Source organism: Microtus pennsylvanicus, chromosome 9 (genome assembly GCF_037038515.1).
Source record: "Microtus pennsylvanicus isolate mMicPen1 chromosome 9, mMicPen1.hap1, whole genome shotgun sequence".
NCBI lineage: Eukaryota > Metazoa > Chordata > Mammalia > Rodentia > Cricetidae > Microtus > Microtus pennsylvanicus.
This window is the reverse complement of record NC_134587.1, coordinates 65,062,039-65,309,884: the sequence shown is the minus strand read 5'-3', so window position 1 is coordinate 65,309,884 and position 247,846 is coordinate 65,062,039. Positions and strand designations below refer to the sequence as shown.

General features: G+C 45.3%; 2 protein-coding genes, 1 long non-coding RNA gene and 1 other non-coding gene across 8 annotated transcripts; 1 reads left to right on the top strand and 3 right to left on the bottom strand.

The window, feature by feature from the left end:
• Positions 1 to 25,283: 25,283 nt before the first annotated feature.
• Positions 25,284 to 225,115, bottom strand: Mcph1 (microcephalin 1). 5 transcript variants are annotated; one of them, XM_075986286.1, is made up of 15 exons: positions 224,779 to 225,115; positions 223,222 to 223,313; positions 218,045 to 218,163; positions 204,696 to 204,783; positions 201,245 to 201,359; positions 200,390 to 200,527; positions 199,733 to 199,822; positions 196,274 to 197,329; positions 188,116 to 188,216; positions 185,562 to 185,579; positions 160,428 to 160,465; positions 158,411 to 158,573; positions 139,266 to 139,343; positions 37,983 to 38,220; positions 25,284 to 26,668 (listed from the first exon to the last, which is right to left on the bottom strand). In XM_075986286.1, the coding sequence occupies exons 1-15, from the start codon at positions 224,825 to 224,827 to the stop codon at positions 26,613 to 26,615; spliced, it is 2,439 nt and encodes an 812-aa protein (XP_075842401.1). In that variant the 5' UTR covers positions 224,828 to 225,115; the 3' UTR covers positions 25,284 to 26,612. The 5 variants fall into 5 exon arrangements, with proteins under 5 accessions (XP_075842401.1, XP_075842399.1, XP_075842402.1 ...); XM_075986284.1 differs by lacking the exon at positions 185,562 to 185,579 and having other exon boundaries at positions 224,779 to 224,942; XM_075986287.1 differs by lacking the exon at positions 196,274 to 197,329 and having other exon boundaries at positions 224,779 to 224,942.
• Positions 84,809 to 137,204, top strand: Angpt2 (angiopoietin 2). Its single transcript, XM_075986289.1, has 9 exons — positions 84,809 to 85,407; positions 113,654 to 113,809; positions 116,992 to 117,113; positions 121,250 to 121,482; positions 123,799 to 123,929; positions 128,870 to 128,971; positions 130,035 to 130,201; positions 133,719 to 133,849; positions 136,325 to 137,204. Exons 1-9 carry the CDS (start codon positions 85,120 to 85,122, stop codon positions 136,483 to 136,485), a joined length of 1,491 nt encoding a protein of 496 aa, XP_075842404.1. The 5' UTR covers positions 84,809 to 85,119; the 3' UTR covers positions 136,486 to 137,204.
• Positions 225,116 to 228,225: 3,110 nt separating the features above from the next.
• Positions 228,226 to 235,145, bottom strand: LOC142856862 (uncharacterized). Its single transcript, XR_012911734.1, has 3 exons — positions 235,046 to 235,145; positions 229,194 to 229,496; positions 228,226 to 228,448 (listed from the first exon to the last, which is right to left on the bottom strand). It is a non-coding gene; the product is annotated as an uncharacterized LOC142856862 (long non-coding RNA).
• Positions 235,146 to 237,408: 2,263 nt separating this feature from the next.
• LOC142858035 (small nucleolar RNA SNORA51) lies at positions 237,409 to 237,541 on the bottom strand. The gene has a single exon (XR_012911929.1). It is a non-coding gene; the product is annotated as a small nucleolar RNA SNORA51 (small nucleolar RNA).
• Between the last annotated feature and the right edge of the window lie 10,305 nt (positions 237,542 to 247,846).

Genomic DNA, 247,846 nt, shown 5'->3' with positions numbered 1-247,846 from the left:
CCTTGACCAGGACTGCATAAAATCATGATTCCTTCCCCATTTTTCTCTCATATCAATACCCTGGACAGACTTGGGGTTATTGGACCCCTCTCTCTGTTCCACCCCCAACATGGCCACATTGATTGAATATCTTTTCTTTAACCCTGTCATTATTCTGTCTTTTTAATTGGCATATTGGTCAGGTAGCTAAGTCTAGCTTGTTGGACTGCATGAGTATACTATGCAAAAATATGCTATGAACTAAGGAGAATATCTGTACTGATTTTATACTTCCAATTTATGTAAGTAGTCACTTAGCCTATTTAGTAGCTGTTACCAGTATACAAACAAGCACACACAGGGAATATGTATTGATGCACAGTTGCATATAAGACAGACCAAAAGACCCAATATTACTGCAGATGTCATTTAGCTTTATGATTTGCAAGTTTCAAAAATTCTTTTTTTAAATATTTACTTATTTACAGCCCCCCAAAATTCTTTATGTGACAAATTTACATATATGTAGCATATTGATCATATCTACCCTGGCTCCCTAATTTGCAGGTCTTAGAGTTACATTACTGATCAAAATTATACTCCCTCCCCAGCACTGAGCTAACCTAATCCAATATCTGTAGTTGCAAAAGCTCGGCTCTTCTCAGAGACAAAGTAGAAAATGTGTGTATCAAAGACATAAAACCCGGGGCTGGAGAGATAGCTCAGAGGTTAAGAGCATTGCCTGCTCTTCCAAAGGTCCTGAGTTCAATTCCCAGCAATCACATGGTGGCTCATGACCATCTGTAATGGGGTCTGGTGCCCTCTGCTGGCCTGCAGGCATACACACAGACAGAATATTGTATACATAATAAATTAATAAATATTAAGAAATGATGTTTAAAAAAAAGACATAAAACCCAACCCGAGAGCTGATAAGATTCAAGCTAATGCCCTGTGAAAGCCAAAATATGACGTTTGTTGTCAAACTTAGGCTGATATCAACCCCCGATTTACGAGGCAGTCTGTAGAGAGAAAGAAATCATTCAGAAGATCTCATTTTGTTGGGCAGAAGGTGTTCTGAAATTTTCTAACAAATCCCACAGTCCTGGTAACTTGGGAAACCTCAGGGTCAGAAGTTTTCAACCAGAGATCACAGATAGTATAGATCACTTCTTATCTAGATGTCATCCTAAAAGAGACCATAACAATCTTTGGTTTTTCATACAGAATGGTGACCCATTTGGGGATTACTAAAGAGAGGATAATAGAAAGAGATGACGTCAGGAAAGAACAGATGAAAATAGGGGGATGAGAGAAGCTGACACAATCTCTGAAATTGTCTTGTTTCCTGTTTTTTTTTACATCTATTTTTCTTGCCTTTGATAGAATTTTTCAGAACATTATTTCCAAGTTAGCAATTTCATTATTTCCTTTCTTAGATGCTTAAAATTTCAATGAAGGTAGGCTAACCATTATCTTTTGCTTTATTGTGTAATAGTTTTAGGATACTGTGAATAAAGCAAAAACATACATTAAAAAACTAAAGAATCCAATGTAGGAACATCAGTTGCGTCCTGTGGAAGAAAATATAAAGCCAAGTTACTTTCAGAGTCCCCCATTTTCCCTTGGAAGCTGAATTACAATTACTAATGCCAAGATTTTTACCTTGGAATGTCTGTTTTCTCTTCTGTTAGAGCTATCTTTTCTTCTGAAATCCAGAGTCTTCAATGACAGCTGGATCAGATTTTATCCTGCTTAAGGGATTAGACCCCTTGGATCTCATCCTGAGGTAGTTTCTTCTAATTGCATTACAGGTTTATCCTATACACATGGGATACATGTGTACAGGGAGCCCAAGAGAGCTTAAGGCCCTGGGTGGTTAACCTTCATGTGTGTCTCCCCAATGAGCCAAGGGGTTTCTCTCCAACTCCTTTTCTAAGAGAGTTTTGCCTTTGAGAAAAAGGTTGTCTTGGGTTTCCACGTGAGGCTGTTGCATGTTTTAGGGGAGGGAGCCCCCCCTCCGTCCTTTCTGTCCTATTGAGCAGGAAAGAACAAGTGTCTCTTCCTTTCAGTTATTAAAATAAGACACTCCTAGATTTTATAACCCGAAAGAAGGAAGCTGACACGGACAGAGGAGCCACACAAATGCAGCGTTGAGTGTTGGGCGGATGGCAGTAGAAAGAGGCCAAACACTAGCAAAACAAACACTGTGAGAACCAGAACGTGGAACAACCAGGACACCCCAAACCATCCCTGAATAAACCAGTTGGTGAGGGACCAAACCAAAAGGGAGTCCCTGCCTCAGAAAAAGCTCACCAAGGTGAGCTGGCAACAAGGGCGGTTGGGTACAAGGAATCCCTTACCAAGCCAAGTGACTTTTCTGGTGAAAGTGGATCATCCCTGGGGCTTCATGGATGGCTGTCAAAGCTGTTGATGCAAACCATAGCTCTTCGTTCAACTGGCATCAGAGAATTTATTCTGAACCAAATGTGAGTTGCAGCTTGGGAACATAGACTCAGCTTGTCACAAGCAACGGGTTCCAGCATGAAAGAGCTTGCATAAACTTTTAGAGTTGCAAAAGAAAGTCACAAGTCAAAGCATTTTGGGAACACACTGGTGGATTACAGCAAAGCGAGATGTCTGTGTTACTGGTCTCAGATGCTATCTGATGACTTTCTAAGTTTTGGAGACAGTGAAGTCCGTGATCTGCTAAGTCACTACATCCTAAACGTTTTATGCCATAGCTGAAAGTCGCTAGGTCAGCCCTAGCTAACTATTGACTACTAAGTGAACTAATCACAGCCAAGATAATTTTGCTCTGGATCTGGGACATTTCAACTTCCCACCATCCACTAAGTTCTAGTTGTCAGCCCTTAGAACCGCTAGCATGGGTAGTTCGCTTTTGAGGAACTTCAGTTCACACTGCTGTGCCACACAAATAAAGGGAGAACGCGGAGCTGCCACATCTTGCTAGAGCCACAGCTGGATTGCACTACATGGGAGGAGCCATGTCCTGTGTGATCCCATTTCCATCACACTTCAGGGCAGGTAAGCACTGAGGGGATTGTTGATGGTGGTGTGACTACCTTCATCTTGGTTGGGCAGTTTTCACATATCGGTGTGCATCTGACCACCTCACGCTACTGCACTCTCAAAGAGTGAGTTTTACTGCATATACATTGAAAGTACAGTCATAAGAGAAATCAGTGTGGAAGTTGTCAAGAAGATAAAAGTAGAAATTCCATAGGGCCCAGCTCATCACTCTTGGTCTCACACCTAAAGGACTCTATATCCTATCATAGGAATACTTGACCATCCATGTTCAGGGGCTCTATTAGCATTATCTAGGGGCTGCAATCATCCTATCTGATGAATGGGTAATAAAAACATGGTATATATACACAATGGAATTTCATTCAGCCACAAAATTAAATAAAAATTGGAGATAAATGGATAGAACTGAAAAATATCATATTGAGTGAGGTAACCCAGACCTGGAAGGACAAACACTATTTGTTCTCTCTAATATGGGGGTGCCAGCTTCAGATTTTTAGATTTCTTAATTTAAATTGGATTGAGTAGCAGTTGAGGCCTGAAAGCAAGAAAGGAGTCCGGGGGCAGTCCCTAAGCTGGGGAGTGGAGGTGATGAAGCCCTGGAGGGGTGGGACAGAAGCATTTCCTTCTGTAGAGTGTGGGAGGGAAATGCTTGGGGAGTGCTGTTTCCAGTGGGGATCCATAGCAAAGGCTTTGTGCATCAGAGAGGTGGCCAGGCTCCTCAGCAGCGCTAACTCTTTGCACTCTTGGCTCTTGCTGTGTGGTGGGTCTAGCAGTCTACCCCTGTGACGTTCCTCCCCCAGGGCCCTTCCCACAACCTAGTGGAGAGAAAGCATCCTGCAGATTCCCGAAAAGAACACACTCCAAAATACCTGATTAATCCTCTGTCAAGGACATCACAAAAAAAAAAAAAAAAAAAAAAAAGGACACTGTCACAGCTAAGTGGAGCGAAAGGAGACAAAACAAAGGAATGCACTGGGGAGCCCAGATGGGAATCTAACCCGATATCGGGGTGCACGTCTGTCCTAAAAGGAAATGCAGTATCAAGTCACAAAATAACACCGAGGAAACTTCAACCCAGGCATGCTGCCAAGGGAAAGAAGCAGAGTTAGAAAGGCCGCCTGTCACTGAGTCCAGCTGCATGTCATTCTGGGAAAGACAAAACCACCGAGGACCTGACTGATGAATGCTTGTCAAGTACTGGGATGGAGAAATGAGTAGTGGAGAGTTAGGAGTTTGGGGGAGAGTAATCTATTAGTTTGTATAAATTTATAATATGGCTGTGCCATTTTATACTTGGCCAAACCCATGGAGTATCCAATACAAGCAATGACTCTTAAACTATGGGCTGGATTTTAATTAATAAATTAAAATTATAGCCAGTACATCCCATGATATTGCAAGATTACAAACAGAGGAAATTAACAGTGCTGAGAAGGCATGTGGGAACCTTATCTGTTTATTAAATGTATTTACTTATTGCTCAAGATTTTCTATAAGCCTAAAACTGCTCAAATACTTTGTTTTAAGAATCACTAAGCCGGGCGGTGGTGGCGCATGCCTTTAAATCCCAGCACTCGGGAGGCAGAGGCAGGTGAATCTCTGTGAGTTAGAGGCCAGCCTGGTCTACAAGAGCTAGTTCCAGGACAGGCTCAAAAAAAAGCTACGGAGAAACCCTGTCTCAAAAATCAAAAAAAAAAAAAAAAAAAGAATCACTAATATTGGGGCTGGAGAGATGGCTGCTCTTCCAGGGGACCAGGGTTCAATTCCCAGCACCACATGACAGGTCACAACTGTCAGTAACTCCATTTCCAGGGGACCTGACACTTTCACACCAGTGCACATAAAATAAATTGGAAAACAAAACAAAACATGACTCCCTTGAGCATCCTTTGCAGCTCTTCTACTGCTCACCTTTAAACAAAGCACAAACCCAGAGCCAGGCTTAGGGCTGTCTCAACCTGCCCTTTCTCTGTTTAGCCCTTTTTTAAGTTTCATTTCCTTTCCCGTTGGAAATAACAACCAGCAGAGGTTGCTATCAGGCAGGCATTGGACACGTTCAGAGGCCTTACCGAAGGGCTCTGCTTCAAATTCCCCAAGCCAGCATCGGGAGCTCTCTCTCTCTCTCTCTCTCTCTCTCTCTCTCTCTCTCTCTCTCTCTGTGTGTGTGTGTGTGTGTGTGTGTGTGAGAGAGAGAGAGAGAGAGAGAGAGAGAGAGAGAGAGAGAGGGTGGGGGGAGGGAGGGAGGGAGAGAGAGAGAGAGAGAGAGAGAGAGAGAGAGAGAGAGTGAGTGAGTGAGTTGGGGCTCCAAGAACATTCTCAAGGAAGAAGACAGACTTTCTGAACGCCAGGTAGCTAGTTCTCCTCCTTTTCTGGGTGGTGTTTTGACAGTGTTGAAGGCAATGCCCTTTTGTCACACCCCACTGTGGCCCACCTAAGGAAGGAAAGCAGAGTAAACTTGTTTCTCTTCAGAACTGGTAAAGGATGAGCCTGAGGCTTAATTTTGTGTTTTAGAAGAAAATTCCCAGGGACATGAGAAAGTGGATGCAAATATCAACAGCTTGCTCATGTTGAAATGTCTTTTCTAGAACTATGTTTACACTTAAATCTCTGTGTAGCTGAGCACGCTTCTGAAATATTTCATCCGCAGGTTTGTTTTCATATTTGAGGGACACGCATGCTTGCTGGTAGGCTCATTAGCAGTCCTGTCAAAGCTCCCTTAATAAAATTCTGAATGTGGCCTTGCTCTATCCCCAGAGGTTATCCAAGAAGGGAAGTAGAGAATGTTCTTTTAGAGAGCATGAAGTGGGAAAATGTCTGAAGCTATTTATAGCAGGCTTCAGCCATGGAAACCCCAGACTTCGTGTCTATTTATAGTTAGTCTTTGGGTTAAAAGGGTGAAGCCAGAAATCTTGAAAATGCCGCCGCTTCCACCCCGCAGTGAAGACTGATCAGCTGTCTCTGTGTGGTTGTGATAACCAGAGCCTCACTGGAGTGACTCTGGACATGACAACAAACACAGCTTGACCTAGAAAACAATGGTTCCTTAAAATCGAAAAAGCAACTTTCTCTGGTTACGGGATTCATACCTAAGTTTCTTCGGTTTGCAAGTGACCCTTGCGTTGGAGTCTGTCTGTGGCACGTGAGGTTCTAATAACCCAGACACCAGCAGTGAATTTCCAACAACGGCCCGTCATTCGGATAAAAGGAAGATTGGGGGAAAAAGTACTCCAAACATCACTGTGTGTGTGTGTTATGTATGGATTTGTGTTGTGTATATGTGTGTTATGTGTGTGTACCCGTGCGTGCACATGTGTGTTGTGCATACATGCGTGTCATTTCTATATATTATGTGTGTGCCTGTGTTGCACATGTATGTTGTACATGCATGTATATTGTGCATACATGTGTTATGTGTGTATGCCTGTGGGTGCATGTGTGTGTTTGTATGTTGTGTATGCATGTGTTGTGGATGTGTGTGTGTGTATGTGGAGGCCAGATTGAGTTTGGGGGCTTCTTCGGTTGCTTCACATCCTGTCTTTGCAATGGGGTCTCCCAGAGCCTGGCTCTCATCGATTGAGCTAGCTGGTGGCTCATCTCTTCCTCCCTGGCTCTGGGGTTATACACATGTGCCACTGTCCCTGGCTTTTCACGTGGGACATGGAAAATCAAACTCGGGTCCTCAGGCTTGCACGGCAAATGCTTTACCAGTATAGCTGTCTCTCCCAACCCCTCAAACAACAGCCTTTAAACCTTCCCCAAGGCTTAGCAGTTTTCAGACATTCTCCCAGAACACAACGGCAAGCCCTGATGAGGCCTACACAGCATGGGATGTGTACGAAGTCTGTAACCTCTGGACCTGAGGAATTTGTGTACTAGTTCCTTAATATGCTCCTGCTGGGAGCATGAAGAGCGGGTCAGAGGTCACTGCTAGAGCGCCTGAGGTTCCTGGGAAAGGACAATGCCGAGGTGAGGTGGGGATGTCTCTCTAGCCAGGGTCAGTCGACCTCCTTGAGACATTAACATACTAAGAATGAATGACGTTCCAAGCAAAGGAAAACTACCCCAAGAACAACGAGGGCTTGGACAGAACAGAAAAATCTAGAGTTGAACAAGAATGGGTAAGCATGGTCATGAAAGAGAGAATAGTCAGATATCACAACAGCTGGGTCCTTATACGTGCCTACTCACAACTCCACTTGTGCTAACCGAGTAGGGATTTACATTCCACTCAGCTCCTGCGTGGGTTAGACAGGTCAGACCCTGGGCATGCAAACGTGCCTGTCAGCTACACTTCCCTTTTCCTCTGCCTGGGTCGTGTCCCAGAAGAACACGTAGCCTTCTCCTGAACCCGTTACCTTCACACCTTCTGAAGCCAGGGTAACTTCTTCGCTGCCTGAGAGCCCCAGTGGCTTTGGTCTTTCATTTGTCTCTTAGCTACCTCAGTTACAGGTTGTCTTACGTCACCTCTGACGCCATTGCCCTTCCTTTATGAAGCACTTGTTTCCTGTGGCCACCCTGTTATGTTCCAGCAGCCTTGCCTTGTCTTCTTGAAGCCACGTGGTTTCCGGGAAGTCACATGGCTACAAGGACCAGAAGACCTGGAAGGAAAAGTTTGGGCCTAAGTTTCCATCCCATTTTTGAGTCAACATCTTGAGTGGTTCTTGATGAAGTCTCTGCTTCCTTTGCTAAGAGGAAGTTGAGCTAGGCTTTCTTGGAGGACCCACCAACTCCCTTCTTCCTCCCTTTCCAGTGCCTTCTTCCTCCCTTTCCAGCCCCTCCCTGGGCTGAGCCACACTCTGAGAACCACATCATCTTACTCACGGCCAGTCTCCAAGCTGTCTACGCCTACAACTCTATCCCTTAACTCTAAAATGTAAGTGTGCATCCACGTGAGGAGGGATGTTCTCCTAGGCTGAGGACAGATCAGGGAGCCCACATCCCTGACAGACACGGCTTGCACACCCCTGTGGGCTACTCTGAACCTGAGCTTGAGTGGCGCTTTTCATCCTTGCATCCTTACAGGGCCTCACAGAACAGGCCTCCAAGAAGGATCACGTGGCTGTAACTTCAGCTCTTGTGCCCTGTCTGTGTGCTTTGGTTGGCCAGACAGGGCCTGGTTCTTTTAGTGGAGGTGGATCATGGGTGGGTTTTTGGTCACAGTGAGGCTGATTTCAGTGTTAGAGTTGGAGGTGCTGCTGAGCTCAGGTGGGACTGGATCCGTGATTGTTAGGAGCTGAGGACTTTGAACTTCTTGACTGTGCCCTGAATCCTGCTGTGGTCATGGTGATGGCCCTGGAGTCCCAGACCCTGATTCCTTGTTATTGCTATTAGCCCCTCCCCCAGCCTTCTACACAGATGCCTTTGCCATCAGCTCACCCAACGGTTGAGCAGGGTCATTGATTGGACTTGGCATATTCTTTAGGCAGAGAGAGGGAGGAGGTAGAAGAACTAAGGCACACTTAGCATGCAGCCTGGGAGGTGTGACTGATCCCAAGAAGCATCCAGGGAGACCCTGAGCGATCTAGGTGACCACTTGGGGCCAGTAGCTTCCCTAGGCATTCTTGGTGTTGACCGGACTCATTCGCCCCACCTTCTTGGTTTTCTGTGTAATACACACAGCAGCCAACTGCATGAGGATTTAGGTAGCATATTGAGGCCCCAGGAATAGGGAGGGGCCTAGGCAAAGTCATTTTGTGCAGAGCTAGGGGAAGGAGCAGATGCTCTGATGAGCCCAGCCTGGTGCCCTGGTTGACACCTTCAGAGCTTCAGCCGAGAAAGGAAGGGTTTCAGCTCACCATCTTTGATCCCTGGCTTTACTGGATCAACCTTGCAGCCAGGCTGGCTTCACACAGGGTGGGTTTCTAATGAGTTCGACCCTGGCATCTGCCTTGGCACAGTCCTCAAAGGAGTCATCGGGCTCACAGTAGAGCCCCAGATCAAAGTGATCTCCAAGAAAACCAAAGCAACGATGAGGCTAGCCTGCCAATCTTACATGGGAAACATTATTATACATGGTGCTTAAGTTTTTGCACTTAAAGTCTTTTGTGTGCTCAGATAAGAAAACGGTAATTTATTAAAAATTTAGGCCAAGAGCAACCATGTGCATGTACAAGATCATTGGCCCCGAGAGCCGTCCTGGTGTGGAGCTGAAGCTCAACTCCTTAACTCCCACAGAAAGATAAGTTGCAGCACAAGCAGATGTAGCGAGCCCAGGGCCAGCACACACAGAAGGAGCTGGAATGGAGTTGAGCATTTGGAGACCCACAGGAACTGACCACTGACTGTACACAGAGACAGAACAAGAGAACGGTAGCATCTGTGGTGCTCAGGGCACAACCTCCATGATGTACTCAGCACAGAAACATGAAGTTCTTCGCTAGGAGATCAACTGAGGTATCACTGCACCTGGGGGTGAGGAGGGGGCCAGGAGCCAGCAAGGGCAGCCGGTTCATGGTTTCCCTAGGGGCCCAATGAACCTTGAAATACTGGGGCAACTGAGCCTGCCTCGCAGGCAGCACAGAAACACCTTCAAGCTTCTAATCAGGGAGCCGCAAGTGGGGCTTGTGTCACACTTTTGTCACAAAGCTTGTCTGCGTCATTGACCTGGCAGGAAGATGCCCTTTCCCAGCGTTCTATCCCATTGCCTCCTCCATATCTTTATTAGGCTCCTGTAGGATCAGAAGATAGAACTAGCGCAAATTCTAACCCACATTTTCCTCCTTTCCCTTCCCTTCTCTTTCCCTCCCTTCCAGTGCTACAGAGCAAAGCCAGGGCCTTGCGTATGTAAGACGAGCATGTGAGAAAAGATGCAGCATCTCCACAGAATGTCTTAGGGTTTCTGTTGCTGTGAAGAGACACCATGACCACGGTAACTCTTAGAAAGGAAAACATTTAACTTGGTGGCTTTTAGTTTAAGAGGTTTAGTCCATTATCGTCATGATGGGACATGGGAAACAGGAAGTGGGTGGAACAAGGCATAGTTTGAGCATAGGAGTCCTCAGAGCCCACCCCCACAGTGACACACTTCCTCCACCAAGGCCATGCCTACTCCAGAAAGTCACACCTCCTGATAGTGCCACACCCGATGAGTATTATGGGGATCAATTACATTCAAAGTGCCCCATGGTTCCCCATGTAACCCAGGATGTCCTTGAACTCTCCATGGAGCCCGGGGTTTCCCTGAAGTCATAATCCTCCTGCCTCCACCCGAGTGCTGCTATTATGGACACGCACCACCATGTCCACTTTAATTCATGATCTTTCTCCTCGGACTCCTTATCTCCTCTTACTATGTATGAAAGCAAAGCTAATATCGCTACCCAGTTCCCCTGTGGTCCAGGTCAGAGAGTCAGGCAGTCCTAATGGTTCCTTTATTGGCTCATGTATTAGTCACCTGTCTGGTGCTGTGATAAAATACCATTACCAAAAAGCAATTTAAGGAGGAGTTTATTTTGGCTTATCATTCTAGAGGTCTAGATGTTCATGACGGCGGGGAAGCATGGTAGCAGGTGGCTGGGACAGGAAGCTGAGAACTGTTTCACTGTGGACACCCACCGATGTCTAGCCTCCTCTTGTAGAGCACAGACAACCAACCAAAGTGCTACTCCCCCAGAGTACAACTCGGGGAACTAATAAGTTTATTGGGTTTATGTACAGATCATGAGGGAGGGACTACTCACAGGATCATGAGTGACCCCAAAGCAGGCATGGCACCAGGAAGTTCCAGTGTGGCTAACACTGCACCTGCCAGTGGCTACGGAGGTGGAGGCTCCCCGTCAGTCCCCCTTCCACAGGCTGTATTGTCCAGCACCTGAGACCATGAGGCCATGCACAATTTGGGTAAAATTACATACAGTATGTCTGGAAAGTACAGAGAGAGTAGATGATTCTCAGATGAGGATCCCAAAACTCCCTTCTCCCTTCTAGAATAGCTGACAAGGCCCATCCCCGGGGGAATCATGAAAGTGGGGTCACAGCTGTTTGGATGAAGCTCGGAGGGTCCTCTGCCTGCTACATCGAATTTACCAGAGCACTTCTACTTACCCACATTAACCGCGAAATTCTGAGCACTCTGACGGCCCTGTTTTTGACTCTGACGGCAATCTGAAGCTTCATCGAGCGGGAATGTTTGAACGTGGAGGCACGCTCCTTGCAGGTTGAGGACCTCCTACTGTGGATCCGTCCAGTTCCCTGCCTCATCCCTGCAGCGCCAACTGTGTTAGCACAATCCAGTTTAGGTTGGGCTGTGGAGTCCTGGACACGACTTTAACTTTCCTCAAGTCTATTCTCTGGTCTCATCCTTTGTTTGCCCCTACTCGGGGCTTGGGAAATTTTGTCTATTTCATTTAAAGTATGCAGCCATCACGTTTGATTTATTTATTAAGTTTGTCCCCAAGGGGCAGCTTATCTTGTTAGGCAGAGTAAGCATTTGTTGCTTGTTAATTCTATATAACCTCTAAGTTAGCATTTCATTGTGAGAGGATTCACGTGGTAAACGTACTGAGTTGGGCTAAATCGGCTTGGCTCCCCTTCTCCCTCGGAGTCTGTATTAGTTACTGAGGTTTAAGTGATGCCTGCTGGCAGGCTGATTCATGACTTATTGTGAAAAGGAAATTGCATTCTAGAAGCCGTGACCACTTGGGGCTGGAATATTTTGGATTTGTAAGGGTGCTTTCTTTGTGCCAAGACAGGTTGCCTCCTGTACATGTCGGCCTTCATAGAGAGGTCGCTAAGGGGATGAGGAAGGGGTGTGGCTGGAATATTATTAGTTCTAGGCATTGGTTTTACTGAGATGGGGCATTGGGGCAGGAGGCAAAAGACTATAGACTGGCAGGAACTGACCCACAAAGAGCATTTTGGAAGCATGTCTGGGAAGAACATGGACTTTGGAATCACACAAATGAAGTCAGAATCTCTTCTCTGTCACTTAGAAGGGGATAAACTTGGGCAAGTTATTAAACCCCAACAGCAGACTTCTGTTCTAGACCTCAAGCTCCATGGGCTCAATGAGGTGATTAAGAAACTCCTCCGTCGTGGGACTCCAAAGTCCTTTTGTCTATGCTATTAATCTGAAAAGACTATCTACCCTTCGGTGAATTATTGCCTCAGAACTTTGATGAAGACAGCCAAGGAACACAGCTCTTAACTTTTGTGGAATATGATTTTAAGATATGTTACATTTGTTTATGCTGTGGAACATATTTTTTAATGATGCAAAGATATGCTGCATTCTTTTATGTTGCATTTGTTTAACTCTGTGTTACTTTGCCTATTGGAAACACCTGATTGGACTAATAAAGAACCAAACAGCCAATAGCAAAGCAGAAGAAAGGATAGGAGGGACAGGCAGAGAGAACAAATAGAAGGAGAAAAGAGAAGAGATCACAGAGCAAGAGATGGGGAGGAGGACACCAGGGTATGGCAGCATTTCATTCGTATTTTAATAAATAAAGCTTGCCAGAGGATCAGAAAAGTAAAACAGCCACACTGGACAGCCTTACAGACCAGGCAGCAATGACACACTCCTTTAATCCCAGTAGCCACACTAGTTAGCCATAAAAACCAGACGGTAGAACTAGAGAGGATTATAAAATGGAAGGAGACAGCTCTCAGTTTCAGTCTCATTCTGAGATCCCAGAGGCAGGATCGCCATTTTGGACTGAGGTAAAGGTAAGAGTCAGTGGCTAGCTGCTTTGCTTTTCTGACCTTCAGATTGGTTTTGTTTACTAAAATACAAATGAGATGCCAGTCCATCGGGGGCCAGCCATCCAGTCACACAGCCAGCCACAGAGTAAGAGTAGAAGACATACAGAATCAAGGAAAAGAAAAGCCCTGAGGCAAAAGGTAGCTGGGACAGGTCAATTTAAGAAAAGCTGGCTAGAAAGAAGACAAGCTAAGGCCATGCATTTCTAAGAAAAAATAAGACTCCGCATGTGATTTATTTGGGAACAGGCTGGAGCCCCCCCCTCCCAAAAGAAAAAGCCAAGAGAATAAAAAGTATAAAACAACCAACAACGCTTTGGTGTTCCAATGTGGGGCTAGAGCAGAAGACGGTCCAGCAACACCTAACTGGAAACAGGTCTATAGGCTCCAGACTGCTCTGGGCATGGAAGAGACCGAGGGCAGAAGATGTCAGGGCTGTAGCAGGGGAGGTGGGAAGAGGAAGCTGGCAGAGAACATGGAGGGTACCTGAGACACAAAGCTGGCTTTGCCATTCCTCACGGTGGCTCTTTGAAGGTTGGTATGGGACCTAACATAATTTAAAACTTGTAAGTTGTTCATTTCTAAAATGTCACCCAAATGCTTTTAGACCATGGCTGGTAGTGGATAACTGAATCCAGGGAAAGCCAACTCTTGATCCCTGTCTCTTCTTGGAACGATGGATACAGGGGGCATGCCCGTGCTACTGACAGATGATGTCGCCAAGCGAGGGTGGTGGTGAAACTGCACGGGAGACACAGATTCTTCTGCTCAGCTCTCTTTTGCTCATTTAAATCTTGAAATGAAAAAAAAAACAACAACAACACGCACAGAGGTCCTCCCTTCCTATAGAGACCTATTAGGGTAATGAGGTATTTTCAAGACAGATGTCATATGACAAAACCTAATAAAAAAGTGGTGTGAAAAACAAAAAAAAAAAAGAAAAAGAAAAAGAAAAAAGGAGCCGACCTCTGAGTGGCCGTTGCCACTGCCTTGGACTCCACAGAAATTGGCAAGTTGGGCGAAATAGCTTACATAGGCCTCAGTGCTTGGGCTGTACACGTCCAGCATTTAGAGAAGAGGCCTGATGAAGGCATGTAGACTTGTTTCTCTGCAGCTCTGCTGCAGTAGGACAGTTACTCCCTGCCTGTCCTCATCTGCAGCAGGAGGACCATCCTGTCTTTCTACCCGCCAGGGCAACGATAGCTCAGGGGCTGGGTGAGCTGAGAAGGCCTGGTTGGTTGATCCACCACATACAATGGCCACCCCAGGGTGGGATGCTTGGGTCCACTGTCACAAATGTCCCACAGATCGCCTGCTTTGCCTCTGTGGCTCACCTTCTGGCATCTTCTATTGAGGACGCTGTCCTCTCAGGGAAACACCCCGTCTGCTAACCCCCTCTAGACCCAGCTGCAGAGCTCCCTAAAGGCAATGACTCTGCACAGTTCAGAGGGCAGCCCACTCTGTACCTCTGTGGAGGGGACGGTGGAGCAGTTGCAGCGTGTCAAATACCACAGGAACTTCCTGGATGCTGTAGAGAAGGGCTGGGCCCTTTAGCTGACAGTTTTCTCATCCACATCCCGCCTCCTGTCCTTCAGGCATCTGATCCTGAGCCACTTTCCCACTTTGAGAGCCCGATTCCTTCCCAGATCCATTTCTTCTGCTTTTTCTCTCTCCGCAGCAACTCTGGTTTGATTCCATTCTTATCTCTCCCCCACCCCCAATTCTAGTGGCCTCCAATAGGAACAGCCCTGACACTGAGAGCATTAGCTAAAAATAAACCGAAACCCTGGGTAGATGGTGAGTGACAGAGCAGGTGAAATTTTTGGCGCCTCCTCAGTCTTTAGGTCTCAGTACCAGTGGCTCATCCTGTGTGTGTCCTCCTCCAGGACATGAGCATCTGACCCGCTGGGGCTCCCTCATTGCCCTCTGGATGGCTGCTCAGCAGGTCAGCCAGCTACCCCGTTCTCTGGCCTCTTCCTTTTCCTGAACCCTCCAAAGGTTAGAATAGTGCTGCCTAGATAAGGCCTGTTTCCTGGGTGGAGGCCGTGGAGCCTCCTCCCCTCCACACAGTATCCACACTGTGAAGCATGTCTTTCCATTCCCACACCCTCACTTAAGTCAGGGGTCAGTTCGGGACAAAGTCACAGAGATTTGGCAAGTAGAGGGCACAGACCTTAAAGTCTAGGTGAGTTGCCCAGCACTCTGTGTCTAGTTCTGCTCTGAAAATGTTTAAAAAGATGGATAACCTACAGCATTCTTTCCTGTACCTCAATTGTGCTATGGATAACAGTTATATAACGGCCAGATCAGGAAGCAAACACCGGCTCTGACAGGGTTCTTGTAGACTTCCAAATGCTCATCTCATAAACCCATATAGCACACTATAATTTGGGGACCATTGGTATTTTTGACTAGTGAGATGTGAGTAGTTTTTTCCCCCAGATTGCTTTACTCAGAGAGTCTAGAGCTGGTCTGTCAGCAACTATAATATCCATCCAGCCAGAAGATTCCAACAGTCATGGTGCTTGACGCCTTGTGGCTGCTCCCTGGAGCCAGAGAAATAGGAACCTCTTGTGAAGCCCACTGTCCAGGAGGTAAAAACAAATTGTTTGCCAAAATTAGAGCAAAGAAAGAGCTGGAGGGAACTGTAGATAATCAGGTTGAAACCACAAGCACCCACACACACGCACACACAAACACACACACACGCACACACACATACACCCCTATCTGAAAAAGGGCCTCAAATAACTGTATCTTTTTCAACTGACCCTATCAAAACACCAGTCACTTGCTCTTCCTTGTGGTCCAATATCATCCTGTGCCTGCAGGGAAAACCTCAAAGAATCTTACATCTTTCTTTGCTTCGGGACAATGGTGAGTCCCTTGGATCTGCCGTTTGGTTCCCACCATTTATCTTTACAGATTTTGGTGACATATGCCACATTTCCTTAGATTTCTTTATAGCTACTTGGCAGTCTAAAGCTATGCATGGGTCTGGGGAGATGACTCAAAACTGGGCGGGCAGAGAGAGGTGGATCCCAGGGGCTTTCTGGACAGTCACACTGGGCAACCTGGTGGCCTCTGGGTTCAGTGAGAGGCTTTGTTTAAAAACTAAGGTAAAGAGCAATTGAGGAAGACACCCGATGCCAACCCTTGGCTTCCACACCCAAGGGCAGCTCATGTGGATGCTCTTAGCCAATGTAAAATTAGCCATGTCTTAGAGAAGTATTGCTGTAGTTTTCTTCACAGATGGCACTTAAAGACTATTACTTGGGCACCAAAAGATATTCAGTGTGTGGATAAAGCTGGATGTACGTGTACTTCTTGTTATAGCTGTACTATTTTATACATATATGTTATAAATGTATCATGACCTTGGTTCAAATTAAGAGTTTATAAAATTTGTCTTCTTGATTCTATTGGAACCTCCTTTCCTCCATAGTTGAGATTCTCATTCTCAGCTATGGGAGATGACAAAGAACTTCTTCGGCTGGTGTTTGCATACAATGGCATATGCACATTCTGGTGCCATTATGTGCCTACAACAGTCAAGGAACTCACACCAATATTGTCACCATTATGAACACTGAGAATGTTTGTGTGTGGGGGCGTATGTGCGTGTGTGCACATTCCCCTAGTCTCTCTTTCCTTCCTGCTGTTTTGAAACAGTCTGTTTGTCAAAGCTTCTGGCTCCTGCCTACTCCACTTCCCCTTTCGACACTCACAGGTCTGTCTGTCTGTCTCTCTCCACCTGTCTGTCTATATGTCTAACCAGCAGTGTTCCAGTTGACGCCTAGTCATCTTGCTTGTCTAGACCTTGCTTCTTAGTGGACTCTTCCTCCAAGGCTCATGGCATTAATGGTCCTTGTGTCCTGCCATGGCCTATTTGCTGAAAAGTTAGTTTTTAAGTATAAAATTTTAGATCATGCGTTCTTTTGAAAATCTTAAATATAGTGTTTCACTTTCTTCTTGTGTTATACATTACTATAAAATTGTTTAGAGTTTCCTTGTATGCTACCTGCTTCTTTCTGTATATGTATATGATACATGTCTATTCAATGCATGTGTGTGTGTGTGTGTGTTTGTGTGTGTACCAAAATCAATACTGAAGTCCAGACTTTGAACTCAACTGGTTCCGGAGATAGGTTCTTTAAGGCAGTGATTAGGAATATAGGCAGTCAGGAGGGTGGAGCCCTAGTCCATTAAGACTGGTGTCCTGATAGGAAGAGGTGGACGCCAGGCCTGGCGTCAGGGAGAAGACAGCACCTAAAAGCCTGGGACAGAGGCTCCCTAGCAACCCAACCTGCTGACACCTTGTTTTGAACTTCCAGCCTCTACAGCTCCAAGAGAGAAAATTCCCATTGCTATTTAATCCATCAGGTGTATGCATTGCTATCGAAGCCCTAGCTAGCTCACACAATAGCCCAAGGATTTTTTTCTTCTCTTTAAATCTTAGTAATCTCATTGTTTGGGGTTGATATTCCTAGATGTGTGATATACTTTAAAATGTGGAGGCTCAAATCTTCAGTAATTAAATATTCTTTTCCTCTTTCTTTCATTTTCTTTCCCTTCCTTCCTTCCTTCCTTCCTTCCTTCCTTCCTTCCTTCCTTTCTTCCTTTCTTCCTTCTGAGATAGGGTTTCTCTGTGTAACAGCTCTGGCTGTCCTAGGACTAGCTCTGTAGACCAAACTGACCTCAAACTCACAGAGATCTGCCTGCCTCTGCCATCCCACCCAAGGGCGGGGATTAAAGGTGTGTGCCACCACTACCTGGCCAGTAAAATACCCATGTGTAGGAGGTCCTTCTGTATTTGTGTTGCTTTCATTTGTTATTAAAGAAACTGCCTTGGCCTAGTTGATAGGGCAGAACTCAGGTAGGTGGGGAAGACAGAACAGAATTCTGGGAAGAAGAGCAGAGTCAGGCAGATGCCATGGTTTTCCTGCCTGAGACGGACGCTGGTTAGACTCATGCTGGTAAGCCACAGTCAAGTGGCGATACACGTTAGTGGAGATGGGTTAAATATGTGAGAGTTAGCCAATAAGAGGCTAGAGATAAAAAGCCAAGCAGTGTTTAAATGAATACAGTTTCTATGCGGTTATTTCTGGTGTAAGCTAGCTGGGTGGCCGGGAGCAAAAGCAGGCCGGCTCCTCCTACTACAACCTTGAGTTATCGTTTTCAGCATTCTGTTTTTCCTCATTCCCTCAGCACTCAAGAAGTCCTATGCTCCATCTCCTCTGCCCATCTCGTAGTTACTGCTTTCTCTAACATCTTTGCCGTTTCTTTCTATTACGAATTAACTTGGGCCTTTGGAGGCAGTCTCTCGCTCTGTATCGCAGGCCATCCTGAGACTGTATCAGCCAGGCTGGCCTCAGATTGATGTTAATCCTCGGCTTCCGCCTCCCAAGCACTGAGATTACAGACAGGTGGCACCATGCCTGAATTAATCATTTACGATTGTGTTTTCTTTTAAAAAGCCCTCTTTCTTTTGCACAACTTTAAGGGAAACTTGACCTTGATAAGTATCTGTAGGCCCTTTTCTTGAGCATCTAGCTTCTGACAGTTCTCACCTCCCAGAGCTCCCCCTCCTGCTGTGTGGGTTGTGCTGAGTCAAGGAGACTTCTGTTCTGAGCCCTCCTCCCCACTCCTATCCTGACACACCTGATTCAGCACCCGGAGAGTACTGTCCAGACACTATTTTCCACGCCTGATTTATGAGTGAAGAAAAGTTTTCCAGTTTTAAGCAATTCAAACTATATTACAAAAGAATGTTATGTGTAGCCCATGAAAATAACATGAAGAATCAGATGTCAGTAGCCACCAGTGAAGCTTATGGGGCTGCAATCACTAGCCTTCCCTGACATGCTGCTTAAGGCTGCATCGGCACCATTGATGCAGAGCTGAGATAATAATGGTCTTCACAGTCCAAAATACTGAACCCTCTGCAGAAGGTATCAGCTGACCTTGGGCTTAATCCTTTGTCTTCCACGTCAGATGTGCTGTCTTAGCTACAGTTCAATCACAGTGAAGAGACACCATGGCCCAGGTGACTTCTAAAAGAAAGCATTTAATTGGAAGACTTGCTTACAGTTCCAGAGAGTAAGTCCAGGGTTATCATAGTGGGAGCATGGCAGCAGGCAGGCCAGCATGGAGCAGTAGCTGAGAGCCTGCACCCTGATCTGAAAGTTCAAGGCAGAGATGGGGGCAGGTAGGGTGGGATAGGCCTGGTATGGGGTTTTGAAACCTCAGAGCCCATCCCCAGTGATACACATCATCCAACAAGGCCCCACCTCCTGATGCTTACCACACAGTTCCGCCAGGTGGGAACCAGGCATTCAGATATCCGAGCCTATGGAGGGCACGCTCGTTCTAAACACCACCCATGGCCCAGGGTCAGTTTTTGATCTTCTTGGTAAGGATTTCTCCCTAGGGTGTGGCCTGGCTGAGATAGGTACTTCCATGGGCCAGTTTGAGAACTCAGGGTAGCAGGCCCCAGGACCTCTGTCTCATCTTCTACGGCCAATTCCTTGCATTCACACTCACATCTAACAGCCAGTCAAAACCAGTGCTAGACCTGGCTGCCTCTGTTGTGTTTTCTAGGGGGCAGCTGCTCGCTGTTTGGGGTTCCTCTGCTTTCAGGTTCATTGGTACTGCCCAGGGACCCTTTCCGCCTCCTCTATGTCGACACTGCAATGGCACGAGGCTTATGGCTGATGGTACGCTGTCCCCACCTGCCTGTATTTGGAGTTCTGCTCAATGTTTCAACACTGCAACGTGGGGCCATCATCTACAAGTGTTTCTGGTTGCATTTTTAGCTACCCTGGGATGTCTAAGGCCACGGTTAGACACTCAAGAAGCATTCATATTATAGAGTTATTTTTAGTTTCTATAAATTATATTTTCTTTTTTTTTACTTGAATATATCAGGTTATTTTGGTTTTATTGCCTTTTTCTCATAGATTTTGTCCTTACTTTCATTTAATTTGTGAGACTTAAAAAAAACTGGTTTCCAGGGTGCTCTTCAATTCGTCATGTATCTGAGGCTGGACTTGAATTCCTGATCCCCTTGCCTCCACTGCCCAAATGCTGGTCTTGTTTGCTTGCTGGACATACCTGTTTTATTATCTACACCTGATGATACCTCTAGCTGGAGTCTGGTCCTTTTGCTTTTCCCAAGGTGCATGGTCCATTTGAACAGTCTGCCATTCAATTTCGAGGCCATCCGTGTGAACAATCAGAAGCCCATCTGAGGGATACTCTTCTTAGTAGCCTTGTGTTTGCCTTTTCAGGGCCAATGCCCAACTGCGCACAGTGCTGTGCCCTGTAGCTTTAGTAAACTGGGAGGCGGCCACGAGAGAGATCATCCAGGTCTAGGAGTCTAAGAACAAGCCTGGGGAAAAAGCTGGTGTGGTGACGGCCACAATCCTAGCTGCCCTTCAGTCTATGTCTTTACATTGCAATAAAAACGTGTGCTCTATGGCTAGCGATGACTAATGCATTGGTGGATAACATAAACCACTGCATTTTGCAGACTGCAGCTGCCGGGTTTGGTGGTGCATACCTTTAATCCCAACGCTTGTAAGGCACACGTAGGTAGATTTCTGTTGAGCTCAGCAAGGTCAGCCTGGCCTAACCCTGAGCCTACATAATCAGAACTATGTAAAGAGACCCTGTTTCAAAATAAATAAAAAGAAGACTGTATCTACACTGCGTAGCATCTAACTTAGATTCACACAGCAGTTTGCGCAAGAATTCTCGTTTCTTCCCATCCATTGACGGCTGCTCCTGCAACTACCACCCATCAAGAGTTCCAGTTCCTCCTACTTCCACGGTGTGACTCATCCTCGTTCAGCTCTGCCCCTACTTCAGCAAATACCACCACGCATTCCTATTAGTACACTCTTCCGAGCCCCTTTAAAACTCATTCTGTTCCTTACAATCTACCAGTCCAAATTCTCCACATTTCTCCATTGGAAGTAGAGGTCCTTTTTTCACTGGCTGAGGCTCATGTATGATGGCGGCCCCTCCAGAATCGCCTCTCCTCCCTCCTGGATGCAGAGCGCTGCCTCTCGACTCCTCTGTGACAATCTGACCTCTTTCTGCTCCCTTTCTGAACCTGATACACACGAGTTCAGTTGTCTTCAGTCCCTTCAAGGCCACCTCCCTGTGGGCAGTGCTGTTGCAAGGAGCTCTCGTAGGGCGGTGTTATCCTAGCTGCTTCTGACCATTGGGGCCTGGCATAGTAAGTGACCCAGAATAAATGTCCTACTATGTCCTTTTTCTGTTTGGTGTGAACCAACCTTCGACTTTTGTAAGAAGGTGAATGTTAAGAACAGCCGGGGCACGAGAATGTTTAGGTCTAACACGGGCTCATGGTGATCCCCATGTGCAATAAACCCTTCACATGGGCCGTGGTGGAATTTCTCATTTAAAAAAAATGCTAGAATTCAAAATATTCAATTTCCTTTGTAAGATCTGATCATGTTAGAAGGCTGCTGCACAGCTCCTTCTCAGCTCTGTGGCCACAAGCCTTTCATCACCCCGAGAAAGGAGATCTGTCTTGGGCCTTCTACCTCCTTCCGTGCGCCTACTGGCCCTGTCCCATACAGCATCCTCATTGTTTTTCGAAGGAGGCTTGTGGTCTCCTGAACCCAAACCCTTGCCCTGTCTCTGCCACCCGCAACTTCACACTCTCGGGACACAGAGTCCTTCTCTTGCCTCCCCTAACCGGTTCCCAATAATTTAATGACTGGGTTTCACACCGCTGGCTGAGCGCCCCATTTGGTTGATAGGGTGCTCTTGGTTTTTTAGCCCCGAGGTCTGGCAGCCTCCTCTTTTCTAGCTTTCTCTGGCCCAGTCAGTTGACTGATAGAGCCCTTGCTTCTCCCCTGTGGATGCTGGCCCAGCCCAGGAGGGAGTTCCTCCCTGCCATTCCTCTCTCCTTAGCTTTGGCTGGATCACACTGGCTGGACCGCAGAAGGGGATATGAAGTTAACTTTCTCAGTAAATCTTCCCTCTGGGCTCTTCAAGATAGAACAATCATTTGTTCCCATAGATAAGCTGTGAATCCAAATGCTTAAAAAATTGAAACCAGATTAATAAAGCCATAGCAGCTGCCAGTATCTTAGAATTCTAGGTGGAGTTTCGCCCCTGGAAGGTCTTAAGGCTTTGGGAAAATAGGAACGCCTAGGCTGGGAACTCGTACCAAATAAAATATTAGTTTAGCCTGTAGAATATGTGTGCACTCTTGTTTAGTTTCAGGTCAATAATTTTAATTACTGCCTTTCAGTTAACAATTCAAAGAGTAGAGGGAGAAAACCAGATACTGTCTTCTTGACACATGCGAAACCTTCACGGCTTTAAATCAGCAGAAAAAGCAACATCGTTAGCAGAGAACCTAATACTTTGTAACCACACACAACTCTAAAGTAGACTTCATAGCCTAATATTAATTAAATCAAATAATTGCTGAGGCCGGGCGATGGTGGCGCACGCCTTTAATCCCAGCATTCAGGAGGCAGAGGCAGGTGGATCTCTGTGAGTTCGAGACCAGCCTGGTCTACAGAGCGAGTTCCAGGACAGGCTCCAAAGCTACAGAGAAACCCTGTCTCGAAAAACCAAAACCAAAAAAAAAAAAAAAAAATAATTGCTGAGCACACAATAATTGAACAGATCACCTACTGTCTTTGTGCTCTTGGTATGTTTGGACCCAGGGCTATTTAGCAGCCATTTTCTAATCTGTGCTGGGAACGACCATGTCTGGGGCGGACACAACACAGAATATAGACCTCAGTGCCCGGGCTCCCTTTTCCATGAGGGTGTGTCTCCCGGCCCTGCACCCTGGGCTGTCAGACAGCAGGGCAGGTGGGCTGGTGATCTCACCAGTTGAATGGCTTGCCAGAAGTCTCAGGCAAATAGCTGTTTAGCGAGCCTCCAGTTTCATGTGGGGAGACGATGGCCAGCAGAGGTGGCAGAATCAAGGCCTGGTCAGGACACCCATGTCCTGACCCTAGAACCTGTAACTGCAGTACCTCACGTGCAGAGGTTTAGGGGGAAGTGGTACTCAGCTGACTTGAAGAAAGGTAATACCCCAGATTACCTGGGTAGGCTGTGTAATGACAAGGCCCCTCAGCTAAGGATGATGGGGGGGGGGGGGCTGGGAATGAGAATCAGAGTGGAGTGAATGGACAAAGACCCAACTTTACTGTGACTAAGGTGGAACAAAGGCCAAGGGATAAGAGTGGGAACCCATCACCCAGAAAAAATGCAGGGCAATGGTTTCTCCGCAAGGCTCCAAAAAGGAGACAGTTCCGCTGACACCTTATCTTGGGAAATTCTTCCCCACTTCCTGGAAATCTAAGAACTTTGGCTTTGACTGCAGGTGGTTGAATTTTGCATTTCAAAATCATCAGAAGTATTCCTGGACAAATATTACAGCATTAACAGATCAACCATGATCTACACTACTGATATCATTTTTTTCATGCTACTGTCCCGGAACTTCACTGTATAGTGCAGACAAAATTTGTGTGGTGGACTATAGTAAAATTGAGTGATTTTCTAGTTTTATTTTGTAGTATAAATATTTCTTCCACTGTCTTGTTTTTCATAATTATCAGTGCTGCCCGACATTTTACCAGGTTGATTTCTAATAATGAAATTTTTTTTTTCTGGGCATCCATTTCTTTTCAGAATAATGAATGTTTGCTGGTGAGCATTGCTAGAGTGAACATCACTGGTGGGATGTTAAGTGTTGTCAACTTGACAGAATTTAGGATTTCCCAGGAGCTGGACCTCTGGGCATGCCTGCGTGGATGATCTTGATTAGGTTAAATCAAGGAGGGAGGGAGTACTCACCAAAGCAGATGGCGTTGTTTCCTAGGTATGGTCCCAGACTACACAAGCGGTGAGGGGGCTGAGCAGCAGCAGCAAGCACTCAGTGCTCTGTGTCCCTGACTATGGATGGCAAGTCATGTGGCCAGCTGCTTCAGGCTCCTGCTGTCTTGTCTTCCCTGTGATACTGGACTATACTTGTACTGTGGCAGAATAAACCATTTCTCCCTAAAATTAATATTATAGGGGTATTTTACCAAAGCAACAGGGAATTAAAGAAGTACATGCAACTTGTCTTCTCTTGGAAGATTTTTATTACAATCAAAGCACATGGATCTAGGACATAAATACCTTTGTTTCCATGGTGATCAAGAAATTGCTTCCTCAAGTCATCATGTCAGAGGCTGGAGATGTAGCTTAGTGTCACAGTGTTTGCTTGCTCAGCATGCAGGAGGTGCTAGGTTTGATTTCCACGTGTGAAAGTCAAGAACTTGTCAGCTTCTCAAGCCACCAGCAGTGCAGTACACACACCCAGCCTTGTTAAGTACAGGCAGTTAACTTTCAAAATTGTCGTCTCAATGTCTTCAAGTGAGCAACTAATGGCTTCTGATGAGCAAAGAGATAGGAGATGCTCACTTTGGGGCTTTTATATTTATTTTGACACATAGGAGATGATAGTCTTTGGGTTTTTATATTTATTCTGATGCATGAAAGTACCTTGAATTGCAGAATCTCAAAGGATTGTTAAGAAAAAGTAAAAAATCTCCCCAATTCAACCATAACATTAGGAATAATGTTACAAAGGGGCTGGTGGTGATTTAACCCATTTAATACATTCCTGAAGTCGTGCTAGAGAACCTCCTCATGACGGCACTAGATAGCTTCTGGTTGGGCCTGGTTGCCAGAAAGATCAACCACATGTTTGGAGGGCGAGATTTCAATAGCCATGAGCTGCAGGGAGGGGGAGTTGAGTGAAGGACTGGAGACCGAAGGCAACCAATCAAGGATTTAATCAGCCAAGTCTGCATTAGGTCACATAAGGGGTTACTATTTGCGTACAAACAGATTAATGGTTTTACACATGCAAACAGGGAGCGGACAGCAACTTGCTCTTGATGCTGACTTCAGCTGGTAGCCTACAAGGGAATACCACCATACAGAGGTACACCTGTGAAACCTGGCTACTGACAGATTTATTAGATTTATTCATGCTTTCCTTTTGTCTTGCTTTGACTTCCACCCTAACTCTTTGCAGTGACCATCCTTGTCTTCTTTTGCTTCTCAGGACGATGTTATGCCCCCCTCAGGGCCTGGGTGTAGTACATACTGGGTGCTGGCACTTTCCCAATGACCAACAGAACTGGGAGACTCTAAAGTTCATGGTGCACGAATAACTTAGGGAACGGTTTGAACAAGTCATTTTTGGGAATCCTAATGCCTTCTTGGTGTATCCTCATGTGGCAGGGGAAGCAAAGAGCTTGCCCTGAGTGTCTCTTTTTAGGGTTCCATGACCTGGTCACTTCTCTAAAACCTCCTAACACTAGTTGGGAGTGGTGACTTTAAGCTATGGATTTGTGATGGAAAACAGAATTATTCAGATTATAGAGAGGGAGACAATGACAAATGGGGTATTTCTTGTTCTCATTTGATCTACTCCTTCCAAGGCGCTTGAACTGCTGGATCACCCAGTACACACGACACCACAAATCGCGTTAGATTTCAGAGGGCCATTCCCACTGGGCTTCATTCCTTGACTTTATTCAGGGGATGGATAACAAAGCGGCTAACAGCCATGCCACAGAATACTGTTTGGCAACAAGAGGAATTGTCTGCTGACACACATGACATGAATGAATCATCAGAGCATTAATTACATGGTGAAAAGAAAGGCCAATGCCACAAAATCACATAGTGTATGATTCAATTGCTTATCATTGAAATGACAAAAGTTTGGAAGTGGAGTTGAGACTTACTGAGTTGGAAACAGCAGCTGACATGAGCAACCAATCCCAATACAGAAAACCGCAATGGGCCGAGTGACACCTTCAAGCTCACCAAGATGCAGTATTTCTGGTAGGTGCCTGAGCAGCATGAGAATGTGGTGTCACATGAGCATAAGCCAAAATATGGGACATGGGGAGGAGGTCTGCAAGTTCCAAGCCAGTCTGGGCTGTATAGCAAGACCCTGCGCAGCACAAAGAAGAGGGATCAACTGGATAGTGTATGCAAGCTTCAAATTGCAATGCAGTGTGGTCATCTACGAAGTTCACTCAGAAGAACTATGCAATTGAATTACCCCTCAACACACACATACAATCTTATAATACTTTTAAGTGAGTTTATAATTCTGTGTTAGTCACATTCATAGTTATCCTTGGACAAACATGACACCCGGGCCATGGGCTGGACACCCCTGACATAATTCAGTCCCAGCAGCTGACTTTCCTTAGGGAAACTTGAGGTAACCATTCCGAAGGTAGACACAGTCGTGGCACAAAACTTTCAGGCCCGTCGTTCTCAGCTGCTCTGAGAAGCATCTCAGAAGCTGAAGTATAATCTTAGTGATTCCTGGTCGTCCTTGCTATCTAGACACAGCACACAAATAAAGACCTCGGAGTCCAAGACAAGAAAGTTAGGGCGTTATTTGATCATTAAGGACTAAAGAATTTAAATCAATTTCCATTCTATTATTGGGAGTAAAGTATCTTGAAGACAAAGGTTCTGTGACCTCTTCATCATGATCATTATTAGTATTATGTAAAGAACCCAACTGGTGCCTGCAAAGGCTTCTCTGAAATACAATATGAGTCATGAATGAGTTACATAAAAGAGTATTGAAGATCAAAGCTGGAGTGGTAGCTTAATAGAGTGCTTGCTTCGCAAGCCCTGGATTTAATCTCCAGCAACACCCGCCCCCCATACAGAAGATAAAAACCGCAGCACACAAGGTAATGTGTGCCGTTAGGCCTTAAGCTGTATGCTGGTTCCTTCTCTCCACGGTTGTTTTCTTGAGTGTTGAGAACTGCTGCCATAGATGTCTCTCATTGTAGCAACTGGTAGTCGTTAAAGCCACAGACTTTGTGTTGGGTGATGGAATCTAAACAGAGGGGGGAAAAGACAGCTTGACAGTTAAGATAGCTGGTTGCAACACAGGTAATCCTCTTTATGTCTTATAAAACGACAGCTGAAATGTCTTAAATGTTTCAGGACTGGGCAGAGTCCGATTTGTCCTCAGAGTACTCTGGACTTTAAAAGTAAAACAAAATAAAAGAAAGTAATTACTTCATGATTATAAGATGTACCAGTCATAGGGAGAGCTAGGTCAGCACAGAGTGGTGGCCACAATCCCTCTGCGATGGCTGGGATATGTAATGCTCCACAGGTCTGTGTTGAAAGCTCAGTTTCCACCTAGTGGTTGCTGGAGCCTAGCAGAGGAAGTAAGTGTCTGAGGTGGGTCCCTGGCTGAATCTTGCCCTGGTACCGTCTCCTCTCTCCGTGCTTCCCAGTTGCCACAAGCTGCTTTGCTCTTCAATGTACACCCCTAATCATGATGCTTTGCCCACCCATGGCCCCCAAATAGTAGAATCAGTCAACAGTGCACTAAGATTGCTGAACTGGGGGCTACAATACAGTCTCTCATTTTTCTCAGGATTCTGGTCACAGGAATAAAAGTTATGACAAATATACTATCATGTATCAATACTAAGAAGCTTACCACCCACAACTGTCTTCTAACTATAAGGAGAAAAAAGAAACACAGCAGACTGCGGGTACTTGCTGGCTGACAAGCTTAATTAGAATGGTTACATTGTCTCCCATCGCAATCGCATAATCAGACAGTGGCCTCAAAGGGCCCTAAAGAGTTATGTTAATGAAAGATGGACGGTCATGATGGTTGCATGGAACAGGGAGAAAAGGGGCTTCATTCTAGAAATTAAAAAATGAAGGGAAAGTAGGAGAAATAAAAAAGCTCATGTTAGTTTTGGTTTAAGAAAGTGTCGGAGAATTTACCTGTTACCTTCCTGTACAGACAAGCCTCCATATGAGAGTATGAACTGGTGAGGGATTCCCTGGTGGGCTTGGCTTCAGAGGGGAGGAACACACTGAGTAGCATTTGTGCATATATGTGCACTTGTGAACACACGCGCGCGCACACACACACTATTATGTATGGTAAAGACAACTGTCAGTATGGCACACCCTTCAGTCTACTGTGCAACGGTGAAGGAGGCCTTAGGGTTTATACCTTTGTCTGAGCTTGTCATGCTGCATTATGTTTTTGGTGCTGTCTTTTATTTTTGCCTTTTCTTGTATCCACCTGTGCCAGGTAAAAGCTACTGTCTTCTTCATGTGTTTACGTTATATTGACATTTCGTTTAATTGTACCTGGGTTTTGAGCCACAGGTGAAGATATGCTCTCTGTATCCGGTCTATAAAGTAATTCAGCCATATTTCCATTCAGGCTGTAGGAGCTCTTTGGAGCTCTTTCAGTTTTACACAATGAATCTTACAGGATCACTTTATAAGGCCCGGGGGATGGGGGGAGGGAACGACCTATCAAAAGGATGCCTCTTTCTACTTAACTTGAAAGTTCAATATAATCAAAACTTGCAAGTTTTATAAAAAGGAAATTAATATATTGACTCTAACATAGGAATATGGATTTGAAAAGGGGACCCAGGTGATAAAAATGGCTGACTTGCCGGGCGGTGGTGGCGCACGCCTTTAATCCCAGCACTTGGGAGGCAGAGGCAGGCAGATCTCTGTGAGTTCGAGGCCAGCCTCGTCTACAAGAGCTAGTTCCAGGACAGGAACCAAAAGCTATGGAGAAACCCTGTCTCGAAAATCCACCCCCGCAAAAAAAAAATGACTGACTTGTAATTATAGCAGTAAAGTCCAATGCAACTGGTTTGCACAGAATAGAACACTGCAGGAAAACATGCAATGAACCATGTAAAGGGAGTGAGTGAAAGGGGGCACTGCGTATCAGGGCAAAGGGGCAGATAGACACCGACAAGCCCTGTTCCCCCAATCCCTCACAGTGAGTAAGCTACAGGCACAGCAGCTCCAGACAGTAAGAAAACTACCGTAGCCATCATTAGCATTATTCAGCTTTTATGAGATCCAGGTTATACATGAACCCAATACTCCTGCCTCCTCCTCTCAACTGCGTCACCAGTACACAGCTAAGAATTTAATTAGGAAAGATGTAGGAGATGCCCTTGAAACTGAGGCAACAGCTCTGTCTCACTCCTGTTCTCCTTAGCTTTTTCATTCTTAAAACTAAAATCTCTAACCTCCACACCCGCCATGCTCTTTAGTAGGTCCTGGCATGCATCTAGGGCAAGTACAATTTTCTAACCACACTCCTGTGTGGTCTTACGGTTGAAGCATGGGGCCACCATGCTGCCGACACTAGTGTTTTGTGGCGTGGAGGACAAATCTATTTAACTGAACATTGGTGGCTAGTGATGACAATGTGCCAGCTCAAGAGCACCTGGACTAGGCTTCTCTTTGCCTGACAAAGGTCCAAAAGGAAGCTCAGAGGCTGTGCACACAAGCTCACTCAGTTGGGCATCTCCTCTTCTTCACTGTGGGAAGAGTATTACCTAAGTCTCTGGGGGACAGTCATGGCAAGAACTTCACCTTTCAGTAGCAGTGACCCAGGTTGTGGATGTCCCTGTCTCAGTGTGTCTTAGTTATGGTGATGAAACAACATGACGAAAATCAACATGGTGAGGAAAGGGTCTCTTCTGCTTATGCGTCCACATCACTATTCATCGTTGAAGGAAGTCAGGACAAGAAACTCGAGCATGACAAGAACCTGGAGGCAGGACTGATGCAGAGGTCATGGAGGCGTCTGCTTACTGGCTTGCTCTCTATGGCTTGCTCAACCTTTCTTCTAGTACCCAGGAGCACCAGTCCAGGGATGGCACAAGCCACAATGGGCTGAGTCCTACCTGTCAATCACTAATGAAGAAAATGTCCTTGCTTGTCTTTAGCCAAATCTTACAGAGGCACTTTATGAACTGGGATTTCCTCCTCTTAGATGACTCTAGTTTGAGTCAGACTGACATAAACTAGCCAGACAACCCTCAAGGCACGTTCCCCTGCATAGCTTTTGCATGGTGACCTCAGTTCTGTCTGGAACCAGTGCCACAGATCTCTCCTGCTGTCTGGTCATTCCGTAGGCTTCTCTTCCATGGGCTGAGACAAACTTTTCTCTTTCAGCACTGCTCCCCAAAACTTGTTAGGACTCCAGTTGTGGCTGTTTTGGACACTCAGAATTCAAGTCAAGGGGTGACTACCATTCTTCACTTCTTATATATCCTGTCAGTGACAGCCACAGAAATGTCAATTCACATGGGAATAAAGTAATTTATCACAAGGCCATCCCAGTGCAACCAACCATTTTCTCTATCTTATAATTATCACTGGGTCTGCTATTGATCTCAGTGGTGGATTTTGGGATCTTCAACTTTGTTGACTTAGTTGTGGCAGGTTCTTGTTTCTACTGGATGCACCTATATAGACAATTGCACCATATACAGATGGTTTCTCATCCTTTAAGCTCCCACCCCCTTTTCCGCTTACTTGACTGGCCACTCTAGAATACTGTTGAAGGGTAATAGCCTTGCTGTGCTTCTTACACCTGACCTGAATCTTACACAAAGGTTCTCACTATTAAATAACTTGCCATAGTTATTTCTTAACAGATAACATGGGTAGGTTAAAAGGTTCCTAACTGCTCCTGATTCTTGAGACATTTTTGTCATGGTAGATGCTCAATTATCTTTCCTGCTTTTAAACACGACCGGGGAAAACAACAGATGAAGAAAAGCCATGCTTATTTACTCCTATTTGTAGGCTGACACTTGGTTATGTGCTTTTATGTTTAGCAGACCATGAAATTCGATTCACTAAGATTTTATTTTAGGTTTTTGATATCCATGTTGCCAAAATGATTATATTTAGATCAGTAGCCTTGAAAAATAGGGTGTATAACTTCCTTTTTTAGTTCTGCAATAATTTGTTATTTTTGGTAAAACCTACTACTAACATTATATAGGAGATATCATATAAGCTATACAAACTATAAATTTATCACTTAGCTGTTTTGACTGGACACTTCAACGCTATTAAAAGTACGCTCACAATACTGTGCAACCACTGGCACTTACGAACTTTGAGAACTTTCTCATGATCCCAAACCAAATCTCTGTATCCACTACACAGCAACTTGCCACTCCCATGCTCCCTGCCATCATTTCTGGCATCCTGGTCATATGTTCTGTCCCAGGGATATCACGAGCATGGGTTTGTCTTTCTGTGCCTGGCTTATTCTACTGGGCATAATGGCCACGTGGGGCAGGTATCAGGATCTCCTTTTACAGGCAGGAGACAGGACACCCTGCTTACACGCTGTGTTTGCCTTGCTGTCGGCTGTCAATTGATACTTAGGGTTGCTTCTGCCTTTTTGCCACCGTGAATAATGCTGCTATAATTACAGACATACACATCCTGTGAGACTCATCACTCATATTTGGGGTGGGATATGTATGCTAAGCTGTTGGGTGACATGGTAACAACACAGTGTTTTCCTCAGTGGTCACAATACTTACATTTCCCTTAGCGGCATACAACGGTTCCAATTACCCACATTTTCTTGAACAGTTTTTATTTTTTAACTTTTGGTCTGTCTGGGGGTAGTACCCATCATAATGGGTGTGGGGTTCTGGTTCCCATTTCCCCAGTGGTTAGTTTTGTTGACTACTTTTTGTCATGGGCTGCAGATTTGGATTTTGTCTACATTCATTGTCCCATCTCTTAACACTGATCTTACTATTATTTCTGTCATTCTGATATACTCTCAATTATCTGCTTCTACTTCTGCTGCCTCCCTTCAGGGTTGATGAAGAATGCCTACCCCTTTTCCCGCCCACTCTCCAGTCCGTGGGGTGGTGAGGCTCCATCTTGCAAAGCTCCAGCAGCAGCAGCAGCGGCACAGACCCACCCTCTTCCCGGACTGTGGAGGAAACAGAGATCTGGCCATCTACTACATGGACATTCTGCAGATGGCTTTCCTCGACTGGGCACAGTCTAGTGGCTGTCAGCCTTTAGAGGCTGTGCCGGTTTCCCACGAAGCTGGTTTGTATAGCTGCTGCTCATTTTCTCACTTTCTGATGAGCCAGCTGAGCAGCGGTCTGTGTTGTGATGGCGTCCCCTGTCCTCTGCAGCACTTTGGCGGATGGTGGGCACCCCGATTTTTTTTTCACTCTCTGTGATGCCCAGTTGGCTTATGTTTTCCACTTCCTGGTTCGGTTTAGGCATCTCATTTTCAATATTATCAACATGAATTTGGTCATCAAACATCCCTACTCATGTGTAGTTGTCTCTAATTTGCAGTACTGTTCACTGGCCTCTGTGCCTTCCTTTCTCAGTATTGATTGGTCTTCTCTGTGTTGGCCTGTTAACATCTGGGAGGGTCACACTTCTCCTCCTGGATTTCAAGGTGATCTTACTGCCACTCATCTTCTAGCACTGCTGTTTAAGAAAGAACTGACGGGAAACTGAAACTGCATAATTTCATGCAACTATTCCTTTCCCTGCTGGAAAGCTGGGAGGCTCATTGTCTTTCGCTCTGGGATGGGACACCTCAGCCCCAGGCCTGTTTGCCAGGCAATGTTCTGCAATATTCCAGTGGTAGATAATGGCAAGTCTACCAATCAGCAGCCTTACAATCAAAGGAAACTTCCACTACCAGTATAAACCCCACTCCTTATGAGGAAGGTGATGACCTGAAATCAGGTGGCTGGGCTGGTGTCTGGAGTTCTTTGTAATCCACCCAAAACTTCCACAGGGTACCTCAGGACTCAGTGAATTAAGGTAACCCAGGCTGTGATGAGAGGACCCCAGGCAGGGTGAGACAAACAGCATTCATCTATTTTCTCAGAGTTCTGCATTGATGCCTGAAGTCAAGGTCTTTCTCTTGAGGTCTCTTGTTAGCTGATGCTCTGGCTCCTGGCATCCCCCCGCCCCCCACATAGTTTTTTTGTTATGCGTGGCTCCCCTTTCTTAGAAGAGAAACTATCCAATTGTATCAACATCCTCCTTTATGAGCACTTAACCCTTTGCCCTCTTTCAAGGTCTTATCTCCAAATGCAGTCACACCCTAAGTTCCCTGTGGGCTTTCTATCAACCACTTGAATCCATCACTTGGGGTTCTAGGGTGTTTACCATTAACTGCCCGGCAGACAACTGCAACAAAAAGGAACCCAAGCCCAAGGTATCCCAGAGTCACAAGAAAGCCAGCTTTCAGCCAAAACCCAGGGCATCAGTTAACCACGCCAGCGAGCAAAGGCAGGCCGAGTGATCAGTAGCATCACATTAGAGGGCCTTTTAGATGCTGTTACTCGCTGGGGGTCTTGCTGAGGAGTGGGGCTGCTGCTGAGCTTTGTGAACCTCTGAGCTCTGCAGCAGGTCTTAGAGAGGTACCTGTCACCTCACAAGTGCTGAGCACAACCATCTAATGGCCACAGCGACTTCCCCCTGAGTGCACGTTCCTTCTGGAGGCTATAAAATGCTGCTGCGGTGATACTGTTTCTGCTCAGAGCTGAAGACACAGATGCCTTTGTGGTCCTGAGGAGGCTGAAGGAACAACTGGCTTGAGATGAACAAGGGCGGCCAGGAAAGTTCAAGGACAATCACCTGGAGTACTGGGAGAGCTTAGGGACCTTTTCTGAGTCTAGTCTTTCCATATATTTCCCAAACCAAAGCTAAGATCCCACGCCAGCAGCCGACGTACAGACTCTTATCTCCCTCAGTATGACTGGTGGGCTGCTGGGTCTGGATTCTTGGGCAAGGATAAATTAAACACATGGGAAGGGGGAGGGGCAGACCGGCCTCCCGTTCTTCTGGTTTCTTTTCTGGACCCTCAGCTTTCTGTGACTGGTTCTTATCTATGCAACTGGGATATGGGACAAGGTGAGCTTGACCAATCCTCCCGTGTCCATTTAATTATGAATCCCCAGGGAACTTGTCATCCAGATTAGCCTTGATTCACAGAAAGCCACAGTTAACGCATTTAGCTGATCAGCCAGTGGGGACATAATGAATAACCCAGGACAGCATGGGAAGGCCCCCAAGCTATCAGGGACCTTTTTCCTGAAAGCTCTGACACGGGCAACAGTCAAATGTTCTTTGTAAGCTGTGCGGAAGTCATGTCAAGGCTAAACTTTCTTTTTCTGGCAGCTCTGTGGAGAATAGTGCACTATCTCCCCACAATAGCATAAACGTATGCCTTATCTCTTGAATGTAGCCCAGACAATTAAAGGGAGGCAGAGACTGGAATCAGTCTCATGAGAAAGGCCAAACCCATATTATTTAATAACATCGAAGGGAGGGGATGGCGTGACCAGGAATGACCATAGCACCAAGTCACACATCTTGACAGCTCTTGGTGCAGAGTTCTGTGTGCCTCTTTCTCACCAGTTAGGGGTCTTAGACCCTGGGATCTTTGAGATATAAAATGGGAACTATACCTTGTGGGAGTGCTGAGGAGAACTCAACAATTAGGAAACAGTTTTAAATAACACCCATATTACTGACATTAGGACAGGTAGTGCCTGGTTCCTGCTACCAGGAATTTGATGTTTGTTCTCTTGTTGATTTTCATGTATATTCAAGTGCCCACAGGGGTGTTCTTGCTCAAAAATCCCCATTTCTCCTCCTGGTTGAATGATTCATGGAGAATGTTGGCCCAAGTACAGTGCTGTTTCAGGGAAAATGGGCTCTAGGGAGTGGATGGGGAACACAGACTCCTTGTAAGGCAGCGTGGCATCTGCCACCCTCTGTGGAGAGCGTGAGTAAGGCAAGGAATAAATGCCTCCTGTTGAATTCCACAGGCTGACATTCTGCACTCGTTCATGTCCTATGTCAGCAACACACAATGGCCGGGAAGGCAGGATGCTCAGCGCTAATGGTTCACCAGACAAGGATAGAAGAAATTCTTACAAGAATCTCTCACTTTCTCTGAGGCACTTCTCAGCAGGGTCACACAAAGCTCAACTATAAGAATAAATATAAAGCTATCAACCAAGCAAATGTAGCACACTCAGGCCTTGGGTTTTCATTTTGGATGAGAACTAACAAATTCGAAAGGGGATAGAAAAAGCTTTTAATACTTTTGGTCTGTTTGTTTCAAGACAGGGTTTCTTTGTGTAGTCCTGGCTGTTTTGGAACTCACTATGTAGACCAGGCTGGCCTCAAGCTCACAGATCCAACTGCCTTTGCCTTCCAAGTGCTGGGATTAAAGGCGTGCACCACCATTGCCTGGACTTTTAACACTTTTAATAAACATTTTATCCAACCTACCCTGAAGATTCATCTTGGCCCAAACTCATACTGTCTATTCCAGTTGGAATAAACTTAATTGATGAATACTGCATATTGTTTTCATAACATATCACGAAATAATTTTCCTTTCAAATCAATGCTTTAAAAGTTCCTGTTAATCTCTCTATATTTTTTTCTATTTACTCATTTATTTTAGAGCATTCATACTTGGTAGGTAAGTGCACTACCATCAAACTGTATCTCCAGCCCCTCTGGGTATGTTTTGAGAACCAGTATCTCTTTCTTTCTCTCCCTCTGCAGGATGACCCCACCCAGGGCCTTGTACAGAGTAGGAAAGCACTCAATCCCTGAATCTAATCCACCAGCCTGAGAATAAAATGTTCTCTAGAGAAATGTTTATAATAGTGTAAGTTTTGGGCAGTAAGAGCCTTCAAAGGACACACGTCACTTTGTTATGGCACTGGGGTGATAGCTCTATGCTCGCAGGGACGCTGTCACTCAGAAGTCCTGGGAAGGCCAACCACAGCACACACCATGTCACATGCTCTTGTGTTGTCTGCTTTGGTCACCACACAAGGTGAGCAGAAAAAGATCAAGACAGTGCAGTGTCTGGAGTGGACAGTAGGCATAGGACTCGGCTATGTTTGCCTATCTGCGCTTGGTGGACAGATGTGGAGGTAACACCTCTGTTATGTGTACACCACGGCATCCGTTGGGTTATCATTCAATTCACAAAGAAAAACCAAGCTAACTAGTATTTGAAAGATACATGGCTCAGGCTGTGAGACTTGGTGTGTTTGGGGGGTACTCATCTTACACAGGCAGGCCTGAAGCACGCACAATACCCGGATGCTGCCAAGGGCAGAGAAGCTGGTGCAATCAATGACAGGTCAGCTACAGGACGTCAATTAGGGGGAGGAAAGGAGCAGAAACTAGGGTCCCGGAGCCAGCCCTGGCATGCAGAGAATGTTGCGGAGCCTTGGGGGGATGCAGCAGGTAGGCAGTCATCCCCTAAAACCCTAGCCAGAGCCAACAGACAAAACAACCGGAAGAACTTAGCCTGCCTGAGACAGTGACTGCACAGGACGCGGGAGCAACAGGAAGGGCCGCCAGTCACCCAGCCTGGAAATAACAAGACTACAGGCTCGGTCTGGGGCCCTGAGCAGCACACAGTTCCCGAACTCTAGAACCATTAGCTGTCATTTCAGACTGGACACCAGGCATGCCCAGGCGTGTTTTCAGGGCCCAGTTCTGGTCTGTAGTGGCTGTTAATTTGATGCACTTTTCCAAGAAACCAAACGAGAAGCCGGCTTCAGAACATGTGATGACTGAAGGTTCTATTCTTGGTACTCAGAAGAGTAAACAGTGGCTTGGCTTTGGGACTGGAGCTAAATGGTAGTGCTTTTTTTTTTTAATAGTTTCTAAGGAAAAGACAAATTGCTCTATAGTAGATAGTAAAAAGTACTTTTGATTGCCTTATTCACAAATGTACAGGAACACTCATCAATCATTTAAAAGATATTCATAAAATGTATGTGTTTTTGTGTGAATGGAACTTTGGAAAACAAGGTTATCTATTTATCTATTCAAGGACAACATCAAGAATAGAGTGAGAGAAGCCAGAACCTTGGGATTTGGAGATGAGGGTGAGATGGGGAAGGAGGGAAGAAGGGAAGAATAAGAAAACCAGGAGGAGGGGCAGCAGGAAGGAGGAGAGGGAGAAGGAGAAAGATAAATAAATACAGTGGGAGATAGTTTTGGAGGACCCAGCAAAGACTTCAGCCCCAGGAGAGAAAGGGGAAGAAAGGGAAAGGGGAAGACAGAAAGAGGAGATGACTAGGGAGGGATGGAGGGGACGAGCAGGTGGAGGTGGGGAGCAGGAGGACAGGGTAGAGGAGAGAGGAGGGAATGAGAAGGGGAGGAGATGGTTGGACTTCAGCCACAAGAGACAAAGGAAAGGTGAAAGAAAGGGACACACACACACACACACACACACACACACACACACACACACACACACGAGATAGCTCTGAAGGAACCAGGTAAGGATCTGTAAGTGGCGTAATCCATTGTTAGGGCGGAGCTGAGTCTTCCTATGTTCCAGTCCTATCCCCAGCACCTTAGAATGTAGATGTACTTGGAGACAGAATCCAGGGAAGGCATTACATTAAAACTAGGTCCCAGGTGGGATTGAACCAGTCTCACCAGTATCTTTAAGGAGGATGTGTGGACTCAAAGAAGCAAGTCACAAAGGGAAGGGATGTCACTTGCAAGCTTAGGGGAAAGTCATAGGGAATCTCTCTGATCCTACCTTGGCCTAGTCCTTCCAGGTGCCATGATGGTGAGAAAAAGACTGTTTCAGGTCTGCAGGACTTAGTCTTGGCAAACCAATACATTTGTCAAAATTTCAGGGACGAAGATTTAAATTTATTCTCAAAGCTGAGTCCATTGTAGGATGGTGAGCCCAGCATAAAAGGAGGGAAGGAGAAGGACAGAAAGGGAGAAGAAGGAGGCAGGACGACACCCCTGGGAAAGCACACTCCTGGCTGCACGGCCTTTCTCCTCTAGAGAGTTCTGCAATCCTAAGTGGAATAACTGGTGAAGTCTGTCTGTCGCTATCATACATGTAGATAGCCTCCTATGGCTAGAGGTCTAGTTTAGTATCTTTTCCTCCCTGGGAATCTCAGGTAGCACCTAGTACAGGTACCTAACTCAAGACAGCCAGTGTACCGTGGTTATCCCGTGTTCACAGGTTGAGAATGAGTGGGCTCTGAGTGAGCAGGTTTCCTACATGTGCTGAGAGGGCGAGGCCCAGTGCAATCTCCTCTCCTTGTGAACTGTCATTCAGCTGGCAGTAAGGGGCAGGTGTGTCCATGACTATTAGGGAAGACGCCTGGAGGCTGAGCTGCTAATCTCAGGCCCAAACCACATAGGCACCGTCTATGTCTCCCAATGCCTGTTCTTACTACCTGGACCACAAGGCAGTAGTCTCTTTAAGCTCCTGATGGCCTTGTGACCAGCAGTACCCTCCCCTGTCCCACCACCTGGGTTCCTACCTAAGACCCATTTCTCCGACAGGTACTGGATCCTCGGTTCCTTCTTGCCACGGTAGGGACCAATGATGAGGCTGGCCAGCTGAGGGGTTGGGCTGACGTGGCCACCACACAGGAGCACCAGTTCACACAGCTTGGCTCTTGGGGGGCTGCTGGCTGGTGCAATAAACATCTTTGGCTGATTGGCGAAGAGGGCTCCTTGGTATCGCTGGGTAGACAACTGGCGCTCAAGTCTGCAGACCTGCGGAGGGAAGGAAGTCAGTGGGGGCAGAACTCACTCAGTGTGGAGAGCACGTTAACAGTGAAGCTGACTTCTCTTTTCGAAAATAAACTCAAGGTAAGGTTGCTGTATTAGTCAGTTTCTGTCAGTTTGGTAATGTATCCGAGACAAATACCATCGGGGAAGAAGGCTTCCTTTCAGCTCATGGTCTCAGGGTGTCAGTTCATGGTTTCTGTGCTAAGCAAGGTAGCTGGGAAACCGAGTGCAGAATAGAGTGCAGTTAGGGGAAAAAGTACACCCCAGTGACCAACTTCTTCCAACTAGTTCCTGCCCCCTAAAAGCCCTTCAGTCATGAACTCATGCATAGGTTAATTCTGCGATGAAGTTCACATCTTCCCAATCTAACTTCTCAAACACCACAGCCAGCCAGAGATCCAGACTTCAACACACTGGACTGTGGGGTCCCACTTTAGATCAACTCACAAAAGCTATTCTATTCCATTCTTGGGAAAATTTTACATTCATAAGACTCAAGAAGATGACAATGTGAAAGACGTTTTCCAGAGTGGACAGGGCTAAAACTCTAGGAATACAAATGTACAAAAGAAAATGGGTTGGCTTCTGAATTATCACAATTTTAAAAACCAAGTATTAAAGAGTAACCAAGTACATCTCTGAGCACTGTTGGAGTAACTTGGAGGCCTGTGTGGGTGGGGAATCTACTGTTGTCATTGCCTTTGCCATCACTCAACTCTAGGGGCTCCGGGGCTCTGTGGCAAGGGACTAACAGACTCTAAGACTCTTTCAGACTGACCACCAGGTGAGAGGGCAAAGGGACAGAAAGAGAATGTGCACACCGCTCTCTCTGAATGTCTTCAGAGAGAGCAGTGTGCACGTGGGGGAGGGGACCCTGGGAGATGTTTCAGTGAGTCATTATGAAAACAGTTTGGAGGGTGTTTTAGACAGCATCTGAGAAAGTGTCACAGACAGTGGGAGGCATTTGGGAAGCAGACAAGTGAATCTGTGCTCCCGTGTAGTGTGATATAGTCGTAATGACCATCTGGTCGACTCAAGGGACCCAGTGGGCCAATAGAAAGCCCGTTATTTTAAATACATTTTACTAATAACAGATTGATAAAAACTTTCTTCTTAAGTGCAAATAGCCTTGGAACTATTGAGAGCTATGTATTTTAAGTATTTTAGTCTTTTTCCCCAATAGCTCGGTTCACAGCTCAGGGAAATTGAGCTCTTGAAAAGGGTGAAGGCTTGGTGGAGCTCTGTTTGAAGGGCGAGAGACCCTGCAAGCAGCAAAAAGTTCCTCCGTTTACACCGCCCATGTTTCCCCACCCCGTTTGCACACTATACTGGTGTTTTGTTTTGTTTCAGAGGCAGGGTTTTGCTGTGTCAGTCAGAGAGGCCTGGAACTCTTCATAGCCTGGGCTGGCCTCAAATTCCGTCTCCTGTGTCTATCTCCTAAGTGCGGGGATTAAGTGAGAAGGACCACACCTAGACCTAGTGTAAAGAGGGCCCCACTGTGAAAACATAGTTGCACTATCAGGGTAGGAGGGCCCACTCGGTATACTTTAACTTAGTTATAAAATTTCTTTTCTCTTCTTTTCCTTGGGATTTTCTAATACTGGGTGTTGAAAATGTGCCCCTGACTGGCATGGTGAGGAGCACACTGATATTCCTGTGAGAAGGGCAGTGGGGTGATTGTTAGCTGAAGAGATGAGGCTGAAGCAGGCTCAGAGAGAGCTACTCTACCTACATGGTGAGTCAGATGCAAAGAAGAAACCACCGCCACTATCCACCAAGTTCTTGAGCTGCTGGACTAGGCTGTGTGGTGAAACAGCAGCCCAAGAAACAATGTCCAGGGCATAGCCACGTATTTGAAACAGTAATTAGAAATTTGACTGAAGCAAGAAGGATACAAAGTAGAAAGTCAATGTTTGTACATTAGACACCGTTTATTAGTTCGCTAAAGTCTTCTCTTCCATAAAGGCAGGCAGGAGACATGGATGTTCTGGGGGTACACTAACTTCTATGTTCTACACAGGGCCGCTTTCCAGTCCAAAGACAGACTAGACTGATCCACGCCAATCAAAGTGATCCCCTTTCCTCTGCAGATGGCATACTCGCAGTCAATGGGATCAAAGACTAAGTGGGACGTTTCCCTCACCATTACAACACCAACACCCTGTGGACTAAACGGTCGTGTATTTGAGACACATGCAGTTATTGAGTCCCTGGGACATGATGGGAATGGATGAATGGGAAGATGAGGAACCTACCTGAACCAACCAAACCGACACATCCTTCTTTTTTCCTTATATTAGAAAACCAATTCTAAGTGTGTGAGCTACCTGGTTTTTTTTTTTTTTAACTTTTTCTTTCCAGAAATTAAAGTATCTGAATGATCTCACTCAATTAACTACTCTTAAGGATTTTCTGTGCATTTATTAATCCACTCTGAAATTCTCACACAATGAACACATATACACTTACAGTGCAGTATTTTAAAACAACATGGAAACGTGAAGAAGACAACTGACATCAACTTCTGGCCTCCACAGGCACCCCAACCACATGAACCCCCATACATATGAACACACCCACACATGAACAAACAAAAGGGCAAAGCTAAAAATAACAGTTTGTATCACCAAATCGGAGTGAGTCCATCAAGCTGAAATCTGTTGAAGGAGAACCAGAGGAGCGTGTTGTATAGATCAGGGACACTGGCTTTCCTGTTGGGGAGGGAAAGTGTCTTCTTGCACACAATTGCACCACATGTCCCCAGACAGAATTTGCATAGCCATCTATGGAGTCCCAAAGTGGCTCAAAGGCCTTCAGAGCCAGAATCAGGTGAGTAAGAGGGGCATGCTCAGGTTAGAGAGTTCAGTTTTCCAGTGAAGCAGGTTCTTCTCTGCAGAGTCTACATCCTCTTTAGAAGTCAGGACAGACGACAGGCACGGCAATGCACATTCATCATGCCAGCCCTCAGGAGTCTGGGGCACGTGCAGTGACAGTGGAAGGCCAGCCTCAGTTACACAGCGATCGATACTGTAGGCAAAAAATCTTAGCGGGAATGGAGATCACTGACACCCTAGGCTCAAGCAGCCTTTAAAGTGATGTAATGATATTTCACACATAAGTATTTATGGACAGGAAAGCAGGCAGAAAATGGCTGCTTCTTGCTCTGAGCTCTTATTCCACACTGCTGGTGGAGGTTAGCAGCGGTACAGGGCCAACTGAGGTCAAAAATGGACTCTGATTTGTCCTGAGCAGAGAGGCTACTGATTCACCAGGGTTTAGCTCAGACCCTTCAATCTGTTTACCTAGAAGTCAGCCATGGCAGACAGTGTACTGTTGAAGCAGAACAGAATCTCACAGGCTTCTCGCTCCAAAGAATCCTAGCTATTTGTTCACGATCAAGAACTAAACCTTGGCAGGGGCTGACGGTTCACTCAGTGTGGCCAGGGCAGTGGATTTCTATTAGTGGGCAGCTCACCTGCTGAGTCTCTGGCTCACTGATGGGACATGCAGGACCCTGGTGGGCCACCTCTGGGAGAGGCTGCAGGAGGAGGCCTGCCTGAGGCCCTCTGCTAGCCACAGGACAGTCAGGCTTTGAATCAAAGGCTTTGGGCCCCACAGTGCTGGCCTTTCCCAACTTTGCTTCTCACCACTACCAAGGAGACAAATCCACACCCAGGTCAAGTGAGATAATGCCACACCTGGTTCCCCAAACAAGCTTTCCATAGCCTGACAATAACACACACACACATGCTGGGCCTCAGCCTGATGACTCTTCTGAGAAGCATGGGAAACACAAGCAGGTGGCACTGTCGGTGCATCTTAGATCTGGAATACGGGGCACTTGCCGCCTCCCTAACTGTGAGGAGCTGGCCATGTCCGCTCTAAGTACTGGGGCGGGCCTCTAGGACACTCACATGGGTGCTCACGTCCTGGGTCAGGACTTCTGAATCCACAATGGGGTCCACTTCATTAGTAACCTGCTTTACTCCTGTAGCATGGGACTGGGGGGCTGCTAATGTGGGTCTGCTTTCCCTCTGAAATGTGCTCTGCCCATTAAGCCAATTCCTCAAGTGTACCCGCCAATGAGCCTGGACTTTTCAGATGGCTGGTGCCACACTCACAGAACTGGGTATGAAAAATGTCAGTTTCTTGCATGTAAATTTAAAGGGTATGACCTTGCCTTTTCAGCCTTCTATTTTATTTCCAGTTGTTTTTTTCTTCTTCAAGGACAGTGTGCCTCTTCCTCTGTGAATCCTTATCTAATGGGCTCTACCCACAAATCCTTCCCACTTGACTTATGTTAAGGGCATTTGGTGCCGCTGGTCATGCGTGGCCATGCACACCAGCATTTAGTGTCCAGGGTACAGAGAGAAAATGATAACAACTCATACTGTGACAGAGACTGGAGAGAGAGGACTCGGAGTCAGGTGGACATGGAGGATGCACAGAGGACATGGTATCTCTCAGTCTGCTAGAGAAGGAGGCAGGTGCTGTCATTCTTAACTTTGCAAGAAAAGTAACTTTAGGGGCTGGTGAGATGGCTCAGTGGTTATGAATACTGTTCTTCCAGAGGACCTGGGTTCAATTCCTAGCACCCACATGGTAGCTCACTACTGTCTGTAACTCTAGTTCCAGGGGACCTGACACCCTCATATAGACATGCATGCAGGCAAAACACCAAAGCATATAAAATAAATAAATTATTAAAATAACCGAAGACAGGGTGCACAGATGGCTTAGTCAGTGAAGTACTTACTCTGTGAACACAAAGACCTGAGTTCAAGCCCTAGAACTCACATGAAAAAGCCAGATGTGGTGGTATGTGCTTGCAGTCCTAATGTTGGAGAGATGGGAATAGGCTGATCCCTGGGGCTTACTGCCCAGCAACCTACCTTACCTGATGAATTCCAGGTCAGGCAGAAACCCTGCCTCAAATAAATCAAGGCAGGGGTTGGAGAGATGGCTCAGCAGTTAAGTGCACTGACTGCTCTTCCAGAGCACCTGGGTTCGATTCCCAGCACCCACATCCTGGCTCACAATCATCTGTAACTTCAGTTCTATGGGTTCTGATCCCTTTTCTGTCCTCCTCAGGCATCAGGCACACACATGGTATACAGACACACATGTAGGCAAAACATCCATACACATAAAGTGAATACAAATCAAGGTGGCCAGGCACGTAAGCACAGATCTTTAATTCCAAGACTGAGGAGGCTGCTGAGGCAGGGGATCTCCGTGAGTTCTAGGTAATCCAGGGCAATATAGTGAGTTCCAGGACAACCAAGGCTATAGAGTAAGGCCCTTTCTCAAAAAACAAACAAGCAATAAACTATAAATAAATAAAACCGCAGACAAAATTATCCAGGTGGAAAATACCAAGGTGGATACTGTCAGAGGAATGACATCATGTGTGCACATGTATGTACATGGATACTCCCCCCCCCCCGAATATTTCTCCCACTGGCGAAAGTGACTCCCTTCTCACTGTTCTCGGAGGTCTCAGCTGTCTAGGTGTTTTGAAGGGAGCTGCAGAGGCAGGAGAACCTCACTCCACAGTGTGCACAGATCCTGGAGGCACCAGAAGGGGGGTTGGGGAATCCAGAGAGTTAGAGAGAATCCCTAGTGCTGTCCTAGAGCAGTCACCCCTGGCCAAAGCAGCTACATCATCGGAGTGCGAATACCAAGAATTTGTATTGAAGAATACGGAGTACCCAGAGCAGGGTGGAGTCCTTAGAGGCATCTTCATGAAAGCTTTCACCGTATGTGTGTGTTTGTGGGGGGAACAGGACACAGAGCTCCTCTGAGCATTACAGAGAACCTGACAGCACTGCCTGGCAAATCCTGCTTCCACTGACTCTTCACACTGTTCAGGATGAGGTCACTGAACTCATTCGGGCTCTCCTCGCCTGCTCTCTTCATTCTCATGTTGGGTCACTGGTAAGTCCAATGACCCAACTCATTCCACCATCTGTTCAGGAGAATAACAGGCTCCACTCTGAGAACACAGAAATGGGAAGACGCTGCACTTTGTTTCTCAATTGAGAGTACAATATGACATCTCATTCAAAGAGGGGACTGGGACCTGGTGGTGGTGGTGGAAAAGGAGAAGAAAGCACTTGGCAGGGCACCTCAGGTGACAGGTGCCTAGAGCTTGGCACACTCCAGCACATAGCCCAGGATCGCTGGAGTGTGAATGTGCAGGAGGTGGGGGAGGGAGGTAATAAGAAAAGACAGCTTTTTTTTTTCCCCGAGTGTTTAAGAAGTGACCATGGGATGAGGCTAGTTAGCAGGGCCACCAAAAAACTCATTACGTAGTGAGTTCCAGGCCAGCTTGAGGAACAGGATGAAAGCCTATCTGAAAACAAACAAACAAAATCAATCAACCAATCAACAAACTCCCCCCCCCCCCCATGAGCAGCAGGTTATATCATAGACTTTTAAGTGAGAAGGATTGCCCTGTGGAAAAAATACACAGCGCAGGATGGAAAGGCCAAAGGGAAAGACTGCCATGATTTTAGTAGGAAATGAAGACGTGAAGGCTGTGAGCTGGAGAAGGAAGAGAACTCAGGACAGGACGAGAAAGCAACTCTACCTAGAACCTAGCCACGCTATTAGCTTGTTATGTACAAAGGGGAAGGTCAGCAGGAACGACAGTGCAAGAGCCTGCAGGAAGGTTCAGCCATAAAGGTGCGGCGGTTTCCAGTACTGTACCTTTTCCCTAAGTTCAACATCAACATGAAGAACTACAGGAGACCAAACTGCTTCCTATTATCCATGCAGCTGCATGCGGACATGGCCTTACACCCACAGTCATGTGACTTTAAGTTGCCAGCCACTCAAGAACTCTTGATGAAAGAAAGAACTCATCTCTAGCCCCTCTTCCTTCTCGTTCCCTGCCCACCACACCTGTCTGGTATCCAACCTCCAACACGGCATGCCGTTTCTCACACGCAGTCCCAACACTGCTTCTGATTGATGACAGTGGAACAATGAACAGGACATTCTGCAGCCTCCCTGGGGACTCAGTGACTGGGGGTGGACTGTTCCCAGGGAAAGCCAACAGTCCCCACTGAGCAAGTGTGTCCTGCTTGCCCACCTGAGGACTGCCTGTCATTCTCTGCATCCTCCTGATTACCTCACATCCACAACTGAAAACGCATTTCCCCATTTACCTGCCACTTCCCCGCTCCACTCTCCTGGACAGATGCTTTCTCTGTGTCTCTTTGTTCTCACTCATCCTCCCTACAGTCTTTACTTCCACTGCATCCATGATGTCATCTGCCATTCAGGTCCCTTCAGTGTTGTAGACAGGCATCATAGTCTTCACAGCACACGGCATGGATCGACCCCACCTTCCTCTGGAGTAATTTCCCCATCCTACCCATAGTGCCCCTCTGTTGCTATAGTCACTTCACTGGCTCTTTCCTGTCCTGACTTCTGAATGCTGAAGACCCTGGTATCAGTCCTGGATGTTCTTTTGTTCTGCTCTTCCCATAGCCCCAAACGACCATCCTCAAAGGGCCTTTCTTAGCTGCTGCTGCCCAGATTCTGCCTCCAGTACAGACTCTTCCCATCCACTGCCCACATTCCCCTTGTGTATGGGCACAGAGAGGTATCTGATCCACCTCTCTGCTCAAATCACAAATTGCCGTCTTGCTTCTCAGCATTGTCTGGGTCCGCAGCCTTTCATCTCAATCTTGGGTGCTGAAGTCCAAACCCTAGGGTCAGACTCATGGCCTCACTTCCTTTCTTACGTCCTACATCACTGGACCAGGGACTGACTGGCTTCACCATCAAAACACTGCCGAGGCCTTTGCCACTGCTGTTCAAGGGAGGACAAGTGCAACTTCACCGCTCCAGCGGAAGCCACCGTGCCTATCTCTTTCCTGCTAGCCTCCTTAGCAACTCTTCTTGTCACAGTGGGAATTTCAGAATCAGAAGTTTGGGATCATAAATCTGAAATGCTGGTGTGTCATTTCACAAGGGTGAAAGCTGAAGCCCCCTCAGTGGACAGCAAGGCCCTCACCACTACGGACCTGCACTGCCCATGCCTCTCAGGCAGCCACACCCACTCCTGGCTCCTGACTGGTCTGTCTCATGCCCTTGCACTTACCCTGCTACTTGAGATGTTCTGCCTTCCCACCTAGGTGACCTTGCAGCTTACTCAGCAAGGCCTGTCCTCTAAGCACTAAGGGTGCCCCTCGGCCGTGCCCTCTAAGCACTAAGGGTGCCCCTCGGCCATGTCCTCTAAGCACTAAGGGTGCCCCTCGGCCGTGCCCTCTAAGCACTAAGGGTGCCCCTCGGCCGTGTCCTCTAAGCACTAAGGGTGCCCCTCGGCCGTGCCCTCTAAGCACTAAGGGTGCCCCTCGGCCGTGCCCTCTAAGCACTAAGGGTGCCCCTCGGCCGTGCCCTCTAAGCACCATGGGTGCTCCTCTGCTCTCAAAACTCCCCCTCCTGCGAGCTTGGTCTGCTTTTCCTTCTGTCAAAATTTCCAGCACCTTCCAATGTAACAGATCATTTATTTTGTGTTATTTCTTGTTTCTCCTGCTGGAACCAAAGGCAAGAAATGGCTGCTTTGTTCTGTGGTAGTAGACCCCAGCACGCTCGGCAACACCTGACATCAGTGGACGCTTAGTTACGTTTGCACAGTTAATGGATTTCTTGGGTAACTGTGGGGTATGGCATGCAGGAGAACCAGGGTTCCGTGGAATCTAATTTCAAGAAAGCTCCAACTTGAGCTCGGGAAGCAAAACATACTTTAGGGGGCCAAGTCAGGCAGGAATGAAGAGAGGGAAGACAGCTTAAGGCTCAAGACTGTGGCAGAGGAGACGCTGCATGGAAGGGTGAGTTGTAGTGATGGGTGAGCCCCCGGGTGCATGAGGATTCACTGAGGGAGCGGGGAAAGGAGGGAACTCTCTTGGGGAACATTACAGCAAAGCACCACAGGCAGTAAGCGAGGAGCCAAGAGAGTTGGGAGAGGTCGCTGGCCATGAGCAGGCTGCTGGGGGACAGCAGGCCCGGCAGGAGGAGGACTCGAGTTGTATTCATCCCTTTTTCGGGGTTCTGATGCAATACTCGACAAAGTGACCTGAGAATGACAGCGTACATTCGGGGCTGCCACTCTCAAAGGGAAAGGCATGGCTGCAGGGGCAGGGGAAGGCTGGCCACTCAGCACGTATAGTCATGAAGCAGAGACGAGAAAGCTGGTGCTCACACCATGTCCTTAGCATTCAGCTCTGGCCCCTAGTCCATGGGATGGAGCTTGCCCACCATCAGGGTGGGTTTTCTCACCTCACTTAGTCTAGAAATTCCCTTAGACATGCTCAGAGGTGTGTTTCCATGGTGATTCTAATAAGCTGCCCAGTGCAGAAGTGACCATCGGGATGTTGCAGCTCTATAGACTTCCTAGCCCGTGGGTTTATAGAGTTCCAAGCTGGGAATATGTACAGGGCCAGGGAGGACAGAGAAGGGCCACATGTGCCCTGTGCTCCTGACCCACGTCTTGCTGCAGGCATTTCCTCTTTAGGCTCTTCACTTTTACTCCTCGGTAACATCTTAACTCACAGATGTAATTGGGTGTTTTTCTGATTCCTCAGCTGTTCAAACAGGTTATCAAATTCCGGAGGGAACTTAGCATTCACAGTTGCTGAGTCAGATATCACGGGGGACCCAGCTTGCCTGATGCTCACTCCAGGTGATAGAACTCAGAGTCTCAGGACACCCAGCTGGCGTCAAGAGCAAAGGGCTGCTTGGAGTGAAGGCCGCACACGGCCAATGCTGATGTGCTGTGAGCAAGGGCACCAGAAGGCAGTCGCAGTCCGTGAGTTCAGAGGACTGACCGCTCCGGGGGCAGCTCACAGGGGCAGCGGGCCTGTGGCTCAGCTGTGCACATCCAGCAACAGTCACCAGAGGATTTCACCTCTAACTTGCCACTTAGAACTTGCAAGTTTTAAGCGTCTAATTTGAAACTGCTCATAGGCATTTTTGAAAGAACTATAAAAGTTAAAAAAAAAAAAACCCCAAATGTGTCTTATAGTCTTAGTTGGGGTAAACACGCCAACACCACACACTTTCTCAAGGTCACACACAAAATCATGCTCCTGATTGTCACCAAGGGTGCTCTGGCTTTGCATCATCGCCCTGTGTGTGTGCCCTGAGCTTTCTGCACAGATCTCTGTAAAGGCTTCTGTTCTCCCTCTAGACTCTGGGCGGTAAAATGCTTATTTAACTACTGCCATAAATTACTCAGCACGGAAACACACCATACGAGCTTAAAAGTAGAGTGACATGGAAAAGCATTTTTAAAAGCTTGCCGCACTTGGAACAAAACGCTCTGCTCCGAGGGATTACTGTAGTCTGCTGATAAGCACTCCAGTGCCTAGAGATGTGGAGGGCACGAGGCCACAGAGCGAGGAAGGCCCAGCCTCTTCCCGCACAGGGATCAGGAGCCTCTCTCTGCTGAGTAGATCTCCCCCACCCTAGAGGCTACACCCAGCATGTGGCACAGAGGAGGACCACCGGACTAAAACACTGTTACTTCCCAGTCCTACCACACCTCTTTCTGAGTGTGTACATGTGTTTAAGCAGTTTCCTTGGAGCCTGATCTGTGAAGCTAGCTCATACATTGTTGCTCATTTAGTCATATGCTACAAACTGTTGGCTTCTTTTGGACACATCCAAAGATGTCTAAAGTGTGTGTCTCCAATATATGCCATGTTCTATTTGAATTGATTTTGTTTCTTATTTGAGCTCCTTCCTGTGGCCACCATGAAGCTCCCTTTGACAAATCCTCCAAGAAGGTCCACTATTATCTCTTTAGAATCTCTCCTGTCCCCAGAAGCTGAGAAACAAGAGGGCAGGCCTGGGCTCAAGGAAGAGGACAGGCTTCAGTCTCAACCCTGTTGTGTGGACTTCAGTAAGCCCTTACCTCTCTGGACTACCAACTTCAGAACATGCTCTCACACCATCTGCTCAGTGGAAATGCTGGAAGGAAAACTGCAAACGTAGACCCTCCAGACATGCCAGTGTGTATTACCACAGCCTTTCCCTCATTCACATTTATGCAATATCTGCGCTCTGCATACCTGTTAAACCATTCCAGGTACATTCCACAAAGTACCCCCGGTTATCAACTTCCTGAGGCAGAGACTCTCACTGGATAACATTTTACAGTCAATGAGACTGACATCTGAGGCATCTTGACCAAGGTGACAAGCGGGTAATGTGGTAGGAAATATTCAAACTAGATCTGTCCTACCGGGTAGAGCCCATGCCTTTGGTTACAGTGCACAGTGCCTTAAAGACGCGGTTGCTCAACCCAGAGTGGTCTGAAAGAATGGTGGCTTTTCTAACTATCAGTTCTCTGTCAGTGTCTGAAGATATCTGAGTCCTTTATTCTATATCCACAACCCAAATAGGTCTAGGTTTATTATACTTTCCTGTCAAACTTTAAGCTTGACCTTGTTAGTTTGGGACTTAAAACGTGGATATTTCATATGGTGTCTTGGCTTTTCCACATTCCAGGCTGGGGACCTCAAGCTATACAGCTGGTTATATCAAGATGCAGGTGATGACCTCCGAGAGTTGTGGTGGAGGCCACCTTTAATCCTCTTAGCCTTGTCATCAAATGTCTGCTTAATGCACGTGAATCTCTTGACAATGTGAGATACATCATGGATCAACTGGATTCAGCGTGCTGAATGAGGAAAGATTGATATGTTGGTTGATTTCAACATTTCTCTCAAGAAAGATTATGGTACCTCTGAGGAGTCAGAAGTGTATGTGTGTGTATATAAGTAACATTCAGATATTCATCCATAAAGAATTCTTATAACAAAGCCCAAGGTGATAAGCCAATAACCACGAAGACTCCAAATACTAGACAATGCAGCCCTCCCTGCTGCTTAGGCTATGCTCTGAAATGTGAGCTCCAAGGATGGATGGGAGGGGAGTTTGCCTCTCATGCAGTAGCAACTCAGCCTCAAACATCTGTATCTGGTTAAGTGGACTGGACTCGGGAACATTTAACAGGCTGATGACTGGGAGATGAGAGGGGTGATGTGAAGGCCAGTGACAATACTGCAAGTGATTTAGAGAACGCTTATGTCTTTGGCAGTGGTGGTCTCAGGCAGAGCATGTGCTGTTGAGTCTGAGAGTATGCTTTATATAATCTCCCTTGGTTTTAACTTGAAATAAAATGAGATACATTCCAAAGAACATACTAAGAAAAAATATGGGGTGAGGACAGAGCACAGAGGATAGAAGTGTTGGGAGGTAAAAAGCGCTGGATGTCTGCATCAGTCTGGGGTGGTATGTGGGTGGCGTTACTTTGATAACGAAACTCCCAGTAAATACAGAGTCTCTGTATTGTGAGGGAGACAAAAGGGCTGTCACTCACCCATAGCACTGGCCGAAACCTTCACTTTATGAGAAAAGGCATAAGGAAGGGCCGAAGGAGGGTCACTGTTGGCCCAGTGTTTCTAAGAGTCATGTACAAATGACACTTGCGGTTGTCCGGGATGATGATTGGGTTGGCCAACGCAGAAGCGGTTTCCTGACTTTTGCTGAATGCTACTCAGACAACCAATGTCAGAGTCTGGTGTGTGCCAAACTTGGATTTTTAAAGCAGCATTTGAGTTTAAAGGCTGCATAAGTGATGGGAACATAGCTGCCTGGGGAATCCACAAATAACTTCCAAAAAGTCATAAATCTGTGTTTCATGCCTCATAGTGTTCAGCAACTTCAAGAAGTATGTCAGAATTTGAACTCATTAGGTACTTCTTTCTTTCTTTCTTTCTTTCTTTCTTTCTTTCTTTCTTTCTTTCTTTCTTTCTTTCTTTCTCCTTTTTTAAAAAGTCTCACACTACAGCCTGGCCTGGAACTTTCCCTTATCCTCCTGCCTCAGTCTCCAAAGTGTTGCGATTCCAAGTATGTGCCAGTTCCCATTCCACCCCACCCCCCACCAACGTATCTGGCCCTCCCTTTCGGAGGTCCGAGGCTAGTTTCTGCATACATTTCAGTACTAACCATGCGAGCTACTCTGTGGTGTGTGGCCCTAAACCACCTTGTTTTCAATTCTCATTTTTAGAAATCTCAATACCTATGGAAATCAGCCCTTGGATTACAGAATCTTTATTTGAGCCTTTGAAACCATCAGGTAGGGTCATCAAGATGGCTCAGTAGGTAAAGGCATTTACTGCTAAGTCTGATGACCTGAGTTTGATCCTTTGGACCCATATGTTGGAAGGAGAGAACTCACTCCTCCACGATGCCCTTTGACTGCAGCACACATGCATAGAAAGTAAATGAAAGCAACAATTTTTAAAAAGATTGTCGGGTAGGCAGTAAGAGCTTTGCAAGTCATATAAAAGTCCGGAGCACATCTGTAGGGTTTTAGGAAGTCAAGAATTCTGGGTGTTGGGGAGATGGCTCAGTTAATAAAGTGCTTGTCTCTCAAGCACAAGGATTTGGTTTTGATCCCCATGCACTTGTAATCCCAGGGCTGGAAAGAGGATGCAGGAAGACCCTTGAGGCTCAGTGATCAGTCAGTCTAGTCAATTCACGAGCTCAAGGTCTCAGTGAGAAACTTTTCTCAAAGATGACCCCTGAGGAATGACACTGACCTTTAGTCTTCACGTGCATGAATACACATGCTTGTACACACATGTGTGGACCTGGGCTTACACATAAAGTTAGTTCTGAGCAAAAATGTAGACAAGGCTGTCCTCTGACAGCTCTATAGGGTTTTATAGAGTGGCTCTCATTCTAAGTGGATGTTAGAGCTGCCTCAGAAGCTACTCCAGGGAGGTCAGACAACTGGGTGGGTGGGACCTGACACTGCTCCCAAACTGAGTTGAGTAGGATGCCCAGGCAGAGAAAGTTTGCTGACGAAGGTTTTCAAATACTCCACTCCTGTAGTTACAAAAATACTGCAGCCTGGCTCTCCTGATTTAACTAAAGGGGCCATGATCACAGCACCTGACCGTACCAAATCTCCCATGTGATTCTAAGGTCACAGAAGACCCAGGTTAGAACTAGAGTAAAGGGGCTTTGGAAGAGTCAGGCTGGTAGACTGTGGACAGTTCTACTTATAATTCGACAGACAGCGAGCTCAAAGACCAGCCCAGAGCACCTTATTACAAAGGAATGGTGGCATTGGATCACCCACCAAGGTAGAGTCACGGTCCTTTCTCAGTGGTGAGGAAATATCCTTCATGAAGACGGAGCTCACACCAGTCCCAGGCACTTGGCCACCCTGATGTGGCTCTGCTCCCCTCCCTGGTTGTGCTTTCTGGGTTGTCTTTAGGTTCTTTCTTTCTTTCTTTCTTTCTTTCTTTCTTTCTTTCTTTCTTTCTTTCTTTCTTTCTTTCTTTCTTTCTTCCTTCCTTCCTTCCTTCCTTCCTTCCTTCCTTCCTTTCTTTTTTTTCTTTTCTTTTTTTTGAGACAGGGATTCTCTGTAGCTTGGGAGCCTGTCCTGGAACTAGCTCTTGTAGACCAGACTGATCTTGAACTCACAGAGATCCACCTGCCTCTGCCTCCCGAGTGCTGGGATTAAAGGTGTGCGCCACCACTGCCCAGTTGTCTTTAGGTTCTTATTTGGCTCCAGGCATCTCTGATACCGAGACAGCCCTGCTGCCATGAGCAGTGAGGCCTGGCCGATGGGAAAGACTGCCTGGCACCCCCAGGCTTACACACATGCTGGGCGGCTCTCCTTCCTGTCCTGATTGTTTCTGTCTGCCTATCCTTCCAGAACTTGCCAGCCAGTTCTGCTGACACTGGAGTCCTGCCTCAGTAACTGGCTAACTCACCTTGTGAGGGTGAGTACTCTGTCCCCTGGAAGAGTCATGGCCACTGCTTGCTTCCTTGGGACCAAAGAAGACCTGGTTTGAAGTGGTTAGTCTGGTCTTCAGACATGTCTCAGGGTAAAGTGGGGGGGACAGTGGGATTCTTCCTGCTTCCTCAGCTCTCTGGGGTGCCTGTGTTTAAGAATTGTAAGATGAAAAAGTGACCTGCTACGATTTTTTTTTCCAAACTTGAGCTGGGATGCAGGCCAGCGGCCACAACTGTCACCTGGGCTGCAATCTAAATTGGAGGGCAGAGCACTGTGGCATCTGTCCAGCCATTCGCAGCAGGGCCTTTTGATGTCGCATGGCTTAGGGCTGCCCTGCAGCTCATTTCCATGATTTACTTGCTGCTGAGTCTTTGGTCAGAAATGCAAGGCCTGAGCCCCTAACCCTTCTAGATCTGCCTCCTGAGGCTTCTGAGGAATGATCAGACGCAGGATGATCAGACACAGGGCTCCCTGTGCTTTCCACAAGCTCCCTCAGGGGGAAAGCTCCTCTGCTGCAGCTGCTGAAACTAGGACCAGGGAGCCCCGCCTTCTCTGCATCTCCACTGCTAGTGCCTGTGGGAGCAGGGACACGGACAGAGTGACATCTGGGTGACAAGGAGCAGGTGTGCACACAGCACTGCCAGTGTGACTGCATTCCTCTGGTCCTTAGCTCTCCACTATGAAATGAAGACCACTGGATCACTGTCTATCTTTCTTTCTGATTAAATAGTTTTGATTTGGTGTTTCCCCCATGTCTACTTCTCTCATTCCTTTCTACCCAACGACCTGTTTGTTCCCAGCTAATTCCACAAGTATCTGCTGCTCTTCTCTTGACAATCCTAAAAACCTTCTAGAATTACAAGTGCACAGCAGAGGATTCAGACAGCCACCTCATATTCTGTTATATTTTAACCTAAACAAAGAGGGCTCTGGACTTCTATCTCCGGACTGGCCAGCAACAGTCTTGATGGCAGTGAAACACACCTGAGCCAAGGCCAGGGCTCTATGGTGGCAACAAGGTAGAGGATTAAGACCACCCTGGGCAGACACTTCACTGCAGCAAGAGGCACAGAAGGGAGTGGCAGCCATCTCGGGTGAGGGTCCAGTGACCCTCTCTACCTTCCCTGAGTGAGCAGTAAAATCAAGAAGCTGATCTCAGGGTATCTGGCAAAGGTCATTGCTGTGATGAAGATGATGGCTGCCATGCCTGGAGGGCGGCACAACAGGAACACAGTGACTATGTGCACACAGGTGACGAACAGTCACACACCCATCCTGAAAACATGTCTGTTTCTGTATGCCTAACTGTCACAATCAACTGGACTGAGGGGACAGATGAGCATTTAAACACACTAACTAAAGGTATCAGCATGATGATCATGACAAAAGGAAACAATGACTCTCAACTAAAACGTAGACTGTTCCATCCGAGACTGCACTCATTCCCTCTGCATCAGTCACCACTCCAGCCTCTGAAGCTGCTGGCAATGGGAGAACACAAGACAAAACAGAGCCGGCCTGTTTGAAAACTGTATATTCGTGAGCCACTTCTACAGGCGCCACAGCCTCACAGAAGGGGACAGAAAAATTCTATATGGAGCCATGGCATCAATGTGTTGCTTGTCATCCATTTTAGTACGGATCCATTTCTGGGAAGATTGGAGAACTGAGGCTGCAGGAGAATGCTTAGGAGGAAAGAAGGGGAGTAAGGCTCAGGAGAATGATACCCTGTATTCACAGAAGACTGGCTGTGCATCTCTCTCTGTCTCTCTGTCTCTCTCTCTCTCTCTGTCTCTCTCTCTCTCTCTGTCTCTCTCTCTCTCATACATAGATACAACACACATGACCACAGGTGTGTACACAGATATAAAAATGCACATATCATACAAACACACTTCCATTTTCTTTCTAAGTTCATTCTTATCTAGGCCAGCCCTTATTTAGTTTATTGCACCTCTTAAAATAGCCCCAATAGAACAACACAAAACAAACACGCTTCAGAGAGTGTAGAAAGGTCATGCCAGGAGCAGAGTTTAAAAGAATAAAACACACAGAGCTGGGCCAAGAGGTGACTAAGAGGGAAGGAGATAAGATCTGTCTACAAATACCTGGAGGTTGTAAACAACAAGGGAAGCACAAACCAAGCCAGCCAACAACAAAGGCCGACCAGGAATCCACTGCGCATTATGGGGAGGAAATGACCTGCAAGGCAGGAGCCTTCCCACTTCGGGGCTTGAGTGGGAGGGTACAGCTGGCGCCATCCCCCAGGTCCCTGGACTTCTAGTCTCAGACCTAGACTCCCTTCTGTTTCCATGGCCACTACTGTGGTTCAGCATCTCAGGACACCTCTGCTTGGGGACCATCTCTACCAGGTCTACCTTTATCTGCCATTGCTTGGTTGCTATGGGAGTCTTCACCAGACATGGCTGTTCTCAGTTTCGATAGATAAGGCATAAGGCTTATTGTGTCTGGCCTCCAAGTCCCCCTGCATCCTGAGTGACCTTTCTTGGTTACTCTGTGCAAGAGCTCAGCTTATCCTAAATTACATATGCAGAATTCTGTCACATTCAAATTTAACTCAAAGGTTTACAGAATGTCCCAATGTGTAATGTAGGGAAGTTAAAGGGCAAGGGGAAAATATATGAACTCTGCTTCTAGGAATTCACAACCTAGCAGGACACATATAGCCATACCTAACGGAATCAGGGCATCTCAGTTACCCTCATGTATAATGGTAACATGCAATAGTCCTGGGAAATCTTCAACTCTTTCTAGAGGATTTGGGAATGCTTCTCAGAGAAACCTGTCTTGTGGATAATTAGGAAAAGGGTGTGTGTGCGTGCATATGAGAGAGAGACAGACAGAGATATATAAGTGTACTGTAACATACACAAAAATAGACCCATATGTGATGTGTGTTCTGAGTGTATGCATGGATATGTGTACTTATGTATGTAAATGACCAGCATAACAGGAACTAATTAATTAATGGTGGTTCAGGGAGGGCAGACTGGCCCTAGTGCGAATACCTGCATTTGGGTAGAAAGGAAGAAGGGAAGAAGAGATGTAACTGGCAGGAGGTAAGAGCAGGTTTTAAAAGCTCTGGAATGCCACACACTGGGGTTTGAACTTTACCCTGCCAACAAGAGGAAATCCCGAGAAATTCTGCAGCAGAGTGGAACTCAATGGTATCTGTTTTCCAAAGACAGACACATTTACAAAGACCAGTAAGAGCAGAGGGTCAGGCATTGAAGAAAGCAGCAGCAGCAGCAGCAGGAAGAGGAGGAGGAAGAGGTGCCCTCATGCTAGGAAACAAAGCCCTACCCTGCTGGCCCTGGCATGTGGCTACAGGCAGGAGCCTGTATCTGTAGGGTCTACCCTTGCTCCTTCCTGAGGGCACCTGTCTTTATTCTCTACCTTGTCACCTGTCCCTAAACAGGCTTGTTTACCAGGAACCGCTCACCAGCCACATGCCCGGCAAGACACAAGAGCAGGTGAGAGAGGACCTGGGTCTTGCCCGGGCTGCCCCACACTCCCCAGTGGCTCCCATCCCAGCACTTCACTGGCGTGCTACCAGGAGACTGACGGGTGTTTAACACGCTATGTGGTGCCAGGGTAGCTGCAGAGTTTGACAGACTTTAAAGTAGCATCTAGACAAGGTTTCCAGAAGAAAACGAAAAACAAAACCAAACCAAAACCCAACTTAACTGTTTCTGCATCCCAAACACAAAAACGTCAGACCCAGATAGCTTTGCAGCTTTCTAATCCCGTGGTTCTGTCTAAAGCTAATAGAACACAGACAGACAAACCACAGCACTTCTCTTTCGGTTATTCGCGCAATTCCCCAGACTGACAGTATTTAGACAGGAACTCACTCGGGAAAATTCATGAGAATTTCATTTTATTTCATTTCCCCTTATTTTGTACATCGGTAACTACTAAAACGCACAGATACGGCTAAGGAGAGGCTGTCCCACTTGCTGTATTTGTTTAATTGGCACGGCTTATCTTTTTTTCATGTACACAATCTCTGACTGGAGTTTTGTGTAATTTCCTACCCCACCTGACCCCCATGACTCTGAAAAAAAAGAAAAAAAATGAAGATAAAAAGTAAATTCAGGGAAAGCTACCAGAGCCTGCTGCCAACAACAGTGACTCAACCAGCACCTGAGAATTTGTTGTGCTTGTGTGTTCTGCGGCTCTGAACTTCCTGCTTCAATAAAATACCAAACAAGTTGTGTTTCCTTCACAAATAAGCTATTACATCAAGCCCTGTTCCTATAATTTCACGGTTTTGTCTCCATTCCAACATTTTCTTTGGCAAATGTAGAAACACTCTAATTAAAGTGTGGGGGAAAACAAAGCGTCATCCATCGTGGTAAGAATAACGCACAAGAGCACATCCCGCCTTTCACTCTCTCGCTGTGCCCTGCTCTGCTTTAGAACAGTTGGGGACTGGCGACATGTGGTCCCTGACTAATTCCGAGACAGGGGTTTAAAGAACCCTGAGTCACTTGGGAAAAAATTCCAAAGGTATCAATAATTCCTGTCACAAGCTTAGCATTCCTTAAGAATATCCTTCCGTCCGCCCTAGGAGGAAGGCATTCCTTTTAGGCCATCACGTAACATCAAGGTTTCTTTTTAAGATACTGAAACGAGGAAGAGGCCTTCCTATTTATATGACTGCGGAAGCGAGCTGGAAGTCGAGTTGAAAGCAGGGCCTCACTTCCCAGAGCTCTTTACATTTTCGCTTTTACGGAGCTCTTTGAAAGCCTCTCTGGTATTTACTTTGAGAAATACCATCTAAACAGAGAGTGCTTTTTAAAACACACAGCTCCAGTGCCCAAAAGCCACCAGCACCGTACCTCTTTCTCTGTCCCCAGCCAAGCAGCTGCAAGTGCACATTCTGCTTTAACTTACAAAGGACCAGGTTGGGGAACACTGTCCAACTAGCAGCCATTTTTATCGGAGCAAATGTGACACTCGCAAGAAAACCTCAACCTGTAGTGCTGACATTACCATAAAGAAGGAAGCGGTGGCAAGGGCCAGGGGACCTGCATCTGCGAGTCCAGCTTGTCCTTTGGTGCCTGTCTGCCAGCCTGTCTAATTCTGCCCCAACTGCACTTGATCTCCTGGTCTTCAGAGGAGGTAGTGTATACAGAGGGCTAAGTAAGCCATGGGACCTCCATCTATGCAGCCATGGACAAGCTGTTATCTATGCTAGAGTGAGACCTTTTGGGGACATGGCTGTCTTAGGCTTACTTACACTCTTTTAAGCAAATTTTTATGCATTGGGCAAGCAAGCCCAATAATTCTATGGGTTTTCTAAGCTGGAGTTGGCCTGTCTGGGGGGTGAGTAGATTTCTGCCCACACCTCCCCAGGAGAAGTCTGTGTAACACACTGCATTTGGGAAGAGTCACAATCTAGATCACATCTGCTGGAGAAGCCACCGCTGGAGCTATCTCTAAGGTACCTGACCACATCTGTTTCCAACCTCCATGTAGTTCCTAGTACGACAGGGAGGAAGAGCACCTGTAAGACTGCCATTCTCACGTGCTTCTCAGATGATGCGCTACAGTGGCTGATCCAGGAGCATGTGGTTCCCACTGCAGCACAGAGGCTGCTGGAGGACCACATTCACCTACATACACATTGTCTTAGCTGACTAGAGCAAGAGGGGCGGGGGTTCATTGCGACGAAAGCAGCAGTGATCTTCCTGGGGCTCCCTCACACAGCCAGAGGAGCACGCCAGAGACATTTCACCTTTCAGCTATCAGCCATTCTCCTGGCAAGGATCAGGGGTGAAGGCAGGCAGAGCAGGAGTTGGTCAACACTTCTCCTGGGTCACCAAAACTCCTTCTGTGCCGAGCCTTCGAGGCTGTCACTTCCAAGAGTTACACTATAGACACCACTTGTCTTACGAAGGTTACCACTGACTGTCTTGACTGGAACTTTTGCTGGTCCCCCTTATGTCTGTTCCTCTTGGCTGCATTTATGGTGTACATGGGGGATCCACACTTCGTTGCAGGAACTTCAAAATACTGAGATAATGTTGACTGCAAAAGGATAAAATCATCCTGAAAAGAAGCTACCTATTCAGGGCATACTGGGGAGGGCTTCATAGAGTCCAAAAGTCAGGGTCTTCTTGTGCCTCCCAGGGGCTCACGTTTCTAGAGAGCAGGTGCAAGGAGGGTACACTTAGGAGAGGCTTCTTAGGAGAGGGATTCAGGCGGGCTCCTTAGCGGTGATGCGCACATTAAGGAAAGGACTGCATTCAGAAGTAGCAAGACACAGGCAGCGCTGAGATCTCAGGACTGCCCCGGAGCAAATGCCACCAGAGAGGCACACTTTGGGAAAGTGAAAGGAACTCTTTTCTCCCTCTTCTTTCCCAGCACCAGCTCTCGGCTTGCTGGCTCCGACTGCAGCAGTCTCAGCCCCCGGAGAAACTCAGGAATGCTCAGGGGGGAGTAGACGTTTGGGTCTTGTGGGGAAACTCCAGCACTCCAGGCTGCTGGCCACTTTCCATCCTTGCAACGCTTCCAGGGTTTCTAGGCAGACCAGCATCTGGCAGAAGGCCCTTCCCAGACACATTTGTTACCTGAGGCCACAGTGATTGGAACTGGCTTTAAGAATAGCCACGTGTCTGATGAAAAGATGGATGTGGGAACCCTGTGTCCTGTCTGTTTTCTTTCAGTATTTCCTTCGCCCTGACAGGAATGATATAGAGATGACACTGAGGGACACACTGAGAACCCAGGTGCTCTGGGCAGGAGCAGTGTTGGCACATTTTCTCTTGCAGCAGCTGGGATCAGGCTCACAATGAGTCTCAAGGGAGACTTGCAAGCCAGGAACTATGGGGGCATGCAGGGCTCCGGTGCTGCCTCCCAGTGCACACTAGAGCCTTGCCTTGGTTCTCTGTAAACCAACTGACTGCTAATTCTTGCATAGCAGAGATACATGAATTTTCTTTTTTACTGTTTGTCCCTCTGTATCTTCGTAGCTGAGTCTTAGTCATCTTATAATTGACAGATACTAGTTTTGTCTACACTGCAAATATATTTTCTTTGGAATAGGCCAGAATCCCCAGCACCAGAGGAATTGCCTTGTACTGATCTTGTTGGATCCATCTTGTGCCACAGTCTGCTGGCAGCTCTCTTCTTCTGAGCAGTGTCATGGTTGCTAGGAATACAGTCAAGTGCTGCAAAGCTTTTTCCTGGGGACCAGGAGTATCTGGTGTGTCCCCCATCCATAGCCACGCCACTCTCCACACTGGTTCTAGGCTTCTGGCTTCCTTGTCTGTCTTCGATGGTTAATTCCCATTGTTTTAGTTGCTAGACTCCCTTGGCTAGGCTGTGTGTGGAGGCAAAAGTATCATGCTTTGTGAGTGAGGTCGGGCTATCCTGTGGTGTGTATCTCAACAACCACCTTCCCAGTTACTTGCCTGTCTACAGCTTTAACTGGGAAGGAGGGCAGAGGCTATGGACATCTAGCAGCTGGCTGAGCTCCAGGGGAAGCTCAGAGTGAACTGAGACCTCCAGCCCAGAGGCACGGAATGCGTAGTTAAAGGCACAGCTAGTCTGAGGCCAAGCTGAGCTTGGAGCCTAAAGAAACAAATCCAAACTTCTTCCAGGATCCTTTCCAGGTGGATGTAAGCTTTGACTCTTAGAACTCACTACTGTCAGTGTGATCAGACGAACATCCACAGATGTGTATGACATGCATGGGAGGATGCAAAATAATATACAGAGGAACACAACTACGAGCTAAATGTTCTCACGCAAGCATTCTTACTGTGACTTAGATCTTTCACCTGATGTCGTGAGCTCTTATATGAGGCTCGGATCTTCTCTGTGGCGTAAATGAATGACCCTCTTGACCACGTCTCTTACTGTCCAAGTTTCCTCTTGTCCGTGGCAGCTTCCCCCCACTACTGACAGTATCTCTGTCACCACAGAAACTGAAATAATTCTCTGAAGACCTAGGTCCCACAGTGCTTCTATCTCAGAATTCTGGAGTCCCCATCTCTTAGCCATGGCAGAGCCCAGCTATCCCTTGGTACCCAGTCTTACCCCTCCCCATGTCCAGTGAGCAGACCTGGTAGGATCCTACACTCAAAACATCCTGAGCTCTAGAGCTGAGGGAGCACCTGTGCTTACTAATTGGGTCAACACTTGGGTAGGATCGACAGCTTGTATCTTAGCTATGCCCTGGGATCTTCCATGCAGGCAAGAAGTGGGTCTTGTGGAAAATTAGCATGGTCCCAGAGAGTGGAAGCTCTTTGTGTCCTCTCCCAGGACCTGAGGGCAATGAGCACTAGGGTAAAATTCCATAGTGTCTCCCACAGTGATGAGGGGATTTTTTTTTTTTAAATCTGAGACAGGGATTTACAGAGCCCAGGCTGGCTTTATACCCCCAGCTAAAGCTGGGGGCTGGCCTTGAACTGGTCCTGTCTCCATGAGGTGGTGGCGCACGCCTTTAATCCCAGCACTCGGGAGGCAGAGGCAGGCGGATCTCTGTGAGTTCGAGACCAGCCTGGTCTACAAGAGCTAGTTCCAGGACAGGCTCCAAAACCGCAGAGAAACCCTGTCTCGAAAAAACCAAAAAAAAAAAAAAAAAAAAAAAAAAAAAAAAAAAAAAGAGGATCTTCTACTATGATTGGTACAGGAACCTGTGCAGATGATGAGCATGCAGCCCCTGTGTGCAATGGAGTCACCTCAGCTAGACAGCTAGTTAGGGAGGCACTGCCCAAAGGGAGTGTGGTGTGTGTGTGAATGCGTGTGTATGTCTGTGAAATCTTGGAGTCACAAACACAGAGCCATCCGAGAAGCTTTGTTTGCTTGCAGGCTGAGTGCAGAGCTCTTTTTATTAATAAATATTCAAGCCATGAACAGAGAGTGAAATAAATGGGATTGTTTTTAGAACGATGGCTCAAATATTAAACTTGATTTCAAAAAAGAAAGAAAAACGACTCTGACTCAATCACCACTTGTATGCGTTACTAAATGAGCCTTATATAACAAGTGTGTCCCTCGGAGCCCATGGGGTTTTCTGTCAGGTGTCTCCGCGGGTGCTGGGCTGGCACTGGGGTACGTCTATGGAGCTCCCCTGAGCGGTTTAGAGCTAAGGACTGCCACAAAGGTGGTTCCCTTTGGGATTTACAAGGGGCCAAGAGTCACAGTGTCAAGTTGGAGAGATGGCTCAGCAGTTAAGAGCACTGACTGTTCTTTCAGAAGATCAGGATTCGATTCCCAGCTCCCACATGGTGGCTAAAAACTGCAATTCCAGTTCCAAGGATCCTACACCCTGTTCTGGCCTTTGTAGGCACTGCACACACTCGATACACAGATATACATGTAGGCTACCCCCCATACATATAAATAGTAAGATAAATCTTAAAGACAAGAGCCTCATACCTCATGCTTTATAAAGGGCTAAGTACCTACCTGTACCTTTACCCTGCTGCCGTCACTGTGTGTTTTACACTTGCTAAGAGCTGAGAAAATGGCTTTTAAATGTCATTTAACCTTCCAGCAATGTTCCTGGATATAAGCATTATTCCTACTTAACATATGAAGAAAACCGAGGCAGGGCAGACCTAGCTTGTTTCCTAGCAGGTGCTGAAGCCTGTGCCCTGCACAGCCAGAGACTAGAAGCAAGGCCTTTCACCAGCGAGAGCAGCCACCCTGTTCACGAGTCACAGACAAATCTTGGTGATCTTGAGATGTGTATGCATGACCACAGGCAAGAGACCAGTTGGGGCCATGGAAACTTCCATGGAGGGAGAAAGGAAAAAGAGGCTTAATTTTATAACCAGGCAAGACTGTCTAACATTAAAAACACTTGGCAAGAACAAACAAAAATGGAAATAAATACATTAAATTATTAGGATTTGACAAACTGTGTGGCAAATGTGGCCATCAGAATTTCTGTTGCTCTCCACACACTTGGATGATGTCATGAAGATCGGCATAAAGGACGGAGCTCTAGCACAGCCCCACTATTCCATCCCGTTTGCTCCACGGAGCTTTCCCTGATCCCTCCCCCAGGGTCACCCAGCATCCACTCTTGAGGAATTCCAAAAGCACTTCCAAGGTGAGATTTGCTGTGTCACGTACTACCCAGCTATACAGACAGGATCAATCTCTATTCCTCCTTGCTTCAGTAAACAGCATTGCTACATATCACGATGAGACTACAGGGCACAGCGGCTCCAAGGAGAGGCTGAACGCCCTCTCCCAATACCACAGTGTCTCCACCTCTTTTGACTTTTCTACAAAACTCAGCCTTCAAACTTCACCAATATCGCTGAAGCATGAGATGATAGAATACTTGCTTCTCTAAGGGTCGACTGTACCAGGGCAGAGTAAATATCCATAGCTCATCACACCACAAAGCATGCGAGAAAGGAGCCTGCTGAGACGTCTCTGCGGCTACATCACTGCACACTCCTCCAAGACAGAGGAGGCAAGAAAGAGTATATTTCTCTCACCATTCATTCCACACTAGGGAAATTTACAGGGAGAAACACCCATGATTTATGCAGACTGACTTCATGGGCATCACGTTACCACGGTCTGCCTATCACTCAACATGCAACTATCTGCAAACACCACGTGAGAGCAAGACCTTCACACAGAGAAGCCCCAGAGTTCCGCTATGATGTAGCCAAAACCCACTGAGCTCAGTTGCTATATAAAGTAGGCACGTGGCCAACGGACGTGATTTTAACTATTATGGCCCCAGAGAGGCATCTCACTGCAGTACCGAGAACAGAGCAACCTATGAGATGGCACAGTGCTAAGGGTGCTGTCTGCCAAGCTTGCCAGTCTGAGTTCCATCCCTGGAACCCACAGGGTAGACAGAGAGGACAGACTCAAATGTTGTCCTCTGATCTCAACATAAAATAAATAAATAAAAAATGAATAAATAAAATGTTTTTAAGGAGCATCTAAAGACTTCATGTTTGGCTTATTTGATGTAAGTAAGCCTGGGGTTACATCCCCACTGACCTGCGATGCTTGTCTTTTAACTTTACTATTTATAGCAATTTTTGTTTATATTTTGGCAAGCCATTGCGTGTAACTGTTTCCATACACACTGTAGCTAACATGTCAGGCAAGAAAACAATGGTAACGGGGTCAGATTCCAGATTAGGGTGAGGGTAGATCTGAGCCAGGGACAGACACATCCCTCAGAAGGGGCGAGTGGTCTTGAGCTTCAGAGACACTGAAACACTCAGCCTCCTAATCCAGGCTTAGCTCATTTTCTGATCATGGCTGGGTTTTTCATGACAGCGGCTTGCATCACGGTTCTGAAAGTCCAAACCAAGTGGCTTTTACTGTCTTCACATACAACACAGACAACATGCAACAGCCAGCCTTCCTTCCTTCTACCCTGCCTCCGCTGCCACCCAAGCTTTCCGTACACCTCTCCCTCGAGGTCTGACCAAGGCACAGTTGGCACCTCATTGCTCTTCTTCTGCATGATCTACTTCCTGGTACTGAACATCTGATTTTTTATGATTTATGGTTTTCTTAGACATCTTTCTTGTCTGAAATGTCCCTGCCCCTCTTTTTGCTGTCATAAAGAACATTCCGTCTTTACCTGCCTATATTCTTGGCACCTAGAAGACAGAGACAGGAGGACTAGCAATCCAAAGCCAGCCTCAGCTGCATGAGACAGTGTCAGCAGCAACATTCGGATGCAAGAGGGATGTACTCTGGAGATTTTGTTTAAGATGTGTTTTTTTGTGTGGTTAGGGAAAAGCAATCACTTGTGACTTAAGATACCTCATTTTAACATTCTCATCAAAATAAACACAGACGAGTCTAGAAGACACTGCCACATCCTCTCAGACTGCAAACTTTCTGATAGGTATGAAGGCATCCACATGGTATCCAGCGGTGTAAAAAAGACACATGCCTGAGAATTTGTTAGCTCCAGCACTTGGTCACACCGAGGACAGAAATGGGCAGGGATGGCCTGGCAGGGTGCAGTCTGCATGCCTCACTCCAAACTGTATGATGACGGATGCTAAGCGCATAGTAGGGTCTCAGGGAAGTTCAGCTTCCTTCCCCTAGCTCGTTTTCCTGCAAACAACTTTGTTGTTCGAGGTTCCATCATTTCCAGACACCCGCTCTTGAGGCAACATCTAGAGCCGCACACACGGATGTCACAAAGCTGGGAATTTCTGGTGGGAACCAGCGGGAGATGAACTCATTGGCCACAAAGATCCTGTTTTTATGTCAATATCCTCAGTAACAAATGAGGAAAGAGGAAGTAGAAGGTATAAATATTCTCTTCTCCCAATTTGTACTGAGAGAATGTCTAGGTAATCAGGACTGACAGTTCCAGAAGGAAAACAAAAGCACCTTCAATATGTGAAAAGGCTATCATTAAAACCTGAATTCCACAAAGCAATCTCTACAATCCTGTGTTTCTGCGTTCTGTACCACTGCCCAGTCAAGCTGTATTCCAGCAAAATAAAGAAGACCCTGTTGCCAATTTATCATCTAGGTGTGTTGACAGTCTTACATTCTAGCTCAGTTCAGAAAAACCCACTTGTAAAGAATATTTTTACTGGTCATCCACCCAACCCTCCCAACATTGTGACTTCTGTCCTTGTACCTGATGACCATGTCTCCCTGGTACCCTGTAAGTGACATTTAGATTATAAATGACACTTTCCCATAATAGTGTTTCTCACTGTGCTTGGGACCTGAGCCTGTCCTCAGTGAAGTTGGTGGTTCCACAGAATACCATGGATTCGGGCATCTTGGGGACACAAGCGCATACTGGGAAGAAGAGGATACAGCTTGATGAGGTTCAGCAGTGTCATAGGTACTGAGAATGTAGTAGCTACGTCTGACCAGAGCACCACTCAGCCTCTACCCGGAGACAGGCAAAAGCTAGAGGGGGAGGACAGAGGAGGCCTGGAGAACAAACTCCAGGGTCTATACTGTTCTGTGTGGTGGCTACTCTAACCTAAAGAACCCAAATGGGGTCCAGCTTCCCTGGACATCCTAGACCCTCCTCTTCCCCTCAAAGAGCTGTTCAAATGCTTCCCCACAGGTCACAAATCTGACCTCCAAAAGTCTTAAGTCAAAGTTTTCTTTTGGTTGCTGTGAATAATTTTTTTTTTCCGGGGAATGCATGGGTATTGCTTCAGGGACGGTGAGCACCTCTGAGGACTGAGCTACCTGCTGGGCTGGCTGGCTCTTCACAGAGTTGCAGCTGCAGCCCCTTTACCTGCACAGTGGACACAGCAGGGTCCAGGTGAGTGCTGGTGTCTCCTACAGCTAGTGTCTGCCAGCATCAAGGCCATAGGGACCATGCGCACCCGTCCCTCAGCACCGTGATTCATCTCTGGCCCTAGGCCTGAGCATACCCTAACCGGGCAGAGCGAAAGCCATCCACTACTAGCTTTCCACTACAAAGCAGTTCTAATGGTGATGATGGTTTAGACTGAAGCAAGTGAGCACTTTCTGGACTTTTCCAAGTGAGGGTTTGATCCACAACAAGTCTTCTAGAGGACACTCAGTCTTGGGGAACTCAGATGCAATCACCTCATCAGCAGAGCAGAGGCTGTGGACTCTGACAAGCTCCTGGGTGTTAACTGTCCTCTTTCTTGCCTTTGGCAGCAGTCCCCCAAGCACACACTTTCTTTCTCACCTACCCCAGTTTGCCTGCAAGTAGGAAGACATTCATATAAAGATGCCTTGGGCTGTGCCCTTGTCATCGGGAACATTCTGAAACCACACTCAACTATCCAGGCCCCAAGGCAGCTATTTTCCTGAAAAATTACCAAGTGATTTATGTATATACACAAATCTCTGCCAGAAACCATAATCAAATTCACAGCAGATGAAAGCTGGAAACCACTCGGCTGTCCAGCAGACAGCAGTCGGGGAATGGCTCCACCATGCATCTGGGGTGCCCTGTGATCACACATCTGCAAACAGTTGCCCAGAGCATTAAACCACACAGGGCAGGTGGGGGAACTCTTCTGTGTAGGAAAGACAGTGAACAAATAAAGCCACGGGAAACATTCCAGAACAAATTAAACAGAATCTAAGCCCAGCGGCATCCAGGTGAACCTCAGAATGGCTGGTCAGGGTCTCTACGATGGCCAGACTCTGGGGCTATGTAATCCACGAACCAGAGATGGTCCAGGGGCACTCACATCAGGCAGGTACACACCTGCTGGCTCTGGCTTGAAAGAACTGCTCTGGTACACAGCAAAGTCACTGCTGACTTTATGACCACCCACTAAAGTGGTCTTCCACCGACAGCCTGTGGCAAAAGGATCTTCCTGACAGGAATTATCACAGTGAGTTTAGTGAGTTTTTGACTCAGGATCACTGTGTAGAGAGGGCTGTGCACTGTTAGATTGAAGCCAGTCTAAGATAGGGACGGGAGATGCTCTCATGGCTTTTATCCCTCCTCTTCATCTTGAGCAGCAAGTCTCACCAAAAATTGCTCCCAGGCTCCAAAGTACCATTGTGTATAGTGCCAGCACTCTCTTGGCCAGTTCTGCCTCTACCTGACTCACCCTGATGAACCCATTTCCTTTCCATCCTATACACCTGTCCCACAAGCCTTCATTTGGGCTTTAAATTGCTAGAATTCACCTCAAATGTCCAAGCCGTGACTGGCAGACAACAATGACTGATAAAGAGTGGTCCCAGGGTACGCCCTGCCATGGCGCGAGCATGCAGGGAAGAGCATGGGGGCTGCAGAGCAGCCTGGGCCTCTGAGATTGATCTCTGAAGGTGGGGCAGTTGGCAAGGAGTTTGTTTTGTCTAGGAAACCTCAGAGCAGTTGGAGAACTTCAGCATCCCAGTTGCATCACTGCAGCCCTGCCTGTGCTGACAGCAGGACAGCTTCTTAGGTTTGAGAAACCCTGCCTTGCTGTCTGGAGCAGGACTGGTCCTGAGGAAAGAAGTTTAGGCCACATGTTTTTAGACATTAACTTCATTTTTAAAAGAGGAGAAAGAGGCTGGGTGTGGTAAGGCACACCATTACTCCCAGCACTTGGGAGGCAGAGAAAGGAGGATGCATTTTAATAAGAGAAAAAAATATACAGTATTCTTACTTTTTAATATCTCGAAAGGCAGACCTAGATAGGGGTGTTGATCTATCCCTAGAATCCTAGCTTCAGGTTTTAGGAGGCGAGGAAAAACAGAGGCAGCCAAGAGGAGTGGCATCCAGGCTCCAGCTGCACTGCATCCCGGGAGAGAAGCTCTGTTCAGGGAAGAGGTCTCAGACAGCTGTGACATATGTATGTACCCCGTACCATCACACTCCCAGCTGTGCTGACAACATAGCCTGCTTCCCTGGAGTGTTCACCTAAAGGAACACTCAACGGGAAGCTTGTAGGACAGTTGTGGTCGGTAGACTCAGCACCCCAGGGAATGTTATTCCTTCTCACCTTAGCTGTGTGTGCACTGTCAGCCAGAACCATACCTTCTTTCTCTCCAATAGGAAAAAACTGTGTTTTCGCTCGTACCAAGTCCTTTGATTGGCACTCCCAAACCCTCCACCCAAAATATCACGAAACAGATTCTGTAGCCATTTTGAAAGATTAAAAAAAATACAGTTTTTTCTCTCAATTCAAGCTAATTCAGAAGACCAGTTAATGCTTACAAACTCTTACACCTGTTATACTGCCAAAACTGTCGGTACTGGGATGGGTCGGGCTGCCTGTTGGTTCACTGGAACCTACTAATATAATGCATTTTAGATTTAAGATGCTGCTTCTTACATTGTATTTGGACTTTTAGGCTCTTGAGCATTTCTGCAATTTCTGGTTTATATATGAAGTCATTGTGGGACCAGATAACACAGTGAACCCACACATACTTAGCAGAAGAACTGTGTTGGTAAGCAAGAATCTCCTGCAATAGCTAAGTCTTGGCTGAATCTGACTGTGGCAAATGCAATCAGGAAAGAATCACTTTGTTGTAAAGCGGTGTGTGAGTGTAGAGGTCAGGTGCCGGTGTTAACTTGTTGGGGGCTGTGGACCCCCAGACCCTGAATTTCTTATAAGCAGCTTGTTATACTTGCTTGTTTTCCTGCATTTGCAGCTGCTCTGAGCACAAGACCCTCAGGAGTTCCTGATGGCAGGGGAGTGGTTTCCGGTGGGTGTGGCTGGGGCATGGCTATCAGTTAAGGATCCTTATATAAGCTGCCCGGGAACACACTAAAGGGGGTATTCTTGGTTCAAGGATGACCCGGGTCCCCGTATCCCATCTATGTGCTTACATCTCCAGCCCCTTTCCTGGCTCGTGAACAGTCTCGTAGCGTAGGCACTAGATTCATTATTTTGTGAGCAGGGTCTCTCACTGAACCTTACTGGCTGGCCACCTTCTGGGCTCTTCTTATCTCCTCTCCCTATTGTTGGGGTTACAGATTCTTGCTGTCAAGCCTGGCTTTTCACATGGGTGGTGAGAATTCCAACGCAAGTCCCAAAGCAAGCACGTGTCCCACTGAGCCATCTTTCCCGCCCCTGGGAAGTTACTTGAACAAGTCATAACTAATTGTTGTGTATACTGTCAGAATATCAAGTGAAGCTGTAGCTAAAACAGTGCTTTGGGAGATAGCTCTTCTTTACGCCCCTTCTCTTCCAGCTCTAACGATCTGAGGAGTCAGGGCTGCCCTGAATCGTGTTCTGGTAATGTCGCTGTGCCCTTGGAATGCACGGATGTATACAGCTAGGAGGCCGAGGAAGCAGAGATTACCCGAGAGCAGGCTCAGTGCAGTAAAAGTACTTTTCGCAGTAATTACATCTGCTTTGTCTCTTTTTAAATCAGTTGAAATATGCTTCGGGGTCAATTCTTGTTTCCATTAACCTCTAACTTCCATGGTTCACTAAACCCTAGATTTGATATGAATGTAAACATTTTGTGCAGAGAATGGATCAATGTCTCTGACGGGGCAGGGAAGAGGAGCTTGTGAGTCCCTTTGTCCCTAGCTCCTCCATGTGCAGTGCTGCTTTAAAAGTGTGTCTGGACTATGAAATCAATCTGGGATTTTTTAAAATTGCAAATTCAATATAAAATCTGAGGGTTTCGATTACAGATGACTCTGGGGATAAGCAGGAGTTTCCAAGAAATCACAGACCACTAGCAAGGTGTGGAGATTTTTTTTTTGGTGGGGGAGCAATCCATTGAGTAATAAATCTCTCACCTGTTAAAATACTAATATAGCTATGGATTCTTTCAACACTAAATATGCAAATGAATCACATGTAGTTACCTGTAGAAACAGGAGGCAGGGAGCCCATGCTCCAGTGATACACTGTCTAGCCATGAGGACTGGGGAAGGCATTTTGCCTTACTGGGTTAGGAACAACAAAAGGACCCAGAGGATTCCAGTTTAAGGCAGCCAGCAGCCACAAGGGCAGCATGGAGGTGCTAACACCTAACAAACAATCTGCAGGCCAGACTGCACTTGCAGGTGTGTGTGGGTTTACTCCCCTGGCTGGTATTTGCGTGCCTGCTTACATTGGGCAGTTCCCTATCGTGTGATGGCAGAGCTGCCTGGCTCCATTTCCCAGTGTTTGCGGCGGACTGGGAGTGCACACCCATCTACACAGAGACAGACTCAGGATTCTAAAGGACGTGGCACCCGCCTCCAATGTGTGCAGTGGACTGGGAGTGCACACCCATCCACACAGAGACAGACTCAGGATTCTAAAGGACGTGGCACCCGCCTCCAGTGTGTGCAGTGGACTGCGAGTGCACACCCATCTACACAGAGACAGACTCATGAGTGAGATTCTGAAGGAGGTGGCACCCGCCTCCTAGTCAAGGGCACAAGGAACCCTTAGCATCTCCCCAGAGTTGGAGGTGCTGGGAGCAGATCCGTCTGTTTTGTGTTCACACTTTACCTCAGCTACTACCCAAACAGCACACAGCCTCTTCATCACTAGTATTATTTAAAATGCCCAATTTCTTTACAATCAGTTCCACTTATATCTAAATTAGAAAGCATCTGGTAGTATCTTCCCTCACAACTAAGGAATTCGGCGAATCCGGTGACGAGCTGCAGGGTTGTAAAGAGCCGCTGTTGCCCGTTTGTTTTCTCTAAAGTCTTTTCTCAGTATAAGATGCAAGGCGCTCACCACATACCATCCACACTGATTCGAGGTTAATGTCATGTACGCAGCAATAATAGACGCATGGACAGAAGTCCAGGCCGTATATCAGGTATGCTCAGATTATCTGTGCTCCAAGTCCATTGCTCAAGAGCCTCTAATAAAAGTTCCAGTAAAATGCTTTCCTCGGGAATGCACGAGCTAATCAGAAGATCTCGGACAGTTCGACTCTGAACACAGACATGGCTTCCAGTATCTACAGAGGACAGAGTGTACTCGGTCATCATTCCCAAGGGAACAGACCAGGCCCTTTCAATTGTAGATGGAATTGTTCTTTGGTGATTTGGCAGATGCTGGAGAATGAAGTACTATGTGGTGTTGATCAGCTCTACCATCCCGAGGTGGGCATGGCTGCTGCCCAAATCCTTAATGAGTGTGTCATTGTCCCGAGGCAACGGAAGATCCTGGGCAGCCTTCATTCTTCTACCTGCACGTGACAGCACATCTATCTGGAAGTGTCAAACAAGCTGGGTATGGTGGCTCCGGCCTGCAATCCCAGCTCTCAAGAGGCTGAGGCAGAATGATTGCTAGGAGCCAGTCACTTCTCAAAGCTTGAAAGCTTGACTCTAACACAAACAAGCACAGTTTCATAGGTGTGCCTTACATTTGATTGTGTGTGTGTGTTTTGTTTTTTGGAGACAGGGTCTCTCTTTGTAGTCCTGGAACTCATCATGTAGACCAGTCGGGCCTAAAATTCACGAGACCAGCCTGCCTCTAGGCCCATGCCTTATATTTGAATCTAGTTGATTTTCTCAGTACTAACACTTTGGTAGCCAGAAAGCAGAATATTGTCAAAAAAGGGAAGAAAACACTTGTACAGTAAAATTTACGGTTATATTTAGAAAATAGTCCAAAAATTTCCCCGTTTAGTCATTAAGGCATTCAAAATACATTCTAGAACACAGGTGTAAAGTCGGGCCCTGGTTCTGGCATCCTGAAAACGCGTAATTTTAGGTCCTAAATAAACTCATCATGGGAAGGGGTTTCCCAATGTTTTAGGTGGCAAGCTTTATTGTTTTCCCCCTTTCCCATTGCCAGCTGAACTGTTGATTAGAATTGATAACGGACAGTGAACAGGTGCAGGCTTGAGTGTTTTCCTAGAAACACCAGCTTTGGAAAGAACTGTCATGGCTTCCTTCTCCCACAAGCCACCTTAACAGTCCAAATTTGATTCTGCACTAAGGCCACGGTCCACACACTTACCAGGACAGTTGAGGGTGTGGGAGACAAAGTTGGCATGCTACTTTTAGAAAGGAGAGCCTACTCTGGAACTGCTCTTGGGGGTGTGTGTGTGTGACACTTTCCCCAAAGAGGGCCAGAGAACCCAAGGTCTAGCACGAGACATGGGAAAGATGCAGTGTGGCACAGGTGGTCGGAGGAGACCTTGTTCCTATTGGTCACGTCAGAATGCTTTTATTTTTCTTGAGGGGCTTTGCAGGCAGGTGGAAGGTTCTAGAACACTTGTCTGTGGGGAAAAACAGGAGGACCTATTTTCAAGAGGTCTTTCTATGCTTGCCTTATCTCTCTCATATAGAAGCTAAAATATCTTTCACATCTATAGAAGCGAATACAGGAAGCTAGTACTGAAACCCCAAAGGACTAACATGGTAACACTGTAGACCGCTGAGCTACACACTACGCTAATGCTGTGGTTGTGGGTACACTCAGACGCCTCTGCCCTTAACTACTGAAGATTTGCTACCCATCTTGGTGTCTTCAAATGCAAGGTGTATGTATGGCTTTCAGCTGAGGTCCAGCAGGTCTAAAAGCAGCGGAAAAGGGAAGTGTCATATATAATGTGGCAAATAATGTTGAAAAATAACTCTCTCTCTCTAGTTTTAGAGACAGGGTTTCTCTGTGTAACAGTTTTGGCTATCCTGGAATTCGCTCTGTAGACCAGGCTGGCCTTGAACTCAGAGATCCACCTGCTCTGCCTCCAGAGATTAACTGTGTGCACCACCACCACCTGGCTCTGATAACACTCTTTTAAAGGCAAGATCTAGAATATTTACTAGAAGATCATTTGCACACATGGAATCCCTGAATGTGTTTACCTAGGAACAATTTATTCTATGTCAGGTGCTGTGCATCTGATAGTTGAATTTGGCTCAGAGCTGCTGACTTCTGTATGCTTATTGGTTTCATTAGAATAAAACGTACTCCAGATCACAGGGGAGGAAGAGAAGATGGAGGCTTCCATTCCAGACCCCCACAGCACCATAACTTAAAGGGCCTTGGTGGGGAGCCAAGATGCCAGGAACAGCAGATGTTGAGGAAAGGGCTTCTGGATGTTTAGGTCAGGACTTCCCAGTGTGACACCACCCAGCACCTTGTCGTCTGCAGCAGGAGCCTGAGGTGGCTGGGACTGAGGGCATCATCTTGGGTTTCCGTAGAACAGCACCGCAGTGGTGAGGGCTGCAGGCTGAATGGAAAAGGGGCTCTTGCCACACAGGCAGCCGAGACACACACGGACACGTGGGGAGCAGCCCTACATACGCACGTCTTCCTTTCATGGTAGAGAGATCCCCGTGCAGGAGCAGGTCAATGTGCATGAGTCACTTCACAGCAGCAGAAGGCTGCATCAGGCCTTGCGAGGCCTCAGGTCAGGACTCCATCACAGAGTGGAGATGCTGAGCTTGTCTCACCTCCAGTGCAGTGATCCTGAGTTGACACGGGGAAGGACAGGGAGAGCTTCCAAGGACACATGGCATTTGGCCTGGTCCTTTAGAGGCTGACTGCAATTGCAGATCAGCAGTCCTTCCAGGAAAGTCTTGAAAGAGCTGGGCATGACTACTGTTCTCACTAGATGCCAAGAACTGCCTGGGTCGCCTGTGTCCCTTGGCCCCAGGTGAAATAAGAAGCATGAGAATCAGGTGATAGTTTGTGGAGGCATGTGGTAACGTCCTTCCTCATGGGAACTCTTTTGGGGGTTGTACTAGCTCATCAGGGCATTCACAATTGCCACAAGCCAAGTGGGTTAGGGAATAGAAATTCATGCTCTCATGGTTTTGGAGGCCAGAATGTCCTAGGTCAATGTCCTTCCTCCTGAGATCGTATCTGCTCTAGCCTCTCCTGGGTTTCTGGAGGCCGATGGCTGTTTGGGGGTACTATCACCTGTTCTCTGCCTCTGATGTCACGTGGCATCTTCAGAGGATGCCTGTGTCTCCACGTGACCACCTTCTTGTAAAGATACTGGCCATGTTGCATGAGGTGCCCATACTATTTCAGTATGACTCTAGCTTAATTCAGTATACCTGAATGGCCATAACTGCAAATAAGGTAGCATTCTGAGGTCCTTTATATCCTTAATCAAGTGACAAATTAATGCAAAGGGATTAAGCTACACATTGCTTCCTGAAGATGAAACTCTACTTAGAATCGTCTACAATACCCCTTGGACAATTTTACATTTTTACTAATTGGACTGAGTCTTCTTTATTTCTCCCATTGAGTATTTCTTCTAAAGAAGAAACCAGAGAAAGGGATATTATGCTGAAAGCCACAGAGCCTGCTCTGTGAACCTTCGGTGAAGGACCACGGATGGAATTAGCTTCAGCACCCTGCCATGTAGCTCTGAGTAAAGGAGAGCTGCTTTTTATCCATATCGCTAGCATTGACTTGGGAGTCTGAGTCTGCGGTACCTTTAACGCAGCATCCTCAAGAAAATGGTCTAGAAAGAAGTGCAGTCCCTTGGTAAAATGTGACCATGAGCTTTCCCCTGTGAAGGCTTTGCTAGCCGGGCTCTTGGCTATGTTCTCTATCTGCTGGTTTTGCTAATGGCATAGGATGCTTGTGTTTTTATTATTTTTGTCTGTGAGCTGCTCAGTTGCCTTAACAAACTTCTGAGCTGTTTTGAGAGCTGTGGTGGGTGAGAATTGGTACCGCAAGTCCAGCGTGCCTTCAAAAAAATTTACAGTAGATCAAGACCTCAACATAAAACCAGATACACCGAACTTGATAGAAGGGAAAGTGAGGAGAAGCTTTGAACTCCTTGGCACAGAAGACTTTATGAGCACAACACCATTAGCATACATACTCAGATCAACAATTAATAAGGGGATCCCACGAAACTGAAAGCTTCTGCACAGCAAAAATCATCATCACTAGGACAAAGCAGCAGCCGACAGAGTGGGAAAGATTTTTAAAAGACCACATCCAGTAAAGAGCTACTATGCAAAAATATAAGAGAACTCAGGAAACTAGATATCAAGAGATCAAATAGCCCAGTTAACAAAATGTGGCACAGACCTAAACAGACTTCTCAATAGAGGAAACTCGAATGGCAGAGAAACACTTAAATGTTTAACATCCTTAGCCATTAGGGAAATGCAAATCAAAACTACTTTGTGATTTCATTTTACACCTGTTAGAACGGCTAAGAGCAACAAAACAAGTGGTAGCTCATACTGCTGAGGATGCGGAGTAAGAGGACCACTCATCCCTCACTGGTGGGAGTGCAAACTCACACAGCTGCACGGAATCAGTGCGGTGGTTCCTCTAGATCCACCTATTCCCCTCTTGGGCATATACCCAGAGGATGCTTCATCCTACCACAGGGACATCTGCTTAACCATGCTCATTATGCTCCCACCCTCCACAGTACTATATAATCCTAATATTTCATTATTGTCTTCTCATATGATTATGCTAGGAAAACAATTTTTTGGTCCAGCATTTAAAGATGTTAAAGGCTTACTTTCCCTGAAAACAGACCAAGCTGCTGGGGATGGAACTTGGGACTCTGCTCATGCTAGGCAAGCCATCCCAATCACGGCAGTCACACTGATTATCCCTTTCAAACGCTTGCGAGCCTTGCATTACCACTGAAGCTCAGGCCACGGCAATATCTCCATTAGGGACCACAGCAGCTTCTCTGCCTCCCCCTTCTCCACTCTTCAGAATCCTTCCCAGATCAGAGTGGGCTACTCCCCTGCTTTAACCTCTCCACTGGTGGGAGGGTCCAATTGGTGAGCAGACTCTTTAGGAGTGAGTTCCGGGCACCACCTCATTGTTTACACCTTCACCACCCCTCTGTTCAATTGTAGTTCGTTCCTCTTAATGCCCATAATGTTTTTTTTTCTTTTTAAATTGTACAAACAATTTTCTCAGCATGGAATGTAGTTTCTCTCAGTTTAGGCTGCTCTATGGGGCAAATCGGCGTTGGGGAGATGGTTTCTTTTTGCCTAAGTAAATAGCTGGGATCAAAACCCACACTGAAGGTATTCCAACAGCTCATTCAACCCGCACCTGCTTTCCCTGGGGGATGACCTCCACCACCGGTGCCACCAAGCCCACCAAGCGGTGCCTTGGGCACAGCATTCCTTTGCCTCTCCAGAGTGGGAGCTTGTGGCAGGCAGTTGATCTCAGACTCCACCCATTTTTCGAGACTGATAACCCAGGTTTCTGTCACAAGCAGGGCTCATCTGCTGTGGGCGGGAACTATACCATTGTATTCCATGCACACACTAGATGTGTGCCTGCATGCACTGATGTCAAGGCTCCGTCTGTGCTCTGCTATTTTCTATTATGACTGACGGCATCCCGGGTACTTCTGAGTTGCAGCTGACTTATGCCTTAAACTGCCCAGTGTTTCTATTAATGATTTCAAAGAGTTTTGTGGGTCACTTGTTAGGAGCCCAGCAGAGGGAGCAGCTGAGTATTAACAGTGGATTTGATGTTAGCATTCTGTAATGGGTACTTGCACTTTTCTTTTGGTTTAATTTTTTTATTGTAGTCAAACAAGACTTTGGAGTATAAACTAAAAGAAACGGTCATTTTGAGGCAGCGGGATTTAGGGAGAATATACATAATTTCTTTTCCTGTAATATTCTACTAGAATAGTTTTTAGGCTTTAAAAAACATTATTGCATTTTTTTTTCTTGAGGGAAACAGATGTCAGGAACTGGTACCTAATACTTAATAAATGTCCTTTCTTTGTGGTCTTTGTCCAGTTTGTTTCCTTTTATTTTCTCTTTTGTGTCAGTCTTTGACTTGTGCCCTTGCCTGGAATGGGAACATTTGGAGGGAGTGCTAGTGGGTGCCAGGATAGGGGCTTAGGCAGCCTTTGAAAGAAAAGCACAGAGCAGGACATAGGGCAGATAACCAGGAAAGCCCAGTCATTAGGAGACAACCGGATCCATGCCGGGGCAAGGACAGCATGGGGTCTGTTGTGTACCTACGCACAAGCAGCACGACTCTTTGTAACCGTGGCTATAACTTTTATGCCCAACTAATTTATCATAGTCATGATACAGTTTTTCAAAAACGACTTTTGTCCATGTAAGTCCATAACCAAATGTAAGTTCCCACAGAAAGAGTTTTCATATTAACTCAGCCAGATGGATGGGAATACCAAAGGAGGGTCATGTGCATTTTTTTAAAATAACCTTGACACAAGCTATTTATTTATGTTAACTTATAACCAAGAGAGATAATATATCTAAATGGGAATAGTCATTACGGCATTTTTATCTCTTTTAAAAAAATGTTTCTCAATAATTAAGATAAAAATTTATAAATTTAGATTAAAAGGAGATTAATCTAAATGGCATTAAGCCACTTGAAGTGAAAACTCAGCGAGTTCATTCACAGTGGTTATGAAGAGAGGCCGGACACGTTTCTTAGGAGCAGTGGGCTCCAAACTCTCAAAAGTTTGTCGAAATGGGTTAATGTAAAATTTTAGCTAATAAACTCACCTCAAAATATCAAGTACTATTCAAAGCAAAGATTTAATTCAGAGTTGAACAGCCGCCAATGACACAGAAATCATTTACAAACAATGTTTACCATTCTCCCTCCAGAGAGGAGATACGGAAATGCCAGGCTGGCACCCACTGTCTTCTCAAAGCTTGGACCCGTCTGACATTTGTTTTTTGATGGAGAGACAAAATATTCCACAAAAATATTAGAATGAAAATATTTAAAAATCAAACTGTGTTTGAGATAACTTTATACAACAGGATAATTATATAAACTGAAATCTTCCTAGAAATTCGAGGAATTTGGGGTGTAATCTTAAAAAAATATTGACTTGCATATTTCATAAGTTTTTAATAAATAAAAGCCCCCCCCCCTTTCGGAGCCCGTGGGTTCTAGAAGTGGCAGTGTGTCTGTCAGGCACGAAAGCTCTTGAACAGGATGCTCTGCTGGCTCCTGACAGTGCAAACTGTAAACAACCTGAGAATCTTACATTTCTTTAAAACAGAATGGATCCTATCTAAATGCCATTCACACACGATTTCACAGTAAACACTTGGATAAGAGAGTGAGCAAGCACACGGCACCTTTTGATATAACTGCATCGAGAGGTCACGTGATCTTCCTACAGCTCCCCCCGTCAATCACACAGCTGGGATGAAGATGGTGACTAAGGGCGACGGCCCGAGCTGCAGATCCCGTGATCCTTCGGTGCACGTGTCAGCATCCACCCGGAGATGAGAACATGCCGGCGGGGGGAGGAAATGGCTGTTTCCCAGGAAAGGAAGGGGCCTGAAAACACATCTGGCGGACGGGCCTTCCCGCCTTTGGCAGTCAGAGAATGATTTTAACAAAATATTCACTTCCTCACCTCTCACAGAGGTGAATTCCACAGTCGATGCCCGTTTCGAAGCCGGTGACTTAATTATACTCTAAATGTACTGGGCCATTGATTTTATGTCAAATGCTATGTGCATACAACAAACATACATAAGTATGCACACAAACATACACTTCCCACGAGAACAGGAAATCATGCTTCAACTGGCACCATATTTTATTTCCTAGGCCTATCACATTGTTAGCTGCGAATACAGGGCAAAGCTAAAGAGACGGATTGGAAAGGAATTACGAAGGTAAGAAAGATGAAAATGTGAGGGCAACGCGAATGCACAGCTAGCCAGAGCACTGACACACACGCTGGGTGTCCAGGGTTTCAAGTCCAAGTCTGTGCTCACACAGGGTGCCCCTCCCCTTATGGGTGAGCACAGGTTCCCATGTGGATGGTCACAGAACTGCCCCTCCTCATGATCACAAGTCTGTGCTATTCACATATACCTATACTTTCATGTGGCACCCAGGAGCTCAGTTTTGGGTTGTGACATGGATTCTGTCAGTAGGAGGAGTGTCAGTGCTATATAGGGGTGACAGCCAGCACTAAACAGCAAGTCTCAACCCTTTGCAAAGGAAGTTGGGATTTTGCTTTGTTAAAATTGGAGAAAAGATTGCTGGCTTGAGGGGCTGAGGACACAGTTCAGTGAGCAATAGTACTTGCTTTACAAGCGCGAGAACCCATGCATGCATGCACACACATGTGGACACACACACACACACACACGTACACATATACACTCCATGGCTTTAAATTCACTGTTATTACATTAATAACAGATTCTGGGCTCCAGATGGGCATGCTGGCAGCTCGGGAGTGGTGGCAGTTACTGTGCTGACATTTTTGCTGATGGCCACGTCTGCTGATGTGTTGTTTAGATCCAGGTCAACATATACTGAGTAGAAAGACGCTATGCCAAGGTATCGCTGTACAGGGACTGCTTTGAGACTGCTGAAATAGTCTCTCCCCCCACTCTGTGTGTGTGTGTTTTAGTTGTTTCCTTGATTCTCATTAGTGACTGCAGACAGTGTGGAGGGAACAGAAGAAAACTTCCCGGGGAAGTTTTATGTTCAGTGAGTGCCTAATGCTTCTCCTTGCAAATGACTTTGAGGTGTATATAGAAACATATCAACTATTTTGCCAATTTTAAAGATGCCAAGGGCAGTAGGAGAGATGGCTAAGAGGTCCCTCGGCTTTCTTCCCACTCTTGCATGCCAGGCGCCTGAGAGTCCCAAGTGTGCCATTCTGACCACAAAGACACAGTGTCCCAGCTTCACATTGTAGGGTAATTCAGCACCGAGTCTCTCATATACCAATAAGGTACTTTCTAAAAATGCAGTCCAAGTTGGCCAGATGTGCCTACACCAGTCAGCAAGCCAGGGCCGTAGGCAGCAATGACATGGAAGGAGAAGTCTGCTGTGCCTGGTAAGGGTACAGACAGGGGACTGTGAACCAGGGGACCCTATGTCTGGATAGTGCTCTGTGTATCTTTTTTTTTTTAATGCCTGGATAGGGTCTGAGTGCTCTGTGTATCTTTTTTTTTTTTTTTAAAATAACACAGGTTTTTATAAAATGCCCCTTTTTATGTGGTGAGGGCTAATGTTATTCCAGGTCAACTGAGAGGTCCCAGGTCTACCCACTTCTCTGACAAGGACAAAACTCTTAGTGACATTCTGTAAACTGGCTCACGGTGACAGTGGAAGCATGGGTGCTACTCACAAATACCCTCTGGCATGGGTCGCATGGAGCTGTCCACTTGGTGCTGATCTAAAAATGTGAAGTACCTGCCTTCTCAGAGCCAGGCATCTTCTGGATGACTCTAGGCAAGCCGGAGGCTCTGACCCCTCTGACGCTATGATGCAGACGGCGGGGATCTGTGAGATTAGAATCCTGAAGAGTTGGGGAAGTCAGAGCCTACAGGAGACCCTGCAGCAGACCCTGCAGCTTTTCCCTCAGCGGAGTAGGGTGAAATGATGTCACAGGGTGGTGCTTAAGGGTCCCTGTGACGCATCCTTCCCTACAAAGCTCAGGGTTCTTTGTGGAATAAAGTGCAGAAGGACCGTAAGATCCAAAGATGGTTGATAACATCAAGGAAGCGGTGCTTTCCAGACACAGCAGGGCTGATACGTGTATGAGAATGCAGTGAGATATTGGGATAGCATGAGGTAAGGCCTGTGCAAACAACCGTCAGCCAAAATCCCAGAGAGGGTGTAGGCATGAAATCCCACCAAGAGTTGAAAAGTTATTGGCACTTGACAGCTGCTGAGAGAGGGAGAATCAGTTACTTTTTTAGTGATGTGGCTCCTGTTATGCTGACCCATACCAAGGTAGGCCCCACTCAAGACTAGTGGTGCAACACAAACTGGACTGAATGTGGAGGAGGAGGAGGGGACAGAGGGAGAGAAAGAAGAAGAAACCATTATCGTTTCAAGTCGGGTGGGAGGGAATATGGGATGGTTATAGGTGGGTGAATATGTTCAAAGTACATTGTATGAAATTCCCAGAGAATTAATAAAATTATTGTGGTTTGGTTTGGTTTAAGTCTTTGTAGATGGCTTCCTTTCTGGAAACAGATAACTACGTCTTTCTGGTATCATTAAAAAAAAAAAGGCTTAATGAGAACCATAGAGAATCTCTCTGTCTCTGTCTCTGTCTCTCTCTCTCGGTCAAAGTTGTTTTGACTGTGTGAGGCTGTCAGAAGCCCTGGAACTGGAGTTACAGACAGATGTGAGCGCTGTGTGGTTACTGAGAATTGAACATGGATGCTCTGGAAGAGCAGCTAGTGTTCTGAACTGGAGTCGTCCCTCCAGCCCCAGAGACAGTTCTTGAGGGGATAAATGGGGCTCTGAAGTTTGAGCTGATTACGTGTAACCTGGCAGAACACACATGCAATGATGAAGACGCACAGCACCGTGCACAGCTGCTCCACAAGTGATGGGCTGAGGGTGGCTTTAGGAAACCGGTGACAACACCCCTAGTTTGCATCTTCATCTGCTTCGGCAATCCTGTCAGCGAGTGACCGAGGGAAGCCAAAGTTCTACAGAAAAGGAACACTTTGGAGAAAGGATGGAGGGGCCTGAGATGTTCAGTTGCGACCCCAAGCCATGGTGGAAATTGTCAGTCACTGGCTGGTGGCACCAGTAGCCTGGGCAGGAGAGGTCTTTTCAGTCTTTGCTCGCCTCCCTGGAGTTTGTGAGTCCTCTTAGAAGGCTGCTGCAGTCCTGACTGGGTACGCCCCTCTGAGTTCCTGTGGCCCTAGGGGCTGCCACACTGTGCCCCTCTGTGCTCTGTGATGGTGTCATTTTCCTAGCGCTTTACAACCAGCTTCAAAGTGCCAGTTCTCTTCAGGCTTTGAACCCTTTCCCTGGCATATGCCACACTGTAAGTGAAAGCCCTCTTTTCATGAGGGATGTGGACTCAATAGTGAGAGGTCCCATCCCCAAGGTATGGATTCACCGACTCCTCCTCCTAACTCATAACCTGTTTTAGCCAGCAATGGTATTTTTACAATAGCACCCATACACGTGTGTGTTTGTGTGTGCATTTAGCTTGTTTTGTTTGAGACTAGGCCTCCATGTAGCTCAGGCTGGACTGAACCCTGCAACAGTCCTCCTGCTATAGCCTCCTGGGTGCTGGGATTACAGGCATGTGCTGCCATGCCTTGCTCTGATCCCTACCATTCTTAAATGATTGAAAATATACAAAAAGACTATTTCGTGGGTGTGAAGACAATAAAAGATGTGGAGTGCTGTGCTCATGAAAAAAGTCCTGCTGCTGTCCAGCTGTTCTGACAGGCCAGGAGCTGCCCAGCGGCTGCCACGATTGCCGATACAGTCATCAAGATTGGGACAATCCATAGTGCTTGAAGTCTCTACCATCTCATTCCTCAAGAGAGCCTTGCCGATTCCACCTTTAATCATTTCCATTTCAGAGTCTATGAAAAACAGCCCCTGTCATGTTCTGGGGGGACTGGATGAGGACAGTGTCCATAGCAAAAGCACAGAGGCCGTGCGTCTCCAGGAAGTGGTGCTACCTTCTCCTACATATTTTCAGAGTGCTCTGTCTATGATCTCCTTCCCTCCATGTCCCATGATCCCCTTGGGATCAGAAGTCCTGATGTGAGTCACCCTTTGCCCAGAAGAGTGCTTCGCTTAGTACTTGGCCTGTCTCTTTGTCCATGTTTCTTTTTGTAAAACATCCTGGTTTGCCTGGAACACTATTGAATGGTTCCAACCTAAACCATATATTAAAGCCTTGAATTGTGCTTTTCCAAACAAATAAAAGATTTTCTCCAAGAGACTAAGTACGAAACTGTAAAGATACTGTTTCATGGTAAACAAATTAATTTCCACTTATTAAAAAAAAACCCGTAAGGAAAGTAGTTAGCAATCTTAAATTGTGCCTATTATATATCAACTTAATCCAGAAAATTCCACAAAGAAAGAATGGTGTCTATTTTCCAAGTAGGGAAACTGGGGCCGAGAGCATAAGTACACACAGCACTGAAGTTAAGGCCTGCCTACTCTCTTCTAGGTGTTCTGAGTAGGGATGTCGGCATTAGTGAACCAAGCATCATTTCTCAGGAATCAAACTCCCTCCCCTACTGTCTGTGCAGAGCATGAGTTCTGGCCTTTCTGGGCCACAGAGCTCTCTAGCAGTTTGTAGGGCCTGTGAGTCCTTTCTAACAACCGTGAGGTTTGAGACGTCTGCTAGAAGGACATGTCTCTGCTGATGGGAAAGTGTGGTTGGCGAATTCCTCATTTATACAAGAAAAGCTGAATTTTGGTTAGAGCTTGGTGGAAATTAAAGAGTTCATGGACCCCGTGATATCTGCCTGTGGACCTTGGGATAAGATTCCCTGTTCTGGTGGCAACTCGGGAGCCACTCTGTTAACAGCACATGCATTTAAAAAACATTTAACAAACTGATTCTGAGAATAACAAAATTCACTGTGCAGATTCCAGATTCACCTACAGCTAAAATCCCGACTCTTGCATCCTCCAGATGTCAAGCTTGCCTAATGCGGAGCTGCCTGAGCTTTCTAGAGGCCGATGCCGTCCTTGAGTCAGTTCACCAGACACTGTGGTTTGCACAGTACCGTTCTATGGAGCATTAAGTTCTGGTTATGAAGGGAAGTGAGTCTGGACCAACAGAGCCACAGAGCTGGAAGCCTTAGAAGTCAGCACAGCCCTGACTTTTATGGCCAAGGGCTTTAGTGCTTAATTAAAAGGGGAAAGTGATTTGCGGGAGCCCACTGACTGGGACTAATTTAATAATATGTTACAGAACAATGAACCCCCAGCAAACCCCCATACAGTAAAGGAAAGGGTATATGTTCCCTCTAGATATACTTCATCTAAATATCTACCATAACTTAATAGACCATTAATAGGGTCAAAGTATTATAAGTTTTGTTTGTATATTTAACTAGTTATTTTGTTTTAAGGTATAAACATGTAAGTGCTGAGAAACTGATCTTGGTAACACAATTTAAACTGGGTTAAAATTATACATGACTTGGCTAATAGTTGAAAAAAAAAATCAAATAATACCAACAGGACTAATACCCTGTTTATAAAGGCACAGTTTACAAGAGCTGGCTGGTCTTGCTCTTTATATTCTCGGTACCAAAAATAAAGTTCTGATATAGTTGTAGTTTTATTCCTACAGGGAAATTCAGAACCTTTCACTGTGCTTTAAAATTAAAGTGGTTACCTCAGTTACTCTGCGAGCTTAGCCAGCGAATGAGTGGACAGACAACAGAGCCCCGACTTCTCTCTAGGAAATAATTAGGGTGGTGCCTATGACATGCCCAGGGGCCTTGTGGCTGGTCCTTGTTCCCAGAAGGCTTCTGCAATGCACAATCCTTCGGAGCAGCAAGCACTATGCTCTGATTTTTCCTGTTGCCTGGCTAGTGACCCCCTACAGGAAGATAGTGGGTGAGCCAGGGGGCGGAGCGGCTGGCTGCACATGTCTGGCTGCTCTTATCAACTTATCATATAAGGGAAGGAAAGTGATTGATTCGGATACTGACACTGTAGACTCAGGGTAGAAACAAAGAGTCTGTGCAGACCTCTGGAGTGAGCAGAGCTGCTCCTTCCTCGGCAGGACAGTTCCCCGTGTGCCGGGGAGAAGAGGAGAGCCAGCACTGGGAGAGAAACTGCTTCAGGAACGGGAGGAGAAGGCTCTCACTGATGGACTCGTTCATGCAGCACAGCCCTGTGCTCTAGACAGCAGCCGAGGGCTCAGGACGCATACGTGCCTGCAAGTTTGCTGAGCTCACAGTTTAAAACCCAAGGAGAGAAAGAATGTGGCAGATTGTTTTCCTAACTTTTGGCTGTGATCTTGTCTTGGCCTCAGCCTACAATAACTTTCGGAAGAGCGTGGACAGCACAGGGAGAAGGCAATACCAGGTCCAGAACGGGCCCTGCAGCTACACATTCTTGCTGCCGGAGACCGACAGCTGCCGATCTTCCTCCAGCCCCTACATGTCCAACGCCGTGCAGAGGGACGCACCCCTCGACTACGACGACTCTGTACAGAGGCTGCAGGTGCTGGAGAACATTCTAGAGAACAACACACAGTGGCTGATGAAGGTAGGAAGGTGGGCTGGTTCTGCTGGGCAACAACTATCAGCCCTGTTTTTGTTTTTTAATCAGGGGCTATGAAAACAGGCTGCAAGCATCCTTGAGTGAAGGATGGTTTCTTTTGTGCTGTCCTGGAGTAAAGCAGTCACAGGGTGAAGAGCAATAAAGGGGCTCTCTGAAAAGAATGCCAGAATCTGTTCAGAAAAGTCCCCGAGCTTAGGAATCTTTATTAGCCGAGCAGAGGAAGTGTGCCTCTCTGCAGAGCCGCACGCTGCTATGTTTGAGTAGCTGGGGCTAAGTGACACCCATTACCAGGATCCTCTCAGCGGGTTGTACCCATGTGAGGGAGGCCGTGAACAAGACAGCATGGAGCCAGGAAAAACGTGACAATCATGTTAATTACGGATACTTAACGGATGGAGTCAAGTGCTTTACCAATTTCCTGAATTTCTTTACAAAAATAGATTATGACTCTTGGTAAAAGAGAGGAAATTAAAGAAAGCCAACCTCATGTCCTCCGAGTCTCAGGGCTGCGCCGTGCAGGGGTTGCCATCTGGAAACAGGGCTGTATTTCTCAAGTGTCCCGGAGATACTGCAGCCCCACTCAGTCCCAGAGACAGGCTGTGTGCTTGTCCCCACGTGGGGCTGTTATGCTCAAACCATGCTGGGCTGAGGGGGTCTGACAGTTTGTTCTCGGGGCTGCAACGATCTCTCTGTTTCATGGCCTTTTTATAGAGTGTAACCAAAATAAGACATTGAAAGGTCTGTTTTGCTTTCACAAATGATTGTTTTCTACAAAACCTCAAATGACCCTGGAGTTTTCTTTATGTGAACCATATGTATTCCACAGGAAGTTTAAACAAAGCATGTAGATAGTAGATGAATCGTTAAACGCTATGACAATGACATCATATGCTTACAAGGTAATTATTTAAAGTCATATAAATCTTTTAAAAGTTGGTGGACTTCAGTCAATACTTCTTCCCAGAAAAGCACAATTTATTTTTCTCAGACTTCTCCATAAACTCTCGCTTTGACACCTCTCCTTAATCTGAGGATAGAGCTGTGGTCCCAGTCTGTGTTTTTCATGTATACCTCAACTTTCTGAAGTGGACAAGCTTTTGCTGGAAGCAGAATCTAAATGAATGAGTGTTGCCAGCCCTAGCTTTGTGGAGGTAGGGGAGTCGTTCAAATCAAAGAACAGAAAACAAAAACTGCCCAGGCAACAGGCAACACAATGAAAAATCCCCTCGGTGTCACTATTGTTTTCCTGGGCGACTTCTTCAGCTTCTGTACTTCCCAAAAGTCAGACACCTGAACACTGACCTTTACTGTGTGCGATGATGCATGTTCCGATGTCTGGGGTAGCGAGGGGCCACAGATATCTGCTTATCTTTTTGGCTTTCTTTGGGAACTCTCACGCTCACTTTCAGGGACCGTCCACATCTGCTGTGGTACCAGGGATATTGGCAAGCGGAGCTCCACAGAGGGAGGAAGGCACATCCTTCTAGTAAACACTCTAATCTGACGACTACCAAGTCCTCTGCTAAGATAAACAGTCACCGAATGGGGGGAAAAGCGTTTTGCCAAGGGCGACACAGCTCAAGGCTCAGCAGAGCCCCAGCTATGTACGCTTGGGTTTGTGCTTCACACACAGGAAAACCACCCCCCGTTGTGGGGCTTTGCAAAGCTGAGAGAACAGGAGGAGGAACGCCAAGTGAAGTGGCCACAATCTCCTCCTTCCTGGGGTCTATTAGCAAATATTTGAACAGTAGCATGGTGGCATCTCAAAAGCTCTTCTTTTATGGTTTAGCTAACTGTCACAGAGGGACTGCCACAGGCTTATCTGCTCATCAGTAGGCACCTGTTCTGTCAGCACCTGTTCCTGCTCTGAGCAGTGCACCTGAGAAAGGCAATTTGCCAGCTCCTTCACTAGGTTTATGGGCTCCAGCCCTGGAAACAAAAACCAAAGTAAACATGAAACCCACTCGGAATGATTAAACCCACTCCCTGCTTGTTTTTTTTCTCCTCCGTGTTTTGGCACCTGCAATAATAAACACCGCTTTTCTCTGAGGGAAGAAAATAACGTCTAATGGAACCACAGATAAGCCTGACAACTGAAAAAGCAACAACATGACCAACACCTATTTATAGATTATCACAGAAAGAAAAGGCATAATTTGGTTTCATTGTTTTACGTGTTTTCTCTTGAGCTGTTTTTAAGAAGGTTTCCTTATTTCCTTGCCCTCCCTGATCTACACACAAAATTCACCAGCTTTTTCGGAGTTTCAAAACCTTGTTCGGAAGGAAAATAATGGCACAGTTTTGGTGAGTTTGGCAGGTGAATAGTATTTCAATTTCTGAGCACTAAGCACAGCCCAAGGAGTTCAAGCTAAGAAAGCTCCAGGAACACCATCAAAAGAGCCCTTGCTGCCTCTTTAATCTGTCATGCAAAGGAAGTGTCAGCCTTCTGAATGAATGTGGGGGGAGCACAGGAGCGGAACAATACAGGGGAAGGCTCACTCTCTATGGTGTGGTTAAGCAGGATAAGATAAACTCTTGATTGCCAGACCCCTTCCTACCAGGTGATCAACCAGTAGGACAGACCTCTGTCCGTGATTTCAAACACATTTTATACAGACTCTCGGCTTACCGCCGCACATTGTACTTCGGTAGGTCAACACATTTTTTTTTTCCCAACAAGAGGAAATATGGAAAGGAAATAAACAACTATTTCACGCTACTGAAAGCCGTATATTTTATAAACAGCTATGAACCCTGCAGCCACTTTAAGACAGAACGACTTGAAAAACACAGCTAACGCTTATTAGCTTGATGTAAACATTTCCTCTGCCACCGGCCTCCCAGTGCTGGTTTTTAAACAACGCGATACAATCCAGGAAAGGCAATCCTTTTCTTTCTTTTAAAGCGACAATAAGATATTCTCTAAGAAAGGTCTGGAAACTGCAATTCATCAGTCCAATGTAGGGGGACCAAGGAAGTTACGTTCCTAGAAACGTAATTGTTGCTGTTGGGAAAACAAATGACAAGGGGTTTGCAGAGGAGCTCAGAACCTCAGGAGCTTCGTGTGTGTGTGTGTGTGTGTGTGTGTGTGTGTGTGTGTGTGTGTGTGTGTGTGTGTGTGAGAGAGAGAGAGAGAGAGAGAGAGAGAGAGAGAGAGAGAGAGAGAGAGAGAGAGAAAGCATAGCACTCTTTATCTGTATATTAAAGAACACAGAACCTGGTTCATTATGGGAAAGATGCCTTCCCGTCTTCTGTGACACGGTCAACGTGCTGCCCAGCAGCCTGGAGGTGAGCCGCTGTATCCCCAGGAATTACATGCTCAATTTGGAAATATGCATATGATTAGGAACATTTTTTTGTTTCATTTAGAGAAGCTGATTGAGCCACCTACTTAAGATCTCAGGGAAACAACTGATAGGGTTACGGTCATTATAGTTGGCGTCATCACTTAGGGGCATGGGCTGAGAGGGTGGTGTGTTTGAAGAGTGCAGGTACAGTGTAACTTCTCACTATAGCAGTGTGCTGTCACAGCAAGCATGTACCTGGCACAGAACATGCCAACTCTTCATGGTGCATAAGGATGATACATGTTTGCTATACATGCATATGGAATTTATTTACTGTAGTCAGGTGGGCTCTACCTGTCAAACAAGGTCACTGGACATGCTGGATTAACTAAGTATCACCCTATGGAGCTGATTAGCCTGAAGGGCTTTGAGCTAAGGCATGACTTCCTTCATGCCTCACTTCCTGTTGAGACAGGAGACAATACATTCAGTTTCAATGCTGATATTGGAAAGCCCGTTTGACCTGAATTAAAATGGTCTATACAGCTAATAGATACGTTGTAATTAAGAAGTTCACCTGCAAGCTAGTCATTCTATCTGAAAGCTGACAAGGATACTGAGGCCCATGGTGCTTATTTTGTTCAATGCATAAAATAACTGATCAAGGCTGGAGAGAGGCTCAGTTGCTGACCTATTTGCCACACAAACACGACAGTCCCTGAACCCACGTGAAAACTAGGCATGGCGTAATACATCCAGGACTCCAGGATCTGGAGGGCAGTGCAGACACTGGCGTCATGCATCCGGGACTCCAGCATGTGCTGGGCAGTGCAAAGCCAGATGACGCCCTGGAGTTCTCTAGTTTAGCTGAATTGGTGAGATCCAGGTTCAGTGAGACTTTGAGTCATAAGAGACTAAGAAAGACATTTGACATTTGTCCCTGGCTTCCATTTGTCTACACAAACTTCTACCACATGCACACACTCCTAAATTTTCTAAATTTGTATTTAAAAAGACAAGTTAAAACCAATCCTATCACCATATAGACAATTTAAAAAAATAAAAAATATTAAGAAAGATATAGGCAAAGTTAAAGTCAAAAGTGCATGCCTTTAATCCCAGTACTTGGGAGGCAGTGGTAGGTAGATCTCTGAGTTCTAGGCCAGCCTGGTCTATGTACTGAGTTCTAGGATAGCCAGGACTACATAGTGAGACCCTGTTTAACAACAACAACAACAAAGACAAAAACCAAAAAAGGAAAGTCAGACTGTGAAAATGAGAGCAGGGGAAAGTAGGCTTCCTCAGAGGCAGGCAGATGCCTGTGAGTTCAAGGCCAGCATGGTCTACAAGACCTAGTTCCAGGACAGGCTCCAAAGCTACAGGGAAACCCTGTCTCGAAAAACCAAACAACAACAACAACAACAACAACAAAAAACACGTACCTTTCCTTACCAAATGACTGGTATTATACCCTGGCCAGAATATTTCTTGGCTTACCAGGTGACAAGAAAACAGGCTGAAAAAAAATTGGGGGAAAATAACAAAAATGAGGTGTGAGGTAAAGAAACATCTGAGTTAAAGCCCAGTGTGTATGGTAGCAAGGAGTAGGAGAAGGAGGACCACCTGTGATGGAGTCAAGGAGTAGGACAAGAAGGATCACCCGTGATGGAGTCAAGGAGTAGGGGAAGGAGGATCACCCATGATGGAGTGAAGGAGTAGGAGAAGGAGGACCACCCATGATGGAATCAAGGAGCAGGGGAAGGAGGACCACCCGTGATGGAGTCAAGGAGTAGGACAAGAAGGATCACCCGTGATGGAGTCAAGGAGTAGGGGAAGGAGGACCACCCGTGATGGAGTCAAGGAGTAGGACAAGAAGGATCACCCGTGATGGAGTCAAGGAGCAGGGGAAGGAGGACCACCCATGATGGAATCAAGGAGCAGGGGAAGGAGGACCACCCGTGATGGAGTCAAGGAGTAGGACAAGAAGGATTACCCATGATGGAGTCAAGGAGTAGGGGAAGGAGGACCACCCATGATGGAGTGAAGGAGTAGGACAAGAAGGATCACCCGTGATGGAGTCAAGGAGTAGGGGAAGGAGGACCACCCATGATGGAGTCAAGGAGTAGGGGAAGGAGGACCACCCATGATGGAGTCAAGGAGTAGGGGAAGGAGGACCACCTGAGATGGAGTCAAGGCAAGAGAGGACTGAGGTGGATTGAGCACCTGGATTAAAGCCCAGTGTGCATAGGGACATGAGACAGGAAAGGCGAGAGGGAGTGGAGGGGCTGACAGCTATGAGAGGGACAGATGGAGGTACTTTGTATCTTTCCATAACTGCCCATGAAATGAGCAGAGAATGGGCTAGCCTGGGGACTTCCTGAGCTGCCATCGAGGCCAAATATGCAATGGGTCATGAGCAGACTATTACTAAATCATAGATCAAACTTTGAAATTTTTCTAATACTTTATGATAATGACAAAGTGCCCTCTGCCTTCGTGACAGTGTGTGTGTGTGTATGTGTGTGTGTGTGTGTGTGTGTGTGTGTGTATACACTTGAGTGCACTTGTGTGACTATCTGTTCTGTAGGACTGACAATTCAAAATCAGGCTTTGTTAAGCAAGCACAAAGACTTGCTCTAGTTAAACAGGACTGAGCTAAACATTGCCAGTTTTCGCCTGTCTTCTCCTGACGTGAAGGAACCTCTTACATAGAGCGGTGGCCCCCAACCTTCCTAATACTGAGGCCCTTTCATATAGTTTCTCATGTTGCATTGACCCCCAATCACGAAATTATTTTCGTTGCTATTTCATAACTGTGATTTTGTTACTGCTATGAACGATAATACAAATATCTCCGATTTCCAATGGTCTTAGGCAGACCCTGAGAAAGGGTCATTTGATCTCCGAAGGGGTCATGACCCCCAGGTTGAGAACCACTGCTCTAGTGTCTTTTCTTTTTTTTTTTTTTTCAGGTTTAACTTCAGCAATTTTTAATATCATTGATTATATACAACTTATTCTCGCAGTGCAAATGTCACGTTTTAACTCCTGTTTTTACAACATACTTTAATTCTTTCTTCCCCCCTCATCTGCCTAGTTCCATTTGGGAGCAATCCTTTGCCTTTAGGATAAATTTCATTTAAAAAACAACATCCTTTCACATGTGAAGGTATTTTTTTCCCCATTATTCCTACCCCCCACCTTTTTTCTCCAGACCGGGTTTCTTAGCCTTGGCTACAGTGGAACTCGCTCTGTAGCCCAGGCTGGCTTTGAACTCTGATCTGCCTGCCTCTTCCTCAGGAGTTAAACCTGATTAAAGGAGTGAGATAATACAACCTGCTCTACTAAGCTTTACTTAATGAAAAAAAATCTGTTTAATATCTACAACTTTCAGATGTTTCTTATTTGATGGATTCTTTTCGCTTTGCTTTACAAAATTTAGAGAACAGCTCGTTCTTGATTATAAAGACTACTTCAAATGAAAACATGGACCCTATATTTTAAATATCTAACAGTTATAAATTCAGGCAAAGCATATTGGAGACCTTTCTGTTTTGTTTTGAAACAAAATTTAACATAATTGTTTGTCGATGATTTCAACCTTACTGTAACAGTCTTGTAGAAATCGCCAATGTTAAGAGTATTGACTTCTTCCACAAGGCAAACAGAAGGTAGGGTTGTCTTTTCTATGATATAAAAAAAATCCACCCAGCTCCAACCAGGCTTTTATCTCAGAAGCAGTAGCAGTAACAGGAAGTATAGGAAGACATGCTTGATACAAGCTCACTTTAAAGTTCCCTATAACCCTACCCAGGCATGGGGTGTGCAATCTCCCACAAACTTGGAAACTAGCTTATATGTGGGTTGGAGAGCACCATGCTCTGTGTGGGTCAGAGGTCAAGAGGGGCTCACGGAGAGGAAGAGTGTATAGCCCTCCCTCTTCTGACTGCAGGGGAACCTGCCTCAGCTGGCGAGATGCCAGGCAGGGCAGAGAGGGACATATAATATGGATTTGGACAGAGGTGCCATGGTTTTTCTACACTTGCTGACGTGAGCGAGTGAATACCATCATCAATCTGGAGGTATTTCTTGTTCAGGGTCGGAGCCACTCAGGGTCATTTGTTTGTTCAAAAAATATTGACTGAGGGGTCCAAGTATCCAGAAAGTGTTCGCTCTGTGTGCTAGGGTAAGTGGAGGGGGAGAAGACTGCTTGGGAATGTGGCCTGGAGGGACCTGTGAAGTCAGACCTGTGCCACTCAGAGGGATGAACAGACATCTGGAGAAAGGAGCCTCAGGGCAGGGACCAGGGGTGTTGACGATGTGTGAGGGCAATGTAAATTGGTCACTGAAAAGAAACTTATTATAAAATGAAAATCACAACTATTTCTGAATGGACATGTTTCATGTTTGGAAATGGCCAATGCACAGTACCTCTCAAGTTCAAAGCCAAGCTTGGGCTATCTGAAACATAGCTTCCAAAAACGCCATTCAACACATCAATGTCAAATAAATGTCTAGAGACAAATATTTTAAAGTAAGTAGAATGAAGGATAACATTTATATACAGCCAGACTCGCCAATAATTTAACTTCTAGTTAGAGATGAAAGGGAAGTGACCTGAAAGGGTCAGCAACCTGGCCCACATCCAGAGTCAGTAACATATGCACATCTCCTACTCAGCTGACCCAGCGGAGTGGACAATGCTCTCATCGGGCAGGCAGGTGGACAGATTGGACAATGCTCTCATCGGGCAGGCAGGTGGACAGAGTGGACAATGCTCTCATCGGGCAGGCAGGTGGACAGAGTGGACAATGCTCTCATCGGGCAGGCAGGTGGACAGAGTGGACAATGCTCTCATCGGGCAGGCAGGTGGGACTTCCCTTTCCAAGCAAGGACGGTGGCGGAACTACTAAAAGGGGGAGAAGGCATCGGGTCATACTTTCTACACTTAGCAGTGGCAGGAAATTCTACTTTGTCCAGGCTGTAAAAGCAAGGACTATGTCTGATAACCCAGAGAAAGTGCGTGTGCAAAGCCGTGGGAATTACACGCAGATCCAGGCCCTTTCTACAAGTGCACGGAAGACAAAATCCTGGATTCCACAGTACACGCTGTGAATGACCCACAATTATGTTTCAGGAAGCATCATTTATCCTTCTCCTACCTGGACTCTCTCCCAGCTAGCATCCTTAGCATGGCCAGGACTAAAGATGGCTGGACACCAGCAATGCCTGCATATTTAAGATGGGATACAACCAAGTGATGAAAATAAGATAAAAACAGTTAAAACATGGGTAATGTTGTAAGATAAAAGTTTTACCAGTTTAATGGGATAAAAGTGACTGTTTCATGCATAGTTTGAAAAAAAGGAATAGGCCTTGCCTCCTCCACTTAAACTCTAGGTCTGGTATATGCAGGCTGATGTCTTTAAATGGTTATTTTAATTAGATCTTTCCCTATGAAATTACCTAACTTTCACATCCTAATGCAAGCCTGTACCAGATGGCAAAAGATGTGAACCTACAAAACTCTGAGAAGTGGACCCAATGATTCCCTCAGGACCACTCCTCCAAAATTAAGAATTATTATCTTTGCAATCCAAGGAGACTCAAGTACAGGGTGCTCCCAATGTCCTGTCCCCACCAGGTTTCTCAGAAGGCAATTTTCCTGCCTCAGATTCTAGCTCAGTTCTTCTTTTGGACAACATTGCATATCTGTAAATAAACCTTGGAATCAATTTGACAATGCAAGGAAATATTAAACTAATATTCAATGTTTTTTAAGAAATGCAACCAAAAACTAAATTTAAAATATAATCATTAATCTAAAAATATAGTTTTTATGGAAATATATTTTGTCTTTTATAGAAAATAGAGAATTCTTAAAAAAAAAGAAAATGGAGACTTCTTAAGTGATGAGATACTAAGGATACTAAGATACAGGTCTTGGAAATGTATTGTTTTATCACGCTAACCAAGTCTCACAGAGAAAGAGGAATGTCTGTATGTTGACTATTTGTCCCTGGCTTTGAGAGGAGGACATTTGTAAGGCATTAGAGGAAGCAAACATCCTGGCTTCCCCATCCATTTTGTCACATTCCATCAAGAACAACTGGGCATGTGTGGATACCTCTTCCGTTCACCAACGTGCTTGTTTGATGTGAGTGGCTCAGTTTTACCGGATGGCTTGGTCTGGTCATCAGTCTGGCTATGAGGCCCACAATTCATATTGCACCGTCTGAGGAGAATTTCTGAGCCTTCCAGCACACATGTCTGCCCCTTTACTATGACTATTCTTGCAAGCTCCTAAGAGGAAGGCTAAGCCTTGCTTTAGACTCACGTCTGGTTAGTTTTATTGTTGGTTGGTTGGTTTGGTATTGGGAATTAGACCCAGAGCTTTGGGCATGCCAGGCAGAGCCTCTCTCTCTACATCCGAGCCACGTCCCCAACCCTGGGCTCACCTCTTTATGCTATTGATGCACAATATCCCACTGAACTCGCCACAAACTGAAGATTTCTATTTTGGCAGCCTACAGAGTATCTTGGGAGTAATGCTCAACAACAAAAAGGGGGAAACATGTCATGAAATTGTCTGCTCATGGATTTACAGCAAGGAGCCACCCTTTTCAGCATCACGTGCTGGGCTGTATGACATTTGAAAGGCCTTTAGTATAAAGTCCAACTTTCTGTTCCAAGATGTACTGGAGAGGGAGCTGGGAAGCTGCCACCCACTCTGGCTGAGGGGCCTCTGGGCTGTCAAGACCACCAACCAGAAGAAAAAGATTTGAAAACATTAAGATTGTTTCAGACAATTTGTTTCTGGCCAGAGCCAGCCTCAGGAATTTTGCCAAACTCAAGGAATGGGAGGTAAGGGGGTGGGTGGGAAAACAGCACTTTGATGTTCGTCCAGGGTATGGAATAGAGGCATTCTACGAGACAGAGAGGTGTCTAGGTGTGTGTATATAAAGTTTATGCATTGTGCCCATGTTATTCTATGATTTGCTTGGGGGTTACTTCCTTGGGTTGTCTGAGTTTGCACATTTACTTAACCACAAAACAAACCATTAGAAGACTGTGACACTAGCGGGCTAAGTTCACTGGTTTAACCTGAAGGTGTAAAGTCAGATATTTTCACTGGCCCTCTGTTGGTGTGTGTGTGTGTGCGCACGCGCGTGCTTGGCAGTTCCAGGATCACAGTTGAGAGAACAGAGATGGAAGCAGAGATTCCCCAGCTATGGTGTACACAGCCTCCCTCATTATCAATATCCCACACTGGACGGGAAGAGCGGCTAAAGTGGTCAACCAGTGCTGGCATGTTTATCCGTGGTGGAATCCTGAGTTCACCCTGTGGTTTTATCGTGACATTTCTGTGTTGTTCTGGCATTTCATACAAAATGCCTCCAATGCCCCTAAAATACTCAGTGCCTTAACTACCCTTCCCCTCAGGAGTCCCCCACAGTCCCAGTCTCTCCCGCCTCCTCAGGTGTCCCTTCAGAATATCATGGACCTAGAGTCACACACAAAGTCCTTCAGAGTAGCATAGCTTCTTTTGCTTACTCAGTGGTATTTCAAGAGCAGGATTATCTGCTCAGTATCTGCTTAGTCACCCCTTGCTTCTCTCAGCTAAGTGCGCTGGCTAAAACCAAGACTGGACCTTCAAGAATGCGATAGGCTTTCTTATGTTAACAGTGGTGAGAGCTCACAGAACAGTCACGTGTTCCCAACAAGAGAGTGGGAGCAGGGGAAAAGGTCAGAGGCTGTACACGCAACAAACTGCCACTGTTAGGAATTTACTAACGATATCAGATCAGAGCCACACTTAACAAGATCTGTATAAGAACTTACATGATTTAAAGGTTTTGGTTCTGTCCAACTTCTACGCTGTCTAAGGTAGGACCAGAGGGTGAATCTCTGTCCTTACATACCCATGTACCTTTCAACACTGAACAGGACCATGAGCATATGTGTGCAATGACTTCTTTCTGCCTATCACCTGATGAAGGGCCTCTTTGGAGATGGGTTTGCTGACAATTGCCTACTACCTGACATTTTCCTCCCACCTGCCGTTTCCTTCTTGGCTCCTGTTGCACTCACAGATCCCAAAGCCCATTACAATGGCTACTTCTTTTTAAATGCATTTTTTTTTTTATCACTTCAGGCTTTGGAAGTTTGTCTGCAAGCAGGAGGGGGTGTCTCAGTATGCTTTGTTGTTCAACAAAGTCAGAACCAAATCAGTGTTAACCACCTTCCAGACAGGGGTCTGTGGCTCACGGGTCAACCTGCTTGTCTGACTGGACAAGACACAAAATTACTCATAGGTAGTGCTCCCTCTGATTTCGCTCTGGGCTTCTGAAGGCATTTTCCTGCTATTAAACTTGTAGAGTCAACAGATGATATCAATCTTTGGGGTATCTACTAGATAATGATAAACATTAGTCTGAAGATAGCTGGAGTCTTGAGTTTTATTAGACTATCTAGTCTTTGGAATCTTGAGCACTTATTAGATACAGATGGAGTTTTAAAATTCCCTGAACAAACTGGGCTCTTTAACGGGAAAGTCTGATGCAAAAATGTTGCTACAGAAACTACATTTTGCTGAGTGACATAAAACCATCAAATTCCAACCACAAGCTAATTATCTGTTTAACATTTGTGGTATGTTTATGAAATTCCTTATTATTTTTAACTACGAAGGAACAGATTCAATTTTCCTTTTAAAAACCTTACTTGACCTTAATAAAGGGTTAACAAGAATTTCTGACAAGTATAATTTTAACTACATTGGACAGTGAAATGTTCTCCAAAGTGATGATAGTTGGGACAAAAACATATTAGTTAAAAATGAGGACTAATCAGAACTATTCCCTGAGGTAATAGCTGTTCATCCTATAATGTGTAGCCAACTTTAGGCCATACTAAATATGGTTCCCTCTGGATGGGTGATGATGACAAATCTCTACCTGCTTCTCCTTTGAACTGCACAGCTTTAAATATGTCATGTGAAACCACAGATCTCTATGTCTTGTTCATTTATTTATTTATTTGAGACAATGTTTCTCTGCAGTTTTGAAGCCTGTCCTGGAACTAGCTCTTTAGACCAGGCTGGCCTCGAACTCACAGGGATCCACCTGCCTCTGCCTCCCGAGTGCTGGAATTAAAGGCATGTGCCACCACCGCCCGGCTGTCAAGTTCATTTTACACCATATAAGGGAAGTGCTCTCTTCCCGGGAATTCAGGAGAGACTCCATTCAGGGGACAGTGGAAGGGATAGTACAGCTGGTTTTGTCACCTAAGAGCTTCCTATAGAAGGCTGATTTTCAATAGCCTCAGAGAGCTGTTCTGTACTTCCTCTCGGGCCCTCAGGACACACCGTAGACGTCACTTTGTTCCCTAACCCTGCCATTATGTCACTGCACACAGCTGTCACGTTGAATGAGGAAGACACCAGGGAGGAGAAGCAGGGGATCCAGTCTGGTAGAGTGCTTGGCTGTTAATACAGATATGAGGTGTCCTGCTGCGGGAGGGACAGGCGCGGTAAGGCAGGCGCTGACTGCCACGTGGGAGCATATGGAACCCTGCAGGCCGTGCTGTCCCACCTCCCTCAAGCTCTGCTTTCCACAGTACCCCGCTGAGAAGCAGAGCTCTGAGACCCATGGGATTTAACTTCTATGTAACTCAGTCAGAGTTCACAATGCAAGCTGCGCCCGGGCCATAGGACCCATGTGTGGAAAGATCTGAAGACAAGAGGGCAGGTGAGGTTTTCAGGGATGGGGAGGTTTCACGTACACGTAGGTTATGAAGACGGAAAGGCCACTCTGAAAGCATTGTTAAGCTAGACTGGGAGAGCAAGTCAGGCCCCACTGCCCCTGCTCCCCATCCCACCATTGACCCACCGGATGAGGTTTCGAGTTATTCTCATCCGGTCTGCTGGCTCAGCTGCCTTAGATTCTGGCCTATGTTGTATTATGAAACTCAGTTCAGTTTTCAGGGAGTAAATTATACAGCCTGCAGTCCACTCATGCCGAGCACATAATTTGATGAACATACTCTCACATGTCTGTGTAATGACACCCCAGCCCGGCACATGGAGGGGGTCCAGCATAGCTGATGGCTTGTGTCCCCCTTGCTGCTTGGGTCCTCTCTGCTCAAGGCTAATCTTTATTTTGCTACCAAATATAGGTTTGTATAACCATGTTTTGAATTTCATATAACTGGAGCAGCACAGTCTATATTCTGCTCAGTGGTTTTATTTTTTTCAATGACTCATTCATGCTGTTGCATGCGCTGACATGTGTTCCCACGGTTACTGGGGAGTGACTTGTTATATAGCACAACGTTGAGCTCTGGTGGGTGTGTTCTCCTTTATGGAAGTCAATACTTCTCTGCTGGGCAAACCCATGTGCTATACCTTACACTGTTATCTTTGGAGTCTATAATGCTAGAATGACTTAAAAGCAGTCTGGCGTGAATTCCAAGATCAACTTATTTTCTAATGAAATCCGCCATTCAGAGCCCATGCTGAGTAGTGGTCTTTGGCATTCATTCTTGAGGTGCTCAGGGAGAACTCTGAAGTGAGAGATTATTTTCATGGATTTAAGTACAGATATAATAAATTTCCCTAAGGTTATGGTCAGAGGTTAGGACAGAGCCAATGGAGGACTCAAGAGATGGGAAAATGAGGTGGGGATGGGAGGAAGAGACCTGGTGTCCACTGGGATCAGGTGCTGCCGCCTGGCCCCTGCCACCTTCCTTTCCCATCATGGGGGGAAGTACTGGCATACACAAGTTTTCCAAAGCAGAGCTTGCATCTGTGAGCTCTGGGAGGTCTTTCCAGATAGCACAGCTCTCCGACAGGTGTGCTCACTGAATGCAGCTCACACCAGCTCTTCTAGAGCTTGCTTCCAGAGCAGTTACTAGGATCACACAAATGCACAAGAAAGGTGTTGTGAGAACAGAGTTCCTTGGCGGGGATTGGCTCATGTGGGGCTTCTGGCTGCTGGGGATAACGACAGGGAAGAGGATTCAGATCACAACTCCTAGTTTTCTATTGTCATAATGAAGGCACTTGCTCTCTTAGTAAGGACTTTGCCCTCAAAGGCAATGCAAGTTATAGAGGCTGAAGGGTTTAGGAATGATGGAAGATCCTGGTGGGTCTGCACCTACCAGCTAGAAAATACTAGAACACAGAAAAAGTGCTGGGGGCACACCTTCACTTCAGCTCTAACTTTGGCCTTGTAAGTCAGGATTCCAAGGAACCAAATACTCAGAATGTGGACCACAACAAGCGGTCAAAACTCCAGGGTAGGTTCTTCCATCGGGAGACACAGAAAGCTGCAGAGCTACAAGGCCAAAGCTGGCACCCACACTTCTTAAATTTGAAACTAAATTCCTGGAGTCAAGGGAAACTGTCAGAGACCTGTACCACTGATAAAATTTGGGTCAGGACCAAATCACAGGATAACCACAGCGAGCTTTGGTTTAAAAATGGGGCAAGATGATTCATCTTTTGATTAAAACAAACAGATCTAAGAATATGAATTAAACTTCTGTTATTGCTGTCTTCTGTGCTTGTCCCTCATTCCCACCAAATGAGCCAGGCAGGGTGGGCTGTGAGTGACCTGTGGTGCTAATGTCACCATTGCTTGGAAAAAGAAGTGCATTCAGATGGTCTCAGTGATACCAACACAAGCCCCCCAAAGAAGTAGCAGACAGGGCCAGCTACCCTGCAATTCAGAGTGGTACTGAGATCCCTAACCTCATTGTTAAGTACAACACAGCTCTTAGAATTCACCCCCCCCTTTACTTTGTGAGTAAAAATCTAAGCACGCAGAAGAAAAGTCAGTTCTGAATGGCATGCTTTTTATAACTCATGGCCGTGGAGTGAAAGGGGACGGGAATTTTCCACTAGCTTCCATTCGAACAGCCGTGCATGCAAGGCAAGAGGGCTGGGGAGGGAGGGCAGACCTCCAGAATTGCAATTAATTATGGGAAAGTGATTCAAGGACTGTGTAGTTTCACCACAAGCATTGGAGAATCATGCTGAAGCTTTGCGTCCAATATGGCTGTGGTCCTGAGGTCAATTCAGCTTTCCTGCACAACTCAGAGTTCCACAATTGTTCACGCACAAACGAGTGAGGACAGGACACGTGCAAACTATAAATCCTAAGCAGCAATGGGTAAAGCCACCCCTTGAAAGCTGATGCCCATGCTGTACGTCTACCTACCACCCAAGCGAACCGGCCCAAGGGCGAGCACAGCATCCCATGGCACCAGCACACTGCTCTGAGAACACGCTACCAAGTCCTCGATGCTTGGAAAAGCTCTTACCTAAAGAGGACAGAGCCTGCCAATGGACTCGCAAGGAACATGATTGCTGTTTTCATCTTTATTTTTACTTTTCGAGAAAGGGTTTCTCTGTGTAGCCTTGGCTGTCCTGAAACTGGCTTTTTAGTTCAGGTTGGCTTTGAACTCACAGAGATCCTTCTGCCTCTGCCCCCCAGAAGTTAGAAAAATATTGAAGTCTAAGGCTTTTGCTAAAGTCTAAGATGACTCAATAGTTCAGTTTTATGTTTCTAGTTTTTCAACCAGCATGTAGATAGCAACTAAAGGCAATATCTTAATTGGGATATTCAAAGAAAGGGGAGGGAGGGGTGGGATTCCATCACACCAAAGATGAGGCTCTGTGCAATACACTCCCAATTTCCTCAGTCCCTGGCACCCAAAGTATCTCACTGGTAACCGTTACTGTTTTTCACAGCATCTGTAGGTTGAAAGGAATACCTAAGAGATGAACTGACTGATATATTAGGTCCAAATACTTAAATAGTAACTTTATTAAAACATAAATGCACATAACCTGTAAGAAATAAATGATGTTTCGTTAAGGTTTTTTTTTTTTTTGAGATAAAGTATTGCTATGTAGCCCAGGTTGGCTTCACACTTGTCTCAGCCTTCTGAAAGGATTTGTTTCTTAAGCATGAATGGAGTGGACATAGCCTATAGCCTATAGGTACTGTACAGCTTCTTTGGAGTCAAAGTGGATACTGCCTCTGTATGTTCTGGTCCATCTTCTTTCCTGTGGGCTTGCTTTCTGCAACAGTGCCACCAGAAACTCAGCTTTGCAGGACAATTAGACCTTATAACGGAGGGGCCCAGAACACAAGTTCTTCCAACAGTTAGAGTTGAATGTAGTGGGTTTTCCTTGACCATTTTCATCTCCCCTCCATGGTGTTATCTGTTTGCAGGAAAGGCATTCTGGCTGCCTTAGTGTGTACTTTTGAATTTGCTAATTTGTTTAACTTGATTTTGGAATGCTAACCTACTACAGTAAGCTGCTTCCCCTTTCCTCCTCCTCCTCCTCCTCCTATTCAAAGAAAGTTCTCCTATAGCCCAGGCTATCCTTAAACTCATTGTGTAGTGGGAGGATGACCACAAAGCTGTGTGCCTTCCCCCTGTGCCAGGATTACGTGTGTTGGTAACCATGACCAGCTTATGCGCTGCGAGGGACTGAACCCAGAGCCTCACGCACACCAGGCAAGCACTGTAACAACTGAGCTCCGGGACCAGCTCTGCAGTATTTCTATGCAGTTTCCCAACGAGGAAAACTGAAGCTTCATGGAAAGCTTCAAAATGCTGGTCCAGTCAGAAGTACAGGTGGAGCTGAGCTGGGATTCACCTTTCCTGCAGAGGTACCCGCAGGACAGCTTCCAACAGGTAGAACCACACCCTAGCCACACTCCGTCCTGGCACAGCCATCTCACTCCGGTTTCCACACTGCCACTCAAAAGCGTGACACACTTAGTGTGTTGGAGGAACTCGAGACAGAATTAAATTCAACCAGTTCGTTTATTTCACTTTCTTGGAGCACTGTGGCCTCATTCTGTTGGGCACTTGGCAAAGCCACCATTCAAGCATAGCTTATGTTCTCCCTGCCACTGAACTCCATCGAAATGCAATGCATGACTCAGACATTTATTTATTTGTTATTTATTTTTAGACTAATGGGAACTGTATGAATTCTTTCTTGGGCTTCCAAGGGCACATGCCTTTTATGCTTGATCCGGAAAGAGTCATGGTTCGGAATGTGAAATTACTAATTTACCTAACTGCATCCTTTAACCCTCCCTGCGCAGCGAGAATGGTTTCCTCCACAGTTCTCAGGGAGTGGACGCACATTCCCAAGCAGACTCTCCAGGCATCATGTAGGTAGTCCCAGGTGGAAGACACAGACATGAAATAACCCATTTTAAGCACCGTCAATCTATGATAGTAAAATATGTTACATATTTCTTTCCAAACATCTTGCCCTTTAAAGCTCTTTTTGTTGAGTCATAAAATGCAGGGAATACATAGGGTACAATGACATTAAGCTTACAGTTTGATATTGTCTTTAAGATAAGAGTTCATTCAATAACTTATTCCTAAGTCAGCATGTTAAATATTCTATCATTCATCTGTCTGTCTGTCTATCTGTCTGTCATCTTTGTGTGTGTGTGTCTAGCCCAATCAGTGAGCTCCAGGTTCAGTTAGAGACCCTGTCTCAACAGAATAAAGCATGTTCCAGAGCATGCATATATATATACACATACACATATATACACAAAGCTAACTCTCTATGGCCTCTACACATACACAAAGACACACACACTTAGAGGCCCGCACAGATAGACAGATACACAGACATACACATAGACACACACACATAAAGGCCTCTACACACATTGACAGATACACAGACAGACATACATAGACAGACATACACACACAGAGACACAGATATATAAAGCACGCACAAAATGAAAAGAAATATATTCAGTTTGGAGTCGCACGCCTTCATTTCATGATCAAATTGTTTTCCTGCTCCCATCCCTGCCTGGAGAATAGTTCTATTCCTTCTCCAACGTGAGTGGGCCCCGAGACAGAAATATGAGCAACTCCCTCTGAACAGGAGTCAGAAGCAACACAGCCCCAAGCTGGAATGCTGTAATGAGAAGCTCGGCACAGTGTGTTTTTTGTGGTAGACACTTGCTTATTTTGGGTCAGGAGACATAATTAGACACTCGATGATTTGCCTGAAGTCATAATCACCATTTGCAGTTCCCAGTTAAGCCTCTTCTCAGTGGAACCAAACTCGAGCCATCCACAGAACGCAGGGCATGTGTTCTGCAGGGCAGTTTTCATGGACTAGGAGCCACAGGCAGAAGTGGGGCATGCTTGGGGTTTCTACAGCCTTACAAAGTGAACAGAGGTCCCCATTTAACCACCAAAATTACACTGCCAAGTACTTCATATACTTCCTATCAAATTTCAGATTGGGAAATTCATGTAAATTATAATTAGAAGAGAAAGCATTGCATGCTTTGTCTCATTGCTTGAGAGAGTGCCGAGTACTGCCACGGTTTCCCTATGCTGTAGTTTCATCTGTGACTCCATCCTGAGGGGTGAGATAACAAGCATGTACCACCATGCCCGTTTTCAATGCAGTACTGAGGATCAAGCCAGGGTTTCATGAATAGTGGGTGATCACTCTGTCAACTAAGCTATATTCTCAGCCCCTGAAGTAATTTTTTTTTTTAAAAAACTAAGCACATATACATATCCAGGTATGGTTGGCTCTTGTCTGTAATTTCAGACTTGGGAGGTAGGTTGAGGAAGGATTGTCATGAGTTCAAGGATAGGCTTACAAAATGCTACATAGAGTCCCAGGTCAGCCTGGGCTTCATGAGACTTTAACTCAAAAAAAAAAAATACAAAACAAAACCCTGCGAATCAGATTTAAGACAGGTTTGTTAAAAGGTTTAAAGATGTATTCTATCTTGAAAAATTGATGTGTAAAGCAAGGCCTTGTGAAATAGTCTTTATTTGTAATGTGAGTTATAAAAAGCCTGGTCACTTTTAGCTTCAGCAAGATGCAGGCACATGTGCAGTCCTGTGAAATATGCACACACAAGGGACTACAAGTATGAAGATAAATATGAAAAAACTGTGGCCTTCAACACTTGGAAGAGTGGGAATGGAACCAGAGGTTAAAGGGGAGATAATCTAATCAAACAGAAGAGAATGGGTTTCCCTCTAATTAGGTCAGAAAAGCAAAGTAGAGCTGTAACAAAATGATTAAATTAGAAAAGTCATGGACAACAAAATGAAGAGCACCACGTGGTCTGAAACTTCCTGGCATTATACTACATTGTCTCTCCAGATTTGCACCGCTACACATTAATGAAGAAGGGACACATACACATATGCCCCGCCCCAACCCACAGACACAGGTTTTCTAACCTAGGGCAAAACATATAGAAGGATGCTCAGAAAAGAGAAGGAAAACTATCAAGGTGAAAGGCATCACTCACACTGAGGAAATGTCTTCCAAGTCAACAGTTCAGGATGGGGCAATGCTACAGTGCTATGGGTAAAGGCTGGCAGGTGCCCATCACCGTAGGTAACAGGGCAGGTACACATGAGCGTAGGTAAAGAGGGCAGGCACACACGGCCATAGATAAAGAATGGCAGGTGCACATCACCATAGGTAAAGGACGACAGGTGCACATCACTGTAGGTAAAGAGGGCAGGTGCACATCACCATAGGTAAAGAACGGCAGGTGCACATCACCATAGGTAAAGGACGACAGGTGCATATTACTGTAGGTAAAGAGGGCAGGTGCACATCACCATAGGTAAAGGACGGCAGGTGCACATTACTGTAGGTAAAGAGGGCAGGTGCACATCACCAAAGGTAAAGGACGACAGGTGCACATCACCATAGGTAAAGGACGGCAGGTGCACATCACCATAGGTAAAGAGGGCAGGTGCACATCACCAAAGGTAAAGGACGACAGGTGCACATCACCATAGGTAAAGGACGGCAGGTGCACATCGCCATAGGTAAAGGACGGCAGGTGCACATTACTGTAGGTAAAGAGGGCAGGTGCACATCACCAAAGGTAAAGGACGACAGGTGCACATCACCATAGGTAAAGGACGGCAGGTGCACATTACTGTAGGTAAAGAGGGCAGGTGCACATCACCAAAGGTAAAGGACGACAGGTGCACATCACCATAGGTAAAGAACGACAGGTGCACATCACCATAGGTAAAGGACGGCAGGTGCACATCGCCATAGGTAAAGGACGGCAGGTGCACATTACTGTAGGTAAAGAGAGCAGGTGCACATCACCATAGATAAAGGACGGCAGGTGCACATCACCATAGGTAAAGGACGGCAGGTGCACATCACCATAGGTAAAGGACGACAGGTGCACATCGTCATAGGTAAAGAGGGCAGGTGCACATCACCATAGGTAAAGGACGGCAGGTGCACATCACCATAGGTAAAGGACGGCAGGTGCACATCACCATAGGTAAAGGACGACAGGTGCACATTACTGTAGGTAAAGAGAGCAGGTGCACATCACCATAGGTAAAGGACGGCAGGTGCACATCACCATAGGTAAAGGACGACAGGTGCACATCACCATAGGTAAAGGACGGAAGGTGCACATCACCATAGGTAAAGGACAGCAGGTGCACACTTGAGTCTTCATGCAAGCTAACCCTGTCTACTTTTTAGCAGTTCAGACTTCTCTCCACTGAATGCCTTTGCATCTTTGAATTGCTACTACAAAGAGGAAATAAAGAAGTGGAGGGCTTGGTTGGCATCTGTCCATAGTGGCAGCACACAGCAGGGCAGATTGTGAGATTTTTTTAAGATCACCTGCACTCCCAGGCTCACCTCACCTTTAATAAGCATAACGATGAAGTAGCTAACTTCCCTAGCAGATATAAGGCAGAAGACTGTGGAATCTCCTGGATGCAACTTATTTGCTGAGGTTAAAAGGAATTTCTTCTCCATACTTGGGCTGCTTCAGCTTAGGCGAGGTCATGCCTGCTGTCCTCTTGTAGGGATTTCAGCTGGCATTTCCGGTCTGCATTTTCGCCCTCTCCGATGGGTCATTTTCAGATTTGCTGCTGCTCTCCCACAGCCACCACACAAATTGCTGGCTTGGAGCTTATAATCAAAGGCCACATTTGACACAGCTCAAAACCCCACCCCACCCAGACTGCTCTGTCATTGCACAGATCCTGGTCTGGGGGACACCGAAAGAAACCTTTAAGGTTTCTCAGTCTCAATTCCCCCTTATTAAAGAGTCCCAATAGAAGCAGCCTGCCATCACAGGGCACACTTGTGGTGCCCACTTTCAACCCTTGGGGCTGTTCCCAGAGACTGGCCCTGAAGGGGACCCTCCTCCAGACCCCTGGCTGACAACACCTGGTGTGACGGCAGCACACAGATGGGCGTCTACAGCAGTGCTCACTGAAGGACGGTTCTCAGGGTTCCCCAGGTCTTCTGGGGAATCTCACCAGTGACCAGTGTGGTGGGCCAACAGAATCCTCATGTTTAAATTGGCTGTCCCTCTCTGCTGCCTTCCTCAACCACCCTCCACGGCCACTCTCTGGGACTACTCCCTAAATAGACTTCCTGCTTGCCTGCCTGGGTCTCAGGCTCTGATCCTGGGGAAACCCAAGCTAAGAATGTGAGAATCCACTGAGATTTAAAAATAATAATAAAAAAAAGGATATAAAAAGCATTCTGCAGCAGAGTGCCGTGCTGCTCTGCTTCGCATATGGACATCTGGTCTTGGAGGCTCGGCCACATTTTATCCCTTGATGTACAGGCTCTGTAAGGTGGAACGGGCCTGTGCTCTAACAGGTATTAGATAGACACGTACACCTCAACAGCTCTCTAGATACCGCTTTTATAAAGTAAGATATCCTATGCTAAATAAAATGTCCATTCTGCTTTACAAAGTTTTATTAAACCTTCATACATTCAGAATGGTAGCTGCTGAGGGAAAAAGTCAGATCTGAAGCAATGACAGACAGTAGGGTAGACACAGCAGCAAAGGGGTACAGGAAAAGGCACCCCAACAACACAGAAAAAAGCACAGCCTCAAAAAGCTAAGAACAAGCCAGGTGTCATTTGACAGTGCACTGTGCAGGAACACAGACTCAGTGGAGATGTGTCATCTCAGGAGTTAGAGACAAGGCTGCCAGCCAAGGCCTGCAATTCCCACCTATGACTTTGTGATGGGATCACCAAGATGTTATTTCATCTCTTCATGATGATGAAGGTAGCAAGAGAAGCATGTCTGAAGATAACACGTAACAGATAACAGAAAGTCACTCAGATTAACCAATGAGAAAAAAAAGTAGCGTTAGAGTATTCTGGGAAAACCTTACAGAGGCTGTGGTCCCATGGCCATGGAAAATGGAAGACAGACTGCTGTTTAAGAGATGTCCTATGTGCCAACCACCTGGGAGCTAAGGCCAGAGGTCTGGCCTCTGTCCCCCTCTGGGTTAAGCTGCCTTACACTGACTATGCAAAAGAAGCAGATCTGGAGAGCAGAAGTGGGCTATTCGCTCTGATGTGGGTGTCCCTACGTCATATAAAGGAAGATGGTGTACAAACATGATAATCAAGAAGACACTTGCTTCCTAGCTGTGGGGGGCATCTGAACACGACCTGTGGTGATACGTCTTCGTCTATGGGCCTCCCACGTATATCCTAGAAAGACAAAGACTTCTCTGAAGCACGAGCCTCCTGTCCCTTCCCCTTTAATCTCAGCATCCCTTAGCAACACTGCTGAGAACACAGATGCTTAGGCAGCAAAAGCTAGAGACTTGAAAACCAAAACCAACAAAGCGGTGCCGTAAGGAGGGGGAGGGCCCAGGAACTGCCACTTTTGTGTCTGGAGACCTCAAAATATGCCTCAGACTTTCCCCATGACAAAGACTAGAGAACATTAGGTCAAAAGCCATCCCCACACGGCATCCCTGGACTTAGTAATCTTGCACTTGAAATTTCAGCCTAATTACAAGAGCAAATGTTTGGGCTGTTGTTTCTAAGGGAGTATATGGAAATGGTTACAGACATTTAGTTTCCAAAATGAACATGGACATTCACTTCCAGTGGTGGATTTAAAAATAAATTAAACAGCACTTGTTCTTTTTAAATCAGAATGCATCCCTGCTTCAGGAGCACAAAGGGGGAGAGTATGAACACAGGAGGGAAGGGCTTAAGGAACAAAAGAGCTGGGAGGTCTTGAGTAGCCTCATTCAGGGGAAATGGCGGTCCCTTCTTAAGTCTTCTTAAGAATTTAAGAATGGACTCAAATGGAACCTTAAAGACAATTTATTAGAGTCAAAAAGCGCTACTCCCCCCTCCTGGGGCAGGTAAAGATTAAGGACGCCCAGAGTGTTGGGGGAAACATGACTCACGCACAGAACAGGACAGGGCACTATTCAGAAAACTCAGCAGGCTTCTGAAGGTGCACGGCATGCTGCACTCTCTCAGACTGAGTTAGGGATGGGAACTCTGGGGCAGACAACACAGTATCTCGTTAAAGGGATAATTATTCCGCCTCTCTCTTTAGAATGGCTTACAGTGAGCCTGCCTTCCTAGGAGTAGTCCTTTGGCCAGGTGATTGTCCTGGCCCAGCAGCACTGTCAGGTACCCAACCACCCAGGCCAGAGATCCCATTCTCTCGACCAGAGGACTGGCTTTCCTAATGTGTCTTTGTTGCTACTCTAACATTCTGTGCAAACAGGCACAGCAGGAGGGCCATATGCTCCCAAAGCTGAGACTGCTCTGGTTTACATTTGCGCTCTCCCGGTGGTTTGTGTGGTGTAAGCTTTGTCCCCAGTGTCACAGATTTGGGAATGGTGGGACCTATCATCTGGGAGTCTAGCCATAGGTCACTGGGGGGCACTGCACTCGGAAGGGATTAAAGGAGCTCTCCTGGGACCCTGGTTAGGTCTTCCAAGAGTGTTGTTATGAAGGAGCAAGACTGTCCCCTCCTGGTCTTTCTGGTTTCTGTCTCACTCTTTGATCTTTCCCTTCCACATGAGCTCCTGCAGTGATGACCTGTGACGTCATGTTGCCACGGAAGCTGTCCGTCGTGCTCTTTAGGCTTTGACTTTCCCATGTGAGCTGATTGAGCCCAGGTCCTTGCACATGCTAGGCAAGACTCTGCCACAGGCCCACTGCACTGAACCTAATTAACCTCTTTCCTTGCCAGGGAACCCACCCTCTGGGCTTCTGTCTTACAACAAAGCCAGACTAATACAGAGGTCAAAGAAATTAGAGGATGTCAGTACTGGACATCACCACGTGAAAGAATGGAGATTCATTTCCAGACAAAGTCAGGGAACAAGACAAGTCACAGAGAGATCAAATTTATATTTGGTTTCCCTTACTCTGAAGACAGGGTGGTGGAAGAGAAGGCAAGGACTGCCTTAGGGTCCAGAGGAAAATGTGGGGATGGAGATGGAAAAGACTGGGCATGACAGGGTTCCCCAGTAATCTAAGCACTTAGTAGGCACACAGGAGGTTCACAAGTTCAAGGCCAGACCTGTTACACAACAAACAAAAGCAAAGAAAAGAACCTCCTTCCCTTCCTCTGTCCCATCTGTCAGAACAGTTACAGCATTTTGTTTATCAAGTGAGGCGATATGTCCAAAGAAACATCAAGTTAATTTTAATTTCCCAGGACATAAATTCACTAGTGAGAGGGGATGGGGCCACTCAGTTCTGCGCACCATCTACTAGCACCTTCAACGAGGAGATGCTGTTGTCAAGGGGCCAACATCACACCCCTACACTGCAGGCAATTCCTGCACAATATATGTGTTTTCCTTTCTCCTTGCACTTGCAAAGTGCAAGATGACTTTCTTTTCAGTCTAAAAAATAGTGAGGTTGGCCAGAGAGAGTTTAATGTATAATCAACCTGCATGGCTGTCTCACAAATAGACATACTTTTCCTGTTAAGTCTCATCATTCAAAAGGCTAAGGGGGCAATTAAACCTTAGAACACATTTGACATTATACACACGTGTGTGTATGTTAATGTATTTTATTAGGACAGCTGAGCTTTGATTTGTTGCCAGACTTTAGGCATTGCATTAGGTGTATATCCAACATTAAGCAACAATGTTTGCCAACTACAGAATCACGACACACTATAGTGTTAGACCCAGAGATCCTCTGCATTCTGAGCACAGGAACAGTAGGGGTTCAGCATCCTAGAGGTACTTCAACCATTAGAAGTGAACACCCCAACACAGAGTAAACCTCTCATAGGTATACAGGTATCTTTCCATACACTTGTGCCTACAGACCACCGTCAGGGCATGACCACAAGACGCTGATATCAACGGTCCATGTGAAGAGTGGGTATACGAAACTGTGTGCAAGAAATAAGAACCATGCCCTTCCAGAGGAGGCTCAAGGAGGCTCCTGGAGCTGTTGTTGCTAACCACCACTAAATGTGGGTGACATAAAAGGGAGCCCAAGGGAGAACAGCTCTATTTACCCTGTCTTCCCTCAGGCTGACTTCTTATGGCAGAATGGGCTTCACTAAGCAGATTTCTGCTATCAGGGATTAAACACAATAAGAAACCCTGACCTGAAAGAGACCCCGGCTGGTCAATTAGAAAAGAATGAATTTACATTATGCCTGGAGAAAGGACAGTTTCAAGGTCTGTCTGTCTCTATGGGTCAGCTGGGAGTTTCATGTCTAGAGTTAGTCTTGGGTTCTCTGAGATGTCATGATTTGTAGAATGGCTACTGTATGAAGGAGACCTTCGTTTGGAAATGGCTGTCTTCACATTATTGTATAAACAACCATAGTCTTCCTGTCTCAAAAATCAGTACAAGTCTTTGGAGAGGAAAAGCAGACTCTTCAGTCATGACACTCTTGGGAGACATGACTGATAATGATAATCTTTGATTTTGGGCTTTCTTTTTCTTCTTCATGGTGCTGGGGATGGCACTTAGGGCCTTGTATATGCTGGCCAAGCACTTCACCACCAAACAATACCTGTTGTCCTAATTCTAGTTTTCTTGTTGACTGAAGCAGCTGCGATCCTAGTGAGGCAGTCTGTAAACACTGTGAAACCCTGAATAGGAAAGTAGGCTCAAGCTAATTTGGAGCTATACCACTGCTGGGTGTTAAAAGGCTGGAACGTGCAGGGGCTATGGGGATGAGTTAACACTGTGCTTGCAAGCGCTGGCTCTCAGCTAGGTCATTCTGAGCTCGCAGAAATAGTAAAGAGTGCTGAGATGTGGCCAGAGATGAACAGATATTCGCCGTCCCAACAGGCCTTGCTGCTGCCGGGCTGCTTCTGAGGAGTTAATGTCCTCTTTCTCAAGCAGCTCACGGCTTCTCAGAACTTTACTTTCAGTAAAACTGGCCACTCGATGTTACCGTTGGTGGGCCATGTTCCCCACCCTGCAATTTCAAGGCACTGACCTCGAGAGAAACTGCATTTAATTGATTCAAAAGCAGTACTGCAGTGTATCCTTGTACATGGCTGTGATTACATGCAGTGTGTCCATGCACATGGCTGTGATTACATGCAGTGTGTCCATGCACATGGCTGTGATTACATGCAGTGTGTCCATGCACATGGCTGTGATTACATGCAGTGTGTCCATGCACATGGCTGTGATTACACACAGCATCTCCATGCACATGGCTGTGTTGTCCTCCCCTGCCTCTTCCTGGATTGCTGACCTTTCAGAATTGCTTGTCTTCAAGCTTAGAAAAAGATATAGTAACAAAATAAGGAAATTTTATTTCTAATAATTAAGCCTTTTTTTTTTAAAGTTCCTAGTCTAATTTTAAATTTAAATGTTCCCTTCACAGACGACCTTCTCCTGTCTCTGACATTTTCAAGCACATTTTACCCAGAAAAAGGGGAGGGAGGCATTAGGGGTTCATTTTCCCTCTCTAGTTTCGTGTTTCAGAGTGAAAAAAGGGAAGTCAAGATCCTCATTTGCAGTAGGCTTGTAGACTGTGGTTCTGAGCATAGATCTACACTTCGGGTTCAGGACATCTTCCTAGTTCCTGACTCCCAGAACATATCCCTGCAAATGTTGTCTTTGCTGGGTGTGGAGAGGAAGAATTAAACATGGAGGCCAGTTTTGGATGAGCTGGCTGTGATGCAGGCTCATACATGCCAAGTGCTGCCCACGCAATCTGTAAGCAGTGCATTAAGAAGGATACTATACCCACAGCTACTGGAGTTTTACAGCATCTCACCTCCATGTCGTGATGGAGGCATCGTCTTCACACTTTCATAGATGACCAGAGAGCTTTAGGCCATGTCACACTGATGGAGTCAATCTGCTCAACAATCGAGGAACAGCAAGGAATGCCTGCTAGCTATCCAGAAAGCTTGTGTGGGAGGTGGGAGATCGATGGACAGGGCAGTGCCAAGAGCAAAGACACAGTGGGAACAGCATAGAGTTAAGAGTGCAAATCCATGGACCGCACAGCACCCACCAGGACCCACACATGAGTCTACCCAACAAGGATGCCCTTGAAACTCAGAGGAGAACTCTACTCCTCCTGAACTACTTTCTTACCCTTCAAGGCAGAAGTGGATCATCGCTGGTCAATGTGTTTGGAAGAGGTTTTATGACTGACCCAATGACCCTCTGTAGAGACCTTCAGATTTAAAGACAGGCACTAGACTCCGCTTTCATACTCAGTTTAGCAGAAAAACACTCTTCTTTGTACAAAAAGAATAAAAATAATTTTTGTCCTTTAGCTATAGATTGGGTCAATTAATAGTTCTCATCATCAAATTGCCATTTTAAAAAGGAAAATGAATTTTTGAGCGCCAAGGAACACACACACATGATGACGTAGAAGCACAGCCTTATTTTTGAGGTGCTCAACTGAGTCATTGGAGATGCTAATTTACATACAAGGAAGTCTATGTTCAAAGGGCCAAGTGCTAAGCAGCAGAGCTAGACCCCTGGCTGCTGAGTCTCCCTATCGCCCTAAATACAGTGTTTTAGACAAGAGGCAAGGGACATATACTTAGGAACCAGGATTCTAGCCGCTTAACTAATGACTGTCTGTCCATCCCATGCTCCTTCCTAGCTGGAGAACTATATTCAGGACAACATGAAGAAGGAGATGGTGGAGATCCAACAGAACGTGGTGCAGAACCAGACGGCTGTGATGATAGAGATCGGAACCAGCCTGCTGAATCAGACAGCGGCCCAAACTCGGAAACTGACTGATGTGGAAGCCCAAGTAAGTGACAGACAAAACCCCCTGGTGCAGCAGCCAGCAGACCACGTGCCTGTGGCTGGCTGTGCAGTGGAATAGTGGAAAGGTACAGACACTGGCTGTGGAGGAAGGTGGTGGCTTCAGAGCTGAGGAATTAAGGGATAGTTACAGTTAGCAACTGGGGCTAAATTTAATTTATCCTATGGGGCCCCCTAGCAATATGCACAGCTTACTATGTTAATATAAATGTTCCTTCGCTCTTCTACACTCCAGATATTATTTTTCATTTCCAAGTTCTTCTGCTTTGTATATTTGAGAAACAGAAGCCATGAAGCAGACAGCTGGAAACCTTGCTCTTAAATCTAACCCTAGAATTGGGATAATTGTTAACCAAGTGTGTATCATCATGCTCTGAGCTATACGGACCCTTTAAAAAAATCAACAGAGGGCCTCACTGTAAACCACCCCCATATTCAGTACGCCACCTGCTGCTGTAACTAAGAGGACCAACGGCTAGACCTCCGCACAAGACAGCATAACTCACAGGAGAGTAACCACTAGCCTCTCACGCCCTGAGACATGGTGATAATTGTCTTTCAGAGTCTCTCTAAAAAATGTTTTCATAGAGAAAACAGAAGATCAAAAACTTCTATAAAAATCAGAGTAAGGAATTATTTGGTTATCATCCTTCAACACTATCAGGCATTCAGGAACAATGTAAGGAACACACATTTTCCACAGATTACAATTACAGATTTAATCCTCCTTGTTAATACGTGCTAACATGACGAGATATAGTAGTTTAAAAAGAAACAGTGCATCTATTTAAAAACCCAATTGATAAAATAACAGTATTGGTTAAGTCATATTCTGCAGCTTTTGACAGTAAGTCTCGGGGATGCCAGGCTCTTCCAAAACATCCTTAATCACAGCAGAGCATTTCTTGTGTTTTTTTTTTCTGCTACAACAAAAAATAACGTTAGGACACAGAACAACTATGCAAACCTTTGTGACATCTGGTGTAAGATCACAGGATTTAAAAAATGCCACTATGAAGTTAGACATCCTATGACTGAGGCTAACAGGAAAACAGGCCAGGGATGGAGAGAAAACAGCTGCAGAGTCCAAATAAACACATCAACGCGGGCGAGCCCCAGGAAGGACACGGAGAGGCTGACTTAGGTTCTCTGTCCAGTTGACAGCACTGTTGGGCACTGACGGATGGGAGTATGGAATAGGTTCCATAAAATACAAATATTTCTGGTTAGATGTACAACTCTTCTAGACTGGGGATATTAGACAACCATACGTAGCTGGAGGTCTGAGATCTTACAGCCATTACCTGACCTGGACAACATGCTAACTCAGAACCGTGAGATCTGTTGAACTATTCGAGCCTTTGGAAAGCTGATGTGATGGTCGGTGATATGTTTCAGAGGTAAAGGCACTTGCCACATAAGCATGAACACCCTAGTTGATGAGGTGATGCCCATCCATAAGGTCCATGCTCCTAAAGCACAAAGGGACGCAGGAAAGAGCTCCCTAGATGATGTGGGTTGACTAGCCTTTCGCACACATCACAGCAGAAGCAAGCTGAACCCTGCCTCAATAAGGCAGAAGGAGAGAACCAAGTCCGAATGGTGTCCTCTGACCACCACACGCGTGCCATGACATGTGCGCGTCTCTACATATATACTCCCCTTTTACACATACATGTGTCATTCCTGTATCAAGCAGGTTCTACTGGCATCTTTCTCTGCCTCCCCAAAACTGTCCTCATTCCATAATTCTCATGGATTAAAGAGGAGACCAAATTGTGCCATTCTTGATGAATAAACGGGTACTGAATGTCTGTAGAGAAAAAACAGAGGGCAAGGCTGTGCTCATGGCATTGCGACCACAGGCCAGTGCTCGGCTCCTTCCCAGGAGCCTTCTGCTATGACCTCAACCAGGCTTGACAAGGACCAGACATGCCCGGCACCTGCATATGAGACAGGCCAGGGCTGTGCTGGTGACAAGGACCCCCACAAACAATGATTCTTGTTCAAGGTCCCTGGTTGCTGGGCAACGATTCAGACTTCCATTAACAGGTGATATCACATCCTGAGTGACACCACACGAGGATGTGAGTAGTTGATTCTTCCTGCTGGGAGGCAGCCAGGCACCAAAGAGCCCACACAATGGCCATCACTGGCTTCCACTGGATAGTGGGATTTCATTATTCCCTAATTAGTCAGAAAGACTTTTAAAATAGGAACAAGAAAAATAGAACAGAAGAAAGAAAAGGCTTAACAAGTGGGCATTAGCTGGGAGACGGCAGGCTAGCAATGAGCTCCCACCGCCACACAGGGAGGCATGTGACTGTCCTTTTGTCCACTCACAGAAATTTTTGAACAGAGGAAAATTATTTAGAATAAAATTATTAGATTTATTTAATGCATGGTGCGTGCGTGCGTGCGTGTGTGTGTGTGTGTGTGTGTGTGTGTATGTAGGTCAAAGGACAATCTGCAGGAGTTCGCTCTATCCTGTGTAGTCATCTGGCTTGGTGGCAAGTGCCTTTCCTCGCTGAGACATTTAGCTAGGTTGAGGTAATTTTTTATTCATTTATAAGTTTTGATCTATAAAGTGGTATATCACCATTTGCTATGTTATATAAAGCAGTAAAATGTTACAGAAGGAGAAACATAATATATGATTTGATTCTAGCTGCTTTCCAGAGCTGTCACTCGTTTCCTATGAAAGGACTTAATAGATAACACAGTTAGGTGTGTTCCACGACACCTCAATCTTTATGGGCATAAAAAATGTGCCAGGCCTGGATGGGGGAGGAGTACTCCAGGCTATCCCTCACTGAGGAGCTACTGGCAGTTAACAGCTGCTGGGGAAGCGAGAATATTCTTTTCTTTGGGCACTAGAAGATCTCCTGCACTGCACCAGATGGCCCCACACAAACTCATATGGACTTGGTTGGTTATTAAAAAAAAAGTCAGATGGTGGCTGTGTTTGGGGGGAGAGTAGGAAGATGGAAATGGAGATTTAGATATGATCATGTTTTATGGCATAGGACAAGAGAAACTCATGTGTCAAAACAAGACGGCTGAGTTAATGGGTAACATGCTTTCTGATCAGTTTGATGACTGAATCAAGAAATGGCATACATTGTACTAATCAAGACGGTAGGCAGTAATTCTCTTTGTTATATGCAGGTATTAAACCAGACGACAAGACTCGAGTTGCAGCTTCTCCAACATTCTATTTCCACTAACAAATTGGAAAAGCAGATTTTGGACCAGACCAGTGAAATAAACAAACTACAAGATAAGAACAGGTACTCGTGCTATAAAATACTTGAGATTCAGAACTGTACCCTTTCCAGATACCCATGACTATAAGCTTAGCTCCCCCCAGATGATGGATTTCTGCCTGGAACATATATGGGTCAGAGGCTCTGAGAATAAGAGGCAAGGAGAATTTAGAAAAAAATTCTGAACTGACCCAACAATTTTGATTAGTTTTGAATTTTGTTTTTCATTCTGGCCCTTTAAAGACTCTGGAAGGAATCTTTCAAAATTTCCTCAACATATGCAGTTTAATCTACACAAAACACTAGTGGGGCTGAATATCAGCCTCACTACATTTCATGGCCTGTGGGGGTTCTCACTGTGTAATCACAGTCTGCCTGAAACTTAGCATGGAGACCAGGCTAGTCCTTTCCTAGCGCTGGGATCAAAGGCATGCACTGCTGTGCCGGCTGGGGACCTTGTTTCTTGTGAGATGAAGCACACCAGGAAAGCTGGAAGCGAGCATCTGTTTCAGTGTGCAATACTTTCTTTTTAAAACCAACGGTGAGGTCCAGTGAGGAGGCTCAGCAGGACAAAGTGCACGCCAGACAAGCTGTCAACCTGAGTTCAATCCCCCCCACAAAGGTGGAAGGAGAGGACCAGCTCCACAAAACTGTCCAAGGAGTTCCACCATGCCACAGTGGCGTGCGCCCCGTTCCACACTTGCTTGCTCGCTCGTTCACACGCACCAGTCAATACGTTCAAAAGCTTATGATAAGTAAAAAAAAAAAAGGTAATGTGAAATATAATTGCGCCAATATTTAAAATAAATATTTAAAAATCTCAACATAATCTATACAAGAGTAAACTGTTTTCATCTACTGGGGGCCACCAGGGAGTAGCTTTACAATCCATGTGGTGCTCACGTCTTTGTTTTCAGCTGAGACCGTGAGAGAGTGTGAAAGTGGTCCTAATAGCATATCTCAGTCTTTATCCAGAACGGGACAGACACGGGCTCACCACATCCTCAGTGTTAATGAAAACCTAAGCTGCAGTTATTCTTCTTGTTCTCTGAGTAGCCAGGTAGACCCTATCTTCTATTTATGAGCTTGAAAAGCAAATAAGAGTTTTTTTCCTTATTGGAACAGTTTTCTTTCTTATTTGAAATTTCCCTATTGCATGGTAAGAAACGAGAACTTAAGACGCTGCAATCTTAGCTTCCCTTGGCAAGGCTCCTGTGAATGCTGGTGACTCTGACTTGCTGTAAGCACCCTGCTTCTCAGAGAGGCAGCACTGCTCAGTTTGTTGAACATGCTCTGGTACTGATGACTGCTTCTTCCCGAGGCTTCACAACCAGTCAATATGCTCACAATGCCACCCGGTGTCTTCTCTGTAAACTCTCCCATCATCCAGGATGCATAGGAGATTGGATCTATAATCTACTTCCATAGATACCAAATCCATCGATACACAAATCCCTTATATAAAATGGGGCATAGCCTTCATAATCCTCCTCTATGGTTTAAATTGTTCCTAGGATGCTTACAGATAATACCTAGCATAGTGTGACAACTGTGATCACAATGATGCTGTATTATCTAGGGAGTAATAAAAAAGAGGGGATGTACAAGTTTAGCATGGGTACAAGTTTAGCACCCTCCCCCAATAATTTCAACCCAGAGCGCTTGACTCCACAGATTCAAAGCTGTGACTATGAAGGGTTAACTATTTACTGTCAATGTTTGCCTTTTTCCTAGACAAGTCCAACTCTTGCTCCTTATTTTATATCCACTGTTGTAACAAACTTCGTTACACAAAGTCAGCTGCTCAGAGAACTGCTTTGAAATACATAGAAACTTAGACTATATTTTAAAATTCATTCCAGGATTTGGTGAGATTTCTTTATAAACCAAGGTTTTTTTTTTTTTTTCCTACAGTGAACGTGTTTCCAACCAGTGTAGCTGTGGCTTCTCGTAATTCTTGCTTAAACAACCCCTTGCCTTCCAGCCCTAATTTAAGCCCTTACACTTCCCTCAGTTTAACTGACCTGGGTCAATAAATAATGTGCCTTTTCAATAATTAAAATCAATTTTTGAATTTATATTTAAATCTCGAGGTTTCTCAATAAAAGCACCTTGCCACACACATATACCAAAGTGAAAAGTTTCTATGATTCACACAACAGCGCTCCACAACTCGCACCGCTAAAAATCTCCCTGAGGGGCCCGTGTCAGAGCTGCTTTCCCAGGGACAGGTACACAAGGGTTGATTTCCCATAAAAACACAAACAAAGAAATGAAAACAAAGACCATCAATAATGAAAACCACACGGAAGGAACAAGACTCTTACAAGTTGCACAAACTGTCTTCTCTTTTGTTACAAATATGGGATGGAATAATAAAGTTTCCTCATCAAATACATCACGAAATTTCCTTGATGACGTCAGATCTCTCTATGGGTGTTTCCTGTCTTCAGTTCCAACCAGCCTAAGATTTTAAAAAATTTGATGGGAAAAAATATGTGGTGTTTCACATCCCACAAATGACTTTTCAACAATCTTCAAAAATTTCTTCTAAATAAAATTGCTTTCTTTATAGATTCAAGCAAAACTAAAAAACACTTATCAGGATCAACATGTCTCTCTAAAGCAACACCTTTAGATTCACTGGCAGAAGTTAAAACTACTTTGCGGTCTTCATTTTATCCGTCTCTTTTATTCTAAAACTAACTCTGGGGCTGTGTAGCCATGCAGGTAAAGGGCTCTGCCATGAAGCACATAGCCACTGATTCTACACTGGTACAGAAGGCCCTGGTTTGGAGTTAGATTCTCCTATCTTCTGTACACCTCACTGGCCATAGCAGTTACCACAAGCCTTTACTGCAGGAGTCTGTTCCTGGAAGGAGTTCATGATCTTGAACCACTAGCGTTTACATAATCCTATGCACTTGGAATTTTCTCGTGTTTAATATTACAGGAATAAATTCCAGTTAAAAATCAGTATACTCTTAACCGAACCTATGAGTGCTAATGCATCTTTATAAATTAAGATTACAAAGGGAAAGGGAGCTTAGAGTAAGAAGATCTGCATGAGTTTGGCGTCATCAGCCACCTGGGTGTGTCCGTAGGCATATGATTTATTGTGTTGAGATTTACTTTTGTTCAGTTACTCCTTGGACGTTAGATGATAATGTTGACACTGGTAATAACACTTCCTAAGTGTCAATTCCAGCCTGTTTATGCCTGTCCATGCACTTACTCCTCGGACCAGCCTCTTGCAGTTGGTGATATCAGCCCAGTTTATAGATCAGGGAACAAATGCACAACTGACTAGGTCACTGAACCTCACGAGCCAGCGTCAGGATTTAACTGTGTACAATATTTGTTACAGTAGAATACTTGCCACATGGTACTGAGAGAGCAGGTGTTGTTATTATGATTAATATTAGATTGGAAATAGTTTAGGAAAAAGGAAACACAAGACCTGAGGTCTAATTCAAACTCCCTGCTCTCAAGGAAAGCACCGTGCAAGCATGCCTTGAAATAATAACCATCCTGTGAGCTTGTAGCAGACAGTGTTATTGACACACACAGTTTAGTGCCGAAGCCCGGTGTATTCCTGCACAGATAAGACTGCATACTCTGTCAGGTTTACACACATACACACATGTACACAATACACCTAAATTACCTGACCATGGCAATCTGAAAGATTTGTGGGGGGCTGTGAGAAATTTCCCTTTAAACTTAAAACAATGTTTTTTAAAAAGATTATTATTTTTATGCATATGATTTTTGCTTGCATGTAGGAATGTGCACAGCATGCATGCCTGGTGCCTGTGGAGGTCAGGAGAGGGAATCAGATCCCATAGAACTAGAATTAAGGAAGGTAGCTATGCTTACCAGTATACACATTCAGAAAATGGAGTTATGAGTTGTGAGCAGTCATAGGATTGCTGGGAACAGAACTAGATCTTCTACAAGAGCAGCTAGTGTGTCTAACCATGGAACCATATCTCTAGCCCCCAGATCTCTCCACTTTATATTGCATTTTAACCAAGCAGAAGTCCAAGAAACAAAAAGATTTATTAGCTTTGGAAATGATGAGATCTTACCAAGCACTTGTCTGGCAAGGTCCCGAGGCCTCTGGGACTCCCTGCGCTTACAAACACCTTTCCTGTTAGCTTCCTAGAAAAGAAGGTGCTGGCCATGGAGGACAAGCACAGTGTGCAGCTGCAGTCCATGAAGGAGCAGAAGGATCAGCTCCAGGTGCTCGTGTCCAAGCAGAGCTCAGTCATCGATGAGCTGGAGAAGAAGCTGGTGACGGCCACCGTGAACAACTCAGTCCTTCAGAAGCAGCAGCATGACCTCATGGAGACGGTCAACAGCCTGCTGACCATGATGTCAGCTCCAAACTGTGAGTGGACCTCCTTACTCCCAATGACTTATGGTTAGCGGACCCTCAAAACTCCAACAGGATCTCTCTTAGGTGTTTCATCCAGTAGTACAAGACTCTCAGCAGAGGCCAAGCACAGAGGAGGCAAAGAATGAGGAGAGCATGCATTATACTAATTATCATGAAACACTAACTCCAGTTTGTGTGCATGTGTGCATATTCATGTGTGTGCATGTTTGTGGGCACATGCATTCACGCGTGTCTAAGCTAGTGGTTCTCAACCTTCTGATGCTGTGACCCTTTAATACAGTTCCTCATGGTGTGGTGACCCCCAATCATAAAATTATTTTGGTTGCTACTTCATACCTGTAATTTTGCTACTATCACAACTCATAATATAGATATCTGTGTTTCCCAATAATCTTAAGTGACTCCCACTAAGGGGCTGTTTGACCCTCAAAGAGGTTGTGACCCACAGGTTGAGAACTGCAGATCTAGAGATTGGAAGTCGACCTCTGGTGTTGTTCCTCAGGTGCTATTCATGTTGTCTTTAGGGGCAGTCTCCCACAAGGAACCTGGAGCACAGAGTAGGCAGGGCTCACCAGGCAGGGAGCTGTAGGGATCTCTTCCCCCTCCCCCTCCCCAGCACTGAGATTATAGGTGTGCGGCCATGTCTGGCTTTGTTTTGGATGTGAGTTTCTAGAGATCAACCTCAAGTCCCCACACCTGCAAAGTAAGCCTTTACCAACAGCTACCACTTCAACCCTCAAAAACAGTTCTGATTCATGGCTGCAGGGTTCTCATCTTGAGTTAGCTCCCTCATCAGTCAACCGGAGGAGGCTAGCAAGCTATTAAGCTATAGCGAATCTTTCTTCTTTGGCTTTCAAATGGGAAAACTGCCCTGGGCCCATAGGAAGGCTAGAGACACAGGTGAGAGCCCCCGTTCCCTGTCACTGATGTACAGTTGGTATCATGGCAGCACCAGCTCCTATCTCTTTCCATTCCTTTAAACATATTTAGCTTTCTTCCTGCCACTTTTACTTGTTAGATTCTTTTACTTACTGAGGGTGGGGGAGGGAGATAAAGAAAATCTTCAGTCATTAGTTAAAGATGGGACGTACCATTCATCTTTGTAGTGTTTTTCTGTGGGATTTTTTTTTCCTAACTGAATTTGACTTTATTCATACTGTGGCTTATTTCATGATGTTGCCTCAGTTGGTGCTTGGCAGGTAGAAATGGCAGGTGGAGAAAGAATGGCAAGTTGAAACAACTATAGCAGAATTAAAATCTAAAGGAATTTTATAAGCCTGCAAGGTTTGGACTTGAAGAATTTAAACACACAGATAAATAGGCATTGTGCTCCCACAGATGTGCAGGCTATTATGCACCCCCAAAGGACACTAAGTATGCCCATTCAATACTGGATGTATGTGTGGACGTGGTGCTTGTGGAGGCACATGTGTGTGCGCTCCTGTACATGCAGGGAAAGGCCTGGAGAAGATGCTGAGTGGCCTGCTTCAGCACTCTCTGCCTTCTTCTCTTGAGACAGGGTCTCTCACTGAACCAGAGCTAGGCCAACAAGCTATAGAAATCTTTCCATCTCCTGTCCCCAAGCACTGGGGTTACAGGTGTGTGCCGCCACATTGGGGATATTATATGAGTGCTAGGATCTGAATTTTGGTTCTCAGGCTTGCTCAGCAAATACTCTGACTTAACTTGGAGCCCTCTCTGCAGGCTTCCATTTCAAACTCGAAGAAAAGATTAAAGACTTAGCCTCAGACACACCAAGAACGGCCAGTGTGTACATTCTGACTTCAGGGAGACAATCAGCGAAAGGGATCTGGGGTTGGTGGTAGAGGAATTGCTGTTTCAGGGGCACCCTCCCTTTGTTCTTTTACAATGTTTGCTCAAGTCTAGTCAAGAGGGGTTTTTTTTTAAGGAGTGGCTTATCACAGCTCATTATGAAGTACCCACATTACACATAGTTGGCTTTAACAGGGAGGGAAGCTGGCAAGGTGGCTCACTGGGTAAAGGTGCTTGCCACCAAAAATCCTGTGTTAGATCCTAGGACTCTCATGGTGGAAGGAAAACCAACTCCAGCAGATTGTCCTCTGACTGCCACAGCCACACAAGGCACAGCTGTGAGCACACACAAATAAATACATTTGAGCTAATTGTACTAATTTTCCAAAGTGACAGGAAAACATGCTTCAAGAGTAACTCTGGGGCAAGTACAGTCTGTCCCGCTTACACGAGAACAAATGACTAAGTACTGAATAATAGGCTTCTCTCCATTCACAAACGCCACTGAAATGCCCCGCTGCTTTTTAAACACAGCTAAGAGCTCTGCTGCTGTCCCCAAAGAAGAGCAAAGCACCTACAAAGACTGTGCGGAAGTCTTCAAGTCAGGCCTCAGCACCAGTGGCATCTACACGCTGACCTTTCCCAACTCCACAGAAGAGATCAAGGTAAGAAAGGACGCCTACAGCAGTCATGGGGGCACCCCTGAGTCACTGCAAAGGCCAAGGAACCCCTGAGCACCCATTCCGTGTCCTTCCCAGGCACACACTGAGGGCTCTGCTGTTGCTGGGTACAGAGCAGGGATGTTGAGCATGGCCTGCAGCTCTACCTCCCTCTGTAAGCATGTCCTGCTGAAATGACGAGACAGTCGGATGTCCCCCACCCCACTCCCGACCCCAGGTGCTGGCATCACCTCATTCATTTTAATGAACATCTCTTCCCCAAAGTGAAGTTGGATTAGCCAGAGTCTGTCCTTTAACCATCTCCCTAGGCAATAGTTGCATTCCTTTCTGGAGGAATGCACCGAGAACACACCTAATGCAACTGTTCTGAAGGGACTAATTTGCACACACTTCCCTTCTTGTCATACAAACTGCAGAAAGATCTGCACTTAGCAGCCAAAGTTGAGTTAGTCACTTTTTCTGAGGCAGGAGGATTCCTTGGGTCCAGATGTTCAAGGTTAGCTTGATAACTGAGACCCTTTCTAAACACAATGCCAAAACAAAAATACTTTTACTGCTTTGGAAGATTTCTTTGGCACTACTGGTTACTTTTTCTTTAGACTGCACGTGGGCTGAGCAGAGCACACATTACCAGCCCCTTTAGCGTCTGGCCTGCTTCACACCAGGACCTGCTCACAGGGTCCCCAGGAGGCTCAGGGCTCCACAGCTCACGTCGCAAGAATATGACCCCATTCAATGCAGTCCAGACATCCTGAGCACACTGTCCATGGGTGCAATTCTTTTTCCTCTCATATGGGGGAGTTCAGTTCAGTACCTGTTCTATCTGTAGAAAGCATTCAGAACCCCAGCCCTGTCCAGCACGGAAGGTTAACTAACACATGGGCAGACCAGGCCATCCACAAGCAGTCTGGTATACTGACGTACCATGAATAAGCCCAGGTAGACTGTATTTCAGATAATCACTTCCTGTAACTTCCCTGAGAGGTCTGACAAGGTAGAACGAACGACATTGCCCAAGAATCAGTGCAAAGGGTCATGTGAACGCTGGACAGCCGTACATGCCCCTTGTTGTCAGGTATGCTTGCATCGACAAGTCAGAGCAGCTACGCCCTGAGCCAGCATCACTTCAGGAACTGCACGGGATGCTGTGTAAAAACAGAAATTTCAGAGGCTCCTGGAAGCAGTATCTTTTTTTTAACGATTTATTATTCATATCAGTGTTTTGCCTGCATGTATATTTTGTGTGAGGGTGTTAGACCCTGGAGTTGCAGACAGTTGTGAGCTGCCATGTGGGTGCTGGTATTTGAACCTGGGTCTTCCGGAAGAGCAATCGGTGCTCTTAACCGCTGAGCCATCTCTCCAGCCCCAGCAGTATCTTTTTGAACTTAGTTTTATCTTCAGAATTTAGCATGCTATCAAAGAAAAATACAAGCATTTAAGTGTTTAAAGATGTGGAATTTGAAACAGTAACATACACTTCAATTATGAATTGCAAAGTAAATACTGTACTATTTAGGATAATACTTTGCAAAGAAATCTCTCTAATTCATTCATGCTGCTTTAAACCAACCTTGGAAATTGGTTAATGTCTCTGGTGGCCTAGAAGCAGAGCACCAGGAGGAGGGGGGAAACTGTACAGCTTGCTGCAGATGAAAAACCAGTAACCCCAGGCTGAGCGTCTCCACCGGCTCTGCGAGGCAGCTTGCAAGACAGTTCTTTGCATTCTGGTGTCTGTCACCAGATGTCTGCCTGCTCTTGGCCTGGTAATAATGGGGACAGGAGCACCCAGAATGGACAGAGGCTGTGAGCGCACCGTGAACACTGGAACCACACTGTCACATGGTCACGCTACTCTTGGGATGCTTTTCTGGGTTAGTGCCATTTCCTGCCAAACACCATGCTACCCTCAGCTTGACAGGGACAAAGACGGAAAGAGCGAGCACTTTGGATTCTGTGTCTAGGTCATGCTTAGACACAGATTTATATTCCTCTCAGATATTCTCAGTGAGATTAGACCTCTTTACACAGCAGGGGACAGTAAGTTTTCACAACCTTGATTTCTTTTCTAAAATCCCCGGTCTATGGGTGGTGTGATGGGCTGAGTGTGGTCCCTGGATGAGAGGATGGAAGGAGAGAATCAACTCTCAGAAGCCATCCTCTGACTTCCACTTGCATACTCCCCTCCACACAGAGACACGCAGAGAGAGACAGACCGACACACACACAGATCGCACATATGCTAATAACAAAGATTTAAAAAATTGAAATAACTGGGCTGAATTGTGCTGTTACCGGCAAACGCCCTTGCAGACTTGGAGTCCCACAAATGACAATGTGACCTTGTGCTGCTGACCTGTTACCCCACCTAGCATGGTAAGACAGACAAAGCATAACGCCAGAAATGGCCCTGGACAAAATAATACATGGAGCCTGCACAGAGCTCACAGCAGACACGGTCATCTCATTTAAAGGAAATAATGCTCACATCAAAGGCTTTAGGATTGCAAATTTACATCTGATTCATTTCACCAATTTACATTTACAGTAGGTTTTCATGTATGTAAGATACACAAGGCAAAAGGGCATCCGTGAGAAGCACAGGCACACGCGTTGCTAGTCAGAAGCACAATTGCTTCCTTCCCCAGATTGCTCAGGCTAAGACTTCTGATGCTCATGGATGTTTGCTATTTATTCACTCCAGCACGGCCTGAAGCTGGAGCACAGCACTTAACTCAAGCATCACTGCTGAAGAGCTTCAGGCTCTGGGTCCTTGTGCCAGGCCCAGGCATGCAAATCAAAGGCACTAAGCGCCTCCAGGTTTGTTGTAATGGAAGCGGGCATGCCTTGACTGGGTACCACTGCCTTTCAGATCCTTGTCGTTATCCCTGAGCATCTCCTGGCTATGTGGATACGCTACTAGAATACTATCTTTTGCACAAATTTCACAGCCCAGTGAACCGTGATTCTCTGTTTTCCACAGTGCTTTGTTCTTCATTTCTTAAAAATCTGGACAAAGTATTAAGAGAATGTTCTAGTAACTTTGTCATGGTCACTAATGGAGTCAAAGACAAGAAAAACACGGTTCGCTTAATTTATTTATGTACTAGCAGTGACCCTCAAAGTTGGGAGTTATGCTTCTGACTCCCACAGAGCAAAATGGTCCTCTAAGCAGGAAAGAGACTTCTTTAAATACCACCCATCAACTACCTCCATTGTAATGATTCTGACCCCACGGAATCAGATGTTATTAGAACACAGTGGGCTCACTACAAACATTTCTTCCCATCTATCAACATGCCACTCAGGATGTTGGGCAGTTAACTTCTGTGCACAACCACTAGGTCCTTACCTAGTATAGCTGCTTCATCAGTGTGCTAAGGAGTTTTAAGAAGAAAAACTGACACAGTGGTACAGCACTGGTCAGCTGGTTGATTGCAGGCAAGTAAGATGGAGGACCTCACGAACTGACTTCAGCATGGATCTGGGCTAAAGGACTTTTCGTCCATTGACAAAAGGTTCCCGTTTTTCGGCTTTGGGCAGCATGAGCATGATGTCATGGAAAAGGGATGATGGCTCAGATCCTATTCTTCACTACCAGCTGGGTAACTGACCAGAGGAATTGGTGTTAAGTCAATCGTGTCCGGAGTTTGCAGTGGTGGTGAAAATGCAAGGGACACAAATGACAGTGGCTAATTAATTAAGCATCAGTACATGACGGCAACCGGAGGCAGACCTGTTATATGCATTTGTATGATTCTACTGAGGAAGTAATCTCCTTATAAGCAAATACAACTTTGTTTCACCCCAGTGTCAGTGGGGCAGGAGACATGAGCTCAGAGTCTTCATGGAGAGGGAGAATGGTGCTGGACAGACACCTCAACAAAGCAGCCCACTAACGGTCTCAAGGTCCATGAATGACGGGGCCAACAACGTGGACTCCTGGGGGCTTGGTTCTTTGTAGGTAATACAAACAGGATGAGAGGCTCTCATGACTCTTTTAGCTCTCGTCCCTATGATCCTAACTCACAAATACAGAGCAGTTATATTTAGGCTAATCCTGGAAAAATGGTCTCCTTAGTATGCAAAGACCAAGACACTCAACAAAGAAACTGGTTGTGAACCTTACTATTCATACCATGTGTGCTGTAGGGAAATTATCTTATTTTCTGGAAAACTTTTGTTTTTGGTACTACTGTAATCTTATAATTGAAAAATATTATAATCTTATTTTCAAGGGTTTTTAATTATACAATAAAACTCCAGCTGAGTTGAAATTAAGCATGCAAGTCCAAAGAATTTTGTGTTCTGGACAAAATTTTTTAAGACCACTGAGGCAGTTTAAAAGCAGAAATAAAATACTGGGGGAAAATGCCACAGGCAGCAAGGGATGTGTGCAGAAGCCTAAATGCAAACCCCCGTGTCGGAGCTGCCTAGCTAAGCTGGGTCACACGGTGCTGGCACTCCTGAACCCCCAGGCCCTCACGGGCAGGAATCCACCAATAAACTGGCGTTTTCTGCACACAATGGAAGTCCCGCAGCTCCAGAGCATGGGAATGTGACGAGAGGTTGGTACTGTAGTGACAGAGCAGTAACTCTACAGCGTGGACGTAGCTGGCAGTGAGGGTTGTCAACGCTGTGAACACAAGTCTCTGGTTTTCTACGAGTTGCAGATGTGGGATCTGAGGGGAATCTGCCAGTCTCCTGATCACAAGGAGTCACTCCCCAAAACAACTCTGGGGTGGGACTCTTTAGCCAGAGCCCACGACGAGGAGTCCACTTTTCACCCGTGTGTCATGTTACCCTGCTGCGTGTCGACCATCACCATTCTAAATGCTTCCAGTACACTCTAGGAATCTGACAATTTACCCCTCAGAACAACGGTCACCATCGCTCACCATGTGATGACTGTGTGCTTTGTCCTGTAGGCCTACTGTGATATGGACGCGAGTGGAGGTGGGTGGACAGTCATCCAGCACCGGGAAGACGGTACCGTTGATTTCCAGAGAACGTGGAAAGAATATAAAGAGGTAAGGAGGCGTGCTAAGCCACCATGAAAAAATACTTTCCCCCAAAGTAACTGAAATATAATACAAAGCACCCCAGGCAAGCTGCTCGGTTGGAGGCATAATTAATTAATAATTAATGGCAGAAACATCCCAGGGTGCCGAGCTGAGTGTTACAATTTTATCTCTGCCCATGGTCATGTCAGTGGCTTTAAATATTCTAACAGCAGTTTCCTTCTGAGAACAGCTCAGTTCCTTAAATTTGACTTTTTTAAAAATTTATTTTTATTTTATGTTCATTGGTGTTTTCTCTGCATGTATGTCTGTGTAAGGGTGTCAGAAACCCTGGGACTGTAGTTACAGATATGTGTAAGCAGCCATGTGGGAACCTTGGTCCTTTGGAAGAGCAGCTATTACTCTTAACCACTGAGCTATCTCTCCAGGCCTAAACTTGACCTTTAAAAATCTATTTGCTGAGCCGGGCAGTGGTGGTGCACACCATTAATCCCAGTACTCAGGAGGCAGAGGCAGGCGGTTCTCTGTGAGTTTGAGGCCAGCCTGATTTACAAAGCAAGTTCCAGGATAGGCTCCAAAGCCACAGAGAAACCCTGTCTTGAAAAAAACCAACATCAAAAATCTATTTCCTGAGCTGGGGACATGACCCATGCATAAAATACTTGTTATGTAAGTGTGGTTACCTAAGTTTGAATCCTCAGAACCCATATAGAGCTTGGACATGGTGACCTTCACCTGTAACCCCATGCCAAAAGGAGAAACAAAGACACGTGAGTCCCCAGAACCCAGTGGCCAGCTAGCCTTGTATGTGCAGTGGTGAATGAGACACAGGTGGAAGGCTAGAGCTAACACCCGAGGTGTTGGTGACTTCCACAAACACACTTTGGTACACATTCACCCCATTCTCTGTTTCTCTGTCTCTCTCTTTCAAAATTAATTAAAATCGTCCCTGTGTATAAGACCTTACATTTCTAGTAGGGAGTAGCATCTGCTGACCGCACCATACGCAGATGGATTCCAGACACAAAGAACAACAAAACCAGCAGGCTAACTGAAGTGCTCTTGGCCGCAGGGGTTCGGGAGCCCTCTGGGAGAGTACTGGCTGGGGAACGAGTTTATCTCACAGCTGACCAACCGGCAGCGCTATGTGCTTAAGATCCAGCTGAAGGACTGGGAAGGCAACGAGGCATACTCGCTGTATGAGCACTTCTACCTCTCCAGTGAAGAGCTCAACTACAGGTAAGTAAGCTGTCACTGAGAAAAATCCAGAAACTAAGAGCCACGCTCATCCAAACACGATGCAGAACTGTTCCGTATTGCACGGCTCTCTCTTAGAGGTGCTGCACTGCTCCCTTTAAAAACTCTAGCAATATAACTCCCTAGTGTCGCACTTGTCTAGCATGGGCAAGACCCACAATTCAGTTCCTAGGAGACAGATGAGAGATAGACAGGCAGAGGACAGACTTCTAACCGTGGTCAAACAACATGCAGGAAACTGTGAGGGTGGTTTTGTAGCTGTTGCTTTCCTGTGTGTGCATGGCAGACAGCAAGCAATTAAGAGCCCCATGTAGAATTAGGGAGCAGAAAATAGCCCTTTGATATGTATTTTGTATAACAGCAGACATGCTGTTTTCTTCCCAAAGGTATTAACTTAGACCCCCCTCCCCCTTTCTGAAGTTTAAACAGTTGTGTTCGATTCCAAATTAAAGAGCAGAAAGCACACCTGAGTCCCGGTGCCTCCTTAGTGGCTCATTCCCCCCTAGCCCCCCATCTGACAACAGTAACCAAATGCTCCAAGGGCACGGGCAGCCCTGAAGACACACTCTGCTGTAAAGCATGGGTAGGAGGAGATCAGCAAGGACGACCAGAGCCACGCATGAGGTTGTGGCGTCAGTGTGTACAGCATGCTCTCAAATCCAGGTTCCACAGGGGTGTTGGGCAGGAAGGGTGGGATGGTAGCACCAAAGAAACAGATGGAAGCACAGCTGAGCACAGGCATCCCAAGAATGCGGGCACCTGTTCACAGAGCACGCAGCAAAGCTACTGAAGCCACAGAGGGTGAGTGACGCACAACAGGCACTCCACAAACAAAGCCATGGCCCACAGTGCCACCTCCACGTCAGAGGCGCCCAAGCCTGTGGAGAGGAAGCCTGACTACGAAGTCCTTGGCTGGTGTCCTGCGGAGGTCACAGTGGACAGCACAGGGAAGCCGGCTCAGAGTCTGGGGCCTGACCTGAGAGCTACGTGCTGCCCAGAGCAGCCTGCTATTTACAGACAGTGGGTGAGGATTCAGAAGCTGTTTTCAAAACAGACCAGGCCTAATGTGACTTTGGAACGGTTGGGGAGGCCCTCAGTGACCTTCTAGCACAGCTCAGGCTTCTCTGGAGCGGGGAGATGAATGGGAGGAGATGCACTGTCCCTGTCCCCAGCAGGTCGCACCTGACCGCAGAGCCTAGCAGTCACGATTCTGAGACACGCGTGCTCTTCATTGTGCTGACTCCAAACTAAACGTTTCCTCCACTGGCAGCAGCTAGGAATCTACAATAGAGGAATTAACTTTTTTAAAGATGAAAGAAACACAGAAATGAAGAATTAGCTTGTTTACATAAGGAGATTTTACAAAATGGGTCAGCACCCTTGCACACTGACATAATAAAAATATGTTAAGCTGAGGTTCCTTTGGAAATGCAAACACAGTTTGAATATACTATTTGAAAAGAAAACCTGCTGGTTTTGAGGCTTAATTTATTTGGAAATGTGAAACAAATACTCTATAAAAACTCGCTACAGTGATTAGCAGGGCGATAACATGGTAGGTGGAGCATCATACAACTCAGAGTGACTGAGGCTCACACCCGACTGTGCTTCTCGCCAACGAGAAAAGGAGGAAAATTGAAAGTGTATAAGAAAGGGGTATATAGCGATTGGATAATTAGTTGGTGGGCCTGCCTGACACCCCCCCCCCCGCCACCCCAGGATTTATGGAGCCCAAGCTGGTCTTGAACTTTCTATGTAGCCAAGGATGACCTCAAACTCCATATCCTCCAGCCTCCACCTTTAAATGCTAGGATTACAGGCAAGGGCACTTTCATGGCCAGTTCATGGCTGTTCTTAATAACAGATTTGAAAGAATGCTTGTATCTGGTAGGCTTCCAAAGGACTTAAAAATTGAACAACCTTTCAAATAGAGACTAATAAAAATAGCTTTCTCTCTTATATTACTTGCCTTTGGGGGACACTTAATGAGTCCCCTGAGCATTGACCTTTCAAAGAAGACAAGAGACTGAAAAGGAAGACAAGCCTTAAGGGGGGGGAGGGAAGCTGCTGCGGGGTAGCACATATCCGGCCTGCCTAGGCTTGAGGAGAAGGACCGGAAAGAAACGTGTTTCAGAATCCCAAATACCAAAGAGCTAGGATTCCACACACTGCATCCGGTGTCCTGGGTCTGCCATGAGCACTCACTGTATATACCTGTGGCAGAGCCCTGGACAGTGGTCCCTCCTCTCTGCCTGTCCCCACATGAGATTCTGACAACTGAATCCCGAGGTGCTTGTTGGCAAGGGCAGAAAGTTTTACAAAGAAGAGTACATTTAGGGGCTCAAAGGATACTTCCCGGTCACCACTGCAGGGATTCCACTTATGGCAAGTAGGCACAGAGCCTCTTCTGTCTAGATCTCATCATGTCATGGTGTTTAGCATGCTCGTCTCCCAGAGCTGGGCACTGGCATGCTAAGGCACCAACATGACATCCTTGCAGCCTCGCTACCATGTGAAACCCAGCTCTGGCCTGCCGTGCACCCTCTGCCCACAGGCAGTTTGCAACAGTGATATAATCGTCTACAGAACTGTATGTTCTAACTGGGCATGCTGTACATGTCTGAGTCCAGCACTTGGGAGGCTTAGGCAGGAGACTGCCATAAGTTCAAGGTCAATTTGGACTGTACAGTGAGTTCTAGGCCATCGTGAGCTATAGTGTGCAACCCTGTCTCAAAACCAAAACATTGAACAAACAAATGATTACGCTTGTCCTTTTTCTTAGACTTCCCTTGTTGGCACAGTTGCCTGCTGCCAGCCACACTTTGGCTATGATCAGGTGTCTGAGCACTGACACTGACTCCCTTCCTAACAGGGAACAGTTTATTATACCAGTGTTCAGAATCAAGGCAAAGCAGCTGCAAGGATTTACTTTCTTTCTTTTTTCTTTTTTTTTGGATTTTTCAAGACAGGGTTTCTCAAGGATTTACTTTCTATACAGCACCGGAGATCTATCCCAAACTCAAGACCCGCTCTATATCTCCTAGTCTCTCCATCCTAACTCCCACCCGTTCGGAACACAGAGAGGGTATCCGGGCATTCCAGCATTCCAGAACCCATTCCACAGGGACTGTGGTTAGGGGTCTGTAGGGACACCGCTTTGCGCAGCAGTCCCCCCTCGCCCCCGCACCCCACAACTGCTTCTATTTATCTGGAGGCACTAGGAAAATGAATACAAAGCCCCACCAATCCCTGCTGATACTGATGCAGCAATGTGTTGAAGTCGTCACGAAAACATCCCTCTTGGTCGGAGGGTTTGATGATAAGTTGGTTCCTGTTTATACCAGTGCAAAATATTTTGTACAGAGTAGGCACTGGAGTGCACTAGCCGGCCCGAGTGCCTTCTGTAGAATGGAATTCTTCACCATGAGAAATTTTCCACTACGGTGAATCAACAACCCCAGCCAGTGACAGTTTTTATTTTTTCCTTTGCACGTTCCAGGATTCACCTTACGGGACTTACAGGCACCGCAGGCAAAATAAGCAGCATCAGCCAGCCAGGAAGTGATTTTAGCACAAAGGATTCGGACAACGACAAATGCATCTGCAAGTGTTCCCAGATGCTCACGGGAGGTAGGCAACTCTTCCTATTTGTGTTGGCGAGGAGCAACTGCAGAGCCTAGAAGGCTGGCCGTGTGGCGCTCAGACTGGCATGGGGACAGTGGCCTTACTTTCATGAGGAGACATGCTAGCAGGATGTCAGTACACTGTTTTTTCTCCTTTTGGCCCATGTGTGAAGTGAGAACGACATGGAGCTGGAGCTGTCACTAGGCCAACAGTGTGTTCTCAGGACTCTCTGGAGTGAGCCCGGGAAATTAAGTGGATATGCGATATCCAGCGAGCTCTCCAGAGGCTGTGCTCACTGACCAGATGAAAGGGGCATGATTTAGCTCCATCTCACTTCATTTCTGTGTAATTGAACATCCGGTCAAGGACTTCTCAGCTGTCTCTTGTCAAGAGAGAGTGGGCAGGGGAGAGCTCAGTGGGTAAGGGACCTGACACATAAATACGAAGACTATGCTCAGGTCTCTAGGATCCCTGGGAAAAGCAGAGAGTATGGTGTGCTCCTCAATCCCTGTGCTGGGGCTTGAACTCATGAGTTTCAGTTTGGTAAGAAACTCTAGCTCAGGTCTGGGAGATGGCTTAGCTCATAAGGTGCTTGCTGTCAACTGACAACCTGAGTTTGATCCCTGGGTGCCTCGTGGCGAAAGGTGAGAACTGCTTCTCCCAAGTCATTTCCTGATCACCAGAGCAATGCTGTGGCATGACCCCACCATAAATAAATAAAATTTAATTAAAAAATAAAAAGGTAGGTTGCTGCTAAGATAAGAAAAAGATCTGAGCTTGACTCACATGTACTCGTCAGTCAAGAATCCTCTGTCAACAGTAACAAGAAGATTTACTTGCAAAAATGAAATGAAATTCAGAGCTTAAAATTCCACAGAAGAACTAGGACCCTGGAGTTCATGGGAGAACAGAGCGGCCACTTGGCGGCATGAGTTGTCCCCATTGGTTGTAATTATTCAAAGGAAAGAATGCTATTGAACTCATTTCGGAAGGGGAAGACGCTCTCACCTCACTGCAACAATCCACTTTAACATCAATGACAAGGGCGGTGGGTTCTGGGGCTGTGTCACACTTAATCCCAAGTCCTGCTGCCATTCCCACACTGAGCCCTCTCTGGAAAGGCTGGCTGTTTCCAGACCACCCGTGTGCTGCTACTCCAGAGAGCAGGAGAACTGCTTCATAACCAAGGACACAATCTATTTATTTACCTAGTTCAAGATTTAGGGGCTGAAAATGGAGCTGGGGAGGAGGCAAGCAGCCAGGGAAGGAAAATGGGAGGTCTGGGCTGAAAGAGGCCACTTTCCAAGCCATGGGCGGGCCCGTGGGAAAGCTGGCCTGTGGAGGAGACATCTGCAGGATGGGGCATGGATGGTGCCTGAAGGTTAAGGCAGATCTGTTACTGACACTTCTCCACCTTCTAAGGGTTTTGTACAACACAGAGTCTTCTTATAGACCTCCATTTATCAGAATCACCAGCTAGGACTGTCTCCAGCCAGCAGGGTCCAGGGAAATAGCTGCACTCTATAGGAACTTAGAGAAGCTGCCCTAGTGTGTCCCACATGCCCCGAGATAGCCTCTTAGTTGGTATTTCATCTACGTTCTTTACTATCAATTCTTGTCATTGTTTTCTGTATTTAAAGACAAACATAAATACTATCAGTAATCTCATGTAATCGGTGTCCTTCCCACTTGAGGCTTAGAGATGAATTCAGACTAGTACACCATCCACGTTACTGCTTCATATAGCAAATCCTATCACCAGCTCTGCTCCTATTTGTGGGATCTGGAGTGACCATGAAGAAGGTCCTTGCTATGCCTGACTCTCCCTTAGTACTCTTCCTTATAGCCTTAAAGTTTCTTTTTCCCTAGCTCCATGGAGCACTGGGCACTTGGCTTCTATTCCAACCAAAACAATTTGATGGAGGGGAGTGGGAATCGTTTGGTCCATCCCGCTGTTGAGACTCCTATGTATACCTCCAGTTTCACCATGTCTTCACCCCACCAATGTAGTCATGGATGACAGACAGGCTTCTCACACAGCACTGACCAACATTTCTCCATGCTGCAAGGCTTCTGCACAGAAGGAGCTAGAAAGTGTGTAAGGACACACGCAACAATGAAACTGTGACTGCACAGGTGTGAAGTGTGTGTCTGGGGAGTGAGGAATCAACGTGGCTCTTCTTACACCGTGAGGGTGTGTACGCACCTTCTTTGAAGCTAAAAATCAATGTGGCTCTTCTTACACCGTGAGGGTGTGTACGCACCTTCTTTGAAGCTAAAAATCAATGTGGCTCTTCTTACACCGTGAGGGTGTGTACGCACCTTCTTTGAAGCTAAAAATCAATGTGGCTCTTCTTACACCGTGAGGGTGTGTACGCACCTTCTTTGAAGCTAAAAACTGATGAGCACACCTGAGCCCTCCTCCCGTGCTGACACAGGTGCCACCACCCACGCCTAATTCCTTCTGTTTCACTTTCACAGGATGGTGGTTTGATGCATGTGGTCCTTCCAACTTGAACGGACAGTACTATCCACAAAAGCAGAGCACGAATAAGTTCAATGGTATCAAGTGGTACTACTGGAAGGGGTCCGGCTACTCGCTCAAGGCCACAACCATGATGATTCGGCCGGCAGATTTCTAAACGCCTCCTATACCACCAGAAGAGTGTACTGTGTCCAAAGATTAACCCAAAGCACTGAGAGACACCGATGCACAGCAGTTCCTTTCTCCATCGGGAGGTGCTTCCGGGGGTGGGGAGGATCTCTGTGTGCCAGACTGAAGCACAACACTTAAGCCTGCACCAGTAGCCAACTCAAGGCAACCCAAAGGCACTGTGGTCCAGAGAAACCCCTGGGGAAGGTGGCGCTGAGGCTGAGAACCAGAGGGACAGCATGCAGACTGCCACAAGGAAGGACGTTACGTGAGAGTTCATCAGTCAATAACTGGAAAACAGAACTTAGGGAAGATAATCTTGGAATCACCTCCGAGCACGCGTATAGATTGCAGGGATATGCAGCACAGCTGTCATGGTGACAGACTGTATCCCCTCACCACGGCAGCGAGTATTCAGATTCTCTAAGTGCTGGCTACAGGTTGATATCTGGAGAAGCACAGTGCATTGTTTTCCTCTTAGGTGCCTTACATTTTCATTTGAAAACAACACATTTACCCATCTTTGACGGCTTAGTTTTTAACGGCTGGGTATTACTTCCTACATGGTGAAAGAGCCCACCTATCTGGAATTACCACCAAGCGGGTGCCATGCTGGTGTATGTGGAGACTGTACTATTTTGTTTTCCGCCTGGCTGATAAATATGAAGGTATTTTTAGTAATTAAATATAACTTATTAGTTGAGGTGATTATGTTTAATTTTTATGATAACATTTACAATTCTGTTCTTTGGTGTCACATACAAAACAAACCCCATGCCTCATGACAAAAGATTGCTTTTAGTGAAAAAAAACACTACTTCATGATGACGAGACCTCACCGCTGGGTTAGTGTATTCTATCCCAAAGATCTGCTCCCTAGTTTAAGAAGATATGTTTTAGAAAATGAAACTAAGTCTTGATTTTCGTGGTTGAGGGAAACCATCCCACTTGAGACAAAACCGAAGAAGTGTTTGAGAATGCCAAATCAAACTGTCCTGCTCACAGTATCACCAGAGGCTTTTAGAAAGTTGCAGAACACAACTTGATGCTTGGAACTGTTGAATCCTAATTCCTCGTGTCCTAACTTCTCGGAAGCTTGCAGAGTGCTGTCTCTATCAATGAGCACCTGCACAAAGCGGTGAGATGCAATTTCTCAGGTGCTTTCCTTACCTGTCCATCTGCCCTTCTCTGTCCAGATTTGGTTTGGCTTTGTTTTTTATATTTCTCTAACCCCACGGTTCTCAAACTTCCTAATCCTGTGGTCCTTTAATACAGTTCCTTATATTTTGGTGACCCCCACAACCTAAAATGATTTCATTGCTACTTTATAACTGTTGCTACAATTATGAATCCTAATGCAAGTATTTGATATGCAGGATATCTGATAAGCTAACCCCCAAGGGGTTGTGACCCACAGGTTGAGAAACACTGCTCTAACCCATTTTCTTTCAGGCAGCCTTGGTGATAGAAACCCTCACACACTGCTCTGGGCTCCAGTCAATCCGCAGACGCGGGTGGCCAAGGCACCATCTCTTCTGCCATGCTTCCTTTCCTACCAACTAACTCCAGAGTAAAGAACTCTTCCCTGCTTTCTGACCGCTGCTTCTATTATTACATTTAGGGAACACCGACGGGGCCAACATGGCTCTGTACCCAGTTAAAACATCTGACACCAGAACAACATCCCACAGCTTCAGACAGCAGCAAGGTTCCTGAAGGACCACAATGACAGGAAGTGAGGTGGTAGACCCAGAACAGCACTCTGCATTTACATCAGTCTCTCGTGAAGGCAGGAAGAAGAATTCCAATGGCAAACCTCCTGTGCGGCTCAGAATTATATACACTCTCTCAGGTCAGAGAACGGGAGGAATTCAGGCTTCTACTTTATACTTCGGCTCCTTACACAGTCCTTTAAACAAACAAACTTACTGGGAAGAATATTTTTTTCTGTTCTTAAGAAAACATTTACAAAGTTGAAAGGAAATCAAAACAGTAATCTCAAAAATGAAAACAAAACAATGCAGCGAGCTAGATGACTGAGCGCCTGGGGGGCAGAGTTCAGCTTCCTGCTGGGTCCCCGGCACAGGGCCACTTGGACAGCTATGTAAGAGCACCGGGGACAGCCAGAACGGCCACTGCCTTTCAGAGACTCATCTTCCCAAACGATAAACTGTCCCAAACCAGACAACATGTTTGGGAACAAAAGCCAACTTCTGTATAGCCCTGTTTCCAGTCAAACCTTAATTATTAGAGAAGTCAGAATTTAATTGGCAATTGTTTAGAATACTTAAGAGTCCATAAAGGTAGAATTTAGGACAAACCTCAGACTAAGACCACATCACAATGCTGCTGGCAGGCCATGATTTTTATACCTGTCAATTTTATCTGTATTAGCATTAGTTTTAAGAGTTGTCTTTTATTTTTAAAATTTGTTTTCTAGAGTCCCACAGGCTTTCATAATTAAATTATTTTTTTTCTTTTGGAGAAAGGTCTTACCTTATAGCCCAAGTTAGCAATGAACGTGCAGCAACCCCCCACAGTTCAGTTTCCCGAATCTGGACTGCCAGCGTAAGTGAACAAGCCTTTCCACAGTGACGTTTCTCATTGAGCTTTACAAGTGTTCCCATATGAGCTCACAAATCAGTCAACAGAGGCACTCATTTCTAGGGCAACATCCTTTTAGTCTGAGCGAGACCACCCTTAACCTAAGACACGGCGTTTCTTAGATCACCACACTGCATCTCCCACCACCGCACAGTGCTTACTCACCGGAGCTGCAGGGAAGGACTGAGAGAGTTCAAAGGGCTCCTCAGAAATCCAGTGACCCAACTCTAAAGACCACAGCACCTACAAGGGACACAACACACAGGGAACATTCGTCACAGGTTGATTTGCCTGTTGGGGGGCAGGTCAAAGTCACTTTGATTAGAACAAAAACAAAGTCCCCTGAAAGCCTAGCAAAGATGAACATTGCAGGCCTGAAACCCAGTCACCCCAATACTAGGGTGCTTTGGGAAGCTTCATGCTACCTACCTGTTACAGTCATTAACAAACACATACTAAAAAACCATCTTGCTATGTTTGGAAATGGGGGCCAGTACCCAGCTTCTGCTGCTGAGCTAAGATACCCACCAGAAGCAGAGAGGTTATTGAGGGTCACAATTCAAGGGCACAGTCCTTCATGGCAGGGAAATCAAGGCAGCAGAGCTTAGGTAGTGGTCACACTACACCCAAAGTCAGGGAGCAGGACGAATGCCAAATGCATGATCTTAGCTTGATTCTCCTTTTTATGTGGTATAGGACTCAAGCTTAGGGCATAGTGTTGCCCTGGGTTAGGATGGGTTTGATCACTCAATGAACCCAATAAAGAACATCTCACACAGGCACAGACAGAGACTTATTTAAACAGGATAATCCTCACAAGTGTGTCTAAAGTTGGCCTCCTAGGTGATTTCATATCCTGTTAAGTTGACAAAACTAATTCAGTATCTTAATGAAACCAATATTTGAACGCTATCCTGCTTTTATATGAAATGCTGTGTGTTAGAAATGTTTTTAATTCATTGTCCTCTAGAATCCTCCATAAACATCCCACGATTTTATGAATAAAAAAATGAAGTGAGGGCTGGGGCAATGAGTCAGTTGGTGAAGTGCATGCTGTACAAGCAGAAAGACCCGATTTCCAGCGGCAGAAGCTGTATGAAGGGGGCGTGAGGCACATGTGTGCTGCTGGGCTGGGTGGAGTGGTGCTCTGGAGAGGTGGTGGGGAGGATTGTGGGTGATGGCTCAGCACATGGCAGAAACCTGAGAGTCAGCGAGCATGTCTACAAGACAGGAGAAGCAGCTATGAGGGTGCTGAGCTCAAGACAATAAATGAGAGTGGAGGACACCATGGGAAAGTAGCAGGGTGTTCACGGGAACCCTGCTCAAGGAAAATGCCACATTTTCAATTAGCTCCCTGTGGTCACAGATATTTTGTCATTTAACTCCCTTTTTTGTTTTCTCCTAACTTTTACTGTCCAAGTGACACTGGAGGGAAAGGAAGATAAGGGAAGAGGATAGGAGAGGAGGAGAGAGGAAAGAAGGGGAAGAGAGGGGAGGGGAAAGAGGGGAGGGGAGAGAGGGGAGGGGAGTGAAGGAAAGGGAAGAGGAGCAGAGGGGAGAGAGCAGAGCAGAAAGATCTTAATAAGTTCAATAACTGGGTTAAAAGCATTCACGTTACACAGTGTTCCCCCACTGTTCTCAGCTGTCCTGGGCTATCTATCCTTTAGAGATACGCTATCAATACTGTGGGTCTCCATGACCTCATAGACTCAGCCCAGGAGATAAAATGCAGTTTCAACATCAGGTTCATGTCAACATGTGGCCTGGTAGACTCCTGTGGTGGGAAAAGTGGTACACCAGTGAGAGGCCAGGAGTCAGCTGCAGAAATGTGTGTGGCACTCAAGTTCAAACTCAACCCACATTAAAATGTCAACTGAACCTAAACAACTTTGTGGAGGAATTCGTTCTTTCTGACTTTACTCCTTTCTAAATGTTAAGAAAATAAAATCATAGGGCAGTTACAGTATGATTTTGTTAAGCAAATAGATAGAGAATAAGTATTTCACAGAGGGAGCAAACATAGAACCAGAGATACAGGAAAAACTTTGTGCTTTATCCCATTCTATTGGCAAATCCCTTTCTTTAGTTCAGTGCAATATTCAAAATGTGAGAATTCTGTGTTTCAGGATTCCAGGTAGGCTTGAGGAATCATCTAACCCAACCCCACATATTTCTCAGAAAATACCGAGTAAGACAAAAACAACTGAAAAATTATATGCAACACAGAGTGGGGTTGTATGCAAGTGATCAAATATTATTTACATATAAATCTTGTAGGGGAAATGATCTCCAGGATCCACCTCAACAAAAGCTCTACGTCATGCCATCAGCACTGGCACATTTTGATATTAGACACTTTAGATAACAGAAACGACAGTGTTGATATCTGATCATCACTCATAAAGCCCAAACTCTGTTGATGAACTTAACGGAGGAACCATTTTCTTGCTTCATTTTTAGATATACCTAGATGATGTCCCATCATGGAGGGCTATGCAATTCACTCAACTTTCTTCTTCTTTTTAAAGATGTACCTAGGGGCTGGAGAGATGGCTCAGAGGTTAAGAACACTGACTGTTCTTCCAGAGGTTCTGAGTTCAATTCCCACAACCACATGGTGGCTCACAACCATCTATAATGAGATCTGGTGCCCTCTTCTGGCCTGCAGGGATATGTGCAGGAAGAACCCTGTATACCTAATAAATAAATAAATAAACCTTTTTTTTTTTTAAAAAAAAAGACAGGAATTGTTTAAAAAAAACAAAACACATATGGGTGTTTTGTCCACATGTATAGCTGTATACCTGAAGAAGCCACTGGATCCTATGGAACTACAGTTTTGGATGGTTGTGACCTGTCATGTGGGTGCTGGGACTCAAATCTCAGTCTTCTGGAAGATCAGGCAGTGCTCTTAACCACTGAGTTATTCCTCCATGCCCTCCAAGTCTCTTCTTGTTTTACAGATTTCAAAAATTCTCGTGGGCAGTGTGAGGCAGTTTGGCTGCAGTTGGGGAAGCCAGAGTGGTGCTGTTATTAAATGCAAATGACGGCTATACATTATGAAGAGAATGCAGCTGAAATGTGACTGGTACAACAAAGTAAGCAGACTTTTAGTTCCACCAGGAACTTGAGGGGAGAAAGTGCACAGAAGAGACGGCATGACCAAACTCTGGAAAATGCAAAGCAGCCAGATAAATGGTGGCTGATTGAGGAGGGCAGAAACAAGTGTCTGGAGAAGCAAGGTGACAAGAAAATTAAGATCATTTTTTCAGAGTTCCAAAAGCTAGGGAATATAGGGACAAGGGAACTGGAGGTAGAGAATAGTTCAAAGGAGTAACTCCTTTCCTGAAGCGAGAAGAGAGTGAAGGGCACAGGAACAGTGTCCTTAGCAGGGGACAGGCAGTCTTTCTGGGGACACTTACCCAGAGAAACAAACCAAACGAAACAGAAAAAGTGAACTTGGCCCTACTCACCTTTCCACCCACAGGAGATGCTGGGCTCCAGCAGGCTGTATCTGCCATTTTGTCCTCCCTGTGTCGGATATAGCCTTCCCAATCATAGAGCAGCCACAACAGGGACAATTAGATGAAAGGGGAAAAAAAGGAAGTGGTGGGGGGGAGCACCAACAGAACATTTGCCTGTGAGCCTGAGTTCTGAGAGAGCCAGAACAACCAAGAGATTCACCTGGATACTGGAACCGAAAGGTTCTCTGGTGAGTACATGTATCTGAGAGAGGAATGTTAGAACACATCTGCAGGAACTCAGGGAAGGACACTGGTGAGTAGATGTATCTGAGAGAAGAATGTTAGTTAGAACACATCTGCAGGAACTCAGGGAAGGACACTGGCAGTTCAGCATTAGTCATCAATTCAAGAAAATCAGGAAATTTCCAGAAATCCTGTGGATCCTAGTATATTAGTCAACCTAGTAGCCACGGTGTGCAAATGATGCTTCTAAGTACGTGTGTCTGCAGACCCACACACAAGGGTGTGAGCTCTATGGTCAGAGGACACCTGCTGGTCCTGGGGACCGAGCTAAAAAATTTATAATATTTTTAACAGTTTAAATATCTCAACAAAAAAATTCTTTACTCACAAAATATTTCTTAAGCAGAGACCCTAAGTGAAGCTCCCTTAGTTTAATTTTCAGTATCTCAAAAAATGTTCTTAAAGAAGAAAATAAGCAAATTATTTTAATTAAAAGTGATGGTAGATGGCTTGGACTTACAAAAAAAAATCTGTAAGAGAGACTTTTTTAGGTTGGGCTTGAGAAAGCAAATGGTTCCAATCAGTAATGATTAAGTGTTGACATGAAATACAGCATGAAGTTGATTCAGCTCACTCGGCAGCACTGCTGTAGAGCAGGCTGAAACATTTACAAATAGCCACTTTGGATGAACAAACTCACTGTAACTGTACTATAAAAACTGAGTTTACTCAGGAGTTCCAGATGACCAGCCTCCCTGGGCTCTGGGTTGGAGCCTGTTTAGAGAGAACAAATCTCCAGCTATTCTGTTATAAAGTCAACTTTATGGGTTGAGGATGGAGCCCGAGCTGATGGACTACTTGCCTAGGCAGCAGGTAGGGAAGTTCGCGTGCTCGATCCCCAGTGTGGCATGAACAGGTGTGCTGACAGCAGTCTATGAGCTCAGGAGCTGGAGATAGGATGATCAGAGTTAAGGTCATCGCCAGCTACATAGGGAGCAGAAGGCTAGCCTGGGAGACCCTGTCTCAGAACACAATAAAATTCAGCAGCAATTGGCAATATGAGCTGCTTTAGGGTCCTAGGAAGAAAGAAGCAAGAGAGGGTCCTTGCCGACTGGAGAAAACAACAGCTAACCATCTTCCTACCCATTCTCCCCATCAATTGTGGTTTAAGGGATGGAAGCATGTTTAATATTTTTAAGGCCAATAGAAGTAATTTATTAAACTGTTATTTGCTGCCAGGCGGTGGTGCCGCATGCCTTTAATCTCAGCACCTCGGAGGCAGAGGCAGGCGGATCTCTGTAAGTTTGAGGTCAGCCTGATCTTCAGAGTGAGTTTCAGGACAGCCAGGGCTACACAGAGAAACCTTGTCTTGAAAAAAACAAAACAAAACAAACAAACAAACAAAAACACCACAAAAAACAAAATGTCATTTTATAAAATCCTAAATTTCAAATTATAAAAACCTCCCTGCCAGATACCATAGAGTCTTAATCTTGATGATTAGGGTGATTTTTCTCAAACAACCAAAGTTAGAATTTGGACTACATACTTCATTTTGGCTGCTTCAAGGGTAATAAATAAAGTTTGTGATTCTTCCCCAACCCGGCAGTGTAAAGAACTGATTAAACACAGAAGACAGACTGCCTGGGACAAAGGGCAAGCTAGTTAATCCTTCACATATATAATATGTATCATCCATCTCTACCAACTGAAGAGTAACCAGGCAGTGAGGGAAACAGTGTAGGTAACACTGAGCTTCAGGACAGATGCAGAGGGAAGTGGGAAGGAAAGGAGTGAGGGAGAGGGGAGAGAAGGAGAGGAGAGAGAGACCAACAGCTGAATTCTAATGACAAAGTAAATGGTTACTTATGTCCCATACACTTTGGAGCCAGAAAACAGGAGGTCTGGTCTTCCAAAGAACCCAGCTTGAACTGGCAAAGTTTCAAGGCAATAATATTTGTTCCAAAATAAGCTATCCCCCTGTATTTCCACCCTATCTTGCAACACCAAGAAATGCTTCCTATAATTGCATAAAGTTATTTTTAAAGGTACAAGCAAGCACATTTAGAGGTGTAGTGCCTGCCACACTGCAATGATTTTTCAGGTAAAACTTTTAGTGGTAGCAAATGTTTTCAAATATAGTCAACTAAAGTGTGCCATTTAATTTGTCCACAGTGTGCACCCTTTCCAGTTTCAAAGCCGTTTGAAAAAAAGTTTTAGATAAATATAGTCAATATTCCCCTCATTTTAAAACTTTAGGTATATGAGTGCTTTGCCTACATATATGTCTGTGCTCCACGTGCATGTAATTCCCTAAGAAACCAGAAGAAGGCGTTAGATCCCCTGGAACTGGAGTTAGAGGTGGTTGTGAGCCATAATGTGGGTGCTAAGAATCAAATCTGGGACGTCTGGTTAAGAGCAATGAGCCATCCCTTCAGCACTTCCCCCTGCTTTACTTTGAAGACAGGCTCTCACTGTGTATTTATGAACGGCTGTCCTGTAACTTGCTATGTAGACCAGGTTGGCCTTAAATTCACAGAGATTTCCTTGCCTCTACCTCTTGAGGGCTGGGATTGAATGCATGAGTCACCACACCTGGATCTAAGCAAAGAACAATAACAAGAGCCTGACTGTGCTTGCAGAGTCTTCCCCATTTTCCCTCCAGCTGCCCTGATAATGACTGAAGGGAGCTCATCTCCATGGAATCATCGATGACATATATCACTAAAAAGCACCGGCAGGCACATGATCTCTTGTGAGGTTGCCAAGGCTCACCTAAATCATGACTTTAAAATCAGCTCCTGAAAGGTGTCAAAGTCCTTGCATAACAATGCTACATGATCATATTTGCTGACACTATGCAGATGGTCTTCTATCCTGCTATAGATTGCGAAATGAGGCTTGGATTGTCATTTCTTACCCAAGGCCACACAGCTAGTAAGTGGCTCTTAGTAGGTTAGTATGAAATCCATGATCTTATCCATTTGCAGAAATACCATGCTAACGTTGAAGCTTGTTGATAATAAAAAGATGACTCCAAGGTTACCTTTGGAATTAATATGGGCCATAAATTATGGAAGTGTTGAATTCATATTCAAAACTCTCCAACTGTGAGCATGAATCCCCCCTTGATTATGAACAATTCACTAAGGGTATTCAAGTCACCATCTCACAGCTGCTCGTGCTGACCAACGGAATCGGCAGGTGGAAATCACGTGGGAAACAATGCCTCTGTGTAACTGGCACCACGGAGAAACAGCTTATCTCCACCCCTAACGTGTCTACTTGGTTCTTGAGCCTTCCAACCCAAGTGCCCAGTCACAGCACTGGGCATAAGACTGTCTGTGAAGCCCACTGGACCAATGCCACCTCTGAATCAATGCCACCTCTGAATCATCAATGCCACCTAAATCAGAACCTGAATTTCAAGCAGCTTTTCTGTTTGTCTGTATCTGTACTTTTTCACTGCTGTGACCAACACCATGACCAAGATGACACCGCGTGTACATGGTCTTACAGTTCCAGAGGGAGAGAGTTTATCATGGTGGGGAAGAAAAGGAATAACGGCAGGCAGCTAGAGCAGCGTCTGGGAACTCACATCTTGATTTACAAGGAGGAGTCAGAAAGAGCTAACTGGGAATGCTGGGAGTGTTTTGAAAACCACCCCCAGTGATATACTTCATGTAAGAAGGCTATACCTTCCAATTCTTTCCAAACAGTCCCACCCACTGTGGGACAAATATATGAGTTTGGGAGCCCAAATCCATGAGAGCCATTGTCATTCAAACCAGCACATTCCACTCCCTGGCTCCCAAAGGCCCATGACCATATCATAATGCAAAATGCATTTAGTTCAACTTCAAAACTCCCCATAGTCTCAATGTCAGCCAATCAAGTCAATCTCTCAGCTGCAAGCTCCCGTAAAATCAAAAGGCATATCTCTACTTCCAACAATGACACAGAAAATATATCGCCATTCCAAAAGGGAGAAAAGGAGGCAGAATGAGGAAATACTGGACCAAGGCAAGAACAAAGCCCAGCAGGGAAAACTCCAAATCCTACAGCCTGTGTCAGAAGCCAAAAGGCTTAGATGGCTCTGCCCTTCCAGCTTTGCTAACTGCAAGACACTTCTCTCTCTTGAGCTGGTTCTGCTCCCTGTTTGTAGCTCTCTTTAGCAGTGCTGGGATTAAGGGCATGGTTTTGGCACCGCTAACATCTTGGGGATCTCAGTGGTTTTCCTTAACCTAGAAAGAAGACTCCGCAACCCCTTTATTCTTTTATCCTTCATGGCTCTGAAGTCAGAAGCACAGGGATGACACTGGCAAGTTTGGCTGCCTGTATAGGATGGAGTCTGGCTTCCTTGAACTACATCTGTAGCAGTTGAATTCCTTAGGCCTTTACACAAGTTGGAAGCTTGGCTGGGTGGGGTCTTGCACTGAAGGCACCACTCCTTTATTCCACCTTATATCAGGCCTTTCTTTATCTCTTTCATTATAAGCCCTGTCTTCAACATTAAATTTCCAGATGCTCTTTTTCTCCTAAAACTGTACATTTTGTCTGTATTTCTGCCACCCTTGCTCTTTTCCATTGTAGGTGTGCATAATGACTACACGACAGAGTCAGTATTAGACTGTCTCGAAATCTCCAAGAAACTCAGTTCAGTCTTAGGACAAGGGTGGAAAGTTGCTCTCTTTACCAAAGCGTCACAAGAATGGTCTCTAGCCCAGCTGCTAATACTGCTCCCCTTAGAATCCACCTGAGCTAAACCTCCACAGCCAGCATTTTTCTCAGCACTGATGGCACATTCAGCACCTTACAGTGCTCAACTATTCTAGTCCAAAGAAGCAAAGTCCTTGTCATCATTGTTGCCTTTGTCTTTTATTATTATTGTTGTTGTTCAAGACAGGGTTTCTCTGTGTAGCCCTGGCTGTCCTGGAACTCACTCTGTAGACCAGGCTGTCCTAGAACTCAGAGATCCGCCTGCCTCTGCCTCCTGAGTGCTGGGATTACAGGTGTATGACCCACTGACCAGCTTTCCACCCTCCTCCCCCAAAGTCTTCTACATTCTTCCAAATAAAAGCATGACCATACCTGTCACACAAATACCCCACTTCTGGTCCTAACTTCTATTGCTGCCATAAAACACCATGTCCAAGGCAACTTATTGAAGGAAGGGTGTCTTCGGGGATTAAAGTCCCAGAAGAACAGGAGTATATCACCATCTTGGTGGATAGTGTGGCAGGCAGGATGGTGTTGAGGCAGCAGCTGAGAGCTTACATCCTTATCCATAAACAGGAAGCAGAGCGAGACCCATGGGAAATGGTGTTAGTCTTGAAACCTCAAAGCTTTCCCTCTAGTGACACAATTCCTCTAACACGGCCACACCTCCTAATCTTTCCAAACATTTCCACCAGTTGGGGACCAATTATTCAAACATGAGTCTACAGCTAATTTTCATCCTGAACCACCACACTGTCATATACAAAAAAAAAAATCGCAAAAAATGAAGTTTAATGATATTTAAAATTGAGAATACAAACAATTAATCATCAAAAATAAACAACTCTTTTCCTGTTAAAAAGATATTAATAGACAGACTAGATTCCAGATGGTGAGAAGAAAACAATTTGCATATTGACAGATAAGCTTTTTTATGTGTGTCTTAGGGCTGCAATTGCACATGACACACCATGACCGAAAGAAAGTTGGAGAGAAATGGGTTCATTTGGTTCACATGTCCACATTGTAGTCCATCACTGAAGGAAGTCAGGACAGGAATGCAAGCAGGGCAGGAACCTGGAGGCAGCAGTTGATGCTAAGGTCATGGAGGATTGCTGCTTACTGGCTTGCTCCTCATAGCTTACTCAGCCTGCTTTCTTATAGAACCTAGTCCAGCCCAGGAATGGCACCACCACAATGGGCTGGGCCCTCCCCCATCAATAACCAATTAAGAAAAGGCCCTTTGGGGCTGGAGAGGTGGCTCAGCAGTTAAGAGCATTGGCTGCTCTTCCAGAGGACCCAGGTCCAATACCGAGCACCCACATGACATCTTACAAATGTCTGTAATTGCAGTTCCAGGGGCTCTGACACCTTCACACCATAAATTATTTAAGAAAGAAAATGTCCTTCAGACATATTTTAGGGGGCATTTTCTCTATTCAAGTGTGCTCCATTCAGATAACTCTAGCTATATGAGGGCGACATAAAACTAGCAGCACTGAAGTGTGACTTGTTGAGACAGGGTTTCACTATGTTGTCTGAGCTACACTCAAAGTCAGGCTTCTCCTGCTCTGACGTCTGCATGCTGGGATTCCAGGTGTGGACAACCATGTCCGGATATCTCTGCATATCCCTCACCAGCTCACAAGAGCTGAGCTTGATCACATGGAGCACTTGAACTTGATCTGATCAGCTTGGATTTTACCCAGTCCTTTCCAGTTCACTAAAATGAAAATGAGGTACTCTGAGATCCTAAGACTAAACCGCTCAGTCATAGTCACTTTTAAAATAAGCTAAGCTGTGACCAGGGTGACCCAGCATTTCACCACTGGACTTGATGTCAAATCCAAACATCTTTATAAATAGCATGAGCACGTACTTTCCTTATCAGAATAAAAACAATGAAATAACTATAACAAATTCCTATGTAACTAAAATAAATAGCAGAAACACCACTTCACAGTATGAAATAAGAGCACAAGATACTATGACCAAGGAGACAAATCTTTGAACGCTACGGTTACCAAGGGAAACACTAGATTTTATACTACATTTAAAAAATGAGCACCAAGTCACAACCTTTGCTCCATCAGAGGGAAAGAGAAATTCTCTCACTTATAAAAACAAGCACTGGGTTCCATCTCTGACTGAGCGCCAGAGAGAACCTGACCACCTTTAAGTTACCTGACAAAAGTACTCTTTATGGGGCTTGTGGGGTGTGACTTGATGGGAGAACACTTGCTGGCATGTGTAAGGTCTTGTGAAAAGAAGGAAGGGGTGAGGAAAGAAGGACTGAGATGTATCCTGCTAGAAGAAAGAATACCAGAATGTCTGGAGTCCTCCATAAACAAACACAACACACAAACACCACTATCAGTGAAATTCACTGTATGCATGCTCTTCTTTCTTGTTCTGTTGGTCCTCAACACAACTCAAGGGAAAATCACTCCTGTGGCATTGAGTGATGCTGTCTTGGCTTGCTTAGTATCTGAGGTGTGGCACGCTGTGGAGGCTTGAGGAGGAAGAGCAGGCCAAACTGAGGACAGAGCCCTGCACTCTCCTGCACTGATGATCACATTCTGGTCTGAGTATGTCAGAACAAAGATCTGCAGGGGTTGTGTATGGCCTGAGATGGCCAGAGGTTGATAAATGTTTAGGTATGCGGAATGTTAATATTCTAGCAGAGATATACTGCAAGCTCTTATTTCATTTTCAGTGAACAAGCTCACACTGAATGTATCCTTCTCATTCTCTGGCAAAAGGAAGCCCAAGATGTTGGTTTTAGTTTAGTTTAGTTTTTTCTTCTGCAAAATGTATTTTTTCTAAGTGAACTGTAAGAATCAGACATAAAATGTATCGCACAGTAAAATGAGGGAGGTTGTCAACTATAGTTTTAAAAACAGTACAAATGTCTTGAAAACCAAGTGTTTCTTCTACCAGCCCTCCTCAAAGCTGACGTCGGCACTCAAGTCTCATCCACAAAGGTACTTAAGAGTGGACTAGCATAGTTCAAGTACAATGCTCCCTGGCAATCTACTTTCACTTGGGGATAAAGTTCAGAAACCCTGAAAGTGTGGACAGCCGACAGCATCCCAGTGTCACTGGCATGGATCTGAATGACAGATGGCTAGAGGCAGCTGTTGGAAAGTTCCAGTTAAATCAAATTACGGGTGAACTTTCCAATGTGTGCCAATGGATAAAATATTCCAAGCTATTAACAAAAGTAAGACTGATTGAGTCATCAGAAATTGGGCTGGAGGTATAGCTCAGTGCTCCAGAGCAAGCACACAGCCAGGTACTCAGTACAACGGAAGGGGAGGGAGGGAGGGAGGGAGGGAGGGAGGGAGGGAGGGAGGGAGGGAAGGAAGGAAGGAAGGAGGAGTAAGAAATCATCTCTGAACCTGCAACGAAGAGCAGACATGAAAAGAGAACACTGCATCTTCTAGAAGTGGTGTTACAGAAGGTTATGCGCCACCATGGGGGGGTGGGGGCTGGGAACTTAGACCAGGTCCTCTGTGGTGGCCAGTTCTCCTAATGCAGAACCATCTCCACTCACTGAAGGATTTTCTAAGAGTGAGTGCTGAACTTGGATTTCAGTTTAAGGTGATGTCCCAGAGATCTCAATCATAGTGAGAGATAACCAAGCCCTAGATATTAAATCTGGCATCAGTGGCTTTTAGTGAAAATGAAGCATAGAAAAACAGTGTGGTCCCTGTGTCCATGATACTGTCAAAGGGACAGGGACAAGCTGAGTGAAACTGAGTGCCTCCATTTACCAACTGTTGGTCTAATTTGTTGAGACTATTTACCCAATACAGAAACATGTACTTTAAACCTAACTGTAATCAGGGGCTATTTTTATAAAATAATAAAGTGGGTGTGTTTACAATGTGCAGTAACATGTCCTTCCTGATTCCCCTCGCTTTTCCTAGGAGCTGGCACAGCCTAGGCCTTATTCTTCCTCTGGGTCTTCATTGCACAATCATTCCATGATGCTAAACCTCTCTCTCTCTCTCTCTCTCTCTCTCTCTCTCTCTCTCTCTCTCTCTCTCTCTCTCTCTCTCTCTCTCCTTGAATACCTGATAGGAAATCTCCAGCATAATACATATATAATTCAGAGTTTTCTATTGTACCCACAACCTTGGTCTGTTCATGTTTTTCTCCCTTGCTATCCTCATGGTAACAACCATGTTGTTTCAATAAAACTGTAAGAGTCACTTTGTTCCCTCTACTCCCTCACACAACACACTGTCAGATCTGTGGCATCCGATCGGCTGCAGACCAGCTTTCTACACTCTACCTGTACTACAGGTGCCTTGTCATGGCCAAAGCTCTCTATCCACAAGCTGTGCTATAACTACCCTTGTCATGGCCATGGGCATTTCTCTCTGGATCATTCTACCTGTCTGCTGCTGGTGGCTTTGTTTCTGCTCTAACCTCCCTGAAACCCATTCAGGGCATAGGACAGACAGACAAAAGCCTCCCATCTAGCTGGAATAGTTCCCATCCTTCTGCAGTGACCTATGAAGCTACAGTTGGTTCTAGATCACCTTAAAGAAAAAGGCCACGATGGTAGAGCTTTTCTCATGATGAAGCCTGTGGTGGTGGTTCACGGTGTCTTCTCTCTGAGATTACGGCTCTGACTCCAAAGGCCACCACTTGTCCCTCCCAGATACGTTTATCCACTGTTCTCATCAAGGTAAATGCCAAGGACCTCATTTTCCAGGGGAATCATGTGTCTGTTTTTTAATCTGTTCTCAATCACGGGCAGTTTGTGCCTCCAGTGTGGGAAAAGGACTCTAGGATCCCGCCAGAGGGACAAAAAGATGACAGGATTAGGGAAGGGCTCCAGACAGAATCCTTATTGAAGTGGTCCATGGCCAGTTCCCTGTGGAAAAAGCGTGTGGGCACAGCACAGGGACAGAAACAGACGGACTCTACAGTTTTACCTTGGTAGAGAGAATCTATATAATTTCGTGGTGAAAATCTGCAAGTCAGGGATGTGCTAAGATAAATGATCATTGCCTTGGAACAAGGCCTTTCTGAATACTGCTTCAAAGACCCATGCTGGAGACCCAGATAAGCTATTCTGCATTGTGTTTTCATCTGGGTACGTGTTTAAATATGCAGTTTCTATGCTGCAAAACACTCTGCAGGGCCCCGTGAACTGGCACATGTGCAGTTCTCTGAAGCCTGCAGTCCTTCATGCACTAACCCGAGGCAGGAGTGAAGTCTCTCTGGAGTGAAGCCTGTGAAAGCTCAAGGGTTCCAGAACTACTCAGGCAGATCCCGGGGAGCTTGACGTCTCTGCCTGCCAGGTGTGGCCAGACTAAGCCAAGACTGCGTGCGCAGCTAGAGGAGCTAGGCAAACTCTGGGTGCAGATGTGATAGGCTAGAGCAATCTGCTTAGCCTTTCACCCTTAGAACTTATCAATGTAAGGCTCAAGAAGAGACGGTGTCCAAGATGCCTCGTTCTGAAGAGCCTGTCTTCTGAAGGGAGGATAAGATACTGAGCAAGCAGAAGGCAGACCTGGGTCTGGGAGCTCTCAGCTTTCTTCCAGAATAAGTAGCAGCGAAGTGAGTGTTGTGAAGTGAGAGACTCAGACACACGAATGACAGGCTTTGTTCCGGAGCATTCTGATTCCATCCTAGATGCCAGTAAACCAAGGGGAGAGAGAGCCCCATCTTGATCACATCACCCCAACGTAGAGACTCATTCCATTCTTTCTGAACCAGAAAGCACTTAATTATTTACTGTACGTTCCTTGAAAATTAGTAGGAATATTTGGATTTATAGCTGATTTAACATTTATAACCTCTTATCAAGCTTTGTTTGTGAACTGTTTAGACCTGGCATCTTAAAATATGAGATAGGTTGAATTCTCCACGGCTGCCAGTCTGATTCTGACTAGAGACAGAAAGAACTAGAGAAGGGAAGGACTGGGGTCACAGGACACTCTGCTAGCTGTTAGTGACCACAAGCAGGTGAGAAGGCTGCCAAGAACAGCAAGCAAGGCACGAGGTGAGGAGAACGTTTGACGCAGCCCGAGTCCTGACTGACACTTGGTCACATCAGCTTATTTTCTGTGGGGTTACTCCTGTTCTCCCTCGTACAGGAACCAGCAGCACCAGCCATGGTTCACATCAGCTTATTTTCTGTGGGGTTACTCCTGTTCTCCCTCGTACAGGAACCAGCAGCACCAGCCATGGTTCACATCAGCTTATTTTCTGTGGGGTTACTCCTGTTCTCCCTCGTACAGGAACCAGCAGCAGCAGCCATGGTTCTCTCTTACTTATATGTCAGACGATTCAGTCATGAACTCAGAGAAACATGGATTGTTGACTTTTCAGAAAACAGAACACTGAGGAAATTAACTGCTTTGTGAGCATGCAGGAAATCATTAGCAAAGTTCTCAAATAGAAAAATAATGAAAGACTAGGCAAAAATTCACACTGAACTGTTACAAAATCACCAGGAGCTTTTGTGACGAACTGGCCAGAGGCAGCCATCTGACTTTGAAGGACCGCAACAGTGGTCTTTCACAGAGGTTTCCTGAGAACACTATACAAACCCTGAAATAAAAACATTCTCAGAAATGTTTTCCTTGGAGCTAAGTCTCTGATGCTAGCCAAAGAGAATATTTTAAGAATCCCCCGACTACACTGGAGATGGAGTTAGAGGAAAGCCCATGGAGGGTGAGGACTTTTGACAGCAAGGTCCACGCTATCTTTCAGGGCAGAGTATGAAAACTCATGAACATGAAGGGAAGCCGCAACCTGCGAAGGCTGTAATGTTATCTATGACTATATGCTGCCTGGAGATGCAAATTAAGTTGGATGTTAAACTAGAAATTTTGGCCACTGATCTTCCTAATGGTGGCAGCAACCATCTCTCTCAAATAAATATATTAGTTGGTATTGACTCCTTTTCAAAATTCAAGGAGGAAATCTAGGGAGATGGTTTGGTCAGTAAACATGGACCTTGCAAGGGTGAGGACCTGAATTTAGACCCCAGAACTCAAGTAAAACACTAGGTACAGTGGTGGTGCACATCTGTAATGCCAGTCACGGTGAGCCGGGGGGCAGAGATGGGCAGACCTCTGGAAGTTCATGGGCAGAGAGTCTGACAACTTGGCAAGGCTCAAGGCCAATGAGAGACTCAAACAGAAGTTAGAAGGTACCTGGGGAACAACACCTGAGGTGAACCCCACATATGCAACATGCATGCGCGATCATACGTGAACACACTAATGTAAGCAAAGCGAAACAATGGAATAATATAAATGCAAGAAGGAAGGCTGTGCAAGAAGAGGTAACCCCTGCCTTCTTGTTGAAGACTGGTATTAACTAGAGAAAAAGGCCTGGTTAATTTCTTGACTTATTCCTGAAGGTTAACCCTAGCAGTATCGATACGCATGTGCTGGTAGAGAAGGGAGAAGCCGGCAGCTGTTGCAATATGCAGAGTTCCCGGAACAGATATCAGCTTCTTGTGGCGGACTCACGTTTCCCACATAGTGCTGTGTTAGCTTTTGCTGGCACTGCAATCGTTTGCATTTTGCCTAAGATTCAAGTCTCCAAAACAGTGTTGTCAAGATCTGAAGGGGCTGCCTGCGGTGATACAGTACTCAAAGGCTTGAAGGAAAGTTATAGTATTGGATTGGATATCAGGCCTCCTTCATAGGAAGAAAAACGTATCTGGTTTTGTTAACCAGGGCAAAAATCTATAGCTGGGAAGTCACAGGCCCTAGGGAGGAACTCACTACCGGCTTTAGGCTGGGTGTAGCCAGATGGGCATCTAAATACTTATGTCTTAGACTGGATGCTGGCTGCCTGGCATGGAAAGGTAGTGGCTAAAAAAGAACCTCATAACTGAAGGTAATGGCTGCCGCTGAGAACTTAGCATCTACATCACCCTCTGCAAGGCCTAGGGGACAGCATAGAAAAGAGGGTACAAAGATTATGACAGCAGAACGATGAGAAGAGTTCTATGATTCTGATTTCTTTGTCTCACGCATTGTTTTTGCATATGACTATGGTGACAGTGGATAGTAACTGGGGTGGTTTGAATGAGAAAGGCCCCCACAAGCTCCTACATGTGAACGATTGGGTGGTGTGGCCTTGTTAGAGCAGGTGTGATCCTGGGGGTGACATGTGAACACGCTGAGAGGGCTGCACCTCTTGTTGTTTTTAAATAACTTGGTCAGTTTCGTGAAGAGTGATTTATTTAAGCAGCCCTGATTTGAATGACCGTCTAAACATAATGAGTAACTGGAAAATCTGAGTGAGGAGCTGTCCTCTGGCACTGAAAGTGGTCCTTGTGATGTGCTAGGACAAAGTAATGCAGCTTGTTTCTGGAATGATCTAGTTCTGGAGAAGGGGAGGTGATGTAAGGAGGAGGTGGAGATGAGCCTTGAGTCAGGCACTGAAGACAAGAGACTTGTAGGGGGAAGGTTATTCCAGAAGGCTCACGGCCACTCGGGGTGGCAGTGATATTATTTTGGTAGCAAAACTATTTGACACTTGGGGAAGTGGAAAAATGGAGTTTCTGTTCCATTTTTGGAAGGTCCATGAAGTAGACAGAGCAGAGTTTAGGGGGCCGTATGTGATTAGTGAAGAACTGGCAGACACTGAGCAGAAGTGTGAGGGTTCTAATATTGTGAGGTGCAAAGGGCATCTCATTTCCATTCCTCTGTCCTCCAGAATGGGCGGGCCTCTTGCCTGAGTCCAAATTGAGTTAGGTCTAGCTTAACCTGAACTATGGGAGGATTTCTGACAGCTAAAGGAAATGAGCATTTTCCAGGAACTTGAGGAACTGGTTCCCATCAGGCAAAGGAGTCGTTTTGCTTACCTGTGGCAGAAGGGACATGTGGCTCTCTACTGACATGTACCTGTGGCTGCATATCAAAGCCCGTGCTGGCCTCCAGGCTCCATCAGTCCCCACCCTAGTCTAATTCTTGCTCCAGCTACTGGCCTCCCTCATAACCATCCCCCAGTCTCACTATTCCCACACCAACTCCTCTGCTTTCTCACTATGCTCTATTCTAACCATTTGCTATTCTCCCTTCTCATGTAAATGCATAGCCCTAGCCATGCCCAGTTGGTTTCCTTTTCTCTCGGCTCTAGACTCTTCCAGATGCCTCTGGATGTTCTCTCTTATCCACAATAAAAAACCTTAACTATACCATGTAGCAGGGATGTTGGCAGTTCCTTTGCTGTGCCCCTTTACAGACAAGTGTCTTTCTGTAAGTTGACAGGGAGTGTTCCAACTCTCATCTGGTCTCTCCTAGCTGCCCAACTCTCAGAACAGACTACCACAGAATCAAGTATGGATACCTATATATGTAAAGAATACCCTTCTGCAGTCGGGTGATGGTGGTGCATGACTTTAGTCTCAGCACTCGGGAGGCAGAGGCAGGTGGATCTCTCTGTGAGTTCGAGGCCAGCCTGGTCTACAGAGTGAGTTCTAGGACTGCCAGGGCTACACATGGAAACCCTGTCTTGAAAAACAAAACAAAACAGATCAGTTTTAATGTTTTGCACATCATAATTTTAAGCACACATCTAAGTCATTTTGTGTGTTTTCCTGTGTGTGCACATGTGTGTGGATGCCAGAGGTTCCAGCTTGTGTCATTCCTCAGAAGCCAGCCACTTATTTCCTGAGATTGCATTCCTCACTAGGACCCGCCCATTATCTGCCTGTAGCTGCCTCCTCAGTGACAGAAGAGATTCCAAGTTCACGCAGCACACCAGACTGTTCATGTAGGCCCTGGGATTTGAACCCAGGTCTTCATGCGCAGCAAGCACTTTAGCGATTGCAACTCTCCCCATCCCTCTTAAGCCTTTTGTAACAGAGAGCGGGGTTATGACACGGGAAAAAGACTTAGAGCCATTCTTAACAGTACATCTGCAGCTTGTTTTCACAGCATAATCCTACAGGATTAAATTAACCCAGTATTAATGTAGTACATTCTTGGGCGAGGAGAAGAGAGCATGGGAGGCAACGTAACACAAGTAACCAATGCTGCTGCTCCCATCAGCAGTGAGCTTATGGGCTTTGAAGTGACCCCTAGGCTGAGGATCAAAAGGAAAACACACTGACTGACAGACTATCACAATCTATCAATTACGAAAACGATGATACATTTTTAAAGACTGCCTTAAATGCACAGAAAATAATGTTAAGGATACATGCGTGCTTGGCGAAACATATCCAAATGGGATTAGATGAACATGTTTCATCCTAAGCAAATCCATCTGTGCAAACAATCTCTGGAGGGGTTTTTTCTTTTTGGCTTCTGAGCCATCAAGAGCATAGTTCACATCACTCCTTAGTCAAACACACAGCAACCCTCACTGGCATGTGAGAAAACCCAGTTTGTGTTTTCAGCCCAAGCCTGTTCTGATCTTATTTCCACTGGAGGCTGGGAGTTTAAAAGGCCCCCGCTATCCTCTAGGCTTAGCCTCACCACACTCTCTGAGCACTCTCAGTGTGACTGCAGGAAGAACACCCTCCCTGGCTCTCAGTGTGACTGCAGGAAGAACACCCTCCCTGGCTCTCAGTGTGACTGTAGGAAGAACACCCTCCCTGGCTCTCAGTGTGACTGCAGGAAGAACACCCTCCCTGGCTCTCAGTGTGACTGACTGTAGGAAGAACACCCTCCCTGGCTCCCAGTGTGACTGTAGGAAGAACACCCTCCTGGCTCTCAGTGTGACTGCAGGAAGAACACCCTCCCTGGCTCTCAGTGTGACTGACTGCAGGAAGAACACCCTCCCTGGCTCTCTTCAGCGCATGTAAGTGCAGGCATGGCTGCTCACTTCATCGCCTCAGATGGAATGGATCTAGCAAGCACCTCATTTTAAAGTAAAAAATGAGCGCAGGCTTACCCATTCGTAAGAGAGAATCCAGCATCCCCGGGCAATCCCCATCAGCACGTTCAGGGTGCGGACAGACTTCCCCACCAGCACGTGGGTGGTGGACTCGCAGACCTCAGGTGTAAACGAGAAGCCTTTCAGTGTGTTCACCACCTGGATGATGAGAGTTTGCTTCCTGTGGACCAGAGAGTCAGTAGTCAGCCATCACGCTGTGTGTCCGTTAGACAAACAGAGGCTCAGAATCTGGCTTCATTTTAGCTACAGGGCTCACACCTTGGTTCCTTTACAAACAGGAACATGGGATTTAGGGAAACAAGAACTTTTCAGATCTCAATTCCAAGCCCATGAGGCTACCCACGGTGTCTCCAGAGTCACACAGGCTGTCCAGGGACACACGGGCATTGGAAGTGAGCCTCCTGACAGCAGTCTACTGTACACCATGCACTTTCATGCATCTCTGACCAGTGTGCACATGTTCTTCTAAACTATGCATGTGTGTGCACATGAGCCATGATGTGTGTGGATGGCAGGACAGCTCGTGGGGGTCGGTTCCTTCCTTCTACCACGAGAGATCTAGGAATGAACACCAGGTCTGGTAGCGGAACCTTTGTTCACAAGCACCCCACTAGCTCAGAACCTCAATTATTACTTGCTTATTTTACTTTGAAAACGTAATATTATTGGAGTGTCAAATGCAGTTTTTCCCATTTCTTCCTCTCCGCTGGGGCAGCACAACGGGTGGCCTGCAGTGACATCTCCTAGTGCTTGCTGGCTCCTGAGTCTTATCTTGGGTAAATAGCCCCCCAAGAGCTCAGCCTCCCCCTGTGAGAAGGGCTGACCTAGCTCAACTTCTAATCTTAGGGCTCCACAGAGTGGGTGGAGATGGCCCCTCTACAACGGACTTGGAGACGCTGTGCTTGTTAGCATCTCAGAGAGGATTAAGTTTAGAACTTCTCTTCGGAATATCTGGTCTTGTCTGTTCCAAGCCTGGCAGTTACAGCAGCTCATGAATGTGCTAATTGGGAACAACTGCCCTTTTATGGCCTTGTTAATCAATGGAGAATCAGACCATCCAAGGTCTCAAGATATGTAAAAAGTGTAAGAGGAGAAGGGATCAGGGGACTGCACTGCCGAAAAGAAGAGTTTTCTTTTAAAACCTTTTAATGAGAAAAATAACTGGCTGTCTTTTTTTTAACTTACAGAATAATCAAGGACTTTATCACCTTCATATTCAGTATTTCCAGAGTAGACTATCTGAAGTGTTCATGGCACACCGAAGGTATTAATAACAGTAAGAGGGCACTCGGTGCTTAAAGTGTCAGTCCTTGTTTGCACGCCATGGGCAGGAAAAGGAGCCCACCGCAAACGTGTTCTCCGTGCACATGCTTCCTGCAGCATGTTTTCCCTGAAATGGCTCAGTGTTTTGATGAATGTCTTAAAACCTCAAAACTTACAATTGATATAAAAAAAAAATGTGGTTTTCCTCTTTAAGCACAAATTTGAAAATCCGTTGCAAGGAATATAGTACTATATATTTTTGTTGGATGTTCTTTATTGTGCTAAATGTTTAAAGGAGATGATAAGAGCCAGCCAGCAAGCCATTAACCCTTCCACGAGATGCAGAGATATCTGCCTTAGACCACATGGAGAAAGCTTTCTGCCATGGTGTTTCTTCAAGATCTGTAAGAAAATGTTTCAACCCACACTGCTCAGTTTATTGAACATTCATGGGGTAACGGGTGGAAAACAAAACCATTAGGAATTAAGCAAGCAAAGAGGACAACAAAAATAAATAAATAAATAAAATCTCTTAATGCTATGCAAAGGACCCAAAAAGCTTTTTGTACTTGACAGCCCACATTTAACTACATTTTCAATTTCTGATGACATTCTAACCCCATACTAGTGATATCAAATAAAAGTGATCCAGTCCAGTTCTGTAAATGTCCTGAAGGCACGAAGACCTACAGTATATACAAGGCTAAATTTTTACAATGAATAGAAAGTTATCAAAACAATGAGTACTTACTCGGATGGCATGCTTGTCATGACTAATGTTCTCATTGGCTAGAGATTGCAAAAGAGAAGAACAAAAAAGAAGTCAAAAATATATGAAAATTTTCCCACAGAAATAAACTTTAATAAGTTTTTTGAACAGTTACATCACTTAAACACAAACATTTAAGCATACACACACACGCACAGAGATACACGCACAGAGATATATCTCTATATTACTGGAAATAAAACCACCATGGCTGGGAAGGCAGAAGCTTGCAGCAGCTCAATGTGTGTGAACACTCAGGAAGCAGAGATAGATAAATGCTGGTGCTAGCTCGCTTTCTTCTCTTTAGTCAGTCTGGGACCCTTCCCAGCCACAATGGACTGTGTCTTCAAACTGTGGGCCTCATGATGAAAAGAACAGTAACGAATCCACTCGTGTGTGAGTGTGTGTGTGTGCTGCAGAAAATGTAAGTGTCATGGAAACAAACTTAGATACATGAGTGCGCTACTCCCCCTCCCCCCCGCCCCGCCAGAATTTGCTGATGTCTTTCAGCCAGTATGTATTCCGTGGGATTGTGTGAATTTTGCAACTGAAGTGAGGAGCCTCACTTGCTCTTGAATGGAGAAAGCGAGGAAGGGAATACAAAGGCCTTCAAGGAGGCGCCTGATACTAAGGGATGGGGCCCAGACACGTACACTTAGGGAACATGGAGATTGAAAATGTTGAGGGAAAATGAATCTAAAAGGTACCCAGAGGAAGAGCTCTGAGGATGAGTTAAGCTAATAGAATACCACTTCCTTCTAGAATATCACACTGTTTCCTCTTCTGTACTTCTGATAATCCATATGGAATAACAACAGCACAGCTTTCTGATTGGCTCTAGACACACCCAACATTATTCTTGTTGTACAGAGCATTGGGGACTGAAGACCCTCAGCCCCTGAATTTTCTATGACCTCTTGCCTGCTGAAGTAAACAACTTGTTTTCCTATGCTTGCAGCTGCTCTGAGCACGAGACCCTCATGAGTTCCTGATGGCAGAGTGGTTTCTGGTGGGCTTGCAGCTCAAGAGTTATGTGAGCTAGGGCATGGCCATTAGTCAAAGAGAGCCCTATATAAGCTGGAACACAATAAAAGTGGCATTCTTGTTGCAAGGATGACCATGTCTCTGTCTGTGTGTGTTTCAATCTCCAGCCCCTTGCACGACTCGCAAGCCATCGTGTGGTAGACAGGCGGTACGGTCCAGGTGGACTGTTCAGCAGAGACTATCCTTTAGTGTCATTTCTGACAGGGCGGGGGTCAGACAACCCAGGGAGCCACAGGCCAGGGGTGGGATAGCCCAGGAGCCACAACTGCAGGGAAGGAGCTGCCTCTAGCCTTCTGGAGCTAGGCAATTTGATGCCAGGCATCCCTGCCCCACCTCCCTGCCCCTCGTCCCCTGCCCGCCACCACTTTTCTTTCTTCCTTCACAAGGGTTTAAATCCAGCCAAGTCATCTCTGGAGTGACCACATGGGTTTAAATCCAGTCATGTCATCTCTGGAGTGACCACATGGGTTTAAATCCAGCCAAGTCATCTCTGGAGTGACCACATGGGTTTAAATCCAGTCATGTCATCTCTGGAGTGACCACATGGGTTTAAATCCAGCCACGTCATCTCTGGAGTGACCACATGGGTTTAAATCCAGCCACGTCATCTCTGGAGTGACCACATGGGTTTAAATCCAGCCATGTCATCTCTGGAGTGACCACATGGGTTTAAAAACCAGCGATGTCAGCACAAGGCTGGCGAATGTCAGCTTCCTATGTGTGTAGACTCTAACCTCCAGACTCTAGTGCTCTGCTGGCTTCACAGTTCTACGTGGAGGTCTAGCAAGGGTTTTCTATTTAATGTGATCAAAAACTAAACCACTGCACTAGCCAGACAATTAGGAAAGAAAAAGAAATAAAAGAGACCAAAACTGGAAAGCAAGTAGTGAAACTACTTCTACCCACAGATCGGATTTTACATGGGTTGTTTTTCTGGCTTTTTAATAAAAGTACCCACAAGAACTAAATAAATTCAACAAGACTTCAAGAAGTAAGATCAACACACAAAACCAGTTATTCTTCTACAACTTAGCAGCGAACGATCAGAAAAGGGTATTAGGAAAACAGTTCCACTGACAGCAGTATGAAAAGAATAACACAGAATAAATTCAATAGCGAAGGCACAATACTGTCTACTGAAAATGAAAAAGAGCTGTTGAAGGTCAGGGGAGAGGCTTGTGGGTAAACCGCTTGCTGTACAAGTGTGAGGACTGGAGCTCCGATCTCCGGGAACCGAGCAAATACTGGACAGGCATTTGTAACCCCGTTACTCAGAAGCCACAGGAGATGGTTACAGCAAGTTGGCTAGCTAGATTAGTTGAATCACCGAGCACTGGGTACAAACAAAAGACCTTGGCTTACCATATAAAGTAGAGATGGAGCAAGGAAGACACCTAATGTCAATCTCTGGCCTCCCCCTACAACTCAATTATAAACAAACAAACAAAAAGATCTCAAGGGCCAGAGAGATGATTCCTTGATTAAGAGCACTGGCTGCTCTTCAAAAGAACCCGTGTTTGCTTCCCAGCACCTACATGGCAGTTTACAACCAGCTGTAACTCCCATTCCAGGGGATCTGATGCCCTCTTCTGGCCTTCTAGGCCCCAAGCACACGTGTGCTACACAGAAATACACGCAGATAAAATACACATAAAGATAAAAAAGAAGTATTAAAAAAAAGATCAAAACCTCAATTTAAAAACTACACAAGCAGCTCTAAGAGACAAGGTTCCAAAGAAAAGGAGCAAATGGCCATCAAGTAAACAGAAAGATGCTGCACATCCCTAGTTACCAGGGAAACCACTACAACCCATCGAGAGGATACATCACGCTCATGGTATCAGCAGTTTAAAACCAACATGATAGAAAACAACAAGCCTGATGGGATTGTGAAGAGGCTGCAGACTCGGATGCAACTGGAGGGAACAGTCACAGCACACTGCTAATCTGGTCACGTAGGCTAGAGCCTTGAAATATATCCAGTGTGACTCCTCCCATTAATCAATGAAACTCCTAAGAACATGACAGACCTGTACCTGTTAGAGATGAATGCAAAAAAAGAAGACTGTTGATGGATGGAAAAATGGATGGTTGTATGGCAAAGTAAATACAGTGCCCAAAGCAAAAACGGCAAAACATCTGACTGCAATCTACAACAGCTAACCTTGATTGCCAACTAGATAGGTTTAGAACCACCATGGAAATGAACCTCTGTTTGCTGAGAGGCATTACCTGGATTAAGTTAGCTGAGGTGGGACCCATCCTAAATGTGAGCAGTGCCAGCTGATGGGCTGGAGCCCTGGCTGAGCACCAGTGCCAACTCTCTCTATTCTGGGCTGCGGTTGACATGTGACCAGCTGTCCTTGACTCCTGTGACCTTGTCCACCCCACCACAATGGACTTACTCTCAGACTGTGAGCCCCAGTAAGTTGCTTTTGTTGGGCATTCTGTCATAAGCAACAAGGCAAGCAACTACTACATAATCAAATGATGTTTGTTTACAGCCATATAGAGTCCACCCAGCAGAGGCTCAACTAATTCTCTTCTACCGGAGTTGGAGTCTTCAATGTCCCACAAAAGCTTAAGTGCTGATGCTGGAGGCAGTGGGACCTTTAAGACATAGGCCCTAGTGACAGATCTTTAGGACAATGGGGAGAGGGGGTTCTTGAGTATGTGTATGTGAGGGGGGTTACAGGAGCATGCCACCCCTATGCTCACTTCTGTTTCCCTACCACAAAGATGAGCAGCTTTGCTACACCATAAGCTCTTACTGTGATCTATCACCACAGGACAAAGCAACAGGGCCAGCTGATTCCTAAATCGTAAGACGCAATAAACACTTCTTAAGAGAGCAGTCTCAGGTAGTTTGTTACAGTCAACTACAGCTGACCAACACATTCAGCAAAACCATTTCAGCACGCCTGACAATCGAAAACCGACTTCAAGGGCACTCTGAGGCCCACAGAGTGTGAGAGGCCTACAGCCATAACAAGGGTGGCCACCAAAGAAAAACAGTGAACTCTAGAGGCCTAGAATATGTGCTTCCAAAGTGGCATCTGGGGGATTACAGTTTGGTGTTACAGACTGAAAAAAGGATCAGGAAAAAGGGTTTAGCCAAACCAGTTCCTAGGCACGGGTACGAGACAGTCACTAAGCAGGCCAGGCTCTTTCCTAAGCCACCATTGTTCTGGCATCAGGAGAGCAGTGCAGAGCAGAGGGGAAGGGGAAGGTTGGAATTAGGCGGTGACTCACAGCACATGGCCTCCGGGACCATTAATTCTATCTTTTCTCTCAATCAATTTGCTTATTCTCCTTTCAGCAGGAGTAAGAGCTTTCTGGTTCCCTCACAAATAATTGTGTTGAATATTCATTTTATATTAGTGCAAGATTCATGTTTGTACCTTGAAAAATAATCTTTTCAGTTTTGAGAGTCTTCTGAAATACCCAGCAGACTCTGAAGGAGGCCAGTGAGCTAAGCCAGTACAGAAAGCACCACCCCAGTGTACTGCTCAAGGCCAAGCCTGAGAAGCCCACAGCAGAGCAACACATCTTTCATGGGCTTTTGAGGCGGACTTGAGTCCCTAGAACTTTGCTGACCATTTTTCTCGTTTTCAATTTTGTTCTCTACTAGCTTTTGTTTTTATTTGGTTAGATAGATTGATCCCTGCTAGGGAAAGCAATGTGTAGGAATTTGCTTGGTTGGTATGGTCATTTGATATCCTACATAAATAGGATCTAGTTTCTTCTGAGGAAGAGGAAACAGGGGGCTAGCTTGTGAATTTATTTTTAACTGTTAAGTCACAGTAAATCAGGTCTGAGGATGCCTCAGTACCTAGAGTCCTTACACAATAAACTATAATCTTATTTAGTGTGTAAGCTCAGCAAAAGCCTAACTTAGTGATAAACTTTGAGATAAATAGCAGAGTCCCAGCCAGGTATAGTGGCAGTCAATGACAGATAAATGGGTGGATGATCAGGCCTTGTTCAGATGAGGCAAATGCCCATGTCACACCCACCAAGCTGCTGCTTGTCCCTTCTGATTTCTGCCTTCGAATGCTGCCTGCTTTGTGTCCCGGACTGGGTCTCACTGAACCGGGATGCCCGACTTACAAATTGCTCTTTAAGTTCTATTCAGTTTACTCTGTAAATTAAGACTGCCTAAGATCTGAGAGTAAAACAGTCCCACTGGTCAGCCTTACAGACCAGGTTATAGAAACACACACCTTTAATCCCAGAAGCCACAATAACATGCATCTTTAAACCCAGTAGCCACAATGACTTACAACTTTAATCCCAGTGGTGCACGCTTTTAATCCCAGCCCTAGAAGGGAATATAAAACGGGGGGTGTGGGGGGAAGTCAGCTCTCAGTCTCATTCTGAGATTCCTGGAGGCAGGATCGCCATTTCAGACTAAGGTCGAAGTAAGAGCCAGTTTTGCTTTTTGGATCTTCAGACTGAACCCCAATTTCTGACCCTGAGTTTTCATTAATCGTGCTTCAACTGAGGGATCATGTGAAAGTACCTTCTAGGCTGCCGTACCTGCGAATCTTTCCTAGCACCTGAGTTATAGGCTAAGTCCTTCCTTGGTTTCAAGATCCACAGACTTGTACTTTAAGTTTGGAGTTTATTTGGACAATGTTTGGACTGGCTGGGGTCCAAGACTGGATTACAGCCAATGATTAGCCAAGCTCGATTCAGTTAGAGGCATTAGAAGTTTGGCGGCTTGGAAAAAAAAGGCCTGGCTTCAGATGGCGGATCATGGTTTGGAAGGGGGATAAGCAGGATCATCTGAATCCACAGGTTGGAAGACAGCCAACTGAGCGGAAGTAACAGGTGAACCTCCCCCTGCATAGAGTGACTGGAGCCATGCTTGCCTACACGCCTGTGCATCCTGTGCACACCGGGTGCCCTTTGAAAGGACGGAAGAGGGCTGCAGATCTGGAACTAGAGCCACAAATGGCAGTGGGTCACCATGTGGGTGTTGGGAACAGAACCTGGGGTCTCTGGAAGAGTAGCCAGTGTTCATAAATGCGGAACCATCTCTTCAGTCCTAACAGAAAATATTTTATTGGTTGTTATCTCTGGCTTCATCCTCTCTCTGCCCGTACCTATCCTGTCCATGTCCTCAGAATGCCCGCCCCAGCCTCTTCCTCCAGTCACTTTCTCAGTGAAATGATGGCAAGAAAAGCTGAGTACCCAGACTGGGCCCTCCAATTAGTGGGTCTTTCTTGAATCTCCCTTGGTCTTTGGCCAAAATCTTAAGCATCACACAGAGAAGCTGTCTTGGAAAAGCACAGCAGGGGCTTTGTCCAACACTGGGAACTCAGTATTCTAGCTACAAGACACAAAAGGACTTTGAAAGCCCCCCCATCTTAATCTCTGCACACACACCCCCACCACCCCTTCTTAAAAAGAGGAGAAAATCAACAGGGCGATGATCTATACATGGTTTTACTAAGGCTTACATCTCGGCCAGCTCAGTTAAGAACAAAGACTTAGTCAACAGATGTACTCTGTGACTTGTAAGTCGATCACCATAGTGACAGCAGAGCCAGGCAAAGCTGAAGGCTGAACAATCCCTGTGTGACTCCACCTTGTCACTCTCTCTCTTCCTTTCTGAAGCTCCCAACCATCCTCAAGGCCGACAACCTGGCACAGGCCTGAGTGGCACATTTATGTGACACTTGTGTACTGGCTCGATAATAAACACGTATGCTCTGTTCCCTCTTTGGGCTGTCAGTTTCTCTCAGGAGGCTCCCTGAGGGGAGGTGAAAGACCCTGACCTTGGGAGGCATCAGCAGGCTCTGATGACCACAAGCAGAAAACTTCTCTAGGCGAAGTTACTTCCCCCATGCTACTGGAGACCCACAGAACAACGCACCAGAGTCAATTATACAAAACGAGAAAGTAAAAAGCAAAAGGCTGCTTCCAAGAGCCCTCAGGACTGTGCTCCAGAAAATCTTCACAGTGCCCCTGTCACCGGCTTTACACTTGACAGGTCACATGACCTTTTCCTACATGGCTGTCTCACCTGAGAGCTACTTTAATCAACTATTTCCAAGTGCTACATAATTCATAACCATATTAAAAGTGTTGAAGATCTTCATAGTATAAATAACACAGGTCAGATTTCAGTGATGGAAATGAAAGCTGAGTGAGTTTCAGTACTTGATTCTCTTCAGTGACAATAATCTGAAGGTTCTAGATCCAGTGAGATCCACGGTGTAAGATAACAGTCACAATGAAAAAATCTAAGCAGAAGCAGGACACTTTGATTAATGTTATTAGAAAAGACCAGACTAACATTTAGAAGGCTTGATACACTAAATATTAAAATGTCAAGCAGGGATTTATTATACCTGAGACCTGGATGGCCATAATACCTATTCCGATTTACTGGAAGCCAGTTCTCTATGGCCAAGATGAACTTTCTAGAAAACACAAAGCTGGTTAAGAACTGCCCCAGCCTTTTGTGTTGACAAGACTCTCCCTGCTTTCAGAGTCCAAAATAATGCCCCCTTAACATCTGCCTCAGTGACCCAGAAGTCCTCTGCCATGTGCCCTTGTGCCTGTGAGATAAACTAATAGCCTGTAGTCAAGATCCTTGGTCCTTCCTTCTCTTTCCATCATTCTCCACGAGGGGACCCTTCTGTTAGGACAGTCTGAACAGGGTGTTGGGATCGTGCCCTTGTCTCTCCCCATGTAGGTACAGGTACAAGGGACCTGGCCTTGCCTCCTCATCTGGAAAACGGAGTACAGGAGCCCTTATACTCATCCCTGGAGATCTAGGGACACACCAAAGAATTCAGCTGGTGACCCTGTATGATGGCATCACAGAAGGAACCTGACTTCAATTCTCTTTTGAGTCTGGTGCCAGCTTCTGCTGGCTTCACGGTCTGGCCCTGTGGTACTCTATAAATGGATGGATGTTTACAGAGATTTTTGTCTTCACTATGAAAATAACAGAGAATCTGGCTCGAGAGATCTTTCAGTTTGTCTGTTTTGAGTTCGAGCAAATAAAAATTTCATGCTACCAAGTAGATATGCTGTTTTGTACCACCATAATCATGCCTGATCCATGACAGAAATGTGGAATCAAAGACACAAACTCTAGTGCTTTTGCATGCGTGCACACCATTGTACTGCACAGGGCCACAGTGAGAACATGTAGAACTACATATTGTCTACTTAAAAAATGCTTTTTAAAATTTTTAATTTGTTTTTTTTTTTAAATAAAGAAACACGGGTCTGCCACCTTTTCTCGGTTTCTAGTTCTACAATCTCACCTAGGGTCTCAGTTTGGTTACCCAAATGTCTGTCTTACAAAGTCTCCTTGTGGTGACTACCTCCCTAAGACATATCTACATGTATCTCTCTTCCTGTTCTCTCTGGCCCTTCTACCCTAGATCAATGACAATCTCTGGGTCACACTGTGACCCCAGAGAATTTGTATCTGCTTTCTTTTACACCCCTCCCCCCCCCACATAGAAGTCCCCATGGGAAACATACTTGGAAAATAAAGGCATTGATCATGGCGCTCTCTCTCTCTCTCTCTCTCTCTCTCTCTCTCTCTCTCTCTCTCTTGACTCTTCTAAGCTGCCATGCATAGTCTGGGGATGCAGGGATACCTAATCTCTCTGAATCTTTTTTTTTTTCCAAGACAGGGTTTCTCTGTGTAGCCTCTGTCCTGGAGCTCTCTCTGGAGTTCAGGCTGGCCTCGAACTCACAGATCTGCCTGCTTCTACCTGCTTCTGCCTCCTGAGTGCTGGGATTAAAGGCATGTACTCCCAGGACCCAACATGTATCTATACTTTAAATGAAAGTTATTCTTTATTGTAGTACATTAAATTTTGTCCTCCAGTTTGAAGATTCAGGGGCTACTCCAAGCTGGGATTCCCTTGGGACACCAAGGAAAATGCAAAGCCAGGTTCTAGCGCCAGAGTTGTAGCATAAACTCAGCATGCATCAGATCAGAGTACAGTGGTAGCTCCTGTATAAAGAGCAGGTCAAACACTAGGCACCATGCTTTCAACAAGGTCAAAGGAACACCTGTGAGAGGCACACCACAGCCACCTGTGTCCAACAGCTCCCATGAGAACCACACTATAGCCACCTGTGTCCAACAGCTCCTGTGACAGCCACACCATAGCCACCTGTGTCCAACAGCTCCCTTGAGAACCACACCACAGCCACCTGTGTCCAACAGCTCCTGTGACAGCCACACCATAGCCACCTGTGTCCAACAGCTCCCTTGAGAACCACACCACAGCCACCTGTGTCCAACAGCTCCTGTGGCAGCCACACCATAGCCACCTGTGTCCAACAGCTCCTGTGACAGCCACACCACAGCCACCTGTGTCCAACAGCTCCCGTGACAGCCACACCACAGCCACCTGTGTCCAACAGCTCCCGTGAGAACCACACCACAGCCACCTGTGTCCAACAGCTCCCGTGACAGCCACACCACAGCCACCTGTGTCCAACAGCTCCCTTGAGAACCACACCACAGCCACCTGTGTCCAACAGCTCCTGTGGCAGCCACACCACAGCCACCTGTGTCCAACAGCTCCTGTGACAGCCTCACCACAGCCACCTGTGTCCAACAGCTCCCGTGAGAACCACACCACAGCCACCTGTGTCCAACAGCTCCCGTGAGAACCACACCATAACCACCTGTGTCCAAGAGATCCTGACAGCCACACCACAGCCACCTGTGTCCAACAGCTCCTGTGACAGCCTCACCACAGTGAGACTATCCAGCTCTCCATAATTCTTCTGTTGAGCATCAGTGCAGACCATCCACAGTTTATCTGAGGTTTTCAAACAGCTCCTCCCCCACCCTATTCTGTGATGACCCTCATGAAGGAATGCCACCAAATGAGGTAGCTTGGATTGGAGATACCCTGGAACCTACATATTTCCTAGACCCCTGCTCTAAGAAGTTAAGGATATTGAATGCTCTAAGCTATTTTCAATGGGGGTGGGGAGAGCATTCCTACTAAACTAAAATATTTTAATAATCACTCAAAAGTTTAGGTAAATCTTTGGGAAATGAAATTAGTTGAATACTTTAGGTTTGAGGAAAAATAGCTAATGTTCCATTGTATTATTAGCAAAGATTTTAATTCATTCTTCTCATACGTGTTTGTCCATAAGCTATCTAGATTTACTTGTCTCATATGTGGGCGTCTAATAATGTTACTTCCACTAATATTTCTAAGTAACTATGGCCCTATCTTAAATCAGGTGTTCAAAATTTCCTGATGGCTTCCGAGATTTTGCCTTTGTCAATAGAACTAAAATAATATTTTGCACCTACAGCTGTGATGTTTCCTGGAAAACCACAAAAGCATGTGCTACTTTGTAAGAACACGGACCTGGAAATAGCTGTGTCCACATGACATGTTTCTCCTGATGACAATCCACAGGAAACTGTCAAAAAGAGATGGTTTGCCTCCCGCAGGTATCTGTGCAGTGGAAGGGGAATGGAACGGAATGGATACTACTTCTATTAACGTTCCACTGATGTGTAGGGTTTATGCAGGACTAGCAACTTTTTTTGAAATTCCTGCTCTAATTTTATGCTTGACAGACCACAAATATGTCTCAGGACTGCGGTGATATTGTGTTTGTGCTATAACAAACAAAGCTTGCCTAAGGATCAGAGTGTGGAGTGAGCAACTAGTTAGCCATAGAGGCCTGGGACCCAGGAGGGAGAAGCAGAGAGACCTCTGTGAGTTCAAGGCCAGCCTGGTCTACACTAAACTGAGCCAGTCTCAAAGAGAAACAAAGCGAGGGGGTGAAGGCTCACACCTTTAATCCCAGAACTTGGGAATCACATGCCTTTAATCCCAACACTAGAGATGTGGAGACAAAAAGGGATACAGTTGGGCAGAGAGAGGACTGACCATAAGGCTGGAGGAGAGAGGAGCTCAACCCATTCAGTCAGGACTGTAGAGAGACAGGATGCCCCATTTGGTCTGAGGACTGCATAGAGGATCCTCTGCTTCTTGATCCTTCAGCTTTTACCCACTAACGTCTCAACTCTGGGTTTCTATTAAGGCCAATTAGGGCTATTTTCTTTCATCTGATTTTTCTTCTGTGAGGTCTATCATGCATTTGTTTATTTATTATTTATTATATATACAAGTGCCATGGAGAGTGTGTGGAGCTCAGGACAGCTTGTAGGTTTTCTCCTTACACTGTGTGGACCCCAGGGATTGAACTCAGGTGGTCAGACATGGGGCAAGCACCTTCACCCACTAAACCATCTCGCAGGACCCGCCTTCTTCTATAAATAGATCAAATTCCTACTTCTTTTGGAAAATAAGGTTGATCATTATTTACAGATGTCTTCCCTAAACTTTGTGTTTTGCACACCATGTTCAACCCAAACTCTCCGTTGCCATAATTTTTTATAATTAAACCTCACCATATCTTTGAGATTTGAAAATGGCCACTAATAAGTTAATTACACTCGTCTTGAGTTTTGCTTTGTTCTGATCCCCTCCACCCACTGCTCTCAGGGAATTAAACTGGGGTTTCCAGAGCTCTGAGAAGCAGATGTACCCTAGGGACTGCTAACCAGCCAAGCAGAACAGTTTATTCCTATACGTAAATGAGCTAAGGGGTGGGAGTGCTCCAGGCTTTCAGTTGGGATATGGTAGATGAGTCTGTGTTCTGTTGTGTAGTAGACAGGAGACCCTTTCTTATGCTATCTGGATCTCATAATGAACTGATGATAGGCCATACTTTTGTGAACAGAAAGGACATATTTGGAAAAGATTTATTATTCTTTCTCCCTGTTTGGTCTTTCCAGAACCCAGAAACTGTGATATAACATTTTCCCCCCAGAGGTTCAATGTAGTTTGTCTTCGCTGTTATCAGGAAGCAACAAACCCTGGGTCACAGTGACAGCCTTGTCCACTATGTCATATTTAAGAATACCATTACACTAATTAGGAGACGTTTAAGGAACCCACGTTTGCTTTAGGGAGCCAGTGTTTATAATATTCTCTTTATGAAAGACTGGGACCTGCTTAAGGGATCCTTAGCCTTCAAAGGAGTGAAGAAGTCACAAGGTAATGGAGCAGCCATGGGACTTATGGAGGAAATCTCAGAAAGAGGGAAGTCATCCAAACATAAGGGGCTGTGGCTGACCTGGCAGCAGGCTCCTGCCTGGCTCAGCTTCCAGCCAGAAGAGCTGTTAAATGTGCAGTTGGACTCTTCAAGAAAGGCCCACAGGGGTTGGAGAGATACCTCAGCACATAAGGGCACTGTTTTAACAGAAAACCTGCATTTGATTCCTAGCACCTACATGGAGGCTCCTAACCATCCAGAACTCAAGTTCCAAGGGGATCTCTGACCTCCTTGGTCATACATGTAAACATACGTGTAAGTCAAACACTCATACACACAAAATATAATAAATTTTAAGAAAGAAAGAAAGATGGTGGCGCACGCCTTTAATCCCAGCATTCAGGAGGCAGAGGCAGACAGATCTCTGTGAGTTCGAGACCAGCCTGGTCTACAAGAGCTAGTTCCAGGACAGGCTCCAAAACCACAGAGAAACCCTGCCTCAAAAAAAAAAAAAAAAAAAGAAAAAGAAAAAAAAAAGAAAGAAAGGAAGGAAGGAAGGAAGGAAGGAGGGAGGGAGGGAGGGAGGGAAGAAATAAAGGTCCACAAATCAAATTTAAGGTCCTACTGATAAATTGCCATTCTAGCTTCAGTCATCTCTACAATTCAATTTAATAAACCCAGGGTTATTCTGTGACTATGAACAATCTCCCCAAGAGATGGTCTTTGATCAGGCAGTGAAGGACTATAGAGGAAAATATATCTGAGGCATGGGGTAGTGTCTGAATTCTCTAACTCCAGCCTTCTAACTGTCTGGGTGATTTCTGGACTTTATATATGAAAACTGTTCAGTGGGGTTTGAGACAATCTCACTCCCCATTCCCAGCACCCACTGGATTAGTGACCAGATTCACTGCACCCCCAGGAGTTACTAAATTCTCTTTTCTTTCCATCTCCTTTAGTACCCTTGGGACAAATCCTCTGATTTCTCTCACTAGACTGAGGGTAGGATGAGCCATTACCTGAGAGCTAAGGTCAAACTGGAGATGGGCTTTGCAGAACTGGGTACCACAACAGACCAAGCCAAACCACATGTGGGCTTGGTTCTCCTGGGACTGGTTACAGCACTGCACACCGCTCAGGTCATGTTTCCGTTGTATCACAAGTTCTAGGAACCCCACCTTAGGACTGACCTGTGTACTCAAAGTGTTCCCTTCCTCCCTGGGGCTGGCTGACTGTCCACCTGGGGACTCAGTCCTGCCTGTCTTCCACGACAACCTTTAGACTAGTAATAGTTCTCCTTTCCGTTCTAGCTGTTACTCTTTAAGGTCCCAAAGGTCCTAAAAAAAAAAAAAGTGATGCTTGCCGGGCAGTGGTGGTACATGTCTTTAATTCCAGCACTTGGAAGGCAAAGACAAGCGGATCTCTGTGAGTTCGAGACCAGCCTGGTCTACAGAGCTAGTTCCAGGACAGCTAGGGCTGTTAAACAGAGATACTCTGGCGGGGGAGGGGTAGTGATGCTTGCTGTTAGGTCTCAAACTCAGAACAAATGACTAAGGAGCCTGTTTAAAATATCAAAGTGAACAGTCTCAGTCCCTACCTAATACGTGGTGTTTCTTGCTGGCAACCACCTCCCACCCCACCTCACCCTACCCTGGTGCCCTAAACTCTTCAGCCCAGGGAGAGGCTGGGCTTCCCTTCCCCCAGCTTCTATGAATCCTATATAATATAAGCCATTTTTGCTACTTTTTTTTTTGGCCTCTTGGTCTTTGGTTCCCAGGCGCCTCCCTTGCTCCCTCTCTTCCTCTCTTGCGCCCACTCCTCCCCACCCGCCATGGCTCCATTCAGTCTGGAACATTCCAGATGCCTCTGCCTCTGCTCTCCCTCATATCTACAATAGGCCTTCCCCTCCACCATACTTAAGAGCAGTCATGAGTTTGGTTTTCATTCATTCTTCACCGCATCTCAACAGGTCCATTTTGTCAGGTCCATCTTGTAGGAGTCCGGTCTCACGCCACAGTCCCCCACTGCAGGAACAGGCTAAGAGCAATACAACAGCCTGTTCAGCTCTCTGCATTCCCTTCCTCTTCACTGGACTGGCCCAAGCTCTCCTAGGCTCCCGTCTCACCAAACAGGACCTGTGAGCACTCTGTCCGTGTGTCTGCTGTGTCTCACTCTCACAGCTGGGGTACCCCTTCCATTCACTCTATCACATGCTGTCTTAAATGCCTGGGAAGAAGGTTTTGATAAAGACTGGAAACACCCACAACACATCACAACTAGCTCTGCAGGGCTTTTACTATGACTGGGACAATAGTATAATTGAATAAATGGCTTTTGAAGTGCTCTAATTCCAAGTTCCAAATTAACTTTGGTCAGTTTAGAATAGCTATTCATCAGCAATGAGGAAATGTTTGAATAGTTAATAGGTACCTTTGGTTTCCCCCTGATCCCTGAAGTGGAAGGTAAGTCCCTAGTGCTGAAGACACCATGAGCTTCAAATACAGGGCCCAGATGTCCGGAGCTGGAACTGACCTAAATGCCTCTTCCCTGAGGACTAGCTTTCTTGGTACCAGAAAGTGCTATGCAAATTTCCAGCAGTTCTACCCATCTATGACCCCTATGAGCCACAACAATGACCAGCAGGGCACCATAACCCTGGGTTATTATGCAGGGTGCACTAGTGGCGCACACACCTTGGAGGTAACAACGGCTCTCTAATTGCACTTAAGACTCACTCAACAAGAGGGGAAAATGCTTGGGAATAGAAACTTAGCCTCTAGCCCATGCAGTCAGTCACACAGTATCAATAGGAACTACAAACTGACCCCACCGGGAAGGAATAGCTAATGCATGCATTGCAAACACAGCTTTTAACTTAAGAAAACATACTTTTTGATGTTTCTAAAGCAAAGGTTCCAGAGAGTTGAGAAGGAGGAAGGAGAGAAGGGGAGGCTGAGGAGGGAATATGACATTTGGGAAATTGCAGTTGATTTTGTTTTAGTAAGATCAAAGGTAGGTCAAACCAAACAGATGTACTTGTTTTATTAGTGATAAAGAGAAACATTTCATAAATAAAACACTGTAAAACTGTTTGGGTATAGGTATCAACTTTCAGATAAACAGTCAAATTACCTTTCCTTAAAAATGAGTGAACAGGTTAGGAGGTGGTGGCACACGCCTTTAATGGACTCTGTGAGTTCCAGGCCAGCCTGGTCTACAGGGAGAGTTCCAAGACAGCCAGAGCTGTTGTTATACAGAGAAACCCTGTCTAGAAAAAAAACAAACGCACAAAAAGAAAGCAAAACAAGAATATGTGAATTGAGGACATAATCCATGCATTTTTAAAGATGACTGATTTTGTTCACTCCTGGTGTAAATCCATAAGAGCACAAGCACTGTTAGAATCAGAAAAATCAACTACGGCAAAGCATAAAAGCTGCCAAAGCAAACAGCCCCCCTTCCCCAAGTCTTCCTATCACTCTCTAGAATGTTCCAAACCTCCAGCAGCTATGTCATGTAAAGTCCTTTCTGGAAGTTAGAGGAATGGCCGGCACCCGTGGTGCATTCCAAGTGTGTGGCAGCTTTAGCAGCAGAGTCTTGTAAGTAGCCACACTGCCTTCCAAATAGTCATCTTTTACACCCTTAAGCTGGTGCTGCCATCCTTTTTGGTCAAAGAACTTTCTTTTCTGCAAAGAGTGACAGTTACTATAGAAACTAAGAACTGGTCAAAATGCTGAGAACAAATGGCTGTCAACTGCTCACCTCTAAACGGGGCATCTATAACAACCTCTCCAAGACCCAGGGGACATGGGAAAAGGGTTGATAAAACAGTAAGAGCTACAAGACAGGAGGCATCCTGTAAAGCCCTGTTTCTGGGTATGACACGGTCAATGTAATCATGAGCACACAGTAGCTGTGGCTAGCTGCAGAAGATCTACACGCGTGTGCATGCATGAACACACACACACACACACACACACACACACACACACACACACACACACACAGAGCCATGATAGCATGAGGGGATTAGATGGAAGGGTCTGGAGGACTAAGAGAGTGTAGTAATATGGGCGGCGGCAGGGTTGCGTCCCCAAATCCCCAGCCGCCTGCCCGGCTCGCTTATGCCCCAAATAATTACACGGACACTGTATTCTTTTAAACACTGCTCTGGCCCATTTCTAATCATCTGTGTAGCGCCCCTAGGTGCGCTTACCGGGAAGATTCTAGTCTAAGTCCATCCTGGGTCGGAGCTGGGGCATGGCGTGCGTCTTCCCTGGAGCAGGTAGCATGGCGTCTCTCCTGCGTCTGCTCCGGAGAGCGGAGCTGTGGACTCTGACCTCACTTCCTCTTCCTCCCAGCCTTCCCTTCTGTTTACTCCACCCACCTAAGGGTGGGCCTATCAAATGGGCCTAGCAGTTTCTTTATTGCTTAAACAATGAAATCAACAGATTGATATATGACACTCCACATCACTTCCCCTTTTTCTGTTTAAACAAAAAAAGGAAGGCTTTAACCTTAACATAGCAAAATTACATATAACAAAACAGTTATCAAGTAAAAGTTACATCAGAAACATTTATACATATAACAAAATTGACCTTAAATCTCTATAAATAAAGCAAAATCTATACTAATGCAAATTATTCATACCTATATCATATCCCCCTTTAAATGTAAAAGAATGTTTATAAACCATATTTGGGAACATGGGCGCAGTTTTTCTCTCCAAACTGCTTCCTGCTGAATGGGGGCGTCGTTAATCAGATTATTTAGGGTGTAACCTGTGTGCCAGGTTTATCTCAGTTGGCAGTTGAGCAAAGCAATTTTCTGAAGATGTTCACAGCAACCCTTCAGGAGGACGTGGTTCATCATACCAAATCGGAATAGAAGAAATGAACAGGGTCTCATCCTCTGTGAAAACAAAAGAAGACTCTCTCCAAAGCATCATATCCTTAGACCCAAATTCTGAAGTCATACCCTCATGATATCCGTTCTGGTTCCACTTGGCAGCCCATATAATGAAATGTCTCTCTGTACTTAGCTCCTTCACAGTTAAAAATTTTAAAGAAAACACAATGTACATAATCCAGACTCTCTGTGAATTTTTCATCTTTACGCGGCTTATTTTTATTTATATCTATAACTATCTGTACTCTGTCTCTTTAAAGACTTTACTTTTACTTTTTTCTTTTTAAACCATTAACTTTATTCTCTATATTCTTTTTCTTCTCTCTCCCAAGCCAACGTACATTCATCCAACAGTGTGACTCGTTTAGTGGTCTGAATCTGTCCTATTGTGAATCTGCAATTTTTTACTATCCAGGAGCACTTTTGATTTGCGCCTTTAAATCATTAGGCGCTTAAGAATCTAAGCTGTGACATTTCTAGGTTAACTTTTTGCTTTTTGAGCGTATATCTGAAAACCAGGCTGTCTTTGAACTCTCAGAGATCCGCCTGTCTCTGCCTCCCAGGCATTGGGATTAAAGGCATACACTACTACACCTTGAACTCACAGAGATCTGTTTGTCTCTGCCTTCTAAGCACTGGGATTAAAGGCGTGTGCTACCACACCTTGAAGTCACAGAGGTCTATCTCCCTCTGCCTCCCAAGTGTTGGGATTAAAGGTGTGTACACACAACAACTCTCTTCCTTTTTTTGTTTTTTGCTTTAAGAACTTCAACTTTCAGCTGGCATATATTTTTAACACACTTTAAACCATTCAGAAATTTTCTCTGTCTTTGAATCTCTCTTTACTGTCTATCTCTCTTTTTCTGACCACAAGAGCCTTTAATTTACTAAGCAATATCAGTAGGACTAAAGGCGTGGCTTTGCCAGCTAGATCCAGTCCATTCCTTAGCTTTCCAGCCTCATGGCGGATATACAGGCTGCAGCCATGTTTATAGCCACACCTCTATGGCATTCAAGGTCCCTGCCAGCCAGCAAGCTACAACAGACAACACTCAAATCCTCTCTCGGTAGCCGGCCCTCCTGCCTCAGACAGTCAAGAGTTTTCCCTGGCAGGATGGCCCAGAAAGCCGGCATTTTTAAACGGCAGCTTTTTTCCTGCTATGGCTGAAAACCGAAAAGCATGCGTTCAGCTTTTCATCAACACTGTTTAAGTGTTTTGTGGCAGGACCTCTTAATGAGCCGCAGGGTTTTGCAGCTAAAGCTGAGTCAGGAAGCCTCTTGGGGCTACCAGGTAGGAGCGGCACTCAGCACTTTAATTCTGAGACTGAGCATGCAGCACAGAAATTCTTTTCATCCAAGTAACATCCAAATCTGACAGGCAGAGCACTGCGCAGTCTAAAAACACGTCTCTGTATGGCGGCAGGAATCCGCCATGCTCTTCCGCCTGCCTAAGCCTGATTCTGCCTTCTGCCCAGGAGCAGGCGGGGAGCTCTGAGTCATCGCACGGTCTCAGAGCACTCTCCTTCCGATCCCAAGTGGGAACACAAACATAGTCCAGAGTTTTCACTGGCGGCACAGCCCCAGGAAGCCACACTTTGAAATGACACAGCGTTTTTTCTGCTGCTGTTGCCGAATCAGGAAATCTCTCTACAGCACGCCACCAACAAACAGCAAAAATCTGTGTTAAACTCTCTCTCCCTTATTTTTAAGCCTTCTCAGGTTTTTTAAGTGGATTTAGTTAGCCACACGTCTGGGCGTCATTTGTAGTAATATGGGCGGCGGCAGGGTTGCGTCCCCAAATCCCCAGCCGCCTGCCCGGCTCGCTTATGCCCCAAATAATTACACGGACACTGTATTCTTTTAAACACTGCTCTGGCCCATTTCTAATCATCTGTGTAGCGCTCCTAGGTGCGCTTACCGGGAAGATTCTAGTCTAAGTCCATCCTGGGTCGGAGCTGGGGCATGGCGTGCGTCTTCCCTGGAGCAGGTAGCATGGCGTCTCTCCTGCGTCTGCTCCGGAGAGCGGAGCTGTGGACTCTGACCTCACTTCCTCTTCCTCCCAGCCTTCCCTTCTGTTTACTCCACCCACCTAAGGGTGGGCCTATCAAATAGGCCTAGCAGTTTCTTTATTGCTTAAACAATGAAATCAACAGATTGATATATGACACTCCACATCAAGAGAGGGATGCAGGAGAGCAACAGGTGAGTATGTTTGAGTATGTTCACAATCCTCTCCAGGCACTACACACGAGTAGTGCTCATACAGACATGTAGGTAAAACATGCACACATAATATAAAAATAAGTAAACCTTAAAAAAATAGATCAGGCTGAAGAAATAACTTAGGGCCTAAGAGCAGCTGTTGCTCTTCCAGAGGACCCAAGTTTGGTTCCCCGTGTCCATACTGGACAGCTCACAACTGCCTGTAAGTCTAACTCCAGAGTACCCAACACCCTCTGACTTCTTTGGGAACTAACCCAAGTGTGCACATGTATACACTTATATTCTTTTTAAAAAGTTTACTGGAGGAAGTGGAACCAGTCAAGAAAAATACAAAAAATTAGCAAGAAAGAATTTTATTAATACTGAAACCGACTTTAGTGTTGTAATATAAAACAGAATTAAGAAGCAAATATACTTTGAAAAAAACAAGATAATTCCACAGAAAAATAAAACACTATAATTTATAATAACATACTTATTGAAAATCTAAAGATGAAGATCCCTCATCCCAAACTGCTCTAATCTGACAGGCAACAGACATGAGATTTTCTTGGACAGACATTGACATAAATCTCCACTTACATCCAAAAGCCAAAAAAGCATGCCAAAAAAATATTTGAAATGCTTCTTTCGTTGAACTGATATACTGCCTCATTGATTTGTAATTGGCAGCTTTTCTATGTCATTATTTAAAGTCTTCCCTTTTCTTTTTTTAGAAAAAGAGAAACAAAATAAAATACCCAAATTACCCTGTCTTAATACTAATAAGTAGTAACCCTGAATATCTAGAGAACAACACTGTTTACAAGGGTCAGAATGTTAGAGAATTAAGGAAGGGCCAAGGAAAAAAAACCCAGGGATGGAGAGAAAGTCTTGGTCTTGCCAGGGAGGCGATACAGACCTGCTTGGGAAAGCAGCTCATCTTTGTGCGGACGGGCAAAGAGGTCACACACTCCCACACTAGGCATGGTGTTGTATGAGGTTCACAACTGAAGCGGCCCCGCCCTTAGGACACAGGCCTCCAGAGATACCGGACACAACATCAAGTCTACTGGCTTTACCTCCTATGCTTTGAACACACGATGTTCCCCAGGCTCCTCACTGAAGCAGCCCTGCCCTTAGGCGCACTGCCATCTGATTTCCATGGAAATAGCGTGAAGTTTATAGGCCTTGTCTCCTACTCTCCTTTTCCTTCCTTACTTCACCCTTGGCTTCAACCTCAGGCTGTGGATGTTCCAGGGGACATGGCCAGCCCCTTCTTCCCAGGGGTATCTTCCGTGAGAGAACACTAGTCCCTGAAACTTCTCAGTAAGCCTTCCCTCACATTGTATGGGACAGAAGTGAGTCACCAACTAAGTACGAGTAAGAACAGCATGAATGTGGTTAGCTCAGCTGAGTCATTGGGGGCAGGATGGACATAGCGTGGTTACCAGCGTGGTGGTGACTCCCTGGAGAGCAGGTGTGTACTGAGGGGGCACAGGACCGAGTAGCAATCCACACAGTAAGTTTCTTTACTTCCAGAGAATCCTCCACACGGAAGGAATTGATATTTTCAAGCAGATGGCTGGGGTCAACTATCATCTAGCCAACATCCCCCAAATAGTACATTTATTAAACTAGACCTTAGAAACCAGCAGCTACATCTATGGGACAGTAAAGCTCACTGGCATCTTGTCTGGACTTAGAGAATCACCATGGAAACACAATGCTAGGTGTGCCTGAAGGTTTAACTACAGGTAAGGGGCACTATGCCATGGGTGGGGCTCTGGATTGGATACAAAGGAGAAGTGAGCTAAGAACCAGCATTCACCTGTCTCCCGACTGCAGGTGAGTGAGCTCAGCAGGCTCACACTTCTGCCACTATGACCCAAAGCCACCACAGACTGGAAGCCAAAATAAATGCTTCCCTTTTTGTTGCCTTTGTAAGATATTTTGTCACAGCAACCAAAAGTAACTAACACAACATATTTAGATGGGATCTGATGACTCAGCCTTGCCCAGATCTTGACTGCCCACCAGCCATCTTAATAGACTCTTGGAAGACCTTATCTCTCTGCCACACAGGACTCTCAGCAAGGAGTGCTTTGTCACCTTGGCCTCCAACTGTATATGGCCCAGAAGTCACTGAGGGTCTAGGGGAATCTGTCCAACAGGCCCTCACTTCCACCATCTCCAGTCCAAATATATCTTGTTGCTGCTGCTGGTTCAGAGGCAGGGTCTCACGTGGCTCGGGCTAAACACGCTCACATTGCTCTTCTTATTCGTAATTAGTTTGGTAGAGGCTTCTGTCCAATATAAGGCTTGAATTTGCTACACAGCTGAGGATGACCTTGACCTCCTGATCCTCCTGCCTCCCCCTCTTGGGTGCTGGGATTAGTCACGTGCACCACACCACAGCCGTATTTGATGACTTCTGAGCTACACCCGTCACAATGCATCCAAAGCTCTTTGAAGATTCCATTCAATATTTTCTATAGAAACATTTTCTATCATACATAACAAGAAGAAGGCAGTAACCCTCTCATGGGAGCAGACAGTAATTGTGGGCCATGCACATGCCACTGGTTTCTAAGCGGCCTCATAAAGCAGCATCCGCTGATGAACCCTGCACCTGCCACAATGAGAGCTCATCCTCCCTCTCCCAGCTCTGGGTTTGGTGTGCTGGGAAGGGTTTATCAAAGGAACAGCAGATCAAACAGCTGTGTTAGAAACAAACGCTCAGTCTCTCTAAACCCATCTCCCAAAGGCTCTCAACGGACCCACCCTGAGATGGCCCTATCTCAGTGAACCCAGCAGGAATAAACAGCAGGAAACTGTTTATGGGGGCATTTAGAAAATGTGTCATCTTAGAGGAAGTGTGACAATTCCCTGACTCGCTTAATAATAAATACTCTCATGTTGAATTTTCAAGAACAAAAACAAATATCACCTGTCATCTGGATGAATCACTGCTATTTAAACTTGAAAGTTAAGCTTGAAATCAAAGCATCCACCATAATATCTAAAGGCATACAGCCAAAGTCCTGGAATTACTGCAAACTGGAAAATTATTTACTTTCTCATAACAGTGAGATACATGTCTGGAGCCCCTTTTCATGGAGGAAAGAAGCCGTATGTCAGGAGTCAACTGCAGTGACGTACTACAGCATGCAACCTTGAGGAGAGACTCCATCTTTCATGATGCAAAACTCCCTCTCTAGGAGGGAGCATCTACAAAAAAACAAAACGAAACAAAAACACACTATGTGGCAATGATTCCAATGGAGTAGGAACAGAGAGCACAAAAAATGACAGAAACATGTTGAGTCAAAAAGTCAAAGAGGGGAAGGAGAGATGGCTTGGTGGTTAAAAGCACTGGCTGCTTTTCCAGAGGATCCACATCTGATTCCCAGCATCCTTCCAGCAGCTCAGAATCTGTAACTCCAGTCTGAGGAGGTCTGATGCCCCTTGTGGTCTTTGTGAGCACTGCACACTATGGAACCTAGACATACATGAAGGCAAAACATCCACATACATAAAACAAATGAAAACGTAAAAGGGAGGGCTTGGGAAATGGCTCAACGGGCACAGCACTGATTATGAAAGTGTGAGGACTGAAGTTTAGATTTACAAACCTACTGTACCCATACACATGTGAACACACACACATACTACATCCCTGATGTGTATGGAGAGTACTGCGAGACAACACAGAGCATGCTCCTATAGACTCAAAGCCTAGGAAAGTTTACAGAATAGCAATTATTAAAATCCATGCAGGTTATTTGTGTCCTCGCTCACGTACAGGCTTTTAAGAATGCACGTGTTCTGGGCCAGGAAGACATCTCAGGGGGTAAAAAGACTTGCTATGTAGCCTGACAACCTGAGGTACAGCGTGAGAACCCACACAGTAGAAGGTACCCAATGACTTCCATATGTAAGCCATAGAACACATGTGTATACACACATACAAATTATCATCATCATCATCTTTTAAAATGCTAATAGAAATGGAAGCATTCTATCCGGTGTATGGTTTCTTTTAAAACAACAAAAACCTTGTTAAAATAGGTGTGGTACATTGGTCCTCTGCTTCTGCCCAAGGCTTTGCATCTATGAAAGCCATCTGCAAATCCTCTGTGCTCTGACCCACAGCTTGTCTTCCTGCGGAACAACCTGGATTGGCAGGCATAGCCCCAAAATGATATTTTATAAACTCTGCCACTGACCAAGAGCTATGCAGTTGATGATTCAGGTTAAATTTTTCTTGAGGATAATAATCTTTCGGACAACAACAAGCCCAGAAGTAAAAGAACAAACGAAAAACCGCGGAGGAACAGAGTTCATGTACTTTTATGGAGTTCAAGCATGAAGCGTACATTTAGCTTCCTTGAGTTCTATGCTCAATAATTCAATGGTCAATTTGCCTGAGTAGTTTATATTCCTCCCTCTCTGCGATGATGTACAACTTTATCACCGCCTACAACTAAACATACTATAAACCAAAGAGGAAAGCTAATAAACTGCTTAGCCAAGCTCTCAGAGTAAAAAGAGGTCAAATAAACTTATCAGTATTAGAACTGTCAACCTAAAAGAGACTGATGACAGACTGAGTGTAAAGATACTCTTCCTATTGAAAGTGTGTGTCAAACCAAAGTCATTCTAATGGAAGTTATAATCTTGAGACTATAAACTCTTTATAGAATTTTATTTGTTCCCTACTAAAAAGAAACTCAGGTAAGATAAGGGTATTTATTGCTGTGATAAACACCATAACCAAAAGCAACTTGGGGAGGAAATGGTTTATTCCGCCATGCAGTTTATAAGTCCATCACTGAGGGAAGTCAGGGCAGGAACCTAGAGGCAGAAGCTGCAGCGGAGGTCATGGAGAGGAGCTGCTTACTGGTTTGCTCCTCATGGCTTGCTCAGCTTGCTTTCTAATACAATTCAGGACCACTTGCCCAAGGGTGGCAATGTCGCCAGTAGATGGGCTGTTCCACATCAAATATGAGTCAAGAAAAGCATTACAGATTTGCTTAAACAGGCCATCTGATGGAGGCATTTTCTCTGTTGCAGTTCCTCTTCCCAGATAATTCTAGTTTTTGTCAAGTTGACAAAAACAACCAACCAGAACAACACTTAGATATTTAATGTATTTTTCTTGACCAATCGAAGAATTTTTCTTTTGACTTTGTCTTCCCTTTTCACAAAGGGATGCACATAGGGGACTATGAGATGCTGGGGGTGGGGAGGTGAAGTGCTCTCTGTACAGGCATGAGGCCCAGAATCCAAATCCCCAGCATCCATGAGGTTGGGGGCAGGGGAGAGGGGAGATAAAGACAGGTGTGTCCCTGAAGTTTGATGGCTAGCCAGTCTAGGCAATTAGTGAGTTCCAGGTTCAGTGAGTTCCAGATTCAGTTCCTGTCTCAAGAAATAAAGTGTGGGGGCTGGAGAGATGGCTCAGTGGTTAAGAGCATTGCCTGCTCTTCCAAAGGTCCTGAGTTCAATTCCCGGCAACCACATGGTGGCTCACAACCATCTGTAATGAGGTCTGGTGCACTCTTCTGGCCCGCAGACATACACACAGACAGAATATTGTATGCATAATAAATAAATAAATAAATATTAAAAAAAAGAAATAAAGTGTGGAGCAATGTTGACTTTGTCCTCCATATGCAAGTGCATACATATACAAATGTTTACATCCCCCAGAACCCCCCCAACAAATCAATAAAAGGATATATGCATCTCTCTCTATATATATCATTTTAAAGTGTACACACGCACACACATACACACACACATATATATGTGTATATATATATATATATATATATATATATATATATATATATATATATATATACACTTCATACCTACCATTTTAAGTCTTCTTTTCTAAAAAAAAAATCATAAAAACTAAGCCATAGTCTCCAGTGGTGATAGACTGAGTCCTGTAAATCTACCAACAAACTAGGTTCAGTCAGAAAACTGTACAAGATACAAACAGGCAAGCAATATCTGTGATAACACTGCCCCAGCAGCCAGCTGGCAGCACTGAATGGCTGACATGGCATCTGAGGTTCACATTGCCTGGGACAGTCAGACTCCCAGAGTCAGAGGCCCAGCTCTCAACCAGCCCGTCTCCTACCTAGACAGCAAAACAACATGCTCCTAGCTGTGGAATATAGGAGTGAAACTATGAGAAACTGCAGATAATCAAAACAGAAAAATGGGAAAGCAGAGGTGTCAGAGACAGACTTCAAAATGAGCATGCATGCTGCAGACTGAAAATGATCAAATAAATTCAAATAAAGCTACAAGAACCTAAAAGAACAACGAACAGATGATGAACTTCAGTTTGTAGATTGACTAATGGACTTATAGTGAACAAAAGGGGAGATGGAAACAAAATTGATTTAAAAAAAAACAACGTAAGTAAAGATACAAGAGAGGCCAGGCTTGGCTGAGCATGTCTTCAATGCCAGCACTCAGAAGAAAGAAAGGCAAACATCCCTGAAATTTGAAGCCAGCCTGCTCTACAGAGCAAATTCCAGGCCAGCCAGGGCTACAGAATGGAACCTACCTTACAAAAAGACCCCAAGGAAAGAAACATCACAAAGTATGAACTCCAGAAGCAATGGGTAACACATGGTAACACTGTAGTGCCAGCAATGCAGAGCTGAGAAAATGAGCAGAAGCAGCAATAGCTGGTAACTTCCCAGAACAAACCACAGACCAAACAAGAAGGCCTGTGCCCTCAGGAAGGCTTACAATAAACATAGCACTGTGGTACAACTGTCAACGGGTAGGTACCTCATCTCCTTTGATGCACAGACCTTGGGTTTTCTCAAGGCCCCTACCCTTCACCCCGAATCTCCATGTTACACAGGATTCAGCATTACCCACTCTGACTGGCCTGCTAAGATGGACCCTTGATGCTCTAACCAGTTAGGGCCCAGAGAAACATCTGAGCTTCAACCTGTGTTCATCCCCACAGCAGCAGCACACACTATCCTGGCCACCAGATTGGTCAACCTACATGTGACACAATAATTAGCAGATGAAACCCCCTTCTCTCTCTCTCTCTCTCTCTCTCTCTCTCTCTCTCTCTCTCCTTCCTTCCTTCCTTCCTTCCTTCCTTCCTTCCTTCCTTCCTTCCTTTCATCTGTTTTTTTGCTTTTCATGACAAGGTTTCCCTGTGCATTTCTGGCTTCCTGGAACTTCCCCTGTAGACCAGGCTGGCTTTGAAACCATGGTGATTGATCCGCCTGTCTCTGCCTCCCAAATGCTGGGATTAAAGGTGAGTGCCACCTCCGCCCTGTGAAACCCTCTTTTTGACATTAACATTCAATTACGAGATGTTCGTTTCTTTGCAGCCCTGGAGATCAAACCACACAGGCTTACTGTTGCGCTAAAGCCCTGGTTCTATCACAATATTTTAAAAAGATAAAAAAGACAAATTCCATGCTTAATAAAATGGAAATCTCTTGCTTTGCACTGTACACAAAAACAGGGCCTGTCACAATCTCAGATCTCACTTTACCACGATCATCTAGTAAGGACGAAAACCAAGCAGGTGAAATTCTTGTTTCTGAGGGGAAATTGGGGAGGACGGGTACTAGTTTAACCTGGAGATGATTTAGATGAGGAACCTGTACTTAGTTACCAATCTAATCCACAATCCTATAGTCAGCCTTAATACCAGCAAACTGAACCACCAGATGCCGAACAAACGCCCATCCCCACCCTGCAGAAAAGATCTCAATGTGCTGGAAAGCTTAAATATAAAACACCTATCAAGGAATTTCTACCGTTTTTCAAATCCACCAAGTGGCAAAAGCACTTGTCCTCTCCATCCCTCTAGCGATGTCTAAGCAATTGAATCTCTCTTCCTGGCCTAGCAGGGTCATCTCCCCCACCATACAGACTTCAAGTTCACCATAGACTCCGTGAGCTTTCTGACTATTGGTTTTATGCCAGGCCTTGATTTATTCACAAACTGGCACAGAGCAACAGACACTGGCCCCACTGCCTAGGAGCAGCAGGAGGTTTGTTCACAGCCAGGCATGTGCTGGCAAAGCGACACGAAGAAGCTGTGTTTGTCAGCGCCAACACTTCCTCCTGCATGACGTCAGACCTTCAGTGTTATATGCAAACTGCCCACATTCACCGTAATTAATTTCTTTTTTCTTTGGTGCCTGTCCTGGAACTAGCTCTTGTAGACCAGGCTGGCCTCTAACTCCCAGAAATCCGCCTGCCTCTGCCTTCCTCCCGAGTGCTGGGATTAAAGTCGTGTGCCACCACCACCCGGCTGTAATTAATTTCTTAAACAAACACATGGTGCATGAAATAATTTGCCTCATTAACCCAGAGTAGAACATTATGATATCTTAGCATTTGAAGGTTTGGAATCACACTTTTATCCACTGACCTTTTGTCCTTTCCCACATTTCTTGGGTTTCTTGTGAGGTCTGACAAGGTCTGAACCAGAGCTGTCTGAAGTTTCAGGCCTCAACGGCTCACTGTTAACACCTAAAACCAAGTGGAGTGAAGGCTAGTTAGACACAACATGGATTGAATGCAAATGGAAGTTAAGCACAAACCAAGTTAAGCATTCTCTTGATGCCTAACGGGAAGAGAAGACAGCAGACTCTTTGAAGATTGGTTGGGCTTTTTAAGCAGAATATATGTGGGCCTACATGCGCCACATTTACGACCTTGGCAGGTGGCAGCTGTGGCAGGCGATGCCAGGTGAACTGCACATCCCACCTGTTGGCTGGTTCATGGGCAAACACAATGTGAGGCTGCCACTGCAGATGGCCCAGTACAGAAGACACTGCCCAACGCTCATGCTAGGCAAACAAATAAACACGCTCCATGGCAAAATAAAAGCACTTCCAGAAACTAAACGGTGCACATGAGAAAGTCTACCTTGCAGGTAGGACAGTTTGATAAAACCCAGAGTGACCCAAGTTTGAGGAGTCACACTTGAAAATGTCCATTCATGCTTCAAAACCAGAATTCTGTCTATAAAAATAGGGGCTAGCAAGATGGCTCTGTGGGTAAAAGATCCTGTCTGAGTCCCATCTCCAGATGTTAGACGGCAAGAACTAACTCCTTTGAGCTATCTTGATCTACACACACACACACACACCGTTGCACAATGCACTCCCTAATAAATAAGTGTAAAGATGAAATCAGTAAGCTCAAAAAAGAAGTAGAATAGTTAAGGGCTCCCCAGAATTCAAACTATGTTATTTGTATCCTGGGCCCTATGAACATTTTAAGGTCAACATTCTTTGTTTATAAATGTCTAAATTGGATCCCTTTGGAGACAAACCAATCACACAGTATTCTCCTTCCTCTTTAGCCATCTTTTAAATGTCATGTCTCTCTCAATCCTGGATAACTGCCCACCCACTAAAGCCCTCAATTGCTAAGAGGTGGATGGACTGCATCAGGCAGGTAAAGGGTTAACGAGTCTGCTCTAAGACACAGCACACTTACTCACTTTGTGACACCAACATTTCTGGATTGATTCCTGATGCTTTTAAAAAAGCACCTCTCAGCTCCTAACAGGCACGGAACACAGAATTTGTTTTTAATCATCTTTCAGATCCGAGATTACTAGTTAAGGGATAGAATATCCATAAGAGGGCAGAGGACCCTGACATAGCATGAAGCAAGCAAACAACCCTCACTTATTTTACCTCGCATGCTCTGCCATAGGAGGTTGCTCATCTTCTCTAAGGTCGCCAGGCAACCAAAAGCACCTGAGTGCAAAGTGGTTCTGAGCGGGCTGTGGGGCCAGTCTGGTCCCCCTCCACGCTATGCCTGTCTGTTCCTGCAGTGCCTCCTGTAACACCATCCATTCCTACGATGCTAATGTCCCTTCTCTAGACCTCCTGTCTAAGGCCACTCACCCACTGTCAACCTCCAGCAAACTGCTGGTTCTCCACATAAGAGTTTGATAACTGTCTGAAGCCCTAACTGGCTAACTTGATAATGAGGATTAATGTTCTATTTCTGAGACTTCAACTAGGTACTGAGAATGGGCTTCTGGTGAGGGCCCATCCACCCGGCTTCCAGATGGCAGCTTTATTGCTTACACTTCCTGTGGCAAAGAGGGCAAGAGGAGGATTCCTGGTATCTCTTACCCTCTTCATGAAACACTAATTTCTTCATTGGGGCCCCCGCCTTACGATCTCATCTGAATGTAATTTTCTTCCAAAGGCTCAACCCCCAAATACTCTCATCCAGGGTAGGGTTAGAGCTTGTCGGGGGTGGGGGGGAGGCCGGAGTGGAGGTGGACACAATGTTCTACCCAAACGATAAATTTTAGACGCCTCTCATTTTCAGACTAGCCTTATTGTACACATATTTTGTTGCCCTAGTTATCATAAAATAGTCAATTAAAAAATTTAAACAAGAACTTAGTAAAAAGATACAGTGGAACAGGAGTGTAATTCCAGGACCGTAGAGCAGTGGTTCTCAACTCCTGGGTTGCAACCCCTTTGGGGGTCATCTAAGATCATTAGAAAACACATATACTTACATTATAATTCATAACAGTAGCGGAATTACAGTTACGAAGTAGTAATAAAAATAATTTTATGGTTGTGGGTCATCACAATATAATGGAGTTGTATTAAAGGGTAGCAACATTAGGAAGATTGAGAATCACTGATCTAGAGGCTGAGATAGGGAGACTGCTCCAAGGCCAGGCTGGGCTACAGAGCAAAACAATGTCTTAAGTAACAAAAACAAATAGAAAAGAACCCCAGGTCCAACAGTTTTGTAATTATGTAAGTCTCAATCTCAAAAAGTACAAGTGGGTTGAGTGGACAGACAAGAGTTAACAGATGCCACACCTGAGAGGCAAGTCCACAAGCCTGTTTTGAAATGCCTTGCTAACTGCCACTGTGGATGGAACGAATAAACTGTAACTGATGACATCAAGCAGGCAGAAAGCTTCCCATTGGGTAAATTTGTGGATTCAAGAACGATTGGCTGAATATTACAGATTACAGAGCACTACCTAAACCATGCATGAGTAGGGCACAGAAATCCAATATTAGCTGAAGCCTGTATCTCTGGAGACAATGCCCACATCGTGATACCTAAATGACCCACAATAATGTACAGAGTTAAGAGATACCAGGTAGTCTAAGGTGGACAATAACTTTTATAGAGGCTTGCCTCTAATAGGGCAGTAAGTTAAGAGACAGAGGCTGGGCCTTCAGCAGATCTGTCAACTTGGAGGACTTTTCTCCATTTTGCTGGCCAACAAATGTTTATAAATGTTTACAAAACTTGCCTTCCTTAATATCTGGTAGCCAGACCTGCTGGAAGACAGCGATCTATCAACAACCCCCAACAGCTGGTATTCTATAAAAGAATCCAATATTTGGAAATAGCCAAGCTGCACAGATAAGTGAACACACGTGTATAAAATGCTGACATGTAAAATTCCACCACATGCTGCACAGGAGGAAATGTGCATCAAATCAATGGCCAGACGTGGAACCTAGTGTGGAAAGGACTAACTCTGCTGGTATTCAAGAGAGACATATGGAACTCCTGCCATCAGCATCATTAGTGAGACAAGTAGGAGCTCTACTGTACACCAGGGTGCTCAGGATAACTGATAGACTTTATCTCCTGAACAATTCAAACTGACTTCATGGAGGGGGGAGCAGAGGATGTCATCTCAATAATGACCAGGCTGCTTTTCATGCTTCCTGTCTTGCCATATCAAAAGTTAAAATGAAGTTTGACGTGTTGCTACATACCCATAATCTCAGCAGCCCGGATGCTGAAACAGGAGGATTACTAGCTGGGGATCAAGTATGCTACATAGTAAGATCTTGCCTCCAAAATAAATACATACAATAAAACAGAAAGTAAGACCTCATCCCCACACAACCTGGGTTTAGACATTTATTTCTGCATTCACTATAGTTCCTCCAGTATTTCCTAGAGCTGAAAAAGAACAAAGCAATCAATTTCCTAATTGCAAGGCCACACTACCTGCACGATCCAAGAGCTTCTGCTGAGCTTCCCACTGCCAAGTGCCACATGTTCAAGATAAGAACCTGCTGTAAGGCACACATGGAGAAACAACCTACAGTTACATAAACACTGCCTTAGGACCTAACAGGCTTGAGAGCCATCTCCTGAGAACTAGCATCAGATCTGGACAGGACCCATCTCTGTGAAAAGGCACACTCAAGGGTGAGATACATAATACAGATAAGCATCAGTCTTAAAGAATTATTTGCATTCAAGTTTGATGGAAAACTCAGCTACCAGAGTCCCCATAACATCACGGCCACTCATTCTCCCTTACCAAAGACATGCATTCCAAAAATTATACTCAATTTTGAATTTCATCAACAAAAATTTTGGAAAAATGTCTTTCTCTAATTATCTGTATTTATATCCTTTTGACCTATTCCAGGAAATGTCACTGATCCTCAATGCAGTTACACTAAAAAAAAAAATATCCACTGTGAAGAGTACATCTGATGTGTGGTTATGAGCTTTTAAAAGGCCAAGTTAAGGCAACAGGATAATATGATTCTATGTATGCAAGAGAATCCCTTTAAATATATTTCACTTTTATGTTTATTCACACACAGTTATCTGGAAGGAAATACTGTTGACAGTAATTGCTTCTAGCAAACATACTAAACTACAGTTTGTTCTTCACAGTATCCAGGGTTACGATGAAAACAAATCGGATTTGGTTACTTCAGCTCAAAATCCCCAGCGGCTTCTCATCGCACTACAAAACAAACTGGAACTCCCTGCCTTGCTGGGGAGGAAGGTCCTGTGGATCTGATTCCTGCCCCATTTGTGGTCACCATCCCTGCCCCAGAGGCTCACTGGCTTGTTGCTGCACTGGCCGCCTCCTTCCTGTCGGATGTTCAGTCATTTGTACTTACCTCCAGTAGACACAAGCATGCCCTCTCAGCCTTCTGGGTGCCTGATGGAGCCAGAGCTCTCAGGGTGTCACTGTTTTTCTAATTACTCACTGTCAGATCCAAAAGAAATTCCAATTCCCCACACTGCAAAAGGCAGTCTGTGCATCCAGAAATGGGATCAGCCTGGACTATATGAGGATTTCTAGAAGTTAGCCACATTCCTCAGGAACTTGTGACACTGGTTCCCATCTGCCAAAAGGAGTCATTTTCCTTATGTCTGGAATCTGGAAGAAGGGACATATGGCTCCACTGACACATATCTGGTTGCATATCAAAGTCCCTGCTGGCCTCCAGGCTCCCTCAGTATCACAATGATACATTTCAGTCTATGCTAGCATCCTAGCCCTTCTCACCTCCGCTCCTTCCAGACAGCATCTGTCCTCTTTATAAAGCTGAGGCTCCCCCAACCCCTGCCATCTCCTGCTGTTCTCACTACACTGCCTCTCCCTGCCTATCCTTTTAAGCTCTTATTCCCACCCACTGTCTCTTATTCAAATTGTCCACTCTTCTCTGCTCTCCTGCTTCCCTATCCCTGGTTATGACATGACCAGTCTTCTTTCTCTCTCTGCTCTGGACTTTTCCTAATGCCTCTGGCTGTTCTCGCTCTCATATCTACAATAAAAACCTTAACCTATGCTATGGGATGGTCATGTCAGCTATATCTTTACTGCACACCCTTGAACAGATTCACTAGCTGACACGTCCTATTTAGATTTACTACCTGTCTTTTCTCTAGAGTCTGTTGGGGTAGGGGTACACACTGTTTTCTTCTCTCTTGTGTGAGACGTAACAGGTCTACAACTAACCTTCAATAGTAATCCAAGAATTAATACAGGACAAAGTAAGGACTTGATGGGAAAGTTTATTCTTTTTAACAATGGATATTTTTTGGTTTTGTTCATTAAATTAGAAAATAAAATGTGAAGAGTTAATGATTATGCCACACTGTTTCAATGTTACTGACCTTTTTGGTAACTTTCTTCAGGAACCTTATTGCACACTATCTTAGAGTCAACAAGTGCACGTAAGATGAAAGCAGACTGAAGCCTTTCATTTCAACTTAAGGATCATGGAGGGTCTAGCAGGTGCTCAGAGCAGCCTTGTTGGCTCCAGCTGGGGTAACTATAGAATTCCCATTTCAGCCCAAGGATTTATGATTTGTTTCTATGGTGGATCCCCAAAGAGTTGACTGGCGTGAATCCAGGCTGGGCTGACAGTGGACAATGTAAAATATCTGTGAGTCTTAACGCTATTAGTATAAAAGAAAGTGCTTGAGTTTAGGCTAGATAGATCTTGCCCTATGAGCCCATGTTTGTCTTGTGGAAAGACATGATAATTTATAGTACATTTCCATCAGAGTCAAACTGAATCACACCAGTCTCTGTCTGTGTACCAGCAAGCCAACCTCCCTCCTTACCATCATCACCAACCCGCTCAATCTCCTCCAGTCCTGGAGGGCCACACCATGTCTGTGCCCTTCACTGTCTGTTTCCGAAGTCTGATGCTTAGGACTGGGGACAGGAAGGCTGAGCTCTGCATGAAGAAATACACCTGCTTCTAAAGACAGCACACCAAAAATGCAGGGATTTAGGATGTGCCAGGCTGTTTGGTACCAGTTGTGTCATACTTAATTTATATTTACATATCACACAACACTCAAATGGTTTACATTTATCATATAATATTCAAAAGCTTTAAAAGAGGATAAAAACTCATAACTCAAAACAGGATATTGTGGAATTATCAAAACAGTTCTACATATATACTTTTTCATATTTACTAGTCATTCAATTTTATATTTTTGAGAGCACATTAATCTTGGTTAACAAAACTCTTATGGATATAATATAAATTATTTAAAAGCTAAGATACTTATCAGCTTAAAACTAAAAAGCATTTAGTTGATGTTTTGAGCTGATGTGGGTGAGTTTATACTCAAAGAGAAGAGATAGGATGCAATTATTTCACCCTGACACACCTATCCTATAGTGGCTAAAGTCACCTTATTGTATAGAAATGATGATGGGCCAATTTGGTCATATTCAGTTTTAACCAAATTTTTAAAAAGTCAAAGGCCAAGATTTCAATTTTGATTGCAAAATTTGTTGATATTTTCGTTACTTTTGCCTCAAAATCTATAATAATATAGCTCATTATTGTGATGTTTAAAAAAATAAAGCACTTTAGTAATTATAATTAAATTATAGTTAGGAATAAACAAACCTATCTGAATGATAATCTTAAAGCAAAATAAGCAGAAATCAAAGCAACAACCAACTTCTTACTTGAGGGATAGAGAGAGATCTAACCAAATTTTTTTTGCTTTTAGTTGTTTTGTTTGATTTATTTATTTTTTTATTTTTTTGGCTTTTATGAGACAAGGTTTCTCTGTGTAATAGTTCTGGCTGTCCTGGAACTTCCGCTGACCTTGAACTCACGGAGACGCACTGCCTCTGCCTCCCAAGTGTTGGGTTTAAAGGCTTGCGCAACCACGGCCCAGCCATAACCAAATTCTCAACTGAACAAGATATTCTAAATATATTTGTTATTATTGAACATTGCCCGGAGTTTCTTCAAAAGTAAACACTGACAAATTTCAAAACTTACTTTTTCATCTTTTTTAGCAAAATCATGGCTGATTCTCTCTAGAGCTCTATGGAAGAAAAACATGTCAGGTCCAAAAGGGCAAGCCCACTGACTTGGTCCAAACTGCATCTATGCCCAGCTCAACAGCTCGCCTGGAAGACAGGAGGATGTTTGGTGATCCAGTAAAAGCCAGACTTCCTCAGGAACTGCGTGACCAATCCCATCAGGCGGAAGAAGTCATTTTCCTTAGGTCTAGCAGAAGGGACAGGAGGCTGCATGTTAAAGCCCATGCTGGCCTCCAGGCTCCCTCACTTCCTGTTCACAAGCACTGATAGTACAAAGGCCCTACTCCAGCATTCTGGCCCTGCACACCTCAGATCCCAGCTCTCTTCATGCCCCCGCCCTGGGTATTCCTGCTGGTGGCACTCCTCTCTTTCCCCATTGCTTGCTCCCTCATCACTCTTGTTATGCACAGTTCTGCTCCTGCTCTTCTCCCTTGTCTGGCAGACAGCCCTGGCCATGTCCAGTCTGTTTCTCTTTCTCTGCTCTGGATTCTTCCACATGCCTCTGGATACTCTCTCTTATTCGCAATAAAAAAAAACCCTGATTGTGGAGTGGCCATGTTGGCAGTATCTTTACTGAACTCGTCACATACAAAAGCCTTTCCTAAACAGACCTAAATTAAAAAAAAAACAAACAAACAAAACCCTCTATCAGTCACCTCTTTGTACAGTCATACTAGGTGAGAGAGGTATAAACCAACCATTTAAAGTAAGCATTACTGTGCTTTTGCTTTTTTTTAAAGTCCACAAGGACAAAGCCTGGGGAAGTGTATTCATGGCAACAGATTTGACCATAAAGTTTAGGGCCTGACACTGGGAAAGAGCAAACAAATATTCCTTAAAGGGGGAGGGGGAATGACTTAAATTAAATTATGAAGTTATGACAGATTTAAAATATGAACACAGTATTACATACTGGGAGAACAAAAATACTTGGGAAATAATATTCACATACTTTGACTATATCCTTTGGCTATGTTCTCCTTTTCTTCTACAGATTTTCCTACTTTACAATCCTCTCCAAAATTGAAGGTGTGTGCTTCTCCTTCAGAAGACGCCGACGTTGGAGGAGTGGTCCTGTCTTTTGGTGAGCACTTTACATCAATTGGTTCTCCTGCTTCCTTACTGCCTTCTTTCAAGGGCGTGATGCAATGAGCAGGGCTGTTCTGGGTGTCAGCATGGGTACTTCCCTGTGGCCCTGTGGCCTCCCTCAGCTGCAGGCCAGGCTGCCTGTCACACTCTGGGCTTTCTGTAGCAGACGTTCTCCCCAAAATGCACCTAGAAACTGTACTCACTTCCTTCTCATCAGGCTTCTCAGGACTAGAAGTACTTTCTGAAACTAAGTCAGTTGTGCTCATGGGTCTGGGTGTTTTACCAATGTGGGTAAAGTCACACATTTCCAGTATGTTTCTTCGCTCCCACTTTGAGAGTCCTCTGGAGTGGAACAGAGCCTTAGGGGGAAGAGCCTCCGAATTCCTTTCCTTGAGATTATCAGGGGAAAAGTAGTCCTCATAAGAGGAAGCCCCAACATCAGGAGTCCCCAGAAAGGGGCCAGTCATAGACTGCCGGCTATGGTCAGACTTGAACAGCTGAGGCGTCAGGGCAGACTTCCCATTGTACCTCTTCTTGAGTGTTCCTTTTGGAGGTGACCCCAAATCCGCTGGCCTTCTTCTCTTTGCTGAGGAACTCTTGGGTCCATGTAAGGCAAACAGTGCTGGGGACAGACAGAGCTTCTCATCAGGCACCCCCTGAGACACACCTGCAACTTGCTCACCTGCAGCGTCTTTCTGCCAGCTGGTGCCCTCCTTTGGAGGACGGTCTGTAGCTTTCTGAGGACTAGGCTGACTGAGGTGGTTGGGCAACGCTGAATCGTAAGAAAGGCTTGTTTTCAACACAGGTGAGGAAGAGCTTGCCTTCCTGACCAACTCCTTAGCAGATTTTCTCCGTTTCTTTTCCTGGTTTCCACAGAGATCATCAAAAGATGTGTGTGAACAACTGGCAAAGGATTGATCTGGAAAGATCAATAAAGAATCTTCATAAAAATGTGCAATTGACCATAAACTACCTTGTTTTCTTTTAAAGACAGGGTCTTATTATGTAGACCTAGCTGGCTCGCCTGCCCCTGCCTCCCAAATGCTGGTTTTAGAGGTAGGTATGTGCCACCATTCCTGACTAAGCTTTGGTCTTCTATGAAACATTTCCCCTGATAAATAAAACATAGTTCCTCCTCCCAGCATCCCACATCCCCAGCTCTTCTGGCAAGTTCTCATGTTACATTTATATTTCAAATGAACCATGCAGGACCCTCAGTTTTCTGACCTCGCATGAAGCTTGTACTTTTCTCAGGAGGAATGCTAAGCTGCCCCAACCACTGAAGTCTCCAGGCTCCTCAGATCAGGACCCACCTTCTTCCACATTTTACTGTGGGTAAACACAACTCATCTGTCAGAATCACCTTAGTGTCAGAGTTAACCTGTGAACCCTTGACCCTGTCAGGTCACACTGCTATACCTTCCCATGGCACAACAATACTCACCACAGCATAAGGCTTCCTGTCTTCTTTCCCTCTCCCCTCCCCTTTTGGTTTTTCAAGACAGGGTTTCTCTATAGTTTTCGAGTTTGTCCTGGAACTAGCTCTTGTAGACCAGGCTGGCCTTGAACTCACAGAAACCTGCCTGCTTCTGCCTCCTGAGTGCTGGGATTAAAGGCGTGCACTACCACTGCCCAGTTCTCTGTTCTCTTAGTATACTATGAGGTACTAGAGGCAGTCACTATTTTTTGCTCATTTGGGAACTTAGAGTCATCACTCAAGGCTGGCTCTCCACTGGCACAGTGCTGGCTGGCTGCAGGCTTCCATTTTAGAGAAACCACTCAATCTGGGGAAATCTGGGATTCTAACTTCTGCTTGAGACAATGGCAATTTAATTTTAAGAATGGAGCAGCGGCAACAAAGATACACCTTTCTTGACACCATGCTCTGTGAAGGGACAAGCAAAGGCCAGCCTGACGCTGAGCCTGTATGTGCTATGAAGGCCTCAGTGGAGGGTCCATGAGATTTACTTTTAGCAATGGAAAGAAATCATCACACTCTTCCAAGACCCATGACACACCGTGGTAGATCATTAAGAGCATAAATTCTAGGCTACTTAAGTCAGTGGCCTGGGTGTGTCACTCACAATCACAGGATCTTGCATAAACCACCCGCCCTCTCCTTGTCCTGGTTTTCCCTCTGGTAAAATGGGAATGTGGATGCAGCCTACTTCACTGAGGTGGGGGGGGGGTAGGTGGGGGTGTGTAGGTTTGTGTTTTACAGTGAGACGCAAAACTGTGCAGGGAAAATGAAGTCAAACATTCTTATCACTATTTATTTCCAACCAAGAAATCTGAGCAGAAAAGGAGAAGACAAATGGGTGAATAATCCAGAGCGTGCAGAAGGAAATGCCAGAATACACTGCACACAGACAGGAAGAAAGCCTAGCTCAATCTTCTCTTGTAGCTTTCCAAGATACGCAAAGCATCTGAGGCACTTTGGACACAGTTCTTTCAGGGTTCCTGAGACTTTATTTAGAGTCTCCCATGGGCTTATGGGAGAAAGGTGTAAGAAACTCGACACATCAAAGTTATATAATCTTGGAGGGAAAAGGCTGGGCTGGAGAGATGGCTTAGAGGTTTAAAGCACTGGCTGGCCTTCCAGAGGTCCTGAGTTCAATCCCCAGTAACCACATGGTGGTTCACAACCATCTATAACCTGGTGCCCACTTCTGGCGCACAGGCATACATACAGGCAGGAAACTATACATACATACATACAAACATAAATCTTTAAAATATAAAAGAAAGAGAAAAGAAAAAAGTCATGAGTTCTCACACTATTTTAGATAGACTTTTTTCAATAGCATACTTCACAGGTTAACTAAACATTAAACAATTCCTCTTCAGCACTAACTGTTCTCAGACAGAAATGTTTTACACTGCATTTAGTAATTCATATATAGTCATAAGGATTTCTAAAAATAAGCAACTTATTCTGCAGCAAAAAGACAAATCCCCAGGAAGCAACCCATAGACTTCAAGCAGGAGATCCTGGCTTTGAATCAATGCTACCAAATCTCAAGGAGAAACGTTGAGTTGTAGTTGTACTAAGTTACTTGAATGTTTAGAAATAGCAACATAGAAGCTGGGCTTGGTGGTGCATGTCTGTAATCTCTGCACTCAAGAGGAGACAAGAAGACTGTTGTAAGTTGGAGGCCAGCTGGGTCTGTCTATATGGTAAGTTCCATGCCAGCCAGGGCTCCATAGCAAAAGTCTGTCTCCAAAAGTACAAGTGTGAGTGGACACACACACACACACACACACACACACTACACCTTTCAAATCATAACTGTCACAAAAAGAAAAAAAATTACAATTTTACCTGAACTTAAAGATTCATGAGAAACGTTCAAAGATGCTTCACACAGAGAGGTATTTGGATTCTGTTGAGCCTGTTCAAACATCTGAGAAGCTGATAAAACAATGACATGTTACTGAACTGAATCACAATTTCCTACTGGTCAGGACACCAGCATATCTATCCATTCTGCTCTTGATCCCATATACAAATTAAATGACTAACTATATATTCTAAGCTTAATATAATATAATGAGTAGAAAGACTACGTAAAGTATATTGTAGACATTAGACTGACAAAAATGAATTCTTATCAATTATTGTCCCCAAAGCATTAACTTACAGAATATGTAGAATGAAAGTTTAAAAATCCAACTTGCCTAAAGCGTAAACCAAATCAAATGAATGTCTTCATTTGTTTGCTAACCATGGAAGTTCTTAATATTTACCTCCAAGTAGGACCCTAGTGCTGAAGTAGACATGGGACAATGTCTGTCGCAAGGTGAGGGAGAGTTATTACTGGTTTAGATAGTGTACAAAACAAAGAATTATCCCCCAAAGTCAATGGTGCTGTGGCTGAGAAACCTTCAAAGTTTCACAGGAAATATCTAGTAGAACTATGACTTAATACATCTTCTGTAATTCACCAGAATTATTTTCATTTTACAAATCATCACTTACAGGTAGGGGAAAGATTTTCCCTTTTCTCCTTCATCTCTTGTAGCCTCTTTTCCATCATGCCCTGGTGACTCCTAACAGGAGTTGAGGAGCTGTACACCAATGAGCGAGACTCAAACTGGAGGACGGGAACATCATCATCTGGAAACAGTTCAACTTTAAGTTCAAGAAAATGCTTCCACACCTCACCAGTTTGATTCTGCTAAGGCCATCTCCACCCCCTGCATCCCGCTCCCTTCAGCACCATTCTCTTCCCAGACAGTATTATCCCCTTGTGAATCATGGCACTGACAATAGACCCTTGCTGAGCTCCCAGTAAGGAACATGCATTATTCATTCAGCTGTACCCAGGCCCTACAAGATGATAGGTGTTGGCATCCTCATTTACAGAGGTAATCACTGAGTCACAGGTAAGTTGATATCATGTACACAATCACACAACTAACAAGAAGCTGGACTGTGGGTTGGCTTCTAAAACTGGTTTCCTCTCCAGGTTTCAGAAAGTGGTCCTACTGAGCACTGTTCATACTCCATATACATCCACACTTTAATCTGACCAAGGAAAGTGGGCCCAAGGTGTTTCCCTATAGCATTCAGAGCAAACATTGCCTAAGTTTTACCTATTTGAGGTAAAGAAAAAAAGCCCAGGCATGAGATAAAAAGGCAACATTAAAGAAATGGAATTGCTTTTCTCCTGTAAACATTTCTCAGGAAAGAATTCCATTGACTTAATGAGTGATGAGGATTCTCTGGCTGTCCTTCCCTTTGGCTCTCTCAGATGGTGCTGGGCTCTCCCTCCTCCCTAAAGCTACAGCAGCTTCCACACCTCCAGCTGTTACGACAGTGGACTTGGCTTACCAAGGGTTGTCTTCTGTCTCTGTAGCTCTTCAGCCATTTTCTCAAACTTCTTTTGAAGTCTTTTGTTATTTTCTGGTGTTTTAGGAATAAAATCTTTAGGCTGCATACATTTGTGCTAAAGAAAAAAGGATGTCAACATTAATGAAAGTGTACTGTGTTCTTTATTGTTTACTTTAAAAAGATTTACTTATGCTGGGTGGTGGTGGTGCATACCTTTAATCCTGGTACTTAGGAGGCAGAGGCAGAGGAAGGCAGATCTCTGTGAGCTGAGGTCAGCCAGGACTACACAGAGAAAAACCTGTCTTGAAAAAAAACAAAAGCAAAAAAACAAAAACAAAAGATTTTCTTGTTTGTATGTGAAGAAATGTTGACCTGCATTTATGTATGTATACCATATGCATGCCTGGTGCCCATAGAGGCCAAATGAGGGTGCCAGATCCCCTGAAACTAGAGTTAGAGACAGTTGTGAGTCACCATGTGATGTGGGAGTGTCATATATCAATCTGTTATTTCATTGGTTAAGCAATAAAGAAACTGCTTGGCTGGCCCTCATAGGTTAAAACATAGGTGGGAGGAGTAAACAGAACAGAATGCTGGGAGGAAGAGGAAGTGAGGTCAGACTCAACAGCTCTGCTCGCTGGAGCAGAGACGCCATCCTCTCCTCTACTGGGCAGACACATGCGATGAAGCTCCGACCCAGGACGGACGTAGGCTAGAATCTTCCCGGTAAGCGCACCTAGCGGTGCTATGAAGATGATTAGAAATGGGCTAAATTAATATGTAAGAATTAGCCTAGAAGAGGCTAGATAGAAATGGGCCAAGCAGTGTTTAAAAGAATACAGTTTGTGTGTTGTTATTTCGGGTAAAGCCAGCCGTGCGGGAGGCCGGGGTGCTGGGGACGCAGCCCCGCCGCTCTTATTACTACAACCATGGAGATGCTGGGAAGAGAACGCAGCTAGGTTCTCTGAAGGAGACTGCTGAGCCATCTCTCCAGTCCCTATGATTGTTGATTGTTTTTTTAAAACAGGAGAGAAAGTCCTTTCCATACACTTCTGGTAACTATAATGACATCAAAATTAAAAGAATTTCTTAATGAGTTATTTGTTATACTGTATGTGAGTTGGCAATACTTATTTCTGACAAGTAGAATTTAAGAGATAAAGTAAAAGGCTATATACTATGCAACTGTTTTCTGAGCTATTTCCGGATGCCAGCATTCTCAGCAGCCAAGAACGCTCTAAGCAGCAGCCTAGGCATTCTGCTATCCTCACACCAACTTTCCTCCAATGACACAGAACACAAAAGCTATTATTTCAGTAATTAAAGAAATGAATCATAGTTTCTTTGTCTTAGTTGCTTCTGGCCCTTGTAGGTCTATACCCTAGTTTTGTTCTTGACTTTCTTGGTCAGGCAGGCCTTAGTTTCGGGCACTGGTCCTCAGCATATGAGAGGTTGCACCAGAGTGATGAGTGACAGGGAAGAGCCTTAGTGGGTAAGTAGGTTCTATTCGTGCAAGCTGGGAGATTAAGTCCAGCAGGCTCCCTGCTGCACAGTCAGGACAGTCTGTACAGCATGTGCACATTATTCTGTCGAGGGTTAGCGGTGTACCTGGAGTACTCTTCCCATGGGGCAGAGTCCACGGTAAGTGGCAAGCAGAGGATAGAGGTTCCACTCTGTGACCTTAGTATTTGGTGTCTATCACTAGATAGGTGGTGGCTGTTAGAACGAGGGTTAGTTGATTAAAAAAGAAAGATTTACAGAACCTGAAAATAGCAAAGCTTCCTTACAAATCCATACAGCACCTAGGAACTTCGGTCACAGGATGAAACTGACAGAACCAGGCAGCAGCCACAAGCAGAAAGACCTCTATTACTGCAACAGGGAGTGTTAGAGAGGGCTGATCGGTAACGTGACATCCACACAAAGTCACAGAAGGCTGCAAAGTGAGTCTTGAGCGTACGTCAAAGGAGCTTGATCGGGAGAGAGGGAACAGATAATATGATGATGTGACTAAACAAATCAATGGTCAAGCTGGGAGCAGAGAACAGAAATTGCCGTCCAAGCACCTAAAATAATGTTTCTCAAGTCATGTTTGGCAATTGCATTTGGAAAAAGGAAGAAAAAGGAAGGTTTCAGAAGTGGTAAGTGTAGGCTACAGGTAGTCACTATTTATACATCAGACTAGACAAAGTGTAAAGATAATACAAAAGCACTGGATAACAAAGACATGCTCTTGCAGACTGTTGACAGAATCTCCAAATCTAAGGCTATTTGCACATCGAGTCACCAACTCTACGTCTATGTTTGTGTTCACAAGTAAATGCTCATTACACATGTAACATGCTTCATAAAAAACTCATGGATTGTGAGTATATATATAGAGAAGGCTCACTCATAATGTGCAATATAAAACAAAATTAATATGATCAAAGACACACTATTAAGTGGGGAAGAAAAGCAGGCCAGCAAGCAGAACACCTAGCTCAGCAGAGCTTCACTATGCAGCACGGGTACAGTGCTAACATGTAGTGAGCACTCTGGACTCTTACCCAGGTCACCAGTCAAGATGAAGTGACAGAGGGAAGAAACATCAGAGATGCCGGTTCTGCTTGAGTTTACCAAGTGTGTTAAATGAAAACAGCATGTACTCCTGATGTGTTGTTCCAAGTCCTTTACTTGGGCACGTTACAGTCAAGAACTGCCCAGAATCAGATGAGGACGTCTGGAGAAGCCTTGGGGGAATATCCTCATCACTGCCTTGGCACCCGGCTTACTGTGATCAACATAATGGATAGACACCATGCAGTGTCTTCTAAAGTGCAGAGAAGCCACAGCTAATTCTTTCACTCAGCTTCAAGTCTACAGTTCCCATTCACCTCATTCAATCTTGATGAGGTCAGCAAATCTACCAGAGGTTCTTGCATGAGAACAAGGTGCTTTTGATACTTCAAAGAAAAACCAGGGGCTGGAGAGATGGCTTAGCAGTTGAGAGCACTGACTGCTCTTGTGGAGGACCTGGTTCAATCCCCAGCACCCACTTGGCAGCCCACAACCAACTCTACCTCCAAGGGATCCAATTCCCTCTTCTGGATTCCATGGGCACCAGATTTGCATGTAGTGCACAGACACAGAGGCAGGAAAAACATAAACACATAAAATAAAAATTAAAAAAAAGAAAAGAAACACCAAACACAAACAAACACAAAAGGCTGCCGAATCTTGGGGCAAGTTTTAATTTCAAGGTCAACTACATCTCTTCCATTTTCTATAGATTACATCAAAGCATTCATATACCAAAAAAAAAAAATACAGCAAACTAGAAATTTTATATGAGAAAAGCAACAGCACACTTAAGACACTCTGAACAATATCTATGAAAATGATTTCTAGAATAAATACCAGGAGTGATACATTCATAATCACCCTGTCTACACTGAAGATGCACACTTACTTTTTTTCTCATTGGGCTTGGTAAATGTTCATTAGTATTCACTGCAGGGAACAAAGATTCATCGACACGTGCTCCCACCATCCTGCATCTGTAAAACCAACACAAGGTTTTACAGTGAGAAACTGTCTTTGCTTTATATGTGTACACACACACACACACACACACATCATGAGAACTGCGTATCAGGCAGCAGTTAATATATTTTACAATAATATATAAATACATATAATGCCAAATATAAGTTGGTATAAATTAGATTCCCCCAAATCTTCTATATGGTCGCCCCTGCCCCACCTCTATTTCCTGCTGGTTGACCCGCCTATACTTCCTGCCTGGCCAATCAGCGTTTATTTAAAATATGATTGACAGAATACAGACAATTCTCCCACACCAAGTACATGTCTGTAGTCCAAGCTCTTGGGGGGTGATGAGGAAGAAGGATGCATTTCCTTCTACCCTGAGAGATTATGAGAGAGTGGTTTAGTGTTAGGGTGTTTATATAGCAAGTATGACACACTGGGTTCAATCCCAACCACTGCCAAAATAAAATTAGCGCTCCCCACCCACCTTCACTCCCTACATTGGACACACAGGAACTGGTGAGCTAGAGAGATATATCCAGGGGTTGATAAATATACCCAGGCTGACAGACTCAACATTAACAGGCTGTGGAAACAGCAGTCAATATGTCACACTTCAGAGCAAGTCTGAAGGTAAGATTTTCTGTGGGTGTTCTGGGAGCACCCCCCAACTCCACAGGTGACCAAGAACCGAAAATTTCTGCTGAGCTCAGAACTTAGCAGACACCATGGAAGTAGACAGGAACAGAGGCAGCCAAAGCCCAGGTAAGAAGAATGTGCAGCCAATAAGGTAAACAATAGCATAGGCACAGCCACACCAGCACCTTGGACTTAACTCCCACTCGCTCAAGTGGGTGAGTGTCACCATCTAGCACATGTGGAACAATGACATGGACATTTCCCAACAGCAACAGTCCATCTAGAGGGCTGGGAAAAACTCAAGGAAGGTCTGACACCTACTGGCAAAAGAGCAGAAACTCAACCCAAAAGGTCATTTGTTTGAACACTGCACACCCACAAATGTGATTTAAAACTGTGAGCTATAACAACAAACTGCATCTCTCTCATCTGTATTCTGCCACATGAGACATCACAGGGAGGGGAGGGATTCAGAACCCATCCCAACAAGGAAGAGACACTGACTGATATGATGATAATTTGAACATTGTTTTTGCTTTTTCAATTTCCATCCTCACATAAATATCTTTTCACACTTATCTTTATTTTATGAGTACAAGTGTTTTATCTGTATGCTTGTCTGTACACCACTTGTGTGCCTTGTATCCAGAGAGACCAGAAGTGTGAGCTGCCATTGTGGGTGCTGGGAATTAAACCCAGGTCCTCTATAAGAACAGCCAGTGCTTTTAACCGCTGAGCCATCTCTCTGGCGTGCAAAAGCATGTCTTAATGGTCTTGCTTTGATTATGATATTGCTAGATTATATTCACTTTATACATGGCCAATCTCTCCTCTCATTCCTACCTCGTTTCTTCTCTCTTCTCCACGTGCAGCCTCCTCTTTACTCCACCTTCTGTAGCTGTAATAATCTTTAACGGTGGGTCCTAACAGTATCCAGGTTCCTCCTTTCCATTTACTTTTCACTCATTCTTTCCCTCAGCTGCTCTAATCCTCATCCTTGTCCTTAGCCCACTTCCCTTCCACTCCTAACCTTAGTGGTTAGTATCTTCTCATCTGCCATACGATCCTTCCCCATTATCTCCAAACAGTTACTGAAGTTAGAGGAATGACTTCATTAACTATTACAGTGTGTGTGGTGAGCCTCTCCAGCAGCTGTGGATGCTTCTGCACCTACTACTGCTCCCTCAGGGTGGTATGGGGGAGGGGACTGACAACCAGAGCATATGAACTAGGGGTGTAGTTCACTAACTACACCCCCAATCCACTAAGAAAGAATGACACCTTTGTTGCACTACAAACCAGTCCCATTTGAGTGTGCATGTACTTCAAGTGAAAGAATACAGCCAGGAAAGCCAGGCATGGTGGCTCATGCTTTTAATCCCAGCACTCAGGAGGCAGAGGTTCATGGTCAGTCTAGTCTATACAGCAAGCTCCAGCCAGAGTTACATAAGACCCTGTTTCAAAAAGTAGAATGGAGAAGTCTTGAAGTTTTAGCAAGAGCAAAGAGACAAGGGAAATAAGTAGAAAGGATACAAATAGAAGAGGAAGCCATCAATGTTCTTATTTGTAGAAGATATGATCCTACACAAAAGGAAATCATAAAACACTTGCAGAAAAGTGGCAGATACAAAAATCAACATAAAAACAAATGAGCAGCCTTCCTATATACCACCACCATAAAAATAAATGAGCAGCCTTCCTATGTACCACCACCATAAAAACAAATGAGCAGCCTTTCTATATACCACCACCATAAAAACAAATGAGCAGCCTTCCTATATACCACCACCAACACACTGAAAAAGCTAAGGCAGACAATCCCAAGTAGGAGAAACCATCGCACAAAGAGTTCTGGTTCCTGAGGACTTGGTGTCTCCGCTCCTGTGGGCCCTATGTAAGGAAAGATGGGTGGGGAAGGAGATGTCACAGAGAGGTCACCTGAAGAATGGGATCCAGGAGCAAGAGAGTAACCAAGGGCACTGTAATAACCAGGGAAGAAGCCATTGGAGGTTCACTTAACTGAGCAATGCTTCGATGATAAAGACAGGTTCTTGACCTCTGGATAAAACAACAGAGCAAGTGCACGATTTTCTCTTGCTCCCCTAAATCCCAATAAAATCACAGTAAAAGAAAACAAAAAGGACATAAACCAACAAAAACAAGGAGTAGATAAGAGGTGCCTGGGGAAACGGGAAGCAGGCAGGGGAGTCAAGGACTTCAGATTCTGCCAGCCTTTGGGTGTGTGTGGGGAGATGGGGACACAATAGAATAAATGAGAAGGAGTAGGGAAACAGGGTGCCTAGCCATACACACTCCCCCAACACCAGGGTGGAGGCTCTGGGTCCACGTGAGACAACTGAAACCCAAAAGTTTGGACATAGGGATGGCAGGTAGCAGCACTCAGGGAAGGGAAACAAACAAACAACAACAACAACCCATGACAGGAAGTGTATTTATGGTAGACTCAAGATCCAACTACCTACTTCAGATCAGAACTGTAAGCACAACCCACTAACTTAACAAAATAGTATCAAGCACATTGGTATAAAGAGAAAGAATGTTTGTGTGCAAAGAATGCATATCTATCTGTGGCAGCTGGGCACCCTGATGGGGGACTGGTTAAAAACAAATTTCCTGTGTCTGGAGAGATGGCTCCGCAGTTAAGAGCACTGGATCAGTCTCAGCACCTACATGGTGACTCACATTCATTTCTAACTACAGTTCAGAGGATCTAATGCCCTCTTTTGGCTGCTGTGGGTACTGCATGCATGTGAGACATATGCAGGCACTCATACAAGTAAATAAAAATAAATCTTGAGGTTGGAGAGATGGCTCAATGGTTTAGAGCACTGGATGCTCTTTCAGAGGACCCTGGTTCAATTCCCAGCACCCACACAGCAGCTTATAACTGTCTGTAGTTCCAATTCTAGAGGATCTGACAACCTCACAGATATGCAGGCAGGTAAAATACCAATACATATAAAATACAATAAATATAAAAAATTATAAAAAGAAAACTATTTAAAAATAAAACTTAAAGCAGGCACCAGATAATGTCCACCACAGATCAAGCAGGGGTGGGGTGGGGCTGAAAGGAATGACTCCTTTTACCCAGTGATGGTTAGTATTCATTGACAACATCTAAGACCTAAGAGGTAGGTTTCTGGGCATATATTTCTATACGCAACTTTCTAGATTAAAGTTAGCCTCTGAGAATGCCTCTGACAAACTCTCTTGACTACATTAAAGGATGAAGGAGGACCCACCTTAACTGTGGATGAGACCATTCTCTTACATTGTTCTCCATTGACTGAGGATCTAACAGGACCGGCCCTCTCATCCCTGCTGCTGTGACCTGCCTGCCACAGTGAACTGTACCCTGGAATTGAGTCCAACAAACCTCTGCTCCCTAAGTTGTCTGTCAGGGTATTTCTATCACAGCAACAGAAAAGAAGCTGACCTCCACCCTAAGCCCTGTAATGCTCGAGTCCTTTCCTTACTCTCTGTGTGTGTGCATGCATACATCCATACAATCGAATGTTATTTGGTCAGAAAAAGGAAGCAAATAAAAATGACAACATGAAGGACCTTGCTAAGAAGTAACCTCAGGTGCTCCATACGACGTGACTGCATTTATGCACAATGTTCATAACTGGGAAACTATAAAGACAGAGAGTTGCTGAGGCTGCAGGCATGGAGAGTGATGGCTAAAGAGAAAGGCTTCATCAAATCAAGGGAACAAAGTAGTTTAACACTGTGGCGATGGCTGCACAACTCTGAGTATGTTTAAAAGCAGTGAACTGGATACTTCCACTGCAAATTGTACGGTATGTAAATTAGAATGTAGGAGAGACTGCTATATATCCACTCTTAGTAGCTAAATCCCAAGTGTGGGTGAAAGCATGGAACAAAAGGACACTCACACTGTTGGAGGAACGTGAAACCACGCGGCCACCTTGTTTGGGTCATAAACCACGAGAAATGAAAACACAGAAAGGCACAAACACAAATCTCCATGACAACTTCATTCATAGTAACCAAAAATGGAAAACTGTTCAAGTTTCTACCACTGGCAAACACATTGTGGTATGTACATGCAATAGATACTGCTTGGCTAACCAACCGAAGGAAACTATTGCTGCAGAAGACATGGAGAAATCTCTAAACTATCACATGGCTGAAGGAAGCCAAGCAATGCATGCTAGAAGAGTCCATCTGCCTGAAACCCTATAGCAGGGTATAACTTCTGGCTACGGAGTCCAGACCAGAGGCTGCTCCGGGGCGGGGGCTGTAAAGGGGCAGGTGGTACTTAAGGGGTTATAAAACACCTATATTTTGAGACAAGGTCTCACATTGTACCTCAGGCTGTTTGGAACTAGTCATATAGCATAATCAAGCCTTGAAGTCCAGTGATCCTCCTGTCTCAGCTTCCCAAGTGCTAGTGTTATAGACATAAGCCACCATACTTGGTTTAAGGCATAGAGATACAAAGCTGGTTTTAAGAAACAATCCCATCACTTAAGCCTCCAGAGCCCACAGCTTCAGAAAGGTCCTGACAGAAGAGCGGGGTGTACTGAGTCAGGCCCACGATCTCAACACTTGGGAGACAGAGGCGCAGACTGCTGCAAGCTGAAGGCCAGCCTGAGCTACAGACACATGGTGAGATGAAAGGGAAAACAGATAAACCAACAAAGGCAGTAAGAGCCTCGGAAGAGCAGCAGGAGGAAAGTGATGTCCCTCAGGCGCTTCTTCTCTACCCGGCTGAGCTTAACCCTGAGTTCTCACCAGCTGTTCTCACTCAAGAAAAATGTCAGTAGAAGAAGAGAAACTGAAACTACAGATCCTATTAGCACATAAGGACAAGGTCAGCTACAATGGACATGTCTGCACCAGCTCTGGTGTGTAAACACTGTCACCTCCCTTCTGGTTTACAAACTAAGTTTAGCTCACAGACCATCTGCCCAAGTTTATAAAATTACTAAATATGTTCTATAGCTAATTGTTTCGGGAAGGCTTGATTCATATCAGCAAAATTTGTGTCTGGTCTAGGTGACATACTTAGAGAAGACATGTCTAACCTAACTTTAGAATAAGCATCTCAAGAACTCACCCATCAGAGTGACAGGATGTACATTCAAGCTCAGATTCAGAATTCGGTCAGCTTCCACATGAAGTGAAACATGATGCCAGTAACATAAATCTAGGAAGGGACTTGCATGTTCACACACATGCTAAGGTATGAAGCTACTCAGTAAAAACTCACACTGAACTAGGTACGTGAATTAATAGCAGGTGGATCTCTGTGAGTTCAAGGTCAGCATGAACTACATATTGAGTTCCAGGACAGCTTGGGATGTAGCCCAAGTGAGACCTTGTGTCAAAAACAAAAACAAGGTCTAGAGAGAGGAGTCAGTAGTTAAGGGCATGTAATGTTTCTCCAGTGTACCGGATCTTGATTCCCAGAGCCTATCAGCTAAGTTACAACCAGCTGTAACTCAACTCCAAGCAGAGCTGATGCCTCTGGCCTCCCTGGGGAACTCACACGCACCTACCCACACAGACCTGTAATTAAAATAATAAAGCCAAACTCCACTAATAACCAAAAGCCTCCCATTTATCTGGCACCCCATCAATATGATTAACAGAAAATGCTTCCTAGTAGACTTCTAATGGTAACATTAGCACCCCATCTAGTGGCCACAAGGCAGTCCTGACAACACCAGCAGTAGCCAATTCAGAGCTGAGGGAGGCTGCAGCTGCTTCTTTCCCACTCCTGCTGCTCCTTCACCTCCTCCAAACTGTTGCCCTTTACCCCCTAATCCAGTCTGTGAGGCACCTAAGCAGCAGAGTATCATTTTCTAACACAAATATACTGTATTAGGATTAGGTCTGGACACATCTCAAAATTCACTTGCCTAGCACACAGTCCTGGGACACAAGGAAGAACACAGGAAGGTCTGTTTGAGCTGTCTCTGAGCAGAGAAAACAGTGGATCTGAACTGGGACCTGAGTTCTGGGGGCTAAAAACCAGGCTGTACCCAGTGAGGGTCAGAACAAAGCAGAGAGGCTGCGCACCAGTCTCCATCTCTCCATCTGTGGATCCAGACCTGAATCTGCAGGATGTGGGATTATATTCTTAGAATCTCATTGGAGACTGTAACTAAACGAGAAAATGTAATTATATAATTGTGCAAAGAAAGGGCGTTTGTAGAAATATTAGAGTGTTTGCTAAGTATGAAGTTTGCCAGGCCCATCTTTCCTCAGGTCACATTAGAAACCAAATCGCTCTCTTACCTTCTGTAAGCCTAATGTCCTCTATAGCCCACCCTACCTCTTCTAAGAGAAGGCACATGCTAGGGGCATGCTGAGACTTTGCGAGGGACAGCCAGCCAAAGAGTCTTCCTGCAGTGTACTTGCTGTCCCGCACAGCTGTGGAAAGAGGTCACTACAGGTTTCTCGCGTTCTTCCCGCACACCATCATGCTGCCAGCCACACCAACCAGGAAGAGTGACTCTTCCACAGGCCTAGGTCCCGGACCTGCAGCAGTCTTACACCTACCTTTAGCAGGCTGACAAAAGCTAATGGATGCATTTCTTTTGTTGTTGTTGCTTTAGCCACTGTTTTAAAATTTTAATTTATGCTCAACTTTCTCCAAAAGACCCAGAGGATGAGAGCCAGGTTGATCTTTAATTATTCTGGCTTCATCTTTTGTTTCCTTGGATATAGAATTTTCTGTTCTCCAAAGGAAAGGTCATTTTTATCAGAGACTGTTACAGTCTGAAACCTGGTACCCAATAGACTCCACACTCATGACTAGCCACTGAAAAACTGGTAAGTGACTCCAGGCAGTTAAAAGAAAAGCCAGACCAGTGATTAAAAGGTCATCTCAGCTCACTTAAAATCAGGAAAAACAAGAATAAAAACAATACTTTTTACTTACAAATTAAGACATATCTTTTTATATTACTAGAAAGAGTGGAAATTAAGGCATTCTTTCCAGGAAAATTTGGCAGCATTTACCACAAATCATAATGTGTAAGTCCCTTTGAGCTAAAAACTCCATTTATGGCATTTAAAGCTGCAGAAAGACATGTATCTGGAGAATGGTAGTGTCCAGAGGTTCCATATCACACTGATTCTGACTGGAAAAGGGAATTACATAAAAATGTCTATCAGACCAGTTATGCTATTTCCTGCATCTCTAATACACCCCCCCCCCCATTTTTGGAGATTGGGTCTTACATTGCCCACACGGCCTCAAACAACTCTTTCTGTGTAGCTGAGGATGACCTTGAACTCTGATCCTTCTCCTGCCTCTATGCCCTACTCCACAGCTCAAACTCCCGTTTGGGAATGCTGGGATTGTTATAAAACTTGGGGGTTACAACCTGTGTCTGAAACCAGAACTTGATAAGCCAAATAAAAGAGACAACTTAAAAGCAGAAAGCAGGTTTATTCAATGTCCAAACCCGTTTTCCTGCTTCACCAAGTATAGGAAAAAAAGCAACTGATACGGGCAAGCTAAGGCAGAAAGAAGAAATGTCCCTGCACTGAAATGACTCCAGCAGCTGCTGGGAACATCCACTTTTACCCTCCACTTGGAGTCAGCTCACTCTGAGGGGCAGACACCCCCAAAGTGTGTTTTAATCTCTTCATGATCACCATTTTTCTGCTTCCCAGTATTAATTTGGCTCTTTTGATTGGTTTATTGAGTTCATAAGGCCAGACCTGACTTGGGGCAAAGATTATGACCCCCAGGTGGAATAACAGGATTATAGACATGCACCACAGCCCCACTTTATACTGCACTGGGGGGGAGGGGGCGGTCAATCCAGGGTTCTGTGCATGCCAGGCAAACACTCTACCAAATGAGCCACAACCTGTCATATAAAGTATTATTTTATATAAGAGCATGGGACAAGGTCTGCAGCCATGGCTCAGTGGGAAGGACACAAGTTGTTCTTGCAGAGGACCTGGATTCAGGTTCCAGCACCCATGTGGTAGCTCACAACCATCCATGGCTCCAGTTTCAGGGGGTCCAATCGCCTCTTCTGACCTCTGTGAGCACTGTACACACATTGTGAACCTACACACTCATATACTTAAATACATGTATAAAAATAAAATTTCAAAAGGTTAGTTTAAAAAAAGTGGGATAGATCTCTATGTACAAATATGTAAGGATTGCTCCACTATATAGTTCTTTGGGATGGCTCAGACTATAAAGACACTTGGCACCAAGAGTGATGATCTGAGTTCCATTCCCAGAACCCACGTGATTGTAGGAGAGCACAGACCTCTACAAGTTGTCCTCTGATTAGTATCTGTGTGCCATGGCATAAGCATACCTACAGAAGCACCCCCTCCCACACACAAATAAATAAGTAGCAATTAAAATGAAGAAAAGAAGGGTAACTGAGAGTCTGGACATAAATCTATGATATTAACCAATTTTCACCAATGGGTCCAAAAACATTAATCTTTTCAAACAGTGGTGTTGTGGCATCTACCTGCCCACATGCAAGACAACACAAGCAGAACCCTCCTTTGCCATTTACATTCACTCAGAATAAAACACAGATGAAAGACAGCACATAAACCATTAAGACCCCTTAAAAGGAAGCAGAGATACAAATCTGTGTGGTCTGGATTTGGCAATGATTTCCTAAGGATGACAATCAAAGCAGAGGAAACCAAAGAAAAACCATCAAAAAAGTTTCTGTGTAAAGGAATACAACTGAAGAAGTAGAGGCTACATAGAAACTGAGAAAGACAGGTTTGCAAACAACATGTAAGACAAAGCTCTTACCGCCTGAACACACGAATAACCTCACAAGGGAGTTTACAATAAGAAAATATTTACAGGGGCTGGAGAGGTGGTTTAGAGATTAAGAGCACTGGCTGTTCTTCCAGAGGTCCTGAGTTCAATTCCCAGCAACCACATGATGACTCACAACCATCTATAATGAGATATGGTGCCCTCTTCTGGTGTGCAGGTGTGTAAGCAGGAGGACCATTGTATAAATAATAAATAAAAAAAGAAAATATTTACAATATAACCAATATTTATATATAATTCATATACCTATAATAAAAATAAAAATTATTTAAGGAAAATACTTGAGAAAACTTCATTCTCAGGAATGAGTATCAACAAGAACAGTACCTATATATATATGTATGTTTGTAAATGTATGAGAGGCTGTCTTACTATATTTAGCATATGGGTACAGGCAACTGTTCAATGGAAAAATGATATGTGATGTTGTGAAAGACAGGGTGCACATGGATATAAAACATACAAGAGAAATGTAAAAGTGGGCAGATTCATTTGACACATGAAATGACCTGAGTTCAGTATTTTATGGTTGAATAGCCTTATTTTTAGACTGAAATTACTTTCCTTTTTTTAAAATTTTGAGACAGTATTAACTTAGGTAAACATTCCACCTAGTCTCTAAAACTAGTCTTTTAAACTTTGCAGAGTTTAATATTCGAGATGCTCATCCAATAAATAGATGCAAATATCCCCAAATCTGAAAACACTTCTTGCCTCAAGCATTTTGAATATGGGATAATTATTTGTGTGTGAAGTTCCATTCCACAGACAGTAATGTCACACAGCCCGTTTGTATCTTATTTTTAAAAATCTTATTTTTGTTGTTTTTCGACAAGGTCTTACTACGTAGCCTAAGTCCCAACAATCCTCCCAAGCACAGGGATCACAGAGCCACTCCTCCTTGACTTTCATCTAACAAATGGAACCCATCCATCCTCCCTATTTGGTGACAGATAACTTGAAAAAGGTCTCTGGAATAGGACATTTCCTGAATCCTACATCATAAAGCAATCCCCCTTGCTATTTTAGAAAACTGAGAGAAATCTAAATGAAACAGCAGTAAGGCTGAGCTCAGACTGACGAAGACATCTGAACGCTGGCTTCTGAACAACTTGCCAGGAACACACCAGTCCTGAGCAGGAAGCTGACCGTGCAGGAGGCTGGGTAGAGTAGAAACATCAATATTACACTTTCTGACCCCAAAACTGGCCTAGAACAAATGTATGTGTTATAATTAGAAATCTATGTGATCACTGTCCTAGTGCCTGTCACATAGCTTCTACTTCTAAAATTCCTGAATATTAATCTTTTATTGTGTCTGTTAAGTTTCTGCTAATGACTGGTTTTATGGTGGGAACCTGGCTAGCCTGGAAGGACCAATTGAGAATTTGAGGCTAAAACCTCTACGCTACTCACACACCTCCAAAAATGGTAACAGTGGCTGGGCGGTGGTGGCACACGCCTTTAATCCCAGCACTCAGAAGGCAGAGGCAGGCGGATCTCTGTGAGTTCGAGGCCAGCCTGGTCTACAAGAGCTAGTTCCAGGAAGGCTCCAAAGCTACAGAGAAACCCTGTCTCAAAAGCCAAATAAATAAATAAATAAATGAAATAAAAAAATAAAATTAAAAAATGGAAACAGTGAAGATTCAGTCCTATACAAGCCAGCAAGGGGGTTGGATGAGCTTTTAGGTGTTCTAATATACAGAGAAGGTGGCACGCTCTAAGAGGGTATGGGGGCTTCAGGCACAAGAACCCTGTGTGCATCTCTTCTACTTGGTAGTTCCTGAGAAGCACCTTTTGTAACAAACCAGTGACCTGAGGAGAGCAGCCTGACAGACCAGGGAGATGGGGAGAATCCTGACAGACCAGGGAGATGGGGAGAATCCTGACAGACCAGGGAGGTGAGGAGAGTCCTGAGAGACCAGGGAGGTGAGGAGAGTCCTGACAGACCAGGGAGGTGAGGAGAGTCCTGACAGACCAGGGAGATGGGGAGAGTCCTGACAGACCAGGGAGATGGGGAGAGCAGCCTGACAGACCAGGGAGATGGGGAGAGTCCTGACAGACCAGGGAGATGGGGAGAGTCCTGACAGACCAGGGAGATGGGGAGAGTCCTGACAGACCAGGGAGATGGGGAGAGTCCTGACAGACCAGGGAGATGGGGAGAGTCCTGACAGACCAGGGAAGACGCAAGAGTTCTTCCTTAAATAATGTGAGCTATTCGAACAAACCATCAACTCAAGAAGGGAGTAACGGAAACCGTGTTCATAGCTGGTGGGACAGAAGTGGTGGAGGCCTGAACTTATGACTGCCATCTCAGGTCAGTACAGACCTGAAGGACTGAGCCCCTACCCTGTGCGATCTGACCCCAAGTCCAGGCAGAGTGTCATAACTGAGCTGTTGGACATCCAGCTGGTGCTAAGTGAACTGGTAACTAACTTACTTGCCCGGTAAAGAAAAGACCCCACACATCTGAGGTCAGAAGTATTGCCGAGTACAGATAGTTCAATGTGTTTTCCCAAATAAAAGGTCCATTCATTTCTGAAAACTAAGCAGCATGGCCACTCAACACTCCACTCTTCAGTGTCCTTCCCCCATTCCTCTCAGCCTGACGTCCAGACCCAGACACATCCAACTTTTTTCCTCCTTCATCTGCTTACCCAGGCTCATGTTTAGTGCAGAGCTTTAATTAACAGCCCCAGTACAGAAAACTCCCCATTTTAGTTGCCAGTCTCTCCCAGAACTTGTTTACCCACTCACCCGTCATCTCTACAGTAAGGTCTAGTAAGTATCTGACATTTGATTCCGCACATCTCGATAGCTAGCAGCCCCAGTTCTCTAGAGCCTTCCCAATCTCAGCCAATGCCATCTTTCTGGTTCCGCAGAGTCCGACTACATCAGGCAATGAACAGCCGTCCTTAGCAATCCCACACATGTACAGAGAGCCTTACACACACAAACACACTAGTTACTCGTTGTTTTTAAATCCTGAACTGGTCAGTCCTCATTACCACACTGTTTCCTGTCCTAATCTGATCTGAACTTTCAACGGCTCCTCATCACTGTCAGCTTCTGCTAACCTCAATCTCAAAGCACAGTCAATTCCATGTCACTCCCAGAAGAGCCTCCGCACTGTGCACCTGACCTACTGACTTCAGCTCCCACCTAAACCTCCCTTTGATGGCTGGATTGTCATTAAACCTCACACAATTGTATTCCTAACAAAACCGCAAAGGGACTGCATCTGGAGACAGGATATTTAAAGTAAGTAAAGCAAGGAAAGTCATTGCTGAAGGCCTAACCCAATGTGACTGATAACCTTTTAAGAGAAAATGAGGACAGAAACATAAACAGAGGGAATGTCATGAGAACGTAGGAAGGGGATAGCCACGTACAGGCCAAGGACATCTCAAAAGAAACAAGTCGCAGACACCTGAGGTATACAGCTTCCAGCGTGGTGAGAAGATAAACTCTAGCCATGAAGGTCTGTGTCAACAGCCACATTAGGTAACAACGCACAGTGCTCCGTCACATTCCCCATCTCCTGCACGGCCAAGGCACACCACTGCCTTAGGCCTTCATACACACCTTCCCTCTACACAGAATCAGCATTTCACTCATTTTTCAGCTGCAGAAGTTGAGGCTTAAAGATATTAAGGCACTTGTCTCCATAGAAGGCTGAGAAAAGATGAAAACCAAATATTATCAAATTCTATAACCTAGGCAAAGCACTAAAAGGAGAATTTTACCAATCTTCAAAAACTACTGGAGAAAAATAGAGGTCAGCTACTTACTTTTCAACCCAGAGGACGGAAACCAGCTTTGCCCCTATCTTCTGGGCTTTGTCCCAGGTGCTTTGATATCCATCTTTGAAAATGACATGGGTAACTTGCTTGTTGAAAGTTTTTGAAACCTGTGGACAAAATCCAAAAACCAAATTCTCACTGCTCTCTTTTCCTAATTTCTTAAACAAAATGATTAAGAAGAGCACTGTTCAAAATTTGTCAAAATGAAATGACCAAAATCCTTACCCCAGGATTTCACTTCTCAGAATACACCAGAAAAAATACTGTAGTTAATGTGGAATGATGCTTTTGCATGGCATGGTGGTACACAGCTTTAATTCCAGCACCCAGCACTCAGGAGGATCTCTGAGTTGAAGGTCAGTCTGGTCCACATAGAGAGTTCAAGGACAGCCAGAGCTCCAAAGTGAGACCTTGTCTCAACCTCTCCCCACCAAAATACATCTGCTGCAGTCAGAATGAAGATGAGGATACAGAGAAGGGGACAGGACAGATCAGAAGACCCCAAGGATAAAGGAACAGGAAAAGAAAAGTGGACAAGAGGAGGCACCACCTATTTACCGCTGGAAAGACCGGGAGACACAACAAGGATCCTTCAAACCCTTTTCATCCTTTACCTCCACAGGAGTTGTGGCTTATGTGCACATAGATAGGCACAGGCGCCTTAAATGTCTTTTAAACTTTCCATATTGGGCTATGGGCATAGCTCAGTTGATAGAGTACTTGCCTGCACTCACAAAGAACTGGGTTCTCTATCCTCCCATCACTTTAAAAAACTAGGTATGGGGGAAACACCTGTAACCCTGGTGCTTTGGTGGAGACAGGAGAACCATACAGTCAAGGCCATCTTCTGCTACACAGCCTGAGTACAAGAGACCCTTTCTCAATAAGTAAGTAAATAAACAAATAAATGAAAATCCCTCTGCATTACAGAGAAACAGTGTAATTTGGAGGAAACAAACATCAAGGAGAACACATATCTGATTAAGTTAAAATCAGTATCTTGAGAAGATGCAATATTTATGTGATAGAATCAGATATTTCAAAGGGGCCAAGACCTAAAGAGTTACTAAAATTTAAGAATGGGAAAAAAAATTCCATAGAAACAGTAGAGAGCCAAGTAAAGAAAATCTCCCCAGCAACAGAGCACACAGAAAATAGGTAACGGGGAAAGGCAGGGTCAAAAGAAGCACAGCTCATGATCCTGCAGCCAAGTTATGGGGTTAAAACAAACAAATAGGGGAGACGAAGCAGAAATTATAAGAAATAACCAAGGAAAACGTTCTCAGAATCCAGGTCATGCATTCTGGATCACAAGATCCCTTTGAAGGCACAGCACACGAGTGAACACAGCACCACACCAGTCACATAGCCATTCCAGTCAGGGTTACTAAGTGTTGCTGCTAGAAACAAAAAGCCACGACCAGAGCAGCTTGGAGAGGAAAGGGTTTATTTGTCTTTCTCTCCCTCCCCCCATACACAGGGTTTCTCTGTGTAGCCCTGGCTGTCCTGGAACTCACTCTGTAGACCAGGCTAGCCTTGACCTCAGAGATGCGCCTGCCTCTGCCTCCCAAGCACTGGGATTAAAGGTGTGCGCCACCACTGCCCAACGGGTTTGTCTTATGGTTCACTATTCATCACTCAAGGAAGTCAGGACAGGAAGTAAAACAGAACAGGAACCTGGAGGCAGGCGCTGATGCAGAGGCCACAGAGGAGTGCTGCTTATGGGCTTACTCCCCCTGGCTTGCTCAGCCTGTTTTCTTATGTAACCCAGGACTACCAGCCCAGAGTGGGGCACCTCTCACAGTGACTGGGTCCTTCTCCATCCATCACTAATTAAGAAAATACCCTACAGGCCTGCCTACAGTCTGATCTTATGGGGGCATTTTCTAACTGAGGTTCCCTCCTGTCAGATGACTTTAAATTATGTTAAACTGATAAAAAATGATGGAATTAAGAGAATATCTAGAATAAAGACAAATGTTGAAAGGTGGAAATGGGTGAGAAGATGGAGATGAGACCAACCACAAACAATGAGGAATTACAACTATATCAGACACTATCAATAGCAATCGGAAGTCAGAAAATAATGTAGAAGCCGGGCATGGGGGCACAAGCCCGTAATCCTGGCACTTCAGAAACTGAGGTAGGAGAATCTTCACTATGAGGTTGAGGATAGTGAAGTGAGACCTTGTGTTGAAAAGGTAATGAAATATTCCTTCAAGGGAAAAGAGGGCATGCTAACATTTTATAATCAGCTAAAATATTAATTAAGTAGATTCATAAAAACATGATTTTGGAACTGGGAAGATAGCTCAGCAAGTGAAGTGACTGCTTTGCAAACACTGATGTCCTCAGTTTGTGCTGTGGAATATTATTTTAAGATGTGTTACATTTATATAGACTGTGGAACATTTGTGATGCAAAGATGTGTTGCATTTGTTTAACTCTGTGAAGCTATGATACTTTGCCTGTCTAAAATACTTGACTGGTCTAATGAAGAACTGAACAGCTGATAGCTGGACAGACAGAAAGGATAGGCAGGGCTGGCAGGCAGAGAAATCTGGGAAAAAGAGAAGGAACAAGAAGAGGAGGACATCAGGGACCAGCCAACCAGCTACACAGCAAGCCACAAGTAAGAGGTAAAGAAAGGTATACAGAACAGGGTGGATAAAAGCCCAGAGGCAAAAGGTAGAGGTGCGATAATTTAAGAAAGCTGGCAAGAAACAAGCCAAGCTAAGGCCAGACATTCATAAGTAGTAATAAGCCTCCATGTGTATTTTTATTTGGGAGCTGGGAGTGGGGGGAGTGGGCCCCCAAAAGAGTAGAGGAGCTAAAAACACAAACAAAAAACAACTACAAGTTTGATTTCCTGAACCTGTGTAAAAAGTCAGACATGGTGGTAAATGCTTGTAATCCCAGCTCTGGAAGGCTTGAGCCTACGATCTTCAGCATGCCAGGCAGACTTTCTGCTACTAAATTTTATACCTTTCTTATTTTATTTTTTAAAATTGTGATACTGAATCTGATAAGGTACCTTCAACTTAGCTATCTGCCTCATTCTCTCAAGTAGCTGGGATACGGTCCTGCACCAGTGGGCCAGGCTCAAGGGTATGTATGCATAGATAGGGTTTTGTACTATCTGTAGGTTCAGGCATCTTGGGGTCTTAGATTTTATCTTCCCTAGAAAGAGCTGTACACTGGAAATATGAAAGCAGATAAAAAAAAAAGGAAGAGATTAAAAACAAAACATCTGGGGTCTGGTGAGCTGGCTCAGTGGGTGAAGGGAAGCACTGGCACCACCAAGCCCGATGACCTACGGGTGTTCCCCAGGCCCTGCATGGTAGGCAACAGCCTCAAATTGTCTTCTGACCACACGGGTGCCATGTGCTTTTGTCCTTCACCCATGCATTGAAATACTTTTTTAAATGATTGCCTTTCCAAAACAGAAGAGTTGGGGACCTAGCTTGGCGATAGTGTACTAGTTATGCCTGAGGCCAAGTGTTCCACCCCAGCACAAAAGGAACATAACGCAAAGGACAGCTGGCTGCTCTTGGGTTTCATCACAAATTTCACGGCCCTGTATAGTAGGAGTTAACAGTGCACAGCCATTCTCAAGGCAGTCAGACCGAGCCCAACCCACTCCCTGCGGACACTCTCCCCAAGGCTTTCATGTGAGCAGACAGTAAGCAGCACCTATAAGCCTTAGTCCGGAGGAGGAGCTGCTAAAATCCCAGACTGCATCTGGACAGAGGCACGAACCAGAATTCACACACTGACTCAAAATGAGACTCCACTTGGTGCTCCACCTGCCAGTGTAACAAAACAAGCTGGGCCTCTTCAGTGAAAAACAGGTTGACCTTCCTTCCACACAGAAAGTCCCTAGTTTACCACGGTTTACTCTGAAGTGATAGGAATGTGATGTACTGTCGGTAGAAATAGTATGCTGTTTATCTGGCTATGAACTGTAGGATATGCATCATATTTCATGATGCAAACAATAACAATTTTCAGTCAGTCCCAAGAGCCAGTGCGCCACACACACTGCTAAGCTATGACGCTGTGTGATTACATACATTTTCAATGTACAGATTTTCTTTCTTTTTTTAACAATGGTTATATTGGCTTTAACTCCATCTGTGCAGACTTCTCTACTCTAAGCCTTTGACCTTACTTCACATGGATTAGGGTGGCTAAGCAAGGCAGGTACTGCTCTAATACCAATGCTTACTCTGCCTTGAGTTATCCTGCCACCCACTTTATCCACTTCACCCAGCCTGAGGACCAATAAATAAGTAAGCACACTTGTTCAGCGCAGTCTCTGTTCACTGTCTCCGTTTCCTCCTAAGCCAGGATCCCTACTCACTGGACAGGGGAAGTGAACTAAGACAATCACCTCGCAATTTTCAAACCTCAAGTGTATCTCACCTTTTCTTGACGCCCTGTTGTTCTGAATCCCCACCTTTCTGTTGTTGTTTTTAAACAAGGTTTCTCTGTGTAGCTCTGGCTGTCTGGACCTTCCTGTGTAGACCAGGCTGGCCAGAGACCAGACTGAGTGCTGGGATTAAAGGAGTGCATCTTCACTGCCTGGCCGAATCCCTCTCTTTTAAATTCTTCCATACTTGCTTCCACATTCTTTTGACATATTTTTTTTTCTCTCTCTCTCTTGTTCCTGGGTTGGTGGTCAGGCCATCGCTGGTCCTTAAATATTCAAAAAGCCACCTCCTTGAGCACTAGTCACGCTAACTAAAATCTGAGTAAGGCCAATATTCTCTCCTGACCCCGGAGATCTTGACCGCCTGCCATGTGACTGCCTCAAGCTCCAGAAATGGCTAGTCAAATGCCTAGGAGATGTTTCCAGCACACCTAAGGACACGGTCTTCCCTTAGGAACCTGCTTATTCTCCTGCATCTTTATTCTTTTGACTCCAAAAACCAGTCCTTACTGACCAATGACAGGTCCGTGCTTCTTCCCAGATCCTCCTCGTACCACACCTCTAAGCCCATCTGCTCTGTAAGCAACTACTGCCCAACTCCTGTCTGCTGTTGTTGTTTTGGCTCTCACCGCTCACCTACTGACTGCCATGTCCTCATGTCCTAAGGAATAGCTCCCCTAACAAGGAAATGCCAGCCAGCGGGCTATCAATCATCCTGATATTAATTTCTTACCTTTGCCCCCATATTCTCAAGCTGTTTTGTAAATGTCTTTGAGTAATTCTCTGTCCCGTTGGAAGACCATACTTCAACATAGGCCACGATATCTGAAAATAAGCCAGACATTAGCAGGAAATACACACTGAGAATTGCCATACCTCCCCCTCTGCCCTGCTTGATAGGTTTTTCTCTTGCTCTATTTATGTTAGAAAATGAAAATTTCTATTAGATGTCTATTCCAACTATTATCACTGCTATTTTGGTGGTACTTAAAGTCTTCCTAGTCAGGGTTTAATTACCCTGGATTATGCTTTCTGTAAAGAAACTAAATGCTCCAGGCTTTCTGGACCAGACTATCTTTCAACAACACAATCTCATGGCCATAGCATAGGCAGGAGGTCAAAAAGCCAATATAGCTTTGTTCTAATAAAACTTTGCTTATGGAGCTGGGCATATCAGCACAAGTCTGTAATCTTAGCATTTAGAGAGTAAGCAAGAGGATCAGAAGTTCTAGGCCAGCCTCAGCTATACAGCAAGCTGGAGACCAGCTTGGACTACAGGAGGCCTTGTCCTAAAAAGAAAAAAAGAAAGAAAAGAAAAGCTATTTTTCATTTTTTTTTCACATCTAACATTTGAAGAAGGGCTGCAGATGTAGCACAGCTGGTAGACTGTTTATCTAGCATACACTAGGTCCTGGGTTTTAAGCCCACTCCAACAAAAACAAGGCGTGGAAGCCCACACCTATATCCCAGCACCAGGAAGGAGGATCAGAAATTCAAGGTCCTTCTCGGCTACCTAAGAAGTACTAGGCTAGCATGGGTTAGAGACTCTCTCCAAACACGATTTCCCACACCGAGGAGTCCCACCATTAAGTAGCTGTGAGCAAAGAAAAAGGACGACCTGGTTCTGTTACCAAACACTGTACTAGTATTAGAAAAACAGTTACCCCTGGTTACAGAATTGTGCAAACAGCGGGCCTGTTCTGTCGGCTCTCCTACTCCAAGTCCCATCACACCAATCCCTTTCCTCAAAGCCAAACTCTACAACCATCAGCACGCCCCAGCCCTCAGCTTGTGGAGTGATGCCTGGGAACAGATGCACTGGGGGCTCAACCATGAGGACCCTAACTAAGCCTTGATCTCCCTACCAGTAAAATGAACGGAGTTGTTGGCACGAGAAAAACAGGTACGTTCCACAGGTGTCAGCTGAGTAGGACCCACCGAGAAGCCACTCCCATTATTACCAAATCAATACTTTCCCTGACCCCGCAAGGGCCCAGGCTCTCAGAGAGCTAAGATGGGGCCCGATCTTCCTGCCAGCAGTCAAGGCACTAGGGGGGACACACAGGTACCATGGCAGGGACTTCGAGGGGGGTGAGGGGCATATGGTGAATACCGGAGGGGGTGTCCACACAGGTGGTCGCGACCCTGGGTGAGGAGGACACTACGTGGTGTGAGGATACCAGGATGTGAGGACACCCCAGTCTGAGCGGACCCCGGTGGCCCAGCAAGTGTTTCCGAAGAAAACTTGGTCAAGCAAACCTCCCCCCCCCAAATGCGCGTGTCTCCTCACCTTTTAGGAAGGAGCCCCCGGAGCCCCCAGCACCTCCCGAGGCCTCCATGACCCGACCAGGAGAGTGGGGCAGAGCGCGCCCGGGCAGGAAGGCAGAGAGGTGCGCATGCGCAGGCCGAGCCCCCTGGAGGCTCGGCGGCTCCGCACCCCGCGTTTGTGGTAGAGGCTCCGGCCTCCTCCCTTCCCTCTCCTTGGGCTCCAGGCTCCGCGGCACACGGCCCGCAAAGCCCTGATCCCAGGGGCCCGGCGACTGGGGCCCGCCGCTTCGGGGCGCTCGCTGGTCAGCGCCGCGTCGCTTCCCCGGGCTGGGCCCGCGTCCTCCTCCACGGATCGTCCGGTTACCCGGTAGGGCAACCCTGCGCTCTCAGCCCCCCAGACCCACTCCGGAGCGGAACGGAGCCCCTGTGTGTGTGCCCGGCTCTTAAACTTCCCGCCAAGGGGCCGCCGAGCCAGGCGCTTCCCAGACGGGCCCGCCTCCCCGCGCAAGGGCTGCCGGGAAGGGAGGGGGCCGGCCGGCCAGGTCCAGCTCGTCCTGCGCGGCGCTTGAGGCGCCTTGTTTGGTTAGACGGAGTTTTTTTTTTTTTCTCTTTTCTTTCTTCTTGACACTTACGTTGCAGGTATGAGAACTTTGCGTGCGCGGACGTATGTGCACCTCGTGCGTGCCTGGTGCCGGGGGAAGTCTGAGGAGGGCGTCAGATCCCCTGGAGCAGGAATTACACGTGGTTCTGAGCTACCACGTGGGTGCCAGCGACCAAAACCGTGTCTCTACCAGAGCTAATGTCTTTCCACTGAGCCATCTGTATAGCCCCTGGGGTTTTTTGTTGTTGTTGTTGTTTTGAGAGAGAGCGTCTTATTTTCTAGCCCACAACTCTCAGCAGTTATACTGCGAGTGCCACCTCACCCAGTCCTGCACCTTAATTTATTAAAAGACGAGCCAAATGTATATAATATTCCTTCACCTATAATTCAGTTCCCCTTTGTTTGATCATAAAGATCATAATCTTTTCACAAGATTAATAAAAACACAGCACTAAAGATTAGAGGGATTCATAACCTAGAATTTAGGAGTATGCTTTGGGAGTAGATTGGACTTTACAATGATTTTTGTTGATCCATAACTGGCTGAGAGAATGATGACTTATTAGGCTGTGTCCCTTTCCTGTTTGGGATATGGGGATGCTCTCTGCCAAATTTTGCTAGCCTTCTGAAGGTTCTCAACCTTCCTATTTCATTTTATTGGTTTTTCGAGACAGTGTTTCTCGCCCTGGCTGTCCTTGGATTCCCAGAGACCGCCCTGCCTCGGCCTCCGGAGGGCTGGGATTAAAGGCGTGTACCATCACCTTCCGGCCTGGCCTCAACCTTCCTAATGCTGTTTCTGTTTAATAACTGCCTCATGTCGTGGTGACCTCCCAACACCATAAAATTATTTTCATTGCTACTTCATAGCTCTAATTTTGCTACTGTTATGAATTGTAAAGATCTGTGTTTTCTGATGGTCATAGGTGACCCCTGTGAAAGGGTCATTCAACCTGCAATGGAGTCATGACTCACAGGTTGAGAACCATTGCTTCCTTCTGTCAAAAGATAAAATTGTTTCTGGTCGGTGGTGGCGCGCCTTTAATCCCAGTACTCAGGGAGGCAGAGGCAGGTGGATCTCTGTGAGTTCGAGGCCAGCCTGGTCTACAAGAGCTAGTTAAGGGATAGGCACCAAAGCTACAGAGAAACCTTGTCTCAAAACAAACAAACAAACAAACAAAGTTAAAATTGTTGAGTGTGGTGGTACCCACCTGAAAAACGAGGGCTGGAAATTGGAAGCCATTTTTGATTACACAAAAGAGACCCTATCTTAAAAACAAAACAAAACAAAACCAAAAAAACAAGTAACTAGCTATTATTGGGAATTGAGGCACTTTCACTGTAACAGCCTGGGAGTTTTCACTAGGCTGTGTCAGCTGCAAAAGAAACTCAGGTAAAAGGCTACCTGTGGTACCTATTACCATACCAAAGTGTCTGCTGCCCTCCTGGCTGGCTCAGTACCTTGGTTCCTCCCATCTCTTCTCATTCCACCCCTACCCTAGTCTCCATCCAGCTCCTGGGCTTTTGTTCCCTCCGCTTCTCTTCTCTATATAACCCTGTCATTTGGGCCAGGAGTTCTCTTGGTCTTCTTGGCCCCCTCTTGCCTCTTTCTTGGACCTCTCTTGTCTTCCCCTCTCCCCTTTCCTCTCATGGCCTAGTCCATTCTGCTGGCCATGTTCAATCTACTGCTTCCTCTGCTCTGGACTCTTCCAGATGTCGCTGGCTGTACTCTCCCTCATGTCTACAATAAAAACCTTCCCCTCAACCATACCCTGGAGTGGTCACATCCTCACTTTATCCAGGCAGTAAGAGCAGGACTTGGCTAAGAAGAGATACAGAAGCAGGACCGTGGCTCAGCTGTTCTTTTAGAGTTCTCTGTTTGGCTGGCTTCAGTGGACTGGAGTCTGCTTTGACTTTTGGGACCTTTTGGTGTCTCTACACCTTGACTCTGCTTTGGTTTGATCAGTTCCGTTGGACCTGGTATTCAAGCTCTTTCCAAAACATGGACCTCCCTGCGTTACGCCCAAATATGCAATCCCCACAAGCCAACAAGGAAATCAAGACTCCTGTATGTAAAAGCAAAGAGCCTTTATTTTAATCAAGTTTGCAAACTCGGTCTCTCCGCAAGTCCAACATATTGGAATAACCCGGAGAGCCCTGAGCACAATTACAATAGGGTTTTATAGTAGTAAAGGTGGGGGTGAGGGATTTCTGAGGTTTTAAGACTCCAGATTGACTTTCGTCTATGATTTCCTGGTGACTGTGCACTGGCAGGTGTTTCTATCTACAGTGCTTGGAATACCAGGAATTTCCTTTGAAAGGTCTGTTCTTGGGTGGGGGTCCGGTGATCTCAGCTTGTGGTTCCTTCTTCAGCCAGGCATCATCTCAGGGTAAACAATCGAGACTCCATTGAAATTCATCGATGGCCAGAGTCCCAGGAGATAATGGTTGGAAGAAGTAAAGAACATCCTTTGGGTGACCTGCCCAGACTTAGATTATCAGGGCTGGCCCTCACACCTGAATCTTGGACACACTCTTCCTTCACACGGGACATCAGCGCCCCTCCCAGCATCATTTTAAAGTTTGCCATCTCAAGCCCCCTATGACGCTTGGTGAATTTGTGTCAACAGGAAAGAGTGCTGGCCAAGTCAGTTAGCCCCATGGGTAAAGCCTGTAATCAAAGTTGGAAATGGACAACTAAAATTCAATAGATAGGCTAGATGAGAGACGGCAGAGGAAGGTGGTACACATTGTGACTTTCTGTGAATGGATGATGGGATTTTTTTTTCTATGTGTTTTTGTCTATAAACCTGAAATTCTTTCAAAAAGGAAGAGAAGTGGGAGGCGGAAACTACTTGGATATCTCTCGTATTTCTGTCCATGTTGGTAGCCCCTAAAGAAAGCTGCAAAAAAGTCCCTGACAAAAATCAGCTTAAGGATGGAAGAGTTTATTTGGCTCACAGTTGAAGGGTACAGTCCATCTGGGCATGGAAGTCACGGGGCAAGATTGTGAGGGAGTTGGTGACATTGCATCTAGGCAGGAAGGAGAGAAAAATGAGCGCTGGTCTTCGGCTCTGTTTCTCCTTTGAAGTACCTTAATTAAAAAAAAAAAACTCAGGTCAGAAATCGGGGTTCAACCTGAAGACCCGAAAAGCCAGCTACTGGCTCTTACCTCGATCTCAGTCTGAAATGGTGATCCTGCCTCCAGGAATCTCAGAATGAGATTGTCTCTGAGAGCTGCCCCCCCCCCCCTATTTTATATTCCTTTCTAGGGCTGGGATCAAAGGCATGCACCACCCGATTTCTATGGCAACAAGTGTGGCTGCTGGGATTAAAGGTGTGTGTTACCATAACCTAGTCTGAAAGACTGACCTGTGGGACTGTTTTACTCTCAGATCTTCAGGCTGTCTGTATTTATTAAAATACAATTGAAATGGAGGCAGAGGCAGGCGGATCTCTGTGAGTTCGAGGCCAGCCTGGTCTACAAAGGGAGTTCCAGGACAGGCTCCAAAGCTACAGAGAAACCCTGTCTCGAAAAAAAAAATGCCACTACACTCCTTTCATTCAGTCCACCATCCTAACACATGGACTGATGCTGCCCACATTTTGGGTGGATCTTCCCATCTCAGTTTACACAGTATAGGTAATCCTTCACAGAAATGACCACATTTTCATTTCCACAGTGGTTCAAACTGTAGCAAGTTGACAGAATTAATTATCATAGGGTCCAAGGCTATATGAGCAAGAAGCAACTGGATCAGTTAATGTATTCCTTTAGCCTTAGTCTGGCCAAGATTTCTGTAACAAAAGATCGTGACTGTGGTAACTGTGTAGCTTACCAACAGTAGAGGTTGATTTCTCAGGTCCTGCAGGCTGGAAATTCAAGGACACATAGCGACAGGGACACACTCAGCTCTGCTCTTCTCAGATGGCACTTCTCATTTGTCTTTTACTTCCATAGGCAATATAAAGGAACAGTAACTGGGGCCTGGAAAGCTGGCTCAGATTGCACACTGTTCTTTGAGGGAATCCATTTCCCAGCACTCCGGGCGGGAAGCTCAGCACTGTCTGTAACTCTAACTCCAGGAGATCCGTTGCCCTCTTCTGGACCCCATCAGCACCATGCTCACACATGCACCTTCCTATACAAGGACACATACAGATAACTTTAAAAATCCTATCTCTTTAAAAGCACCACTGCTGTTTATGAGGCCTCTGCTCTCGGGGCCAAATCACCTCCCAGTGACCTCACTACCCAATGCCATGTCTTGGAGGTCTAGGAGTCCTTATTGGTGTGTACTGCCATGCATAGTGAGCAGTGGATTTTTTAACTCTTCGAGTTTGAGAAGACACCAACATTTAGATTGTAGCAGTAACCTACTGATAGAAAAGCATTACTGTGCAACCTAAAAATTATTTCCATTAAAATTGTTACTTTGTTGTTGCTGGGATACAACACCATGAACAAAAGCAGCTTAGAGAAGGAAGGGTTTATTTTGATTTATGATTCCAGAGGGATAAAGTCCATCACGATTATGGCCTGGTGGCAGGAGCTGGAAGGTAGCTGATCACATTTTCTTCTACATATAGGAAGCAGAGAAAATGAACAGGAACTAAATTGAGGCTATATCTGTTCATAGCCACCTCTAGTGATGGCTGAACCTCCTCAAGGTTCCATGATCTCCCCAAACAGCACCACCAACTGGAGACCATGTGTTCAAATGCCAGAGCCTGTGAGAGGATGGTTCTCATTCCCACCATCACAAGTGGGATTAGTTTAATACAGATGTTCTTTTTCTCTAAAGAAACACTGGTATACAATGTTACGTTTGAGACCTAAACAGAGAACTCTCAACAGATGAATCTAAAATGGCTAAAAGACACTTAAGGAGAGGAAATGCTCAACATCCTTAGCCATTAGAGAAATGCATCAAAACAACTCAACTCTGAGATCCCACTTTTACCTGTAAGAATGGCCAAGATCAAAAACACTGATGACAACTTATGCTGGAGAGAATGTGGGGTAAAGTGAATACTTCTGCATTGCTGGTGGGAGTGTAAGCTGGTACAGCTGCTTTGGATAGCAGTATGGCCATTTCTCAGAAAATTAGGAAACAACCTATGACAGACTTTTCTGTGAAGCAGGATTGATGGGGGAGTGTCATATATCAATCTGTTGATTTCACTGGTTAAGCAATAAAGAAACTGCTTGGCCCTCATAGGTTAAAACATAGGTGGGAGGAGTAAACAGAACAGAATGCTTGGAGGAAGAGGAAGTGAGCTCAGAGACACCATGCTCCCCTCTCCCAGGCACACGCGATGAAGCTCAGACCCAGGATTGACGTAGGCTAGAATCTTCCCGGTAAGCGCACCTTGGGGTGCTACATACATGATTGGAAATGGGCTTGTCCAGGTGCGAGAGTTAGCCGAGAAGAGGCTAGATAGAAATGGGCCAACCAGTGTTTAAATGAATACAGTTTGTGTGTTGTTATTTCGGGCATAAGCTAGCCAGGCGGCCGGGGTGCTGGGAACACAGCCCCGCCGCTCTTATTACAACACAGGATATTTTGTGTCCTGCTTGTCTCATTAGGACAGCATACTGTTAGCAGTCAAGGCAGGGGCATTTTCTTGCCCAGTGGCTTACTTTTCCTATAAAGAAAATAAACTCCATGTGGAGTTTCTTCGATGTCCATTATCTTCTCTGAAGTAGATTGGTGCTGCCAGGAGCAGACATGTCTCATTGTCATAAAAAAGAAGAACCTAGGTTATTAAAACATCTTAAATGCCATATTCTGTAGATCTCTGAAGTGTTTGGAGATGACCTATCTATTTAAATTATATCGTTGTTTGACCTTGAAAACATACCTGATATGACTACAAGTTCAATTATACTAGGTGATTAACTAATAACCTATGTTTCTTTATTATCCTAAACAGTTGATAACAATAATTTTCAAGGACTAGAAATTTGTATTACATTGTTAAATGAGCTGTATAGGTACAATACCTTGAACAATATTAGATATGTATGTACAGTATATTTTAACAAAATCTCAAATTTATATCAGTATACAAAATTTGTATACAATATACAAAAGTAAAACCAATGTAAAATATTTAAAAGTAATAGTTGCTTTTAAATAATAGATTCAATAATCTACCTTTTATCATATCATAGCTATATCTCCTTTTTTCTTTTCCTTTCTTTTTTCTCATTCTTTCTTCCCCCCCCCCTCTCTCTTTCATTTATTGAAACAGGGTTCCTCAGTAGCTATGGAGTCCGTCCTAGAACTCAATCTGTAGACCAGGCTGACCTTAAACTAGAGAGCCGCCTGCTTCTGCCTTGCAAGTGCTGGGGTTAAAGGCATGAACCACGATGCCTGGCCTTCCTTTTTTTTCTTCTTCCCAAACCAAGACCCTTGATTCTAATTTCCTTTGTTTAGCTTGTTTTCTGACCATTATCCATAACAACTTGTAGCCAACATATTAAACAAAGACAATCCATAATACATTTTTGGGGGGAGGGGGAATGTGGGCATAGCTTTCTAGGCTACCTCCTGCTGACTGGGATCACCCATAATCTTATGGGGACCCAAAGAAAATTTAGGATTATAATCAAGTGCTGACTGGAGTATTCTGTGAGGCTGGATCACTGCAGCCAGCAGTCTTGAAGCTGTTCTGGATGTAGAGCACAGAGGAAACTGCAACAAACGTCTTCTGAAACACTGATCATGTGGGCTATCTGTTCCCACTGGAGACTTTTCAGAGGGTCTTTCTTGACCAAACCTTATTTTTCTTTAACCAAGAATGAATCCACAGACTGTCATTTCCTGAGGAAATAAAAGCAAAACCTCTTTTCCAAAGTAACGTATCTTTTGACATAAATTTTGAAGTCAAGGCATTTTGATCAAACTTTATTTTTCTTAACCTAAAATGAATCCACAGCCCCTACTTCCTTAGGAAACAAAATCAAAATCTCTTTTCCAAAGTAACATATATTTTGAAGTCAAGGCATTTTCAAAATACATAAATTGGATTAATCCAGCAACATTTATAATCAAAAGTCTTTTAGCAGCTGTTTCTCCTTTCTCAGCAGTCAAACAACACAATTTTATACAGTATCCAGATTCTTTGTGTGTTTTTCCATCTTTACAAGGAAGCTAAGCTGGGGTGAATGGGAGCTGGGAGCATTAGTTTTTCTCCAGAACCATGGTGGCTAAGTTTGGGTCCAATCCCTAGAGCTGGAATTCCAATCCCAGCTCTGGCCTGGGCTGGTGGCTAGAAAGCCTCAGACAAATGACTTTTTTGAAAATTTGTGCCCCCCCCCAAAGATCTTCAGGCAGTCTTTATTTATTAAAATACAGTTGAAATGCCACTAGAAGTTATTGTGTGATTTTTTATTTTTACTCTTTTTGGCTTTTTGGGAGGCCCACCACCCAGCTCCCAAATAAATCCCACATGAAGGCTTATTCTTAGTTATAAATGCCTGACTATAGCTTGACGTGTTTCTAGCCAGCTTTCCTTAACTTAAAATATCCCCACTATCTTTTGCCTCTTGGCTTTTATCTTTCTTGCTTCTGTGTGTCTTATTTTCCTTCTTGTTCTATGGCTGGTTGGTGACTGGCCCCTAGTTTCCTCCTCCCCTTGTCCCTTGCTTGTTCTTCTTTCCTCTCCCTCTCAGAATTCTTTTATTTATACTCCTTGCCTGCCAGCCCTGCCTATCCTTACTCCTGCCTTCCTATTGGCCTTTCATCTCTTTATTAGGACTAGTAGGTGTTTTAGACAGGCACAGTAACACAGCTTCACAGAGTTACACAAATGCAATGTAAACAAAAGTCACAGACCTAAAAATAATCAACAGTCAGTATTGACATATATCCAATAAAATTACCCCCCCCACCGCCTCCCAGGAATAAAGACCATTAACATCAGCACGCCCCGCTTCTAGTCTTAGGATTTTTTGTCATTACACTTAAAATATTTCTAAATAAAATAATTTCTAGAGAAAGGATCTGGTGAAGACTAGAGCAACCGCTTCTTTTCCCCAAACAAAAGATAAAAGCCATTTTTCTTTCCAACGCTCGCTCACAATCAAAGGATGTACACTAGAAAGCCCTTTAAACACACTGGGGGCGAAGGGAAAACTGAAAACATTGACTTTTGTAGGTGTCTGCTTGAGCTCAGCAGGTGGCCAGCTCTCAGAGATTTCTCCTTAACAACCTGGCAGCTTTGGGGCAGCAGTCGGGAGGCAGCAGTCAAGTCTCCAAGTAAGTCCTGACAAGCAAGTCCGTTAAAGGGTCCTGTCTGAGGCAAAACACTGACCCCCTGCGGTCTGCAGTTTCCCCCACAGAAGGCTGCGTTCTCTACAGAGTATCTCAAATGCCGAAGCCAGCAGGGGATGGCTCTGGGTTTCTAGAAGCTCTTGAATATCAAATGTAGAGGCCGAGCACCCTCCCGGCAGGTGCACTTTCCTTCTTGCTCTTTCTGTAAAACCAAACAGAATGGAAGAAAAAGAAAGGAAGGGTGGAGGCAGGCTAGAGACCCGAGGAACTTGCATTAAATTTATTAGAAAACCTTTGCAGCACAAATGAGAGCTTTTCACCGCTGCCTGTACTATGTTAATCTGGCACGTAAATAATAATAGCAGAACTCCGTTCTCTTAAATTAAAAAAAAATACAGATTTTATTGTGGTTGGTGAGGTGGGTCAGCTACATAAGCCTGGCAACCTGACTGTGCTCCCCAGAGCCCACATGAGGGGAGGAGAACTGACCCTCATGACATTTTCTTTTGTCCTTTACAAGCACTCTGTGGTACCCCCTTTCTCACACACACACACACACACACACACACACACACACCATAAATTAAAAATAAAGTAATTAAAATACATATTTTATGTTGTAAAATATTATTTGATGATATTTAATGAGAAATATTTTTGTACTCACACAGACCAAAGTATTTTGAAAATGTAGTAAATGAATTGAAATAGGTGACTGGCTCAAAAGGTGATTTTAAAAACCAACATATAAAAAAATAACATACCAAAGAAGTAATTGGAAAAAAATGAATTGTTTTAGTTTTATGCCTTGCAGTATATGTGGAATTTTAACGGGTAAGCACATAAACTAAGGCAGTAGAGTTTTTTTTTTAATTTAAAAAATTTTTTATGTGTATGAGTGCTTTGCCTATACATGTTTGTGTACCACATGCACGCAATGCCCACAGGGGCGGGCAGAGGGCATCAGATCTCCTTTCTGAAATTACAGATTGTTATAAGCGGAAATTGAACTCAAGTCCTCTGCAAGAACAAGTTCTCAATCACTGAGCCATTTTTCCAGTCTGGAGAGTACTCGTATTAATTAATATGTATTTCTTAGCTTTTAAGAGAGATAACTAGTCAGTTAAGATACGGATTTATCACAAGGGAAGTTTTAAATCTTGGCTAGCTATATCATTTAAGAGATAAGAAATATATAGCCCCTGATCTCTTTTCCCGGTAGGATCTATGTAAAATCTGTCTGGGAAACCTACAATTGTTAGCCTTGTGTGTGCGAGCAGATGAAATAAAAAGTTGTAGGGCAGATTGCCAGGGAATTGGTTTTATTGAAAATGCTAGCTTTTTACAAACGTTTACATCTCCTGAGGTAGTAATAATTTGAGGGAAGAATGACAGTGGCTTTTTCTCACCTTAGGTAAACATAACTCAGGATGCTTGAGTCCTGGACAGTTAACAGCCACCAAAGTCACCGCAGCAAGGACAGTGGCTTCCAGATTTCCGTCTCCTGAACTGGAATGCACTTCACAGACAAGGAAAGTGAGTTTAGACAGGAGTTTATCATAGGTTTACAGGTGAGAACGTGAGAGACAGGGAGCAGCAGGGCTCCAGTATAACAGGACTGGGTCCAAACGATGGGTCGCCATTAGCTGCTACTTACAGGAGCTTTTTGTAGGCGTGGAGAGGTGAGCTCATCTGTCCAGCTGGCCTACCCACACGATGCACGGTTTGGGTCACACCCTCACTTAACCCTTCATGTAGCTGTGCTCCAGCTGTGAGCAGATAACAAGAAGCCAGACCAGGGTTCAGCACCCCCAAACACTCTTGTCATCGAAAACAGACCAAGGTTCAGCACCCCCAAACACTCTTGTCATAGAAAGCAGACTAGGGTTCAGCACCCCCAAACACTCTTGTCATAGAAAGCAGACCAGGGTTCAGCACCCCCAAACACTCTTGTCATAGAAAGCAGACCAGGGTTCAGCACCCCCAAACACTCTTGTCATCGAAAGCAGACCAGGATTCAGCACCCCAAACACTCTTGTCATCGAAAGCAGACCAGGGTTCAGCACCCCCAAACACTCTTGTCATCGAAAACAGACCAGGGTTCAGCACCCCCAAACACTTTTCACAGAGTAGAATTTTCAGCTTTTGGTCAGGGACAAGGAACAGAAGTACTCATTTTTGAGGTCCCTGTCCTAAAACTGCTTGGCCAGTTTCTACCTCCTGTTCTCAGCGGTTATCACTTAAGGTGGGTTTCCTCCTTGTTTCCCTGTAGCCCTGGTATATGCCATTTCTTCTCTTGATCCCAAAGAAGTTTTGCTTCCTACTTCCCATGGCCCCGGTACACTAGGAAGACCTGCAGATTCAGCGATGTACAAAATGCAGAGGCGTCTGTCCTCATAAGGGAGAGAATTCATTATATTCAAGTAGGTTGTTCAATTCTCAGAGGCTACAGAGGTTATTCTTCAGCGCTCAAAGGCGGGCTCAAAACTAAATCACCTCAAATATCTTCCTGAAGCTTAGAAAAACATATCCATTGTGGGGAAATGAGCACAGTATATTGTGAAACCAGAAACAAAACAACGTTGGGACATAGTTATTCACAGTTGGTGTGACTGAGAGTGTTTAATAATCCAATGCTGGGGTCCCATGCGCTGCTTTGCCGCTGAAGACAATCATTAGATCATTCTGAAGAGGCTGCTGCGGGCTGCTGCCCTGTCTGTGATCCCTGCCTCGTATCTGTTAATTCCTGGTTCAGCAGGGACTGAGAGAGACTCCACCGCAGACATTTGAGTATAGATGCCTATACTACAGTTGATGGTAATTTTGCTAGTGAGCATCCTTGAGTGTCTACAGGAGCACCTGTGTTTATGCAGTGCTTAGAACTGAATTTATGCTGGATGAGTACTCTGCTGCCGAGCTACCCCTTCAGATTGATATAGATAGATAGATAGCATATGCATTAAAAATCTGCACATGAGCATTTTATCAGGTTTATTTATAATTGTCCCAAATTGGAAACAGCCAAGATATCTTTCTGTGCATGAATGATAATAGTTGTGGTCTATCCAGGCAGATACCATTCGGTATTTAAAAAGAAATGTGTTATTAAGCCCTGACAAGACATGGGGGAAAGATGGAGGCTTATATTGGACAGGCTTCCCACTGCACAGGTCCATCTAGACAGTATCTTGGAGATAAAGATAGAGGTTATGCCTTTTGGGATTCAGGGGGGATGTGCAGATGGAGTCCAGATGTCTCCTAGGCAGTGGAAGCAGCAGTGTGGGCTTGGAGTAGCGCATTCATGTCATCGCTTAACAACCTGCAGGCATGGGGCTGTCATTATTCCATGCAAACATCACCAGCATCTAGATATGTTTTTGAAACAGGGTCTCACTATGTAGACTTGGCTGGCCTGTAACTTGCTGTGTTGATCAAAGTGGGTTTAAAATCATGGAGATCCAGCTGTCTACCTCTGGATTAAGCACTTGTGCTACCATACCCTGTTCATCCCCCCCCCCACCTCTTCCCCTTCTCTCTCTCTCTCTCTCTCTCTCTCTCTCTCTCTCTCTCTCTCTCTCTCTCCTGACCATTGACACACAGGCACACAGAGACCCGCCTGTCTCCCGCTCCTTAACGCTGGGTCTTCAAACACATGTTACATTACCATGCCTGTCACAAAAGAAAATTACAATATTACATTTTCCCCACCCCCACCCCAGTGTTTACACATGCCCCTGTGCACATGCGGAGGTCAGAGGACAATTTTTTTTTTCCATGTCTCCCCATTCACAATACAGACCAGGCACAGTGGCCTGGGCTGAGGTGTACATGGGGTGGCTTTATTATACCTCCTCTTTCTATACAGCCAGTGTAAGAACACAGCCTGTGGTAAGCACAAGGAGGCCCAGAGGACAATTTTTGGAGTCAGTTGTTTCCTTTCACTATGTAGCGCCTGAATATCAAACTCAGGTTGTCAGGACTGGCAGCCAGTGCCTTTATTCACGGAGCAATCTTGACAGCCCCGTGTCTAGCTTTTTGATGTGGGTGCTGGGGATTGAACTCAGGTCCACATGCTTGCTCAGCAAGCAAACTGAGCTGCCTCTCCAGTGCTTCCCATATATCCTGATACTCCTCACCCCCCTCCCCCAGTTTGGACCCTGTGGCCTGCTCATCCCTTAGCCATTCAGTAGTAAAGGGGACATATAATAAATCAACCAGGTAAGAGAGGGAAGAGTATGGCACCTGAGAGAGCAGTATTAAGTTTCACAGCCTCGGGAACCAAGAGCAGTGAAGTAGAAACTGTGTGGAAAGTAGGGTGAGGTGAAAGAAGAGAGAGAGAGAATGAGAACACTGCCTTGAAACGGCAGAGGAAAGTGTCACCTGTGCTCCCATTTAAAATCTGAAGTTACTTCTTCATATAAAATTTGGATAAAAAAGTAATATAAAAGTGCTTTTTAGAACCTCCGTAGACCAAGCTCTTCCCGAAGCATCTGTCAGAGTCTGCAGGGCTAACAGCCATCTCCGCTCTCTCTGGGGCAGAAGTGTTATGAAGCTCACCTGTGCTATTCAATTTGCTATTGTTTTTCTTTTCATTTCTCCACTGATTCATTTTTATTTTCTAGAAATTACCTTGATGGTTCCTATTATAATAATAGAAGAATCAGGGCAGCAGATATTTCACTGGCTTGGACTGGCAATGTCGCTGCGTACTGGAGTGCTGGCCCTTGTATATATGAGGCTCCAGGTTTACACACACACACACACACACACACACACACACACACACACACACACCCCATGGGAAGAAATTTCATTGGTTTAATAAGCTGCATTCTAACAGAGAGGCATGAGAATGAAGACTTGGAAGTCCTGAGACTATTGGAGCCGCTGGCCAATCCTCCCACAGCACTGGGATTCTGTTCTCTGCCATCTGAAATCCAACAGGAGGGGAGGACTCAATCCCACAGCACTGGGATTCTGTTCTCTGCCATCTGAAATCCAACAGGAGGGGAGGACTCAATTGCAGATGGAAAGAGCATGATCTGAATTCTTATCAAACACGTATTTACCAAATGCTCCTGACAGCTCAACTGTTTGCGTTGAAATGACAGGTGTCTAGAAAGGCAAGTTGGAGTCATTGTTGTGTGGGATAAGACAGTGATGGAGGGTTTCTAGGGCTCCTCTTAGCCCGAAGTCACACAACTCCAAATAGGTAGAGACAGCAATTGCAAGATCAGTTGGACGCTGCCAAGTGGCTTAGTTAACAGCCAGTTTTTAATATCCCCGTGGCTGTCAGCAGTCTGTCTTCCTCGAGTCAGAGTTTCAGGGCTGGTGACAGTTTTGTACTTTATATATTAGATCTCTAATATGCAACAGAGACTGCGTATCTGGTTGTGGTAGCTGGAGCAGATTAACACAACAGATTACCAAACCAATGGCATCTCCTTTGAAACACACCCACCATATATTCAATGCAGGAGTTTCCTCTCAATTATGGGGCCCATTCAACCAAGAGTTATTACGCTTGGTTCAGCAAAAGTCTACCAGCTAGTGCTGAGTACCCTTGACAATGACATGTTTGCATCTGTGACTCCTCGCAGGTTAGTTTTCTAACTAACCACAGGGGCACCTGGGAAGAGGGAACTTCAATTGAGAAAAAAAAAAAAACAAAACAAACCAACAGCCTCTGTCAGATTGTCTGTGGACAAGCCTGTGGGGCATTTTCTTGATTAATGGTTGACGTGGGCAGGCCTTACCTGTTGTTGTGGGCGTACAGCTCTGGCTGATGGCCTCAGTTGTAAAGAAGGCAGGCCAAGCAAGCCGTAATGGGCAAGTTAGTAAGTGGTGTCCCTCTGTGGTGTCTGCTTCAGTTCCTTGTCTTCCGATGATGGCATGACGGACTGTAACCTGTAAGCTAAATAACTCCTCGCTCCCCATGTTGCTTTTGGTTACTGTGTCTTTTCGCAGCAATAGGAAGCCACGAAGACAGCTTCCTCATGTAAACATAAATGGTCCAAAGCCACCTGAGATGGTGTGTTTAGTTTTGTGCTTTGACTTGGGAAATGAGAAAGGATCCAGATAGACTCACTTCTGGGAAGAAGTGCTTGAAGTGGAGAGCTGAGAGCAAGGGTGTATTCACGCATTATTACCCTTGAAATTTCAGAAATACATCACAATGCTGAGGCTGGGGCATGGCCTTGTCAGTAAAGCGTTTGCCACACAAGCATGAGGACTTGGATTTTGGTCCCCAGCACCCATGTGTAAAATCCAGGCATGGTGGCATAATTCTGTGATCCCTGTTCAGGGACAGCAGAAACAGGAGGATCCTGGAAACTTGCTGGCCACCTGCCTTTGAGTTCCAGATTCTGTGAGCAGCGCATCTTAAAAAGCCAAGTGGAAGCTGGGTGGTGGTGGCGCACGCCTTTAATCCCAGCACTCTGGAGGCAGAGGCAGGCGAATCTCTGTGAGTTTGAGGCCAGCCTGGTCTACAAGAGCTAGTTCCAGGACAGGCTCCAAAGCTACAGAGAAACCCTGTCTCAAAAACCCAAAAACAAACAAGCGAAAAACAAAAAACAAAACAAACAAACAAAAGATCAACCAACCAACCAAACAAAAAACCCTCAAAATCCAAGTGGAGTGTGATAACAGGAAACACCTGTGGTGGTTTGAATGCGCATGGCCCAACAGACTTGTTTGTCAAATACGTGGTCCCAAGCTCCTGGAACCATTTTAGAAGGCTTAGGAAGGGTGGCCTTGTTGGAGGAGGTGTGTCACTGGGGGTGGGCTTTGAGGTTTCAAATGCCTCCTACTGTTCTGCATATTTCTCTCTCTCTCTCTCTCTCTCTCTCTCTCTCTCTCTCTCTCTCTCTCTCTCTCTTTGTGCCTGTGGATTAGGATGTGAGCTCTTAGCTACTGCTCCATCCCATCCCCATGCCCACCTGCCTACTGCTACATACCTGTCATGGTGGCCATGGGATTTCTAACCCTCTGAAACAGTAAGCCTCCAACAAACTATTCCTTTTATAAGTGGCTGTGGTCCTGGTGTTTTATCGAAACATCAGAAAACAACACCCGATGTTGATCTCTGATCTCCACATATGCTTGCACACATGTGCATGTACACGATCACACACACACACACACACACACACACACACACACACACACACACACTACCAACCCCTCACACAAAATATTAAAGAAAGAAAAAGATCACATTGACAGCTACATTGGAGAACAGCAATAATATGAGTAAAGAAAAAAAAATTGAAAGGCTACAGAAGTAAGTAAGCCAGAGCAAGAATGATGTGGATTCCCCACTTGAATTCCCAGTGTGTTCATTGCTGCAGCCAAAATGCTCGCATAACAACACAGTCAGGGGCGGATCACTCTTCTGCTTCAAACCCTTTAGTGAATGGCTTTGCTGCCCTCAGTGAGCATTCAAGGACCTTCTGCAGCCTGCCAGGCACCGTATGGTGTGGTTTTCTTCCTAGATGTTCCCACTTCTATGTCAGCACAGCCCTTCCTTTTCCTGAACTCAGCAATGCCTACTCTTAGCTTTTTGGGTGGTTTTTTTTGGGGGGGGGGGCAGGCAGGACAATGTATTCTCTTCCGTAGGATAACAGCCTCCACTCATCTTTCAGATGCTGCCTGGGAGCGGGAGCCCTTCCTGCCCCATCCCAGCCTGTACCTTACCTCAGCCACACTTCACGGAGGCCTCCTGTGAATTTTCCTTTTCAACTTTTTCTCATTATGTTCTTACTCAGGCCTTTATTGTTATGGCTCAATGCTGGTCTCCCTGCTCAGAACTGTAAGCATAAGTACTTATTCACAGTAGTGGTTCACGAAAGTTTTGTTGAGTCTGTGAATGTATGAATAAATAGAAGGCAGAGTAGCTAGGACAGATCTCTGCAGGCCTCCAGCATTTGGAGAGGCACAGGCAGCAACAGAAAGCATAGTCTGAGAGAAAAGTGCCACGAAAGTAGAAAATAGGAATTGAAGAATGGCTAAAGATTTCATCTCTTAGGAAGAGCCTGACCTGTCCAACACACCCTAAGGTAACTGCAGGCTAGGCAGTGTGAGACATTGATGTGGACCAGTCTCCATTTAGTGTAGTTACAGCGAGTTAGCTTGTGCAGTTTCCTGACCTGTGATTTCCACCATGTGACTGAGGGCTGCTGGTGTAGGGCAAGTGTACAGGTCTGGAGGTTTGCACAAACCGCTTTGTGTGTAATTTCCGATCATGTATTTGCCAATTGAAGGCATGCAATCAGGGCCAGGCAGATAAAGACCTACAGGAGCTCCCCTGGCTGACCAGTGTTCAGATGTGCACGGTGTCAGGGCTACAGCGCCCTCTGCAGTGTGGTCGAAGGTGAGGTTTCCTTCTTTGGGATTTCCTTACCAAGCTTGTGAGAATTCCTTCATTTCCGCTGGTCCCTTTCCTTCCTCAGTCATTTTTCTGTTGCTGGAATAAGACACCATGGCGAAGGGGACTTAGACAAGAAAGAGTTTATTTGGCGTTTACAGTTTCAGAGGGAGAGAGCTCATGCTCATGATCACCATGGCAAGGGGCATGGCAGGGGGTAGACAGGCCTGGCCCTAGAGCAGTAGTTGAGACAGAGTTGATCCACAGTCAGGAGGAGGTCCTGAGAGCTCCTGGGAATGGCAGGAGCCTTTGGAAACCTTAAAACCTCCTCCAACAAGGCCACACCTCAAAATCCTTCTCGAACTGTTGCATGACCTGGGACCAAGTATTCAAATATATGAACATATGGGGGGCATTCTCATTTAGACTGGCATACTAACGGCCTATCCTGGGCAGAAGGGATTTGTATGTATGTTCTCAGGGCTGACAGTTTGGTACTAGATAACCAATTGGCGTGCCCTTCCCTGAGAGAGACTATTTCTCCTTTTCTCAGTTTCCCTTAGCAGCCTGTATAGTTCTTCATCCCGGTTGAGGCCCTGTGAATATCCGCTGTCCACATTAGCCTGTTACTGCTGCTGTCCTTGCGCAGCTCATGTTTAGGCAGCTGTGTGGATGAAACATCATTGGAGCAGTTTCTAGTATTCTGGGAGACACAGTCTCAGTGAGCACCCTGTGCCTCTGTGTTGTAAGAGGCCACATGTTTGTTTCTGGCTGCTCAGTCCCGAAATCACCACACAGAAACTGTATTAATCAAACCACTGCTTGGCCCATTAGCTCTAGCTTCTTATTGGCTAACTCTTACATCTGAATAGAACCCATTTCTATTAATCTGTATATTGCCATGAGGCTGTGGCTTACTAGGTAAAGTTCCGGCATCCGTCTCTGGCAGGGCTACATGGCTTCTCTTTTGACTCTGCCTTCTTTCTCGCAGTATTCAGTTTAGTTTTCCCTGCCTAGCTAAGCTCTTCCTTGCTATAGGCCTGAGCAGTTTCTTTATTCATTAACCAATAAAAGCAACACATAGACAGAAGGACCTCCCACACCACCTCTGACTTTTGCAATCTACCTACCCTCCTCTCCCCTCCCTTTTTTCTTTGCTGTGATCCTTGGGCCTTGAGTGAAGGAGTTGTGTTGTAGATGTATTGGTTGGAACTGGGCTCCACACTCTGATTTTGATTGGTTCTGGTTTTGTAATGGTCTCTGTCTGTGTTAAGATCCATTTCCTTGGTGAATGCCAAGGACTGTACTTAACCATCTAGACTCAGAGAAGGATGTGCTGTGAAAATTTTATGTTTATTGAGTCTCCCCAAATTTTTATGTATACCATCAAATGTGGATAAAGGCTTAAGATCCAACAAATATATTGTTAATTATTTTTTATTTCTGAAGGAGAGTTTTGCCAGATAGAGAGATTTTGATTGACAGGCTTTGGAGTGTGCCATTCCACTTTCAGTGGCCTCCACATGCTTTATATGAGAAATCAGCTGTTTGAGACTCGAGACTTGGGCATATGACATGTCTCTTTTCCTGCTTTCAAAATTCCATTTTTGTATTTGACATTTGGCATTTGATTGCAATGTATTTAGACCAGGATCTCACTGAGTTTATAACAGATGCAACTTGTTGGATTTGCCATTTATTTAGAGTAACTTAGGTAATCAATTTTGTCATTTTTTTTTCCTTTAAATGCCTTGTCTGTCTCTCCCTCTGGTTCTCCGATGGTGAAGCTGCACAGGCCTCTGAGAACATTCATTGTGCTTCATTTTTCTTCTCGTTCCTCCATTGTATAATCTCAATTTAGTTTTAAGTTTCTTGACTTTTTTCTTCTGTTAGTCTGTCAACAGAATCCTCTCACATACTTAGGAAATTCTCACTGTATTTTTACCTCCAGGATTTTTGGTCTTCTTTCATAGTGTCTATCTCTTTCTTGATATCCTTTTTTTTGATGAGACAGCATTCCATATTTTTCTTTAGTTTTTACATGGAAGCTCCTGGTTCATTGGGCATATTTAAAATAATTACTTAAACCAGGAGATGCATGCCTTTAATTCCAATACCTGAGACGCAGAGGGGAGGATCCTGAGCTCAAGGCTGTCTGGGATACATAGTAAGACATTGTTTCAAAATGTCAGCAATGGCAGGATGACTTAGGGGATAACGGTACTTGCTACCAAGGCTGATAACGTGACTTCAATCCCGGAACCCACATGGTTGAAGGAAAGAATTGAGCTTTGAAATTGTCCCCTAACCTCATGCATGCTGTGGCATGTACGTGTGAGTACACATACACACAGAGACACAGACAGACAGACAGACAGACAGACAGATAGACACAGACAGACAGACAGACACACATACAGAGAGAGAGATAATGAAAGAGAGAGACATAGAGAGGTAGACACAGACAGACAGACAGATACAGAACAGACAGACATAGACAGACACAGACACACACACACAGATACAGAGAGAGACACAAAGAGAGACAGAGAGACAGGCATACACACACACACACACACACACACACACACTAACTGTAATTAAAAAAGAACAAAACCCACGATGTCCAATAAGTTTAATGCCTACACTTCCTTAAGAACCAGTTCTATTGAGCATCCCTCTCATGCGTGAGTCACACTTTATTTCTTTCCATGGCAATGACTGTCTGTTGAACCCTGGACATTAAGGATTGTGTGATGTCAGATTCAGCTCCTTCTTCTGTGTGTGGTGCCACAGACTATTTTGTGACTTTCTAAACTAAATCTATACAGTCAGTGTATTGAACGGTTTTATTTATTTTTTCTTTATGTTTCCTCTTTTCACTGCCGCCTGATGCTTAGGGCTGACCTCCCAGTTCTGTCAGGGGGCTTTGTGTGTAGCAGGGAACCTGCTTCCTACATTCACCAATGTAAGATTCTGCCTTAAAGTTTATCTACCTCCTGCTTGCTCAGATCGGCCCTCCCCTCCCCCCTCCCTTCCTGACTCCTTCCCCCACTTCCGTCTTTTGAGATAGATAGGGTCTCACTGTGTACGCCTGATAGTCCTGGAACTCACTGTGTTAGACTGGCTTCAACCTCACAGAGACCCACCTGCCTCTGCCTCCTCCTGGGTGCTGGGATTATAAGCGTGTGATTACTCTGCCTAGTTCTCTCTCAACCTTTTGGTATTGCCACGTGCAGATGGATATTTAAAAAAGCATCTCTAATTATCTTCAGCAAAAACCCCAGGGAAGGACCATGTTACCAAGCCAGGGCTATGTAAGATCATGTAAGAGTAAACCCCGCGAGAGGAGATTCACCATGTGTGTGGAACAACATGTATATGTCAGTTGTCTGGGATTAGGGAATCTGGGAGGCCTCAAACCCATTCTTCCTCTCCAGTGACTGTCACGCTGCTGTTTTTATTTGAAAGGGGTTGCTGGTTTTCCATGGCTAGCGCACACCAGGAGCAGGAGACTGGGAATAAGCCCACTTACTCTGACATAACACTAACTGAAATGAACTGTTTTCCTTGGAATAAATCCGTCTTGATCATTGCAAGTCTCCGACTAATCTAGTGTGGGTAGTATCTTTGTCAATTTTACAGGGCTCAGACATTTGGATGTCCTTACTTTACCCTGTCTGGTAGTATCCCAGCATGCCTTGAGAGGGCACGTCTGTTTGTGACATTGGCCCACTCACCTGCATTACTGGATTGGATTCCACTATGTGGATACACATTTTGTCATGGCAAGATTGTTACCAAATTTTTAAAAAATATTTATTATGTATAGAATATTCTGTCTGTGTGTATGCCTGCAGGCCAGAAGAGGAAATATCTCGCTCAAGAAAGGATTAATGGAAAAACATTTTCTCCATAATTCCTATCCAGTGAGAATTTTCTAAAAATTCATTAAGAGTAGAGCTTTTAGTCCAGGGGCTGTCTCCTATTAATTTGTAAAATAATTTAATTAGGGCAGGCGAGTTCTGGATCAGTATTCACACCCTCCAGTGTAATTCTCTAAAAGAAATAACTCATTCCTGAAATGCATCATCTTTGGGTAAAACGTGTCTAGTCTTGCACTAGCATACTGCCTAAGTTTAGAAGTTGGTGTGAAATGGCACAAGACAAACAGCTACTATCAATGAGAAATTTGCGGGTTTGACTATGTATTTATTGCCTGTATATTTGTCGTTTAACTATGCTATCTACGGTCTTCTCCACAGAACCCAAATCTGAAGGAGGGGCTCTGAATTTAATCACAAGATGTGTTCCTGACCAACCCTCAAGAACGAGTCGGCAGTTCTGAATCATGCCACTAGGTGGCGCTGCTATGCTTTGGAAATGGGAAGAACAGCGCCATGTGTGACCGCTGCACTGGAGTGCGAAGTGAAACTGTGCTGCAGCCGGCGCCTGCAGGTGCGTGCGACACAGAACTGTAGGACAGAGGTGCTAGAACACATACAGGACCAGGTATTAAGTAAACCTAGGTGGGATAACAAAACATCGAATCACAAAGTTAGAAAATGCAGATGCAGACGATCAGGATGGCAGTACACTGACTTTCTACACAGCTTCTGGAAAAGCAGGGCTGGTACCACCCTGGGGCGGGATACACCAGGCTGCCTGCCTTAACCCCGTTTGTTCTCGTGCCTCTGCTTTATTCTGGTCTTTGGAATTCCCCATACCTCTGCCTAGAGTTCTGGGTCATGTGGACTTCATGCATGCGAGTTCTATGTGATCATCGCTTTAATTCCTACTGGTGTTGTCTTACTATCACTACGGGGCAGGTGGTAGCCTGGCAGTGGCTGCCTTCCCAACAGAGACAGCCCTGGGAAGGTTCACTGGGAAAAAGATCCAGGTCCAGCCTCCTGGGGTTTTAACTTTGCAAACCCAAATGGTGGTGTAAGAAGGTGGGAAAAACCAGGTGTATTTACCAATTTTCAGAGGCAGGATCCGAAGCGGATGAGCCTTTCCTAACTGGAAAACAGGATTGCAGGCCCAACAACAACAGCTTTTAATTGAGCCACAAATCCTTTTAGGCAAAGCTGTCTCCCTAACACTTTACAAGGTAGACGACAGAGTTAGGTGGAAAAAGACATATTGACATTAATGCATTGCAGAAAAGTTAGACTCCATCTGAAGAAGGCTTAAAAAATCTTTTGCTTTTATTTCTCCTCTTTAATGCACCAAAGTAATATATTAAATAAATTTTTTTCTCTAGGAGCTTTCAATAATCTCTCTTAAAAATTGTTTATAAGTGTGGTTTAGATGGAAGGCACTTTTTCTTATGTAGTGTCGCAATTTATAGTTAATGACATTTAAGTCGTTTTAAGTAAGTTTATTCTTCACGGACAGGATACAGGGCTAAACGTACCGGCTTTAATGTAAGACCCAGAGCCAACCTCCAGCGCTGTGTTCCTCTCATGAAGGGAGGGTGGTGACAGTGTTTCTCCTTAGGAACCGTGCTCCGGGACTCTGCATAGTTTTGAGCATACCGTTTGCAACCAAGCAGGGCTCCCAACCAACTCAGTGTTCATTAGACATTCCTGATAGGGCACAGAGATGCCATGGTGTCTTCCGAGACACTTAGCTCCCATGTCACAGCATGCTCATAGCTGTCCTATAGAAATCTCCTTACCTCAGCTGGGGCAATGGCGGAATGTTTAAAGTGCTTGCCGTACCATCACGAGGATCCGAGTTCGCATCCCAGTACCTCATAATGGTGGCCAGCACAGCAGCCCACTTGTTATCCTTGAGAGATGGAGCTAGGGGATCCCCAGGGCAAGGTGGCTAATTCAAGTGG

Coding starts and splice junctions, on each gene's coding strand:
- Mcph1 (XM_075986286.1), bottom strand. CDS start 224,827: ATGGAGGCCTCGGGAGGTGCTGGGGGCTCCGGGGGCTCCTTCCTAAAA. Junction 199,823..200,389: donor GGAAAATCTTTCCCCTACCT/GTAAGTGATGAT, acceptor TTGTTTTATCAG/CTTCTCAGATGTTTGAACAG. Junction 38,221..139,265: donor AGTCCTTCCCTGCAGCTCCG/GTGAGTAAGCAC, acceptor TTCCCTCCGCAG/GTCTGCAGACTTGAGCGCCA.
- Angpt2 (XM_075986289.1), top strand. CDS start 85,120: ATGTGGCAGATTGTTTTCCTAACTTTTGGCTGTGATCTTGTCTTGGCC. Junction 121,483..123,798: donor CATGATGTCAGCTCCAAACT/GTGAGTGGACCT, acceptor TTTTAAACACAG/CTAAGAGCTCTGCTGCTGTC. Junction 130,202..133,718: donor AGTGAAGAGCTCAACTACAG/GTAAGTAAGCTG, acceptor TGCACGTTCCAG/GATTCACCTTACGGGACTTA.